General features: G+C 41.7%; 1 protein-coding gene across 1 annotated transcript; it reads left to right on the top strand.

The window, feature by feature from the left end:
* Positions 1 to 19174: 19174 nt before the first annotated feature.
* LOC125451411 (collagen alpha-1(XXI) chain-like) lies at positions 19175 to 180566 on the top strand. The gene is made up of 30 exons (XM_059646342.1): positions 19175 to 19568; positions 32624 to 32716; positions 35035 to 35595; positions 46563 to 46728; positions 51526 to 51751; positions 61652 to 61825; positions 67990 to 68067; positions 74492 to 74503; positions 74622 to 74705; positions 77695 to 77748; positions 94568 to 94621; positions 96145 to 96198; positions 98364 to 98417; positions 98505 to 98558; positions 104816 to 104869; positions 110476 to 110529; positions 120709 to 120762; positions 146954 to 146998; positions 148904 to 148957; positions 156222 to 156275; positions 162344 to 162397; positions 165081 to 165152; positions 165513 to 165548; positions 166721 to 166765; positions 166879 to 166911; positions 170608 to 170754; positions 170850 to 170904; positions 173007 to 173192; positions 178085 to 178162; positions 180133 to 180566. The coding sequence occupies exons 2-30, from the start codon at positions 32629 to 32631 to the stop codon at positions 180321 to 180323; spliced, it is 2871 nt and encodes a 956-aa protein (XP_059502325.1). The 5' UTR covers positions 19175 to 19568; positions 32624 to 32628; the 3' UTR covers positions 180324 to 180566.
* The last annotated feature ends 50585 nt before the right edge of the window (positions 180567 to 231151 follow it).

The following is a 231151-nucleotide window of genomic DNA, read 5'->3' as shown; positions in this document are numbered from 1 at the left end:
TTTTAATGTTGTTTAACCTCAAATGAGCAAAGTCAGAAACAAAAGACCAAAATAAATGTCAACCTATAATTACTTATACCTTTCATGGTAACACTTTTAGAGGGTTTTGTTATCACACTTGCACTTAAGCACCTAGACTGGTGGTTCTCCAAAATGTTTTGCTCATTCACCCCTGCTCAGACTGATCATTCATTTGGAAGCAGCTACAGTCACCTTCTCTTTCAACAAGCCCTCTAATGAAACACAACTTGTAAATCATTAAAATTACATGTTAAGGTACACATGTCTACAGTATTTTTTAAGATTAATTGTGAATGTGAAGGCTGAGATTTTTTTTAAGTATTTGACAGTGAGAGAGTCTGTCAATGACAAATACCACACCTGACCCATCAAAAATGTACTCCCAGCCCCTCTTTTCAACCCTGATCTGCCACTCATTCATCACAGTGAGCCTCTTTCCAATCTTTCCAATATCACTTCCCTCCTTCTAATCCCAACACCTGTAAATCATTTCAGTTACAGATTACAGGTAAGGATATATCTACCGTGATATTTCTGATAGAAATTTCACTGTGATGAGTGAGCTTGTTTGTTAGACCCTAAGCATTTGAAGTAGAATGGCCCTTCCCCCAGTCACTTACTCAGCAACCTTATTTCCCAAAATCTATCCAGCCCCATTCTCACCTCTATCAAGCCAAATCTTTTACTTGTATTTTTATTTCAAGAACGGGTGGCACTTGTCCTTTATTACTTGTTGCTGATGTTAGTATAGGAAAAGGAGACTATTTAAATTCTGCATACAAGGGAGTTATCCTGTTTGTGTTGGAACTCAGCAATGTATTTTCAAGCAAACTGATTCTGATATTATCAGATTAGTTTCCTGTCTTGCCTAAGGCAATGGACTTCACCTTACTGCCAATGTGCTTTGGAAAATCACAGTGTTCAAATAATTTTTCTATGCTGGTTGGCAATGAGCATGGTCTCAAAAAATACACTTTTATCTGATCCAATAAAGAGCACATTTAGCTCAAGCCAGCTAACAACAGTACCAAATCAAATCAACGTAATATTTAACATAGAATGGCACAAATGACAACATCAACAATGCCTTCTTATTGAACAAAGTTACACATTAGAGGAGGTTTTAGGTTTCTTTTCCCCACATATTCACTCAATATTAGCTCAGAGGCATATATTAAACAACTGGGGGCAGCTAACTGATTAACTAAAGAGAATTTAAAGTGTTTAGACCAAAACAATTAAAGAACAAAATGCAAAGAATATAATATTTCAAAGACAGTTGTAAAGATTTGTTGATTGTTTGCTGCATGGTGAGTTCTAGCAGAGAACTGGCATAGGTATGACAGGCTGAATGGCATGAGATTTCATTTAACAACTATTATAGCAATACTTAACTTTCCAGCATATGAAAATAAAGGGAATTATGAAAAATACAGAAGTCATAATGTCCATTGGACTACTGTCAATTTATCAGGCACCAAGTGCACCTGACTATCATTGTGTTGTTTTCAAAGTTATTTTCAAAGCTATAAGAAGTATTTATAGAACATAGAATAGTATAGCACAGGCAGGCCCTTTGGCCCATGATGTTGTGCTGAACTTTTACCCTAATCCTAAGGTCTATCTAACCTCCACCCCTACCTTGTACTATCATCCATATGCCTATCTAGTAGCTGCTTAAATGCTCCTAATAAGGCCGACTCCACTACCCATTTTGAAACTGGTAATAATCAATGAGTTATTACACATCATTAACCACCTCAAAAGCAGCAAGCTGCACATCTGGAACCTGGCGTGAAGGAAGAGCAAGCCTTCAGATGAAGGCAGGCAAGGGGATAATGGTTTTTGTCCCATAGTTATTGGGCGAAAGGGATCAAACAATTGATTGACACAACATAAGTTACCTGCCTTAAATATATGATATAACAATAAATGATCAGGAAAGAGGGCAGTTCTTATCAAGGAGACCTTGCAGGCAGCAGTTCCCATCAGGTGGTATCCTGAGAGTAGTCTTCAATGGACAGTCTTTACGAGGTAGATGGACAACACGCCATGAGGACAGGGGAAGACACAGGGCAGAGTTCTCTATCACCTTGGCTAAAGAGCAGGATGTGGCCCAGACAACTTTAACGAGACCAAACACTCCACATGCCAACAGCCTGCTCGTCCTCTAACATCAGTGAATCTGCCCCAATTGTTACAGTTGTGTATGTTCATTATCTAATTAACTAATGCATCATATCTAAACTGCTGCTTCCTTACAAACTCAATAAACTATCAGAAAATTGCCCATAAATCATTAGCTGCCCATATTAGGTAATTGTGATCACAAACCCTGGAAATCAACAGTGAGCCAGATCGTTCTCTACAACAATCACTGATAGTTTCACAGCAGTAATTACTTATACCACATTTTAAAAATGGAACTTAGTAATGAATTTAGTTCAAATTCCAGCAGCTTTTGAAGTGGGAATTGAATCCAGATCCTCGGAGTATGAGTTTGGGCTGCTGGTTTTCTGTAGTGATATTAACCTTAGGCCACCATCGCTTCAGCTAATTAATGCTCTGCAATGTGTCTGTCTTTCCCTTTGCCTGTCCCATTGCTCTTATGCAGCGCTACCCCAATACATGCTCTGAGGTATTCTTTAAATGCTCAGTTCATTTAGTCTGATACCATGCCCAATGCAGGCAAGATGTAACCATGAGTTTTAGGTCACAGGCCAAGTTTGTTTGCAAGTGGCTGCTAGGAATGGTGGGAGAGCCCACATGAGTCACACATGGCCAATGCTGGAATATTGTTCATATTTACACTTAAATCATATTTTCATGGCACGCACTTGTTCACTCCGTTACTGGCTGCAGAAACACAGACACAGCTAAGAATTTTACTGCATTGTTAAAGGGCATTCATTGTCAGAAATTTCAAACTTTCAAACAAAACCTTAAGCAAATTTGTAATTTTACAATGATATTGATCCCAACATTGTATTGACGGTGAAATGTTGCTATATCCCTATGCCTCAGTCAATATCATTTCACTACTGCACAAATTAAATCAAAGCTTTTTATATATTTTTGCCACTTTTGACAATTTCTGTGAACAAAAATAACTGTATTCAAATTTAGGTATGAAATTTGAATTTAACATAGGATCAAGAAAGTACTGTGTGACAGGATTCCTCATCAAATACTGGTATTGTAATAAGTTGAAACTATGCATTCTGTTTCTCTGGATTTTCTGTACTTTTTTGGGAGTGGAGCATTATGCTGGTTTCCTTGTGAATTTAATTCAAAATGAGTGATTTTGTTGGGTCAATTAAAGAAAATTTGCAGTGCTTCCCACTCCCAATTTGCTTTACTTCAACCCAACTGTTTTTTAAAGATAACAAAGTGTGGAGCTGGATGAACACAGCAGGCCAAGCAGCATGTGCTCCTGAGATGCTGCTTGACCTGCTGTGTTCATCCAGCTCCACACTTTGTTATCTTGGATTCTACACTATCTGCAGTTCCCATTATCTGTTTTTTAAAGATACTGTCTTCTTCTCCTTCATTTCAAATGATCTAGCGTTTATAATTAAAAAAGATTTTTTAAGTTAGGCATTACCTTTACTTTTTTGAGCATTCAGCACCTGGCCCAAAGGATGAAACAAATGCATTATTCTACAATAGAGATAACAAGGTGTAGAGCTGGATGAACACAGCAGGACAAGTGGCATCAGAGGAACAGGAAAGCTGACGTTTCAGGCCTAGACCCTTCTTCAGAAAAAGGCCCAAAACATCAGCTTTCCTGCTCCTCTGATGTTGCTTGGCCTGCTGTGTTCATTCAGCTCTACACCTTGTTATCTCAGACTCTCCAGCATCTATCTCTAAAACACTATTCTACAGCTTGACCACGAGGTGGCGGTAAATATTAAAACTGCTTCAGCACCAGAACATGTCTTCCATTCAGGGTTTCGAAGATCATTACCGTTACAGAATATTTAGGCTAATAGATGAAGTAGCAATCCCAGGACAAATATCTGTGTTTAAAAGAATAAAAACAGAAAACAAGGCAGAACAATATAATTTTCTGTATTTTCAGAATCTCTTACATACAATTGTATGAATTAGGTGCAGGAGTAACCCCCAGTTGAGCCTGCCATTCAATAAGATTATGGCGGATTCGATTACTCCACATTTCTGCCTGCCCAAATAACCTTTCACCCCTTATCAAGAATCTATATATATATCTGCCTTAAATATTCAAAGGCTCTGCTTCCACCACATTTCGGGAAAAGAGTTCTAAAGGCTCATGATCCAATGTGAGAAAAAACTTCCCCTCATCTCTGTGTTAAATGGGCTCCTCCTTATATTTAAACAGTTATCTCTAATTCTAGATTTCCCCAAACAGAGAAAGCATCTTACACACCTTGGCCTTAGTAAGACCCTTCAGGATCTTGTATATTTCAGTGAAGTCAGCTCGCATTCTTTGAAACTCCGGGAGATACAAGCCTAGCCTGTCCAAATTTTCCTCATAAGACAATCCACCCATTTCAGGGTTTTGGCCTAATATATTAGTCTAATCCAGTATTAAGTCTCGAGGAGGCAATGGCCTAGTGGTATCATTGCTGGACTGTTAACCCAGAGATTTAGGTAATGATCTGAGGACCTGGGTTTGAGTCCAGCCATGGTAGAATTTGAAGTCAACAGAAAAGAAAGCTGGAATTAAGAGTATAATGATAACCATGAATCCATTATCAATTGTTGAGGAAAAACTCATCTGGTTCACTGATGTCCTTTAAGGAAGGACACTGCCATCCTTACCTGGTCTGGCCTATTTGTTACTCCAGACCCACAGCAATATGGATGACTCTTTAAGTCAATCAGGGAGGTGCCATAAATGCTGGTCTGCCAGCATCCCATGAATGAATTAAAAATTAACATCTTCTCTAAAACTGAAGACATTTACACCCTTCTATTTTGAATAAAGTTAAAAAAAATTGATATTTATCAATATTTTCAAAAGATTTTGTGTTGGGTATAATGGTGAGGCAAATAATGCTAATCATTATTGTGGAAGGGAATTAGACTGAAATTTCTGAACTGTAAAAAGTGAAATCTAGAAGTTGAGGTCTATTAAGTTTCCTGTCAACCTAAGAGAACACTCCCAGCTTCTCCAACCTATTAGCTTTTCTGATGATTCTCATCCCCAGAACTATTCTTTTGAGTTTTTTATCCATACACTCCAATGATTTCATACAACATGGTGACCAGAACTCGATGCAATACTCCAATAGAGGTTGAACCGGTGTTTTACAAAGGTTTATCATAACTTTTCTGCTCAGTGCTCTTTTTATAAAGCCCCAGGGTTATGTATGTTTTATTACCCATTTTCTCAACCTGCACTGCCATATTCAATGACTTGTGCACATATATGTCCCTCTGCATCCTCATTAGGATGGTACCTTTACTTGGTCTCACCATCTTCTATCTGGCAAAATGAACCACTTTGCATTTCCCTGCATTAAATCTCATCTGCCACTTGTCTGCCCATTTCACCAATTTGTCTACGTTCTTTCGAAATTTCATACTTTCTTCCTCACGATTTACAATACTTAGAAATTTTATACAACCTCAAAAAATTAAAATTGGGCTCTGTGCACTAGCCTATGACAAGAAAAGGAACACAGCACTGAGGAATTCCAAGTCAAACCTTACCTCAATCTAAAAAAAAGCAAGTGTTCACCACGAATCTTTATTTACCGTCACTTAGCCATTTTTGTAGCCATGTCCCTGCTGTCACTTTTATTCTATGATCTGACTTACAAATCTGTTCTGTGGAACTTTCCTTCGCAAATTTCTATGGGTCTACTACACTTTTGGGGATTGATCAAATATTAGGCTTAATGCCTCTGGAAAATTTTGCTCCCGAATGTTTAAGTTCTCACAGTGCGTTTGTTTACTGAAAAATCTAATTTTCCTTTTGTCATAAGATTGGATTAGTTTCCCTCAGGGGGATTCAACTGTAGTTTGCTCTGCCTTCAATTCCAAAAGATCAGTAAGATGCTGAGATTATTTTTTCAAGAAAAATTAATCTGTTTCAAGTAAAACTCCAGTATACTCGCTTACTTAGTTGACTCTTTCAGGTATTTCATGTTATTTTCTAAACAGGGAGAGGGCTTTCAGGATCAGTATTATCTCACGGTCCTTTCTATGGAACTTGTGAATTGTGACTTTAAGAGGTCCTCCTTCCCTCATTCCCTCAGTGCAGTGACAGCAATCTTGCATTTGGTTCTGTATTCACGTTCTTAGTGATGCGCGTTGAGATTGAAACCGAAACGTTAATGATGCCAACTTTGGAGAAGTGCTAAGAGCCTGAGGAAGTTGGGATGAACATTGGACAATTTGTATTTAAAGAAAGGTCACTTTCTCTTCAGCTTATTCGTTAGGCTAAATGCTTCAAGATAATTTTGACACAGAGCAACTTAAAATCCTGATTTTCTAATTAGTCGGATTGACAGTGTAAATTTTAAAATGTTTATAGTTTTGGGTTCTTTACATATTTTGCAGGGAATAATTCGCCAGCTGTTGCTAAACAAACATGAAAATGCATTAAAGGTGCAGTGTTTTCATGAATCATATCAGATTAAATGTTTGAATTTGATGACTCAGTGGTTAACTATGCTGCTTCACAGCACCAGGGACCCGGGTTTGCATATTCTCTCCGTGTCTGCGTGGGTTTCCTCTGGACAGTCCAGTTCCCCCCAGTGTCCAAAAATTGCAAGCTACATAGATTAGCCTTGCTAAATGCAGGGATATGGGGATAGGATGGGGGACTGGATCTGGGTGACATGCTTTTCAGAGGGTCAGTGCAGACCCAATGGGCTGAATGGCCTCTTTCTGCCCTGTAAGGATTCTGTAATTCTAAATGTGTAATGAAATGTATTCAGATGTCTCAGAGTATAGGCCGTTCTGCCCCATTAGCTTAGTTTATTATTTATTCCATAATTGTCCTGCATCCCATGTTCCTGAAGTCCTTTTTATTGTATTAGTTTTATATTCTTTGAGGGACTAACCTAGCAAAAATTGAATAGATTAGGATAGTTATGTGGTTGCATTTGACGGCACAGACTCAATGGACTGAAAGGTCTTTTTCTGTGTTGCATACCTGTATAAAAAAGCATATCGATCTGAGTCCTGAAGCTCGTACCTGTTTCAACATACATAGCTTATATGTGTGAAAGAGTTCTTTTGAATGCTTTCAAATAGCTGAGTTCTCAGTTTAAGGTAGGGATACAGGCAGGGGAGTAGGCCATTCTGCTTCTCGAGCCTACTGTGTCATTCAATGAGATCATGGATGATCTGTAGGCTGATTCCACACACCCACCTCAGTTTTAAATCTAACAAATCACCTGGTATAAATTGTTATTGATAGAATAGTGTTTCAAGCCTCTGATGTGCTGCGCATATTGACAAATTTAATAATGTCACATCTAAGAGGCTTTTATTTTGACTAAGCTCCCTCGTCGTGGAATTCAAGGACAATAGAAAGTTCCTTGCTATTTTACTATATCTGTTCCCTTGAAAACCTGTAACCATAAATTCTAATGAATACAGATCATCTGTGTTTAATTTTTTTTTCATGGCTTTACCCCTGGAATGCAGGTATTATTTTAGTAAATCTATGTGGCATTCCCTCCAAGGCCAGTGTATCTTTCCAGATGTGGGTTAAGTAGGACTCTATACAGCTGAAGCCAGACTTCTAGCTCTTTTATTCTAGTCCTCTAGATTCAAAGGATAACATTGCATGAGTCTTTTTGATCATTTTCCATATTATTTTACAATACTTCAATGGCCTATGTGTCTGGACCTGCAGGTCTCTTTGGATCTCTTCTCTTTCTGGATTTCCTCAGTTAGAAAGCAACAGCTTTTATCGAATTTAGGTGCAAAGTAGATGACATTTGCCTGCGTTGAAATACATTTGTTGTAGTTTTGCCCATTCACTTAATCTGTTAATATCTCCTCACTTTTAAGCTTCTGTTGACTGAATACACAGTTATAACTAGCACATAGGTAGATGATTGAGGTTGTTGGAAGTCAGTCATTTCAACTCCAGGAGTTCCTCAGGTTAGTGCCCTAGGCACAACCATCTTCAGTTGCTTCGTCAATGACCTTCCCTCCTTCATTAGGTTAGAAATCAGGATGTTTGCTGATGATTGCAAAATGTCCAGTGCCATGTGTGACTCCTCAGGTACTGAAGCAAGCCATCTTCAAATGCAACTAATCCTGAACAACATCCAGTCTTGGGCTGACAAGTGGCAAGTACAATCTGTGCTACACAAGTGCCAGACAATGGTCATCACCAACAAGAGACAGTCTAATCTCTGCCCCTTGACATTGCTCCACTGCATTGTGGTCTACTTGCAACATATGGGCTGCAGCAGTTCAAGAAAACAGCTCACCATGACCTTCTCAAGGGCAATGAGGTAAGGGAAATAAATGCTGGCCAAGAGACATCCATGTCCCATAAGTGAATAAAAAAAACAACAAAACAGGTCACCCCCTATCTTCATATCATCATCAGATTTAGATGCATCATTTTCCACTCCATCCCTAAATCTTTATGGAATATAGTGAAACAGTTGAACTCCCAACAGACACTTGTGGGACACCAGGGGCCACATCTAGCCAATTTGAGAGCTTGCCAATTATCCTCCTCAGTGTCTCCAATTCTTAATAGTTTTCCTATAGTCCCTTGAGCTGTAACTTCAGCTAACAATCTCTTGCAAAACACTTCAGTGAATGCTTTCTGGAAGTCCATATAAGTAACTTTATGGACATTTCCAGCTCGGTAAATTACCCATCTCTTCATGCTCATCGGACAGAACCTATTATTTACAAATCCATGTTTGCTCTCAGTCATGGGCTGAAAATTTGAATACTTTTATGCAGCTTATCCTTAATTTTAGATTCAAACAGTATAATTTAATCATTTAAGCCCCAGTATCATTTTGGTGAATGGGTTAAGGTTTTTATACCGTTCCTGAGGTGTTATTTCCAAAACTGTAATAAAGCTCTGTACAAATTAAAAACAACTTTTTCCACTTTGTAATCTAGCCCTTTGAAATAAAAGCAAATATTCCAAAGGCTTTTTTGATAATTTTGAATGTAGCATGTGTTTGCGAGCTGTAAATTATTTGTTTACTTAGAGACAGTTCCTAGATTTTCATTCTTTGCATTAGGGTTAAAGTGGATGATCTCACTCTTGCCAACATATGAAAATATAACAGTATCACTTCCATATGGTAAAATCATAATGAAAATGATATGCTGTCATTCCCATTCTCTGTCTTGCGAAGGAAGATGATCAAAACTTTACTTTTCAAACAATGCGAAAGCCTTTAACTGTAGAGAGCTAACATAACACTGTAGTAAAGAAATCATTCCTCTCCCAAAAATAGTACCATGTACAAGAACTGTGCCAAGATTTTATTGAGGTGGAGAACCTGGAGTGATGAACTTAGATGCATACTTAGTTTACGTAGTACAATCGAGCTTTACTTCACAGATTTTAGTACTGAGCAAGACAAACATTTTAATTGTTGACATTTTTTTTACAGTGACATCACTTCCATTGACTTTGAACCACTTGCACTGATAAACAGTTTGTGCTCTTAAGATGCTGGTTGGCCTACTGTGTCCATCCAGCTTCACACTTTGTTGTCTTGGATTCTCCAGCATCTGCAGTTCCCATTATCTCTGTTCAACTATACCTGTTGGGAGAAGGGTCGGTGTAAACAGTTGCCTCATGTAAAGAGATCTAATGAGAGGGCAATCAGTAGTAATATTCTCTGTAGACTAATACTATTATCAGAGATGGGCAAACAAAATAGAGGAAGAATGTTTGGTTATGTTCCCTTGGTAGTGGCTCATTTCTAGAGCAATTGTTGTTTGGCAATTCATGTTAGCATTTATTTCACATTTGAAAGGTTTGAATAGTGTAGTTAGAGACATATGGCTTTTATTGAATAGTAACCAGAGCATTTAAGATTATTGTCAAAAGAAACAGAGATGACATGAGGACAAAAACTACATTTGCAACAAGTGGTGAAATGTTGCAGTCAAGAAAGCACACCAATGCCTCTACTTCCTCAGATGGCGAAGGAAATGTGACATGCCCACAATAATTTATCTTTTTTTAAAAATGCACTACAGAAAGCATCCTATCTGGATGAACCACAGCTTTGTATGGCAACTGCTCTGCACAAGACTGCAAGAAATTACAGAGTTGTGAATGCAGCCCAGTCCATCATGAAAACTAGCCTTCCTTCCATTGATTCTACATGTTCTTTCTGCTATCTTGGGAAAGCTACCAACATAACCAAAGATTCCTCCCACTGCAATTATATACTCTTCCAACCTGTCCATCAAGTAGAAGATATGAAAGTTTGAAACGATGTACTGACAGATTTAAGAACAGCTTCTTTCCTGCTGTTATCAGACTTCTGAATGGACCCCTCATATATTAGAACTAATCTTTCCCTGCACTTCCTCTGTACTTGTGACACTATACTTTGCATTCTGTTCTATTACCCTGATGTACTTATGTAAGGTATAATTTGCCTGGTTAGCGTGCAAGGCAATACTCTTCACCGTAATTCAGTACTGGTCACAATAATAAATCAACAGATTGATGCTTTGTCAATTGTTTTTCATCATTTATGTAAATGATTTGGTTGTGAATATAGGAGGTATGGTTACTGGGTTTGCAGATGATACCAAAATAGGTGTTGTAGTGAACAATGAAGAAGATTATCTGGGAATGCAGCAAGATCTTGAGTTGAGATGTCATGTTGTGGTTATCTTTGTCGATGAAAGTGGTTTTGTGTTTTGAAGGTGCTGTCTAAAGATGTTTTTCTGCAAATTTCTGCAGGGCATCTTGTAGATCATTCACAATGCTATTGCTAAGCGTCAGTGGTGGCATTAATGGATGCTAGTGAATATGATGCCAATCAAGCAGGCTGCTTTATGCTTGATAGTGTCAAGCTTCTTGAGTGTTGTTGGAGCTGCACTTATTCAGGCAAGTGGGGAGTACTCCATCACACTCCTAACTTGTACCTTATAGATGGCGGACAGGCTGTGGGGAGCCAGGAGTTGACTCACTCGCTGCAGTATTCCTAGCCTCTGAACTGTTCTTGTAGTCACTGCGTTTATAGGATGACACCAGTTGAGTCAATGGCAGCCCCCAGGGTGTTGATAGTGGGGGATTCATTGAAGTATGTGGCATGCATATTGCTTGCCACTTGTTGGGTTAGGTGGATATTATCCAGATTTTGAAAATGGACTGCTTCAGTTCCTGAACAGGCACGAATTATTCTGAACATTGTGCAATCATTGGGGGAACGTCCTCACTTATGACTTTATTGTGAAGGGAGGGTTATTGATTAAGCAGTTGAAGACGGTTGGGCAGAGGACAACACCCTGAGGAACTTCTGTAGAGATGCCCTGGAACTGTGATGTCTGACCTCCAACAACCACAACAAACACCTATGTATCAGGTATGACTCCAACAGTGGAGAATTTGGCCAGATTCCCATTAATTCTAGATTTTCTAGGGCTCCTTGAAGCCACTGTCAGATGAATGCAGACTTTATGTCAAGGGCTATCACTCTTACCTCACCTCTAAAATTCGACTCTTTTGTTCATGTTTGAACCAAAGCTATAAGTAGGTCAGAAGCTGATTGATCCTGGTGGAATGCAAACTGAGCCCTAGTGAGCGGGCTATTGCTGAGCAGAAGATGCTTAAAAGCGTATTGATGACACCTTCTATCATTTTATTGATGCTTGAGAGTAGACTGATGGAGCGGTAATTAGCTGAGTTGGATTTGTCCTGCTTTTTGTGTTCAGGACATTAACTGGGCAATTTTCTACATTGCCTGGTAGATGCCAGTATTGTAACTACATCGAAACAGTTTGGTTAGAGGTGCAGCAAGTTCTGGAGCACAAGTCTTCAGTATTACTGTTGTAATATTATCAAGGGCCATTAGCCTTTGCAGTATCCAGTGCATCACCATAACAGACTAAAGAGTATAAATTCCAAGCAGAGGAAAATGACGTCACTTCATCGCAGGGTCCACTGATGATGTTGCCTAGCATGTTGACGAAACATCTGGATGAGAACAAGCCAGCTCGGCGAGCAAGTTAACAACCTCACCCACAAACCGAGCTACAAATCTTTGCCAAAACGTTAAATTAATTTAGGATATCTGGTCTGCATGAATGAGTTGAACTGAAGGGTCTGTTTCAGTGCTGTACAACACTGTGACTCCAGACCTGTTTGGTAGCTTCATTAGTTCGACACCTCATTTTCAGGTATGTCTGGTTCTGCTCCTGGCATGTCCTCTTGCGCTCTCCACTGAGCCAGGGTTGATCCCCTAGCTTGACGGTAATAGTTGAGCAGGGGATTATGCAGGGCCATGAGGTTGCAGATTGTGTTAGAGTGCATTGCTGCGTTTGATGGCCCACAGTGCCTCATGAATGCTCAGTCTTGAGTTGCTAGATCTGTTCCATTTATCACAGTGATAGCACTATACAACGTGATGGAAGTTGTTGTCAATGTGAAGGCAGGACTTTGTCTCCATTAGGATTCTACGGTGGTCACTCTTACCGATACTGTCATGGACAGATGCAACTGCAGCTGGCGGATTGGTAAGGGCGAGGTCAAGTATGATTTTCCTCTCATTGGCTCCCTCTTCATCTGCTGCGGACCCAATTTAGCAGCTACGTCTTTTAGGACCTGATCAACTCAATCAGTTGTGTGGCTGCCGAGTCACCCATGGTGATGGACATTAAAGTCCTCCACCCAGAGCACATTGCAATGTATGTAGTGCAGAATGATGCAAAAGGGTTAGTGAGATCAGCAGATGTTAAAAAGTAAGTAGAATTGAACATGCCTAGTATAGCATTATAGTAAATCTAGCGAGGTTCATTGTACAAAGCACTTAATCTATTTACGGAATGTAATGTCCACTTCTGGTGATGAAACAGGGAGATTGATACTATATTCCTGCCTCGTTCTCCAACCAGAAAATTTGAGGCTTTGAAGTATCCTGAGTACAGTCAGCATGGTTTATCTGTAGTGAACAACACAGAATACTTGAGATAACTAGGTGTACAGCTGGATGAACACAGCAGGCCAAGCAGCATATTAGGAGCAGGAAAGCTAACGGGATATTTGAAATGGGTGTTAGGCTCCTCGTTATGATATGTAAGAGATCTGATGCCTGCCTTAGGTAGCCTTTGAGGATACAAGCGAAATAGACCAATCCAATATCAAGTCAAATACCTTTTGAGCTTCCTTTGGGTGTGGGATGTCGGTCCCTAAAATTGGTGTTTGTTGTGCTTTGAGTACAACATGGTTCAAAGTCTTGTCTATCAATTGTGTGAGCAACGTTGTAGCAGATGGTGTTGAATGTCATCAATTTTGGCTCCAAGGAATATGAATCAGAATATTTCATTTCTTAGTTAGAAATTAGGAGCCATCTTCTTAAACCACTCTCCCTTGTCTCTTCCATCCTCATCTCCACCAATTTGTGAGAAATTAGTAGGCCCGACCAATCCCCCTCCACCGACACCATCATCCGCCTAGCCAAACTTGTCCTCACCCTCAACAACTTCTCTTTCGATTCCTCCCACTTCCTGCAGACAAAAGGGGTGGCCATGGGCACCCGCATGGGCCCCAGCTATGCCTGCCTCTTTGTAGGTTACGTGGAACAGTCCCTCTTCCACACCTACACATGCCCCAAACCCCACCTCTTCCTCCGTTACATTGATGACTGTATCGGCGCCGCCTCTTGCTCCCCAGAGGAGTTCGAACAGTTCATCCACTTCACCAACACCTTCCACCCCAACCTCAAGTTCACCTGGACCATCTCCAGCACATCCCTCACCTTCCTGGATCTCTCAATCTCCATCTCAGGTAACCAGCTAGAAACTGATGTCCATTTCAAGCCCATTGACTCCCACAGCTACCTAGAATACACCTCCTCCCACCCACCCTCCTGCAAAAATTCCATCCCCTATTCCCAATTCCTCTGCTCTGCAGCATCTGCTCCCAGGATGAGACATTCCACTCCCGCACGTCCCAGATGTCCACGTTCTTCCAGGACCGCAACTTTCCCCCCACAGTGGTCGAGAACGCCCTTGACCGTGTCTCCCGCATTTCCCGCAACACATCCCTCACACCCTGCCCCCGCCACAACCGCCCCAAGAGGATCCCCCTCATTCTCACATACCACCCCACCAACCTCCGGATACAACGCATCATCCTCCGACACTTCCGCCATTTACAATCCGACCCCACCACCCAAGCCATTTTTCCATCCCCACCCTTGTCTGCCTTCCGGAGAGACCACTCTCTCTGCGACTCCCTTGTCCGCTCCACACTCCCCTCCAACCCCACCACACCCGGCACCTTTCCCTGCAACCGCAGGAAGTGCTACACTTGCCCCCACACCTCCTCCCTTACCCCTATCCCAGGCCCAAGATGACCTTCCATATCAAGCAGATGTTCACCTGCACATCTGCCAATGTGGTATACTGTATCCATTGTACCCGGTGTGGCTTCCTTTACATTGGGGAAACCAAGCGGAAGCTTGGGGATCGCTTTGCAGAACACCTCCCCTCCGCTCACAACAAACGACTGCACCTCCCAGTCACAAACCATTTTAACTCCCCCTCCCATTCTTCAGATGACATGTCCATCATGGGCCTCCTGCAGTGCCACAAGGATACCACCTGAAGGTTGCAGGAACAGCAACTCATATTCCGCTTGGGAACCCTGCAGCCCAATGGTATCAATGTGGACTTCACCAGCTTCAAAATCTCCCCTTCCCCCACTGCATCCCAAAACCAGCCCAGCTCGACCCTTCCCCCCACTGCATCCCAAAACCAGCCTAGCCTATCTCCACTTCCCTAACCCGTTCTTCCTCTCACCCATTCCTTCCTCCCACCTCAAGCCGCACCTCCATTTCCTACCTACCACCTCATCCCGCCTCCTTGACCTGTCTGTCTTCCCTGGACTGACCTATCCCCTCCCTACTTGCTCACCTATACTCTCCTCTCTACCTATCTTCTTTTCTCTCCATCTTAGGTCCGCCTCTCCCTCTCTCCCTATTTATTCCAGTTCCCTCCCACCGTCCCCCTCTCTGATGAAGGGTGTCAGCCGAAACGTCAGCTTTTGTGCTCCTGAGATGCTGCTTGGCCTGCTGTGTTCATCCACCTCCACACTTTGTTATCTTGGATTCTCCAACATCTGCAGTTCCCATTATCACTGTGAGAAATTAGTAAATGTCTTTGTCACTAAGATGGAGGATTTCCAATCAGCTATCCTTGCCATTTATCTCCCTTCCAATATCCCACAAATTTCTTCTCTGCCTTATACCTGAATTTGTGTCTTTCTTTAGTTCCTCTTCTACCTGCCCTCTTGCATTCTCCAAGCTTATCCTGTCCATGTGATTCACCTCCTCCTACTTCACTCCCATAAACTGCTGGCCACCCAACCTTCCCCGATGTTAGTAGATACTATTGACAGTTCTATCTCTTTAGGTGCTGATCCACTGTCCTGCTCTCATAACCCCTCCTTAACAAATGACTATTGGCCCCATGGTTCATGAAATCTTTTGCCCTATCTCCATCCTTCTGTTCCTCTCCAAAGACCTTTAATGTGTTGTCATCTGCTAAATCCGTGGCCGTCTTTCCCAAAACTCCCTGCTGGAATCCCTCTAATTTGGTTTCTGCCATCACAATGCTCATAAAAATCACAACTGTAATCATGTGTGACGTGACAAAGGTATTCCTTATCATTCTTCTCAATCTGTTTATATCTTTTGATATACTTAATGATGCTATCCTCCTCCAATGCCCCTCCACTGTCATCCAGCTGCGTGGGACTGCACTAACCTAATTTCATTCCTATCCAATTGAAACCACAGAATCAATTGTATTAGCTTCTCTTCCTGTTCTCGCACCATTAACTCTGGTGTTGCTGGTAAACTATTGTTGGTTCCCTGTGATTTTTTATCTACATACTGCTTCTCAATAGCTTCATCCTAAAGCACAGCAGGAGTTAATACACGTGTGCCAATGACACAGAGTGACCTCTCTCTGCACTTCCTGTGAAATTACTGGACAGTTGATCTCAAATCCAGTATTGCAAGGACCGAAATTGCAACTACATATTGGAAAGACTGATTGTCAGTGCACAGTCTGAACCCAATTTTCTATCTCTCCCTTGCCACAGTCTGAGGCTAAACCAGACTCCTTGCAAATCATATCTAATGTAAGATAAGCTTGCAACTATACGTTTGTGAGACAACTAAGACCGTCTACTGCCACCTCTGTAAAACCACTGGTCTTTGGCCCCTGACTCAACTTATCTGTTGCTGAAACTGTTATTTATGGTTTAATATTTCAACAATGACTGGTTATGCAAAAAGGATCTGCCTCAAACAGAAGGTTTGAATCTAAATACATAGAAATACTTTCAATATATAGGTTTGAAAGAACAGGCATATGCAAGACAAGAAAGTGCAGCTTTATAATGGCAACCAATAGCTATTTATTGGATATAGAAACTGCAGAGTAATGTGTAAAATTGTAAGTTTTAATTGAATCTGGAAAATTTGCATTATAATAATTATTATCATCTCTGAGTATAATTAATTTAGTGAGTTTTGACACTGTACATTCAGATGAAAGGCTGTCTTAATAGATTAGTGCTGAATCTGTACGTGTTAACTTTTAACAATTAACTCCTCTGTTGAATTAAGTTTACATATTTACAGTGCAAAACATGAAATGACTTTTTGTACAAGAGAACAGTGAATGGCACCAGCTAAACAAGTTTGGGTCAGGGAATTTGATAAAACGTGAACAGGGTGTACAACAGTTAAATACCTGCAGATAAGATTGTAAGACCTGTATTATCTTTGCCTTTCCAGGCATTGTGTGTGGCTGGATGTTGTGAATTAGCTTCATGCCATTAGCATATGCTTGCAGTTCATTTATGCACAAAAAATTATTTTACAGTGTCTAATCTTCCACTCATCTGCCTCTGGTATGTGTTGGTTGAAGACACCCACACAAAATGCTTCAAGATAAATGCAGGTCTCTTTCATTCAGCAGGATGTTAGATAACAATGGCTTTCCTCTCTGAAGTATTGCTCAAATCCAGAGAATGCCCGTCCTCTGATTTCACACTTGATAGCAGCCTAGGTGTATGTTCACTACATGTACTGCAACAGCTTTAAAAGATAGCTCACTGCCACTTTCTTCTCAAACGCAATTAGAGATGACGAATAAATGCTAACCTTGTAGAGCTGTTCAAATCGAAAAGCAAACTTTTTTTTAAAAATTGTGCCTTTGCACGAAGACTTTTGCCGTAACATATGTTGTTTTCTGACATCATGAAACTTTGTTACTTTCAATGGAGCAAAGGATAAAGGAATAATTTTATCACAACAGGGATCCAGAATCACAAATTGATTCAAACAAGCAATTTATTCCATCAAATTGTGATAATTAACATTTTGCTTTCCCTTCAGTGTTTCATTTCCTGTAAAGAAAGGCATAATATCTGTTTGCTTACTGAAATTCTAACAAAGCAGTGGAACCTGTACTGACAAAAATGCCTCTTCCAAACACAACTTCCAAAAACTATTTTAACCCTTGAGATGTGTATCACCACTGCTGATCCTCAAGAGAGTAGCAAATCTTTGTTCAAAAGGATTGCCATCCTTACATGATAAATTCTGTGTAGACTGTACCTAAGTAAACAAATCATGTATACCTACATACATACAAACTATATGCTATGATATACAAATTTACATTAAATGTGAAATCGTAAGCTGTTTCCCCAACAGAAAATTAAGTTGCTGGATGGCAGTTGCTCTATCTTTGTATTTTCGAGGCAGAGCAAGAATTGACTTTTGTTTGCAATTGAAAATTAAACACTTTTTAAGAATTAAAGAACCAGATGGCTAATTCTAAATAAATAATGATCAGCAATTACTTATGACATATGGTTCTTCTTTATCAAACAATACAATAAATGCACAAAAATAAATGTACAAATGTACAAAAAATTTGAGGAAGGGTCACTGGACCCAAAACGTTCACTCTGTTTTCTCCTTCACAGATGCTGCTAGACCTGCTGGGCTTTTCCAGCAACTTTGTTTATGTTCCCGATTTACAGCATCCGCAGTTCTTTTGTTTTTTTTACCAAATTTCAGCAGGTCTGTCAGCATCTGTGGAGAGTGAAAGAGGGTTAACTTTGCGAGTCCGGTATGACTCAGAGATGAAGAACAGCGTCTGGAGGAATGAGATACGACTCGAAACATTACTTCTCTCTCCTCACATGCAGCCAGACCTGCAAAGTTTCTCCAGCGCATTTTGTTTTTATTTCAGATGTACAGCATCTGCAGCTTCATTTTTGCTAATCAGCTTTAATGCTTCCAATTGCAATAGTCCTGCTAGTTATATTGCCCCCAGGTACTATTCTGCATCTCTCATTTCAATGATGAAGACACAACCATGAGGATACTGAGCAAGAAATGTTTCTAGTCACTGACTGATTTGGAAGTGATATTAGTCTGGATGTAAGTTTGCTCGCTGAGCTGGAAGGTTCTTTTTCAGACATTTCGTTATCATACTAGGTAACATCATCGGTGAGACTCTGATGAAGCTCTGGTGTTATTGTCACGCTTTCTATTTATCTGTTTAGGTTTCCTTGGTTGGTGATGTCATTTCCGGTAATGGTGATGTAATTTCACTGATGATGTTACCTAGAATGGTGACGAAACGAACCTTCCAGCTCAGTGAGCAAACTCACATCCGGAACCTCAACCTGAGCTACAAATCTTCTGATATTAGTCTAGCCCCACGCACGTTACTGGGGATCAAAAATGCAGCATGCTGTGCAGGATGAGGTAGCATCCGCGCAGCCAGAAAGCTGCCCTTCACACATCTATGGGTAATGTGATGGGTAACTGCAAGAACAGAAGGGAACGAGTACCTTCTGCAGTGCGGGTTAAACAGCTGCTATCGCAGCTTTGCAGGGCGCGCCTCCGAGCCTGAGAGCAGCTCGTCAGTGGTGCGCGCGTCAACCTAGGGTGCAGGGGAGCGCGCACTGGAGTTGTGAGGACGCATGCAGGGCTGAAAGTCAGGGACCCCGGTGTGTGGATGGATAGAATAGACACAGAAAGGGGCGGAACAGACAGACTGTGTAATGCACAGGAGAGGGGACTTTGCTGAGTGCTCACACATTAACCTGACCACTGAGAGAGCAGGCACAAGTGGGCAGAAACTCATCTGAAAATCAGATGCACAAAATTGACGAAGGGAGAAGGAAGAGTACAGCGGCAGCGATGCAGAGTGACCACAAATAAACTGACCAGACAGTTGCGATTGAAATAGGAACAGCGACGAAGTGACCAGTGATCAGCAAGCAACGTCCCAGTGATTAGTGAACCAGCACTCCCAGACTCAGGAGTGCTGAAATCTTTCAGGTGTGAGTATATAACGTTCTGAAAACATGCTGTCCTTGCTTTCGATTATTTTAGGACTATTTTAAATTACAGTAGTAACACAGTCTGGACGTCAAAGTACCCAGCAATACTGTGCTATATCATTGATTAGGACGAGTAAATATCGTTCAGTTTCTAATAAATATAGTTTTGCTAACAATATATTTCAGATTCTGCAATTTCTGACATCACTTTTGCTTCAAGAGCTCTATGCTTTACAAGAATATGCAAATATATTTCTCTGCCAAAGTTTTCACCTCTGTTCATTGGCGAACCGGAATCAATCGCATCCAACCTGTTACATAAACAAGAAGCCGAATTTGGATTGATACTTTATAAGTAGTGTTTTAAGTGCTGCAGCTCAGGTAGCTATTGCTAGGACAACACGATCCGACTAAATTGCTTTTGCAGACGTTTAGTTAACATTTGACAGATTTGCTCTTTCTGTGCCTGTATGCTGCCAAAAGATTTATTTCGTTATCGGTGAGATTTTCCGATCAGCGCAGCGCAAAATTGAAGCGTGTTGCTTTGAGGTTATTTTGTACGTACCGCTTTAGTTAAAGTTGCGTGAATGTGCATTAAGGGAACGTTATTGCTTAGCATGTACTTGTACAACACTGGCATGTCTGGTGAACTGAGTCAATTTTTTGAGGGACGCCCTGGCATGTACGTATCGGGTAGATGTGTGGATTGATTTTCAGAAGCTTTTCATAAGGAGCTGCAAGGACAGGACTTATACAGCTAATAATAGGGCCCCGGCTAGTGTTGTAGACCATGGACCTAGGATTGCAGGTGCATAATTCATTCAAATGTGTGTCATAGATAGAGAGAGTGGTTAAGAAGTATTTAGCATGCTTGCCTTCATTGCTCACTCTTTTGAGTATAGGATTTGGGACATCATGTTGAAGCCTTTCAGGACGTCGGTGAGGCTTCCTGTCCGGTATTGTGTACAGTTCTAGTCGCCCTGTTATAGGAAGGGTGTTATTGAATTGGAAAGCATTCATGCTGGGAGGGTTTGAGGTACAAATATAGTCTTGGAAGGCTGGGATTTTTTTCACTGGAGTGTAGAAGTTGAGGGTGACATTATTGAGGTTTATAAAATCATCGGATGCGTAGATAAGGTGAATGAGAAGTGTCTTTTCCTTCGGATGGGGGTGTTCAAACAAGGGGGAATTTTTAAGATGAGAGGAGAAAGATTTAAAAAGGGCATGATAGGCCTTTTTTTACACAGTTCATGTGTGGAAAGAGTTACCAGAGAAAGGGATGAATGCAGGTACAGTTACTAAATTTAAAAGACATTTGAATAAGTATGTGAATAGCAAAGGTTTGGAGTGATATGGGCCAACCACAGGTGGGTGGTACTATTTTAGTTTGGGAACATGGTCAGTGTGGACTGGTTGGACCAAAGGGTCTGTTTCCCCATGCTGTGTAACTCAATGACTCTATGAAAGACTTGTTGCAAAAATTATGCACAAGTTTCATTCTTCCCTACACATTCTTCTCTTCACATTTTCTGTAACAACCTGCTTATACCATGTGCTAATAATCCTCTGTACTCTTTCTTGTACCTCACAATGCTGCTTCATTTAATTGTTATTAAGCTTGGAAATAATTTGTTTTGTTTTGTGCTAGAATTATTTACACTAATGGAGTGGGAATCAGTGGGAATGATAATTGGTAGGGGTAAATTGATGTGCTTCAAATGGCAGGATACTGCATCCTGAGGACCTATGTTGAGAGCTCTTTGGTTTTCCATTAGTATAAATGATTCAAGCACAAAGCAAAAGGAATTTTTCCAAGCTTAATGACAATCAAATGAAGCAGCATTGTGAACTGCGAGAAAGAGCACAGAGGAATATTAGCACAATGTATTTGTAAGTTGTTACAGAAAATATGGAGGGAAGAATGAAACTACCAGCTACAAGACTATTAACCAAGAGATCTAACCGTACAGATACAGAAATCTGTAAATTGGATGTATATGCAAGGAAGGCAAGTAGATTCTGGATTTTGCATATTGCATGCTGAAGCTTCCAAATTGGAAAAGATATTGCAACAGTATGGTCACTGTACAAATAATCCAGAACCCAAGCTAATGCTGTGAGGAAATGGATTCAAATCTAACCATGGCAGATTGTGACATTTGAATTCATAAATAAGTCAGGTCAATTAAAATTTGGTTTAATGGGGATCATGAAACCATTGTCATAAATATCCATGGTTCAATAATTCCTTTTGGGAAAGAACATCTGTCATCCTGAATTGTTCTGACTAGACACGCAGCAATGTGGTTGACTCTCCTAGCAAGCCATTCAGCTATACTTAACTGCTACAAAGTCTGAGAAAATGAATGAAATTGAATAGATCAACTGATATTGACCAAGACATTGGAGATGACAGTGGAACTTGCAACCCTGTCCACCCTACAAAGTCCAACCAATGGATCCGATCTAAACTCTGCTGTCTTGCCACATTCATTCTCGAAAGGTGGTGTATCCAATTAAAGAACTCACCGGAGGGGGATTCTCCATTAATTTTCCTATCCTCACTGATGTGAAGCCCAGCACAGCGGTGCAAAAGATAAGGCCGAAGAATTTGCAATAATCTTCAGAGAACTAGAAAAAAATCTTTGATCAGAAAAGTATATGACTGAATTCTGTTTAACCAGTGTCTTAACTTCTGGTATTTAACATCCTAATGAGGTTGCCAGCATCACAGATGCACGTTAAACTATTTGATTTACCCCCAGTAATATCAAGAAATGCTGAAGGCTCTGGACAGTGCAAAGGTTATGGGCCTTAACAACATTCTGGCAATAGTAGTAAAGACATGTGCTCCAGAGTGAGCTGTATCCCCAAACAAGCTGCTCCAGTACAGCTACAATACTGGGATCTACCCAGCAATGTGGAAATTTACCTTGGTGCATCATTCACTAAAAAGTAGGGTGCATCCAAATTGGCCAATTACAGTTCCATCAGTCTACCCTCAATCATCAACAACGTGATAGAAGGGATCATTGACAAAGCTTCAAACAATACGTACTGATCAATAACCTGCTCGCTGATGCGTAGTTTGGATCCTGCCAGAGCCACCCAGCTCCTGACGTTAAGGGGATGCAGTGTTATAATCATAATGTCACTGCACCAGCAACACTGGGCACCGGGCTAATGTCCTGGGCATATGGGTTTGAATTCTACTAAGATTGGTGAAATTTGAATTTGATCAATAGCTGTAATTAAAAGCAAACCTAATGACAACCATCAAACCATTATCAATTGTTGTAAAACCTAATCCATTTCAGAAATATCCTCTAGGGAAGGAAATATGCCATCTTTGCCTGGTCTGGCCTACATGTGGCTCCAGACCTACAATGTGGTTAACTCTCAACTGCCCTCTAGGCAGTTAGGGATTGACAATGGATGCTGGCCTAACCAATGACACCCAAAACCCATGAATGAATGAAGATATAACTTTGGTGCAACCATGGAGGAACAGTGAGGATCACTGCCGTTAATATTTCATAGAACCCCAACAGTTTGGAAAACAGGCCCTTTGGCCCAACAAGTCTACACTGACTTCCAGAGCATTCCACATAGACCATTCCCCCATAACCCACCTAATTTACACATCCCTGAACACTACAGGCAATTTAGCATGGCCAATCCACCTAACCTGCACATCTTTGGATTGTGGGAGGAAACTGGAGCACCCAGAGGAAACCCATGCAGTCACTGGAAGAATGTGCAAACTCCACACAGACAGTCACCCGAGGGTGGAATCGAACCCGGGTTGCTGGCAGTGTGATGCAGCACTTCTAACCACTGAGCCACTGTGCCACCCAGATGTGACATTGTGAAGCCTTCTCAAATTAGAATCAGTGGATTTCAGGGGAAACTGTCCATTGGCAGGAGTCAGCAGGAGTCATTCATAGTTGGCTGCAGTTGTTGGAGGTCAATTATTTCAGCCACAGGATATCAATACTGGAGTTCCTTAGGGTAGTGTCTGAGTGCCAACTGTTTTCAGCTGTTTCAGCAATGACTGTCCCTCCATCATAAGGCCCGAATCAGTGAAGAATATTTAGCACTATTCATAACTCCACAGATTCCGAAATAGTCTGTGTTCACATGTAGCAAGACCAGGATAATCTTCAGGCCTGGATTGATGTGGCAGCTAACATTTGTGCCACATAGTTTCCAGGTAATGACCACCTCAAAAGTTCACTCTACTTTTTTATCCCACAGAAGCTATCAGACCTGATGAGCTTCACCAGCAATTTATGTTTTTATTTCATCACTCCATTTCATTTAGTACTGATTCTTCCACTATCAGCTCCCTGGGGTTTACTATTGACCAGAAACCTTGGCCACAGGAGCAGAACAAGGACCAAGAATTCTTTCCATGTCTTCCATCTGCAAAATTCATTGCATCAAGTCATCAAGGTTCCTCCAAAAGCACCCTCTAAACAATGACATAAATCATCTAAATGACAAGGGTGGCAGGTGTATGGAAGCAGCACCATCTGCATATTCTCTGCCAAGCCACTTCACACCTTAGCTGGTAATATATCACCATTGTTTCATTGTTACTGGGCCTTGTATTCATGAGTGAATCATCAAATTGAAGTTGATTCTGAGCAAGACATTAACTGGACCAAAACTGGAGTCTGGAATGTAGTTCAGTATTCCTTTCCAAGAATAATGTTAGAGTTATGGTGAGGGGATGAAGTCGGAAGAATGGATGAGAAAAAACTGGTCCACTTTTCCTCAGAGAAGAAAATGCTAAGCGGAAGTTGCATGCCTTCAAAATTGTGGAAGCTTCCATTGTGACGGCAAGCGATACTTTCCCCACTGTTTGGCAGGTGACAACAAAATTAGCATAGAGTGAAAATGATCTCAAAAAGATTAAAGAGAGAGATGAGGGGAAATTCACTTCAGGAGGGGTTGTTGAAGTTCAGAATACTTCATCATATGGAAGACGATGGCATCATTTAAATGAGAACTGGTTAAATTGAATGTGAAGAATATACAAAGATCTAAGAAAATAGGATTGGACTCAAATGGAGTAGCGATTAGTCCTGGGCCAAAGGGAGATGCCCAGGTTTATCCTAACATTGGACCTTAGGTCACCATCGACATTATCTTTGCCAGCACAGATAGCCTACATGTTTCAGACCCCTAACTTCATTCATCATGTACGTTCTTGGAGAGGGTTGGATTGGGTGATGTCGAACTTCTGAGTGCCAGGGCCATGGATTCCAAGAGAATATTCCCCTTTCATGTCCTGCTTTCATGGAAAGGTTCGTGCTCTCCCTGACCTCGCCTGTAGAACCCTGAGAAATTCTAGGAATGAGGGAATTTAGTAGCTAATTTACACCCAGAAAAATCCATAAGGAGAATGTTAAAATCATATCATCTGTTTTCACGATGCTGGGTGAGGGATAAATGCCACAGGATCATTAATATTCACCTGAGAAGGTAAATGGGGCTTCCTGACCCCAGCTCTGACTGTGCAAACTCCAGTACTGCACTGGAGTTTCAGCTGATATTTTACTACTCAGGTCTGTGAAGTGGGACTTAAACCTTAAACCTTATGACTCAGCTATGAAAGTGTTATTGTGATAGACAAGAACATAGTACAGGCACCTGCATGAAGTGCTATAATTTCTATGATTCCTTTGCCCAAATGTCATCTGCAAAACAGTTTTTGATTGTATTAATTTAACACAAACTATTATCGCAAACACTCATGTATTCAGGACTTATTTTAGCGTAAAGGCATATATGTTACTATATGTTTATGTTTAAATAAAGGATGAATGGAACTTCCCCAGTTCTGAGGAAGGGTCACTGGACCCGAAATGTTAACTGTGTTTTTTCTTCACAGATGCCGCCAGACCTGCCGAGATTCTCCAGCAACTTTGTTTTTGTTCCTGATTAACAGCATCCACGGTTCTTTCTGTTTTTTTCCAGCTAATTTAGCTTTGGTGAAACCACATTCCATAATTTTACATCAATATCTGTGTATAAATTGGTCAATCATCTCAGCTGGCTGTTGGATGTACGTCATGGACTCAAGTCTGTGAATTCTGAAATTGACTCCACTTTTAAGTTTATCTTCTCAAACCAGAAAATAATTGTTTGGATCTTTTCAGGCAGCATCAGAAATACCTATGGTTTTGAAACTTCTTGGCTTGTCAGTGCCCAAAGTGAGAATTGTTACTGCTTTCTGTTCTTTGTCAGTTATTTGCTGATTCATAATGCACAGGTTAATATTTTTAAAAGTATTGAAGTTCTGACAGAATTTCCCTTCCATCTGTCTTTGCAGGTCCTTGCTTTGCTTTTTGAAGTAGAGTGCAGTGCGCGGTTTGGTTTTTTTTAATTGATCTTTCTTCTTTTCGTTTCACTTTTCTGTATCCACTTCTTTTACCTTTCGTCTTTCTCAGTTGCTATACTTTAAAAGCAACAGTCAGTGCCTGTGCAGAGTATTGGCACCAAAGTGGAAATCCTGAGTAAGTCTTGTATGGCCCTTTTGCTGGAACCAACTAACATCTTACAGTGCAAGACTCAACCAGCCAGAGGAGCATTTTTTCTTCAAATCTGCTTGTATCCTGCCAATGCTGATGAAGAGAAGTCACCCTGTGCTCTCTTAGGAGTCTTGGTGGTGCGTAGGGAAGTCTAATTGGGAATTTACTGGTAAGAAGAAGCACTACAGGATTAGACTATTGGAGAGATTGGAGAAACCTGATCTTCAGTAAAGGCAAGATACTTACAATTGTAGGTGCTGAGAACGAGGTTGCTGAGCCTTAACTTGGGTGCATTTATTAACTTCATCTCTGAGCTCAGGCAGAGTGATGTGCCGTGGAATCATACAGTACAGAAGAGGCCTTTCAGCTTATTATGTCTGTATCACCAAAAATATACTATCACCTACACTGCCTCACTTTCCCACACTAGGCCTAAAGCCTAGAATGATTGTTACAAAAATTGACTTTACACACTGCCATGTTGCTATCACCTTCCCAGTCTTTAGTGTGAACATACTGCACTACCCACCTGTCACAAGTAGTTTCTAGTGCCTGTGATGCCTTGTGTGTTTTTTAAATATGTATATTTGCTCATGTAACATACAGCACAGTTAGCAAGTTCTGTTGAGTCTGATATCCTGAAATTTACTTGCAACACTAAATATCTACATTGTACAAGACACAGACATATAGGCTTAGTCGGGGCTCTGTACTTACTGATGTTATAGTGCATGACATATTTCTAGCTGACTGACTGAAGACCCTACACTTAATCCATCACCCACAGGGAAAGAGAAAGAGTCGCAAGGTAAGGTGGGTGTCTTTATTTTAGAACAACACAGTAATTGTCTTAAAGGTACAGAATCCATGCGATAATACAACAGTTACAGTAGCCTTTGCAATAGCAGTGCAAAGCAGTCCTTCAGACATTTCTTAATATTACATGGAGTGAATTAACTTGGTTGAAGACTGACAGCTCTGCTGCTGGGGATCTCAGCAGGAGACTGAAAGGCATTAATGACTCAGAAGTTTCAGTTGAAGATTGTTGTAAATGCTTCAGTCTTGTCTTTTCCACTAATTTGCAGGGCTCCCTACTAACTAAGAGTTAGTATCTCAGTGTATCAGGAAAGGGATTTACTTGAGTTTTTTGGATAAATTCCAGATGAGCAAAACTGGACAAGTCTGAAGGCAAGGCAATGTCTGCAGGGAGTGTGATTTTCTGCTTTTGATTGTGACTGTTTTTGGGAGGCATTTACATATTGCTTACAATGCCAAAGGAAACAAAGGATAAAGGGTTGCCTCAGCTGTAATGTGTCAGATCACTGGGTAATCCAACATAAAATGCTATTTGATTAATCTTCATACCACGAAGCCTACCTGGAGATTAAAGTACCAGCTATTAACTCTAATGGTTTTCATAGGATCATATCATTGTCCGTTGATGAATTACTTTTCCACAGCTACCAATTAATTAATACCACTGGAAATGAGATTCTGCCACTGTCTCACATTCAGTGGGACCAGACTGTTAGTTTAAATTATGATAAAGGAGTTTAGACAGAGTTAAGCAAATGTAAAGGGAGTATAGTGCAGGGAAATATTTGGCTGAGAAACTGTGCAGATGAAAGGATGTAGAGGCAATTTAGGGTGAATGACATTGAAGACAGTGATAAGAATGGGACAAAATCAGAACTGAACAAAACAGCTCAATTAAACAAGGGTCTTGGAACATTTTTTGGATCTTAACAGTGTTTATTAGAGATTAACCACTTCAGGGAATCAAATAATTCTTAATTCTTAGTGTATTTCTGTGGTGATTTCAGTCCCCTTTTCCATGATGGAAGAATGTTGTACTAAAAATATATAGTGTAATTAAGATCCTCGACAAACAGTTTAACTAGATTTGAGGTTGACTGTAGCTGAAAACCTTCACATTTGTCGAAGATAAATATTTTTTAGATTATGGACACTACTTTAAAAGGCTCTGAATGTCTTTGACTAAATAATTTTCTTCAAAACAGAATGTCAATGTATGAACTTTTTGCTTCAACTGAAAGATAATTGTTCTTGATCAATTTTATGCGAGTCTGAAGCTCACATATCTGGGTAATCTAAGGTACATTTTGGATCATACATCACCCACATATGCAAACATTTAGAAATTCAGATCAGTTGTGATACAGATGAGGATATGCAAAAATCACAGTGTGCAATAGATATATAAAGTAATTTCTTGTCGTAGCTTGTGGTCAATATCCACACTGACAAGGTTTTTCATTATGCACTTATGAGGCACTTTAAGCATTTTCCTTAGTTAAAGAGGCGTAACTAAAGGCAAGCTGTTGAAGCCAGTTTAATTAACGTCATAGTAATTACAAAGTATAACACAAGACTCAGTGTGATTAATAAAAACCAAGAGGATTGCAGATGCTATAAATCAGAAAAAAAATGCTGGAAAAGCTCAGCAGGCCTGGTAGTATCTTTGGAGAGAAATCGGAATTTACATTTCTCATGCAGTTCTGAGGAAGGATCACTGGATCTGAAACATTAACTCTGGTATTTCTCCACAAATGCTGCCACACCTGTTGAGCTTTTCTAGCAATTTCTGTTTTTATTTCAGCATGCTGAATAGCTGTCTTCAGCTTGTAGTGACTCTATCAGGTTTCTGAACTAGTTTAGAGGATGAGCCATGATATTATTTAATGGTGGAAGGCTCGAGGAGCCATATGGCCAATTCTTCTCCTATTTCTCATGACCTAACAACAATGTGTTTAAGATTTTATTTCATAATGAGGTCCACTCAGGATCAGATTTACATATTGTACTTTGCACTTTAACATATACCAGTAATATATTTGCTTTCAAGATAATAAAATGTGAGGCTGTATGAACACAGCAGGCCAAGCAGCATCTCAGGAGCACAAAAGCTGACGTTTCGGGCCTAGACCCTTCATTAGAGAGGGGGATGGGGTGAGGGAACTGGAATAAATAGGGAGAGAGGGGGAGGCGGACCGAAGATGGAGAGAAAAGAAGATCGGTGGAGAGAGTATAGGTGGGGAGGTAGGGAGGGGATAGGTCAGTCCAGGGAAGACGGACAGGTCAAGGAGGTGGGATGAGGTTAGTAGGTAGCTGGGGGTGCGGCTTGGGGTGGGAGGAAGGGATGGGTGAGAGGAAGAACCGGTTAGGGAGGCAGAGACAGGTTGGACTGGTTTTGGGATGCAGTGGGTGGAGTGGAGGAGCTGGGCTGGTTGTGTCGTGCAGTGGGGGGAGGGGACGAACTGGGCTGGTTTAGGGATGCAGTAGGGGAAGGGGAGATTTTGAAACTGGTGAAGTCCACATTGATACCATATGGCTGCAGGGTTCCCAGGCGGAATATGAGTTGCTGTTCCTGCAACCTTCGGGTGGCATCATTGTGGCAGTGCAGGAGGCCCATGATGGGCATGTCATCTAGAGAATGTGAGGGGGAGTGGAAATGGTTTGCGACTGGGAGGTGCAGTTGTTTGTTGCGAACTGAGCGGAGGTGTTCTGCAAAGCGGTCCCCAAGCCTCTGCTTGGTTTCCCCAATGTAGAGGAAGCCGCACCGGTTACAGTGGATGCAGTATACCACATTGGCAGATGTGCAGGTGAACCTCTGCTTAATGTGGAATGTCATCTTGGGGCCTGGGATAGGGGTGAGGGAGGAGGTGTGGGGACAAGTGTAGCATTTCCTGCGGTTGCAGGGGAAGGTGCCGGGTGTGGTGGGGTTGGAGGGCAGTGTGGAGCGAACAAGGGAGTCACGGAGAGAGTGGTCTCTCCGGAGAGCAGACAGGGGAGGAGATGGAAAAATGTCTTGGGTGGTGGGGTCGGATTGTAAATGGCGGAAGTGGCGGAGGATGATGCGTTGTATCCGGAGGTTGGTAGGGTGGTGTGTGAGAATGAGGGGGATCCTCTTAGGGCGGTTGTGGCGGGGGCGGGGTGTGAGGGATGTGTTGCGGGAAATATGGGAGACGCGGTCAAGGGTGTTCTCGATCACTGTGGGGGGAAAGTTGCGGTCCTTAAAGAACTTGGACATCTGGGATGTGCGGGAGTGGAATGTCTTATCGTGGGAGCAGATGCGGCGGAGGCGGAGGAATTGGGAATAGGGGATGGAATTTTTGCAGGAGGGTGGGTGGGAGGAGGTGTATTCTAGATAGCTGTGGGAGTCGGTGGGCTTGAAATGGACATCAGTTACAAGCTGGTTGCCTGAGATGGAGACTGAGAGGTCCAGGAAGGTGAGGGATGTGCTGGAGATGGCCCAGGTGAACTTAAGGTTGGGGTGGAAGGTGTTGGTGAAGTGGATGAACTGTTCGAGCTCCTCTGGGGAGCAAGAGGCGGCGCCGATACAGTCATCAATGTACCGGAGGAAGAGGTGGGGTTTGGGGCCTGTGTAGGTGCGGAAGAGGGACTGTTCCACGTAACCTAAAAAGAGGCAGGTATAGCTGGGGCCCATGCGGGTGCCCATGGCCACCCCCTTAGTCTGTAGGAAGTGGGAGGAGTCAAAAGAGAAGTTGTTGAGTGTGAGGACGAGTTCAGCTAGGCGGATGAGAGTGTCGGTGGAGGGGGACTGGTCGGGCCTGCGGGACAGGAAGAAGCGGAGGGCCTTGAGGCCATCTCCATGTGGAATGCAGGTGTACAGGGACTGAACGTCCATGGTGAATATGAGGTGTTGGGGGCCAGGGAATTGGAAGTCCTGGAGGAGGTGGAGGGCGTGGGTGGTGTCACGGACGTAGGTGGGGAGTTCCTGGACCAAAGGGGAGAAAATGGAGTCCAGATAGGTGGAAATGAGTTCGGTGGGGCAGGAGCAGGCTGAGACGATGGGTCGACCAGGGCAGGCAGGTTTGTGGATTTTGGGAAGGAGATAGAAACGGGCCGTGCGGGGTTGGGGAACAATGAGGTTGGAGGCTGTGGGTGGGAGGTCCCCTGAGGTGATAAGATTGTGAATGGTGTTGGAGATGATGGTTTGGTGCTCGGGTGTGGGGTCATGATCGAGGAGGCGGTAGGAGGTGGTGTCGGAGAGTTGGCGTCTGGCCTTGGCGATGTAGAGGTCAGTGCGCCATACTACCACTGCGCCACCCTTGTCTGCGGGTTTGATGGTGAGGTTGGGGTTGGAGCGGAGGGCTGCCCGTTCTGCGGGGGAGAGGTTGGAGTGGGTGAGAGGGGTGGAGAGGTTGAGGCGGTTAATGTCTCGACGGCAGTTGGAGATGAAGAGGTCGAGGGAGGGCAGGAGGCCTGGGGGTGGTGTCCAGGAGGAGGACTTGTGTTGGAAGCGGGTGAAGGGGTCAGTGGAAGGAGGGTTAGGTTCCCGGTTGAAGAAGTAGGCATGGAGGCGAAGACGGCGGAAAAACTGCTCTGTGTCCAACCGTGACTGGTATTCGTTGATGTGTGGTTGTAGGGGGACAAAGGTGAGCCCCTTGCTAAGGACTGACCGTTCGTCCTCAGTCAGTGGGAGGTCTGGGGGGATGGTGAAGATGCGGCACGGCTCAGTGTGGCTGTCTCCTCTGGGGTTGCTGGCTGTGGAGGTTGTGGGCGGAGCGATGAGGTCGTCGGCCGTGGGCGGGGTTCCGTCGGCGTCGGCCGTGGGCGGGGTTTCGCCGGCGTCGGCCGTGGGCGGGGCTCCGTCGGCGTCGACCATGGGCGGGGTTCCGTCGGCGGTTGGAGGATCGGGGTGGGCGGCAGCAGCTGCGGTGAGGGTGGTGTGTGGGGTGTTGTACCTGGACGTGGAGGTGGTGACTGCAGCAGCGGTTCCGGAAGTTCTGTGGCCGGTGGAGGCGGATGTGACGTCATCGGTGGGGTCTCCGGCCGTGTCCTCATGGTCAATGGCGGCGGGTGCATGGTGGGGGAGGGGCAGGGCCAGAGTCGGGATTTGGGAGGCGCAGGAATCCTCTTGTGGGTGGCAGGGGCCCGTGAGTTGGTTGTACTTACGATTTTTGGTGTCCAGTAAAGCTGAGTGGAACTGGGTGTTCAGTCTGTGGATCCTGCGGAGGATGAAACACAGCAGAGGTCCTTTGCAGGTCTGGGAGAGAGAGGCTCTGAGCTGGGGCAGGCTGGATTGCAGTGCCTGGAGGTGCCAGCGCATGGCTGCAAGTGTCTGTTTCAGGACTCGCAGGGAGAAACGCTTCTGAAGGGTCTGAATATTCTGGATGTAGAGGTGGTCACGGTTGGGGCCAAATTGGGAAGGCTGAAATGTGGACCGTAGTCCCTTGGGGATGATCTGGTTCCGTAGGCAGGTGCTGAGGAAGGTGATGTGGCTGTGGTACCTGGTTTGCTTCAGGACATGGTCGAGCAGTTTCAAGGCCGAAGAGATTACAAGAGAGTTGCAATGGGAGAGAGATTCCCTGAGGTTGGTCCGGAGGGAGGAGGGTAACTTCTTCAGGTTAGGCATCCCTGGAAGAGGCTTCGCAGTGAGGTTAAAATAGTATCAGAGATAATGGGAACTGCAGATGCTGGAGAATTCCAAGATAATAAAATGTAAAATGTGCTTTCCTTTGCTTTTTAGGTACAATGAAGTCATGCATATTGCAAGCTGTCGTGATCTGTTTGTCATCTCATTTATTTAGTGGGGCTGTGCAGGATGAAAATGTAAGAGCAGGTAAGAATTCTACATAACATATCATGTTATCAGTACCATACCTCACTCAGAGGCCCTTTACCATCGCTCAAATAATCATTGTTTGAGAATTCTGAAATTATGCCATGATTATTTTATCATGCATATCAAAATCACATTATAATGGAGAAATTAAAGAAAAAAGTGGCACTTTTTGGCTTTGTTTTATAGAAAACATAGGCGACTATATATTTCCATGTTTTTTATTGAAAAGTAATGTACCTCTGACCCATGACTTACATGAATGAACATAGAAATGGATCAAAATTTTCTGCAAACCTTTGAGCTCCCTGGTCTGAATATAAGAACAGAGTTAATCATGCTACAAGTACTTTTTTAAAAAACTAGCTCTTCAAATGAGAGTGATTCTGGCAGTGCTACAGGTATTATCCAGCCCAGTTGCCCCAGGAAGCTGGTGGTGGTCTTCATTCTTGAATTGCTGCAGTCCTTTTGGTGATGTTGCCTCCATTATGGCAGTGAAAGTGAAATTCCAGAATCTTGGTCCAGCAGCATGAAGGAACGGTGATAACTCAAAACATATTGCTGGTGTATGGCATGGAGAGGAACTTGGAAATGATGGTTTCTTATGACATTGCTTCTCTCATTCTTAACCATGATGTTTGTAATGCTGGAAGTTATGAATGAATGATTTTATTTTCACGTGTATTTTATGGTTAGAGTACAATAAAATACTGTGAAAATCTTTCCTTTGGTGTCATTTCAATAATATATGTATCAGGATTAAAAAAGTGTTGAAGAGATTCCATCAGTCCTGAGCCAGCTTAGCACCATCGATGACGCCTCCATCACCATCTTTTGTCCACTGCTTTGTCGTCGTCCAAACTGGACCCAAACAAGTTGCCGATACTCAGGCACCATCGTTCACCGATACTCCTCTACCTTGTTGCCGCCCACATCGGACCAACCAATATCAGAGTCGCATCTCTCGCTGCTGGGCCCACCTTGTTGACGTCACTGTGATGCCTTTCCACTACCGCTTCGCCACTGCCAGGCCCTGATCCAACCCAGCAACAAAGCCACCAGTCCTCAGGTGCCATATTTTGCTGCTGGGCCCACCTCGCTGATGTTGTCTCCACCGGAGCAGCTGCCGATTACGATGCAAGGTTCTATGCTTGCCCTGGGAAAGTAAGGAAGGGCTCAATCACTGTGCTCATTCATCTCTGCGCTGCGCCCACACAGGGCTCGCACACTGAGCCGGCTTGAAATCCGTGCTGGGTTCTCACTGCCGCCAATGCTGTCTGAGCTCAGGACATGAGGTAAGTAAAGATATAGAGGGACAAAGAAAAAGAGAAAAGAGAAAAAAAAACAGAAAGAATTGAAATTCAGTCAGAACAGATGAGCTCCAGCTCAGTATTCTGCTGCCTTCTTGTTCTTTGCATCTAGCATTCAAATAAAGTTAGCCTGTACGTGGTACATGTTGCTGCCACAGCAAGCTGATGATGAAAAGGATGGATATTCTGTTTAGCAGTGGGTGGAGGGTAGCAAACAAACAAAGTACAGTAAATCAGGTGGTGATGAGATTCATGAATGTTGCAACCAAACCCGTCTGCACAAGCAGTGAGTACTCTGTGGGATTGCTGAATTGAGCCTTGTAGATGGTGGAGTGATGTTAGGATCTGTGACATTCATTACAGAGTATCCTCACTTTGACAACATAGTGGATTTGATAAGACTAAGCTTCCAACTAGTCCAGGATGTTTGTGGCAGAGAAACAGATCATTGTGTGTGTTTCGTGATCAGGGATGGTATGTGAATAGACAATAGGATTTTGCCTTTTCTGAGGTCATCATTACTGATTTATATCTTATTTGCTACTTGTCAGTGCAAACTTGGATATTGTCCACGGCCTAATGCAGGTTGGCATTGGCAGATTCATTCCCATATGAATTGTTGACTTGTTGAAAAAAATCCTTAAATCATTTATGTTCTGTATTTCTTGATATTTAACAATAGCGTGGACCTTGCATTCCCATACTTTTTCACATTATTGGAGGTCATGATTACCATTTTGAACGGGATGTTTTGATCAAATGGAGACCAATGGAACGAGGGGAACTGTGCAAGTAACAAATAACGTTTTGGTTGCTTGTACCTTAATAAAGTCTTCATTGCAGGCCTTTGAGCAACAATCATGCTTTCAACTCCATATACATCGGGTGGCATTGTGCAACAGATTTAGAAGTAACCTTGGTGGGATGCTTTGCCAACAGCAGAAATATCATTTTTGTTTCCACATAAATATTTAGGATTTTCATTAATTATTTCTGATCTGTCAACAGGATGCAGAACAGCAGTGAATGACTTGGTTTTCATTATGGATGGATCTTGGAGTGTAGGATCTAACAACTTTGAAATAGCAAAAACGTGGCTTGTTAATGTCACAAGTGGCTTTGATATTGGACCTGAATACACTCAAGTAGCCGTTGTCCAGTACAGTGACACCCCACGTCTGGAGATTTCATTTGGCCAATTCCTGATCAATAAAGAACTAATTGCTGGAATAGAAAGTATTCAATACCTTGGTGGAAATACTCAAACGGGTCGTGCTATTAAGTTTGCAACAGAGATTGTTTTTCCGTCTTCACAAAGAAACAAGACAGCTAAAAACAAAATTGCTGTTGTCGTCACAGATGGAAAGTCTCAAGATGATGTTGTTGATGCTTCTGTTGAAGCACGTTCTAACAAAATTATCCTGTTTGCTGTTGGAGTTGGATCTGAAATAACCGAATCAGAGCTTAAAATGATTGGCAACAAACCCTCTACAACTTATGTCATATTTGCTGATGATTACAGAACTATAGACAGAATTAAGGAAGCAATGCAGCAGAAGATATGTGAAGGTGAGTGCTAACTTACCTTAATTATTTGGTGTCGTCGCAGCAATTTAGCCGCGTTCTGATAGGACATTTTGCATTTGAGTTTTCATGGTTGTAATTTACCAAAAATTCCAGAGCTTTTCCACTTCTGCAAAGCTCAAAAATGCAGCCCAGAAGCAAATTGCTTCATTAATGGCTAGGAAAGAGATGATCTGGTTTAGCTTGTCATTTATTTACATTTTATCATCCATGAGATAGTCATAAAATGACAGGGAAGGATAGAGACGTCTACGCTGAAGAAGACCCACCCTCATGTATGGAGGAAGATGTGTACTGTTAAATTGTTTACAGGATGTTGATTGGAAGAGCTAAACTCTGAAATATAAATAATTCATGCACTTATCAACAATCCATTGAAAACAGGAATAAAAATATCTGGCGATCTGTCCACTGATCCTCTCGAAGTTTCCAGCAAATCCTTTGGTCCTTTTAATTATTAACAGTGACCACAAACATACTTACATAGTTTGACATTATCACGAAGCACACCTTGAGACCTGTGGCAGTGAAATGACTGGATTTCTTCCTACTGTCCGTATACAGAAAAAGAAAATTGTTAATTATTGCTTAGTTTCTCCCTTTTCATCGCTGCATTCCCTCCCATTCTTCCTGGGTTTACATCAGTCAGGTAGGATTACATTATTGAGTCTTTCATGGTGCCCTTGATAGCTTTTGCAGAGAATCACCACCAATGCCGTAACTCTGCAGTATGACGGCTTTTTGGTTTTCATCCACACAGGATATCCCAGTTATGTGTGGTACACCAGCTATGAATCAATCGAGGGTTGTTCTTTCTAGATATACATCAGTTGTAAAGGTATTTATTAATCTGTAAATTCACCACAAATTATTTGTGGAGAATCGACCCAGTTACCCTATAACCTCTCCAGATGTACTGACTGATGACCCCTTGGTTTAACATCACATCCGAAAGAAACCAACTTTGAAAATGCAGTACTGCCCCAGTATTACTCTGATGTGTTGGTTTATATTGTGTTCAATGAGTGCGTTAAGACATGAATCCATAACTTCTGACAAGCATTGTGTCATAACTGTGCTAGATTCACATTTTGAAACAAACAGACGCTGTTGCACTTTTTATTGAATCTGATAATCTCCACCTACCCTCAATGCAGCAGCTGGGACTAATTTGTAACTCTTAAAAATGCATTGCCAAACTCTTGAAGATATTTTGAAACAATGTCTTTGCAAGTGCCACAATAATTCCTCCCTTTTGTGGGAAAATAATATTAACTGACATTTCTCAGTGTCTACCTCATAGGTCAGTTTATGCTTGTGCATATAGCCGTTCCTGTTCATTCTGAGCCCAAATGGCTATTTTATGAGAACACAGCTATCTTTCTCTTACAATTCCATTATCTGTTATCTTTCTTCATTTAAGACAGGAAGTTCCTTGAATACCTTAAAAGATATTGCAACCAGAGATTATAATGGTTGCAATCTTGTAACAGTATTTCTGTAATAGTGGATCAACCAACAAATATAAGTTGCAGATATGGGTTTAAGCATAAGTATTATAATCCTACTTCATTCTTCCAAATAAGATCTTTCGCTGTCCCTTGAACATTTTCACACAAGTGTTGCCAAACTTCTGGGAATTTTTAGGAGTCTCCCAGGATTTAAGAACGGTGTGCTGAGGCTAGTCTGTCCGATCCTAGAGAAAGTCTTGAGTTGGTCACAATAGGACTTCCTTATTAATCCAGTGCTCCAAAGAGAAGAGGCAGGGTTTGGGTAAACTGGCAGAAGAGGTTTGCAGGCCTGAATGGACTGTTGTTATTCCGATCATTATAAATTATTGCCTGTTTTTTCATATGCTTAGTGAAATCAAGTAATCTGGAGTATAATGTTGTCCTTAAGTCCAATTTGGCATGTAGAAACAGTGCTTAAAATAAACTTGGCTTGATTTGTAAGGGCTCTTTTGTTGAATATCCCAGCCTTTTGACTGATGCCAAGGTTGTTACATGGATAGGAAACATAGTATCTGTGTGATAGATTTCTTTAAATGTTCAATTGTGGAATATCCTGTACAAATGAGTGGTGCCAGACATTACAAAAGGAAATTGTGATAATATTCTGGATCTACACAGAAACCATGATGGCATAGAGCCATCCTTACTGTTATTGTAAAAAACATGAAAAAATAATTCGTCCATTAATACAACAAACGCCCAGGTAAAATAATAATATATTTATTTTCAATTTTGTTGAACTGTTTTGAATATAGTTAATTTTTCTGGGTTTCTGTGGCTTTGATTTGATTTATTGTAGTGATATGTACCCAAATACAGTGAAAAGCTTTGTTTTGCAAGCAGCATACAGGTAGATCATAGCAAACAAGGATATATTGATCATAGGCTGCATAGACAGAGCGAAGCATACAGGTCACACTGCACAGGAGGTGCAAGATCAACATTAGCAACATCAGCATTACCGCTGCAACTGGATCCTCAGCTTTATGCCCTTCAGGCTGCATGCAATAAGGATAGGTAACTGCACTTCCTCAAAAACACTCAGCACTGGAGCCCCCCCAAGAATGCATCCTCAGCCTCCTACTTTACTCCCTGTACATCTACAATAGTGTTGCCAAATTCCAAACGAACACCATCTACAAGTTCGCTACTGACACCACCGTAGTGGGATGGATATCTAACAATAACAAGTCAAAATACAAGAGGGAGATAGAGTGCTTGGTGATGTGGTGCAATGAAAACAATCTGTCTCTCAACATCAGCAAAACTAAAGAACTAATCATCGACTTCAGAAAGAAAGGAGGAGAACATGTCCCCATCTATATCAATGGAACTGAGGTTGAGAGGTTGAAGAGCATCAAGTTCCTAGGAGTAACGATAACTGACGACCTGTCCTGGACTTCCCACATAAATGCGATAAGAAGACACAACAGCACCTCTTTGTCCTCAGACAGCTCAGGAAATTTGGAATGCCAATAATGCCCCTCATCAACTTCTACAGATGTACCACTGAAAGCATACTGTCCTGGCGCATAACGGCCTGGTATGGCAAATTCTCTGCTCAGGACCGTAAGAAACTATGGAAGGTGGTGTGCACAGTCCAGATAATCATGGACGCCAACCTTCTATCCATGAGCTCTATTTACATGGCTCGCTGCCAACATCACCAAAGACCCATTGCACTCCAGTAATGACCTCCTACAACTCTTCCATCAGGCTGAAGATACAGAAACCCGAACACACACACGCAAGCAGGTTCAGGAACAGCTTCTTTCCGGCCATTATGGCCATTTTCCTGTTGAATGGACTCTAGCCTCAAATAATGAAACCGACAATATAACCTGTACGCCTCTAAGTCTTTTTGATCTCTACATCCTTTGCTTGCTGTGATCTACCTGTACCGCTCATAAACAAAGATTTTCATCATATTTCGGTGCATATGACAATATAATCAAATCAAACCAGTTAGAGAATCCATTCGGCAGTCTCATAATGGCAGGCATGAAGCTGTCCTTGAACCTGTATGTGCATGTGTTCATGTTTCTGTATCTTCTGCTTGACAAAAGAGGTTGCAAGACAGTATTACTGGGGTGGGAGGTGTCTTTGATGATATTGGCAGCTTTTCCATGGCAACGGCAAATGTAAATAGGGTCCAGAGATGAGAGGTTGGCTTCCGTGATGGCCTGGGCTGTGCACACAACGTTTTGTAGTTTCTTACGGTCCTGGGCAGAGCAGTTGCCATACCGGGCCATTAAACACTCAGGTAGAATGGTTTCTGTGGTGCATCTGTTGGTGAGGGACCTTATGGACATGCCAAATTTCCTGAGCCACGTGAGGAAGAAGAGGCGTTGTTGTGCCCTCTTGATCGTCGCATCTATGTGGGAAGCCCAGGACAGATTGTTGGTTACTGTCACTCCGAGGAACTTGACTCTGTCAACCCTCTCCACCTTCGCTCCATTAATGTAGATGGGTGTGTGTCCTCCTCCTTTCTTCCTGAAGTCAATGATCAATTCTTTTGCTTTGCTGACATGAAGAGAAAGGTAGTTGTCATTGCACCATGACACCAAGCCCTCAACCACCTTCCTGTATTCTAACATTGCTCTTTGATATCCATCCCACCATGGTGTTGTTATCAGCAAACTTGTAGATGGTGTTCATTCAGAATTGGGTTTTGCAGTACTGGGTGCACAGGGAATACAGTGCGGTGCTGAGAATGCATCCTTGGGATTATGGGTTGTCGGGGAGGTGGTGCCGTTGTCTATCTTCACTGATTACGGTCTGTGGGTCAGGAAGCTCAGGATCCAGTTCCAGAGTGCGGAGCCGAGACTGAGGTCTCAGAGTTTTGAGGTTAGGCTGGAGGGGATTTTGATGTTGAAAGCAGAGCTGTAGTTGATGAGTAGGAGCCTAACTTAGGTGCCCTTGTTATCCAGATGTTCCAGGGATGAGTGTAGGGCTAGGAAAATGGCATCTGCTGTGGACCTGTTTCATCAGTAGGCAAATTATGAGGGATCAAGGCAGGCTGGGAGACTAGAGTTGATGTCAGCCATGACCAGGCTCCCGAAGCATTGTTCTGTTCCTGGGATAATGCTGTTCTCAGCCAATATCAGATCCAGTTAAAAGCAATCCCCTTCATAAATTGGAAAGTAATGGAAGGAGTGCCACGGGATATGGATAGGTGTGTAAATATTTTTCGTCACAGACATAACAGGGATAAATGAAATCAATAAGATGAGTTTTCAAGAGCCAGGTGATTTACTTTAGCATGGTAGGCCACAATTTATGTCAGTCAGTTTTTCTAATCCCAACACAGTAAAAGACCTTTTGAAAAAACAACAGTTCTGATGTCTGTCATAATAAGTATGTAGTATAAGAGAAAAATATCATGACCCTATCTAACTTGGACATTTATTTAACCTTATTTCTTTATGTAGACTTACATTGCCAGTGCAATACTGAGGGAGTGCTACACTGCTGGAAGTGCTGTTATTTCGATGTTAAACCAAGGTTCTGTCTGCCTTCTCAGGTGGATGAAAATATTCCCATGGCACCATTTCTAAATAGAGGAGAATTATTCCTGGTGTCCTGGTCAATATTTAGCTAACAATATACAGCCAAAAGCAAATTATTTGGTTATAATCATGTTTCTGTTTTGGAATATTAGATTCCCTACAGTGAAGAAACAGGCCCTTTGGCCCATCAAGTCTGCACCAAGCCTCCAAAGAGCATCCCACCCAAACCACCAATACTACGGGGCAATTTAGCATGGCCAATTCACCTAACCTACACATCTTTGGTCTGCGGGAGGAAACTTGAGTACCCAGCAGAAACAGAGAGAACAAGCAAACTCCTCTTAGACAATTACCTAAGGCTGGAATCAAACCTAGGACCCTGGCACTGTGAAACCAGCAGAGCTAACTATTGTGCCTCCATGCCACCTATCTTGCTGTATGTAAATTGTCTCATGTGTTTCCTACATTGCAATGTACGCTGGACTTCAAAAGTACCTAAGTGGCTGTAAAATGCTTTGTGACATTATGATAGTGGGATATGTGCCTTGTAAGCAGAAGATCGTTCTTTATTTTGAACATTTATGTGTATGAGGAAAAACCAGAAAGGTACATTTTTAAGGAAATGGAAGGTTGTAAAAATAATTGCTTCCTATTATACTCTCACAGTTTAAGGTTGTCAACAATCTCAAAATATCTGGATGTCTCTTGAGACCAAAGCTATTGGTACTATACTAGAAACCTGAGAGAGAAGTAGATCTCCGTGCCTCTGTACTCCCTTCTCCCTTTCTCCAATATGTTTCCCACAACCCACTCATTTACCTTCTCAGATTAAATGGTGGTAATTGAGTTTGACATTTTGTTGTGCTGCCCTAATGCCTCTGCTGACTCCTCAAAGTCACTTACCCATTCATCCTTACAGTTAAGAACACCAAAGTCATGGAAGTCTATAGTGCAACAAAAGGCCCATTGGCTGATTGAGTTTGTACTGGTCAAGCCATGCACCTTACAATTTTAGTCCCATTTTCTAGCAATTTGGCCCATTGCCTTTATGCCTTGCCCTACCTCTGGTGTACATGTAAATACTTTCTAAACGTTATCAGGGTTTCTGCCTCTACTACCCTCACAAGCAGTGAGTTCCAGATTCCCAACAACCTCTCAGTGAAAAATAAATCCTCATGTCCCCTCTCAGCCTCCTGACCCTTTCCTTAAATTTAAGCTGCCTGGTCACTGAATCACTCCACCAAATGGGAAATGTTCCTTCCTGTCTACCCTATCTGTAGGCCCTCATAATTTTATACATCTCAATCATATTCCCCTCAGTCTCCTCTGCTCCAAGGAAAACAATCCCAGTATTTCGAATCTGTCTTAGTAAGTGAAATTCCCCATCCTGAGCAACATCTTGATAAATCTCCTCTGCACCCTCCCTTGTGCAGTGACAGCCCTCCTACACTGTGGATTCCAGAACTGCGCCCAGTGCTCTAGCTGTGGCCTAACCAATGTTTTATGTTTCAGCATAATATCCCTGCTCTTTAAATTTATGTCTCGGCCAATAAAAGCAGGAATCGCATATACTTTTTGAACCATTTCAACTAAAGGGGCTGGTGTATGGGCACACCAAGGTTCCTCTGATCCTCATTACATTCCAGAGTCTTACTGTTCATCATGTATTTGCTTGTCTTGTTTATCGTCCCCAAGTGCATCGTCTCATAATTATATGGATTGAGCTCCATTTGCCGCTGATCACACTTCTGACTAGCCAATCTACATTATTTTGAAGGTATCCTCCTCACTATTTTCCAACCCGACAATTTTTGTTCATTCCGCAAACTTTTCGACTGACTGTCTTATATTCAAGTCTAAATAGTTTATATACACCACAAACAGCGACAGCATCAACTCTGATTCCTGTGGAACCCCACTGGATGGATGTAGACATCCAGTCACAAAAACACCTTTGACCATCACCCTCTGTTTCCTGTGCTCAGCCAATTCTGGATCCAATTAGCCAAATTTCCCTGGGTCCCATGGTCTTTTATTTTCAATATGAAGTGGGAAATTTTAAAAGAAAGGAGCACAACAATATTTCTATTTAGAGCTTTCATAACTCTTGGACACCTAAAAGTACTTTGCAACCAATTAGGTACTTTTGAATTGTAGTCATGGTAGTATATTGAAAGATGCAGCAGCCATTTTTTTTTACAGCAATGATCCACAAATAGCAATGGAACAAATGACCAGATATTGACTTCTTTTTTATGATCTTAGGGGATAAATGTTAGTCAAAATGCTAGGAGCACTTGCCAGTACTTCGAAAAGTATCACAGAACTCATAAATTTCAACCAAATAAAAAATTGGCTAACTGCTAAAAGATCAAAGAATGTAAAGCAGAAAACATCAGAAATGAAAACATGAATGAGTTGTGACTATGATTTCCAAATTTCACAGAACTCCCAGTCTTCTCTGGGACTAAAAGATTAAATTCCGAGGCAATAGAATATTTTGTGCCTTGTTTACAGTATGCAGGCCAACTTCCTGTCCATTGAGAATGGAAAGCAACTGTTGGACTGTGGAAATGTGGGTGATAGTTGGCCTCCACTGTTGTGAGATCACTTTGAGGGAATATATGAATGATCAAGGCGCTAGGACGTAAAGCAATGTGTCATCAGTGATGCATATGAGTAATTGCAGCCATTGCAGTGAGTTGCTGAATCCCTCAAGTTTACCTGCTTTTTGCGCTATTGTGTAATGTGTGTCAGTTGCAGTCTTCAAACAAATTGAACCTATTTATAGTTTACAATCACGTATGGGTGATTGGTAAGTTTGCATTTAAGGAACCCAGAAACACAATTTGGCAGTGATGTTATAAGTATGAAGACCAAAGAACAGGGCTGCAGACATAATTGTTGCTGCAAAGAGGCTGTATGAGTATTAAAACCTTGGGAGGAAGAGTCCCTTAATAGGTAAGATTTCGCAGAACAGTGAGTACCTTATTTGGGGAGACAGCTTGATCAATTCAGAGTTGCACTGTGCAATCAGTTTTGAATTGGGTAGAAAAACTCCAGGTCCATTGAGCTGTTCTTGGGTCCCATGCCTGTACAAATGACAAAAAAGTATGAAATTGAAAAATAATGAGTGTGGCTATATCTTGAAATGCAGCCATAAAAGAGGGACCTTTTTTTTTAAAAAATGGCATCTTCTTTGCTGAATCTCTCCTGGTGTAGAGGGGTTACGAATACCCTATGCTTGGGAGTTTGAAAGTTTATCAGTATGAAAGGGTAGGTCCAATCAACATGTAAGCATTTTAAATTGAGGATTGAATAATGCTATTCAGATTTATCTGTCACAGAACAACAATCGCTGAAAATAAATTATAGCTAATTGGAAGCAAGCAGCTGCATGGAATCAACACTTCGGACCTGCCTGAGGAAGATGAGGTAGTCTCTGGTAAACTTTAGAACATGTTACAAAACAAGCTTTGTATTAGTAAAATTGAATTTCAGAATGCACCAATGGGAGCTGATGGTTGACAGGTAACTGCCGCCACAGGAATCAACTATTGAAAGAGCACAGACTACAGTTACTAAAGCCTAAATGCTTGAATGGGTAATGGGATAAAAATTGCCTCAAAGCTGATCAAAGTCTTCTGAAAATAACTTTCTGGAGAAGAAGAATGATCACGATATTGTCATACTACTAAAAGATTTCAGAAAATATGAGTCATCCTTGCTGAATGGGAACTGGGTAATGTGTCAGCCAAGGCCATTGCATAGTATGCTGAGTGGGAGATGAGAGTCGCCAATGCAGGAAACCTGACTCTGGAGTTGCAATCAGGAGGACCATCAGCACTTGTTTAAGTTGTGTGAACAGGTATTGTCGGAAGAAACATGTTCTGTCGTATTACAACCCAAGAAAGGAAGCAGTCTTGGAGGTCAATTCATCTCCAAAAGGGTTATGAGCATATCTTATGCAAGGTGAAAAGCCACCTGCATTTGCCTCCAAACATCTTTGGCAAAAGCAATCCAACTATTCAAAAATGAAAGGTGAGACACTTGTTCTGGTGTCTCAAGATTTCACACATACTTATTTGATAGATGAGTTGTTATGGAAACTGACTGCAAACAATTGGAAATAATTTGGCACAAGGTACTGACAGGTGCACACCCAGATTACAGTGACTTGAAGTAAAAATGAAGTGCCACCTTCTATGAAGTCACCGATGAAGTAGGTAGCAAGCTAATTACTTAGCTGTCCAGAGAGCTGTTCTGGCAACTCGTCTGAAGGTGTCAAGGGAGATTAAAGGGGAGAAATGCACTACAAATGGATTATCCAGAGATCATAGAATCTTTAGAATCTCTACAATATAGAGGCCCTTCGACCCCTCATGTCTGCACCAGCCCTCCAAAAAGCAGTACACCAGATCCCCATAACTGCACGCGTTTTATTGAAACCATGGCTAATCCACCTGGTCTGCACATCCCTGGACACTACAGGCAATTTTGAGTGGCCGGTCTCCCTAATCCACACAACGTTTGACTGTGGGAGGAAGTTAGAGCACCTGGTAGAAACCCACGTAGACACAAGGAGAACGTGCAAACTCCACACAGCCGTTTCCCTGAGGCTGGACTCACACTGGGTCCATGGCACTGTGAGGCAGTTGCGGTAACCTCTGAGCCAGCCTGTTGCCCAACCTATTTTCTATGTAAACAGTTTTGCAACTGCTGTACTATGTATTTTCACTCTTAAGTTATGTGATGTGAACTTTAGGGGAAAAAAAAGCTTGTTGGATTATCTATTTAAGAGAAGATGCAAATGATCAAGAAACCAGAATATAAAGTGAGAAGTAACCAGCAGCCACTTAATTATAACTCACTCAGAGTTAGTAAGAACTGCAGATGTTGGAGTCAGAGATAACACAGTATGGAGTGGAGGAACACATCAGGTCAGGCAGCTTTCTTGTTTCTTTGATGCTGCCTGGCCTGCTGTGTTCCTCCAGCTCCGCACTGTGGTATCTCTGCTACTTAATTATATATTGAAGTGGTTGCAGCTATTGCTAAGAGATGCTGTGGTTGCTGAGTTTCTACATTATACCAGTTTGTGAGCTATTCTGTAACGTGTATGTATTATACACATATATACATAACATATATATTAGTTGGAGTGTTGAAATAAATTGAATTTACTTATAAATTACTAATCTTGTGTGGTTAAATCAGTGAGTTTGGATGAGGAACCCAGCAACACAACAAACAACAGCACTTGGGTAAGTGTAGATAATGTAGTTTTCAGGGTGTTTTCCTGGTATAAAAGCAGGAAAGATTTTGAGAATAGGTCTAACTTTGACTATGTGGCCTAGTCGATTAGAAAGGAAAAATAAACGTACTGATTTTGATTGACCTACTTCTAGAGCTTAACTCACTTGACTTTGAAATGAAAGTTGCAGTCTTGGCTGTATGATATCATGAGAACTCAAACATATATTGTAAAATAACAGAACCCACTGGATTTTCTGATGACCAGGCTAAAGATGGAGAACATGGAATGCAAGTGTGGCATTGGTGGGTAAATGATCTGGTCTGTTTTAAATGCTAAGCTACCAGGTTTCAGCTGAGCAGATAGGTTGGAAATCAACTGCATGGTTGAAGAGTTAAAATCGTTCTTCACCTACTTTCAGTTGCCATGATCTCTGGACACACCTTTTGCAGCGAAGTGATCCTTCTTGTCAAAGACCAGCTGCTTTTTGCTGAGCTAAAATTTTCATGCAAGGCTGCGTAATTGTAACTGATGAAGAGATAACATAAATATGGCTTTTGGGAAGACAAGGCGTGCGTGAATCTAATCTAATTTAATCTAATCTTGTGTGCACTTAACAATATGAAGCAGGCTGTTATACAGAACAAATATTGACCTCATTCTGTTTCATTTGTTTATCAGAATCGGTATGTCCTACAAGAATTCCTGTAGCTGCACGTGATGAGAAAGGTTTTGAATTAATTGTGGGCTTTAAAATACCACAAAAAGCTCAGGAAATATCTGGATCATTGACGACAGAAGCAGGTTTCTTATTGACATCTCAAACAGACGTGACAGAGAATACTAGGTATGGCTTACTTTTGAAACACTAATAATATGTATAAGCCTTTCCTAATTCACAAAATAAATGACAGGAAAATAAATCAAGTCCATACTGTAACATGTCAAAAACACATCTAAGGCCAAGGTTTTCAGCTGCTGGAACTAATGTAGGAAGTACACTTTAGCCTGTACTTTTCTTTAATGGAATTAACCGCAATTTTATCAGTATATCTGAACTACTTGATCCTGAGGAAGTCCCCACTTTTCTTTTATCCTTAGACCATGCAAATCCAACTTGACCAAAATGTTTTCTTTGAAAACCAGTAAAATCATAATTCCATGATTTTGAAACTACAGCATTTATTTCAGATTAGACTAGTGATAATTTTGCGGGATTTTTAAAGTTAAAATGGAGACTTTCTCTTGGAAAGCGTAATATGTGCGAATAACTAAAAGGAAATTGTGTTATATGGAACATCAGCAGTAGATTGCATGGGAAGTCCTGAATAATATGATGAGAATTAACAAATGTTCAAGAAAAATCTCCTTTGAAAAGTCTCGGTATTTTGCCAAGGAATATTGTTCTTAGATGAAAATTTGTAGAGACCTCATACAGGAAATTTAATCACGTGCTTTTACAGACATTACTGTAATAATTTAAGCTGAACTGACATATTGAAACCAAGGTAAGCATCTAATGGCAAAGTAATCTGTACTCGTATCTCTACAACATTAGAAACAGTTAATGTTAAACAGTTACATCATTTAAGAAAAGATAAATGGAAACTCTGTTTTGGATCATGATGTTGTGCTTAAATATAACATTTAGCCCATGTTATGTTTCCTTCATGATTTGCTTGTTTGGTTGTGTATAAGAAAATCAGGCAGATTGTAAAAGAATTGACCAATTCCTTATTCCTTGTTGTACTGTACCAGCCAGGATGAGATATTATCCTCGGTAATATTTCATTAGGAGTCATATATAGTAGAAACCAATAATAAATGATTTATTTTAATGAAATTCAGTACACCAGTTAGAATAAGATAACAAGGTGTGGAGTTGGATGAACACAGCAGGCCAAGCAGCATCGGAGGAGCACGAAAGCTGACATTTTAGGTCTGACTCGAAACGTCAGCTTTTCTGCTCCTCTGATGCTGCCTGGCCTGCTATGCTCATCCAGCTCCACACCTTGTTATCTCAGACTCCAGCATCGGCAGTTCCTACTATCTCTGATGTGTTTCCACATCAGTCAGAATTCCTGATTACCAGATTATCTGGAGCCGTTGGTAACATTTGTGTTTGTAACCTTGCATGTTATCTATGTAGATTTCACTTCCTAGCAGATGCTGTTTACATCTTAGTGCTGAATAGACTTTGTGCCCATAATCTCAGCTTAATATGACATGGCTTTTGGTATGGCTTGGCAGAAAAGTCTTGTCTTTTACCAGCATGAACCTGAGCATCTGAGTTATGTTAGCAATTAGAGGGTCTCAGCACATAAAATACACTTTGCATTTTATCGATTAAACGTTTGGAAGAGTAGGATTAGTTTTGAGAGGATTTTCATTCCTCCAAACTTCCTTCTCCATTACACTTGTTTGCATTATTGTCTAAAATCTCCCCAGCCACCACAATGTTTAGAATAGATAGTTTAGAAGTAATCCCAAAAGCTAGATTTTGGGATTTCTTTAGAGTAAGTCCTTTGGAACACACGCTGCTGAGACAGTTGGTGATGCTATATGTTTTTAAAAGACATCTTGGAATTCCCTCTGCAAAGGCATTGGGGGTTAACTTACAGCATGTAGACTGCAGCAGTTAAAGCAGCAGCTCACTACCACCACCTTCTCACAGGCAACCAGTGATGGGCAACAAAATTCCGGCCAACCAGCGATGTCCACGTCCCACAAGTGAATTTTTAAAAACTTGATCAGTTATTGAGATGGGAACTCATCTCCCGTTACAGATGACAAGTTACTTGTTAATTGTAATTTGTGATGAGTCATTGTGGAACTGATGCTGTCTTCAGTAGTTGGAGAGGGATTTCTCAGGTTTTGTTTCTAAATTGACCAAAGATTATATTTTCTTTATTTACCCTAAGGGATAGCATGGATTACAGTTGGTTAAATGGTGCATGAGAATGCTCATTCAATTTAATAGGGTAGAGTTGATGGTCCTTTCCTGTCCTTTCCTTTTGTTGATATGCATTCTTCCACTAGATTAGGAGCCTTTTGAGCTTTAAACTTCTTTCCAAATTAGCATTTTGATTACAGCGCTATAAATTTTCCCTTCAAAATAACAGTGCACCAATGCTGTTCCTATTAATAGAATCCAGACAGTGTGGAAACAGGCCCTTCAGCCCAACAAGTCCACACCGATCCTTGCAGCATCCCAACCAGACCCATGCCCCTGTAACTCACCCAATCTACACATCCCTGATCACGACAGGCAACTTAGCATGGCCAATCCACCCAGCTTGCACATCTTCAGACTGTGGGAGGAAACCGAAGCACCCAGAGGAGACTGACATAGACACAGGGAGAATGTGCAAACGCCACACAGACAGTCGCCCAAGGGTGGAATCAACCCTGGGTCCCTGGTGCTGTGAGGCAGCAGTGCTAACCACTGAGCCACATGTGTACAAGGAGGAATGCCATCTGCAAGGAGGGAGTGATCTGTTTCTTCAAACAAACACATCATGTATTATAACACATGAGGAGTCCCACAGTCCTCTTACTCTCTACCATACTGTTGGAAGTCATCTGCCCACTGAGGACTCTGGTCGTACACCAACTTTGGTTGAGTGGCAAGTGCTTAGTTAAGAACAAGTATTCCTTTTTGCTTTACAAGTAGCTTGCCTCACGATGAGCTTTGTAGGGATGTTAACTCTCTGTCTCCCTCACTATTGAAATTCATTGAATAAATTGATATTGGTTCATTGGTAGACAATATGTGAATTAAACAAGCCCCAGAATGTTACGTCCTGTCCATCCTAACCTAAATACCCTTTGTTTCCTCTACTATGCATTAGGTTCTGTTGGTCAGTTTCACTGGCACTGAAAATCAACTATTACATGGGTTCAAAACATGCTTTCTCTTTATCTTTTCTCCCTCTTAATCCAATATTCTCTGATATTTATTGCTGTTTCGCCTTCTGGTTATCTGCATCCAAACATAAGATCAAAATTCAGAATGTTCCCTGATGATTGCACCAGTCCTCAGTTACTGCCCAGGTCCATATGTAGCAAGACCTGGACAACAACCAGGCTTGGGCTGATGAGTGGCAAGTAACACTCAGGCCATACAAATTTCATACTGTGACCATCTCAAAGCCTGTCCATCATCAACAAGAGATAAGTTGTTTCAGAGATAGTGGGAACTACAGATGCTGGAGAATCTGAGATAATAAGATGTAGACCTGGATGAACACAGCAGACCAAGCAGCATCGTAGGAGCAGGAAAGCTGTCGTTTCAGGCCTAGATCCTTGACAAAGCAGATTACTTGACTGGCACCATATCCACCACTTTCAACGTTCAGTCCGTTTACCACTGAGCTAGAAATTTGTCCCATTTACAGCATGCACTGCAGCAACTCACCCAGGATCTTCCAAACCTCTCAATCCAGAAGAAAAGGACAAAAGAGGCATGGCAATGCTATCACCTGCATGTTTCCCTCTAGCCTACACACAGTCTTGGCTTGGAACTACATCTGTGCTTCTTCACTTTGCTGGATCAAAATTCTGGAAGTCCTCTTCAGTAGCACTTTGAGCGTACCTACAACACATGAACTGTAGCAGTTCAAGAAGGCTGCTCACCTTTTCATGGGAAACTGTGATGGGCAATGAATGCTGGCCTAGCCAGCATACAGACCTCATGAGTGAATGAAAAAAATAGATATTGTGCTCACTTACTCCTTCTTAGATGTTATGCTGTAAATTTCACGATCCTTTATTCTAATTGGTGAAGGCCGTACATGATGTTTGCCATGTTTGCCAGGTGCAAGATGCCCTAATTCCCGCACTGCAATCCCATTAACATACATATTCACTAACTTGCCATGCATAAAATTATAAAAATCTAAATGCATAATGACAAGTCTTACTTACACGTGGCAGATTTACAGCCTCAATGTTTCAAAGTAAAGCTGAAGTAGGATTTAATGAATGTCAAAACATGGCCATAGGTCTCAAATGCATTGCTGCAACAGAAACATTTTTATAAAGTGGCAGATACCTATGAAAAATACAGATATGTAATTCTGAAATCAGAGCCCACATCTACCTGTGTTCAATGTGGACTTCACAAGCTTCAAAATCTCCCCTCCCCCTACCATATCCCAAAACCAGCCCAGCTCGTCCCCGCCTCCCTAACCAGTCCTTCCTCCCACCTATCCCCTCCTCCCACCTCAAGCCCCACCCCCATCTCCTACCTACTAACCTCATCCTGCCCTCTTGATCTGTTCATCCTCTCTGGACTGATCTATCTCCTCCCTAACTCCCCACCAACACTCACCTTTACTGGCTCCATCCCCGCCTCTTTGACCTGTCTGTCTCCTCTCCACCTATCTACTCCTCTACCCATTTTCTATCCGCCTCCCCCTCTCTCCCTGTTTATTTCAGAACATCCTTTCCCTCCCCCATTTCTGAAGAAGGGTCTAGGCCCGAAACGTCAAGCTTTCCTGCTCCTGTGATGCTGCTTGGCCTGCTGTGTTCATCCAGCTCTACACCTTGTTATCTCAGATTCTCCAGCATCTGCAGTTCCTACTATCTCTCTACCTCTGTTTGTTTGGATCTGAAAAAAATAATAATGTTTATATACTTCCAGAGACATATTTCCAGAGGGCCTGCCTCCATCTTATGTGTTTGTTGCTACACTACGTTTGCGAAGTCCAGCCAACAAACAGAAATTTGACTTATGGCGAATCTTATCTAAAGAAGGAATTATTCAAGCAGCTGTCACAATTGATGGTGAACAACAGGCTGTGTTCTTTACTACTACAAGTCTGGTCAATGAAATCCAGACAGTGACATTTGAAGGTGGCAAACTACAGGTCAGTGTGTTTGGTATTATATGCTTTGTGAGACTTCTCTTCAAATTTAAGGTCAATGGAATGGGCTGACTAAGTCGTATAAAGTTATCAAATGTACTTTTTTCTGTTTTGGAGTTTGAATGTTTATCTGGATAAATTTGGAGATTAACTTATGTTGTAGAGTACAAGCTGAAAGTTTATAAGAGCATTAGTGCCAAATGGGTAGCCTTGTTTTGGCTGCTGTTATATCCCCTGCACAATTTTCACCATCTGTTTAGGGACACACCCAAATAGGAACTTCTATCCTGTATCATTTGAAGAATTTAAGAATTATTACTGCCACTGCTTCAATTTACAAAGATTTTTTGGTCATGTTTACATATATAAATTAGCATAGGTTAAAGCAATGGCCACATACCTTATTTGCTTATTTTAATGTAATTGTAGGCCTTACCTATCTGGCAGAATACCCTTGATATCACCCCAGATGTAAGAACTGGAAGCGTTGATCTCGTGCTTGGTGGAAGCTAGCTGCTTTGCCATGCCTATTTTTTTCTTTATGCAAAGATGTTCAGATCAATTTGCTACATAAGAAAACAAGGGTTATAATTTTTGAAACCTCTTCCACATTTTGTCCACTTTCTGGTATATTGTACCGTCTGATCTTACAGATCTTACTGTTGTCTGAAGTGAAAGGCATAAGTAATGTTTAATCTACAGTCAATCCGATGCGTTGTGTTTTAGACAGTGGTTTTAAAGCTATTTTAGTATATGAATTTGTCAAGACTTTTGGTTATACTTTGGAGCTTGAATATTCCTCTTTTGGAATATGGGAATGAATGATTAACCATAAAAGAGCTGTAAAGCTATATGAGTAATTTGTGTAAGCATCATTGCAATGGACAATATTTATGTGGCTACTTTTAAATGCACTGTTTTTATATTTTTGCAATGGGCCTTAATTTCCCAGTTTGCACCACTGCTCAACAGGGTTTTAGAATGAGGTCCAGTATGGATCTGAAATTTCAGCTGGATAGTAGCTTATGTCAGCTGCAGGGACGTTGTTTCAACTGCAGGCCATAAGGGCATTAAATATACCACATCCATTGCTTTTCTAGCTCTATCAAGGTTGTTGCATTGAAGAGGATTCATACATGTATTGGGCTAATGCAGTTGTTTTAAATATCATTCAGCCTGATTGATCAAGCAGCTCTTTTCACTTCAAATAGGGTTCCTGTGTGACTATTTGATGTCAGCTCATAGAGATCAATAGAATGCTGTTGCCCTTCATTCGGTGTGCGTAGATGCACCAACTGTACGTTATTTGACATAGTTTTAAATTTAGTGCATCATATGTGGCAAATTTAACATTTTAATGCATTGTTTAATAATACAGTTGCATTAAGTATTTCTTTGCATCTTCCCTGGTAACCTTAAGTTGGAATATGTGCCATGGCTGGGTGCCCAAAGAGGGAAAATGTTCCATTCACCAGCTTAAAGTCCTTTTCTCTAACCCGTCCACCCTCAGATAACATCAATAATGGACCATTTCAGCTGTGAAAAGAAACAGCGGAATAGCTTCCAAGTTTTTGACTAAAACTAAACCGACTGTGTGGAAAATGTAAAAATACAGACTTGTGTTTTTTGGCAGCAGGAAAATAAGTCTAACAAAATACCGTGGCGAAAAATTCTTTTTGACAATATTCTTGTTTATTTCAAGATTAATTTGTCAATTCAGGCAAAGTGATAGCTGTTGGTATAAATGCATATAGGCTGAAGTGGATGTAGTGTCTGCTTCCACATGGATCTTTCATACTGTCTGGGCCCTCACAGCGTCAGGCGGACAGATGGCAGCTGCCAGGGTCATCCAAACCTAGGGACATCAGAGTCATGGCCTACCTTCATCATAGCTGACAGTAACAGGGTAACATTGTTGTGCAGCAAGTGGAACAAAATGAAAAAAATGCTTTAAAAATTGAAGAGCTTTTGTGAGCAATATGTAGATGTCAGTTTTGTGTGCTATGGGTCAAATGCATGAGTTGTTTCCCGTTAGATATTGTGCAAAGCTGAGAAGGGGCTGATGGCTGTAGGGCTACAAAACAATAGTTTATTCTTTCTGAGCCTTGGATACCATTTCGGCGATGGTGTCATATTATTGACTCCAGAAGTGTACTGAGGATTGAGCAAAGTCCCCTTGGCATGGCTCCTGAGTGATATCCCAGGAGTCCTGAGACACCCTATTGGAAGCACCTTGTGTTCAGTGCTTTCCCTTCCTTCTAGTTACTAAGAACCCCTGCTGCCTTCCCTTGTCATCCACTGTGGCTCTATAGAGCCCTCATCTGAATTGCTCATGGATTCACCCTCTGATACCTCATGGCACCCCTACCCACCCTCCTCAGCCTGAGGGTAAACAAGATTGTGCAGAGCACAGCAGAAGGAAGCAGTCAATGACATTCAACCCGGAGGATATCACAAAGCCACCAGAGCAGCCCAGATGGAAAACTTAACCTTCAGTAGAACAATCTTGAAAGTGACCGTTTTGGAGATGCGGTTTGTTCTATAACTCTCTTAGCAGAGATTCATGGATGTCTGATGGGTGACATCAGCCACCTGTACACCATCTCTTGATTCTCTCAGTTTTGGAAATCTACATAAACTTTGTCTTTGAGGCTGTTCCTTTATTCTGGGTTACATTTCTCTTGGCCTGTAGCACTTCAGTTTATCTCCTCAATACTGTAACACTTTATTTTGTAATGACCTGGTGGATCAGCTCCTGTTTATTGACTTACTAAGTCAGCCACTGAAAGATTCATCATGCAGCTTTCATCAGTTAAAGCATAATTCAGCAGATCAGAATTATGGAACCAATTGTAATATTTTCTGTGTGACAGAAAGTGGAGTTTCATTACTTAATAAGCTCAAGAAAAATAATGAAACATGATGGAACGTATAGGCCTAAGTGTCTGGTTTCAGTCATTTTCATTATGTCAGTTTCTGATCAGCCTCCAACTTCTTTATTGATGGTTTCATGACCTTGTCTCAACCTGGTCAGGTAATCAGTACGGCCATCCTAAATCAGTGTTTCTTTACTTTATAAATCCAATTTTGGTTCATTGAATGTCTCTGTATTAAAATCAGATGACAGAAGTTAAAAATTGATAGTGGTTAAAGTGGACTATCATAAAATTTCCACATATATATTAGTGAACATAGCTCTCATTCCATGACTGTGCTTTCCTCTAATCTGTTCTTCTGTTCTCCTCTGCTCTGATAATGTCAGAGTAAACCATTATATCACTATCATTAACACATTGTAATATCCATTTATATACTATGCTTCCATTACACTACAACATGTCGTAGATTTCTTTCTTGCTTGGATTACATGATTTTAGCAATTTGTTTTTAATTAATATGCACTGCCATTCTTATCATTAATATCATTATCTCCATTGACACCATTCCCCTCCCCAGGTCTCCATAAAGTCTATCTCACAGTCAATATGATTTGAAACTCTCAGTAGTCACCCCGCTCTAAATTGTTTAATTTTCACTGGAGGATGATGATTCTCCACTATTCCTGCAACTGCTGTACCATTCTGTAAGGTATTAGGTGGTGGTACAATCGTGTCTCTCTCACAACCTATGATAATCATACTCTGTCCCACTTCTAGGCTAGAGTAAGGTGCATTCCTGTTTCTGTTGAACATTTCTTCAGTTTCATTGAGTATATGTGATCAATTGATCTGCTCCCCTAAGAAATGTTGCCTCTACCTGTCTATCATTTATCCAGATTTTTTGACCTGCTGTCAAAATTAAATGTTTTTTATTACCCATTTTATACCAATTCTGCTGTTTCCTTCTGTTTTACTACCTCCTTGATCTTCTAATGATCATGAGATATTATGTTCAAACTGAGATTATGTCCTTCACAGTGGTTTTTCTGTTTGTAATCTTCCTTCCAGGAGTAGTTCTGGAGGTGAATATTGCTGAATAATGCCAATGTTCAGCCTGCGTTCTTGGACATGAATAACTTTCTGGTCTTGACCAGCGTGTCTGCTTCTCTGTCTGACTGAAGATGAAGTGGAGAATTTGAACCTGGTTGTAACCTGCCTTTGAAGTGAATTTTCTAAGTTAAATTCCTTGTTCACAAATGTTGGACTGTTATACAAAACTATTTACCAATGAGAAAATAGGTGCTGCAAAACGTCATTTAAATGCTATAATCACTGACTGAGCTGTATTTATATGAAGCCGATAAATTTCGGAGACATCAGAGGGTAGGTTCTTTACTCAGAATAGTCGGGGCATGGAATGCATTGCCAGAGAAGGTACTGGAGTTCCCCACGATAGGGGCATTTAAGTGGCTACTAGGCACATGGATGATAGTGTAAGATTGGGGTGGAGGTTAGATAGACCTTAGGATTAGGGTAAAAGTTCAGCACAACATTGTGGGCCAAAGGGCCTGTACTGTGCTGTACTGTTCTGTGTTCTGTGTTCTATCTTGAATAATAGTCTACCAGGCTTGGAGGTGTCTTCCCTTGGAAGTCAAATAAATCTATTATTAGATCAACTGCAGTGTCTTTCTGGATCACGATTGTTTACTGAACCGCTCTGACCTGGGTAAGTAATTGATTTTTTTCCCCTTTCTTCACTCAAAGTCTTCCAAATAACTGTTGTCCAGCGTCTTCCCATTTTGTTGCGATATCTTTTTTTCTTCTGCCTCATGGACTATGACCTGCCTAAAATGTAACAATTTTGACGTCTGTCTTGCTGATATTGAAGTTTAACATGTTTATACCACCACAATGAACCTTTGGGTGATTACTATCTTAAGAGCACACTTGGACTATATTGTGTTTCTCTGGGCATTGGGTTCTACCCATATACTCTATTTCCTTTTTATTAGGTTGTCATTATTGCCATTGCCTCTAGAAGCCCTAGTTCATCCTCATGTGCAAGTAAGGTTCTCTCACTGTCTCATATACTGTAACAGGGCTCAGTTATGAGTATATTACTGAATACAACTCTCCAGGATAGTGAATAACCCAGCTCCTTTCATGCCTCTCTCTGGTCATTTCTTTTCATCTACTCTGCTAATATCAGAGTCACATCATTAGTTTTTATAAATGACTTGGATGAGGAGGTTGAGGGGTGGGTTAATATGTTTGCTGATGACACAAAGGTTGGAGGTGCCGTTGATAGTATCGAGGGCTATTGCAGGCTTCAGCGAGACATTGACAATATGCAGAGCTGGGCTGAGAAATGGCAGATGAAGTTCAACCTGGATAAATACGAAGTGATGCATTTTGGAAGGCCAAACTTAAATGCTGAATATAGGATTAAAGGCAGGATTCTCGGCAGTGTGGAGGAACAGCGGGATCTTGGTGTTCAAGTGCATAGCTCCCTCAAAGTTGCCACCCAAGTGGATAAGGTTGTTAAGAAAGCATATGGTGTTTCGGCTTTCATTAACAGGGGGATCAAGTTTAAGAGCTGCGAGGTTATGCTGCAGCTCTACAAAACCCTGGTGAAACCACACTTGGAATATTGTGTCCAGTTCTGGTCGCCCTATCATAGGAAAGATGTGGAGGCTTTGGAGAGGGTGCAAAGGAGGTTTACCAGGATGCTGCCTGGACTGGAGGGCTTGTCTTACAAGGAGAAGTTGACTGAGCTCGGACTTTTCTCTTTAGAGAGAAGGAGGAAGAGAGGTGACCTGGTTGAGGTGTACACGGTAATGAGAGGCATGGATAGACTCGATAGCCAAAGAGTTTTCCCCAGGGCGGGATTGATTGCCATGAGGGGTCATAGTTTTAAGGTGTTAGGAGGAAGGTATAGAGGAGATGTCAGAGGGAGGTTCTTCACCCAGAGAGTTGTGAGCGCATGGAATACTTTGCCAGTGGTAGTCGTGGAAGCGGAGTCATTAGTGGCATTTAAGCGACTGCTGGACATGCACATGGACAGCAGTGAATTGAGGGGAATTTAGGTTATTTTATTTTTGGATTAGGATTATTCCACAACATCGTGGGCCGAAGGGCCTGTACTGTGCTGTACTTTTCTATGTTCTATGTTCTATCACAAAACATGCTGGATGGAAGATTCTGAAGAGGATTTATACTGGGCTTGAAAGGCTAACTCTGTTTCTTGTCCACCGATGCTGGCAGATCTACTGAGTTTCACAAGCGTTTTTCTGTGCTTGTTTCAACTTTCCACCATCCACAGCATTTTGTTTTTGCCTTGTCAGAGTCATGTCATCAGTTATGGCATCATCGTTAACAGATTCATGTTACAACTACTGTCCTTGAAATGAGAAAGCCTTCTCCTACATTGTGTCTCTGTCATGTGTCAATGTTTTGAACATTTTTGATAAACTGCCTGCAGGTTAATGACTTCCCTGCTGGCTTTGTCTCCCTCCTTACTGGCCTCCAGTGTCTTTAGGCTACACTTAATGGCAGACATGTTGCTGCTCACTGAGACATCTCCCTCCTCTGCCTCCTTGTCCTATCCTGCCTCCACCAGGAAATGCAACCCTCACTTGGCTCAAAGAGGATTGGGAGCTGTAACCAAATTTTGTTGCAGACCACTCTGACAGTGATTTTCTCAAAGACTAATGAATGGGACAAATGACAACGCAGATTTAATTTGATTTGTTGTTGTCACGAGTGCTGAGATACGGTGAAAAGTATTGTTTTGCGTGCTAATCAGACATATTATACCTTATGTAAGTACATCAGGGCAATAGACCAGAATGCAGAATATAGTGTTGGAGATAGCAAGAACTGCAGATGCTTGAGTCAGAGACAACACACTGTGGAGCTGGAGGGACACAGCAGATCAGGCAGCATCAGAGGAGCAAGAAAGTTGACATTTTAGGTTGGGACCCTTCTTCAGAAATGGGGACGGAGTAGGGAGCTGGGAAAGGAGGGGTGGGACTGTGGAAAGGTAGGTGGGATGGTGATAGGTGAATGCAGGTGGGAGTGGTAGGAATTGGTTAGTGCGATGGGTGGGGCAGATAGGTGGGAGAGAAGATAGATAAGTTGTGTCGGGTCAATGAGGTGGGGGGGGTGTTGTGCTAGGGAAAGGTAGGTGGGGAGGTGATAAGTTGGCTGCAGGCAGAGCATAATGGGGATTGATCAGCAGGAAGCGTGGGGCGGGGAGGCAGGGAAAAAGATGCACAGTTTGTGTCGGGTCAAGGAAGTGGGGATGAGACAGATGTTTGGACGTGGGATGAGGCTGGGGCTGGGAAGATTTTAAAACTGGTGAATTCCATGTTAAGGCCATCAGGCTGTGGGCTCCCGAGGTGAAATATGAGGTGTTGCTCCTCCAATGTTGTCGTTTGTCGCGTACAGAGCACAGATTTTACACGAAACGGTCCCTGAGTCCACGCTTGGTCTCACCAATATAGAGGAAGCCTTGGGAACCTACAGGCCAATGGCCTTAACGTAGAATTTATGCCCTCAAACCTCCTCTCCCTCCAACAAAAGCGAAGACAGAATCCCCCTTGTCCTCACATACCACTCCACCAACCTCTGCTTCTAGCAGATCATTCTCTGCCACTTCCACCACCTACAATCTAACCCCACAACTAAAGAGAAATTTCTCTCCCTATCCCCATCTGCTCTCTCTGCAACTCCCTCATCCCCTGCAAATTCCCCATACACCCCACCACTCCTGGCACCTTTCCCTGTAAACGCAGGAAGTGCTACACTTGCCTCTACACACACCCCCTCACCTCCATTCAAGACCCAAAGCAAACCTTTAATATCCGACATCTGTACATCGTCCAACTTGGTCTACTGTAACCTCTGCTCTCGATGAGGCCTCCTCTACATCAGTGAGACCAAGTGCACACTCATGGACGGTTTTGTGGAGAATTTGTGCTCTATACGTGACAAACGACAACACCTTCCAGTCACCAACCATTTTAACTCCCCCTTCCACTCTGTGGGTGACATGTCCATTCTGGGCCTTCTCCAGTGTCACAGTGACACTACCTGCAAACTGGAGGAGCAACACCTCATATTCTGCCTCGGGAGCTTCCAGTCTGATGATGTTTAACATAGAATTCACCTGTTTTAGAATCTTCCCATGCCCAGCCTCATCCCACGTCCAAACATCCCTCTCATCCCTGCCTCCTTGACCTGACACAACCTGTCCATCTTCTCTCCCACCTATCTGCTGCACCCATCCCACTGACCAATCCCCACTACTCCCTACTGCATTCACCTACCACCATCCCTCCTACCTTCCCTAGCCCCACTCCACCTCTCTCTATTTATCTCCCAGCTCCCTTCGTCCTCCCCATTTTTGAAGAAGGGTCCCGATCCAAAATGGCAACTTCCATGCTCCTCTGATGCTGCCTGGCCTGCTGTGTTTCTCCAGCTCCAGACTGTGTTGTGCAGAATATAATGATACAGTTACAGGAAAGGTGCAGAGAAATATCAGTTCTAATATATGAGAGTGATGTTCATAAGTCTGATATCAGCAGGGAAGAAGCTGTTCTTAACTCTGGTCATATGTGTTTTCAAACTTCCGTATCTTCAGACTGGTGGAAGAGAGTATAATCAGTGTGGGAGAGATCTTTGGTTATGCCAATTGCTTTCGTGAGGCAGTGGGAAGTATGGAACAAGTTAATAGAAAGAGAGTTGGTTTTTATGCTGGACTGGGCAGCATTCACAACTCTCTGTAATTTCTTGAGGACTTGGGCAGAGCAGATGACATCATTTCACTGACCTTACGTTCAAAGTTAGCATTGAGCTCACTGGGGAAGGTTGCATTGCATGAACAATTCTACTTGACTTTGCTTTGTAGCCCATAATATTGTGTAAGCCTTGCCAGAGACAGTGTGTGCTCATGTAGTTAGTCTGGAGCTCTAGTTTAGAAGGTCTCTTGGCGTCCCTGATGGCTTTGTGAAAGTAGTAATCTTTGCACCATCTTCTGCAGATGTTGAAAACGAAAAGAAAAGCCTTTTCAGACGATGGAGCTAACCTTAGCAGCTGACTCCCAAGCCATGTGTTACAGGTGTTTTTTCTCTGCTCCTGTTCACCCATGAAGTAGTTGTTATTCCTGCTCTCAAGTTCAGCCCATGCCCCGATCCATGTAAATGATCTGTATCAATTTATGCTAATTTCTAATTAAGTTTTTTTTAATTGATTGTGGGTTGGGTTCTAAACTTTTGAACTTGCCCACCTTCTGCATTATCAAAACCAGGTGGGATGACTTTCTCCCAGTGCCATCCTGATGTGAATTACAGAGTATCAGCACGGCTTTTTGCATGTTGCCCTGTTAAACCAAGCCCCTAATAAACTTTCAAGATAATAAAATGTGAGGCTGGATGAACACAGCAGGCCAAGCAGCATCTCAGGAGCACAAAAGCTTGTGCTCCTGAGATGCTGCTTGGCCTGCTGTGTTCATCCAGCCTCACATTTTATTATCTTGGAATCTCCAGCATCTGCAGTTCCCATTATCCCTAATAAACTTTCTTCAGGAAGGAATTAATAAAACAACAAATACACGTTCATATGTGAAGAGAAGCTTTCTTTAAAGTTTTAGCTAATAAAACTTTTCACATTTTCCATACATTAGAAAGAAATTTAACTTGTGCATTGAATTAAATGTAACCCTTTGTAAAAATCTGAATGATCAGAATATTTTCTTTCAAGGCTCTACTCAACACAAATTGGAACAAAACAAATCATTGGAGGATTGCTGGAGGGGAATGGCAGGGGAAGGAGATCCTTGCTTAGGGCTTATTGGAGATCAGTTGAGAGTAATTGATGTAGCATTGCAAAATGTGCGAAATAAATGCGGAGTCCTGACCTTCAAATCACACGTCACAATAGACATACAACGGAGTGATAGGACTTCTGAAAGAGTATCAGCAATTTCAAAATAACTTAAAAATGCTTTTATTCCATTCAATAGGAATTGTTTAATGAAGACTGGCATCAGTTGAAGATACTGGTATTGGAAGTGGAGGTCACCTGTTTCTTGGACGACATAAAGATTCAGAGCAAACGTCTTGAGCAAGTCATTCCTATATTTATAAATGGGAAAACCCAGGTGGCCAAACATGTGAAAAGAGAGATATCTGTACCTGTAAGTAAAAGATCTAAGTGCTCCTTACATCACTACATGAACTTGGTAGAATGTTTTCAAACACAAGTGTCTTCATTTGTTTGAGAAACAGTTCTTTTCATTATTTAGGAGGATTATGTTACATAGTTACTCAGTGTACGTTAACTGTCTTAATAAAAGTCAAGGAAAATTAGGATACTTTGAGTTCTTATTTGGGTTACTTGGATTGCGAATAGTTGCTTAGTAGTACAGAGTACTACTGTTTGAAAGGGTATACTGGTGAACATTTTCATAAAGTCATAGGGCTTGCAACCATCAGGAAAGAATCTCAAGAATTCCAATTCTCAAAGCAAACAGCAGTTTATACTGCAACAGAAAGAAGGTTGGCAAGTGAATTCTATTAATAGAGGTATTGCAGTGGCAAACAATGACCATTTAATTGCCAAGCTTGTGTTTAAATTCAAACCAGACAAGTTGGCTGATTCAGGGATAGTAGGAACTGCAGATGCTGGAGAATCTGAGATAACAGGTGTAGAGCTGGATGAACACAGCAAGCCAAGCAGCATCAGAGGAGCAGGAAAGCTGACGTTTTAGGCCTAGACCTCTCCTGCTCCTCTGATGCTGCTTGGGCTACTGTGTTCATCAAGTTCTGTCTTAATAAAAGTCAAGGAAAACTTATTATCTCAAGTTAACTGATTGATCTTTAAATTGTCAGGGGGAATGCACCAAGGAATGATGGTCCTTCGAGCTTTTGTTGAAAAGGGTTTAGTGCATAGATGTGTTCTTTGCAGGGTTCTGTATGTGAATATATGTGGCTTCTACTATGTGGAAGGGAACCACACTGTAATCTTGACTGATAATCTTAAATTGGTTGTTCGTGTAATTCTGAGCGCAATCAGTATTATTTAGCAAGTATTGTCAAATTGCGGAATCACATTTAATATTAGGCAATATGTTCTGAGCTTTGCTGGTACAGGTTAATTGAGTATGGTCAATATTTTGCCTGTTGTGAACAGCTGAATCAACATGCTGTTTAATATGACCTTTCAGTCATTGAGACAGATGGTCGACGTTACACTGGGACTGATATACATATCGTACGTTAATCATTTGGACCATAGGGAGAGCATACTTTTGGTTTGATGGTAGTATCATGTTTGTGGCGAGCACCACATGTACTGCTACTGCATGGTAGCAACATGAAATAGTTTCACCTGTTGCTCAAATTGTTGAGATACCTTGCCCTTCTGGGGGAATATACATGATGTGGAGGTGCCAGTGTTGGACTGGGGTGAACAAGGTCAGACGTCACGCGACCCCAGGTTATAGTCCAACAGTTTTATTTGAAAACACAAGCTTTCAGAGCATGACCCCTTGGTCAGGTGAGGTGAGAGAGAAGCACACAGACACATAATTTATTAGCAGAAAGATGAAGGGCAGAAAGATCAAAACATAGTGTGAGTGGAATGTCAAATCATAAGCCTCTGCAGTTGATCAAACGTGTCGGATGATGTGAGTAAAGTGTCAACAGCTGAATAACAAGCGAATGGATGACCTATAATCTGATTAAATCGGACCGAGAGATAATTACAAAATATTAAAAATAAGGTGGCACTGGGGACGCACCAAATGGCTGGAATAACATGATAGGTATAAGAGTCACATGCTGAGGGTCTAACCAAAATAATACGTAATCCCAAACTGTGCAAACTAACTAAGGTAGAGAGAACATAACAATTTATCAAGGTGATGGCATCAAACCAGGCCAGTAAGGAAGGTTTTATAGATACAGAATGGTGTGGTGGGGCCACATGTAGTGTGACATGAACCCAAGATCACGGTAAAGGCCATCTTCATGGGTATGGAACTTGACTATCAGTTTCAGTGCAGCAAATCTGCATTATTGTGTATCTCAAAGGCCGCCTTGGAGGTCACATACCCAAAGATTGAAGGCTGAATGTCCTCGACTGCAGAAATGTTCCTGGTAGAATGTGCTTTCCTCAACCAGAAGTAGTGCACGTAGGCGTAATTATGAATTTGTGTGATACACAATAACCAATCCTCTGATCGAAACAACAATTTAGCGTAATGTGCCCTATTTCAGTGTCAGGATTGAATGGTGAGCAAATGACTTGGACCCTTTTCACGAGATTGTTGCTGAGACCAATCTTATAGAGCATGAAAATGGAATAATCCGTTGTCTATTTTGACTTGTGAAAATCGTCTTGCAGTAGACAGTAGTCAAGAACGCATGAGCAAATTCCTTCAGGTGAATTTTACAGAAAGATAGCTTTTTAGATTGCTTCATATTAAAGGTGAGGTTGAACATAGAACGGAGTTCATTACGGTGTGGTAGGAAAGCCTTAAATGCAGCTGCCTATTCAAACATGGCAAATGTACGATCTACCTGTTGAAAATATGTAGGAGATTAGGGGGCCATTTACCTGCTGGAGTCACTAAAATAGAGGCTGGGTGGGAAGTGGCACTTCATTGTCCAGTAAGGTGCTAGTTAAGATTGTTCAACTGGGGCAGCTACCACAGGCCTTTCAAACCTCCAGAAGGTTGTTGCTGGGGCAAGTGGGAAAATCAATGGGAATTTTGCAGGCACTTTGTTATCTTTTACACTGTTGTCAACATCCAAGCTGGTACAGACACATTTGTTACCTCTAATGGGAACAGAGAGAGTCTACTTTCTCACATGCCAGAACAGAACCACTCTGAAGTGTCATATCAGATTCAAAATGTTAACTCTGTTTCTCTCTGTACTGCTGTTGCCAGACCTGTTATGTTTCTCCAACACTTTCGATTTTTACTTCATTTCCACCATCCTCAGTATTTTGACTCTATTTGAGCTCACATGCACAATTTAATTCATTTTGTAGATCTTGCTAGTTCTGGCAAAGCTACGTCTTGACTAAATTGACAATCCTGGCTTGCATCGATAACCCTTAATACAGTTGTTTTGTGTGTTTTCAGCTGAAATTCTTCTTTATTACTACAGTGAAATAAAGTCTGTGCACAGGGCCACACCACAATTAGTGAATGCTCATTGACATGAAAGTAAATAAAGAAACAGTTGGCAAATCAAAAAATGATTGGTACTAGCAAAGTCAAACAATATGCTGGCATATAACCGCAATACTAAAATCCAGAAGATGCAAAACTGGAAAGATGATCTGCTATTCCTTGAGCTTGCATAGAGCTTCATTGGAAGACAGCAGCACACTGAGGACAGAAAAGTCAGAATGGGAACAAATTGGAAAATTAAAATGACAGCTATCTGGGGAAACTTGAAGTCAGACTTGCTGAATGACTAATATAAAGATTAATGGTCACATTTTAACTTAACTTTTCTAACCACTGGGTAGTCTGATGGAGACATGTCTGCCTTTCTGATGGATTAAAGCTGGTCTCTTAATATTTATTAGCTGTGTTTTTTTAAAGTTTATGAACATGCTGCGAGTGGAACATATTTTTCTTCTCCTGCATAGCTATTATCACCATTCATTTGATCCTGATAGTGTAACACAAGAGACTGACTTGAAATAGAAGTTAGACTAGGCAGTATATATACTTCAATCAAATTGTCTCTTTGCACAGAATTCATTTACAAGCCTGGTAAATAATGGTACGTAGTTACACCAATGGAAAGGTGGGGAAAAGAAACAGAATAACTGTCAAGAGAAAGTAGGAACTGCTGATGGTGGAGAATCTATGATAACAAGGTGTAGAGCTAGATGCACACAGCAGGCCAAGCAGCATCAGAGGGGAAGGAAAGCTGACATTTCGAGTCGAGACCCTTCTTCAGAAATGGGGGAGGGGAAGGGAATTCTCAGAATCCCTAGAATCCCATTGCCCTCCCCTATTTCTGAAGAAGGATCTCGATTCGGAACGTCAGCTTTCCTGCTCCTTTTATGCTGCTTGGCCTGCTGTGTTCATCCAGCTCTATGCTTTGTTATCTCAGAATAACTGTCAATGTGCCATCATACACCATTCACAATCCCTGCTCACTAATACTGCCATGAATGGGAGGTTGTGGTAACTTAACTGAGCTGTTTACTTTCCATTAGAACTGCAGAAATTCATTAAACAATACAGCAGCTAACTAATGTGATTTGCATGAATAGAAAAGATAAGATTAGATTCCCTACAGTGTGAAAACAGGCCCTCCGGCCCAACAAGTCCACACCGCCCCTTGAAGCATTCCACCCAGACCCATCCCCCTATAACCCACACAACCTTGAACACTGTGGACAATTTAGCATGGCCAATCCACCTAGGCTGGACTGTGGGAGGAAACCGGAGCACCCGGAGGAAACCCACGCAGACTTGGGGAGAATGTGCAAATTCCACACAGACAGTCGCCCGAGGCGGGATTCGAACCCAGGTCCCTGGTGCTGTGAGGCTGCAGTGCTAACCAAAGGAGCTCTGAATTAACAAATGTTTGTCTGTGATTATTGAGTGTAAAATGCGAGTACATTGGCAGGTGTTAGCTGATCTGAGAGTTTTACTAGCCCTGGACCTCCCTGAACCCTGCATAGTGCATTGCTAGTACCTGCGCGTGAATCAGTGAGATCCTGCCTGGCATTACCAGCTTTAGGCCTGCACACCTACTATCTACACCCCACCCATAATCTCCACCAGTTCTAGCCATTTTATTGATGGCCAACAGCAATGTTTTCCCCTCATATTTCACAAGAGCCTACTGCTGTTTCAGTCAACTGGCTTTTCTCATGTGTAAGGGTCCAAATCAATAGCAGTTTGATGAGTAATCAGCAGGCTTTTCCTTATTTGTATGATTTATATTGTTTACTATTTAATTGTGACTGATCTAATGTTGCTGTAGTCACCTTGCTGGATCTACTGTGAGTGCCACAGCTTTCTGTTCTCCTAGCCTAGAGGCTGATCCTGTAGGAGTACATTCTTTTGATAACTTATAACTAATAATTTATCCGCGAATTGTTCATTAATGGTCATTTTCTCAATATGCTGTCAGTATGGCTCAGGGTTTTTATTTAAAGTTGTCAACATTTTTAAAGAAAATGAAAAGTTCACAAGTAAATAATGGTACGTAAATAAATAATGGCACTTTACTCCACCATAATATCCCATAATCAAGTAATATCTGTTGGATCTTGAATTGTCTGTCTGATAGATTCTTGACCCAATAATGGTACAGTATTCTGTTCATTGGAAAGAGTGATTTAAAACACAATTGTGACCTACACAACCATATCAGAAGTTAATTATGCCAGAACCATGTTGTGAAATAGACTGGAATGGTGTCCTGTTTCCTTGTGGACCGGAGGCTAGATCCAGACAAGGGTAATATGACAATGATTCTCCGCACTGTACTTTTGTAAAGCAGCTAAGTGAGTTTTGATGGTTCTTGTTAAATGCATGTCCATAATGTAAAGTATTCAAAATCAGTCGTCACTGGTTGCGTTATAAAAATAGTTTGAGTGAGAAGTGGATGTGCCATATTGGTGAGGCATGGACTACAATCATGAAGTTGATGTTTAATAAATAAAAATAGTGATACATGAAATTCTAACAAATTAATTTAGATTTGAGACTGGGTCAGAGTGCGAGATCTTTAAACGTGTTCCATACTCAAAAACACTCATGACTCAGGTAGGTGAATATTATCTCCCCTCCCAATGCAAGCAGTTTGCATAGCTAATGATATATGTGTAACCCTAATATATGATAGTATATGATATCTCAGGAAAACTCCACAATTTTTTTTGTTTATTCTTATCATTGCTGGCTGGGCCATCATTTGTCACCAATCCCTAAATGCCCTCAAGAATGTGATAATGGCCAGCTGATACCTTGAAATGCCGCAGTCTATGTGATGCAGTTACACACATAGAGCTGGTGGAGATGGGTTTCTAGCATTTGGACTTTATGTTTCTTCTTTACTTATGTGTTCAAGAGACAGGTTTGCACCACCTTCTCAAGGGCACTTTTGGATGGGCAATAATTGTTAGCCTTTCTAGTGATACCACATTCAGTGAAGGAATTTTGAAAAAAAAAATGCCTAGGTTGAAAGTAAAAGTCTTTTAAATGTTAACTGCAATCAATTGGATGTTGCATTAAATTGGATAACCCAAAACAATTTTCACAGTGCCTGTTTACTTGTTTTCTTTATGATTGATACACTCTTTATTTTCATTAAATAGATAGAAATACAGAAACTTCGACTCTACTGCGATCCACAGCAAAGTGATCGGGAAACTGCCTGTGAAATCCCTTCAGTGGTGAGTAATTTAGATAATCAGACATAGTCCACAAAGGACCACAAGGAGACACAATGGGTTTAGAGATAGTCGGAACTGCAGATGCTGGAGAATCTGAGATAATAAGGTATAGAGCTGGATGAACACAGCAAGCCAAGCAGAATCAGAGGAGCAGGAAAGCTTATTTTTCCCGTCTTGACCCTTCTTCAGAAACAATGACACAATAGCTTTATATTGCTTGAAGGACACAAGTCTGCAGGCAGGGGCCAAGATGAGGAGGTGGATCAGGTCAGGGACTGAACTGGCACTTTTGCTTTCATTCTGCATCACACTGTAGCGATCTAGGCAACTGAGCTTATCAAGCCCCTCCATTTAACTTTTAAGTCTGGGAAACTCTTTTAATTTGTACCTAACATTTGAGTGTTGAGTACATTCCTTGAATATCTAACTGTACAATTTATAAATCATTTTCCAACAAAAAGCTGCATAAAATACATGATGGAGCAAACCAACCTTTAATGTGCTTCTTAGAAAATGCTAGAAATCATGTGATAAGATGCGAATCTATAGCCCATTTTCTACAATGAGCATTCATATGTTAGGTTAGTAATCTTCTGATTTTTTTCATGACCTCATTCTTTCGATCACAACTGTTAAAATAATAGAAATTCAATTAGAAAATATGTAGGACAAATTGTTCAGCTAGGGTAATATAAATTCCTGATGTTAAGTGATTTACATTGTTGAGGTTTGTCACCATTTAAAATAGTACGCTGCTTGCTCTATTCTTTGTTCACTATTCTCATTCCCACATTTGAACTTTGCTTATCAAAGAGCACTGATTTTACACCCCTCCATCAAACTGTATTTGCATTATTTCATAGCCTTATCTCCAAGGTGTGTATTTTTTAATTACTTAGGTGTATAATGAGGGAAGGTCACCATTCATCCAGAATAATTGACAAGTGACCGATATACAATACAAGCAGATACTGCTTTAGATTGAAGAGTAAAATAGAAAAGGATATTTTAAAGGGGAGATATGAATAATGCAATGAAAGGAATGATTTTATCAACTTGCCTAAACTTTGTGCAGATTTTATAGATCCAGAATAAACAATGAGATGAAAGGTTATTGGTGCTGGGCAGAAATGTGGGGTAATCAGATCAGTTGTGGCTTTATTGAATACTGGAGCAAGCTTGATGGGCTGAGTGGCTTGCTACTAATTTGTATGTTCATATTGGCAAAAACAATGCACATGCCCCTCAGCTGAGATCTGCTTTTGCGGCGTCTGCGATTGAATAGCAGAGTCCTCTTTCAGTCCATACTCCTATGACTCCCTCATACACAATGAATTTCCTTTTGCTACCTTTTCATTCTCATTGCACTCCATCCCCTGGGTAAAAGTCTCTGAGCTGTTGAGTGAGAAAGAAAAGACTAGAGATGCAGAGATGAAAAAAAGAATCTGTGATTATCATTGTCATTTTCATCAACACCATCTTTCTCTTTATGTTTGACTTCGTCAGCTGTGAATGAACTAGAATAGAGAAGAGGAATGGGATGAAGGTGAGTATGCACTGTCCAGAAAGGAGAGTGAAATAGAGATAGTAACATTTCAGACTTTTTGACTGATAGCACCAGTTGCAGTAGTAATTGGATCTGTCAAGGCATTACATATATTGTGCTGCAATTGACAGAATCTCACCAACATTTTTCTTGCTCACAGATATCTTCCCAGTAACTCCATTTTGTGTTTATTTTATAAACTATGAATTCCCTGATATCAAGGATAATGCCTGCCTGCATTTTCTGGACATTGTCCCCGTTTCCTGGCCTAGCAACAACATTATTATATTGGTCCCCCTGTGCCCAGGCATTGAGCTTTGCCAATTCTGCTCAATGGCTCTGGAATGAGCGTGAATGTGACTGCCAACTTCCTCCACAAGGTTCTGACGACTCCTTTGGCTTGTACTCTTATGCAATATTTCTCCGCATGTTCTGACTTTTTCCAACAATATATCTTGGTCAGCAACAGAGAAATTGAGAGCGCTGTGTGTTGGTGCTTTTGCCTCTGGCATTTTGATTGGATCAGTCGAATGTTGTTTTGAGACAGCCGTGAAGGCATCAGGCTCCCTTTTCTGGAGATCTTTGCAAAGCAACTTCACGTTTTTACCTGGAGTTAAAGCAAAAACATCTGCTGAAAGTACTTACCTGCTGGCTTTTCAGGAGTCAGAAGTTTAAAGTTTCTACAAGCTTTTGAATCTCTTTAATAGTTTTGCTCTCCACCAGCCTACCTGGCACACTAGTCTTCAATATATTGTCAAGAGTGCCAAAGTACTTTTGGGGCAGTTAGTGGCCCCAACTGTCAATGCTTGCAACAAAGAATAGAGATATATTAAGTATAAAGGAAGCTCAAACAGACTTCTATCAGTAGTTTAAAAGGAGAGATTACTAAATAAAAGTTTCCAGAGCCCTTAAGCATATTTTGGAAAGAGAGATCCATTGGCAAACATTGAAGCTTTCTTCTCAATAAAAGTTTAGTTGCAATTCAGCCTCTGGGAGAAAGAAAAGTGAATGATAATTGTCATGTTCTCTGTACACACCCAGGTTCTGCTAATTAAACTCTATACCTTGGAGAATGCTGCTGGTAGTTATTCAGCAACTCATCAGAAACGTATTGAGTACTCTGTGCAAATCTTATGCACCATTGAATGTATAAGCGAGGAGTGTTCAAAGTTCAGTCTAAGATTCTTCTTTGTAAATTAAGAAAGAACTTTGGGATAAATATGAGCATTGAAGTGTGGAACATTACTGTGCGAATAGAAGGTTAAAGATCTTAAGTATGTCTACACATGTCAGAACATATCTAGTTGTTATTTTATGACATTTTGCAGACCACATCCATCAGATACTTCAGATGAAAACGAGGAAATCTTTAAATATTTCCAGAGTTGTAAAGATCATAGATTGTTTTCAGAATAAAGGTTACAATTTGGTTGGTAATTTCTCATTCAGCAAATTTGTGAAAGAATTGTAAAAAGTAAATATTTACAATCATCTACGGTTTGAACAAAGTTCCTGTGAGTTCTACTATGAGGTTGGATGCATGGAATCTATATGTTATTTTTCAAAGCTTTCCACTAATTTTTTTAAGAAGCTGTCCAGGCACAGCTGAAAGTATTTTGTCACCAGATCAGAACCTTAAATATTTATATTAAATCTTCATACAACACTAGCTGAAAACAGCAATAAATTATTTCAGAATAATGCACATGAATTTAGTGGCCCAAGTTTTGTGATTCGAATGATGGTTAAATTACCAATGTTTGCTGTTATCCCAATTGTCAAGCTGACAATAACTTTCCATATCTATGGTTAAAAACAGAAATACAGAAATTATAGCTTGTGATTTCCTATTTCTGCCCATGGTGTGTTGTGAAAGCTCCCACAGAAGGCAATGCATGTCAGTATGTAGATAGTCCTACTAGAAAAGGGACAGTGCTAGACCCAATCCTAGGGAATGAAGCCAGTCAACTGCTTGAAGTTTCAATGAGAGCGCAGTTTGGGAATAGTGACCATAACTCTGTAAGTGACAAAGTCATTATGGAAAGGGATAGGGATTGTGCAAAGGTTAAAGGTGTAAACTGGGCGAAGGCCAATTTCAATACCGGGAGAAAGATCTAGCAAACATAGACTGGAAGCAGCTACTTGTAAGTAAGTCTGCATTTATAGAGTAGGAGTCTTTTAAAGTACTATAGTGACAATTCAGAGCCAACACGTTCCACTAAGAGTGAAGGGCAAGGACTGTAAGTCCAGGGAAGCCTCCATGTCAAGGGATATTGAGAGCTTGGTTAAAAAAAAGAAGGAAGCACCTATCAGTTACAGTGCATTGAAAATATGGGAGGCTCTTCAAAAGTGTGAAGAGTGTAGGAGGTTCCTGAAAAAAGAACTTAGAAGGGCAAAGATGGTTCGTGAAATATCTATGGGCAGATAGGATTATGGAAAACCCCAAGGCATTTTATAAGTATATTAAGAGTAAGAGGATTACCCGGGAAGGAGTAAGGTCTATTTGACACTGAAGTGGCAATCTGTGCGTGGAACCAGAGGACATGGATGAGGTCTTAAATGAATACTTCTCATCTATATTCACAGAGGGGAAGAACATTGTAGCTGGGATTTCATTAAGATAATGAGGTTCTAGAATATGTCAAGATTAATACGGAGGAGGTATTTGATGTTTTATCAGACATAAAGGTGCATAAACCACAAGGCCTGATGAGATGTAACCCAGGCTGCTATGGGAAGTAAGGGAGGAGATTGCTGGCGCTTTGGCAGGGATATTTAATACTTCGCTTACCACAGGTGAAGTGCCAGATGACTGGAAGATAGCTAATGTGGTTCCTTTGTCCTGGAAGGGCAGCAGGAATAGGCCAGGTAATTGCAAACTAGCTAGCCAGGAGCAAAGGAGTCTGAGGGGGTGATTCGATTGAGGACTACAAAATTATGAGAGGCATAGACAGGGTAGTCAAGAGAATATTTTCACATGGCAGACATGTCTAAGACCAGATGGCACAAGCTCGAGGCGGGGAGTAAATTGTTCAGAGGAGATCTGAGGAAATCTTTTTTCACCCAGAGGGTTGTAGAACAATGGAACGTGCTGCTGCCTGAGAGGATGGTGGAGGCAGGTACTGTAAAAATATTTAAGAAAAGTTTGGATGAGCACTTAAAATGTCAGGGTAATGTAGGCTATGGACCAACTGCGGGTAAATGGGATTATTGTAGTTTTGTGATCAGAGATAATGGGAACTGCAGATGCTGTAGCTTTGTGTTTATTGGTCAGCCAAAGGGCCTGTTTGACTTCATGACTCTATACCTATCACTTAGATTGATATAAATATCCATGTTTTAAATCAAATATGTTCTTTCAATAATGGTATTCGTTGTTCTATGAGAAATAATTGGTTTATTAACAATGTGCTTTTCTTTGTTATATTCAATCATGGGACGTGTGCATTGCTGGCTGACCAGCATTTATTGCCTGTTCCTAGTTGCCCTTGAGAAGGTAGTGGTATTATGTCATACATACTGCTGAAAAACAATCCTAGCCTTAATACTATAGTTGTAGAATGTCAAATTTCTCTAAAATTGTTTCCTAAAATAACAAAGAACTTCATATTTCAGCTTCTACCTTTAATTCCATGTATATATATTCCAATCTTTATTTTGCTCTCTGTGAAATTATTAGCAATTGAAGGATTATCTGTGCTCCCTACAATAATTCTTCAGGTGTGATTAGCTATTTGGCCTACTTTTTGTCACTTTTCCTGGGTGCCAGAGATCCTCTATAGTTGGTGCCATGATCAAATTAACATCAAGAAAGGTGACAGAGATCAGAAGATCTTTGTGAACAACTTCCACTGAGATCAGTGGCAACCAATGTTACTTCGAAAAATCTAAACTGTTGGAATTAATTGGCTCAAATAACAAACTGAAACCAAATTATTTCTAGAATTTGGCGTCAATCTCACAGTTGGAACTCAGACATACAGCTCAGGTGTTCTCTTGGTGGGCATATTTTTGCGACAGACTAGATTCATCTTGATCAAGTTTTAGAAAAATACAGAAGCGAAGCAGAGTTGTTTATTCTGTTTATTTATTTCATTTTAGTTGGTCTGTGATTGCAGATGCAATTTCACTGTAAATTTGACTAAAATGCTTTTGCATCTTCCTCTGTAAAGCTGGCTGATAAAGTGGAAGCCATATCTTCCAGTGAGTGGGTTACTAACTGGAATTTAACATTAAAGACTTGTTATCTTAATGTTATTGTGGACACATTGCAATTATATTGCCATTTCTTCATCACTGTTGGAATAAAATCGTTACAGGTGCATCTACACCATACTGACTGCAGCAGCTCAAAATAGGTGACTCTTATCAAAACCTTTCCAGGGGCAATTAAGAATGGATAGCATTTCTTGCATTGTTAATGATGTTCACATCTCATGAAAAAACTAAAATAAAGTTTTGAAGATTTAGGGGAAACATCTATTTCCTTTACCTTTTCAATAATTCTCCACTTTGAACTAGAGGAATGTAGATTAATTGATTTAAGCACATGAACGATAAGCAAGCTCAAAGCTGTACAAGGCTGTGTACGACATTTTGAAACAACAGTCAGACTCATCTTGATCTTTTGATTGTCATATTCAGTTAAAGATTGTTGCAGTTTGCCAATCTCAAATTTCAAATTGCTAATTCTCACAGACAGTCAATTAGAGTTTAATATTTTAAGATGTAAACAAAAGTGCCTCTTTCTCTGTGATACCATGATTTCCCACAATGCTTTTCAGCAAATGCAGACCTCCCAAAGTGTAATGACTGTTTTATATATATATAATGCTTTATCGCATTTAACTAATTTCTTTCATATTTTCTCCTCCTTAGGATGACAAGAGGGTGAGTAATATATTTGTGTGTGATAGGAGAACAAAGTCCAAGCAATTCTTCAACACAGATTTTTCAGCTTGACCAAAATGTGAATTGTACTAAGATCTTTTTACTTAATTTTGATAAGTGCCCACCGGACAGAATGGAGCCCAAGACAGTCTGTGCGTGTCCACCAGGCCCACCAGGATTACATGGTATTCCTGGACAAAAAGTAAGTTCACAATTGAGTACTTATATCAGACAATGGTAACTATTCAAAACATTACACAAATTACTCATTTCAAATCTGGTGGAAGTTGTGGCTTTGGCAATGTGTTTTACAACGATCAGCTTGAAATTATTATAACCTGCTCAATAGTTAACACAAGTACTGTGCCACAGTAGCTGTATTAGCTCTGGATTTTATATAAAATGTAGTTTTTCTGATGCATGTGAAAAATTGCAATTTCTTGACTCTTTCTGAACTATGGAAAGATCATGATAGGAATCTGTGACTCAGTAGCTCAAATCTTCCAAAGCACTTATTCTGGGTTTCATTGTATTGTCATAGAACCCCCACAGTGTGGAAGCAGGCCCTTCAGCCCAACAAGTCCACACTGACCCTTGGAGCATCCCACCCAGACCCAGCTTCCTACAACCCACCTAATCTACGCGCCCCTGAACACTACGGACAATTCAGCATGGCTAATCCACCTGGCCTGCATGTCATTGGACTGTGGGAGGAAACCACAGGTAGAGCACCTGGAGGAAACCCATGCATACACAGGGAGAGAGTGTGTAAACTCCACACAAACAGTTACCTGAGGGTGGAATTGAGCCTGGGTCCCTGGCATTGTGAGGCAGCAGTGCTAACCACTGAGCCACAGTGCTGCCCCCATCTCTATAAAACAACTTTTATGAGTTTGAGTCCTCAGCGAAGAAGATGTTGTATGGTAATATAGCCTTGCCTTTAGTATGACATCCTGACTGTTATTTTTTGGGCTAAAAGTTCCATTCAACCTGCCCCAGTACTGATCCATTTCCCTGGGTTATTTTCTTGGTGTAGCATTCCTGGCAGAATTCATGCTGCTAAAAATAAGCAGAACCATGTGAAGAGAAATATTCCAACAGCACTGCAATAGGCATATTGCTGGACTATGAACTGAGGCAGCAAGGGCCCTTAGCAGGGCAGAGGTAGTACAAAAACTATATTGAGTAATTCCTGACAATGTGAGGCTGGATGAACACAGCAGGCCCAGCAGCATCTCAGGAGCAGAAAAGCTGACGTTTCGGGCCTAGACCCTTCATCAGAGGGATTCCTTTTACCCATAAGAAGGCCATACCTAAGCCATTGGGCTTCAGTAGTGTTGTGGGAAAATCACCACAAGATACCTTCAATTTGCTACTTCTTTAGAAATCTCATAGATAATCAAGGACTGAAACAATGAGCTAAACTTTATTGCATTTAGTAACCAAAATAAGACCCCACAAGTAAGCAAGTTAAGCCTCACAACCCAGCTAAGCGATTGTCTAATTAATGGTGGAATCTGGCTAGGATTTCAACCAGTGGTGGTCTGTCTCTGGAAGTGCCCAGGGTTCGATCCTTGTCAGTGTTGTTCATTGAAATTCTGCTAAAGGGGAGTTCTGGTGTTTACTTCTTTAAAAATGTTTTCGTCTTTCAGGTCTATGAGATGATGTATTGATGGTTTCTTGAAGTCTCTTCATCCAAAGTAGTGCAAGTCTGTAGCTTGCCTTCTTGTCAAAAATAGGTTCTTTTTTTCCCTGCTTACTATGGTCTTAACTGTCTGTTCAAAAACACAGCTTTCCTGTAGTTAACTCCTTAAATTCTTCTGCAGGGCAATCAGTTGTCCTTGTGGAAATAAAGTATTGAGTTTTTCAAGCCAGTGTTAAGACAGTTTTGTCTATGTAATCTTGGCTCTCTCCTTTACAAGACATGGCTAATCGCTTTCAATTCCTATATAAGTTTGTTCTTGCCTTTAATAGTTTATTCCGGACAGAGCCATTGCTGCTTCTTTCAAGTGTAACAGTTGTCGATTCATTCAATCCAGGAACAGTTACAAAAGCTCTAAAGTCTATAATATCTCAGTAATTAAGCCTGGAGCCTGAATTGGAAGGTGTACTCTTCATTCACTGTGGGAACTGGATAATTTACTGCTACTGCCTTGAACATGGTGCTACCTTTCACTTGCAGGGCAGTTGGAAGGAAGTTGCCATTAAGCAGCATTTAGAGAGAGAGTTTTTGGTTGTCTGTCCCAGAAGCTTGAGGTTAACAAGGAGATAAATATGTTATGCTGCTTAGCTGATGGTGGTAGATGACAAATCAACTCACTGAGTGAAACTTTATTTGATAGATAATGTTTAAGTTTGCAGTTGATTAATCACTGAACGTAATTACACAATACTGCCGATGTTCCTTAACACCCAAACAAATGTTTGTCACATGAAAGTCAAGAAAAATAAAGCTATATACAAATGACAGCTTAGAAGGTTGTTCACGTAAATGCAAAACAAACTTTCTACTTGTTTCCCAGAAAAGTCCATCACAAATGCTCAAATCCCAGAGGAATACCACTCTTTTCTCAACTCTTTAATTTCTTACTAGACTGACTCCAGTTCTCCTTCTGGGACTGAAAGAGCTTTACCACTTCTTCCCAGTTTTTCTGCCCTAAATCTGTCTTCAGTTCTGACAACTTGAACATTTCTGTACAACCCGTCACAGCTCAGCAACTTCACAAACTAAAACCCATCTGTTAAAATGAAAATTCTCTTCTGAACTGAAGCCAAAAACTACATTAATGGCCCCGCTCTGTTTCCTTAGTTTGTAATAAACATTCTATCAGTTAGCACCGCACGTGTCCTACCAGACACATATCTAAATGCCATGCTTTGTTGTGAATTATTCATTTACGTCCTTATCCCAAATGACTTTCTGAACTTTTTGAAGAGGCTTCACAAAACTGAAACCAAATCCATTTGCCTCTATTTAAAACAAAATTTAAATACCAAAAATGATGTCGGACACTTTTCATCTTTCAAACAAATGTGTTCAATTCCACATCAATGATTTTGATGGAAATCTAATGGAAATGGAATGGATTCAACTTTAATCTTTTGTGTCACAATCCTGTCTATGTTAAGTAGCAAGATGTGCAGCAAAATGTATTGGAGGTCACTAATTATTGTGTTTTATATTTAACCAGGGGTCTAAGGGAAATTCTGGTAAACCAGGAAAATCAGGAATGAATGGTCTACCTGTGAGTACTATTCCATTTTCTACATATCTCTACATTGCTATATTCATGCAGTGAATTTTTAGCTAAGATTATAGGTTTGTAGGCATTGGGCAAGGAGCCATGTAAAACCCAGCAGATGGCCATCAAGCCACCTACACGATCCCTTCCAACCTGACTAACATTTTACAGGGCATTGTGAACACTGGACCTGGGCCTGAGTGTTATCCTTAAGTGGCTAGTTAATGTCCACATAAGGCCCTCATCTCACCCCCATTGCCATTCTATCCGGGATGAGAGGGGGAGGCCCACATCGTGCAGGAAGCCTGGTAGCTTTGGTTCTGGAAAAATGACAAACACCTCCTTTTTCATTCTCCTCGGCCCATCGGACACTCCACACCCAAAGTCATTCACCCGCCTCTTTAACCGTCTCCATGGTCTCTTAAAACCAACCCCAATTTCAGTACTCAATGTAGAGTAAAGTGTTTCATGAAATACATTAGTTTTGTTGAAAAAGGAGATCTGCTGTCAAAGCTTTTCATCTGGCACTTATCAGGGCTGAAAGTGTGTCACAAGTTTAGAGGGAGTGAAGATCCATACTGCATGAGTAAAGGCAGCATACTGCTTATCAAGCTGACTGATTGGTTAAACAATTGCCATAGGAAATACACCAGGGAACTATCTTACTCCATGACCTTGTCTAAGCCTGTATTGTACCTTTTCTTCTGCAGAGGAAAAGTTCCTGACAATAAACATATATGTAGCTTCTAGCAGGCATAAACAAACCACATTGCGAACCAAATGATAGTCTTGAATTGGTTATTGGTGGCATTTGTGGCACACTTGGGATTGATCGTAGAGTCACAGAAAAAGGCCCATCAGGTCTGCACAGGTAGAAACAACCGCTTGACTATTGTCATCCCATTTTCCAGCCTGTGGCCCATAGCCTTGTATGCCTTGGCTTCACAAGTGTACATTTAAATATTTCTCAAATGTTATGATGGCTTCTGTCTCTACCACCCTGACAGGCAGTGAGTTTCAGATTCCCACCATCCTCTGGGTGACAGAATACTTCCTGACATCCCTCTAGGTTTCCAGTCTTTGCCATAATTCTATGAACCCTGGTCATTGATCCATCCATCAACTGGAAAAGTTTCTTTGCATCTCATAATTTTATACATCTCAGTCATGTCCCCCCCGCCTCAGCCTCTTCTGGTCCAAGGAAAACAACATCAGACTATCCAATCTCTCTCAAAAACAAAAACACTCCAGCCCAGTCAACCTCCAGGTATGCCTCCACTGCACCCTCTTCAGTCCTACCAATTTCAGCTATAATGTGGATTCCAGAGCTGCATACATTACTTTGTCCGTGACTTAATCATTTTTTTATACAGTTCCAGCATAACCTTCCTGCTCTAAACTCCATGCCTCAGCCAATGAAGGGAAATATTCCATAAGCCTTATTAACCAGTTTATCTGCATGCCTTGCAGCCTAACATACAGGTGGACATGCACATCAAGGTCCCCCGATCCTTGATGCTTCCCAGGTTCCTATCATTCAGCATGTATTCCCTTGCCTGTTTGTGCTACCTAAGTACATCATCTCATACTTAGCTGGATTGAATTCTATATCTTTCTGTAATTAAAGCTATACTCCTTTCTATTTACCACCCTACCAATTTTTGTATCACCTGTGAACTGATTAATCAACCCTCCTACATTCAAGTCTAAATCACTTACATATACCACAAACAGCAAAGGCACCAAGAACGATCCCTGCAGGACCCTGCTTGACAGAGGCTTCCAGTCATAAAAACATCCCTCAACCATCACCCTTTGATTCATGTCACTCAGCCATTTCTGGATCCAATTAGCCAAATTTCCTTGGATTCCCATGGTCTCTTAACTTTGCTATCAGCCTCCAAGACAGCACCTTATCTAAAGCCTTGCTGAACTTCAAATAAACTATACCAAATCTCCCATCTCCCATACCTGGTCACCTCTTTGAAAGCCACAATTATGTTTGTCAGACATGATCTGCAATTAACAAAACCGTGCTGGCTGTTTTTGATTAATCCCTGCCTCACCAAATGAAGATTAATTCCATCCTTCCGAATTACTGCCATTAGTTTCCCCACCACTGAGGTTAAACTGAAACAAAAACAGAAATTGCTAGAGAAACTCATTAGTCTGGCAGCATCGGTGGAGAGAAAGCAGAATTAACATTTCAAATCCTACTTCAGAACTTCTATTCGGAAAAAGGGTTGAACTTGAAATGTTAACTCTATTTTCTCTCCAGAAATGTTACCAGACCTGTTGGGTTTCACCAGCAATTTCTGGTTTTGTTTCAGATTTCCAAAATCTACTGTTCTTTGTTCGCCTTAGGTAATACTGACTGGTTTGTAGTTTCCTGGTTTATCCCTTTTTAGCTTCTTGAATAACAGTACCACATTGGCTGTCCTCCAGATCCCTGGCACCTCTGTTGTAGCCAAAGAGAACTTGAAAATATTTGCCAGGGTCCAAAAATGAAATTGTATGTTCAACGTTATCTTCAGAATTTTGCAAGTGCAGGTTGGCTGAGAATGGGGTACCTGCTATGAACAGCCAAAGAGACATACTGTTTATCTGGTTAGGTTTCCTTGGGTTGGTGATGTCATTTCCTGCATTGGTGATGTCATTTGCTGTTCTTTTTCTCAGGGGATGGTAGATTGGCTCCAAATCAATGTGTTTGTTGATGGAGTTCCGGTTGGAATGCCATGCTTCTAGGAATTCTCGTGCGTGTCTCTGTTTGGCTTGTCCTAGGATGGATGCGCCCATCAACATCAACCTGGCCAAAGAAACACTGACTACACTATTAGAAGAACCGAAGACACATACACCAGACACCACCAACCTCATCAGCAAGGACATCATCAAGCTAGTGGACCTATGCCTCAACACCCACTTCACTTTCAATAACAAAACCTACAGACAAACCAACGGTACACCCATGGGATCTCCGATATCAGGGTTCTTAGCAGAGGCAGTAATGCAGAGACTCGAACAAACAGCTCTGCCAATCATCCAACCCAAACTTTGGGTCCACTACGTGGATGACACCTTCGTCATCACTAAACAAAACAAATTAGAGGAAACCTTCAAGACCATCAATAATACCCTTTACTGGCATAACATTCACAAAAGAGGAGGAAAACAATAACAAACTGCCATTCCTAGATGTCACAGTAGAGCGAACAGCCAATGGGGAACTTCAAACCAGCGTCTACAGGAAAACAACACGTACGGACCAAATACTGAACTACAGGAGCAACCATCCCAACACCCACAAACAAAGCTGCATTAGAACATTATTCCAATGAGCCACCACACACTGCAGCACAGAGGAGCTACACAGAGCAGAAGAAAATCACCTATACAGCATATTCAAAAAGAATGGGTACCCTATGAACACAGTCTGCCGATTCCTCAGCAATAAACCCAAACAAACAGACAAAACGGGCTCAGAAACCATAACCACTCTCCCCTACATCAAAGACATTTCCGAAATGACTGCCAGACTACTCGGACCTCTTGGCATCAGGGTAGCCCACAAACCCACCAACACACTAAAACAGCAGCTAATGAACTTAAAAGACCCTGTACAGACAACAAATAAAACGAACGTCATCTACAAAATACCTTGCAAGAACTGTGACAAACACTACATTGGACAAACAGGCAGAAAGCTAGCCACCAGGATACATGAACATCAACTAGCCACAAAACGACATGACCCACTATCACTCGTATCCTTACATACAGATGAGGAAGGACACCACTTTGATTGGGACAACACATCCATCCTAGGACAAGCCTAACAAAGACACGCACGAGAATTCCTAGAAGCATGGCATTCCAACCGGAACTCCATCAACAAACACATTGATTTGGAGCCAACCTACCATCCCCTGAGAAAAAGAACAGGAAATGACATCACCAACGCAGGAAATGACATCACCAACCCAAGGAAACCTAACCAGTTAAATAGAAAGCAGGACATAACACCAGTGCTTCGTCGGAGGCTCACTGATGATGTTACCTAGAATGGTGATGAAACGTCTGAAAACTAACCTTCCAGCTCAGCTAGCAAACTCACATCCAAGACATACTGTTTGATATGATCTATCAGTGGCTGGAGTGTATAGCCTAAGCAGCTGAGGTTGAGCTATATCTGAAATCCAGTCACCCTATAACTGATTTATATGATTGGCAGAATGGCTTTGTAGATTAACAGCAGCATCCTATCAATGGAAAATTTCACATGTTCCTGCTGTATAAATAATTATTAAAGTCTGTTGTTTTTGAACATGTGTAATGATGGCAGAAGTCTGTGGTGCCACATGTTGATAAGTAGGTTCAATGTGGAAATTGTATTAATTAAGTGCTGAGAGAATGGTTAGGAAGGATTGTCTTTCACTAGCATACAATGTCAACTGTTCATTTGAGCATAAGCATTTTAGTCAATTTGGTTCTAATCTGAATGCAAGTCAGAATTCATTTAAATGCATATTGGGTGGGAGGGGAGTAAAAATAGTGCACTCAAACTGAAATTACCGATCTTTAATAGACCATGTCATCTTAGGATTCCCAAATGGATATGGATATGATGGGATAGAACATAGAACATAGAACATTACAGCACACTACAGGCCCTTCGGCCCTCAATGTCGTGCCGACCTGTCATACCGATCTGAAGCCCATCTAACCTACACTATTCCATGTACGTCCGTATGCTTATCCAATGATGACTTAAATGTACCTAAAGTTGGCGAATCTACTACCGTTGCAGGCAAAGCGTTCCATTCCCTTACTACACTCTGAGTAAAGAAACCACCTCTAACATCTGTCCTATATCTTTCACCCCTCAATTTAAAGCTATGCCCCCTCATGCTCGCCGTCACCATCCTAGGAAAAAGGCTCTCCCAATCCACCCTATCTAACCCTCTGATTATTTTATATGTTTCAATTAAGTCACCTCTCAACCTTCTTCTCTTTAATGAAAACAGCCTCAAGTCCCTCAGCCTTTCCTCGTAAGACCCTCCCTCCATACCAGGCAACATCCTAGTAAATCTCCTCTGCACCCTTTCCAAAGCTTCCACATCCTTCTTATAATGCGGTGACCAGAACTGTACACAATACTCCAAGTGTGGCCACACCAGAGTTTTGTACAGCTTCACCATAACCTCTTGGTTCCGGAACGCGATCCCTCTATTAATAAAAGCTAAAACACTGTATGCCTTCTTAACAGCCCTGTCAACCTGGGTGGCAACTTTCAAGGATCTGTGTACATGGACACCGAGATATCTCTGCTCATCTACACTACCAAGAATCTTACTATTAGCCCAGTACTTTGCCTTCCAGTTACTCCTACCAAAGTGCATCACCTCACCCTTGTCTGCATTAAACTCCATTTGCCACCTCTCAGCCCAGCTCTGCAGCTTATCTATGTCTCTCTGCAACCTACAGCATCCTTCGTCACTATCCACAACTCCACTGACCTTAGTGTCGTCTGCAAATTTACTAACCCATCCTTCTACGCCCTCATCCAGGTCAATTATAAAAATGACAAACAGCAGTGGACCCAACACCGACCCTTGCAGTACACCACTAGTAACTGGTCTCCAGGATGAACATTTCCCATCAACTACCACCCTCTGTCTTCTTTCAGCAAGCCAATTTCCGATCCAAACTGCTATATCTCCCACAATTCCATTCCTCCGCATTTTGTACAATAGCCTATTGTGGGGAACCTTATCGAACGCCTTGCTGAAATCCATATACACCACATCAACCGGTTTACTCTCATCTACCTGTCTGGTCACCTTCTCAAAGAACTCAATAAGGTTTGTGAGGCACGACCTTCCCTTCACAAAACCGTGCTGACTATCCCTAATCAATTTATTCTTTTCTAGATGATTGTAAATCCTATCCCTTATAACCTTTTCCAACACTTTACCAACAACTGAGGTAGGGCTCATTGGTCTCTAATTACCAGGGTTATCTCTACTCCCCTTCTTGAACAGGGGAACCACATTTGCTATCCTCCAGTCATCTGGCAGTATTCCTGTAGACAATGACGAGTTAAAGATCAATGCCAAAGGCTTGGCAATCTCCTGCCTGGCTTCCCAGAGGATCCTAGGATAAATCCCGTCCGGCACAGGGGACTTATTTATCTTCACCCTTTGTAGGATTTCTAATACCTCTTCCTAGTGAACCTCAATCCCACCTAGTCTAGTGGCCTGTATCTCAGTATTCTCCTCGACAACATTGTCGTTTTCTAGAGTGAATACTGTTGAAAAGTATTCATTTAGTGCTTCCCCACCTCCTCTGACTCCACACACAACTTACCACCACTATCCTTGATTGGCCCTAATCTTACTTTCGTCATTCTTTTATTCCTTAAATACCTATAGAAAGCCTTAGGGTTTACCCTGATCCTATCCACTAACAACTTCTCATGTCTCCTCCTGTCTCTTCTGAGCTCTCTGTTTTGGTCTTTCTTGGCTACCTCGTAGCCCTCAAGTGCCCTAACTGAGCCTAACATCTCATCTTAACATAAGCCTTCTTCTTCCTCTTGACCAGAGATTCCACCTCCTTCGTAAACCACGGCTCCCGCACTCTACAGCTTCCTCCCTGCCTGACAGGTACATACTTATCTAGGACACACAGGAGCTTTTCCTTGAATAAGCGCCAGATTTCTAATGTGCCCATCCCCTGCAGTTTCCTTCCCCATCCTATGCTCCCTAAATCTTGCCTAATCTCATTGTAATTGCCTTTTCCCCAGCAATAACTCTTTGCCCAGTGGTATACACCTATCCCTTTCCATCACTAAAGTACACATAACAGAATTGTGATCACTATTACCAAAGTGCTCACCTACTTCCAAATCTAACACCGGGCCAGGCTCATTACCCACGACCAAATCTAATGTGGCTTCGCTCCTTGTTGGCCTATCTACATACTGTGTCAGGAAGCCCTCCTGCACACACTGGACAAAAACTGACCCATCTATAGTACTCGAAATATAGTGTAGGGGGAGGGGCTTAGATTAGTTCACAGGTCGGCGCAATATCGAGGGCCGAAGGGCCTGTTCTGCGCTGTATTGTTCTATGTTCTATGTAAATGATGGAGCTGATGTTGGTATATACCAGCACCAGGCAATTCCATAGTTGCCCTGGTTCACTCTGTCTTTGGTTATGAGTAGGAATGTGAGGGAAGTAGTATGCATTTTTGGCTGCATATCACCACAATGAAAATAAAAATGTGAGACAATATAAGGGATGATAAGAAAAGAAAGTTAACCTGTTATTAATCATGCAACATGGTATAGGTGATGGCCCATTGGTGTTACTGTTAGACTATAAATCTAGAAACCCAGCTGATGTTCTGGGGACCTGGATTCGAATCTCACCACGGCAGATGGTAGAATTTGAATTCAAAAAAGTATGGAATTAAGAATCTGTTGATCACTGTGAAATCATTGCTGATTGAGGGGAAAAACCCATCTGATCCACTGATGCCCTTCAGGGAACGAAATCTGCCACTCTCACCTGGTCTGGCCTACATGTGAATCCAGACCCACAGCAATGTGATTGACTCTCAACTGCCCTCTGAAATGCCCGAGCAAGCCACACAGTTGTACCAATCACTACAAAGTCTCAAAGAAATGAAACTCGACAGATCACCTGGCATCGACCTAGGCACCGGAAAAGTCAATGGCAGAAACAGCCCTGTCGACCCTGCAAAATCCTCCTCACTAACATCTAGCGGTTAGTGCCAGCGTTGGGAGAGCTGTCTCACAGACGAGTTAAGCAACAGCCTGACATAGTCATACTCTCAGAATCATACCTTGCAGACAATGCCCCAGACACCACTGTCACCATCCCTGGAAATGTCCTGTCTCACTGGCAGGACAGACCCAGCAGCGGGGGCAGCACAGCAGTATGCAGTCGGGAGGATATTGCTCTAGGAGTCCTTGATATTGACGCCGGACCCCATGAAGTTTCATGGTTTCAGGTTAGACAGGGGCAAAGAAATCTGCTGATTACCACACACTGTCCTCCCTCAGCTAATGAATCAGTACTCCTCAATGTTGAACAACACTTACAGGAAGCACTGAAGACGGCAAGAGCACCAAATGTACTCTGGGTGGGAGATTTCAGTGTTCACCACCAAAAGTGCCTCGGCAGCAGTACTACTGATGGAGCCGGTCGGCTCTTAAAGGAGATAGCTGCTAGACTGGGCCTGCAGCGGTTGGTGAGGGAACCAACAAGAGGGAAAAACATGCCTGACCTCATCCTTACCAATCTGCCTGTTGCAGATGCATCTGTCCATGACAGTGTCGGTAAGAGTGACCGCACAGTGCATTGTGGAGACAAAGCCTCGCCTTCACATTGAGAACAACCTCCATCGTGTTGTGTGGCACTATCACCGTGCTAAATGGGACAGACTTCGCACTGATCTAGCAACTCAAGACCAGGCATCCATGAGGTGCTGTGGGCCATCAACAGCAACAGAATTGTACTCCAGCACAATCTGTAACCTCATGGCCCGACATAACCCCACTCAACCATTACCATCAAGCCAGGTGATCAACACTGGTTCAATGAAGAGTGCAAGAGGGCATGCCAGGAGCAGCACCAGGCATACCTGAAGATGAGGTATCAACCTGGTGAAGCCACCAAACAGGACAACTTGCACGCCAAACAGTGAAAGCAGCAAGTGATAGAGCTAAGCGATCCCACAACCAATGGATCAGATTTAAGCTCTGCAGTCCTGCCACATCTCGTTGTGAGTGGTGGTGGACAATTAAACAACTCACTGGAGGAGGAGACTCCACAAATATCTCCATCCTCAATGATGGAAGAGGCTAGCACATCAGTGCAAAAGATAAGGCTGAAGCATTCGCAGCAAACTTCAGCCAGAAGTGCCGAGAGGATGATTCATCTCAGCCTCCTTCAGTGGTCCCAACATTACACATACCAGTCTTCAGCCAATTTGTTTCACTCCACGTGATATCGTGAAACGGTTGGAGATTCTGGATACTGCATAGGTTGCAGGCCCTGACAACATTCCGGCAATAATACTGAAGACTTGTGCTCCAGAACTTGCTGCCGTCCTAGCCAAGCTGTTCCAGTACAGTTACAAAACTGGTATCTACCTGACAATGTGGAAAATTGCCTGAGTATGTCCTGTACATAAAAAGCAGGACAAACCCAACCCAGCCAATTACTGCCCCATCAGTCTCCTCGCAATCATGAGTAAAGTGAGGAAGGTGGCCCCAACAGTGCTATTGAGCAGCACCTGGTCATGGATAGAGATAGACGAAGCTGATGTGCTGAAAATTTTGTCAAACATTAAGATTGACAAGTCGCCAGGCCCGGATCAGATTTGTCCTCGGCTGCTTTGGGAAGCGAGAAATGCAATTGCTTCGCCACTTGCGAAGATCTTTGCATCCTCGCTCTCCACTGGAGTCGTACCTGAGGACTGGAGAGAGGCAAATGTAATTCCTCTCTTCAAGAAAGGAAATAGGGAAATCCCCGGCAATTATAGACCGGTAAGTCTCACGTCTGTCGTCTGCAAGGTGTTAGAAAGGATTCTGAGGGATAAGATTTATGACCATCTGGAAGAGCATGGCTTGATCAAATACAGTCAACACGGCTTTGTGAGCGGTAGGTCATGCCTTACAAACCTTATCGAGTTTTTTGAGGATGTGACTAGAAAGGTTGATGAGGGTCGAGCTGTGGATGTGGTGTATATGGACTTCAGTAAGGCATTTGATAAGGTTCCCCATGGTAGGCTCATTCAGAAGGTCAGGAGGAATGGGATACAGGGGAACTTAGCTGCTTGGATACAGAATTGGCTGGCCAACAGAAGACAGCGAGTGGTAGTAGAAGGAAAATATTCTGCCTGGAAGTCAGTGGTGAGTGGAGTTCCACAGGGCTCTGTCCTTGGGCCTCTACTGTTTGTAATTTTTATTAATGACTTGGACGAGGGAATTGAAGGATGGGTCAGCAAGTTTGCAGACGACACAAAGGTCGGAGGTGTCGTTGACAGTGTAGAGGGCTGTTGTAGGCTGCAGCGGGACATTGACAGGATGCAGAGATGGGCCGAGAGGTGGCAGATGGAGTTCAACCTGGATAAATGCGAGGTGATGCATTTTGGAAGGTCGAATTTGAAAGCTGAGTACAGGATTAAGGATAGGATTCTTGGCAGCATGGAGGAACAGAGGGATCTTGGTGTGCAGATACATAGATCCCTTAAAATGGCCACCCAAGTGGACAGGGTTGTTAAGAAAGCATATGGTGTTTTGGCTTTCATTAACAGGGGGATTGAGTTTAAGAGTCGTGAGATCTTGTTGCAGCTCTATAAAACTTTGGTTAGACCGCACTTGGAATACTGCGTCCAGTTCTGGGCGCCCTATTATAGGAAAGATGTGGATGCTTTGGAGAGGGTTCAGAGGAGGTTTACGAGGATGCTGCCTGGACTGGAGGGCTTATCTTATGAAGAGAGGTTGACTGAGCTTGGTCTCTTTTCATTGGAGAAAAGGAGGAGGAGACGGGACCTAACTGAGGTATACAAGATAATGAGAGGCATAGATAGAGTTGATAGCCAGAGACTATTTCCCAGGGCAGAAATGGCTAGCACGAGGGGTCATAGTTTTAAGCTGGTTGGTGGAAAGTATCGAGGGGATGTCAGAGGCAGGTTTTTTACGCAGAGAGTTGTGAGAGCATGGAATGCGTTGCCAGCAGCAGTTGTGGAAGCAAGGTCATTGGGGTCATTTAAGAGACTGCTGGACATGTATATGGTCACAGAAATTTGAGGGTGCATACATGAGGATCAATGGTCGGCACAACATTGTGGGCTGAAGGGCCTGTTCTGTGCTGTACTGTTCTATGTTCTATGTTCTAAGTAACCTGTTCAGTGATGCCCAGTTTGGGTTCCGCCAGGACCACTCAGCTCCTGATCTCATTACAGCCTTGGTTCTAGAGGTGAGGTGAGAGTAACAGCCCTTGATATCAAGGCTGCATTCAACTGAGTATGGCATCAAGGAGCCCTGGCAAAGCTGGAATCAATGGGAATCGGGGGCAAAAGCTCCAGTGGTTGGAGTCATACCTGACACATTGGAAGATGGTCGTGGATGTGGGAGGCCAATCATCTCATCTCTAGGTCATCTCTGCAAGAGTTACTCAGGGTAGTGTCCTAGGCCCAACCAAGTTCAGCTGCTTCATCAATGACTTTCCCTCCATAATAAGGTCAGAGGTGGGGATGTTTGCTGATGTTTGCACAATGTTCAGCACCATTCGTGACTTCTCAGATACTGAAGCAGCCCATGTTCACAAGCAGCAAAATCTGAATAATATCCAGGCTTGGGCTGACAAGTGGCAGTTGACATTCGTGCCACACAAATGCCAACTATGACCATCACCAATAAGAGACAATCTAACTACTGTCCCTTGACATTCAATGGTGTTAACATCACTGAATCCCCCCACTGTCAACATCCTGGAGGTTACCATTGACTAGAAAGTCAACTGGACTCACCACATTAACACAGTGGCTACAAGAGCAGGCCAGAAACTAGGAATACTGCAGCAAGTAACTCACCTCCTGACTCCTCAAAGCCTGATCTCTATCTACAAGGCACAAGTCAGGAGTGTGATGGAATACTCCCCACTTGCCTGGATGAATGCAGCCCCAACAACACTTGACACCATCCAGGACAAAGCAGCCCACTTGACTGGCACTACATCCACAAGCATTCACTTCCTCCACCTCTGATGCTTAGGAGCAGCAAGATGTACTGCAGAAATTCACCAAAGATCCTTAGACAGCACCTTCCATACCCACGACCACTTCCATCTCAAAGGACAAGGGCAGTACACATTTGGGAACACCCCTTCACTGCCTCAAACCCAATGCTAAGTAAGCAATAAATCCAGTTCAATGTATCCATAAGACCTACATTTCTGAAGGCTTTATTCACTATCTTTCCACATTCAAAGATTAGTGCACAAATGCCTGTGTAATTTTCTGTTCTGGCACTCATGATAAAATTGTACTATTTATCATCTACTATTTCACCTCGTTCTTCCTCCAAGAATTTATCTGTTACAATTTTATACATTGAAATTCATCTGTGTGCCCTCCCATTTCACCAGCTCTAAATTCAAGAGAGAATAGCATTTATACAAACTCAAGTTTTCAACGAAATAATAGGGGGGGTTGAATTGATGAAAATTTAAGTAGGCTTACAGCTGCACTATTCACACAATTGAAATACCCATGAAAGTAAGGTGCTGTGAATTTCAAACTCAGCCTTCAGTAGGCACTGAGATAACAAGGTGTAGAGCTGGATGAACACAGCAGGCCAAGCAGCATCATAGGAGCAGGAAAAGCTGGCGTTTTGGGCTTTGACCCTTGGTTTTAATACAGTACTTTTGACTTCTAAAGTGCTGTGTCATTTAAAATGTTGTTTTAATAAGGTAGTGACATAAGGTTTAATAAATTATTTTTGAAATGTCATGCCTGTTGCCTTTTCCCTGTATACATTATTTATTTTAAAAAACTTGCCTTTTATTTCTGTGAGCAAGACAAAGTGACAATTTTCTCCCAATTGCTTACATTGAAATACATCCCACTCTAATGGTTTTGTGGTCACAATGATTCATCTCCTTGCATTGTAAAACACTATCTGCCTGTGTGCCCACCAAATGCAATTTGCTGTTGATGAATGGCATTGCTGATTACTTGCTCTTTACTTGGAGTGTGTCTACAACAGATTTAGCTAGAAAGTGGATTACGCCCTTGCATCTAAATTAAGCAGTACTGAAAGAAAAGACTTGTATTTCACAATGAATGGTTTACATTGTAATTTTTTTCCCTTCTTTATGCACCAGGGGCTGGTCATGCAGGAGTGCTGAAAGATCACCGTCCTCTGAAAATAATTAAGTTTATAACACAAGAATGCAAACAAATTATTGCATTATGAAGCAGCATTAATTATGATTTAGCTGCTATTTTGCTGAAAAGAGCCCAAATTTACCTTTCCAGAAACATGCCATCCAAAAAGAAGGTTGAATAAGCACCAGAAAATGGAATGATACATGATTGGGACTATTTGCCTTCAATTCTTTGCCCTCCCTTCTGAATCTTGGTGACATACACAGTGGTGTAATTCTGTAGCTAACAAGTATTTTCCAATGTCTCATGTGAGTGCCCATTGTTCATTCCAGTTCAAACACATTGATTATTTTGACATGAGCGCAGCTATAGCTTCAACCCTGCATGTCCCAGAAAGGTTAATTCATTTGAAGTGCGAACTCACTTTTCATTATATAAAGAGTAATGCAATCACAATTTGATGTCTGATTCTCTAGATGGACTTTTTTTTAAAACAAGTGCAGCAACTTTCAAAGGCAATAAGAAGACTTGTGTTATGTTTTTGAATACATCAGGATTTCTCTAAATGCTTCATAGCCAAACAATCACATTGGATATAGAGCCACTACTATAATACAGCAGACACAGGAGCCAATTTGTCCACAGGAACCTCTCAAAAACACAGAGGTGATATTGACCACAGTCAAGTTTTGTGATGTTGGTTGTAAGGTAAATGTCAGCCAGCTAAACCCCTTGGCATTTCTTCCAAAAAACGTCATTGAATCTTTTACATCTGCAAGACAGAGCAGAGGTTTCACGTCTCATTCATAAGAAACACCTCAACATTGTAGGCTGAAGGCCCAAAAACTGAGGCCCAGCACTCTAGGCAGCCCACTGTGCTGAGGTCATTGAGGGATAGGGCTGATCTGGTCAGGTCGGGGGGCCTACGCCAGGAGCAACATTGGAGCCTTTCATTTCTGTTCCTGCCTCTAACAGCACTTCTTATTGAACTGCAGTGCCAGACCAGAATTTTGTACTCAAGCCCTAAGTAGCTTTGAATGCACACAATTCAGACTCAGAAATGAGTGCCACTGACTGAATCATGGCTGACATACTCAACTCTTCAATGCTTATTTCAATCAATGAAATATACAATATAAAATATTAACATGGTCACATTATAAATGTGTCGGGCTCAAATGACTTCAGAAAGATTGTGCTACAAATAATATTCCATATGGAGTGATTTCAGCCTAGTTCATTTCAAAGTATTCAGCTTTGACATTATGCAGTTCATTGCTTAGGTCATAAAAGTGCCTAGTCTTCTTAGATTACAAGAGATTCAATGCATTTCTGTTGGATAAGAGCATTAAGGGCTCTGTATTAAAAGATCACTACCACTTTCTTAAGGGCAGTTACAGATAGGCAACAAGTACTGGTCCAGACAGCCTTCATTCTCTGAATAGATAATGTAAAGTAATGCACAAGCTACTGATAGAAAGCTAAAATACACAACTGGTCAGTCATGAAGAAGGAACACAAGTATAAGGTGTAAGATGTTGGAGCTAAAGTAGGCCATTCAGCCCATTGAGTCTGCTGTGCCTTTCACTGAGATTATAGTGATCATCTGATAATCCTTAACTCCACTTTCCTGCTTTATCCCCCATTCACCTTGATTCCCGTACTGATTAAAAATCTATCTCAGCCTTGAATATACTTAACGACTCAGCCTCTATAGTCTCTGTGGTAAATAATTCAATGGAATGTATACAGCCTGAGAGAAGAAATTCATCTTCAACTCTGTCTTAAATCAATAACCCCTTACGTTGTGGTTATGCCCTGTAGTTGTAGATTCTCCCACAAAGAGAAACTACTTCTTCACATCTATATAACAGCAGCTGGTAGCTGCATTGCAATGAAAGGTGTTGGTGCACTCCAAAATGCACTGTTGAAATGGAGACAAGATTCGAAATGAATTGGAGATGAGCCATGATGATAATATGAGTTTGGCAGGTGTCTGACTCTAACCTGCATAGATAAAAAATGAAGGCAGTTGTCACCCTTGGCATAGGGGTGCAAGAAGCAAGCTGGAGTGACCATGTACCCACTCTGATTTTCTTCTAGGAATTGTTGCTATTCCTGTTTCTCTCTGCCTGTGAGAGAATAGCAAACTATGTATAAATGAGGTGCGACTAAGTAATGATGGGATGTTATTGCATGCAAATAGACCTCTCAGCACTCAATAGTGAAATTGTTCAAAGCCTGGGTACAAAACAGAACCTTCTTTCTTGACATCAAGAATCTCATTTTTCTGATCATGCCATCATTTTCCTATTGACTGTACATTGTCCATATCATTCAGGGACTGGGAAAATTCAGCCCTGTGTTCGGTGTTCTTGTTCTTGGCTGCTGATACAGAACATGAAACATGGTCAGAAAATTACTATCAGAGATAATGGGAACTGCAGATGCTGGAGAATTCCAAGATCCTGAGATGCTGCTTGGCCTGCTGTGTTCATCCAGCCTCACATTTTATTATCTCAGAAAATTACTGCTGTCAGGACCAGCATGGAGGAGGTGGGCCATAGGCCAGTAGTACCATGCAAGCTTCCCTGAAGTTCAAAATAACGCTTTAATAACGCTATTAACCCCCTTTATGAAGAGAGCTGATGGAAGCATTTGCTGAATGCTTCTGAAATAGATCCTTGCATCTCTTACTAAACCTACTACTAATACTGCAATATGCAACCTTTTGGACAGGTTGAGCATCCTAGATACACCCTGCTAGTAACAAGGATCTCCCAATTCCAATACTAATTAAAGAACTTCCCTTCCTGACCTCCTAAACCTTTGAGATATAGATGCAAGAAATTTAAAGTCGGCATGGGGCAACAGTTTTCCTGAAATATGGTCCTGCTGAATTTCAATTCTTTTTTATAATGTCAAAAACAGAAAAACCTGCCGATGCTGTAAATCAGGAACAAAAACAAAGTTGCTGGAAAAGCTTGGCTGGTCTGGCAGCATCTGTGAAGAAAAAAATCGGAGTTAACGTTTTGGGTCCAGTGACCCTTCTTGACATGCTGAGCTTTTCCAGGAACTTTGTTTTTGTTCAATTTTTTGGTATTGAGAGAAGAGATGAGAATCTTGCATTGGTGTAGTGAGTTTCATGCCTATTGATTGCCTGAAAGCACTTTGCAGCCAATGAAGAATTTTTTGTAGTGTTGCCGCTGCTTATTGTAGAACATGCGGCAGTTGATTTGCTCTCAAGTGTCCACAAGCAACCATGTGAAAATGACCAGATAAACTGTTTCTTTTTCCTGTGATGCTTATTGATGGATAAATTGCACCCAGGGCACTGGAAAAGTTTCCCCTGCTCTGCTTCAAAATAAGCCCATGGGATCTTTTTCATCCACCCAGAGGTAGCCTCTGTTTAACATCTCAAAAAGACAGAAGGCTTTGACAGTGTTAAGCTTCTGAAATACTGTACTAGAGTAACAGCCTCGTATTTTATGCTTAAGCTGTGAGGTGGAATTTAAATGGATTCGGGAAATGGATTGATCTTCAGCTCTGTCTTAAATCAAAAAACCCTTACGTTGTGGTTATCCCCTGTAGTTGTAGATTCTCCCACAAGGAGAAAGTACTTTTTCACATCTATCTAACAGCAGTTGTCACCCTTGGCATTGGGGGTCAAGCAGCGAGCTGGAGTAACCAGGTACCACTCTGATTTTCATGCTAGGAATTGTTGCCATCCTATTTCTCTCTGTCACGTGAATAGCAAACTATGTAGAAATGAGGTGCGAATAAGTAATGACACAAGTCTTCTGTTTCAGAGAGTTCTCTGCGTAAGAGCCACCAATGTATTAACATAGTGCTAATAATTTGTAAGATGTACTGTATCGTTAATTTGTACTTCACTTTTAAGGGACGACCTGGTGACCAAGGTATTCCAGGTATACTTGGCTCTCAAGGCGTACAGGTAGGGCATTACAAGTATTTTCTATGTCTTTCTGATGTAATCCTACTGTAATACAGTCTTGCCTTTTGCTGACCTACGCTTGCACACCATCCATCGTTTCCATGCTACAATTCCAGAACCAAAGACCCTGCCTCTATTTTCTAAATTTGAGTTCTACCAGTCTGTCAAACTCTAAAATAGTTGAAGCCAAATCTGTCTATTTTTGATTGAAAACGTTTCCACTAACGTTTGTAAATTTGTTTTTACGTACTCAACTCCAGTCCACAGAAGATTGCATTGTAGAAAGGAATTATTTAGCCCTATTATTTCAGTGCAGGATTTATCATAGTGCCATTCTAAATTTCCAATCCAATAATCAATTATCTCGAAGTGTATTTTTGTGAGAACATGTAGAATGCTTCAGAAACCCATATAACACTACATTTCCCTTAACCGTCTAACTGTGCACTTGAGCAAGAGAACTTGATTAAACATGAGTTAGTAGGAACTGCAGATGCTGGAGAATAAGAGATAACAAAGTGTGGAGCTGGGAATGGACATAACAGGCCAAACAGCATCAGAGGAGCAGGAACACTGATGTTTCGGGAAATTTCTGAAGAAGGGTCCAGACCTGAAACGTCAGCTTTCCTGCTTCTCCGATGTTGCTTGGCCTGCTGTGTTCATTCAGCTCTACAATTTGTTGTACTTGATTAAACATGACTTGGTTCTGGCAGAGAGTAAAGTTCTCGTGTAATTAATCGATTCAGTCCTCAATGTTGAGGCAGCAACCTAATACTTTAAATTACAGTCCCTGATTGTAATTGTCTGTAACACCAGTCTAACACATGACCACTTTGTGTGGGCAGTTATCCTTGTCCCTGTTGATACTTTGTAGCCCATTTTGTTTTCCTTTCACCAGCCAGTGAGCACTGTCTGACTATAAGCGGGGCTGGAAGCACTTCTTCACATGAAGGTCTATCATACTGTTCTGTATAAGTATCATTATTTATTATAGACTATTCTACCCTTTCTTCACACTGCCTCTCTCACATCTCAGCTACATTCATCATAATTTTATAAGGCCCGGTATAATTGTATGAAAACTTAGAAAACTGCGGATGCTGTAAATCAGGAACAAAAACAAAGTTGCTGGAAAAGCTCTGCAAGTCTGGCAACATCTGTGGAGAGAAATCAGAGTTAATGTTTCGGGTCAAGTGACCCTTCTTAACGATGGATGGTAGTTATGAAAATGTCAGTTTATATGCAGCAGTTAGGTTGGGGTGAGAGGCTAAGGAGTAAACGATAGATGGGGATAGAGCCCTGAAAGAAAGAGATGAACAGTTGTTCAGACAAAGAAGTGGATAATGATCTGGTTAGGAGGGTGAATAGCTATTAATGGGGACTGTTAGTAACTAACAATGAGTACCTCCTTAATTTGTAAAATTAACGTTTGATACGTGTAATTGAAATACATTGCACTTTTTGACCTGCTTGACCTATACTTACAATTCTTTCTAATATCTATAAAATTCCTCCCAATTCAGGGTCGGCCTGGTATGCCTGGATCTGCAGGGGAGCCTGGACCAAAAGGAGACACAGTAAGCTATCTATTTTCAATCCTTCACCATCACAATCAGTTTGCTACCATACAATGTGACTCATCTTTAATAAAATCAAAACACTGATCCTAAAAGAAGAGTTTCACCATTGGGCTTTCTTGTAGAAATTAAAATTACTGGAAAGATATATTATTAAGTTGAATATATATTTGATTCATCTCCAATTGTTGTTGACCTTTGAAGAAAAATCAAAACATCAAGAAAGATCCTTGCATCTTTTTTGCAGGGTACATTCTCACAGGCACTTCATACAAAACACAGATTGGTTCAGATTGCATAAATTTGACATGATTCATCAGCGTGTTTTCAGGTTCTTGTTACTGTCAACTCTCATACATTGAAAGGCGTTGTTACAAATTTCAAGGCTATTCTGTTAGGTACGACAGTTTTAGTCATTCCTATTAGTCCTATCTTCATCCCAACTATGCCTGCATTGCTCACTATCTAAGTATTGAGTTACACCATTCATGAAAATGAATGGGAGATCTTGCCTTTTACCCATTCCCGTGCAATTCTCTAATCATTTAGTGGCATCTGAGAATAAAGGCATTGGTACTTTAAATTCAGACACTATAAGCTGAACTGGCTTATTTTACACCTGACAAAAGACCAATAGTTGTAAATGCCTCTAATGTTTCATCACTTCACACTTCTTTTAGAAAATGAGAAGAAAAAACTAAGTATATTCCCATATCCTGTGATCGACTGACATATATGCTGTAAGCAAAAATTTACTTTCAGGGTAACCTGTAAATGCAGAAGATGAACTTGTGCATCTTGGTTGTAGCTTTCAGTTAGTCTTTTGCAATCTATATTTTAAAACCAGATCCATATCCCATTTTTCAATTCAGCTGTCTACATTCAGGGGAGAGGGAAGGTTGGGGCAACCTAGAGTAGGGAATCAGAAGCCCATGTTATTTTTGGATCCAGATCCTACGTTGCTGATCTGACACCATTGCGACCTGCAAAGTCCTTAATTTGGTGTCCACTAAATGCTGCCTAGGCATGAGAACTGCTGCTGGAAGTCAAATCTCAAAGGCAGGTGATGGCTATGTCTGGGCTTGTAGAATTAAGGGCTCTTGTAGCATAGCGATAGCACCCCTATCTCTGAGCCAAGAGGCTCCCAGGTTCAAGTCCCAGCTATCTCAGAAGTGTGCAACGCTATCACTGAACAGGTTGATTAGAAAATATCTTGGTGTTGTAAAATGGAGCAGACTGGAAAGCAAAGGGCTGACAGTGTTGTAGACCAATGAGGTGTCAAGCCGTCAGTCACATTCTTGATTAACTCCGCTCAAACAATGTTAATTCTGAGCCATCACCTCAGTTAGAACTTCCTTCTCATATCAAAACTTTAAATTAGCAACAACACATACCACTGACATACAGTTCTCAAATAATTCATTCTTCCCATTCTCGGCTTTAAAAATGACCTTCTGTCTGTCTTAAGCACATTAACAAACTCTCTAATGAGTTTAAAGGCCAATTTATTGCAAGTTTATTGCCAGCTGCTCTCTCCTACCCCTGCTGTCACTTTGAAAAGTGCAGTGCCTCCCAGAGGCACAGAAGCTTAACTTGCCATCCTGGAGCAAAAGTTTTACTGCGAGTTCTCACCTGACTTTAGCCCCGTGGACATTGAAATGCTTGCCCCAAGTTTCTGCGGTATCCCTCTACCATTCAGAGATTTGTCATTCCATCTATGATCCACATCTCTGGAATGTATATTCTACATTGAGATTCATACTGAGCTCAATTGTATAGGTTTATTCAAAAGTTAAAAGATGTGCGTATTTACAAGAATCTCAAAGCTGAGTTTTCACTGTCCTGAGAACCCATGTTTCCTGACTCTCCGTGAGTCTACAGCTTTTGAACCTGTACAATTGACTTTTTAGAAACCAATTTTCAAATGAAAACAGTCTTCAAAACTATTCTGGCAACAAAAAAGTCTCATGCTATGAGTCAGTCATAGTCTGAAGTACGTTTAGCACTCTGATTTAACAGATAAAAATTGGACACAAATAACAGGTTACATCAGTGAGATGATCCTGATTTGAGATGGGTGCCCATGGTGAACCTCTAGTAGAATTAATCATTTATAAAGAAAAGCATGTTTGAAAATTCACACTTTGTCAAATTATACCTTTCAGGGTGAAAAAGGACAACGTGGTTTTCCTGGTATTGAAGGGCTTTTGGGTCCACAGGTATTATTTTAACAGATTTAGTCACACCTTCATTTGTGTTAAAATGTAAAATGTTCATTTTTGCTTCCCTGGAATTTTTTTAAAAAGGGACCTGAAGGACCAACTGGGCGGCAAGGAATACCAGGAATGCGTGGAATAAAGGTGTGTAGTATCATTTACATTCCCAATTAATGTTAATAATAATTGGCTGGCATTAATATTGTAGGTTCTTATTATTGGAATACTGTCAAAATATAACTTTTATTTTCACAATACAGAAAAATTGCTTCCACTACTAAAATCATGGGATGAATTTTACACTCTACATTTTTAACCACCCATCCCCTTCTCCTCCCAACCTCCACCAGCCGTTCTGAGGAAGGGTCACCGGACCCAAAACGTTAACTTTGTTTTCCCCTCCACAGATGCTGCCAGACCTGCTGAGCATTTCCAGCAACTTTGTTTTTGTTCCACCAGCCGATATGTTTGAAGGTAAAGTAAGGGGGACATAGGCAGCTCATGACCTTCCTACCCAATGCTATAATACAGTGGGCAGATAAGGCATTAGGCATACCGACCCCTCTGACATGTATGAAACTATGGAAGCAAATGTCGCTAGAGGAGGTATCTTTTAATAGTCATTTGCTAGTCATTTCCCTGTGCCCTTTAGTTTAAATGTTTTGCTGAAAACAAACACATTAATCCGGGGCTTCAGAGAATGCTGGGCCCTTCAGTCTATCTGTTCAACCATTGAGATCTAAGAATTGAGAAAGAATCAATGGGAACACTGGAGAATAGAGTCCATTAAGATATGGAAGAAGTAATAAAGAGGGCAGAGAAAAGGGATCTCAAAGGAAGTGAAAAAAGCAAGAAAGAAATAAATATTGTAGGTAAAATTATTTGAGGCAAATTTATTATGGTGAGTAATGAGGCTGAAGAATTCCCTTTCTGGGCTGGCAAGGTTAATTGACATTGCATTAGCCACTATCACCTCATTAAGAAACAATGCTCACACTGTTAAACACAACCCATAAAATGTATGTGGTATTAATGTTTAAAATTATGGGCGGTTAATGGTGAACTGTTATTTGTGCAAAGTGAATGGTGGATCAGAATAAATCAACAGCAACTCTTGGCATAACTCTTCTCTGCCTGGACTTAACTGCTGGCTAATTTGTGTATTAAAGTCAGTGTGTGTTATGAACCTGCCGTTACCTTCCCAGCAAGATTTGGCTCATTATAATGTAAAAGTTGACATTATAGGCCACAGAGCGAGTGTAAAATTGTACAATAGTACTTGGACCTCTCATCCAGTTCCACTCTACTTACAAACAAATCCTCAGATTTACTTACAGTTGCGATCCTAATGGGAACCTATTGGCTGTTATGTTGTTTGTTGGCTGCACAAATTGGCTTCATTTGATGTTTTTCATGTGGGTCACAGTGCTGTTCATTTCCTAATGTTCACCAATAACTACACATAATTCATCTCAGTCTATTCTCACAAGCAAATGCTTGACTCACGTTGCACCTAAAATACCACCAAACCAAGCACTGACAGATGGATTTCATGGTATATCAGTAATTACTGTAGAGCAGCACGCAAAACGCATGAGTGAATCTGTCGCAAAAATTACCAGAATAAAATTCACAGTTGGGAATGGCCAATCAGGGAAAAGTTAACTCCGTAGTAGAATAGAATGAAGTAGTGAAGAGTTGCTTTTCCAATGACAGGCTGCCTGTAGTCTGTGCTTGCTTCCCTCTAATTGGTACTGGTAACTCCCATCAGCACAACTGCAGGGAAAGAAGCAATCTGTGTTTGAGGAAGGTAACTGCTGGCAATGGTGGGTGTCACCGGGGAAGCGTATACCAGGGGCTGAGGTCTGGTGGTGCATGGGGCTGCTGGCAAAGTTTTGAGGAGGGTGTTGGTATTTAAGGGTAGGGAGGTGTTGAGGGCTCTTTGTGTACAGAACTGTGTTGGTTATTTTGAAAACAAGTTCTGTTCCTAACTTGTGATTGTTACCTTCTGCCAATCTAAATACCATTGTGTCTAGGAAGTTAATGCTTTCCATGTTTGTGATGGATTTAAATGTAGTGGATGGTTGATACCTGTTGAATTCTCCTGCGCCTATCAGTGAGAATCCAAATATCTGCACATCTTTGGACTGTGGGAGGAAATCACATACAGACATGGGGAGAGTGTACACACTCCACATAGACAGTTGCCCCAGGCTGGAATTGAACCTGGTCCCTGCTGCTGAAAGGCTGCAGTGCTAACCACTTAGCCATGGTGCCACCCCATATATTGCTTAATAAGGTAGTTAATGAAAATAGAAAAATTAGGCTCTGAAAACCAAAACATTGGCCCTGAAAATCAAAAAGTAATCCTCAAGAGGAGTCCTCAAAGACAAAAGAATTATTCAATAAAGACTGCGTAATTTTGTGGAACTTCTGAGACACCAACCATTTAAAAAATTCTTTGTGCATTCATCGGTCAAAAAGCTTGCACTATTCTCTGCCAAAATAACATTACTGCATACAAAGTGAGTACTCTCGATTTTATCAGCCACCTGGAGATGGGATGGAAGGTGTGAAGCCTTGCAAATTGGTAGCAGAAGACATTAGGAGGGGGTCAGGTGTTCTGGATGGCCACAGGATATTTTCAGGAAGCCCAGAAAAACCTCGAGATGAGCATCTAGATAAATCCATTATGGAGCCAATTACAGACAGTTCCTTCACCCACCAGCATCTTAATATTGTTGGTAAGGACCGCTGCTACTTTGGGAGGCAGATACATTGTGGCAGCCTTCCCCCCCTCCTCCCCCCACCGCTACCACATTCCAGACTGGGGTGGGGCAATGTTCCTCCTTTCTGGTTGTTTCATAGCCAACAAAGCCAGCAATAGTAATTCCCAGAAGAACATAAGAAATAGGAGCAGGAGTAGGCCATCTGACCTGTTGAGCCTGCTCTGCCATTCAATAAGATCATGGCTGATGTTTTCATGGACTCAGCTCCACTTGCCCACCTGCTCACTATAGTCCTTAATTCCTTTCCTGTTCCAAAATCTATCTATCTTTGCCTTAAAAACATTCAACGAGGTGGCCTCAACTCTTTCATTGGGCAAGGAATTCCACAGATTCGCAACCCTTTGGTTGAAAACGTTCCTCCTCAACTAAACTCCTAAATCTGCTTCCTCTTATTTTAGGACTATACTCCTGAGTTCTAGTTACACCCACCAATGGAAAGAGCCTCCCTACTTCTATCTTATCTATCCCCTTTATAATTTTATACATTTCTATAAGATCCCCCCTCCCCGTTCTTCTAAATTCCAATGGATATGGTCCCAGTCTACTCAATCTCAACTCAAAAGTCAACTCTGGAATCAATCTAGTGAGCCTTCTCGGCAACCCCCCACCCCAGTAGCAGTACATCTTTTCTCAAGTAAGGATACCATGATTCCCCACAGGTATGATGCCAGTGCTGGAATGTTCACCTGCCCCCAGTTATTAGAGCCTAGCCCTAATGCAAGAAGTTAAAAAAACTTGCACTTCCTTTGACAAGATGGTACATTTGAGAGAACAACTGAATAGCTGTTCAGAGCAGATGAGGAAATCAGATCGGAATGCTTTAGAATTCAAACCCATGTTTACTTGAAGGTGCCAGCTTGCTACCATCTAATTCAAACTACAAGTCAGGAAAATAAACTGGGTCAAAATTGGAATCAAAAAACTGAAAGAACTGCGGAGGCTGGAAATCAAAAACAAAAACCAACATTGCTGGAAAGACTCAGTAGGTTTGGCAGCATCTGTGAAAAGAAACTAGATTTAACATTCAGGTCCAGTGACCCTTCTTCAGAACTCTAAGGCCTTCAGTTAGCAAAGGGAACTTCCTATCTTTCCTGTATCTGAAGAAAGATCACTGGACCCAAAATGTGAACTTTGATTTCTCGCCTCAGATGCTGTCAGATCTGCTGTGTTTTTCCAGCAATTTCTTTTTTTATTTTCATCAAAATTGGATAGCCCATGAAAATAGGCCCTTGAATTACAATACTGAATTGTTCGTTGATTTTCCTCAAGGCAGCATGTTATGCATATTCATGTGAATGGTTGTAGCTTGAAGACCAATTCTAAATGCAGTGTTGATTGGCTGCAAACATCAGCAGGGTATCAGCACACTTTGCAAAGCTTGCATTTCTTAAAGCTAAACTGCACTTCTTAAAGTTGGCATGTATTTGTCAAAGGGGAGCTGCAGTCTAGCAGAACTCATTGCTGGAAGTGGCTGGGGAATTCTGTCTGACCCGCAGTTAAAAGGACAATGGTGCAGAATGTTCGAAAGAACATGACACTGCTTGCTGCTCTTGAAGTAGGTGCAGGGGAAGGTAGGGAAGAGACTGTCACACATCTGCTTCTGGAATGTGCCTTGCAAACCTAGTCTGGAGAGAGATACAATGGTTTATCCCAAATAGCTCCGTGGTGCAGGATTCTGTGCTCTACTGTCTGTTCTCCAGGATGCATATTGAGTCAATCATCAACTGCGCCTGGAAGATCATCAACTCGATGAAAGACACTGTTTGGTCTGTCCAAAACTTGTTGGTCTTCCAGTGCAGAATGTTGATCTTGACCAAGTGTTGCAGACTGGCACTTTGCAAAGTCCAGGATTAGGTGCTGAAGGATGCACGAAAGCTTGGGGCAGCTGCTGCCAAGGCTCAGTGGGGAAAGACTACCACTTAAGGTCTTTTTGCTAAAGTACAATGGGAGTGCTTTCAGTTATCGGACCCTCTGGTTGTCTCAAATGTAAGTAAGTGTTGTCCTGCACAAGTAAAAAGTGCGAGGCTGGATGAACACAGCAGGCCCAGCAGCATCTCAGGAGCACAAAAGCTGACGTTTCGGGCCTAGACTCTTCATCAGAGAGGGTCTCTGATGAAGGGTCTAGGCCCGAAACGTCAGCTTTTGTGCTCCTGAGATGCTGCTGGGCCTGCTGTGTTCAACCAGCCTCACATTTTATTATTTTGGATTCTCCAGCATCTGCAGTTCCCATTATCACAAGTAAAAAGTGCCTTGGTTTTTGTTTGGAACTGCAATGAATGCCACATTCCAATGTTTGTTTGTTCTTTACATGCAAGGACTGTACAGAACTGCTTCAGCAACTGTTTATGTATACAAATATTTTTTATGAGGAAAGTACATTTTTGGAATTAAAAAAGTATGTGGGAAAGGATATTCTGATTTTCTTGAGTCGTTGCACTGATTGCAGGTTACGGAGAGGAGGAAGAAAGGTCAGTATTAATAGAAAGCTTTTCAATGAGACAATATGAAGACTGGGAACAGATAGCTGTCATAATCAATGTCATAATCAATCCTAACCCTAACCCTAACCCTATCGCAGTGTTGTCCTTAGGCTCTGACTGTAGTTCTGCAGGAAGTTCATTCACTAGATGTGAGTTGTCCAGGTCATGAATGAATCCGCAAATATCATTTCTAACTACCGGAGCACTAGATTTGCATAATTTCTACAATAACAGTCTTCATTAAACTGGACTCACATCTACCATTCATAGTAATTACCTCATCTTAAATAACTTGCAGGTTGTTTATCCTGAGCATAAATTCACATTGTAGGGTATGAAAGCAAGTGTGGTTTGGTTGGGAATAATCACTTTACCAACTGAGCTTTGTAACAAACAAAGGTCTACACTGCTTACTTATGATTAGTTTAAGCTATTTAGTTTGAACCAAGTAGACATGACCGCCAGAGAATTTACATGAATCACACAGTGAAGTTAAATTGCTGCTGAAATGATATAAAATAATTTGAATATATATGCCCACCTGAAATCCATCAAGCCTCCCACAGACATGGCTATTGATACACAGAAGCATCACTTTTTAGCCCCTCCTATCTGTTGGAGAGCATCAATAATCTGTGAATGTCCTTAATGGAAACTTGCAACTCCAAGACTTCAAATAATTGCATGCTAAAATCTCAGGCTTGCTTATATCCATTTCATTCTACAAGATTTTAGCCAGACTGGACTGGACACCAAAAGGAATGCAGTATTTTCTTTTTCTGTTGTAACTGCTAAGTTACAGTTGTAACCAAATTCCTTATTAATACTGAAACTGATATTTGTATGAATAGGTGAAGTCTAATAAACAATAACAAGTTGCATTTATATTGTACTTTTGACACATTAAAACATCCCAAGATCCATTGTAAGAGTTGTCTCAAACAAAATTTGGCACCCAGATATATAAACTTTATATTGCAGAAGGCTGGATCAAAGAGATAAGCAACATAATATTATCTGTTGTGTAGATTTCCATTGTACGTTTTCAGTGTGTATCTAATCATATAATTCAATAATTCTTACTTGGCTCACAAGTATAAGTTGTTCTTAATTATAAATCAATCCATCGCAGGGTAATAAAGGTGAAAAAGGAATACCTGGCTCTCCTGGGCAGCATGGCCCTTCGGTAAGCAATCTTACATAAATGAGCATTTTTCAAGAAATTAAGTGAAATTTACTAATAGAGTAAAATTGTTCTATACTCAAGTTTGATATTAATGACATTTAAAACAAGTAATTATTGTTTAAATAATGGGATGTAGGGGTTCTGTCATATAGGGAGTGGTTAAGGATTCTGGCTCTGTACTTGGTGATGCTTAGAATGGTGAGGGGGGTATCTCATTGAAACTTACTTGGATATAATGGATGTAGGAAGATGTTTCCACTAGTTGGACAAACTAGGACCCGAGGGTCTCTACCCTTAAGAGATTGGCCCTGCAAGATAACTCCTCTTCCACCTCTGAGGAAGAAGTCACAGATCCCATGGAGGATCCCACTGGCATAGTGTCTTCTGCACCCTCCTCCCAACTATCGAGAGATGACACTTTATTGGTGCTAACATTAGTTGGATTAAAGTTGTGGTGAGCACCTCGCTGCCATCTCTCCATAGCTATCAGGCACCTGCTCAGCTGTGGACAGGAGAGGTCCCCATCGTGTTGACCATTTATGACTTCATACAGACAGACTCAGGAGCAGCAGATAGGTTTTACAGAGCTGCCAGGTAAACTAACTTAAATGTTGTAGGTCTCTGCCAACACTGTTTTATGCCTTTGGCATAAGAATGCCTAGTTGCCCTCATAGACAGCTTGGAAGCTGTCATGGAAAGCGGCCTCAGACACTGTTGTGTATGCACACAGACATGCAACCCATCACTGTAGCCATTGGTATTCAACACCAGTGGCATGGTGACAGAGGGATGACAGACTTTACCCTCACTCTAGATGCCCCTTCTGCTCCTGGCGATTGGGTGATTCCAAAAGGCATTCACCAGAGGAGGAACTGCATACAGAACCCCCTCCTCCCCACTAGAAGTTTGCTGTTAGAACACCCCTGAGCTGGCCAGGCCCTGCACCTCCTCCAGGCCTGCCACGCTTAACTCTGTGGAAAATTCAAGCTGAGCGAGATGAAGTCATGCCTGTGCCGTCTCACACAGCATACCTTAGCCTTCTAGTCCCAACTTTCCCCTGGGTTGGTCACCCACTCAAAACTCCAAGGCTAACATGACCCATTCCACTCCAGCTGTAGACCCTAGGATGGTACCTGGACTCAGTGGGAGCTCCTAGATGGCATGGTGACACTTTAATCTAAATGCATTCTCACATTTGTTAATATATGTTCACTTTTCATCGTCAGCTGTGTAAGGAAATATTATGTCAACGGCAGCTACAAGAATGAAGGTAGAGCCATTTTTAGCACAAGGTGATGTTCTAACCCTGTCTGAACAGCTGATATCCTTGCCATAGCCCACATAGTGGCATGAAACTTTGTCAGGATTGAATTATGGAGGATTGGATGTTGTGAATGCCCACATGCATTTGTAACCTTAACATTTATTAAATAGCATGAATTGCGTGGAAAGTTCGAACTGTTAAAATGCACTTGTGGTTGCGATTACACAGGAGAAGCTTCAAAACATTCACATGAATGTTTTGAATCAATGAAAGGTGGTTTCATGCAACTCATCTCCTTCGAAAGAACTTTGTAAAGAAGTCTGGACTGCGTTGCTTTGGTGGACACTACTATAAAGTTGGATGCTGAAGGCGCTGTTCTGTCTGCAGAATGGCCTCTTCATTGCAATGCTTAGTCTCTCATTTGTCTGTGCCTTCACTTCAGTGTGTGATCCAGTTGTCCAGAGCAGAGATTCCCAGGATCAAATAGCATCTTCTGCCTGGACAACTCTGATACAATGCCCCACACATAACCTACTTAGAAATCTGAGGTGGCGGGGTGTCCGATGGCCCTCAGTGGCCCCAGTGCAAAGTGTTGCTGATACACTGGACAACCCATCATGGTGTTCTGACCTCTACCTCTGTCCCTTCCCCTCTCCCATCTGCACTGTATTGCATGGAAGCTGGGAGATTCCGGCTTTCCAGCAGCTTCACCGCACCATGACTGTACATATGGTTGGATGTTCCTCAGCAGGGCTGATTTCATATCAGTTGGATGTTGGGTGCTGGTCCTGAGTTGCAGACGGATGTATTTCTCATCCATGCATATAGCCCCGCTTTGCGCAGCAGCCACAGGGGAGATCACAGCTCTGTGCCTGAATCCAGTGAGGACTGTTTCAATGAGCCTCTGTGGGCAATATCAGAAACAGAGCAGCTCCTCAGTAATGTGAACAATCATCAGGACAGCATACACAAAAATAACAGCATCTACCAAATACTGGGACATGGTGAAGGAAGCCAGCGGGATGGTCTGTATGGACATGCACATTGTTGACACATTGCTCAAACCTTTTAATGCACCGACAGTAGCAAGTTGAACAATAATGAGGACATCTGTCCCCATCCACACCCTCAAGAAAGGTAGCATTGAACATAGCACAATCGTGTGAACAGTTTAATAGTCCAAGTTGTGAAGTGAGTAGCTCCAGGATCTTGGAAGACCATTGCTGCTTTGACAACAATGGTTAACCTTTCAACGTCACAAGACATTTCATGTGCCCCACAGCCCCACAGGAATGGTTTGTAATGTTAAATGATATGGTCAGCAGTGCTTGCGACGAGGATTTTTAATTGTCACAGTGGGTCACATGAGGTCCTCCTGCAGCATTATGTGATGACACCTATTCTTTCCCTTGTACTGTGTGAACGTTCGGGTTAGGATGGTTTAATGCTATTACCCTTTGATGGGCCTCACAGTTCACACTCAGGGAATGAAGTACATCGTTCATCCACTTTGGTGATTTTTGTTTTCATTGCACAGGAAACAGCAGTTACATTTCACAGAGTCATAGGCTTGGTCCCTCAGTCGAGATGATCCCCAAAACCTTCATGTCGGGAATTGTTGCCATCTAGTTCCTCTCAGACACATGGGAGAACAGGAAGATACCTATGAATGAGGCAAGATTTAGTATCAAAAGTATGATAATGCTTATGAATAGACCTCTTGTCACTTACTAGTGAGATTCGTAACCTGCTTATCAAAACATGATTGTGGATTCTGACTTTCTGTTCCTCCACACCGAGAGCCATTTCACTTCACATTGTCCACGCCGGTGAGGATCTGGAAAACTTCCATGCCGTGATTGCAATTAATCACAGATGTTGCTAACTTTCTTAGAACAATATATGATACAAAGGAATGTGAAATTTGGCTTAAATAATGCTAAGAATGAAATTTCTAATATATTTTGAACAGAGAAATTCTCAAATCATCATAGGTTGTAATTCCTGCTTACATTCCTGCTTGTATGCATAAATTCTAAAACATGATACATGCTGGAAAATTCTGCAATGTGCACTTGATCAACGTCAGTAGAGATGGATGGCTGTTGATTTTTAGTTAATTTTCTGGTAGAAGATGACCAAAGTCTAGGAGCTACCTTTAATTGAAGACTTCAACTAAATTATTTGAAAAGCATGAGCAAAAAGTAATTGGTAAGTATTGTGAAAAATGTGAATTTTGATTTTGGACTTGTATTTCTTAAGTAACAAAAATGTTTTCAAAGTATTAGAAGTGGCTTGATCAGTAATTTTATTCCGTTTACTCTTAGAGTTTTTAAAAAAATTTCTACGGCTGGCCATTCAGAATTTGCTTTCAGAAATCCAGTGTTTACTATTCAGTAGTAATTAAATAATGTTGCTGGCCTTGGACTTGTACTTTCACTGCTTCTTTCATTCAGATTTACTGTTTTTAAACTTTAAGCTAGCCAATAAAATAAGACAATTAAAGTATGACAATCAGTACTGTGTGCAAGGAAAAAAATGTTTAATGTGGAAGGGCTTAGAGGGATTCGGGCAAATGGGACTAGGAATGCGTTGGACTGAAGGGTCGGTTTCTGTGCTGCACATCTCTATGAGTCTGTGTGCTTGAAATAGATGTCAGTTTTGAGGCGATTACCGAAGATGGAGACAGAGAAGTCACGGAAGGAGTGGAAGGTATCAGAGATTGACCACAGCTCCCTGGCCTACACCTCCTTTCACCCACACTCCTGTAACAATGTGATCCCCTATTCCCAATTCCTCCACCTCTGCCATGTCTGCTCTTAAGATGGAATGTTCCAGTCTCATCCCAGATGTCCTCCTGATTCAAGGACCATAACTTACCCCTCCTGTGATCGAAAATGCCCTCAATTGCATCTCCTGCATTTCTCGCACCTCTGCCCTCACAGCCCCTCACCCTAACAAAAATAAAGACAGAATCCCCCTTGTCCTCACATATCACTCTACCAATCTCCACACCGAATGTATAATTTTCCACCACTTCTTCCACCTACAATCTGACGCCACGACCAAAGAGACATTTCCCTCCCCACCCCATCTGCCTTTTGTAGGGACCACTGTCTCCATGAATCCCTCATCCGCTCCACACTCCCCACTAACCCCACCGCCCCCGGCAGCTTTCTCTGCAACTGCAGGAAATGCTACACCTGCCCCTACACCTCCCTCATCACCTCCATTCAAGGCACAAACCTTCCATATCAGACAGGGGTTCACCTGCACATCCGTCAACTTGGTCTAGTGTATCCACTGCTCCCAATGTGGCCCCCTCTACATTGGTGAGACCAGACGTAGACTCGGAGACCGTTTCGTATAGCATCTGCGCTCCATATGCAACAAACGACAACATCTTCTGGTCGCCAACCATTTTAACTCCCCCTCCCACTCCATGGGTAGCATGTCCATCCTAGGCCTCCTCCAGTTTCACAATGATACCACACTCAAACTGGAGGAGCAACATCTCATATTCCACCTCAGGAGCCTACACCCTGCTGGCCTTAATGTGGAATTCACCAGTTTTAAATTCTCCCCACCCCTGGCCTCATCCCTTGTCCAACCCTTCCTCTCATCCCCACCCCATTGACCTGACACAAGCTGTCCATCTTCTCTCTCACCTCACTGATCAATCCCCACCACTCTCTACCTATACTCACTTATCAACCTCCCACCTATCTACCCCAGCTCCACCTCTCTTCTCTCTATCTCTTTCCCAACTCCCTTCCCCCTCCCCATTTCTGAAGAAGGGTCCCGAACCGAAACATCAACTTTCCTGTTCCTCTGAAGACGCTGGCCTGCTGTGTTCCTCCAGCTCCACACTGTGTTGTCTCTACATTAAGCCACATAGTGGGCAGCACAATGGCTCACAGTGCCAGAGACTCGAGTTCAATTCCACTCTCAGGCAACAGTCTGTGTGAAGCTTGGAGCGTCTCCCTGTGTGTGAGTGGGTTTCCTCTGCGTGGTCTGGTTTCCTCCCACAGTCCAAAGAGGTACGAGCTTAGGTGGATTGGCAGTGCTGATTTGCCCATAGTGTCCAGGGATGTGTAGGTTGGGTGAGTTAGCCTTGGTAAATGCAGGGCTACAGGGATAGGGCAGGCAGGTAAGTCTGTTTAGGATACTCTTTGGAAGTTCAGTGTTATTTTGATGAGCTGAATAGCCTGCTTCCACACTGTAGGGATCATATAACAAGATATTAGCAGAAATGCGCAAAAGCGTGATCAAAGAAGTAAGTTAATACTTCATTATGCTTGAGCACCTTGACCATGTTTTTTTTTGTGTTATCTGCTTTCAGGGAGAACCTGGAATTCCAGGAACTAATGGCCTTATAGGATTACCTGGGTTAAAGGTAAGATGTATTTGAAATGTGATGTTAATAGAGTTGTTGCTGAATAATTAGACTCGGTTTAGAATTCCAATCTGCAGCTTCTACTTGTTCCAATGATGTACAACTCCTGCTCCAAACCAAACATTTCTTGGCAGGTTGTTTATGAGAACTGAACTGGAACCTTCCTTGCGGCAGGACAGGTGTCCCAGTTCATGTGCGTGGGTCTTTCACAGGAGCCTTTAAAGGCTATTTAAAATAAATGGACTGTAGAATTAGTGAACTATGCCAAACAGTACTTTGCATAGTTGAATGGTGAGCATTTTTGGTATTTTGTATATGCTGTAGGGGTGGGGTGTAGCTGAGTGGGACCAAAATAACAAGCACTGAACTGAAGGAGAATGCTGCAGAATATTATTCCTCTTGTACTACCTTTAATCATTTTATAATTGAGAATTGCTGTGTTGTGTTGAGTGGTTTGTCTCTGAGTTGTTTGTATCCAGCTGGTACCTCCAACGACCGTTTGATATTTATTTTCAAGAGGAATTTGTGCTATTTATGTTTTGTAAGTGAGCCAAAGCAAAATATGATTGTTGGCTGTTAGTAGGATACACTTTATGGCTTCTTGTTTGCATGGAGGAGCTTCATCACATGTGTTTTGGCAGCAAGATCATTCTTTTTCCAAAGACTGAATGTGTTGACTGTCAGCTTACTTGGAACAACTATGTGAACCCATTAAATGTCAGTAGTGGGACTGCGGAATCTGCAATAGGTGAGGTAGATGGCATCAATGCATGTTGGCCCAGCTGGATCAGTTCAAGAAGGAAAAATGAATAGAATAAGATCAAGAAGAGGCTTGAATGACGGATATACATTAATGTTGTCCTTTTGAAGTGCACGGCTATTTCTGTGCTTGTATTTTATATAATTCCATGCGATGAGCTAATTTTTCTTCTATGGTTAATGAAGTCTGGTTGTAGATGGCTTTATTTTCCATTGGTTTTGATAATTATCCTGGGTTTTCATTATTAAAAGCTGGAATAATGATAAGGTAATTATATTTATGAGCTTTATTTTACAACAAAATGCAGCACAATGGTGGCTCAGTGATTAGCACTGTTGTCTTACAGTGCCAGGGACCCAGGTTCAATTCTCAGCCTCAGGCAAGTGTCTGTGTGGAGTTTACACATTCTACCTATGTTTGTGTGGGTTTGCTCCAGGTGCTTCAGTTTCGTCCCACGGTCCAAAGGTGTGCACGGTAGGGGGTTTGGTCATGCTATAGTGCCCAGGGATGTTTGGGTTAGACATAGGAAATGCAGGGATATGGGAAAGGGTCTGGGTGGGATGCTCTTTGGAGGGGCAGTATGGATACGTTGGGCCAAATGGCCTATTTCCGCACTATACACATTCTGTGAATTTGATGGGAAATGACATCACCATTTTGGATCAGAAACATATTTGTTTTAATTCAATCAGGACACTTATTGGGATTCTTCTGATGAACCTTGAAACTGAGTCAGGGACAGGTTTGTGGTGAATATAACTTCAGCGTGAGGTAAACATTTCTTTGCATCAACTATGACCTTTTATATTGACATTATGTAATGGAACTTCCAGCAGGAAGTGGTGAGGACAGGAAAGACTGCTAAGCAGCAGAATGTGAATAGTTGTGCCAGGATCTCTGGTGACAGTGAGGAAGGGCAACTGGAGCAGTTGAGTAGACCCTCTTTTGCGGAAGAAAGTAATATGGGAATCAAAGGCAGACCGACAAAGAATTTCTCAACTCCGTGTAAATCACAGGTTTCAATTCATGTAAGTATTGTAAAATCCTCCTTGTTTAACCTTGATTTACCATCATGTTTGCAAATGCCTGATGCCGATGGAATAAAGAATCCCCACTTCTTGATCTTTGGGCTGTCCATGTGTTCAAATTTCAGGTTAAGTTTGCATTTCTGGTAACTTGCTAGAAATCTTGCTAGAACATATTAGATATGTTCACACTGATTTTCCAAACTTCCTAGATGCTGGAAGATCCCATTTCATATTAGAAAATCATAGAATCCCAACAGTGTGAAAGCAGGTCTTTTGGCCCATCAAATCTACACTAACCCTTCAAAGACCATACCACCCAGCCCCATACCAGTAACCTTGCATTTCCCATTGCTAATCCACCTAGCTTGCACATCCCTAAACATGATAGACAGTTTAGCATGGCCAATCCACCTAATCTTCACATCTTCGGACTATTTGATGAAATCGGAGCACCTGGAAAAAGCCTATGTAGACACAGGGAGAATGTGCAAACTTCACAAAGTTGCCCAAGAGTTGAATCAAACCCTGGTACCTGGTGTCGTGAGGCAGCAATGCTAACCACTGAGCCACTGTGCCGCCGCTGTGTAACTCAGCTATTGAGTAAAGAAGGGAGATGGGAAGTTAACCTATCACTTGTAATAGGGAAAATGTTAGCATCTATTATTTAGGCGGTTCTTGTACACTTAGAAACACTTAATACAATTGTTAAGTGTCAACACGATTTTGGGATAGAAGATTTAAAAAAGAGATGAGAAATTATTTCTGTCACAGGGTCAGGAGTTTGTGGAATTCACTATCCCAGAGTATGATGGATGCCAAGACATTTGTAAATTTAAGGGAAAGAAAGACAGATTTTTAAAGAGTAATGGGTTGAACCTTATTGGGAGCAGAGAGGTAATTGGATTTGAGGCCAAAATGAAATCAGCCATATCGTATTAAATGGTGGAGCATGCAAGAGGGGCTAAACTGACTTCTCCTGGTTCATTGTTCTTATGCTGTAAAAAAAATTGACTAAATTATTGGTGTTATTTTAGGAAGTAATAAATAATGTGAATATAGGGAACCTGTAGGTGTGCTGTGCTTGGATTTCGAAGACATGTTTGAAATGGTGCCACATCAAAGATTACTCACAAAAGAAAAACTTGTGGTGTAGCAGATAGTATATCAACTGGAATAGAGGATTAGATAGAAAACATGAAACAGTGAATCAGAATGAATGTTTCTTTTTGTGGATTAACCAAATGCAACAGGGATTAATGCTGGAGGCTCAACCATTTACAAACTATTTAACAATGACATTATGAAGGAGAAAAACATGTGGTTATGAAATTTGCTGACGAAGATAGATAGGAAAGTTTTGAAGAGGACATAAACAGCCTGCAAAAGGATATAGATAGGTTACATATGTGGGCAAAGATCTGGCAGGTGAGATATAATGTGGGAATTTGTCCACTTTGGCAGGAAGAATAGGAATGCTGCATTTTATTTGAATAGAGAAAGATTACAGAACTCTGTTATACAGAGGGATCTGGGTATTTGGCATATGAATCACAAAAAGCTAATATCATTATATTAAGATATATCAACTGATTAAAAGTCAAATGGAATACTGATAGTTTGCATATAATAATTGGGAAGTTCAGTTGTAGATGTATATCAGGTACACGGGAGCACATCTGGTGTACTATGTATTGTTTCTCCCTACTTAAGGAAGGACATAATCTTGAAACATCCCCCTTACCAGAACAGTGAGTATACCTATACTACATGGACTGCAGGTCATCATCTTCTCAAGCGCAGTTAAGAATGGTCAACAACAATTCTGGTCTGGCCAGTCAAGCCCACATCTGTGTATGAATTTTAAAAATAAAGTGGTTTTTGGATGGGATGAGAAATGTATGCGTTGTGATGAAAAGGCATGTCGATTTGTCATCCTAATCTTGGCTAGTCTCTTAAATAGAACATGATTATGTTTTAGAGTTTTAGTGTTTTTCAGTTATCCCTTAAGGAGCAGATATTAAAGAACTGATCAAATGAATTGCTTTACTAAAATGGGGTATCTTGATGATGATGCTTTCAAAGTAGTAATATACCCTTGTCCCTCCAGGATCCTAAAATTGCAGTATACCCTTCATTAACATAACACGGAGAACTTATGCATGAATGATGAAGGTCCCACATACTGTGCATAAGTATCCCATCACAAAATCCCTGCTGGAAACGGCATGTGCCTCATTGAGTGGGGATTTGGCAACGTCAGTCATCATACTTTTCCACATGTGCAACTACTGTGGGTAGAGATGTTTCCACAGAGTGGAATTGTATTCATCGATAGACAAGGAAAATCAGAGCCTTAAAACAGATGTTCCTTTCCTGAATGTAGGGGCAACTACAGCAAAATTGAACACTTCAGTAAAGCAAAACGGAGCACAATCTGTAATCCCACAAGAACCTCTGTTTTCACGTGACTCCCCTGCCTAGTAGCATTCAGTATCAACGTACTTGTGGATTTTCAGGTTTTTACTGGAAGTTTAATAAATATTATAAGCCACAGGTGCTCAGCAAATATTGCTGCAACATGAAAACAGTGTTCAAAGAGTAAAATAGATAGACCACTCAACGTTGTGAAAATGTAACTCTTCAAATGTGTCACCTGAAGGACAACAAGAGCAGGCAATGTTAGATAATGAGGCCATGTGGGTGGAAACTGTGGAGGAGTCTGTAATTCTCCAAAAAGTTGAAGAAAGAATGTGCATCTGTTAGAAGAACAGCCAAGCTGTGCTAGTTATAGAATATGGTCTGTAACCAAGGTGCCCTCACATAATTAGCCCATTTAATCATCCTTATATGAAACTGTTTTTAAGCCAAGCATTTGAAAATGTAGCACTTAAAGCTCTTTCTGGTAATGGGGTGCCAGAATTTATATGACAGCCTTACCTTAAAGATATTAAAAGTCAACTGTTTTCAGTTGGAACTTGGATATTCTTGATTGTTTACTGAAAGGTCAATTTATTATATAACAAAATTTAAAGATTTTAATGCATAAGAACAAACATTATTACCTGCATTACATGTTTTGGTTTAACAGCATAATATTGAAGCAAAAATTAAATTTAACTGAAACTGGATAATATTGTTGATGTAGTTTGCAATTTTAATACAAACGAGGATATGATTCAGCAACTGTATCTGCGAAGGTGACCTTAAAGTAGAGTTAGAGTTTGATAATATCAACATTAGGCAATATGTTCTAAAATGCACACTACTATATTTGTCCAGTGGTGGGAAGAGACGGTCATTTTCAAATAATGATTTTGAGAATTTGTTAGTATTTTTAACAGAATTGAAGATATTACTCAAACAAGCCAAACATAAAAATGTTCCAGTAATTCTGTACACATTATAAACTCTAGTTTATTGCATACTGTAAAATAAGTAAAATGTTTTGGATTTGAGTTGGATTGTAGATAGCAGTTTATTAAGATTATAGTTAAATCCATCCCAACCATAACTATAGCCTTGCCTTGTGTTTCCCTATTCAATATCTTATTAGAAAGGTCTTGATTACAAGGTAGTTATAAAATCTGTGATATAGGTGGAAGAAAAATATTTTGTGTACTAATCACATTTACCTTTGTTCTGTTACTTGTGAATTTTCAGTAAACTTTACACTGAATAAGAATCTGCCCTAAGTTTGGGTGCAGGAGTGGCAATCACCATCATTTCCACTTGATGACAGGGTGGCTTCTCACCTCATTACATATGTATGAATGAAGAGCACACAAGTCTTGTCCTGGGGGTGAGCAGTAAGTGGATATGCCCACCATTACCTTCTGTGGTCAAAAGACCTTACACCAGATGGGCTTTCATTCCCTGCAAGCCAGGAACCTCACTCAGCCTCTGAATGCTTGACTGGAGCTTGACATTCTCGCCTTTCCACACCTGGCAGCCTACTACCCCTTACCCAGACAGACTTCCACCTTTCCCTGATCAGCCTTGACTAGCTTCATTGACCCGTGTACATGCACTCCAGTCTTTCTTCCTTGGTTATTCTTTGTACCCTGTGCAGTTTGGTCTGCTGTCAATGTCAAATCATGACATGGCATGGATAACAGTTCTCTAAAAGAAAACATGCAATGGCTTTTCAGTCCTGAGTCAAAACTTATGTGCCTTGCCTACTTAGATGGCTCTCATATCAGAACTTACTGCTTACTTGTGGAGTTCTTAATTGGGAGTGGGAACTTGATGTTGACAGGCTAGCCTTTCAATGAGCATGTGCAATTTACAATTGCGTATAAAAGGACTCCCTGTAAGTACGATCCATCTGTAAAGTCTCGAGAACTTAATTTTAAACTTGCATCCCACTGTTGGGAGTGTAATTTTTTTACCTTCTCAAGTGATTAGGCTCTCAGACTGCATTGATTCCTACTCCTGGGAGCTGCTCAAGGTTTGACATTACTCACAACAAATCAGATGGTGCTCAATTTTATAAAAACATAGGTAGAGCAGCCACAGTGGTGAGATATTGATGGTCTGGAGCAAGTCAGATTGCTAGCAGGCCCATTGCATTGAGATAGCAGAGGAAGATGGAGCCAGAAGATGGAGTGACAAGATGCCAAGGAGACCAGAAAGAATTAAGTGATATGCACTCAATGATTCATGCCATGCAAGACTAAGACAAAGAAAATTAGGATGCAAATTATGCCAGTATGTAGTATTTTAATAAAGGATGCTAACTCACAATCATCAGTCTGTCTTCCTACAAGCCCACCCACCCCCCAGAAAGCTGGGAGTACCTATTTATCCATGCATCTCAATGTTTTCTCCAAAATGTAAACCTGATGTGTATTGAGGTATGTTTAAGGACACTCAAACAAGATGTGAAGAGGGCAGCACCGTTCAGAATAAGGGATCTTCCTTTCAACATGGCAATAAGGATTTTTTTTTTCCTCTGAGGGTCCTTGGTCTGTGGAATTCTGTTGTCCAAAAAGTAATGGAAGCCAGGACATTGAATGTATTCAAGGTTGAATTAGAAATTTTTTTGGTATACAAAAGAATCCAGGGGTTTGGAGGCCAGAGAGATAGAGGAATTTAGGCCACAATCAGATCGGGCATGATGTATAAAATGGAGGAGCAGGATCAAGGAGCAGAATGGTTTTAATTCTGCATTCAAACCTGAAAAAACTACCAAGAACAAACAACCATGAAGTTCAGGTATATTCAGAACTCTCATGCTCCCAGCGTATTGCTGTACCTGTGTGAAGCACAGATTAGAAGATCCACACAAAGTGGTTTTGGATTTGTTTCCACCTCTGATTCCAGGGAGTCTGGTCCACACTGTGGGCTCAGGATTGCTGATTTTGCCCTTTAGAGTAAAGTGAAGCAATGCTGATATCTGGAAAACCAAGTGTACTCAGAGTATGATAATAAAATGTGAGGCTGGATGAACACAACAGGCCAAGCAGCATCTCAGGAGCACAAAAGCTGACGTTTCGGGCCTAGACCCTTTATCAGAGGGTATGTGTGTTAGAAGGTTAAGCTTTGTTGAGTGAATTGCCTTCTCACCATCCTGGTACTCTTACCTAAACTGTTACTACAGAATTTAGCTTAATATTTTTCATCATTTTCATTACTATCAAAGAGTCATAGAGATTTACAGCACTGAAACAGACCTTACAGTCTGACTCCTCCATGCCGAACAGATATTCTACATTACTGTACTCATATTTTCCAGCATTTTGCCCATCTCCCTCTAAACTCTATCTATTCGCTTACCCATCCAGATGCCTTTTAAATGTTGTAATTGTACCAACCTTCACCAACTCCTCTGGCGGCTCTTTCAATACAGGCTCAATCCTCTTCATGAAAAAGTTGCCCCTTAGGTCCCTTTTAAATCTTGCCCCTGTCACTTTAAACCTATGCCCTCTAATTTTGGACTCCCCTACCCTGGGGAAAAGATCTTGACTTTTCGTCCTATCCATGCTCCTCATGATGTTGGTATCAATTATTATCTCTTAACTGATGACACAAAGAAATATCACCTTTTGCCCTGTTATTTGATGTGATTTTGAGTGGAGAGCTGTACCAAACTATAGATTGACAAATAAAACCTTGATACAGAAATTAGTAGCCAGGAAATATTAGAATAATACATCTGAAGCGTGTTTGATTTAGCCTAAGCTATTCTAAAATGAATTTGAAGCAGATGTTTGTCATGGTCAGATGTTAAACAGGAAATAGACAAAGAATTCTTTGTTGTGTATACACAGTAAATCACTATTAGACTCACAGAAATAGAATTAATGCAAAATATTGTTGATTTGCCAAGATCAACATTTTTAATTCTATTGAGAAAAGTTAAGCTACATTCAGATGTGACCTAGGAAAAAGAGTCTGTTCAATAATTGGACACTTTCTATCTGCATTAAAAATATTCTTAATTTCTGCCACAAATAAGACTTCTGTACTTCAGAACTATGTTTATTATAATTGACAGTTCCAATCACTCCATAAATCTAATTATTTGCTACCTGGTCAAACCGTGAAATGTATTTGTGTAACATTTCATGAAGTTATTGTAAAATTGCTGAGAATTGTAGGTAACTGCTGGTCACAGTTCACCTCATTCAGACTGCTCTAGTTTTAAAGATAAGACTCTTGTAAAAACAGCAAGGAAAGAATTAGTTTCATATGCCAAAGTTCAAAGTCAAATAATTATTTTTTCATTCAGTGACTTGTAGTCATTGCATATGATTTTGTTTACATGTGTAAACTTATGTTTATTTATGCGCACATGCCCAAGCCCCATTCCATAATCTTGAACCCAGATTTTTGTGAAGGCTTTATGGAATTTCCAAATGGTGGTCAGGACACAGAAGTAGAGGTCCTGTCCCATTTTAAACAAATCTAATTTTTGGTGAGAGGGGAAATGGAGCAGGGAATGATGCTCACATGATCAAAACCTGAATTTGGCAGAGCTAAGTTCAGTCGGTGCTGAGTTCAAACAGACTCCATGTTGGCCCCTGCAGCGTACTTGACATGCAGTATAGGAGTCACAGATTTGTAGACGAGATGAAATGGCCATTGAAGGGTGAAATGTTCTGGGTAGCCATCATGATCAGAAGTTATGAAAATCTCCAGTCCTTTGAGAATACAAATGAACAGCATAAAACTCAGTGTGAGTTTTAAACAGCATTGTTCAGGCAATTTCAATAGCTGCGTATTGACATTTCCCCTATGGCTTTTATGAATTCTTGGTTGATTTGAGGACTAGAGGATATCGCCTCAAAATAAAGGGAAGCAGATGTAGGACTGAGGTCAGGAGGAACTTCTTCACCCAAAGGGTTGTGAATCTGTGGAATTCCCTGCCCCGTGAAGCGGTTGAAGCTACCTCGCTGAATGTTTTTAAGGTAAGGCTAGATAAATTTTTGAACAGTAACGGAATTAAGGGTTATAGTGAATGGGCGGGTAAGTGGACCAAAATCTCGAAAAGATCAGCCATGATCTTATTAAATGGTGGGGCAGGCTCGAGGGTCCGGATGGCCTACTCCTGCTCCTAGTTCTTATGTTCTTATGATTTCTAAAAGCTATAATTATCTTAGTAGTAGAGTTCTGAGTTCAGTTTGACAGTTTAAAGGGGTTACTAAAAGATTAGCTATGTCTCTGACATGGGGTCTAAATCAATGTTTCTGTTTTATTTTTATGAACAGCTAAGTGTTTGAGATTTAAGAAAAAGGCTTTGAATGCCTTTCAGTGTGATATTTTTAATTTCATGTCTGTATAGTGAAATCTACATTAGCTTTTTTAGAATGTTGTAATATTTCTGTTACACCTAAATCTTGGGAATTGCCCAGTGTAATTACTGGGAGAGTTTTGATGAGTTAGCATGGAGTGTAAGCAATTATTAAGGGCTGGTTGGGAGGCATGGGTTATCTTAAATTGGGGTGGGTTTGAACGACATGGGGAGATGGATGAGGGACTGTGAAGGGTGTGATCTAGGGGACAGTGAGATGAACTAAAATCTTTTGACACAATTGGGATAAAGTCACAGAAAACTCAGACAGGCCATCTAAGCAGCCTGCTTAGGCACTTGACTCAGAACATCAACTCTTGTTTTCTCTCTTCAGAGACTGTCAGACCTACTGTGTTTCTCCAGTACTCTGTTTTTGCTTCAGATTTCCAGCATCCACAGTTTATTGTGTTTGTTTACTTCCAATTCAGTTTTAGAATGATTTTGTACAATTTAAAAGAAAGGAATTATTTCCAAAATTCTTAATCATCTGAGTCCATTACATTTGTTCCCACATAATCGTTAAGAGAAAAAAATTGCTTCTTTTGGTGCATTTTTTTTAACCATTAGCAGAATGTTATAAACACTTCTTCACTTTCCAGGGAGAAAATGGTAATCCCGGTTTGCCAGGGAGAAATGGACAACGTGGGCCACTGGTAAGGCTGGAGCAAATCTCAGACTATTTTACTTAATCCCTTATTTGTACTTGTTTGTCCTCCTTTACATTTCCTTTTGAATCCATTAGTTACCATTACGCACCTGTTTTACTGCGCAGCCAGTACCTTAGCTCAATGGTCATTCTTCATATCTGAGCCTCAGTGTAGAGTGTCATTGGGCAATTTGATGCAGAGGGGAGTGGAGCACGTATTTCCCCCCAGCATAATCATATACTAAAGCAAAGTAGGCACACACACTCTTCTCAAGAACTCAGTGGATAGTGATGAAAAATGAAAACTTCAGAAACTTATCCGAAGTCTAAGCTAATTATGCTACTGAATTCCTGCTCAATCTGAGAAAAGCCATCTCGGTACAGATCACCAGTATAAATGGGATGTTCTGTTTATTTCTGTAGTTTATACTATGGACCGTTATAGTGAAAGAACATTGGTTTCTGATTAATATCTTGCTAATGTATTTACAACTAACTATTATTCTTGAATGGAGTTTAGTTTGAAAAAGTTAGCTATGCAGCTAATATTAAGATGAAAATACTGACAATTAAAAGTATCACCATATAAACAACCTCTCTGAAAATTGTTTAGTTGGTGCATTCATGGTTTTAGTCCCGAGATGGAAATTTGTTTCTCTGTAAATTTTAACATTTCCCTTTTTCAGTAATCACCTCAGCATCTCTAAAGATTGTTTGAAAGATGTATTAATTGCAAATAAGAGATTTAAGCCCGGAAAAAGACCTGAAGACACTGGCCCATGATATTTCAGTAATTTAACCACAGTCTTTAGCTTCACCTGAGCTTTTCGCTCCTTAACTCATGCAAGATTAAAAACCATGCACTGAGTGCCTGTGCCTATATCTAAACCCACAGAGCAAAACAAAAATAGATCAGTAACATTATTACTTGATCATCAGTTTATATTTTATATGGTTTAATTACAATAACCCTGATAGGGGACCAATATTGTAAAATGAGCATGTGCTGTATTATTTATTCTTGCCGCTACATCATTGTTCAGGGTACCATGTCAAAATACTGATCATTCCATTATCTAAACACATTTGTCAGACTCGAATGTTGCATATTGCAAAGCTAACTGAACATATATCTTGTCTTGTCAACTACACTAAATGTGCAATGTTAAATTAATGATACAATCCATCAAGTTTAAGTGGTGTTTAGTATATTCTGCAAACTGAGTTGAATATCATTTGAACTGGACTCTTTCAAACATTTCTGTCAAGCCTGGTGGTTTGGCAAATGATGATTTGAATGAGATGTTGGTAACTGTCATGCATGAATTCCAACTTCTGCATAATTATTTTCTTTGTGAGCTGTTTGTCAATGCACTGGCGTTTATGGAGTGATAAATAAGTAATGATGTTAATGTAAGCAATATGTCCCAATTTAGGAAGCTGAAGGTGGGATTTGTATGAAATTTTCATTTAATAATTATTCTAATGTTGTCATAGTAACACTGTCTCCCAGGATGGACAGCATGTTTCTCAAGTTGGTGAGAAATATGATGATATGCGACCACTGTACAAGAGCCTAGGCTTCATTCATTAGGCATGGTTGGCATGAAGCATGGGATTCCAGTACAATGGGCTCATTAAAATTAATGACAGTGCACTAGTAATGGGATGACCAGTTGACTTTTCTTTCCCAGCTTTGGTTTAGTAATCCCTCCTCTACTTAGCCTCTGATGCTATCAACCATTCAACAGTGTCGTATTTTCCCTTCCTTCTGTCTGATAAGCTGCACTAATATTTTGTTTAGTGAGAATACTTTACCTGTTGATTTGGAAGTGCCTTGCCACTTTCTGTTAAGAATTTGTGTGCTTTATCTGTGGATGGCTAGAAATGGAGCCCATTTAGGAAAAAAGGGTGCCTTCAACAGATAATAAAATGTGAGGCTGGATGAACACAGCAGGCCCAGCAGCATCTCAGGAGCATAAAAGCTGACGTTTTGGGCCTAGACCCTTCATCAGAGAGGGGATTGGGGTGAGGGTTCTGGAATAAATAGGGAGAGAGGGGGAGGCGGACTGAAGATGGAGAGAAAAGAAGATAGGTGGAGAGGAGAGTATAGGTGGGGAGGTAGGGAGGGGATAGGTCAGCCCAGGGAAGACGGACAAGTCAAGGAGGTGGGATGAGGTTAGTAGGTAGGAGATGGAGGTGCGGCTTGGGGTGGGAGGAAGGGATGGGTGAGAGGAAGAACAGGTTAGGGAGGCAGAGACAGGCTGGACTGGTTTTGGGATGCAGTGGGTGGAGGGGAAGAGCTGGGCTGGTTGTGTGGTGCAGTGGGGGGAGGGGACAAACTGGGCTGGTTTTGGGATGCGGTGGGGGAACGGGAGATTTTGAAGCTGGTGAAGTGCACATTGATACCATTGGGCTGCAGGGTTCCCAAGCGGAATATGAGTTGCTGTTCCTGCAACCTTCAGGTGGCATCATTGTGGCACTGCAGGAGGCCCATGATGGACATGTCATCTAAAGAACGGGAGGGGGAGTGGAAATGGTTCGTGACTGGGAGGTGTAGTTGTTTATTGCGAACTGAGCGTAGGTGTTCTGCAAAGTGGTCCCCAAGCCTCCACTTGGTTTCCCCAGTGTAGAGGAAGCCACACCGGGTACAATGGATACAGTATACCACATTGACAGATGTGCAGGTGAACCTCTGCTTAATATGGAAAGTCATCTTGGGGCCTGGGATAGGGGTGAGGGAGGAGGTGTGGGGGCAAGTGTAGCATTTCCTGCGGTTGCAGGGGAAGGTGCCGGGTGTGGTGGGGTTGGAGGGCAGTGTGGAACGAACAAGGGAATCACAGAGAGAGTGGTCTCTCCGGAAAGCAGACAAGGGTGGGGATAGAAAAATGTCTTGGGTGGTGGGGTCGGATTGTAGATGGCGGAAGTGTCGGAGGATGATGCGTTGTATCCGGAGGTTGGTGGGGTGGTGTGTGAGAACGAGGGGGATCCTCTTTGGACGGTTGTGGCGGGGGCGGGGTGTGAGGGATGTGTTGCGCGAAATGCGGGAGACGCGGTCAAGGGCGTTCTCGACCACTGTGGGGATAAAGTTGCGGTCCTTGAAGAACTTGGACATCTGGGATGTGTGGGAGTGGAATGCCTCATCGTGGGAGCAGATGCTGCGGAGGCGGAGGAATTGGGAATAGGGGATGGAATTTTTGCAGGAGGGTGGGTGGGTGGGAGGAGGTGTATTCTAGGCAGCTGTAGGAGTCGGTGGGCTTGAAATGGACATCAGTTACAAGCTGGTTGCCTGAGATGGAGACTGAGAGGTCCAGGAAGGTGAGGGATGTGTTGGAGATGGCCCAGGTGAACTGAAGGTTGGGGTGGAAGGTGTTGGTGAAGTGGATGAACTGTTCGAGCTCCTCTGGGGAGTAAGAGGCAGCGCCGATACAGTCATCAATGTAACGGAGGTAGAGGTGGGGTTTGGGGCCTGTGTAGGTGTGGAAGAGGGACTGTTCCACGTAACCTACAAAGAGGCAGGCATAGCTGGGGCCCATGCGGGCACCCATGGCCACCCCCTTTGTCTGTAGGAAGTGGGAGGAATCGAAAGAGAAGTTGCTGAGGGTGAGATCCGCTTGGGCACCCTGCAGCCCTACCTCCCCACCTATACTCTCCTCTCCACCTATCTTCTTTTCTCTCCATCTTTGGTCCGCCTCCCCCTCTCCCCCTATTTATTCCAGAGCCCTCACCCCATCCCCCTCTCTGATGAAGGGTCTAGGCCCGAAACGTCAGCTTTGTGCTCCTGAGATGCTGCTGGGCCTGCTGTGTTTATCCAGCCTCACATTTTATTATCTTGGATTCTCCAGCATCTGCAGTTCCCATTATCACTGTCTTCAACAGATGAACACTTTGGTGCTTGTACAAAGAGACTGGTTGGCAAATGGAAGAAGAAAATCATAACCTACAAAAGGTTCATGACAGACTTAACATTTAATTTCCTGTCAATGAAAACCAGATATTTGAAATTTTTTTACTATAATAAGCGATTGTCCAAAGGCTTAATACTTAACATATTTGAATAGGAAACTGAGAGAATTAATGTGAACCAATGTTTCAGTTGTACTAAACATTGAAATTAATTGAATAAGAATAATAACTAATACACAAACTTTAATCTCTGTTTTGTATTCGCAAGAGTGCATATGTTTACCAGTGCTGTTTAAGCTAAATTGAGAATTTAGAGTCGAGGTGAGTACTTTCACTCATGACAGAGAGTGATGCACACCTGGAGTATAAAATCAAGAATTTAGAAGCACTATCCTCACCATCTTCCATTTATGGACAGAAAATAGCTTGGACGAATATCTGAATACCTGCATAAGTGTAGTTCCTTGCTAGGGTTGTGGTTTTGAAGAACTGCTTCTCATATATAGTTAAGATAACAAGAGGCAGAGCTGGATGGACACAGCAGGCCAAGCAGCATCAGAGGAGGAGGAAAGCTGACGTTTCGGGCCTAAACACTTCTTCAGAAAAGAAGGGACTAGGCCCGGAGCATCAGCTTCCCTGCTCCTCTGATGCAGCTTGGCCTGCTGTGTTCATCCAGCTCTGTACCGTGTTATCTCAGATTCTCTAGCATCTGCAGTTCCTACTATCTCTTATATATAGTTGTTTATTTATAGAGAGTCATAGAGTTGTACAGCACAGAAACAAGACCCTTTAGTCCAACTCGTTCATGCCAATCAGATATCCTGAATTAACCTAGTCTCATTTTCCAGCATTTGGCCCATATCTCTCTAAACCTTTCCTATTCAAGTATATAACCAGATGCCTTTTAAATGTTGTAATTATACCAGTCTCCCTCAAAATGATAAAAAATGCTTTATGTAATATTTTTATAGATGTACAAGTAATTATTTATATAAATTTTCTAAACAATGCTAAACAATGATGACTGTGATTTGGGATCATGGGATGTGGGAGTTGTGGGCTGCAGTTAGACCCACTTGTTGCTAGTGGCAGCTCTAAGAAGTGCCTTTCTCCCATGAATGAGTAATCGTGAGTAGGCATTGACCTAAAACTTTTCATGGCTCCAGAGAACTACAGGTTGCTCTCTCATTCAACAGGGACAATTGGTGGTGAGTTTATCTAGAGGGTCACCACACTTCAGGCCAAGTTGAAGAGTTGAGGCCTTCGAAGTGACCTCAGCTGGCATGGGAATTGAATCCCTGGTGTTGACGTCGCTGCCAACTGAACTACGGGCAGAGAACTATTAACAATTTCAAATTCTGGCCTCCTGCAATAGTTTGACTGGAATCCATTCATGTTTCATTTTAATTTGGCAACTTTATTCATTTCTGTTTCTTCCTCTCTGGTGATCCATGCTGAGTACAGAGCAGGGAAAGACAGAAGAAGGAACCAAACAGTATGTTGATCATGAGCATGTATTATTCTTTACCAGCCTACAGCTGCATTAGGAATTTTCTTCCCATATGTCTCAGAATGCCAGCCCAGAGTCATTGGACAGTGTGTCTAGAATCAGTGATTGTTAATTTATTATTCAAACATATCACCACCATCTTGTCAAAAAGGCTTTTTCCGATGGAGAACAAAATATGAAAAGTCTTCTTGCAGCTTAGAGATCAGAGTAGAGGGCTAGTTTATCACCGGTTCATTACTATATTTGCTAATTCAAGACCTTAATGGCCTGCAAATCATGATGAAATTATACCCCAGCATGAATCACTGTGGAGGGAGAAATGGAAATTATAAAAGTAGCTTAATTAAAAAGAAAAATGAATATATATTCTAGTCCAACTGTTGCAGGAGCCCAGTATTTAAAATAGCTTACAATCTAACTAAACATTCAGACCTTCTTTGTGGACAGTCTACTGACAATCAGGAATGAGTACTCAAGAAAGGTTCACACGTTTATTGAATCTCAGTCTTGATACCTGAACCTGAAAATTTGAGCTCAATTTTTGTACTTTTATTGTAAGTTGGGTAAATAATCTTGATTGCCAGCTCTTCCTGGCCAGTTTGGCTTGAGTGGCCTCTCTGAAACCTGATCTTCTAACGGGCCTTCAGCCGGTGGGCTGAGTGAAGACTGCATTTGGAGCCGGATGCTTGTATGTGAGCCAACCTTTATATATAAGGATCCCACTGGCTGTGGGTGGTCAGCTTCACCACAGCAGGATATGGGTGGGACGTTGCTGAGTAAGACACTCAAAGCATTTTAACAATTTTTCTGCCCAGTTCTGACAGGTAGCAAGGGTTAGAAGGCCTTTCCATGCCACCTCCCCATGTACAATAGATGTTTTGAACAGTATTCTTCCAGCACACTCTTGGAGAACATTCAACATTTAATGATGCAGTGATTTCCTATCGCCATAAGGTATAGTCATTATTTGGGTAGAATATTCCAGATATAATGTTCCATAATTGCTCCTGCTTCTGGCTGGCTTGCTAATGAATTTTCAAAAGTAGATTGAGTTCAATAGAAGGCATAAGTAGCCAATGAAAGCAATGAACAACAAAATACAAGTTCTTGAAAGTCAGCATTTTTGCACAACTTATGAAGTTTGTTTTGTCAACTTTTGATATGCTGACTTAATTATTATAACATAACTTGATAGTATTTTGATATAACATTCTTTGTTGAATGTATAGCTTTTGTCCTCAAAGTTCCTGCAATCTGTTTGTATTGTAAGGTTAGGAGCATTAGTGAACCCTGATAAAATAATTTCTAGTGAAAAGTCCACACTTCCTCAGTTTATAATGAGTGGCATTGACTTTCTAATTGCAAGTTCTATGGAATAACAATAAAGCTATTCTTTGATTGCCTCCCTGGTAACATTCATTTTTTGTTGGTTCAAAGATTGTGGATGTAAAGCTATTCTAGGGTTTGAGCACAAACAAAGATAACAGTTCAGTGAAGGAAGAGACGTATTTCCAAAGGTATCCTCTGATGAACTCTGACTGCTCAGGTGAATGTAAAAGAACCCTTCACTACTTGGAGAAGTGTCAGTAGTTCTTTCGATGCCATGGTCAATATTCCTCCTTTCACATTGTAAGCATGAACAGTTTCACCAATCATTCGTCTCATTTATTGTCTGTGCAACCTTTATGTAGAGATTTAGCTACCTCAAAATGTGCTTATGTATTAACAATATCTGTACATCAGAAATAATTGATTAGTTGGGAAGCTCTTAGGAACGTCTTACAGATGTATTAGTGATTGGAATCAGGTGGATCTTATTGATTGAGATCCTTGATTAGAGCTATTAACCTGGACCAATCAGGGAGCCCTGGGTTGACAAATATAACTGGGAGATTTAGACTCTCCTCACTTTCGGGATTGACTCCAAATTGACTGGCCAGAGCATGGTGCATGCCGAAATAAAGGGTTACTGGATGATGGGATACTGGCCTCTATGTCGTTGTTTCAATGGCAAAGGGAGAAAACAGAATGTGCCTGAGGAGTATGTGCTTGAAATAGTCATCGTTTGAATTAGGGAATGCATTTATGGCATCATGCCTTTATGGCATCATGCCTTTATTTGGGAAGCTCAATTCATTCAATCTTGCTGTTGAGGATTGGGACTCACATGTGGAAAGAATGCAATTTTTTTTTTCCTGGGCAAATGACATTGGGGGCAGATGAAAAGCAATGAGTCATTCTTCTGACTGCTTTCAGATCCACAGCATTCTTAGTTATTAGGGGCTTAACATTCACAAAGGCACCAGATGTTAAAACCTTTGAAGAGTTGACAGATTTGGTGAAGGGATATTATGACCCCAAATCTCCTCTAATTCTGAGACCTATCAGTTTTAATCAGCTGTTAGAGAACAGGGGAAATACATAACCAGAATATTTGACAAGGTTAAGATGACTGGCAGAGGCATGTGATTTTCAGTTAACCCTGAATGAGATGCTGAGAGACCATTTGGAATGTGGGACTAATGATGTAAACATGCAGAAATGCCTATTAGCTGAAGCCCAATTAGACTTTAAACAGGCACTGCAACTGGCTTGGTTAATGGAAAATGTGGCAAGTGAAACATAGGAGTTACAGGGCATCCCAATGGAAGTGGACACCCTCACCTGTCCAAATGAACTTGAGGAACACCACTTGAGAGTAGGCAATTGCAGAGCACCACACAGGAAATACCCTGAGCAGAGGGACACTAGACCATCTCGCAGCAGAATTGCATAACAAAGCTGAGGCTCAGCCAAGTGGCTAACAACATCTTCAGGATCTGGGCTGGCAAGTCACTATAGTGGTTGCTAATGTGCAGACTTGAGACAGCAATGAATCCTACAATGCCTGACTTGAGTAAGAAAACTCATAGGCTGGGAACCTGGTGAGTCTCTGTACATATAGATTGGAAGAATTAAATTACTTAATCGGAACTGATAAAAATTGATGTTTAGTTAAATGATTACACAGCTCCCGTGGAGGTCAATACTGGTACAACTGTATCTGTGGTTGCAGAATCTATCTTTAACAAGATTCACTCAGGACTCCAAACCTTAGGTTTCCACAAGACCTCCACCATAATGAGAACATACACTGGGCAACTGTTTCAGATTATGGGTACGACTTTGGTTCCCGTCCCGTAAGAGGAGCAGTTGGTGCACTGACCACTGATGGTAGTAAGAGGCTCGGGCTCAAGCCAATTGGGGCAGAATTGGTTCAGAAAGATTCACTTGACTGGCTCAACATTTTTTGATTAGAAAATGGCGGCCTCAGTGAAGTCCTAGTGAAATACCTAGGAGTTGTCAGGAAGGACTTGGGACTATCAAAGGGCTCAAAGCCACTTTACATGTTGACCAAGAGGGAATTCCACAATTGGTGCCAGCTGCCTGGTTGGCAAAAGTAGAGGTGGAAATCAGAAGGCTGGAGGGCAAAGGAATTATCAAACCAGTGTAGTTTGTGGAATGGGTAGAACTGGTCACACCGATTATGAAGCCTGATGGCTCAGTTTGCCTTTGTGGGGATTTTAAGCAAATGGTAAATTGCTTCTCACAGCTGGATAAATACCCAATCACTTGCATAGAGGATTTGTACGCAAAGTTGACAGTGGACCTGTCCTTCACAAAGCTGGGCATGAGCCCCAAGCACCTGCAATTGCAAATAGATAAGGAGTCTCAGAAGTTAATACCCATAAGCGTTTGTACCAGTGTACAAGATTACCATTTGGGGTATCATCAGCCTTAGCCATTTTCCAGCAGATAATGGAGAACATTTTACAAGGGCTACCCCAGGTTGCCATTTATCTGGATGGTATACTAATAACCGGGATGACCAGTAAGAAGTACTTGGAGAACTTGGACATAGTGCTTAAATATTTCTCCCAGGTAGGCGTACGCCTTAGCAGGAAAACTTCCAGGCACCACAAGTAGCCTACTTGGGTTACAGAGTGAACAAAACCGGGTTGCACCTATTGAAGGTAAGGGCGATCAGAAGTGCTCCAGCTTCCATGTTGGTACTGGAGCCTCGATCATTCCTTGGGTTAATGATTCGCTTTGGGAAATTTATATATAACCTATATTCCATCTTGGCACCCTTATACCTTCTATTGAAAAAGGATCAGCCTTGGAAATGGCCACATAGCCAAGAAGTAGCCTTTAGGGAAGTGAAAAAGTAGATATTGTCGTCCAAGTTGTTGGCCTACTACGGTCAGAAGCAAAAGGTGGCACTGATACTGAATGACTCCCCTTATGGTATTGGGGTAGGGTTGGTTCGCGAGTGGCCCAACAGACAGAAATGTCCAGTAGTGTATGCAAATATGCCCAGATAGAGAAGGATGGTTTGGCAATCTTCTTTAGTATGAGAAGGTTCCACCAATACCTTCACAGTTATGAATTTGTCATAGTAACGTACTACAAAACCCTGAAAGGGCTACTTAAGCAATACAAGGTGGTGCCACCCATAACCTCTGTTCGAATTCAGTGTTGGGCCTTTAGCCTCAACACATACAAGTTGGAACACTGCTCCGAAGGCCAAGTGGCTAATGCAGATGCCTTGAGCCTGCACCTACTGGTAGATATTCCACCAGTGGTGCCATGTTAGAAGAATCCATTCTAATTTTAAACTTTGTGGATACCTTTCCAGTCACTGCTGGCACTGTCTGTGGACATAAAAAGATTCCATCCTGACAAAACTTAAACAGCTGGTGATAATGGGGGAAACAGAGGGCTGTAACAACCTCGACTGAAACCTTTTTGGACTCTGCAAGACCAGATCACCATAGAGGATGGCATATTATTGTGGGGAGCAAGAGTGATTGTCCTCAGTAAAAGTGGCTGCCAGATACTGGCTGAACTCCACCAGGATCATCCAGGGGTTTCCAAAATGAAGATGTTGGCAAGAAGTTATATCTGTTGGCCACGATTAGATGCCCGCAGAGCTGCATTGGTGGGACAGTGCCCAGGGTACCATAAGGACAAAAAATGCCACCTGTGGTGCCCCCACATTCACGGGAACGGCTGGGTAAACTCTGGATTCAATCACAAGTTGACTATTTTGGTCCTTTCATGGACTCAATGTTCCTGATCATTGTGGATGCCCTTTCAAAGTCGTTGGACATGCATAGCATTCATTCATCAAACTCAGGGATACCAGTTGAAAAACTATGAGTATCTTTTGTAATACACAGAATCCCTGAAGTATTGGTCACAGACAATGGGATGTCATTCACCTGGAGGGAATTCAAATATCTCCTAAAGCTGAATGGCATTCATAATGTTCAGACAGCTCCATGCAATCCATTGTCCAATGGTTTGGCAGAAAATGCAGTCTAAACATTGAAGGCAGATTTAAAAGAACAACCTACAGCGTCACTTGATACCAAACTGTCCCAGTTCCTGTTCGATTACACAGACCAAGAGGGATAGCTCCAGCAGAAATGCTGATGGGGAGAAGATGCTGTGCCAGATTAAACCTGATATTGCCAGACTGTAGGGAGCAGGGTGAAACAGCCGCAAGAACACCAATGCTGGCCACGTGCCTCCTCTAAATGAAAAAGACAATTTAATTCAGGTAATCAAGTTTGACAAAGAAATGGACCCGCATGAGTATGAGGCGAGGTTAACATGAGGTCAGGACTAGTGACATACAATGTTCAGGTAGGTAAGGCAATTGTGAACAAACATGTAGATCACCTTAAAGCTGTTACCTCACAAAAGGGGCAGGAGCAAAACATATCTGGCCCCTCAGAACAGCCAGAAAGCCTGTCAGAAACAATAGGTTCTCCCTCTCTGAGAGTCAAGGAAAATTCAGAGTCCATGATGGATGCTGTCTCAATACCATTACCATTGAAATAAGAGAAGACTCTCCTGAAACACTCTGGAAATAAGACACGGGCTACTGTCTGGTAAATGTTGCCTGTGTCCAGGTCCAAGTCAGAGGATTTGGACCTGGGACAAAAACGTCCCAGGAGAAGCTGCAAGGGAAAGACCAGGCCGACATCCCCAGACTTGGGTGGGGAGATGAATGTAGTGATTGGAACCAGGTCGATCTTATTGACTACAAGATCCTTGATTAGAGTTGTTAACATGGGCCAATCAGGGAGCCCTGGCTAATCAATATAAACAGAGGATTGAGAATCTCCTTATTTCTGGGATTGATTCTGAGTGGTTGGCCACACTGGTGTACTGTGCACATGTAAATAACAGGTGACCTGCTGATGGGATACCAGCCTCTGCGCAGTTATTTCAATGTAGAAAGCAGATGTTTGAATGTAATGATGTACAAATTCAACATAGGCTTGCAATGTTGATGGAAATGTGGAAATTAAGTTGAGTTTGGTAAAGTGTGTGGGGTGGTTCATTTTAATATTGGGACTAAAGAGAGCAATTATTCCTTGGAAGGTAAGAAACCAAAGTGGGTAGAGCAGCAAAGAGATCCACAAATACAGATAAGCAAGTTGCTAGAAGTATCAAAATGCACTGGTACGTCCATCAAGATTTGCAAATGATGCTTTAGAATTTATTTCTGGAGGAATGTTTTACAAAAACTAGAAGATAATGAGTGAAATTTAATGCGTGCATACCACCACCCCACTCCTCCGTTCCATAAGAGGTTTTATGGTGGCTGGTGACCATTTTAATTAAGAAGGAAAACCTGTTCTATTTGTTCCAAAATAATTTTATTATTGTTGACCTTTTACAAATAGTAGACATTTCTGAGCAAAAATGAACACTTTAGTTATTATTGCCCTCCATAGAACTTGCTCACCATTTTTCCTTCATTTTCATTTTGTAACGCTGGCACAGTGTAAAATATGACCTCAAGAATTAAATATCAACATGGCTTTTATTTAAGGAATTTAGTATTAATTTTGAGCTGTGTCTCTTGAACTGTTGGAAAGCTACTCAAAGTACCTTTTCTGGATATTTTTTAATAATACATTGTGAATTTGTATATTTTTACTGATAAAATGAAAATGCTCCAGAAGAAAACATGTTACTTTTTCCTTGAGGGCTCAATCCTGTTTGTGATATCATTTCTTTTCCAAACTATTTTGTGCCAATAATTTCAATGAATATATCACTTGAAATATGAAGTTCATTGGTACCATATGGGAAATACTTTGTGATTTAGAACAACGATTAATCCTATTAGTTTTCAAATAATCCTAAAAATGCTGAATCAAAATGAGTACAGGGTCTTTTTTGTTTTTAGTGTTTCCTTTTATTCATTAAGTCAATCAATAAATTCTCTGGGAATTGCACATTGTTTTTAAAATGTCACCTGACTAACTGGTAGCACCTTAAGGGAAATGATGTTATAATTCTTTCGGTTATCTTCTACACTTTATCGTTAAGGAATTGTTCAAAATTGACAAGAGATTGCAACCACAACAGAGCAGAACTTAACTTACTGCTTGTTATCTCTTGTGAATACACTTTGCGTTCCTTACTATTGCTGTAAAATGCTGTTATTTGTTACATTTTGATTTCAAACAGGGGAAATCAGTATTTGGTAACAGAGGCATGGCTTTGGGAGGAAGAGAGCTGGAAGCTGAGAGTTGTATGTGCAGAAGGAAACTATCTTTGACAATGTAGCTGCTGCGTCAGCCTAGATTATGCACTGAAGTTCCGTATTAGGGCTTGAGCTGAAGATCTTCTGATGGTGTATTACCACATGAGCTATGTCAGCGCAAAGCTATTTTGCCTTTATGGGTGAGGACGTGTAGTCTTTTCATCACTACTTCTTTTAAGGTTTTGACAATTGTCTGGTTAGAATTTTGGGATAACAATTACTTTGTAGAACAAGCACGTTGTTGCCATCGGTCTTGCACTTCTTTTAAAAAAGCCTGTATCTCCCATGTACTCCATCTGCAGCTTAACCTAGTGTTTAATGACAGTGGTAATGCTCAGGCAATATGTGCACTGTTGTGGAACTGAACTGGATCATGCAAACGAGAAAATCCTAGGTTCAATTATGCAATGCAACAAGTGATGATAGCAAAGCAATAGTTAGAATGTGACAGTTGGTCTTTCTGGTCCTGTTTTAGGGAACTGCAAAAATTCTGTTTGTTTTCACCTTGAGCACTAATGCAAAGCAATTACTCAAGTCAACCTGAAACTGCAATCGGAATTGGCGCTTAACCACTGTACCCCATTGCCTTAACTCTAAACGCAGTTTACAAAAGAAACCAAAGAACTGCAGATGCTGGAAATCTGAAAAATAAACAGAAATTGCTGGAGAAACTCAGCAGGTCTGGCAGCATCTAAGGAAAGAAAACCAGAGTTAATATTTTGGGTCTGGTGACCCCGAAACATTAAATCTTCTTTGCCTGTGCAGATGCTGCCAGACCTGCTGAGTTTCTCCAGCAATTTCTGTTTTGATTTGGGCTGAGTCTTATGTTTTTCTGGCTGTGTCAGTTTTGTTGACTTTCATGGAGGATAGCTCGCTGAAGTCGAGCAAGCATTTCATCGTATCTCACCAAACTCACCCCATCAGCTACCTATCCGCACTATAATGCCCTTATCTGATACTAGCCTCAACTTGATGTTCACTGTTGGCAAAACAACTTGCCACTCAGCAGATATTTACCAAAAGTCAAGCATCCCTGTCATCTATGCCATCTTTAAAAGGCTGCAGTGAATGCTGGACAAGTGTTGGCAATCCAGTGTGAGCCATCACTGGCAACGTAATGGCACAACAGACACAAAGCTAAGTTGCTCATGGCACACAACTGTCTTGGCTGAGACTCCCTCAAAAGTATAACCCCATTCTCTCATCCTTGTCACTGTTTAATCACCAGACCGCACACTTTACCTGTCCTTATCTACATTCCGTCTGAACACCCGATCTAATACACTGCTCCTCTGTTCCTAATGCCCACTACAGATCCGCAACTGGTCATGGTCCAGTAGGAGAACATTATATCAGGCAAACAATCTGACAGATAGCCAATGAATCCCCTAAAGGGCAGAAAGAGGCTATTTAGCCCATGGTGTCTGCCATGAGCAACCACCTGGATCCATCCCATCCCCCATCCCTATAAACCCTACACTTACTGTGGTTAATCCATCTAGTCTACACATTCCTGGACACTACAGGACAAATTAGCATAGCCAATCCACCTGAACTGCACATCTTTTGACTATGGGAGGAAACTGGAGCACCAGGTGGATACTCTCTCAGACACAAGGTGAACATGCAAATTTCTCACAGACAGTCTCCCAAGGCTGGGATCAAAGTGGAGTTCTTACAAGCACACCCCGACTCTCCCACACTGTCTTCTCAGCAATCAGCCTGCAGACTATCTGTACAGTGTATTCCCCTGACTGATAACATACAATTCTCTGACTGTTAATGATGGCCCTGCAGGACTGACTATTGCCCACTCTCTGGACAGACATTGGATATATCCTGTGGATTGTGAGCAACCCAAAGAGATGACTAAATGTAGCCAAGCCCTGGACTGAGTGTGGACTGCTTCTCAAGAGCTGAGGAAGGGACCTGAAACATTGAGTCACTTTCTTTCCAAAGATGCTGCCAGACCTGCTGAGGTACTCCAGCAATTTCTTTTATGAACCCTGAGATGTAGCATGTTCTAATCTGTGCCTGTTATGAGCACAAATTATTCTTGAGGCAGCCTTTTACTGCCAGTTGCGGGTGTGCCCAGTGTTGTTTGTGTTTCCTGAGCATCCGGTAAGTGGATTTGACATGAAGCTTCTGTGGGGTTGGCAATTATCAGTTGCCAGTGTCTGTAGATGAGGGGTGTTTATCTGATGCTCGTAGATCATACCCTGATCCGTTGTTGTATGGTGAACAACATGGAGGCTCCTTGCGGCGAGAGTTCAGATTGTCACCAGATGCCTGCTCTGACCTTGTTGAGAATTCGGCATCAAGCTTGCCCATGGCGGGTGGTAGATCGGATAGTTGCAAGTTACTGAGGTGAGGTGTATGGTTAGTAATGTTGTCAACAAGCAATAATTGCCCTTGATAGGTGAAAGTCAGAAGTCACACGACACCAGGTTGTGGCCCAACAGGTTTATTTGAAATCACAAGCTTTCGGAGTGTGCTCCTTTATCAGATGAAGGGAAGGGAAGCACACAGGGACAGAATTTATAGGCAGTGGGATCAAAAGATGGTACAAATGGTCTGAGTGGAGTGTTGACAGGCTGAATAACGTGATCAGACAGTGTGAGTAAAGTGTCAACAGCTTAATAACAAGTGAAGGACTATGACCTGATTGAGACAGAGAGATAATTAGGAAAAAAGTAAAAGTAAGATGTTTGGATTATAAATCATCCTTTCACTTGTTATTCAGCTGTTGACACTTTATTTGCACCATCTGACATCTTTGATCAAAAGCAGAGATTTGTTATTCAGCCCCCATTGACACTTCACTCACACCATTTGTACAATCTTTTGATCTCTGCCTATAAATTCTGTGCCTGTGTGCTTCCCTTCACCTGAAAAAGGAGCAAATGATTTCAGATGAACCTGTTGGACTATAACCTGGTGTCACGTGACTTCTGACCTTGTCTAGCCCAGTCCAACACTGGGACTTCCACATCTTGATAGGTGATTCACAGCTGCTCAGCAAGAAACTCACCCCAATACCTGAACTTAGTCAGAAGATGCAGCAAGTTGTTCCTGACATTGAGATAGGTCTTGCTGGACTTCTCACGTGATTCTGCCACATTCCTTCCTCTAGCCCATGTTGTTTAGTCCCCATGAGATTCCACCTAAAAATAAGGTACAGCCATAAAGAACAAGAAATTATTCAAATTGCAAAAAAAAATAGTATCCATAGAACTATACTCTGAAAAACGCAGTGCCTTTAGGAAAGATAGGGTCAGTGCAATCTATCTTTCACTCTCTCATTCCTCATTCACATGCTGACCATCAGAAATATCAACTGAACAGTCAACAACAGTTCCATATGTAAACTGATAGCACCAAGGCATCAGTCCCAGTCTGAATTCCTCACTAACTCTAATTCATCACACATTCAGAAGAAATTCATTCCAATTAAGTGTCAGGAAGATAGGAACAATTGTCTTCAGTTCCTGCCTCAAACGAAGATTCCCTAGCCACCAACTAAGGTGACTAGCTGAAGCTAAACCAGACTGTTCATTATCTTAAATTAGAAGGTGTAGAGCTGGATGATTACAGCACGTCCAGCAGCATCAGAGGAGCAGGAAGGCTGATGTTTTGGGTCTGGACCCTTCTTCAGAAATTGCTGTCTTTGTGCAGTTCTACACCTTGTTATCTCAGATTCTCCACCATCAGCAGTTCCCACTATCTCATCATAATCTTGATGTTTTATGCTTGGCTTCAGATGATCTTTAATCATATATCTGCTCTATGACTGCTTGTCCCCAACGCTGTAACACAGCCCATAACTTTCCCCTATCCCAGCTCTTTTGTCATTGAAAACATCATCCATGCCTTTGCTTCCTCCAAACTTGACCATTCAAATATGGAAAAATTCAAAAATGGAAAGGTTCTGCTTCCATTTATCTTGACTCACATTAAATTTACCTCCCAAATCTGTGCTTACCTTGGCTCCCAGTTAAGCACCAGCTTGATTTTGAAATCTTCATTTTTTTTCAATTTCCTTCGTGGCCTGGCCTCTCTCAATTCTGTAGTTTCCCACCCTACAACCCTCTGAAGTATCTGTGCTCTTCCTATTCTGGCCTCTTAAGCATCTGTAATTTTCTTTGCTCCATTATTGCTGGTTGTGCCTTCAATTACTTAGCCCTTACCTCTGGATCTCCCATCCTAAATCTCTTCTTCTCTACCTCTTTCCTCCTTTAAACGTCTCCTTAAAACCTAGCTTTTTGACGATAGTGTTATCACCTGATCTAATGAGTGCTTACGATCAGTGTCACCACATGAAGATTTTACCTAACATTTCATCAAGTGGCTGTGTGTATATTTCTTTTATAACGCATTTGTAAAGCATTTTGCAATGTTTTATGCTGAAGGTACTATTTAATACAATTGTGACTGCAGATAAATAAAACCAGCAGCAACGAGAATTAGCAGAAGAATTTCACTTGTGACAGAGCCAAAATAAAATCAGGGTGAGGGAATATCTTTGTCACCATGACCAAATGAATAGTTTGACAAATGCCCAATGGAGTTGAGCCTTCTCAATGATTTTTCATTTGCACAAGCAGAATGAAAAAGTACTTTATGTTTAGGCCTCTGATTCAATCCTCAAAGTAGTCTAACAATTGAACTTTAGGCTTTAATTTATATGGAACAACTGTACTACAGTATGTTGTTTGTTTTAATGAAAATGTAAAAGGTGGGAGAGAAAGGGAGGGCGGTCATAACATTTTGTACAAATGCCTTTTTTGTCTCATAAAAGTCAGAGGTTTTACATTGCTGTTTAATGCCAAAGTGGCAAATAGACTTGCTGTGTTATACAATGCAAGCCACTAATCAGAGGTCACCAATCAGCTCTTCAATGCTTTACTGTGAAATTCATATAATTTTAGTAACATTCAGAACATTTCTAATATGCAAAGCGTGTTGAATTAACCTTCCAAAGGACATCATGAAAGAAACAAAACTGTGTATGATGGTTGGAGTCATTTGTTGTGTAGGTTACAGCCCCATTACATGAATGGGGGTAGTTTTATTAAGAAGTTTAAAGTTTAGGGTTCAGACATGTCAGAGCTGTATGCTTGGGGCAATATTCTAGAAATCTTTATTTCAAATTATTCTCAGCATTTTTCAAATCGTTGATTATTTTGCCTTTGTTCACAATACGTTTAAAATATTTTAGCCTCTTAAACATATTTACAACAATTATTAAAGATATTTTTTGGAAGACCGCAATTTTCATTTCCATAAGTCATGATCATATGTAATTGAGAGAAACTTAGTTTAATTTGAGAAGAATTTTAAGATGAGTTTGTACTGTACCGTCACATCCATAATTGTTTCCGGAACAAGGAACGGTAATGAAGAAGCACCATGGGAAGCCAGCTTTAAAATTTTAGACACCATTTTCACAAGCTGGTTTAGGCATAGAATACATAATAATTAGATGAATTTATAGTTGTAACAGTAGGTAGTCTGGGTAGATTTTGATCATACATGAGAGAGGAGAATGTGTCAATGAATATTTGATGCCTGACCTGTTCTAACCTCCAGACCTTATGAGCATTGTACTTTTTCACATCCTGTTTATAACATGCAGAAAGCAACTATTAGCCTTTGTAACATTGTAGGCTTGCTGCCAGCATAGGAATGGCCTACTGGACTCTGGAAAAATCGCAGGCAGGGCAATTGCTTTGCTTTTCAGGAGTATTTCTGGATCTGCAATGAAAAGCAAGTTTTTTTTTGAATGAAGAGATATCTTGGCCTTCCCAGCATGACCCAACTCTCTTTGGTCTCCCCTGTCATGTCAAGTTGTAGCCATATATTGATGTGAAAATACTATGACTTGTGTACTAAAAAAAAGACTTGATGGAATAAATGTGATAATGGGAACTGCAGATGCTGGAGAATCCAAGATAATAAAATGTGAGGCTGGATGAACACAGCAGGCCCAGCAGCATCTTAGGAGCACAAAAGCTGACGTTTCGGGCCTAGACCCTTCCAGGCCCGAAACGTCAGCTTTTGTGCTCCTGAGATGCTGCTGGGCCTGCTGTGTTCATCCAGCCTCACATTTTATTAACTTGATGGAATAAATGCTGCTTCTGTGCCAATTCAAGTCCATGTGCTGGAATTTACGGTTCTGACTGGGCTGGGAAGGGTACAGAATTGGAAATGCACGGTCAGTTTGCTCATATTTCTTATAACTGAGTCCACCAGAAAACTAATGGCCAGGTGGCAAGTATTGGGAAGGGGTGGGGGGGAAAATGTGCCAAACCTTAGGTAAGGCACTAAGCAGGAGAGGGCTTAGACTATGAGTTGCAGGGCTTCCAATTTAAGCTTTTATCCCCGCCCCTTGCCCTGACCTTTCTTTAGGTCAGCTTTAAAAAGTGATAGAATAAAGAACGCTAGCACCCACATTCTGTCAGCTTCATTAGCAGACTCTGCTGCTACATAGTCACAGTCCCGTTTGCAAGCCTTTTCATCCACCTGGGTACCATCTCTTCAAACTTGGCTTATACTCTGAGATTTTTATTTCCATGTAATGATTGAAAAATGACTATTTACTTGGCCTTTAACAAACTAGTTTGTCAATTTTTTTTCAAAAGCCACAGACAGACTTCTAATGTAGGTATGTGCTCACCTTCTGTGATATTGGGGACTGGCAGGATAGCATTGGATTGCTGACTCAATGTTGTCGCAATGCATTTTAGCAGAGTAGGGAGGTAATCAGTCCAGATGTTTTGTGAGAGCAAGGCCCAGCCCTATATCTTTCATTATACATTCATAGGATGAGGGTGTCATTGACTAGGCCAGCATTTATTGACTACCCCTAATTGCCCAGAGGGCAAGTCCTATGCATATTCCATCCTCACCAGTGGATGTAGTTTGAATCTCATGAATGGTCACGATGCTATGATCAGTGCATAATGGTAGTCCTGCCATTGCTGGACTACTAACAACCGCCAGGTAGAGAAATTCAGGAATCCAGGCTGAGCTTGCATATTAGCACCTCAGTGTAATTTTTGCCACTACACAGAATTGATGATCCATTAATTGCTGAGACAGTCTTTTATAGATGGTACCATGGAGCACCACCTGTTGTGGCACATGTCTTTTAGGATGAGAAATATTCCTGTTAGTACTAGCTCCTGCATAGCTCCTTTCATGTTTTGTCAAGCTGCCCTTTGGGGACATGCAATGTTGATGGTCTGTTTGTCTTGTAACTGTGACATGGTGTGTGAAATTGACAATATGAAAGGTTTGATCAACTTTGAATGGTTGCTTTTCAGTTGATTGGTTGATCACTTCATTGATACTTCGGTGTACACGTGGATGAATTTCCATGCTGTCAGCATTGTGGTGTTGTGCCATTTTGTTGGTTCCCTGGGTTTAGTTCAGCTTTTGAAAGCAGATTTTGTGTACATGTGTGCCCAATGATCTTTGGTACCACATGCTTGACAAGATATTAGAAAATTCTGAACAATTTCTGGATGGATGTGACAAACGGTATCTATTACAGATCTTGCTAGTTTGATGCTGACCATAGCAATAGTGCTGTCTGCACCCAAAGCAAGTTGTTGATTTTGGTCTGCAACTCTGACTTCATTCTGGTGTCGATCTTCCTACAAGGGGTCAATGGTATGGCCCTTTTTCTTGCCTGGGAGATGTTCCCAGCATGCTTTGTTTAGAGTAGAGAAGATTACTCACTTGATTAAATCCCATCATTCCTTTTGCTGTGGCATGCAGTAACAAATCCATCAATTGTAGTGAGTGGGAGCTCGTTAACCCAGAAGTTGATTTGTGCCTTGTGCTGGCCCTCAAGTACTCTTTAGATCTTCATTTGGATCTGTTTTATCATCCTTAAGCAATGGATGTGTTTGTTTATTTAAGTCCTTCCTTACCAATAGTAAGTGCTAATTTAAGAGGCCTCCTCTTGGGGTCATTTACAGTTTGAACTAAGAGCTAAAGGCACATATGGGGGGAAGCATTGGCCTAGTGGTATTATCGTTGGGCTGTTAATCCAAAGACTCAGAACATGTTCTGGACACCTGGGTTCAAATCCTGCCATGACAGATGGTGGAATTTGAATTCAGTAAGTATCTTGAATTAAGAATCTAATGATGGCTGTGAATCCATTGTCAATTGTCAGGAAAAACCCATCTAGTTTACTAATATCCTTCAGGGAAGGAAACTGCCATTCTTAACTGATCTGGACTACATGTGACTTCAGATCAACAACACTATGGTTGACCCTTAGCTACCATCTGGGCAATTAGGAATGGGCACTAAATGCTGCTTAGCCAGTGACACCTTCATCCCGTTAATGAATAAAGAAAATGTTTGTTGAAATTGCTGTAGTTTGGTGAAGGTGTCATTCACTGCCCAACCCATAGTCAAACACTTGCTTTCCATTTTTTTTGTTGAAATGGAGGAACATGGAAAATAGGAGTAGAAGTAGGCCATTCGGTCCTGCTCCACCATTCAATATGACCTCACCTGCTTATCCAACTCAGCATCCTGTTCCCAGTAGGTAAACTGCTCTTAGACACGCAATTTTTTTTAAGAGCTAAGATACCATGTTACTGAACAGCCATGCTTATGGAGTTAAACTGACAATATCCTTTGACTACTTATGCTAGTTTTGAGCCTGTAAGAAGCTTTTTAGATGCTGATTTTACATCTAAACCTGTGGGAAGCCTTTTGACTGCTGTATATGTTGGGATCTGGACTAAAACTTTTGTTTTATTTTTGTAAGAGATAGTGGACTTTTAGCTCAATTGGACTTGAACTTTAAGTAGATTAAAGGTCACCTAGCTATGTAAGTTGGAAATCTGTACTCACATCAAGTTATTGAGGTTGGTCATTTCATTATAATCTGTCCATCCTTCATTAAGGATTCTTTTATAAGCATTTATTTATGTGTACTGCAGCGCTGCCACTACAGGTGAGATGATGCCATGGTGTGATGTAGTGAGAAATACTGATGTAATCCCGTAATTCTTATGTTAGTAATAAGCATGAGACATTGTTGTCCTGAAGAATGCAACAAATATTTATTAAGCACTTGGTATCTGCATATGGATAGTACAATCACAGGCATTCAAGTGTCTGTACTCAAGTTAAGCAAATCAGATGTACTGCAGCAAGTTTCCACCACTACATTGTGGTGCAAGAGGATAGACCTTAAGGTGGATACTGAGAATTTTACACCATCTGATCATGTGCCATGATACAATGAAGACATCAGCATATCTGTCAATCTCTTATGGCCTATCTGCTGTGAGGCATAACACAACAGTGATGGGAAGAACTATGACCATGTTAAATAGATGGAAAACGGGAAACATTGTTCTTGCCTTTCCATTGAAACATCTGTGGCATTGAACATTGTGTCTTGAAAGATGGAGATCGATTTCAGGAACCTCGATGATGAGCCAACCCAAGTTCTCAATGCACTCATCAATGACACCTTTCCCAGTGGTGTTCTTTTAATTGGCTATCTCTGGGCTCCCTATCCCATCAAGGACAGTAGCCTTACTCCCAATCCTGCAGGCTTCAACAAAGAGAGCACAGTGATGTCTAGCCCCATCGGGAAGGGTAGACGCTGCTGGGACAGATAGGAAAGTGTAAAGGCACCTGAACATGGAAGCACAGCTCTGCTGCTTGCACAGATAATTATTAAATTCAAGAAGCTTAAAGCTGATTCGAGCAGGGGAAACCCCCTGCAGATCTATTCACTGACAGCCTTCTACCCGAAGTGTTACAGTTAGGACCAGGAGCCTTGAGATTCCCTGGCTTGCTGCCAGGAGGCTGCCTCAAATGAGCTGGAAGTCTCTGGATACAGTGGCATTCCAATGTTGAATACTAGCCTCCAATGCATTAGATCCTAAACTGTACTGTTGTCTGCCCCTATAAATGTGAGCAAATCTGACCACATTGCTCTCTCTTGTTTAGCATCAGGTTGAATTCCGTTGTCCAAAGGGATAAGAAGGATGTGCCCTCACCTTTTGGTGTGCTCTCACCTTCTGCACAGGTACCTGCAGCTGTGAATCCACAAACCAATCCTCCAAAAATTCTAAGCAGCACCCATTTATACATGGTTTCCATTGCACCTACAGTTTGAGATGCATTTACTCTTTGAAATAACACTTGAAAATCCCACCTTGCAATGGGCAGCCCACCAATGAAATGTAAATAAGGGTCCACCTTTCAGATGGAACACATCAGATTCATGCCATTTGTCCACTGCTCACTTAGAATCCATCTGCAATCAAAAATTAACCCTGGAGTGTTTTGCTCAAATGTAAGTATCATTTTGGCAATTATGACTGTTTATCAAAATGATACAATGATGGGACCGCTCTTGTTTGTGACTAGCACAGGATCAGTATTACTGGCATCTGTCTGTAAAACTGGAGTAGTGACACTGGAAATACTCCAAAAGGTTACAATGATAATTCTTCTTGTCCTAGAATACCCACATTAGACTCATGAACTATTATTTGGCATTTAAACAGTTGTTATGACTGAATCTTGTTTTGACTTCAAAGATGGACTGAGTTTAAGCCACAGCTGGGCTTCAACTTTTAAACTTAAAATGGACATCTGCAAGCAATAGGAAATGGGCCTGTGAGAAGGTTCTCAAAATATATTTTTTAAAAATAAGGAATAGATGCCAGTAGATTTAAATTTAGATTGAGATTTATCTTGTCACATGTACTTGAGCGCAGGAATACAGGACTACAACGAAAAGTGTACAAAGTTGCCATTCTCCAGCAAGTACATAAAAGACAGGATTAAAAACAGAAGCCCAGGTAAACTAAGGTGATGATAATATGATTTTCTCAGGTTCAAACTTTACCTGACCAACTTTGAGTCACTATGTGATATGAATGATTGGTGTCTACATACTGCAGATATATGACATAACTTAGCATAATTGTGCAATGGAATTAACTGAATGTTTTCTGGGAAAATGCAATAATTTCTATAATCCCAGGAACATCAGCAATGCTATCAGTGCTCATCATTATTAAATTGCAAATTACACAGTAACTTCAATGGCCTGTTGTGCAATGAAATGCAGAAATATGAAACTTGCTGCCTATCTTGTCATAGCATAGCTGAGAAACATTGTAATGAGAAATATGGAAAGATATTGATAACTACTTACTAACTCACTGGATAAATTGGTGTCTTGCCTATTTTAATGCAATTAATGTTTAATAGTGTGCCAAGTCTTAATGATTACTAAACAGCCATTTTTGCACTGAAAATTACCTTGATGAGGATGGAATGTCACTCTTTTAATTCTTGTTGGAGATTTATTTTACAATTTTGTTTTCTTTGTCTCTTATTTCATTCTCTTGAAGCCATCTCTCTTTTGCTGTCTTTAGTTAGGTTTTTGTATTTGGGATTAACATTAAATTAAATATTCTGACATTTCCTGCTTCATACTCTATTCAATAACGATTCTTCAGTCTAAATGGTTTAGGATACAGGCAGCTGCTTGTATTGTTCACATGGCTCGCTGATCCCTGGTAGAGTGTGGAACACTATTTCAGCTCTCTGGCTTACAGAAAATTTAGATGATAGGTGAGTGCAAGTAGAATGAACAAATACTATCATCTGTTTGTTCCTGGCAGTGAAGACTGATCCAGGATGTTTTAAAAAGGTTGCCTTAGATACAGGCTAAAGAAATAGAGTTGAGAATACTGGATTTACGTTTTCCAGTAGTTTTGCTGGAATGTTGCTCAGCAGTGTCTTCTGTTGGTGATCCATTTGACACTTGCAGGGATTGTTCAGGGATGGGGAGCTTCATGACTGTGAGAAGACAAATACACGCATTACTTTGATGGTTTTTCTGCTGCTTACCTACACATGCTAGCCAACAAACAGCATCCCCCCCACCTCCCCACTGCTTACCCATGCTGGACAGGGATACTGCCCACAATCCACTTCCACCCCCCCCCCCCCCCCCCCCAAGCAATCTCTTCTGGGCATGGCTCCCTCAGATGAAAAAGTAGGTAATCAGATTATAGAACAGATGGCCATTCAGAATTTTACATCCATGCTGCTTTTCTGCAAAAGCATCTCAGGTCGTACCACATGGAGACAGTAAGGGCTGCAAATGCTGGGAGCTAGAGTCAATAAATGTGGAGCTGGAAAAGCACAGCTGGTCAGACAACATCTGAGGTGCAGGAAAATCAACTTTTTGGCCCGGAATGCTGACTTTCCTGCTCCTCGGAAGCTGTCTGACTGGCTGTGCTTTTTCAGCTAGGACCAAGTTGCTATCTTTCTCCAGAACCCTGCAAAATGCTTCCATTTAAATGTTTATCCAATTTATTTTCAAAATTTTTGTTAAGTCTGTATCTAATCGATCAGCATATTCCAGATCCTAAAGTCTTCCTGCATATAAAAAAATCTTCATACTGACCTTAGTTCTCTGTCAAGCATTTTGTATTATTTCCCTCTGGTCCCCCTCCTCCAACTTGGACAGTTTCTTTCTGTCTACTGTATCCAGACCCCTCATGAATTTGAACTCTTGCATCAAATCTCCTCTCAACCTCTTCTCCTCCAAGTAGAACAACAACAGCTTCTCCACCTTATCTAAGTAGTCCCTCAAATTCTGAAAATATTCTTGTTAATCTTTTCCTCACTACTGCTAAAATCCTGCCCATGTGACTGAGGCATAAAGGCGAGTATGCTTTTTTTGTGCTCTTTTGGAACTCTGATGGGGGGGAGAAAAAACCACTTGAGAAAAAAGTAGAGCGCAACTAGGAAATTCCAAAATCTATTACTCTGCGTGTCTTGAATTGTCCCATTTGGATTAATGTCAAACCAGGATTCAGCTCTAAGCTGTTTGAAAAATGGACAAATCTTTCTTGTCGTTTGCATTATGTGCTGCATGTCTTTTGATGTGTTAAAGCAGATGAAAGTTAGTACAAATCTCATCCAACAAGACAAGGAAGATTCTTTTCCTACTTTAAAGGCTGGTTGTAAAAATGTTTCCAGTGACACTGGTAAAACTACGTCATTATGTTGCCATTTTTGAATTTCTCAGCAGCTATACAAACCAGTTCTCTGAAGTGGCAAAGCATCTTTACAACTCATTATTGAATTTGTTCATTGCTGTAGGGCTTTCGAGGTCTTCCTGGACCCCAAGGTCTACCAGGACTCAAGGTAGGTACATTCTCCTGATCCTATCTAATACACGTGTGAATTTCATTGTCCACATGATATTTACACATATAATGAGGAATAAATCTAGCTTCACTTAGACCAGTGCTGTTTGCGTAGTGAATGAGCTTGTATTGAACTGAGCATAATAGGTACTCAATGTCTAATATTGCTGTTCCAGGACTTGTTATATATTGCACATGATACCCTATGCACAGATTGGAATCAGAATGGTTTATCAATGATAACAGCTCCCAAAGTGCTGCAGACCACCCCCCAACTGCCACAGTGTCCTGATGCAGTAGTTAGAGCTAGGCAACCACACAACTGCTTCATTCAAAGGCCGTTAGAAAAGTCCACAACATTAAGCATTACTAGAGCATCTTGGACGGAAGCAGGGAAAATTAAGCAATGCGCTCACTGAGTTCTGAAACTAAATGTAGTCGAGGAAGAAATATGCTCATCAGGGGAAGTATTGTAGACATTTGGTTTGACTTTATAACATTGGCTGAAAGTACGTCTTAAGAGCACCTGGCATGTCATCACTGAAAGAGAACACATTGCACTGGCAAGTCTTAATATGATTTTCACATGCTCAGACATGTCCCTTTTTAACGACAACAACCACAGCAAATGAGGTTTGTTACCACCCAGGATGCAAGCATGTGGGTTCCCAGATTAAATCAACGTTGGCTTAATTACTAGATCACAAGATGCAGGAAGATGTTACGAAGATAGGTATTGTTACTTTCTGGAAACAAACTTTGACATGATGGGCTAAATATTTTAGTGAGTATTCCTCAAATATTAGCACAATAGTAGTCTGAAATGTTCCATTGTGAATTAGACACTTGTTCAGGGTTGGGGAGGGGTGCACCTTCAATGACTGCCAAATATGGTCTGTATTGTTTTTCAGGATATAGGGATACTTTATTACCTCAGATGATGGGAACTGCAGATGCTGGAGAATCCGAGATAACAAAGTGTGGGGCTGGATGAACACAGCAGGCCAAGCAGCACCTCAGGAGCACAAAAGCTGACGTTTTGGGCCTAGACCCTTCATCAGAGAGGGGGATGGGGGTGTCTAGGCCCGAAACGTCAGCTTTTGTGATCCTAATATGCTGCTTGGCCTGCTGTGTTCATCCAGCCTCACGCTTTGTTATACTTTATTACCTGATGGTTTTCTCTATTCATTTTGCCTAACATGGCACACAGTTTTAAGAAACTCTCTGGCCTCATGTCAAAGACAAGACTGCTCCCAGGGGTAGTGATATTTGATGGACCTTAGGAGTTTAGATCATGAGCAAAAGTTAAAACAAACACTGGTTATATTCCTAGGGTGATTTGAATAAAGTGGTTACAAAGAGAATCTTTTTCTATTATTTGTGGAATCCTGGACTCAGACATGGTCTAAAGGTCAGAGTTAAGTCTTTCAAGTGCAAAGTAAAGGTTCTGTTTCTGCAAAATGGTCAGAATTTGGAATGTTAAGTGGCAGTTGATGCTGGATCACGTCTAAATCTGAGGGGTTTTTTAAATCAATGGGAGATATTAGAGGATTTAAGGGGCAACGATGGTTGTACTACATAGGCCATTAATCATCCACAATCACATTGAATGGCAAAAAATGCTTGAGAGGCTGAATGGCCTTTTCCTTTGTCAAAATGTCCAATAAAATATGTGAGTGGAAGGTATCTGCTTGCCTGGCTGGGATTCCATCATTGACATCTCAATCCGTAGTGATTTCATGAAACCCATTCAGCTCATCGTCACCAGTTGACCGGTGGCACTGAAGTAAGTGTCTAGCATAAAACTCCAAAAGTATTGACTGCATTGTATCGCATCTTTACAGCTTTGTCATTCAATAGGGAAAACATATAGTTTTGTCAAATTGTAACCACTTCTTTCAAGGGGCAAAAAGGAATGACTGGTCAAAGGGGAGCCGAAGGGCAGCCTGGGATACCGGTGAGTGATCGTCTTTTGCTTTGTTTTTAAAAAAAAACTGACCCTCTTTTCCAGCAACCGCATGCTGGAAGGAGAAAAGAAAGTAAAACTTTATCCCTGCAGAAGTCCTACTATATAACAAAATAAACAATGCATTTATTCCTCCTTAGCCTCTGAAATAGAGAAATGGTAAAATGGTGAGGAGTTACAAATCAGATCTGTTTTGGGAAATAAAGCTTGTGTTCAGACGTCCACAGAGCGTACCCCTCATACAGGCCAGCTGAGCACGTTTTTATAATTTAAGTGGTGATCAGGCCAGGGAAGCAGCCTGTCCTGATGATGAGACCATACACAAAGCTAAGGCATTGCTGGGACCAAGCTGGGAGGCCCCAGCGGTGAGGGTGGAAGGGAGTGAGGGCTGGGGGCTGGGAAATGGGGAAGGGCAGGTTTGAGAGGTCGGGCAGGAGGGGATAAAGTAGGAAGTATCACCTTGAAATGCAGAGAGAAATGGTAGAGTTCCTCCGATAGGCTCAGGGAGCACTATAAAGTGTTCTCCGTGACCCCAAGCACATACTCAACACCAACCCGCATGGCATGGCCATTCCCCCCCCCAGCCACCCACCACAAATAAATTTGTGACAGGAGTAGATAAAGCTCTTTAAATGCCTAATTTTTTCGGCCCAACGCTTGCCCAACCCCCTCCCTGCCTTCTGTAAAACTTCCAGCAGGGCAGGAAGCTTCCCACCCCCAACCATTCCTTTTTTATTTCTTCACAGGATGAGGATGTTGCTCATTAGGTCAGCATTTATTGACCATCCCAGTTTAAAAATTAACCATATTGCTGTGGATCTGGAGACCAGGTAAAGATGGCAGTTTCCTTCCCTAAAGGACTTTGGTGAACAAGATGAGGTTCCTTGATAATTTAAAGTTTTCGCAAAGATCTGTAGCTCGGGTTGAGCGTGAGGATGTTGACTTGCTTGCTGAGCTGGCTTGATTTTGTTCAGATGTTTTGTCACTATGCTAGGTAACATCAGTGAGGCTTCCAATGAAGCAACGTTGTTCTACTCCACTTGGAATTTATACTGTCTGGTCTGTTGTGATGAGTACTGGCATTTTCAGTTTTGATCTGTATGGGTTTGTATATGAGGTCCAATTCTGTTTGGTGATTGCATTACGGGTGGAAAACCATGCCTCTGGGAATTCTCGTGTTTGTCTATGTTTGGCTGGGGCTACTGTGATTACTTTGTCCCAGTTAAACTGATGGCCTTCGTTGTCTGAGTGTACTGATATTAAGGAGAGCCAGTCATGCCATTTTGCTGCAAGTTGATGTTCATGTATCTGAATATCAACTAGCAGCAAAATGGCATGACTGCACGAGAATTCCTAGAGACATAGTTTTCTACCTGTAATGCAATCGCCAAGCACAGAGATAACAAGGTGCAGAGCTGGATGAACACAGCAGGCCAGACAGAATCAGAGAACAGGAAAGCTAATGTCTCGGGTCTGACCCTTCTTCAGAAATGGGGGAGGGGAAGGGGATTCTGAAATAAGTAGCGAGGGGGGAGGCAACGATGGATGGTGGATAAAGGATAGATAGGTGGTGAGAAGACGGGCAGGTCAAGGAAGTGGGGATGGAGCCAGTAAAGATGAGTGTAGGTAGGGAGTTAGGATGGGGTTTGGTCAGTTGGGAGGGAGGAGCGGGTAGATGGGAGGGAAGACGGACAGGTCAAAGAGGTGGGGATGAATCTAGTAGGTAGGAAGTAGGGGTGGAGGTTGGTCAGTGACGTGGGAAGAGCAGACAGGTGGGGGGAAAAAAATGGACAGGTCAAGGAGGCAGGGACGAGCTGGGCTGATCTTGGGTTGAGGTCAGGTGTGGGGAGACTTTGAAGCTTGTGAAGTCCACATTGAGACCATAGGGCTGCAGGGTTCCCAAGCATAATCTGAGGTGCTGTTCCTCCAGCCTTCGGGTGGCATCGTTGTGGCAGTGGAGGAGGCCCAGGATGGACATGTTGCCCAAGGAGTGGGAGGGGGAGTTGAAGTGGTTTGCAACTGGAGGTATAGTCATTTTTTACATTATCTCAGACTCCAGCATCAGTAGTTTTCTCTATCTCTCACCAAACATAGAGAATTGGACCCCATATACAAACCCATACAGATCAAAACTGGAAGTGACAGTACTCACCATAATGGACTAGATTTTGATTCAATTCAAATTCTACTATCTGCCATGACAGGTGTTGAACTTGGCCCTGAGAACATTACCTGTGTCACTGGATTAATGATCCGGTGATACCACTAGGCTATCACCTCCCACAATAACATTGAGGCCAATGATTCATACAGCTCACCAGTTTAATTTAGCCTTTATATCCAGGGGTGTGGTTCAGAGTAGTGGAAACCTGCTGGAAAGAACCACACATTTTTCACCTTTTTGATTCTGTGTTGTACAACCAATTAAGAGATATGATTTTGTGCCCTCTCAGGGAACCTGGATACATAACAGTTGAGGGTTGTAGTGGTTTCCTCTAGAGAAGAGGAATTCCAGATCCAGAATAAGCAACTGAAAGCTACATAGGTTCTGCACTCAATGTTTGTGGTGGTCTGTTTACCAGATATTTCTCAACACTTCTGGCATCCTTGTGGACTCACTCTCGCCCTCTTCGTCACTTTCAATGAAGCAAGTGGAATCAACATTCCTCTTTCCTGTGCTGAATTTCTTTGAGGAAGAGGAATTAAGACACCAGACAGAGAGAAATACTGAGATAAATTTAAATTTAAGGTTGCAAGGCAATGTTTCAACTAATAACATTAGGTCAAGAAGGAGGCCCGTTAGAGTTTAACACCACCTTACAATTAATGCCACCTCTTTGAATGTGTTCATTTAGTGAGGCAAGCCACAACTGATCAGGAACAGACATGGATAAATTAATATTTAAACTTAATTTAAATCTAACTAGGGTGAGGTGGATGGGACTTCAGCACTTCTGCAGGAAATTTCCATCAGATTTCTTAGGTCTTTGTGCTAAAACTCCCAACCCTATACTTCTCTTAACAAACCCTGGATCGGCCACAAAGGAGTAAAATTAGTCAAGGGGTACTCTGCAGGGCTCCAGAAAATTAAACCTTCACATTTGCAAAATTTTTACTTGTCATTGAATTTTGTTTCTTGATTTCATTTGATTTATTACTGTCACGTGTACCAAGATACAGTGAGAGGCATTGTCTTACATATTTTACAGGCAGATTTTACTTACAGGTGCATCAGGGTAACAGGCAGAGTGCAGTTTTCTGTGTCGTAGCTGCCATGAAGGTACAGAGAGAGATCAATATTAACATTAAAAAGATCCTTTCAGAAGTCTGATAATGGTGGGGTAGAAGCTGTTCTTGTATGTGTTTACAAAACATTTATACCTTCTGCTTGATGGAAGAGAGTATAACTGGGGTGGGAGAGATCTTTGATTATGTTGGTTGTTTTCCTGAAGAATTGCGAAGTATATTTTTTCGGATTAGGTATAGACCTTAGAAGAAAACCTGAATCTCAGGGAATATAAATGGAGCTTTGTTTTTATCGCAGCATGTGTTCAGTAAAATGTGCCCAACCCCATACTTTCCCCACTAGCTGTGAGCTGGCTGATGTCATCAGAAGTAATGTTACATTCTTTGTTGATGACATAGTTGCTGCAGTAACTAACATCCAATAGGCAGTGATTGAGTCATTCAGGGTGGAATTGGTCATTACGAGGACAAATGGTATGTAATCCTCAGACATGAGGAAAGCAACTTCTAAACTCTATTGGCAGTATTGATTGTAGTGATGATACTACTTCAAATTTTTGGACGTGCAGCTTCTCAGCTTAATAACCATTCAAATTACATACCAGAGCAAAGTTGGATGTAGCAAAATGGCTTGGCCTAATTGTGAAAGTGTTAAATTGCATATTTTTCAGGGTCCAGTGAATATTTACCTCCCTTACATGGGACTAGTTACAATCCAAAATTATGCAAACTAATGAGCGGAACCTATTTTTGAATTAGATTAGATTCCCTACAGAGTGGAAACAGGCCCATCAGCCCAACAAGTCCACACTGCTCCTTGGACCATCCCACCCAGACCCATCCCCCTATAACCCGAACACTATGGGCAATTTATCATGGCCGATCCACCTAGCCTACACATCTTTGGACTGTGGGAGGAGACCAGAGCACCCAGAGAAAACTCATGCAGACACGGGGAGAATGTGCAAACTCTGCACAGACAGTTGCCCGAGGCTGGAATCAAACTTGGTTCCCTGGTGCTGTGAGGCTGCAGTGCTAACCAGTGAGCTGCCCCTGGTGGCAAGCTCCCTGCATGTAAGGGAAAGGCGACTGAACCAACTTCTAAAGTTTTTGTTTCAGTTACCTAGTATTCACATCGCAACTCCAATCCCTATCGCTTGTAACAGGCGGGTCATTGGTAAAAACGCACTGATATAACCAAAACAGAGTGCTCAACTCTTTCCAGAAATAAAACCCTGGCAAAGGCCAGAACATATTCACCTAGGAAAGACCTTCAAATGCTTAGATAGCAGTGCCTATTTCCTGCTCAGGGCAAGAAACAAAACTCAGTGGCAGAGTGTCAGTTAACTCATTCTCAAGTGCTCAATGGCCAGGATTCCTGCACTGATGGGTGCGAATGAGATGTTATGCACTAATTTGTCACTTGCACTTCCTTATCCATAATGACCAGCAGCTCAGACCCCGGGGGTGAAGGGAGGTGGAGTTGGCCACTCCCAGTTCAGTGTCCTCGTTAACATCCAGATTCAGCCCAAGAAGTACTGCTCTCAAGCTGTCATGGATGGCAGAGCAGCTAACAAAAAAGGCTTACACGAGGTAGAGAGATCTCTGGATGGACTGTTAGTGATGGATGGCAGAGAGCTGCTTGACTAATCTTGCAGAATTCGCCAAAGGGAAAAAACAAAACTTAGTTAACATTTACCTACTGGCTTCTCACTAGTGTAATTGCATTTTAATTAGATGGGAAGAGCTGACTGAGGCTGCTTGAACTTCTCAATGTCAGACCACTTAATATGTTATAGATGGCACCTTCATAATTGACTCCTTTAATGGTAAATGCTACTCACCATTTGTGCAATGTGTGGGCAGTTGGCCACAATAAGCATGGATGGCGAATGTGCTGGGCTTGTAGCTCACCTGATTTAAGCAGTGAAACATGATGGGGACCTAAACAGACATCTAAAGAACCAGCCAGTCAATACACCAAAGTCTTTGACATTTTTCATTATGTCCTTTGTGGCCAAATAAACTACAGTCATTCAGTCATATCTCGCTTAAGGGTTTCACAAAATAGTCTTTTCCTTCGTGTAAAAAAAACTAGTGTTTTCCACAGAAGGATAAATATTTGAACAGCTTGTTTTTCATCATCTGGGCCTCCAGTCAACAAGAGAGTCGTCCAAGTTACATGAAATGAATGTTAAAGACTTTAGTGTCTTCAGAGAAAGGATTGAAATTGAGGAGGTGGGTGTTGTCAGGGGAAGTAGTACTGGCCAACAAATTTATTTGAACATTCATTGGCATCAGTTCTTATGCTGTGAGCTTTAGAGCCCTCTGTTTTACCACTTCTGCATCACGGAAGATTTATAGGAATCACAGAACGTGAATCAAATTCCTACGAGAGTTATTTGATTTCTGTTTGTTCACATGTAGGAGAGGATTTGAACTACCTGTGATATAACTCACCCAAATACAGAAAATGCTGAAGAAACTCAGCAGATCTGGCAGCATCTGTCGGGAGAGAAACAGTTGATGTTTTGAGTCCGATATGACTCTCCATCAGAACTGATAGGGGCTGGAGAAAGGTACAGTTCATGCTCTTGACAGAGGGAGAATAGAGTGAGTGGACCAGATAATGACTGAGGGAGCCCATAGCAAAAGATAAAGGAAATGCAAATGATGATAAAAGAGCAAGAGAGATGTAAATGAATGAAAATGTTCAAAAAGTAGGAATTGGTTCCAGTCTGCAGAGAACAAAGCCAAAAAGACAAGGGGTGGGGGCAGGCAATTGTATTGAAAATGGAGGATAGAGCTCATGCTGTGAAGTTGTTAAACTCAATGTTGAGTCCTGAAGGACATAACGTACGTGGAAAGTAAGGAGCTGTTTATATTGCGCTTCACTGTAACATTGAAGCAGGCCCAGGGCTGAAATGTTAAAGTGGGAGCAAGATGGTTTGTTGGAACGGCAACCTTCCAGTTGCCAAAAGGTACCAAGAGATTTCTCCAGCATTTTTTGTTTTTGTTTCAAATTTCCATCATCCACTTTTGTTCTGGTATTAGGGCTGACCTTGTAAGGAATCCACCGAATTTAAACAAAAAAAAATCTCGAATTTTCAAGGGTAGGAATCCATCCTGTTGGTTTGGGCAGAAATCTAACAGTGCCCTGTTAAACTGCCTCAGACAGAAGATTTGTATAATCCATGGAAAGCCACCACCTTTGAATGAATCAGACAGTTGCAACTGTGGTTTAGAGTTCACATTTGATGCCCATTCTCACCAATCATTTGGAAATTGGCATGGCTGCTTACTTGAGGAAGATCATTGTTTACAGCACGTCACCGACCCCACCAACCACTTCCTCACTGTCTTCCCATGCTCCCAGTCATAGAGCCATACAGCATGGAAGCAGACCCTTAGGTCCAACTCATCCATGTCAACCAGATGCCCCAAACCAATCTAGTCCCATTTGCCAGCATTTGGCCCATACCCGTTTAAACTCTTCCTATTCATATACCCATCTGGATACCTTTTAAATATTGTAATTGTACCAGCCTCTACCACTTCGTCTGGCAGCCCATCCCATGCTTGCACCATCCTCTGTGTGAAAAAGTTGCCCTTTAGGTCCCTTTTAAATCTTTTCCCTCTCACCTTAAACCTATGTCTCTAGTTTTGGACTCCCCTGCCCTGGAAAAAGACCTTGGCTATTCACCCTGCCCATGCCCATCATGATTTTATTAACTTCTATAAGGTTGCCCCATAGCCTCTGACGCTCCAGGAAAAATAGCCCCAGCTTGTTCAGCCTCTCCCTGTGGCTTAAGTCCTCCAACCCCAGCAACATCCTTGTAAAATCTTTGCATCCTTTCAAGTTGAACAACAGTCCTGCATTGTTCCATCACGCCTGGGGAAACCAAAAAGGGCAAAAAAACCCAGGCAAGTGATCGTGGCGGGTATGAATTTGCAACTGAATACTGAAAGTCTTTGGACGACTAATCATATTCCTTTTAATTCTCTACAGGGTAAGCAAGGACATCAGGGATCACCTGGGCATGATGGACCACCAGGGCCAACGGTACATATTTTTTTAACCATTCTGTGTGATGGACGATTTCCTATTGCAACGGAGATGTAACTTGAGATTTGAGCACACGGATGGCCCAAAGATCACGAAGCAGAGATTTTGTTTCTTCCGCTGGCTTCAAGTCATTACAAATAGATAGGGAAATTAAAGCTAAACAAGGATGAAGCAATGTCTTGTAGTTCACACCTGTTTGAGGAAATCCATTGTCAGCCTGAAACTTCTCCCTCTGAGTCCTTCTCCCTAAGAGACCTTTCGCTCCAGAGACAGTCTGTTCAGATGCTGCAGCTAGCATGCATGGCTCCCTTGCTCAATGGCACCACCTACTGTTGCAGTTTACGTTACAAAATGAATGCAATTGTTAGCAGCAGCGAGCAGAATAATTTGAGGGCATGGGCAATCAACAAAATATAGAACTTTCCGTATTTTTAGATCTAATTATTCTGAAACTCTGGTGGAAAACATAGACTGAGGAGTGACTTTATAGCGGTCTGTGGCATAATGAAACATTTTCTCTGAATGGATAGAGAGAGAGAATGTGCCCACTTTTGGGGTGCAACCTAGCTGGATGCCATTAGCGCATGATAATTAACATGGGTAGAATCTTAAAGGAGCTTGAACAATGTGGACAATGGTCTGATTTGTGGCAAAATTACGTGAAGTGTCCGGCAAGGCCTACCTTGACATTGAGAGGGGTAAGCAACTTGCTCTATATTTTATGCATCCGTCATGTTGCATAGATTCTCACTAGGCTGCAGTGAGCTGCAATCAAGGGGGATTATAGCTCGTTAAATGACTTAGTAACAGCACAACCCAACTCATTAGTATTCAGTTTGATACTGACTAAATGCACTGAAAAGTTAGATATTGAGAATTCTCGACATGGAAGCCAGAGCAGGTACTCGGTGATGTTGGCTCACTGGCTATAGGGAGCCTCCATGCTGCTGCTCAACAACAAACAACGTCTGACAGCACGATCCACGGGCTCAAGTTGCCTTGCCCACACACATTAACATCTGCCATTTGCCAATCCCTCAGGATCTTCATGACAGCCCTCTGAACCACTAGCAGGGTGCTTTGAATGAACAGTCGTGTATTGCAGGAAGCACTAGCGACTAATTTTTCAGAGGCTGCAGTAGGTACAGACACCCAGGTCCCAGTTTGGACTAAGCTGCCACTCAGGGATGCACCTTAACCTTGCACTGACCTGTATGCTTCCAGCTTTGCCTTGCCATGTCTGTAATGACGTTGACACTTCAATCAGAACCAAAGACCATCAGTTCTGTCCTACAGGCTGGCTGTTTTGCATAGTTACACAGACGGATTGCTTGATATGTTTGTCAGTGGACAAGTGGACGATGTACTTCTGTACAGCAGGCTGAGGTATTAATTTAACGCTTAGTGTGTGCTAGCTGCCCGCGCAGCAAACACGCTGCACATTTATTCAATCAATAGCCATGTTGCAATATCAATGGGGGCTGGTCCTCTGTGCAGTGAAGGAGCTGGGGTGTGGGAGGCAGGGCCGGTCTGCAGGCTCCCAGGAGTGTCAGTCATAGGCACAGTCCAAGGATTTAGCCACAGTCAGCAATTCACTTGGGCCAGTCACGGTCAGGGGATCTATCTGACGAAAGGCTGGGGAATGAGAAGTTGTCAGTCCTGTTGAGCCATCAAAAGCAGTCAGGGGAATTGTATTTCATTAGACAGGAAGCTGTAAAGATAGTGGTCAGGGGGCCACTCAGTCTTGTCTAGGAGCTGCTTGTTCAACTTAGTCTTAGGTCTGGGATGAATAGAATTCCTTGGGAAAATTGCATGAGGAAACTGCAAGAGTGACCTGTAAGAGCAGAAGGGAAATCACTGAATAACTGGGGAATGGGAGTAGTTTTCTGAAGAGAAAGATGCTGACTCTGGGGAGGGGATGGTGTTACTAGAGGGACTACAAATAGGACCTGATTGATAGCCAATTCCAGTAGATGAGAACTGGGTGCAGCAGACCATCGCGGACTGTAAAATAGTCGCGATGCTAACATTTCATTTGCATCGTAGGGGGTGAACAGCAGACTCTATTCATTTTGTTTGTGTTCCCTTTTGCTGCCTGTAAATAAAGGTTCATGTTAGGGATTGTCAAGTTGCTTGCCTGAATGTCATGATCCCCTACCATTCAGTGACAAACTGCGGGACTACAGTGGGCATTGGGTACAGGATAGTGGTGACTCAGAGGGTGTTCACATGCACTGTAGCTAAGAACAAGTAAACGCTATAGCCTTGTGGTTAAACAGAAACTAGGGTGAGAGAATGGCATTGTACTTTCAAGCGAGTCTTATTCATGTGCTATGTGCCATCAGCAGCATGGTTTTGTGCCTGCAGTGCCATTAGGTTGCCAGTGAAGGGCAATACCAGTGTGCCATCACTTGTCTCTGTGCACAGCAGCTTTTTTGATGATGGCACAGATGCCAGGAATGGGCTGTCTTCTGGTAGCTATCTGCTCAGTGGCAAGTTGTTCGAGGAATGGTGCTTAGTAAGATGGGGATAGAATTGGTCAATAAGGATGCTGTAGAGGTTATTAAGATGTGTTTGGTAAGATAACGGGAGACATCTCATTGCAGTGAAAAATTCTCCAAAAATCTTGACACCACTGGTGCTTAGCTAAAATAAAAGTAAATTCAGCCCCAAGAAATCCAGTAGGGATTGCAGAAGAAACACTTCACCCAACAGTTTTTCTCTTCACCCAAACACTTGGAGGAGGTAGGAGAAGGGAGGGGAAGCAAAAGAGGTAGATGAGCGAGAATCAAATACAAGGTTACAATGGTAAATTTAAATGATGAAAGAAGAGGAGGCCTAAATGGAAACATTCACATGGATTGGGTAGCATATGAATGATGTTGGGATAGTGTAGGGGGAGGGGCTTAGATTAGTTCACAGGTCGGCGCAACATCGAGGGCCGAAGGACCTGTTTTGCGCTGTATTGTTCTATGTTCTGTTTGCCAGTTGCTGTGCCCTCTCTCCTTTTATAACACTATTCCATCCAGTCATGAAGGGGAGTGAAAACTGAGAAAACATGCACTGTGGGACCTTGACCCTACTCATTCAGGCTGCTTCTGTTGTTCCAACTTTTTTCTAAAATAAAACCCTAAGGCCCCTCAAGCTGTTTAGTTTATTGTATTGCAGCAGACCACTTGTCAACTCATTCTCAACCTCTGTTCATTAAAAAAGGATAAAATGCATCTCTTAAAGCCACAGTATTGTCACACTGTTGATGACCACCTCCTTCATTTTACTGATGACCGACTGTGGATCGGAGGGACAGTAATTGACTGGGTTGACGTTGCCCTGTGAGTCATGTACAGGATGTTTGGGCAATTTTTCACATTGTTGGGCAGATGCCAGTGTTGTCACTGTACTAGAACAGTGGGAAGGGGCATGGCACATTCTAGAGCACAGGTCTTCAAAACTATTGTCAAAATGTTGTCAGGGCCCATAGCCTTTGCGGTATTCAGTTCTTCGAGCTGTTTCTTAATATCACATGGAGTGCATCGAATTGGATGAAGACTGGCATCAGTGATGGGGTCCACTGGAGGAGGCTGAGATGGATCATCCACTGGGCACTTTTAGCTGAAGTTATCTTTTGCTGGACTCCCTCATCCTTGAGAATAGGGACATTTGTGGAGCTTCCTCCTCTACTGAGTTGTTTAATTGTTCACCACCACTCATGACTAAATGTGGCAGGATTGCAAACCTTAGATCTGATTTGATGGTTGCAGAGCCACTTGTCTGTTGTTTGCTGCTTATGCTGTTTGCCACATGTAATACTGTCCAGTAGTTTCCCCAGATTGATACCTGGTGCTGCTTTCGACTTGCCCTCCTGTACTCTTCTTTGAACTGTCGTTAATCCCCAGTTTGATTTTCCAGACCATAATGTTGCAGATTGTGTTGGTATGCTATTTTTCTGCTGCTGATGGCCCACAGTATCTCATGCATGCCCAGTCTTAGACCTCAAACAGTTTTAATAGATCAATCCAATTTAACATGATGACAGTGCTACACAAATCAATAGAGGGTATCCAGAGGATATGTGGTGGTCACTCTTACTGATATTGTCAGAGATAGATATATTGTGGGAAGTGGATTAGTGAGGATGAGTTCAAGTACACTTTTCCCTCTTGTTGGTTCCATCAGCATCTTCCACAGATTAAGTCTATCAGCAATGTCTTTTAGTACGTGGCCAACCTGGTCAGTTGTGATGCTGCCAGGTCACTGTTGGTAATGGACATTGAAGTCCCAGACCCAGAATATATCATGTACCCTGCCACCCTCAATACTTTGTCAAGTAGTGTTCAACGTGGAGGAGTACTGATCATCATCCATTGTGGAGGTGTGGGTACTAATCTGCAGAAGGTTTCCTTTTCCAAGTTTGACCTGATGTTCTAAGATTGTGTCAGAGATGATAGGAACTATAGATGCTGGAGAATCCGAGATAACAAAGTGCAGAGCTGGATGAGCGCAGCAGGCCAAGCGGCATCTTAGGAACACAAAAGCTGATGTTTCGGGCACACACCCTTCATCTTCTGATGGACGGTCTTGGCCTGAAATGTCAGCTTTTGTGCTCCTAAGATGCTGCTTGGCCTGCTATGTTCATCCAGCTCTGCACTTTGTTACCCCGCTATAAGATTGTTATCGGGCTCAGGGTTAATGCTGAGGTCTCCCAAGGCAATTCACTCTCTCCACTGTGTATCACTGTGCCATCATATCTGCTGATTCTGTCCTGTTGGTAGGGTAGGACACACACGGATGGTGATGGTGTTGTCTGGTACATGGTCTGTGAAGTACAGTTCCCTAAGTATGACGTTTTTAGGCTGTGAATTGACTCGTCTAAGAGACCCCTCTCTCAATTTTACCTTTAGCCCTCGGGTATTAGTGAGGTGGACTTTGCAAGGTTGATAAGGCTGAGTTTGCTATTTTCATTTCCAGTCAGTGAATGCCATATGCTCTATTTGGCTTCATTCCCATTTTTAGAGATTTTTAGCAGGTTGACGTAAATGAGTGGCTTATGAAGTCACTTCAAAGGGCAGTTAAGAATCGACAACATTGCTGTTGGTTGAGTCACATGTAGACCAGATCAGGTAAGAATGGCAGATTTCTATTCCTAAAGGACATTAGTGAACCAGATGAATTTTACAACAATCGACTGTGATTTCACAACTTTTAATTCCATACTACTTTTTCATTCAAATGTTACAATCTGATATGGTTGAATTCAAAGCTAAGTCCCCAGAACGTTACCTGGATCTCTGGATTACTAATCTAGCAACAATATCACTGTCATCTTCTCTCCTGAATTATTAATAATATTTTCCAGAAATTAAAACTTCAAGACTAGTTCAGACATTTGGTTCTACTGCCAACTGCAAATTAAAACTACAATAATGAAGAATCTCCATTGTTATCCAGGATGAGCAAAAATTGAAATTAAAGCAGAAATGTGCAAGTTTGACCAAGGAGGGTCATTAAATATGGTCAAGGCAGATATGGACAGACAGATTTTTAATCAGTAAAGGAATAGGCAGAAAAGTGGAGTTGAGGATTGTCAGATCATCCATGATCTCATTGAGTGCCGATATAGCCTCAATGGGCTGAATAGCCTACTGCTGCTGCTGTATTTTTTGATCTTATCTGAATTAAGGAAATTCACTTCAGTTGTAACCCTTTGTCAGAACAGATCTTGTGTTTTTGCCTAAATGGAAGCTCAGAGTTTGTTTCCCATATCTAATTGCTGTCTAAAGGAGACATGTCCCTGTCCACTACTTTAGTTACCTTTTCAAAATATTCGGCCAGGTTTGTCAAACATGATTTGCCCTTTACACATCCACACTTTTTTTGATCATCTGTAGATGCCACTGGACATTGATAAATATGTGGTTGAAGTTCTTTTTGGTCTCTCATAGGACATAAGCATCACTGGCATAGCCAGCATTTGTTAATTATTGACATTGATTAATGGAATTCCATTGATGAACTTTGTTTCTTTTTGCCTCACCTTTTTGTGCCATTGTTTGATGTTTGTTTAGGGGGACGTTGGTGCACCAGGACTACCAGGTCTTCCAGGGCGTCCAGGCTCAGCTGTGAGTAGTATTCAAATTTCATGTGCAAATTAACGCCTTTGGTATATTTTTAATTCTTTAAATCATATGTTTCTTTTAACATTCATGACGATGTAACAAACCTAGGTCTGGATCTATGTTTTTGAAAGAATTAGAGTTAGGGTTTTGTTGAGTGAGGTGCATGGCACCCAGTCCACTGTTGCTCCAAGTGCCTTTTCTCATGTAATCTTTCACTCTTTGCCTCGTTCATTATACGTGCAGCCTCTGCACTGTCCTTCTCTTGGAAACACGCTGCAGGAAAGGTATAACTCACCAGTGCTGGGACCTTCAAGCATTCAGGCCAGCAGCACTATACTTAAAGCCCAGCAGCACACCACTTCAGATGCTGCAAGCCAGGAATTGGTCCTTCCTATGCATTGCTTGAGAACATATCCCAGAAAGGGAAGCTGGCGCTTTGCTTTGTTAACAGGGACCTGGTGGAGGGTGTATGGTGAAGAGTTGGGCAGTGCTTTATCCTGCTGACCAGAAAAAGACGTCACACAATCAGACATGGGCAGCCTACATCAAGATGGCTGCCCAGGTCAGTGCCGTGTGACGGGTTAAAAGGAATGCATTGCAGTGTAGGAAGAGGGCCAATTAACTCCTCCATTTGCCAGAGTAAGTGCCATCATCTGCTCCCTGGTATCTCTCACTTGAGGGATACCATTAACTTTACCACACACATCTCACTAAAGCTCATGGATTTCAACTCTCGCCATTGCGTGTATCATGGTGACTCAATGGTTCCAACCTACTTCATTCATTGCAAATCATGGAAATCTGTGTCCAGTGCACTCAGTGTCTGCCAACTAGGTGCATGGACCTGCACTCCATCACTTTAACCGTTGGTGTTCAGTGTCAGTGGCAAAGCAAGAAGGGGACAGGGGACCTTCACCTCACTCTCGGAATCTCATCCTCCAAGGGCGAAAAAGTGGCTACATCGGGCACCCATAGGGAACAGGAGTCTCACACGTTCAAGGCTGGGAGGTGTGCCATCAGTAGTCCACATGTTCAGTCTCCCTTATAACACATTGAGCTGTTGAGAGAAGCTGCAAAAAGCACTCCTTCTTGTTTGTTCAACACCATCCTAGAGAATGCTCAGGCATTTGAGGGCAGCATATCTGTTAACACTCACTTGGAAATATTAAGGCTAACCAATGATGGATAGATCAAAAGGAGATGCCTCAAGATTCCTCTCAACCTGCTGCCTGCTATGAGGGGCTTCACTGCACAATAGTCAGGCATGATGTGCTGGTTGAAGAACCACCGAACCTTAGCAGGCTGCAATGTTCGTACACTGCCTCCCTGAATACTTGTCCTGCTGGATTTTATGGGAAAAGCAGAAATGTGTGGATACTTGAAAATGTGATCACCCACAGATATGAAACATACAATCAGATGAATAATGCAACAATTTTTCTGCAACAGAAAAGGTGAAGGCCTTTCAGCAACAATAAAGGGCCCACTTACTCTTTGCACTAAGCAGGGATTGCTTGCCATTTAACTGACAATGTTAAGAAATGGGAGGGATTTCAAACATAGCTTAGTCATCCTGGGAATGGATTTGAGTTAGGTTCTCTGGCTTCTCACATTGGACAACACATTGCTGTATGATCTCCATGGACATTACTCCAGGTCAATGTACTGCTTCTTGCTTCACAGCTTCATCCGCAGAAGATTACTGTCAATCCCCCATATTTTCTACATCCAAGAAATTCCACCCTGCTTGTCAGAAGTGTACAGTGCAACATTGGTGCAATACTGAACTGCAAATGCATGAAAATGAGATAGTTGCTCCTCAATGGCCAGATTCTGAAGCCACTGTTTATACTTTAAGGGCTAAAGCAGGAAATTTATCCTTAATGAACAAAATTTCCAATATTTTCTTTCTTGCCTTATTCTCCCAACTTTCTCATCATTGCCTGTGGCAATCCAGGCAGGGGAGAATTCCGCATTATGTCCCAACATGCTTTCAGAATCAAAAACAACTTCCCAGGATGGTTGCTTGTAACAGATTCTGGGATAGTAATGACTTTGAATGTCAAAGGGAAATAGTTAGATTCTCCCTTGTTGAAGATGATATTTGCTTGGCACTTGTATGACATGAATGTTACTTGCCAGTTATTGGTTCATGCCTGTGTTTTGCCCAGGATTTGTTGGAAATTAGCATGTTACACCTGTTATATTAAGCTCTGAATCTCATTTCACTGGAAATGAGAATCATGCAGTTTGGAATACACAAATCCAGTTTTACACCCATCTGCTACATTGAACATCAAATCCTTTGTGGGCAGCCTATATATTAACTGTGCACATTTTGGCATCCCAGTGCGCATATTTTTAATTTGTTCTTGGTGTATGGGTAATGTGTATATCATCCATCTCTAGTTGCTGCAAAATGATAGTGGGCCTTTATGTAGAACCGCTGTAGTATGAATGGAGCACCATCACACAAATCAAATAAATCAGTATGCTGAACCCACTGAATTTGTGCTTGCCAGCGTAAGTATTTGTCAATTTTGAAGTTACAAAGGGTTGAATTTATCGACATGAAACACATCAATTATTCGCTATTTCTGTTCAGTATTTAACTTGTACAACAATGCAATAGCTAACAAATAGCCCCAGTTCAAAAGGAGCTCAAGTTTGTTTTTACCACTTGCAGGGTTTGAGAGGAGAGCCAGGACTTCCAGGACAGACTGGCCTAGTTGGGATTCCTGGAGCAAAGGGAAATAAGGTAGGGATTTAATTCCATGAATGGGCCAAATATGAAATTCACATCCTGTTCCAAATTTCATTCTACGTTCTGAATAATGCATTTGTTTGAACTTGAACAAACCCCAACATTTTACCAAACGAAGGCCATATTGATTTTGGCTTAAAGAATCAGTGCTTACGAAAACTGTTCTTCAACTGAAATAATAATGTTAAAAAATAATTTAATCGAGAGTATGTATTAATGTTGTTAAAATGACAAAAATCATTGTAGCAAAAAAACCCATTTATTTAATGACAGCTTGTAATAAATGAATGTCTTAGCTTTACCACTGAACTTCTCATTCTTAACACTTGCATGTTATATAATAATATTTTACAGGGTGAGCCAGGAAATCCTGGGAGGAAAGGGAGCCAGGTATTAATTACTTCCTTTCTAATTGTTGTTGTTTTAATAATACTAATGACACCTGGCTCTGAGAACTGGGACAGTTCTTGAGCATAATAGAACCACAGTGATACAGCACAGACGGCCTTTCAACCCATTGAGTCCATGCTGATTCCCTGCAAGATCAGTTAGCCCCCATCCTCATAGACCTGAAATTTTTTAATCCCTTGAAGTATCTGTCTATTTCCCACTTGAATGTTACAATTGAATATGGTTTCATGATTTTTTTTTCAGGCACTGTGTCCAGATTGTAGCCCTGGGTTTAAAAAAAAGTTATTCTTATCTTGGAGATAGTAGGAACTGCCGATGCTGGAGTCTGAGATAACAATGTGTGGAGCTGGATGAGCACAACAGACCAAACAGGAAAGCTCCTGCTCCTCTGATGCTACCTGGCCTGGTGCATTCATCCACCTCTACACCTTGTTATCCTATTCTTAGCTTGTTCTTCTTTCCTCTTGCCAATTATGTTCCGTCCATATCTTGTGATGTTGACTCTCATGCCACTGCAAATGGGTTGAAGTTCTTTAATACACTGTGCAAACCAGTCATTGATTTTTATTTGCATTTTCATTTTCAATAGATTCTTCCCACTCTCATCTTAAGCTTTGCCATTCCCATTGGAACAGCCCACTAGCAATATCAGATTTTGCTGCAGTGTAACTGATAAGAGAGGAAGCAGAATTATTCATTTTTGCCAGTCTTTCTAGGACAATAGAAGTGGGATGAGTAACCATGGTATGTTCAGTTCAATTCCAAAATTATTGCAAATAGCACATTCATTTGTTCCTCCCATCATGTTACCTTGATGATCAACAAATATGAATGAAGTCGTTGATGCCAAAACATTGAATGTATTCAAGAGGTGGCTAGATATAGCAATCAGGGCAAATGAGATCAAATGTTATGGGGAGGAAGCAGGATTAGGCTATTGAGTTGGACAGTCTTTGGAACATTCAAGACAGGGTAAATTTGAATGCAGCATCAGTTTTTTTTTCTTCTTTTGTGATTAAAATCATGAATTAATACTTTGATAACTTTGGTTATCAATAAGGAGCAACTCTGTAATCTGATATTGCTGGCAGAGAGCTGCACTCAGGGGAAGTATACTTGAATGAAAGAGTGTTATGTATTTTCTCATCCAGGCTGAGAAAGGTGAAGAAGGACCCCCTGGGTCACCAGGGCTACAGGTAATAAAAATAAATATTTGTGAGCACAGAAGAAAAACGTCATTGTTTGCAGATGTAATTTATTTTCATCTCAAGTGTTTCATCAGTAACCTGTTGTGTTCACATTTCCTCAGGGAGCAGTTGGTGCTAAAGGAGCAAAAGGCGAGGTAATTGTCTGTAAATTAACCAAAATAAAATGTAATTATCCTTTACTCTGCTGCCTTATACCTTCCTATCAAAATAACTATCCTTTGTCAACTTGTGTATAAAGAGAGCTGTTTCCTTCCAGGCAACATAAGGCAGATGTCTAGCAACATATGTAGCCCTGGGGCTTACTTTTGTTTTGATGGGTGAGTGGGGAAGGCTTCATTATCATTAGCTGGTGGGCTGCAGCTGGAAAGAAGATGGCTCAGCACAGCCCATCAGCTCCAGGTCACCTCAATAATTGATGACCAGCCAAACATGGAAACTAGCAGAAGTTAGATATATGGGAGTGGTAGATCTTGGAAGCAAGGCAGCACCCTGGAGTGGGCAGTGACATCAGCTGGTGTTGTGAAAGCCAAAGGTGCACTCTTGCTCCTTCCAGCCCCACAAATATATCTGTAGATCTCTCCATGGCTGCATCTCCAGTAGATCCTGGATGAAGCATGTCATCTTTGTGAAGGGATGAGGCAGGATAAGTAGAAGCAGATTATTTCCAATGTTCCAGGGTACTGTGGATGAGAACTTCAGTTGTAACTCAACAGATATCAAGTAAAGTCAGAAGGTTGAAGATCCAAATCTGTTCCAGTACATATTCTACACTGATCGTCTACTGCAGCACTGAGGGAATACTGTATTGTTGGAAGTTGTACCTTTTGAATGAGATATTAAGTGGAGGTCTTTTCTGCTCTCCCAAATGCTGAAAGATCCTATGCCACTAATTTAAGCAAAAGAGAGGCAGCGTTATCTCTGGTCCATATTTATCTCTTAATCAGCATCAAGTAACACATTGTATCAGTGATAATGGGAACTGCAGATGCTGGAGAATCCAAGATAATAAAATGTGAGGCTGGATGAACACAGCAGGCCCAGCAGCATGCTCCTGAGATGCTGCTGGGTCTGCTGTGTTCATCCAGCCTCACATTTTATTATCAAGTAACACATTGTCTTGTCAAGCTTACACTACAGTTTGTGGGAGCTTGCTGTGTACAAATTGGCTGCCACATTTCCTGCATTGAAATAACGACTACATGGCAACACTACTTCATTTGCTTGAATTTCTGTGGACTGCCAAGAACCATACAACAAAAATGCAAGATTCTTTTCCAGATTATATGTAAGATGTTTGGAACAGAGTTGGAGAAAACATTTTGCAGAGAATGAAGTGAGGCTGTGGAATGCTAATTTTGAAACAAAGGCCATCTGAACATTTAAAAATAACTTTGATATCTGATTGAAGAAAAATGGTCTTTCAATTGTGCCATTTTTGCCAAAAAAGAATTTTTTAATTAAGTGCCTTTTGTGTTGCCATCTTAGCAACTAGTGAAAATGACCAATAGATATTTTTCTCTGTGGTATGATTCTTTGTCACAAACCTTTGTTGAAGGAGCATCCATGAGGAATTCTAAAACAAAAGTAATTACTTAAAAAGCAAGAATATGGAGAGAAGTTTGGACAGAGGAGTGCAGAGGTCAGTATGGCTCATATATAATAGACATTGAGCTGGATCTGCTGTGGAGTCAGAAAATCTCAACCTATGAACTGTTGCACCTTTCAAAATGCCATGCAATTATGACTTTGCCTGGAATGCCTGTCTTTTTACATGACCGTTAGGTTTGCAATGCATTTTAGGAGCCACGATGGGGTGTGGGTGTGAAAAATATAGCAAGTCTGCCTCAGTTTGCTACACTAACAGCCCAGCTCCTTTTATATCATGTAAAGGCCCCATTAGGATCAGCAACTCCATGCCACGCCATTACCCCCTCCTAGTTCCCCCCCCTTGCCAATTTCCCTTCTCCCATATACCCTCATGGGTACTTGCCCAACATACATTGGTAGTCACTTCACCTGACAAAGGAGCAGTGCTGCAGAAGCTTCTGATTTCAAATAACCTTTTGGACTATAACCTGGTGTTGTGTGACTTCTGACAATATATATCATGTATTGTCCTCAGGAACTATGCGATAGAAATGGGAATTATTTTAAAGTCATTGCGAAAAATAACCTGTAAGAAATCTAATAACACTCTGAATTCAAGCCTACTGTTATAGATAGTGAAAAGAAATCAAAACTATGCTAGTGTGTAAACAAAAATGTAAATTTCACTGCCATACATTCAGCTGGCATAACAAAAGCTTTCAGCTACGTAGCCTGAAACTAACAGAAAAGAATGGTTTCATTTCCATTTCAGGCAGGTTGCCTCTCAATCAATGGAAAGCAATGGATGCAAATATATTTTTTTAGCTTCCAAAGACACAAATCTGTAATGGCCAGAGCTGTTAGTTGATTTAAATCACAGCACAAAAAAAACAAGCTGATTTTTGATTGTCATTTTTAGTGTATTATGGCACTTCAGCAGAAAAAGTACTATAAATTGTTGGTCAATGCAAGTTGACCAACTTACCACTGCAAGTCAGAGCTGGGACGAATCACTGCAATTAAATAAAAATTTGTATTACATTACGTTATCTAACAGTGACATTTGAGGAGTCCAAACATTTACAGTTTAACTTTGACATGTTTTTGACTCCTCAGCGGGCTTCCCAAAGGTCATGAACTTAAAGCAGAGGTTTTGTTTAATATATCAAGGCTTTACAAATCCACAACAGTAAATGAAAATTGTGTGCGAGAGGAAATGCAATTTTCTTGTGGCTATTAGAATAGGATCTCAACCCCTGAAGACTTACATGTGTGTTTTGCAACCGTGACATTCCTGAGCTGTGAAAAGACCACATGAAAAGAATGATGTGTGTTCAGGAAGTTGTCTTTCCAGTAAAATAATTATATCAGCATTTTATGACGCAGTTCACACTTTCATTGGGAGATGAACTTGCAACCCCTGATGTCAAAATGGCTAATTTCTGTGGTAAACATACCTCATTTCTGGATTCTGACATTAGAGTTGTCGTACATGAAAGGATTGAGTAGCATATTGTAATTACGCTGGTGATTTGAAGAATTAGGAGTTCCTATTGATATGTACAATATTCTTAGTGGTTTTGACGGAGTAGGTATTGATTTTAATTTTAATTAGATGTTCCCACTAACCTTCAGTCCTCAGTAGGCAGGTATCTGATGTGCCTCTGGAAAGTACCTGAGCACCTTTTTAACATTAGAAGATGCCATACAAATGTAAGACCTATTGCTGTTCCCATTCTGCACAAACTTGGCCTGCTCCCTAGTTGTGTCCCAATACCAGCATTTACTAGGTGTGATAGGATGTGGTTCAGAGGGGCTCCTGTTTTCCTCAGGTTGGTCTGCACAAACTAGTTGTGCAAATGCTCTCTCCACTTGGTCTCCCAAGGCAACTTTACAGACAAATTTGTCACTCAAATACACGTTTGCTGTTGTCTTTCTCAAACGCTAAGCTATGTTGCCTGGACAGAAAATGAAGTCTCAAAATCTCAAGATCAGGGATTGTCTATTTGGGACAGATGAGGAAAAATTCCTTCATTCATAATGAAGCATCGGAATTTTCAACCCCAGAGGCCTGTGACTGTGCAGTTGTTGAGTATATTCAACAGTGAGTTTGAAAGAATCGAGGGACATAAGGATAGACTAGAAAACTATGTTGAAGTAGAATTTCAGCCATATGGCCTTCTCTTCTATTTCTTGTCACATATCTTCATGTTACAAGTGCATTTTTCTTGTATGTAACTTAGAAAGGTAATGCGGGACCATCTGGTGAGAGAGGAATTGATGGCAAGAATGGAGAGCCTGGTCTAATGGGCCCAGTAGGACCTCGTGGACCTTCTGGTCAGGAAGGCCCTTATGGACTGCCTGGTGTTCCTGGACTTCCTGGGAAACCTGTAGGTATATTTAGAATACCAGTCTAGTGAGTTGATTTTTGTTGCATATGAGGTTTGCACATAATGTTGTATAATGACTCATCTTTGTTGTTAAGGCAAAGCCTATCACGGATGAACGCGTAATGAAACTTTGCAGTGACATGCTTCGCAGTGAGTACACAGCTACAGTCTCACCTCTTGAAACAGCACTATCATACCTTGACTGATAGGAATGAAAAATGTATTGCACTATTTCCAAATATTGGCTATTGAGGGCAATAAACCGATAGGGCATAGAAGAGGTGATTGGGACTGATTTGAATAATTCTGGCATGGTGGCTCAGTAGTTAGCTCTGCAGCCTCACAGTGCCAGGGACCTGGGTTCGGTTCCAGCCTCGGGTGATCGTCTGTGTAGAGTTTGCATGTTCTCCCTGTGTCTGTGTGTTTCCTCTGGTTTCCTCCCACAGTCCAAAGATCTGCAGACTTGGTGGATTGTCCATGCTAAATTGCCTGTAGTGTTCAGGGGTGTGTGGGTTATAGGGGGATGGGTCTGGGTGGGATGCTACCGGGGTCAGTGTGGACTTGTTGGGCTAAAGGCCCTGTTTCCCCACTGTAGGGATTCTATGCCTCTATGAACTCAGTGAGCCAAATAGCTGTAATGATGCTCTAGTTCTAATAAAGCTGTTGAGCATGGGTTGCTAGAACATTGCCATTATTATGTACTCTATAGATCAAAGCAAAAAGCAGTGCATTAAACACAGAAGGTTTAAACATAAGCACCTTTTCGTTCTGGGTAGGAAATAATTTGCATGCAGAGTTGGCATGGAGTATTGGATCTCTAGTCTGTGGCTCCAAATGTCAATAAGATGCTGAATTCATTCATTTCAGCAGAAGCAAGATGTTTACCAGGAGATGGATTGTACTCTTCCCATCCAACCACATTTCTCCCTTAGTTACACATTAAGTGGAAGATTATTAGAAGCATGAAATCTCCTTGTCTATTTGTCCCCTTCATTGGTTAATGAAAAGTGACAATAATCTATTTTTATATATATATAGATATTTCTGGTGTAGATTTCTCGTGAATTTTGTACAACCATTATGAATAAAAAATGCTTTCCACCTCTCCTTGAGCTGCCCCTTTGAGTTGGGCTGCTGTTTCACATGAATGCATAGCTTCTAGTGTTCGAACCAAATAGCTGCTCTTCATGTCAGACTCTAAACAGTTTATAACCATGGGACATGCACCACAGGAAACAAATCCTCTCACCACTCGTTGCCAGTACATTCCCTGTGGGAGTAACAGGGTAACAAGCAGGAGCTGGAATCCTGAACATTTGTGCTTTACCAGTGCCACCTTATTGTAGGACCTTCCTTGAAATCTGTGGGGTATGGAGAGTGTTGAATACATTGCCATTCAGCAAAAATGCGATATTAATGTACGGTGAAAACGTTTAGACATCATCTTACCAACACAACCGCAGGTGACAAAGTATCGCTCTCATCTGAGTCACAAAGTTCTGGGTTCACTCTGGGACTTAAGTACAAAAATTAAGGCTGACACTCCAGCACAGTACTGAGTAAGTGCGGATGTGTCGGAGGTGCTGTTTCTCAGATAAGAAGTTAAACTCAATTTTCCTGTTTGGGTGGATGTAAATGATCCCATGGCAGTATTTTGAAGAGCAGAGGAGTTATCTCTGTTCAATATCCCAATCAATACCATACCAATCAATATCATTAAACCAAATTATCTGGCCGTTCTCACAATGCTGACTGTGGGTGTTTGCTGTGCATGAATAGATTTAATTATCCCCCCCCAACCTTTGTCATTTGAAAAAGAATGGGGTGGCACAGTGACTCTGGTTAGTACTGCTGCCTCACAGTGCCAGGGACCTGGATTCAATACCACCCTCGGGTGACTGTCTGAGTGGAGCTTGCACATTCTCCCTGTGTCTGTGTGTGGGTTTCCTCCGGGTGCTCCCGTTTTCTCCCACAGTCCAAGATGTGCAAGCTAGGTGGATTGGCCAAAATAAGTTGCCCATAGCGTTCAAGGGCATGCAGATTGGGTGAGTTATGGGGGGTGGGATGCTCTGAGGGTTAGTGCGGACTTGTTGGGCCAAACAGCGTGTTTCCACACTAGAGATTCTGTGATATTTCTATGTTTCCCGCATTACAACATGGACTATACTTCCAAACTATTGCATCACTGTAAAGTGCTTTGAAACGTCCAGTGATCATGCACCATAAATGTGTCTTTGCACTCAATTGTACAGCTCAGTTGCCATCGCTACTTCAAAGCATGAGACCCAGCTGTCAATGTGAAGGAATTAAGGGAACACCTGGACAACCAGGCATGCCAGGACAGAAAGGACAACAGGGATTACCCGGCTACCCAGGCAGAGCAGCCAGACGCGGGTATCGAGGTCTGCCTGGTGCGCCTGGACTCCCAGGGATGAAAGGTACAATAAAGTTCAAGAAGCATTTCCCATGGGGTTTGGCTCACACGACAAGTAGTTCCACTAACTAATTAGTGGCAAGGGGCAGCAGATTCAATGTTTACTTTCAAAATGGAATGAGATGTATACCTGACAGGGAGAAAAGCTGCAGGGGTATGTGAAAGCAGCGGGGGAATGGGCTAAATGTGTTTAGCAAATGAAAAAACTGAATCTACCTGGTAGCCCCTCCCTTCCTGAGTTTAAGGTGATTAGCCATCACTTAGCTTGTAGAGAGGTTACTCCTTGCTAATAAGCAGCATTGTCTGTCTCTCTACAACTGCAGAAATGATTTATAATGAGACCTCAGCAGTCAAACTTACCCTCATAGAAACCCAAGCTTCAAAATCTCCCCTCCCTCTACTGCATCCCAAAACCAGCCCAGCTCTTCCTCACCTCCCTAACCTGTTCTTCCTCTCACCTATCCCCTCCTCCCACCCCAAGCCACACCCCCATCACCTAACCACTAACCTCATCCTGCCCCCTTGACCTGTCCGTCCTCACCGGACTGATCAATCCCCTCCCTACCTCCCCACCTACACTCACCTCTACTGGCTCCCTCCCCACTCCTTTTAATTTCTGTCTCCTCTCCACCTATCTTCTCCTCTATCCATCTTTGATCCGCCTCCCCCTCTCTCCCTATTTATTTCAGAACCCTCTTCCTCTCCCCACTTTTCTGATGAAGGGTTTAGGCCCAAAATGTCAGCTTTTATGCTCCTAAGATGCTGCTTGGCCTGCTGTGTTCATCCAGCTCCACACTTTGTTATCCCGGTTACCCACAGGAGCTCTGGCTTGTTCTGAATCTGATTAGCAAGGACGTTATTGCTGTGATCATTCAAAGCCTGCCACTTGACATACGCAGTTTGTCAGACAAAACTTGTTAATGACTTCCCGTGTTTCCGTTCCTTTGATGCAAAGGATATCTGCTGATAGACCTTGGTAAGGGAGATTGTCTGATATGGGTGCTCTGATGGAAAGCAGGCAGTAGGTGGGTTCAACCAGTTTATGGGTTTTCATCAGTTGGCAGATGTGTGGGGGAGTGATGTTTGCTGTGACACCGTGTTAGAGAACAGTGTTGAGCTGAGAGAATTCCAATGATGATTCACGTTGCTACATTTAAGTCAGTGTCAACAAGTTTACATGTGATGTCCTATGCCAGACAAGTACATATGACCTTGCTGCAGATAGTATTGTTACTTTGTTTTACGAGAACCCTAGTTTCAAAATCTGATGCAGTGCTTTTTTTTCTCAGGCTCAAGGCAATTTTCCAGTGTGGTAATTGGGCAAGCGTTCCTTACCAACTGGTGAGGGAAAAATCGATCTGTCCAGGGTCTGTGCGTGGAACAGGTGTTAGGCCCTTTGTGTAGCCAAATAAAGGGCCTACACTCAATTAAAGTCCCCATCTCTGAGCTCCTGTGACTTTGCTAGAATTGTCAAGTCTACTTGCAGTCTAAATGGCTATCCGCAAAGGAGAGGGACAGTCAAAATGGCATGCTTTCTAAAATGTGCTTGCCCGAATAAGATTTACCAGTCCCAGCTCTCACACCTCTACTTCACTCCTCACTCCCAATCATATTCACTGCTTTCCCAGAATACAGAAACCTGAAATTGAACTGTCATCTTTACTGTCAAACTGTCTGTGATCACTTTACGCATGCCTGTAACTTGCCAATCTCATGAAAATAATGTATGCAATCCGATGTTCCTCGGATCGACCCTGCTCTGCACAACAATCATTCTAATTTCTAAACTATTGTTCTCTTTAAACTGTACTGGGATGTGAGAGAACTATACAGTTGGGATGGGATCCATCCAAATCAGACTGGGACCAGAGTCCCAATGGAGAGGATGAATAGGGCAGACAAAAGCTTTAAACTAGTGAATGAGGGATGTTTGCGGAAGAGGTGGGTGTTGAGTGAAGAGGTGAGTGAAAATCAGATAGACAAGGTACTCTGAGAGGCAAATGCCCCAGTTACCAAAAAAGAAACGATCATAGACTTAAAGTAAGGGACAGAATGGAAATAGAAAAGGAAACGATAATGCACATAAAAAGTAAAGAGTCTGGCAAATGAAACAATACAAAGGACAGTGAAGGTTAATGAAACAGGTCTAGAGGTCTATAAAGCATGCAGTAAAAGAAATTTGCAACAGTGTTCAAAATCAACACAAAACTGTTTTCAACTACCTGTACGTTAGAATAAAGAGGATGGTTCAGAATTATGTGGACCCTTATAGATGACAGTATTCTAACTTAAAGTAAGGAAATTCCAGACGTAATAGAAACTTTTCACCAGTTTGCATTGTAGGGGAAGAGTAGGACAAGCTGGACCTCTCAAGAAATTTGGGAAGGGTACTCATCAAATTTAACATCAAATTAATAGTAATGGAGATAATGATGGTTTGAAAAGTTCCCAGGAGTACATGATTTCATCCCAGGATTTTAAACAAAATAGTTGTTCAAAAGTTTTCTCAATTCAAAAATTAGATACCAATGGTGCTTCACTACTTAAGAAACATAACAAAGACAAACCAGGAAATCAATAGACTTATGATATTATGTGTTGGAAAAATGACTAGAGTGTCCATTATTAAAGATGGAGTAACACCCTGACAATTTTCACAGATCAGAGGGAGCCAGTATAGAATTTGTTGGTTAGGGGCACAGTCCACTCAACCTGGGGGTTTGGCCATGATCACTCAAGAACTTGGAGCATTCACCATCCAGGGATCTGTCCGAGTGTAATCCAGGCACTGGGAAATATTCTGTTCTGCAGGGCTATTTCAGCAGTCGGGGCAATTGTGTATCATCAGTTGAGCAGCAGCAAGTGAAGCATTCAGATATCTGGTCAGTCAGTTCTAGGGGCTGCTCATGGAAGTCAGTAGTCCTGAGGTCAGTCCATCAATTGTCAGGGAGGGTGCACAGACCTATTCAGCGGTAGCAGGGAGGTCACTGTAATAAGGGTGGGCAGGATATAGGGGTATGGTGGGGAAGCAGAGACATTCATGGAGGTGGGAACAAGGATGAGATTGGGAGTTAACTCAAGTTTGGGGGTTATGTGGAACAGCATCAAAGGGCATAGAGTATAGGAAAGGGGATTATTGGTGGTGACCATCACTATGGCCTCAACAATGGGAATGTAGAAGAGCAAGTTGAGTCATCATTAAGGTGTAGTGTCAAGGTTCATGGCCAGGGAGGACAGTTGGAGCTGAAGCTCCGTGTGATAGGTCTCCACATTTGGGAGGGCATTATAGGTGTAAATCAGCTGTCAGGGCACAGACGGTTAAAGGGGATCATGGAGGCTCAGGGTGAGATATCTGGTGACCAGGCAGAGCCTATTGCTGATGGTGTCAATCGTGAGCTGTGTTCATTACCATCACTTGCCATTCTCTAGGTGTGAAATGTTTGGGACAGTACCCAATGTGGATGGAGTTGATGTCAGTTTGTTTAACAGAACTTTATTTATCACCAATTTCAAACTAACAACTGATCCAACATCAACCACTACTTGTGGGAAGAGTTCCAAACATCTACCACCCTTGGTGTGTTGAAATGCTTCCTAACATCTCTCCTTAATGGACCGGCCCTAATTTTTAAAATATGATCACTAGCGGTGAAAGTAGTTTATCTTTATCTACTCTGCTTTTCCCTCTTCAGATGGGATGGGTTTCAGGACAGATGAACTGTACAGCCTGATAACTACAGAGCCACAGTGACTGCTACGAGAACGGTGTGTGTGCACATGCTATGCCCCATTAGCAGTGTGACTTTATGGTTATTGCATCATGCCATTGCCAGTGAGTGGCAATGCCCGATTGCCATGCTTGTCCAGGTGGATAGCAGCTTTTCAAAGATAGCAGAGGCATAAGGAATTTGGCCATTCAGTACATATCCAGGGCGTGGTGAGTTATTGAATTATGCATGAAATCCAATGTGAGAGGCACCACAGGGCTCGGTCAGCTTACTAATGATGCGCATATGCTAAGATATGGCAAGAAGTAGGCTGTATGTAGACTTTTATTCAAATAAAGAACCTATAATTATTGTTTCATCAAACCCCTTGTGTGATTGTTTTATGTATTCATTTTTGGGATGTCGGCGTTGCTGGCTCGCCAGCACTTATTGCCCATCCCTAGTTGCCCTTGAGAAAGTGATGCTGTTTATGTCCAAGAGCCACACATAACAACTTTGGCCTGGGAGGGAGTACAGCATAGCTTACCGCATTGATACCTGGACTGCAGGCTTAAATTATACAAAGAGATTTAGAAATCTGGAGTAATAATCCACAGAAATTAGAACCTTAGACTGTAATTTGAAGTGTAATTTTGAAATATTAAAGGAAAAACAAAGGATAAATCGAACAAAACTAGTTCCACTTATTGGGAAATAGGACATACCGTCTAGATCCACTTCATTCAGAAATGAAATTAGGAAAATATTCTATGTATGCCTGTAGCTGTCTTCTGCCAACGGCAGTTGATACTGGAAAAATGCCTTAAAGTTATAGATATAGAAGGCAAAAGCAGTTATTTGAAGCTAGGTTGCAGATCAACGATGATCTTATTGAATTGACTTGAGAGGAACGATGGCTTACTCCTGTACTCAGGTTTCTTTGCTTCTACATTATTTTTATTACTCATTCCAAATTGCTCTATCATTGTGTGACATATGAAGCACATTTCAGACAAGTAGATTGGGTGCAGATTAAGTTCAGGTTGTGCAGTACTGCTAAAACCAGTCTTCCAAGGTTCTCACAAGATGTGCTTTATTGCGAGTGTCGTTCTATATATTGCATATTGCAAAGTGTCATTTTATACCAATTTCTACAATAATTTGTCTTAATGTTTATCAATATTTTTAGGTGAGCAGGGACCAAAAGGAGCCAAAGGTATGAAAGGTGAAGAGCACCCAGGGTTACCTGGCCCACCTGGTCAAGCAGGTGAGATATAGAAAAACTGCAAACAAATAAAAAACAAACCACAGATAATGTGATGGAGTGTGCTTGGTGTTCTGACATATTATGTTAAATGTTACAATGTCAGATCGTATCTGACTTTTCACAAGGTGAATTCTACACTTGGAAGTGCTATCATAGCAAGCTAGCCAGTGATGTCTAGGCAATTCTAGTACAGAGGCAAAATCAGAAAGTCGGACATGCTTAGTTGGTGTTAATGTGATAGCTTCAGTCTTGGAAACAGGTCCATCTTCCCATGTCTTCTCCAGGTGCATTCACATTTCAACCGCAGTTCTCTCCAGCAATGCTGTTTTGCAACAGTGCTGCAATTATAATTTTAGGAGCAATGTGAACCTGAAGTCAGGGCCAATCTAACAATCAGTTGAAAGGGAGTGAGGCTTTATATAAAGGGTAACTGTATTTTATTTCAGAGCTGCTTCTTGCCCTAATATACTCAGTTTACAGTCTATCAAAGAGGATTTCCATAGAATTCTGCTGAGCGTTCACTATAGCTTTGGCAGAAGAGCCGCAGAAGCCCTGGTTTTAATTCTGCTTTACAGGAAAATGCTTACTACTCTGACATAATGGTTCAATAGCAAAACTTGAAACTTAGATGCAAGAATATCCATACAAAACAGAATTGTTGATTATAATTTAGAGAATTCATACATTCTTAATTTACGGTTGATTTTCATATTTATTTTCTTCTGTGCTTTAAACTCCTTTGCAATTCACTCCATGAGTATAATAATTTGAACAAAATAAATGAGCTTTTAATCTGTCACCATATAGAATCCAAAAGTTAAAATACAATGATAACAATCAGCAAACATCTTTTAAGCAGACTTGTTTGTGCGTTTATTGTTTTTGGCAAATTCCTGTCCAACAACATTTTTGCATATTATAAATCAACAATCAAAGGAAACTTCTGAGGAATATTGACCTAAAATGACATTGGTGTTGTTCAGGTTATTGTTTTCCAACCGCATTAGCATATTTTTAGCTTTTCCTTCCAGTATTAATTTTATTTCTACATATTAACTAATGCTTTGTGTATTTGTCCTATGTTTTATGCTTCAGAGAGTGTGGAGAACTGATAATGTAATGAGGGATGCAGTTGTATCCTTTAAAAACATGTCAGGGAAACTACAGAAATGTCAGAAGAGGAGAATTCTTCAAGAAGACAGCATCTTGAAGATGTCTCCCATAAATATCAAGATTATCCTGCAAAGGACCTGCTATGTATCCAATTGAGAGCTAAACCAAGCGTTGCCTACTTTTTGAGACACTAGTCTTTGGGGTGTGCTTACCCCATCACAGCCTTTCATTCGTGTTTTGAGTGGAAGGACATAAATGCTGGCCAGTTATATCTGTCAGTATTTTCAGCAGAGACATGAACGTTTGAACTGCTGCCATCTGCTTTTTGATTTCTACCGGTCCAGAGACAGCAGCTTAGTATAATTGTGGAAAATAGCTTTGTAGGTTTAGATTCACTAGGGAGCCAGTTGGTGAATTGTGCTATCAGCTACAAAGATATCTGCATCAAATTAAACCAAAAGGTTGGCGATATTGGTGACTTTGCCAGTCACTGTCCTAAACTGTCTACCTATGTATTCTTCCAGCCTAACATTGGCATCGTATTACCCATACATATATGAATATAAAGAATAATGGGCTGAAGTACCTGTCGTAAGCATAGGCAGCTTCATCCGAGTGGCAGCATGATGTAGTTACTCAACATTACTGTACTGCACATTAGTGGCACATAATGAAATATGAGAAAGAAAGACAGCAAGTCCTTTATGCGCCCCAACCTGATCATCCGTCCACTAATTAGTCAAAGGTTGTGAGCACTGTGAAGCAGACCAGAAGCACAAAAAGCAAATCACTAGCCATTTCGTATCTAATGTACACTGCACACCCAATATGAAAATCTTAATTATCCATAATTCTAGGTCTACCAGGATTACCAGGTCCAACTGGTCATGGACTGCCAGGAGTAGATGGCGAACCTGGAAGGAATGGAGCGCCCGGGAGTCCAGGAAAGCGTGGAGCACCAGGTCCACCCGGAGTATGTGATATATCAAGCTGTTATAATTCCTATAATAATGGCCGAAGCCCGTTTAACAAAGGACCACATTTTTGAAGGTCTAGGAGCTGCATCCAGTCACATCATCTCATGTGTCTTTTACTTGTTGCCAAATAGGAGGAAACAGTTTCTCAGGAAGAACACAATTGGCATGTGAACCAATAGCTATTTACAGGTTGCAGTCTGTTATCATGGTATGCTACTGATTTCAATACAAACATTTTAAACACACCGCGTGCTGTGCATGTATGTTTATCCCCTACAGATTTTTTTAAATAATAAATTTTGATAGCAGCTTTACTGTTGACTCTGTAAATAGTTCTTGTAGAGTAAAAAGGGACAAATGTGATGGTTGGCAGTGTCTGTTCTTACTTGATCACATGTTATTATAGAACCTTAAGTTCATCCCATTAAATGCAACGGGAAGAAAATTCAGCAGAGTCCATCAGATTACTGATGAGAGACTGAGAAGCTGCATTTGACACCTGTGGGCTTAACCATTTGTTTAGAATGTTTTGCCATCTTTGATTTTTTTTAGGCCATAAGAGGTAGGAGAAGAAGTAGGCCATTTGGCTAATTGAGTCTGCTCTGCCATTTAATGAGGTCATTGGTTGATTTGATTTTCCCACCTTTGCACTTTACCCTTGATTCTGCTAATGTTTCAAAATCTGTCTGTCTCAGCCTGGAATATATTTGATGACCCAGCCTCAACTGCCCTTTGCGGTAAATAATTCCACTGATTTCATCATCCTCTATTTCTCCTCATCTCTGTCTTAAATGAGCAACCCCTTATTCTGAGATGATGGTCCTAGACTCTCCTACAAGGGAAAACATCCACTCCCTAAGATTCTTATTTGCTTAAATATGGTTGCTTCTCATTCTTCTCGACTCCAATGAGTATAGCCCAATCTACTCAAGCTTTCCACATCACAGTTTCTCCATACTTAAATGGGATCCATTTACTGAACCTTTTCTGGACTGTCTCCCATGCCAATATATCTTTCCCTAAGTAAGGAGCACGCACCTGTTTACAGTATTCCAGCAATTGTCTGACTAGTGCTTTGTGTAGTCTTAGTAAACCTTCCCTGCTTTTATATTCCATTCTCTGTGAAATAAAGGCCAACATTCTACTTGTTTTCATGGAATTGAATGCTAGTTTTTTTTGTGATTCATGCAACAGGGCACTACCAAATCACTCTATATGGTAGCTTTCTGCAGCCTTTTCACATTCAAATAGATTCAGCTTCTCCTGTCAAAATGCATGACTCCTCATTTTCCCATATTGTATTCCATCTGTCAAGTTTTAGCACACTCTCTTAATCTCTGTAGACTCCATATTGTCATCTTCACGACTTTACTTCCCATCTATGTTTATACAAACCATTAACTTGGTGATAGTACATTTACTTTTGTCATCAGTATATATTGAGAATAATTGTATCCCCAGCGTTGCTTCCAGTGGCACTTGCTAGTAACACATTGCCCATCCTGAAAATGCTTACTTTATCCCAACTCACTGATTTCTAATAGTTAGCCAATTCTGTATCCAGCTAACATACTACCCCCAAAACCATTTTAGTAAGTAACACTTTATATATAGTACCATATCGAATGCCTTTTGGAAATCCAAAGACATTACATCTATTCGTACCCCTTTACCTTGACTGCTTGTTCCTTCCTCAAAGAGCTCTAATAGATTTGTCAGGTATGATTTTCCCTTCATGAAGGTATGCTAACTCTGCTTGATTATATTGTGTGGCTCTAAATGCTGTGCTATTACATCTTTAATAATAGACTAGTTATATTTTCCTGAAAGCTGCTTGCTTTCAGCGGTGGGTGTGTGGAGAGAACACGAGCAGGAAGGAACTAATATATCCAGGCATTGCCTAAACCTGAAGCACTACACGTGTAGTGTCCTCCACCCGCCATCCTCCTCCAACCAAAAAAAAAAATGGCTGTGTGGACGGTTGGTAAGGTCAGGCATTTTTTTTTCTGGAAATCTAGAGTAGAGGAAGTGAGGGCAGTTGCCTGCTCCTCTTGCAGGATGTGGGAGGTAGAGGTCACTGCTGGTGTCCCCTCTGACTTCACCTGCGAGAAGTGCACCCAACCCCAGCTTCTCACAGACTGCGTTAGGGAGCTGGAGCTGGAAGAACTCCAGATCATTCAGGAGGCTGAGGGGGTGATAGAGAAGAGTTATAAGGAGGTGTTCACACCCAAGGTACAGGAAGAAGGTAGTTGGGTGACTGTCAGGCAGGGGAATGGGAATAGGCAGACGGTGCAGGGATCCCCTGTGGCCATTCCCCTCAATAATAAGTACACCGTTTTGGATACTGTTGGGGGGGTCGACCTACCAAGGGAAGGCCATAACGGACAGGTCTCTGGCACTGAGCCTGGCACTATGGCACAGAAGGGAAGTGGGGAGAGTAGGAGAGCAATTGTAGTGAGGGATTTAATAGTAAGAGGCACAGACAGGCGGTTCTGTGGACACAAACAAGATGAATGGATGGTATGTCACCTCCTGGATGCCAGGATCCATGATGCCTCGGATCGTGCCTTCAAGATCCTTAAGGGGGAGGGTGAGCAACCAGCAGTCATCATACACATCGGTACCAACGACAGAGGTGGAAAAAGGAAGGAGAATGTGAAAAATGAGTACAGGGATTTAGGTTGGAAGCTGAAGTAGAGGACAAACAGGGTAATTATCTCTGGATTACTACTAGTGCCACGTGATAATGAGGAAAGAAATAGGGAGAGAGTGCAGCCAAACATGTGGCTGCAGGGCTGTTGTAGGAGGGAGAGCTTCCATTATGTGGCTAATTGGAGGACATTCTAGGGAAGATGGGACCTGTACAGTAAGGACGGGTTGCACCTGAACTGGAAGGGCACAAATATCCTGGGAGGGAGGTTTGCTCGAGCTATACGGGATGGTTTAGACTAGATTGGCAAGGGGTGGGGAACCGGATTTGTAATTTAGAGGATGAGGTATTCAGCTTTCCAACAGACACAACAGGGAGTGAGGTTGTTAATAAAGAAATGTGATCGATGGAGCGTAATTGTGGACACAGGGATGGTTTGAGATGTGTATGCTTCAGTGGTAGAAGTATCAAATAAGGCTGATGAGCTTAGAGCATGGGTCAGTACTTGGAACTACGATGTTGTTGGGTCAGGGACAGCAATGGATGTTGGAAGTTCCAGGATCTAGATGCTTTAAAAGAAATAGCGAGGGTGAAAGAGGTGGCGGAGTGGCATTGCTAGTCAGGGCTAGTATGGCAGCTACTGAAAGGCAATTTGAGAATGCTGTGCCGATAGAGTCAGTTTTGGTTGAGGTCAGAAATAAGAAAGGAGTAATCACTTTGTTGGGGGTTTTTTACAGACTCCCTAATAGTTGTAGAGAAGTGGAGGAGCAGATTGGGAGGCAGATACTGGAAAGGTGCAGAAGTCACAAGGATGTAGCCATGGGTGACTACAACTTTCCAAATATTCATTGGAAACTTTTTAGTTCTAATAGTTTAGATGGAGCAGATTTTGTCTAGTGTGCTCAGGAAGGATTCCTGACACAGTACGTTGATAGACCAACATGAAGAGAGGCCGCTTTGGATTTGGTGCTTGGCAATGAACCAGGCCAAGTGTTAGACCTGTTGGTAGGAGTGCATTTTGGTGGTAGTGATCATAACTCTGTGTTACTTTTACAATAGTCATGGAAAAGGATAAGTACATAGAGCAGGGTAAGGTTTATTATTGGGGGAAGGGTAATTACAACTCTGTTAGACAAGGACTGGGTAACTTAAAATGGGAACAGATGCTGTCAGGGAAGAGCACTATTGAAATTTGGAAATTGTTTAAGGATTGCAAACTGTGTGCACTCTATGGTTGTCCCTAGCAGGCAGGCAAGGTGTGGTCCAGTGAGGCAGCCTTGGTTCTCAAGAGAGGTCGAATGACTGGTTAAGAGGAAGAAGGATACTTATATAACATTTAGGAAACAAGGAACGGAAAAGGCTCTAGAGGGATGTAAGTTAGCCAGGAAGGAGCAGAAGAAAGGGTTTAGAAGAGCTATAAGAGACATGAGAAAACCTTGGCAGGTAGGATCAAGGAAAACTCCAAGGCTTTTTACATGTACGTGAGGAATAAGAATGACCAGAGAAAGGGTAGGGCTGATCAAGGATTGTAAAGGGAATTTGTGCATTGAGGCTAAAGAGATAGGAGAGGTCCTTAATGAATACTTTTCTTCGGTATTCACAACTGAGAAGAACCTAGTTGTAAAGGAGGACAGTGTGAAAGGGGCTGGTAGGCTAAAGGAGGATGATGTTAGTAAGGAAGATGTACTAGGAATTTTGAGGAACTTGAAGATAGATAAGTCCTCCAGGCCTGATGGGATTTATCTAAGGATTCTGTGGGAAGCGAGGTAAGAGATCGCAGGGCCTTTGGTGATGATCTTTTCATCTTCACTGTCCATGGCTATAGTGCCTGAAGATTGGAGAGAGGCAAACGTCATTCCCTTGTTCAAAAGAGGGAATAGGGATAACCCCACAAATTACAGGCCAGTTAGTCTTACGTCTGTGGTGGACAAATTATTAGAAAGGGCTCAGAGACAGGATTTATGATCACTTGGAAAGGCACAGTTTGATTCGTGATAGTCAGCAGGGATGTGTGAAGGGTAGATCATGTCTCTCAAACCTTACTGAATTCTTTGAAGAGGTGACCAAACACGTGGATGAAGGTAGAGCAGTGGATGAGGTGTACATGGGTTAGAGTAAAGAGTTTGATAAGGTTCCCCATGGTAGGGTCATGCAGGAAGTAAGGAGGAGTGGGATGGGGGAAATGTGGCAGATTGGATTCAGAATTGGCTGACCCTTAAAAGATAAAGGGTGCTAGTGGGCAGAAGATATTTGACATGGTGCTCAGTTACGAGTGGTGTATCACAAGCATCTGTTCTGGGTCCTCTTCTATTTGTGATTTTTGTAAATGTTTTGGATGAAGGAGTGGAACGGTGGATTAGAAAGTTCATGGACCATACGAAGATCGGTCAAGTTGTGAATAGTGCAGAGGGCTGTTATAAGTTACAAAGGAACATTGATAAGATGCAGAGCTGGGCTGAGAAGTGGCAGCTGGAGTTTAACCCTAAAATATGTGAGGTGATTAATTTGGGACAAATTTGAAAGCAAAATAGAGTTAATGGAAAGATTCTTGGCAATGTTGAGGAGGAGGGGGATCTTGGGGTTCATGCCCACAGTTCCCTGAAAGCAGCCACTCGGGTGGTTAGACTTGTTAACACGGCATATGGTGTGTTAGCTTTCATTAGTAGAGGGATTGAGTTCAAGAGCCGTGAAGTTATGCTCCAGCTATACAAAAGCCTGGTTCGGCCACGTCTGGAGTATTGTATCAGTGATAATGGGAACTGCAGATGCTGGGGAATCCAAGATAACAATGTGTGGAGCTGGATGAACACAGCAGGCCAAGCAGCATCTCAGGAGCACAAAAGCTGACGCTTCGGGCCTAGACACTTCATCAGAGAGGGGGATGGGGAGAGGGAACTGGAATAAATAGGGAGAGGGGGGAGGCGGACTGAAGACGGAGAGAAAGAACATAGGTAGAGAGGAGAGTATAGGTTAGCAGGTAGAGAGGGGATAGGTCAGTCCAGGGAAGATGGACAGGTCAAGGAGGTGGGATGAGGTGGTGGGTAGGAAATGAAGGTGCGGCTTGGGGTGGGAAGAAGGGATGGGTGAGAGGAAGAACAGTTAGGGAAGCAGAGACAGGCTGGGCTGGTTTTGGGATGCAGTGGGTCCCCTCCCCCCACCCACTGAGGCTGGAGGTAGCTATTACAAGGGGGCATAGTTTTAAAGTGAGTGGAGGTAGATATCAGGGAGATGTCAGAGGTAGGTTCTTTACTCAGAGTGGTAGTGATGTGGAATGCATTCCCAGAAAGGGTAGTGACGTCGGCCTCATTAGGGGCATTTAAGCAGTATTAGACAGCCATATGGGTGATAGTATAAAGTAGGGGTGGAGGTTAGATAGAGCTAAGGTTTCAGGTGAAAGTTCAGCACAACATTGTGGGCTGAAGGGCCTGTACTGTGCTATACTGTTCTGTGTTCTAATAACGAATGTTAGGTTAGCTGGCCTGTAGTTACTTATTTTATGCCTAGCTCCCTTTTTGATTAAGGGAGTTATTGGCAGCTTTCTTAGCCCCAGGACATCTCCAGAAACTAAGGATTCTTAGATTACTGCCAATGCATCCACTATCCTCCGCAGCTACATCCTTTTAAGTCCATGGATGCAACCTTGAGGTTTAGGGGACTTCTTGGCGTTTATCCCCATTAGTTTCTTCAGTATGATTGCTGTGTTTTTCCTCCCCTAGAATGCTATTTGTGTCCTCTACCATGAAGAATGTTGCAAAACATTTGTTCAAATGCCATTTCCTGGGCCCCTGTTATTAATTCCCCAGCCTCATTCATGAAGGGGCCCACATTCATTGTTGCCTGTCTCTTCCCTTTTATATATTTAGAAAAATGGCTATAAAGAGTTTCTCTGTTATTTGCTAATTTGCGGTAAGTTTATTTTCTCCTCCCTTTTTTGCCTTTTGGTCAATTTGTTGGCTTTTAAAATGTTCTTAATCCAAGGATTTTCATTTTTGGACAGTTGAGATCTTTTCTGGGACAGAAGTGACCTGTGTAAGGACATGTTGCACCTGCATTGGAAGGGGACCAGTGCCCTGGCTGGGAGATACGCTTGTGCTACTTGGTAGGCTTTAAACTAGTAAGGGGCTGGGATACAAAGTGTGAAAAGAGATACACCTGAGGCTGGTACAGTAGAGAAGAGGAGAAAGTTAAATCGTCAAGATGTAGGCAAGACTACGGCAGAGAACAACGTAAGACTAATAAAGATCATACAATCTCTATAGTGTGGAAACAGGCCCTTTTGGCCCAACAAGCCTACACTGACCCTCAGAACATCCCACCCAGACCCATCCCTCTAACCTACACATTCTGAACATTACGGGCAATTTAGCATGGCCAATCCACCTCACCTGCGCATCTTTGGACTGTGGGTGGAAACCGGAGGAAGCCCATGCAGACACAGGTAGAATGTGCAAACTCCACAGACAGTCGCCTGAGGGTGGAATTGAACCTGGGTCCCTGGAAGTGCTAACCACTGAGCCAGCCAAAATACACCGACTTGGGCACTATAGGGATTAAACCCATGACCTTGGTGTTATTAGCACTACGCTTTAACCAGCTGAACTAACCAACCACTGCCTAGCTAAACTCTAGTTATTTCAATGCAAGGCGTCTGACAGGTATGGCAGATGGACTTCAGGCATGTGTGGGAACATGGGACTGGGAATGTAATAGCAATCACGGCTCAGTGAGGGTCAGCGCTGGCAGTTTAATGTTCCGTGATAGAGGTACTGTAGGAAGGATAGAGATGGGGAGTGGCATTTTTGTTTAAGGATCAAATTGCAATTTTAGGGAGGATAATCCTGGGAAAAGGTCCAGTGAATTATATTGGGATTGTACCGTAGGCCACCCAATGGTCAGCGGGAAATTGAGAAACAAATATGTAATGAGATCTCAAATATTTGTAACAATAATACAGTTGTAATAGTTGAGGAGTTTACCTTTCCAAAGATAGACTGGGACTGCCATAGTGTTAAGGGCTTGGATGGAGAGAGATTTGTTGTGTATAAGAAAATTTCCATATTTGGTATGTCGATGTACCTACTAGAGGAGAAGCAAATCTGGATCTTCTCTTGGGAAATAAAGCAGGATATGTGACTGAGGTATCAGTGGGGAGCACTCTGGAGCAAGTCATTATAATTCTATTATTTTTAAAATAGTTACGGAAAAGAATAGACCGGATCTAAAAGTTAAAGTTTTAATTGGAGTTAAGCCAATTTTGATAGTATTAGGCAGGAATTTTCAAAAGTTGATTTTTCACAAGTAAAGATGTGGTTGGAAAGTGGGAGGCCTTCAAAAATTAGATGAGAATTCCGGGATGGTATCTTTCCATTAGTGTGAAGTGTAGATGTCGGGAATGTTGGATGATGAGAAAAACTGAGGCTCTGGTTAAGAAAAAGGAGGAGGCATATGTTCAGGTGTAGACAGCAGGGATCGAGTGATTCCCTAGAGGTTTGTAAGGGCAGTAGGCGTTTACTTAAGATGGAAATCAAGAGGGCACAAAGGGGACATGAGATAGCTTTGGCAAGTAGAGTTAAGAAGAACGCAAAGAGATTCTACAAATACGTTAAGGGTAAAAGTGTAACTAGGGAGAGAATGTGGCTCTTTAAAGATCAGTGAGGCCATCTGTGCAGAAACATAGGTGATGTGTGAGATACTAAATAAATAGTTTGCATCAGTGTTTACTGTGGAGAAGGGTATGGAAGCTAGAGAACTTCAGGAAATGAATAGTGATGTCTTAAAGTGTCCATATTATAGAAGAGGAGGTGCTGAATGTCTTAATGTATAATGGTAGATAAATCCCTGGAACCTGATCAGGTGTGTCCTAGAACTCTGTGGGAAGCTAGGAAAGAGATTGATGGGAGATAATGGGAATTGCAGATGCTGGATAATCCAAGATAACAAAGTGTGAAGCTGGATGAACGCAGCAGGCCAAGCAGCATCTCAGGAGCACAAAAGCTGACATTTTGGGCCTAGACCCTTCATTGGAGTGGGTTCTGAAATAAATAGGGAGTGAGGGGGAGGCGGACCGACGATGGATAGAGAAGATGATAGCTGGAGAGGAGAGTATAGGTGGGGAGGGGAAAGGTCAGTCCAGGGAGGACCGACAGGTCAAGGAGGCAGGATGAGGTTAGTAGGTGGGAAATGGAGGTGCGGCTTGAGGTGGGAGGAGGGGATAGGTGAGAGGAAGAACAGATTAGGGAGGCGGGGACGAGCTGGGCTGGTTTTGGGATGCAGTGGGGGAAGGGGAAATTTTGAAGCTTGTGAAGTCCACATTGACACCATTGGGCTGCAGGGTTCTCAAACGGAATATGAGTTGCTGTTCCTGCAACCTTCAGGTGGCATCATTATGGCACTGCAGGAGGTCCAGGATGGACATGTCGTCTGAGGAATGGGAGGGGGAGTTAAAATGATTCCCGACTGGGAGGTGCAGTTGTTTATTGTGAACCAAGCAGAGGTGTTCTGCAAAGTGGTCCCCAAGCCTCTCCTTGGTTTCCCTAATTTAGAGGAAGCCACAACGGGTACAGTGGATACAGTATACCACATTGGCAGATGTGCAGGTGAACATCTGCTTAATATGGAAAGTCATCTTGGGGCCTGGGATGGGGGTGAGGGAGGAGGTGTGGGGGCAAGTGTAGCACTTCCTGCAGTTGCAGGGGAAGCTGCTGGTTGTGGTGGGGTTGGAGGGCAGTGTGGAGCGGACAAGGGAGTCTTGATGGGCCTTTTTCTGAGACGTTAGTATCATTGACAGCCACAGGTGGGGTGCCAGAAGACTGGAGGTTGACTAACGTGGGGCCATTATTTAAGGAAGATGAGAAGGAAAGGCCAGGGAACTATAGACTGATGAGCCTGACTTCAGTGATAGAAAAGTTGTTGGAGGTGATTCTGAGAGACAAGATTTACATGTATTTGGAAAGGCAAGGGTTGAAAATGGATAGTCAACGTGGCGTTGTACGTGGGAAATTGTGGCTCGCTAACTTGTTTGAGTTCTTTGAAGAGGTCACACAGAAGACTGATGAAGGCCGATTGGTAGACTTCATCTTCACTGAATTCAGCAAAGTGTTAGACGAGGTTCCGCATGGTAGACTGGTTACTAAGTTTAGATCCCATGAAATCCAGGGGCGGCTAGCTAATTGGATACAAAAATTGGCGTGAAGCTAGGATACAGAGAGAGGTAGTAGAGTGCTGTTTTTCAGACTGGAGGCCTGTGACCAGCAGTCTGCCACAAGGATCGGTGCTGGGTTCACTGCTTTTTGTCATTTCCACAAATGATATTGATGGGAATATGAGGTATAGTCCGTAAGTTTACAGATGACACCAAAATTAGTGGTGTAGTGGACGGTGAAGAAGATTATCTCAGGAAAATGGGATCTGGATCAGATGGGCCAAAGGGATGAAGAGTGGCAGATGGAGATTAATTTAGATAAATGTGAGGTGTTGCAGTTTGGAAAGGCAAACCTGGGCAGGACTTGCATGGTTAGTAGTAAGATCAAACAAAGTGACCTAGGCGTGCAAGTGCATAATGGCTTGAATATAAACTCGCAGGTAAACAAGGTGGTGAAAGTAGTGTTTGGCACACTTGCCTTCATTTGTCAGTGCATTGAGTCTAGGAGTTAAAATGTCATGTTGTGGCTGTACATGATGTTGTGCTTGCATTTAGCTCTTTGAGTGCTCACCCAACTAGCCACGCTTTTTCTCCCATAACAACGACATGCCATGACATGGATGCATAGATTGAATGGAGCTCCCTCCATCACCTATTTCTGGCCCACACAAACATTCAGTGTTGACTTTTAGATGATCAGCACCATTTGTGCAAATGCAGAAGAGAATTCAATAATGTTTGTGGAGCCATCAATTGACATGTTGCTCAGGAGTCCTTCAACCTGCAATACGCTGCCTGTCTGCTTTGTTGTTTCTCTCATGCATCATAGAATCCCTACAGTGGGGAAACATTCCCTTTGGCCCAACAAGTCCACACTAACCCTTACAGTATCCCACCAAGACCCATCCCTATAACCCACCTAATCTGCACACCCCTGAACACTATGGGAAATTTAGCATGACCAATCCACATAGCCTGCCCACCTTTGGACTGTGGGAGGCAACCGGAGCACCCAGAGGGGACCCACACTGACACGGAGAGAACATGCAAACTCCACACAGACAAGGTAGAATTGAACCCAGGTCCCTGGTGCTGTGAGGCAGCTGTGGTAACCACTGAGCCACCGTGCCACCCAGGTTTTGTTCAAATTGCTCTAGCTTTGCACATTAGACACAACCCTGTGAAGAAGAACCTGCACTCAGCATGAGGAGTAATTATTTAAATGACCTGATCATGGAAAACAGTGTATTCTTATCCAATTGGATTTGCATCTGAATTCTTGATTGAATTATGCCAAATAGTTAAATGTTGCTGAAGTAGACCTCAAGTTAAACTTCAGGCTGCTCCTAAGTTCTTGCTGCTGGTGCTGGTGAGTAGAGTTGACTTTGAGTTTTCTCTGGTTTCAGGAACTCGCCTCTCATCTTTTTGCCACAAATTGGCCCATTTGGGGAAGATCATTGCAGGATGACTGTTCCTCAGACAGTGTGGGAACTTTTGTGTCAGTGTCCTGACCCACTATTCAAAATACTGTTGTGTCTCCATGTTTGGTTTCTATTCACTTCACTGTCATCTATATTTTGTTTCCCTCTTTATCTGGAGCCTTCCCAGAGGCTGCCAAAATGTTGAAGTGCCTTTCCAAACAGTTCCAAAGGCTGTAAGAAATTTACCTACTGCAATGACTATACTGCCATTTAAGTCCTCTAATATCTTTGGATTTTGTTCAAATTGCTTTAGCTTTTCACATGAGACACAACCCTGTGAAGAAGAACCTGCACTTTGTGCGAGGAGTAATTATTTAAATGACCTGATCATGGAGAACAGTGTGTGTTTATTCAATTGGATTTGCATCTGAAATCTTGATTGAGTTATGCCGAGACTTGAACATTTCCCCTCAGGTCTCCCTTTCCTGAATTAGTGTTCTTGTCATGCAAGGCTGCTACACATTCCAACGTGCAACACCACACAGCTTACACTGTCAGATTGTTTTAGGTGATTGATTTGTGCAATTATGAGCAACTTTTATAAAGTTGTACTCATGATGTGTTGCTTTGCTGACAAGATATGTATTCTGATTATAGATTATGCATTCTAATATTTTTCCATTCAGTGGGGATGGGGATTGAAAAGATTGTAATCTGTATAACTATAATACCCAGAATATACTGACAAATAGGCAGATAACATTTAAAAGTATTAATGTATATACAAAGTAAATAACAATATTAGAAAATCTTCCAAGTGAATACAAGTCATCAAAAAGTGTGAGCCAGCCCAGTATATAAAACAGATCATATGGACCCTGTGACGCAATTATAGAGCTCCTATCTTGGAACAAAGAGGCCTGATTTCAGGTCTCACTTGATCATAACATCTCCGAATGGGTTGATCATAAAATATCTGTGAAAAGGAGGAGAGGAAAGTAAATGTTGGTCCTTTAGAGGCAAAGACAGGTGAAATTACCATGGAGAATGAGGAAATAACACAGACATTAAAAAACATTGTGTGTGCCTTCACATTAAAGTACCCAAATTACAAACTCGGAATAAAGGGTGGAAACTAAGGACCTAATAAGAATGAGGAACATAGGTAGTAAATAAGAACTGAAGGGAGCCATTTGGAGAAACATAAGAGACCAAAAGTGACAAATCACCAAGGCATCCTTTGGTCCTAAAAGACATACCTGTAGAGGTTGTAAATGTACTTGTTATGGGTTTCCATAATTCTGTATTTTCTAGAACAGTGCAGTTGGACTGAGTGAGGAAATACAACACCTTTTTCAAGGAAGTGGGGGGAGAAAAGATTGGGAACTACAGTCTGGCATGAGTTTTTGGGGAAATGCTGTCTTCTACTACTGAGGAAGTCAATGAAGGAAAGGATAATAATGTTTAACAAATATAATACTTACTTGAAGGGTGTAACTAATTGGGTGCCTGAAGTAGATGTATTGTTTTTGGTTTCCAAAAGGCATTCAATAAGGTGTGACACAAAAACCTAATGAACAGGATTTGGGCTCATGAGGTTAGGGGTGATATATTAGTGCCAAAGTAGGATTGTGGGAAGCAAATGAAGAGTAAATGAGGAATTTTCAAGTTGGTAGGCTGTATTAGTGAGTGCTGCAAGGATCAATCATTGAAACTTAACTATTTAGAGATCTACATTGCTAACTTAAAATTTGGGATCAGTTAGCTCAGTTTGTGACGCAGAGTGACCCCAGCAGTATGCTGAGGTCATCATGAAGTTCCTCCCTTCTCAGCCTTAGCCCTCATGGAAAGCATGGTGACCCTCAGGTTAAAATTACCATGAGTTGGCTCTCTCTAATGAGAGAGCAGTCCTAGGATTCTCTGCGACTTTGGTGACTTTACGATTACTTAGATGAAGGGAAAGAATTTTTAAACTATTTCACAAGACGTGTCACTGAAATTTGTTGCCTATCTCAACTTGTCCTTGATCTGAGTGGCTTGCTACCCCATTTCAGAGGGCAGTTAAGAGGCAGCCACATTACTGTGAATCTGGAGTCACTTGTAGATAACGGCAACAGGTTTTATTTCAAGTGAACCAAATGGCTATTTTCAATAATCACTAATGGTTGCCATTAGACTAGCTTTCTTTAAAAATAATCTGGATTTTATTGAATTCATATGGCACTATCTGGTGGGATTTGAACTCATGATTCCAGACCATTAACCTGACGCTTTCCATTAAGAGTCCAGGGCCACTACAATACCATCTTCCCTTAGTAATGTATTGAAATTCGTCAATGACGCAAAGCTGTGTGGAAATATCATTTGCATGGGGAAGCTACAGCTCACCTGGAGGAGGAGACTCCACAAATATCCCCATCCTGAATAATAGAATAGCCAGACACATCTGTGCGAAAGATAAGACCGAAGCATTTGCATCCATCATCAGCCAGAAATGCTAAGTGGACGATCCATCTCAGCCTCCTCCAGTGGTCCCCACCATTACAGACACCAGTCTTCAGACAATTCAATTCATGCCATGTGATATCAAAAAAATGGTTGGAGGCACTGAATACTCTAAAAGCTACAGACCCTGACAACGTTCCAGCAATAATACTGAACACTTCTGCTCCAGAACTTGCCAATCCCCTCGCCAAGCCCTTCCAGTGCATTTAAAAAGCTGGCAACCGACAGTATAGAAAAATTACCCAGGTATGTTCTGTTCACAAAGAACAGGACAAATCCAACTTGGCCAGTTACTGGCCCATTAGTATATGTTCAATCATCAATAACGTGATGGAAGATGTCATCAACAGCACTATCAAGCAGTTCCTGCTCAGCAATAACCTGCTCAGTGACACCCACTTTAGGTTCCTTCAAGTCAACTCGTTATAGCCTTCGTTCAAATAAGCTGAGAGTGACAGCCCTTGACATCAAGGCCACCTTCAACTGTGCATGGCATCAAGGAACCCCAACAAAACTGGAATCAATGGAATTGAGGGCAAACTCTTCACTGATTGGAGTCATACCTGGCACATAGGGAAATGGTTGTTGGAAGTCAGTTATCTCAACTCCACTGTATCGTTGTAGGAGTTCTTCAGGGTAATGTCCAAGGCTTAACCATTTTCAGGTGCTTCATCAATGACCTTGCTTCCATTATAAAGTCAGAAGTGGGGATGGTCACCAAAGATTGCACAACGTTTAGCACCGTTTGCAAATCCTCAGATACTGAAGCAGTTCATTTTCAAATGCAATGAGATGTGGACAATATCCAGCTTAGGCTGACAAGTGAAAAGTAGCATTTGTGCCACATAGACGCCAGGCTATGACCATTTGCAATAAGAGACAACTAACCACTGCCTCTTGATATTCAATTGTCTTAACATCACTGAATCTCACTAACTAGGAACTCTGCAGCAGGTAATTCACCTCCTGACTCCCCAAAGCCTGTGTGTCGTCTACAAGACACAAATCAGGAGTGCCATGGAATACTTTCCACTTTACTGGATGGGTGCAGCATCAGCAACACTCAAGAAGCTTGACAACAGCCAGGATAAAGCAGCCCACTTGATTGACATCACATCCAGAGGCATCCACTCCCTTCACCACCAACAATCAATAGGGACAGTGTGTACTACTACAAGGTGCACAAAAGAAATTCCCCAGAGATCCTTAGACAGCACCTTCCAGACTCTCAACCACATCCGTCTGGAAGGACAAGGGCAGTAGATACACGAGAAGACTACCACTTACAAGTTTACTTCCAGGCCACTCACCACCCTGACTTGGAAATGTACCTTCTCCATTACCTGGTCAAAATACTGGAATTCCTTCCCTAAGGGCATTTTGGGTCAGCCTGCAGCATGTGCATCAGCCCAAGAAGGCAGCTCACCACTACTTTCTCAAGGGCAACTAGGGACAGGCAATAAATGTTGGCCAGCCAGAGATGCCCACATTCCATGAGTGAACAAAAAAGACATTCCAAGCTACGTACCGTCCTGATGTGGAACTGTAGCATCATTCTTTCCCTGTTGCTGAGTCAAAACCCTGGAACTCTCTTCTTAACAGTGCTATGGGTGTACTTACACCTGTAGTGCAATTCATGGCCTGCTCACCACTATCTTCTCCAGGGTAATTAGGACTAGTCAATAAATGTCCCCATCACTTGAATGAATACAAAGAAAAAAACATCATTTGTTGAGAAGCGTATTGTCAAGCAAGAAAAGTGAGTCAGGTTCACACATTGGTGGCTGGGCAGTGGCGGAAGGACGATATCAGCATCAATGGTGACATCGGTGAGGTGGGCCAAGTGGTAAGATATGGTGTCTGAGGTGTGGCAGCTCTGACATTAGTGGGCTTGCTGGCTTGGCAGCTGGGTGAGGCTTTGAACTGGAGCAGCCAATAAAGAATAAAGATGGACTCTCTTTCAGTTTTGTTTTTGTTTTTATGTTATTCAAAATGGCACTGGAACATGATGGCAGTTGAAGCTTTCCGTTGTACTTACTGTTAAATAGAGTGACAATAAATCATTCAATACAATTCAGTTCATTTCAACAAGAAGTGTCAAATGTTTTGACAATACTGTTTGTAAAATGACTACAATAACCTCAATAGAACATTTTTATCATTTTGGTTTTATTTCAAAATGCATTTTTTAAAAGAATAGTATCATATTTACCCATTCACTTAATATCTAAGTTAGGTAATATGTATTTATGAGCATTGATAAATGGAATTTGGGTGTACTTTATATTTATTTTGTTACAATAGCTGTAGAAGAAAGATATTACAAATTTTCACTCCAGTCGTATGCTCTGAAAGTGTGTAGCTACCAGAAGTGTAAATTCAAATAAAATGTAAACTCAGAAGACTTGACTTGGATGTGTTTTGAGTTAAGATCGCAGTTGGTGACACTGGGTAAATTTAGATAATAGTTCTGCGATGCCACCAGGTGGTGGATCTTAATATCTCATCAGTTGGAGATCTGCAAATTTAAAAGACAGTAATGATTCCAAATGACTGTCAGGTTTTCCATGGTGTGTTTCCTTGTGGTGCAAAATGTGGACATCTGCTAGGATTTGTGGTGGTAATGTTCTGCATAAATTGTTAAATCTGCAGGAGATGGTATTGTTGAGGTAATTGGTGGGGTACAACTTGGGCCTTATGGGAATACTAAAGCTCATTTCACCAATCCATGCTCAACTGGCTATGAAGTTACACAAGGGCAACATTTATTGTCTATTCCTAATTGTCCTCATGAAGTTGGTGGTCAACTGCCTCCTTGTTCTGCTGTAGTCCATATGCATATTATTCATTTCTATATGTCATTAATGTGATCTGTCACTTCACCATAGAACAATTGTTTTTCAGGTCCTGAAGTAGGCTTTTGTGGGGTGGCATGCTGGCTCACAGTGCCAGGGATTTGGGTTCAATTTTAGTCTCGGGCAACTGTGTGGAGTTTCCACATTGTCCCCATATCTGCGTGGGTTTGCTCCAGTTTTCCTCCAGAGTCTAAAGATGTGCAGGCTAGGTGGTTTGGCCACACTAAATTGCCCTATAGTGCCCAGGCTTGAGTAGGTTACCTATGGGAAATGTAGGGATAGGGTAGGTTGATGAGTCTGCACGGGATACTCTTTAGAGAGTTGGTGTGGACTTGTTGGGCCGAATGGCCTGTTTCCACACTGTAGGGATTGTATTCTATAACTGATTGATTTTCTTGCAGAGCTGCCTCACTGCTGTCCTCTCTGTTTGGGAAGAGTTAAACAGTTTGTTCAATTATTGTTTTCAAAGTGAATCTACATGATCTTTCTTTGCTCTGTGTCATACACAGCAGAAAGGTCGCGATGAGAATAGGATGGAATTCTCCTTTTAATGTGTCATTTGTGAAATTAAAGACTGAAGAACATTGTGGCATGCAATTTAAAATTCTAAAAATTAATTTTGAGGATGATTAGGCAGTTTGAAGTTTTATTTCTTGTGCATGTCACATATGCAAGGTACACCAAGAGTTAAACCAGACATAATTAAGTAAAAATGTGTCACCGAAGGTATACATTTGGTGCCAATGAGGAAATACAACTTCACAAAAAAAACTGCTGTAATTATGAATGAAGGTTATACATTTGGCCGGATGTGAATAAAAGACGAGGTGAGAATAAGGTGAAAGATTTTCTCACTATTATGGGGCTGGATGGTTTTGATAAAGCGTTTCACCAATAATGGGTGACAGTCACTAGTACTATGGAAAATTCTGAAGCTAATAACATAATGGACTCTTATTGCACTGAGAGTTGCAATTTGGCATGAATTTAGAAATCAGCATGGAAGACATCTTATTAGGAAGCCCAAAGAACAATAAATTCCAGGTCAATCTTTTGATGGCCAAAGAGTGCCATGGCAGAGCCTGTGATAAAGGCAGAAACAAATACTTGCAAATTGCAAGGAAATTCTTTTCCTGAACTGGTAGGGGAGGTTCACTGGATTTCAGTGAGATCCAGGTCACAACAACTAAATTCACAGTCCCAGAGTTAGAAATTTGGTTGGTACCATTGCCACAGTAGCCCGCAATCAAACAAATGCCTCAACTTCCTGTTGTAGTGCTGTACTTGTGGGGAAGCTAATCATATCCAGATAGCATGTAGGATTAGAGGAAACAGTACATAATAACGCACAAGGTGATAGCCATGCACTAGGTCAAAGTCATGGTCAATCCAGAGCTAGATTAGGAGTTTGGAAGACATATATATGTTAGCTATGGAAATGGTAGTAGTTGATGCTACTGACTAGGAGGATCAAAGTTATACTCAGTCATAGCAACAGAAACTGTATGGAGCAAACTTTGTTGAGCCAAATGACTTGCTCCAACATCTTACGGTGATGTGGAAGACAAAAGTAAGAGGGCCGAAAATGTAATTTGCATGCCTGCAATAGAAATGAGTGTTGGAGACTTGTAACCATCATCATTTACAGCTGCAGCAGTATCTGTTATCTCAGAAAGAAAGCGCAAAAATGCTCTAAGTTCAAGGTTCTTGCGAAGATGTGTAGCTCAAGTTGTGGATGAGGATATTGGCTTGAATGCTGAGCTGGCTGGTTATCGTACAGATGTTCAGTCACCATGCTAGGTAACGTCATCAGTGCGGCTTCCGATGAAGCAATGTTGTACTATCTTGCTTAGTGTTTATATAATCCTGTCTGTTAAGTTGGGTTGTGTCATTTCCAATTCTGTTCTGCATGGGTTTTTATAAGGGGTCTGATTCCACACATTTGTTGGTTGCATTATGGGTTGAAATCAGGCCTCTAGGAATTCCCACACTTGCCAGGAATGCCAACTCTAAACAGGTCTATCAGCAAGGACAACATACTCAGACTGCTGGGCCCAAGCCTTACCACACACTTCATCTTTAACAGCCAAATAGACAAACAAATCAATGGTACACCTATGGGGCTCAGCCATCTCAGGACTTGTTGCAGAGGTAGTAATCCAAAGACTGGAACGCACTACCCTTGCCGTCAAACAGCCAAAACTGTGGATCCAATACATGGATGACATGTTTATCTTCATTAAATGCACCAAGTTAGAAGAGACGCATCATCTCATCAACACTATTTTCACTAGGATCAAGTTTACGAGTGAAGAGGAAGACAACAATCAACTTCCATTCCTAGATGCCCATTGTTCTGTCTTGCAACTGCACTGCTGATCTAAAGATGACAACGGGAAATTCATTTTCCAAATATTTTGGCCATTTCTCTGTATTCTCCTTTGGCACCAAATCTATCTTGTTCAATACAAGGACTAGTTGCCTCTTCCCCTCTGGTTGTAAGACTGCCTGCTTCACTTGAGAACATCTGTAACCAAGAGGATCTCTAACATCCATTACTTCTAGAATTACATCTGAGGCATCAAGCACCTTATTCAACTTGCTGCATGGAAATTTTCTTGAGCTTTTACCCTCCAATTTGACCACCTTTTTCTTAAGTTGCTTCTCATCTACTTCTGGTTCTTCTTTAGCTTCAAGTTTCCTTTTCTTTGCAACTTTCTTTTGTCTGGTAAGCTTCTGCTTTTGCTTCAGTTCTTCAAGGCTTTGTTTCCTTTGTTCAGCCTCTCGAAGAACTGCGTCGACCCAGTGAAGCAGTTGAAGCTACCTCGCTGAATGTTTTTAAGGCAAGGCTAGATAAATTTTTGAACAGTAAAGAAATTAAGGGTTATGGTGAGTGGGTGGGTAAGTGAAGCTGAGTCTCAAAAAGAACAGCCATGATCTTATTAAATGGTAGGGCAGGCTCGAGGGGCCGGATGGCCAACTCCTGCTCCTAGTTTTTATGTTCTTATGTTAGGGTAGAATGAATGATCAACGGGAAGTTCCAAACCACAATATATAGGAAGGCAACCTACACTGACCAAATCCTCAATTTCCACAGCCTAATGTCCACAAACGAAGCTGTGTTAGGACACTATTCAAATGAACCAACTGTGCAGGGAGGAGGAAGAACACCTATGCAAGGTATCTGCTAACAATGGATATCCCAACAACTTCATTCACAGGTGCCTACTAGATAGACAATGCCATGAGGATGCAGTCTGCCCCAAGACACTGGCCACACTACCCTATATCAAGAACATATCAGAAGTGACAACGAGAATCCTACAACCACTAGGAATCATGGTAGCACACAAACGCACAGCCACACTACAACAAACACTCACAATGACCAAAGACCCCCTACCCATGACATGCAGGACCAACGTAGCTTACCAAATATCTTGCAATGACTCTACGTCAGCCAAACCAGCAGGAGACTAGCCATCAGGATACACGAACACCAGCTAGCAGCAAAAACAACACGATGAACCTTTCCTTCTCTGTGTACTCAGGCAATGAAGGCCACCAATTTAACTGGGACAACATGACCATCCTAACTCAAGCCAACCACAGACATGCATGGGAATGTCTTGAGACCTGATTTTCAACCCATAGTGCAATCAACAAACATGTGGAATTAGGCTGCTTATACAAACCCATGCAGAACAGAACTGGAAATGACACAACCCAAATAAACAGACCAGATCATATAAATTCCAAATGGAGTAGAGCAACATCGATTCATTGGAGGCCGCACTGACGGTGTTACCTAGCATGGTGATGGGATAGTGTGGGGGAGGGGCTTAGATTAATTCACAGGTCTGCGCAACATCAAGGGCCGAAGGGCCTGTTCTGTGCTGTATTGTTCTATGTTCTATGGTGACGAAATGTCTGTACAACAAAAAGCCAGCTTGGCAAGCAACCCTAAGTCTCTGATACAAAACTGATGGATAATAAACTAGTCATTCTAATAACAGTATTCTGCTCTTAAGTGAAGTTAGGGACGTAGTGAAATATGATGATGTATCCTGTTTCTTGCCATTGGTGACAATAGAAGGCATCAAAAGTCTCAGTATCTTGTACATTTCAATAAGATTACATGTCATTCTTGTAAACTCTAATGAATGAAGTCCTAACCTGTTCCCCCATTATTAATAAGGCAACCCCTTCATCCCAGGAATCAATCCAATGAATCTCTTTTGAACTGCGTCCAGTGTCAGCATATATTATTTTAAAATACAGAGACCAAACCTGTACACATTATTCCAGGTGCTGTCTCACCAACACCTTCGACATTTGTTAGAAGACTCCACTATTTTTAACCGAACAAAAACGGGAACAGCTCTGAGGAATAGTCACTCTCTTCACAGTGACTGCCAGACCTGCTGAGCTTTTCCAGCAATTTCTGTTTTTATCACTATTTTTAAACCCCAATACCTTAGCAATAAAGACCACAAGAGATAATGGGAACTGCAGATGCTGGAGAATCCAAGATAACAAAGTGTGAAGCTGGATGAACACAGCAGGCCAAGCAGCTCCTGAGATGCTGCTTGGCCTGCTGTGTTCATCCAGCTTCACACTTTGTTATCAATAAAGATCACAATTCCATTTACCTTTTTGATCACTTAATGTACCTACACATTAATGTTTTGTGTTTCATGCACAAGCACACCTAGATTCCTTTGTCGACACTGTTTTTTGGAGGTTCTCCCTATTTAAATAATAATCTGCCTTTGATTCTTCATGCTAAAGTCCGTGACCTCATACTTTCATACATTAAACACCATTTGACAGGTTTTTGCCCTTTCACTCAAACAATCTATAGTTTAGTCAACAAAGTGAACTCCCTATCTTCTTGCAGATTTGTTAAGTCCTCCTCACAACAAGCCTTCCCATCCATTTTTGTATCCTTATTAAATTTGAATGCATTGGGCTCTGAACCCTCCACTAATCCTTGTGGCACTCCACAAGTAATGACTTTTCCAGTCTGAAAAATATCCTTTAATTCGCAGCTCTTTGCTTTCTGAGTGTTAACTAAACCTCAATTCATATGCTTCTATCTTGTGTAATAACCAGGGCACTTACAATTGACTTGCATCTATGACTTCATTTCACCACACACCACTGCACTGATACCTTCCTTTGTGAATGAAACTACCTGACTTCCAATTCCTTTTTTTGGCAAATTCTTCTGAAACATCAAGTACCCTCGAATGCCGAATTCCCAGTTTTGGTCACATTGCAACCATGTCTCCATAAGTATCAGGTCTTTTAACTTTATTTGTGCTGTTAACTCTTCTATCTTGTTACAAATTCAAGTGAAGAGCCTTAAACTTTTTTTTTCACCATTAGTACCTTACTCTGGTTCTAATTTCCACTGAACTCTTCTGTGTATAAAATTTTCGAGAAGGGTTGTGAAGAAGGCTGTAGACATGCTCACTGAGCCAGTGGGTTTGGTTGCAAATGTCTTGTCACCCTGCTGGGTAACATGGTTAGTGCACCTCCTGTGAAGTGTCAGTGTTCTGCCGCTTGTTATTTATATGCCTTGGTTTGCTGGGCTGGTTGGTATTATTTCTGGTTTTGTTTCTCAGTGGTTTGTACACAGGGTCTAATTCAGTGTGTTTGTTGATGGAGTTTCAGTTGGAAGACCAGGCCTCCAGGTATTCCCTGGCATGTCTCTGTTTGGCCTGTGCGATTATGGCGGTGTTGCCCCAGTCAATATTGTGTCCCTTGTTGTCCGTGTGTAGTAAGACAAGTGAGAATTGTTCGTGTCTCTTGGTGGGTAGTTGGTGTTCATGTATCTGTATTGTCAGTTTTCTTCCTATGTAGTTTTTCTCACAATCCTTGCATAGTATTTTGCATATTGCCTCAGGTTTGCTGGTTTTGGATATGGGATCCTTTACGTTCATCAGTAGCTCTCGCAGGGTGGTTGTTGGTTTGTGGGCTACTCTGATACCTAGGGGTCTGAGTAGTCTTGTGGTCATCTGTGAAATGTCATTGATGTATGCTAGGGTGATTAATGAGTTTGGTCGTGTTGTATCTTCCTGTTGTGGTCTGTCTCAGAGGTAACAGTGGATTGTGCTTTTCGGGTAGCCATTTCTTTTGAAGCTCGGTATAGGTGCTCCTGTTCTGCTTTGTGTAGTTCTGGGCTTCTGCAATCTACTGTGACTCTTTTAAATAGTGTCCCGATGCAGCTCTGTTTGTGAACGTTGAGGTGGTTGCAAGTGTAATTGAGTATCCGGTCCATATGTGTGATCTTTCTATATACACTAGTCTGGAGTTCCCCAGTGATTTTGCATTCTACCATTATGTCCAGGAAGGATAATCAGTTGTTGTTCTCTCCTTCTTTTGTGAATTTTATCCCGCTGAGGATGTTGTTTATGTGTTGGTGGGTTTTTTCCAGTTTAGCGCATTTAATAATCACAAAGGTGACATCTACATATCAGACCCAAAGTTTGGGTTGTATCGTGGGAAGTGCTGTCTGTTCTAACCTTTGCATTACTGTTTCTGCAATCTGTCCTGATATCGAGGATCCCATTGGTGTTCCATTGATTTGTTTGTATATGTTGTTGTTGAAGGTGAAGTAGATTATGAGGCATAAATCTAGTAGTTTCATGGTGGTGTCCTTGTTGATGTTGTTGGTATCCTGGGTTGTTTGCTCACTTGATTTATCTAGCAGTGTGACAATTGTTTCTTTTACTAGGTTCATGTTTACGGGTGTAAACAGTGCTGTTAAGTCGAAGGATATCATCATCTAGTCCTCATCTATCTTGGCGTCCTTGATGATGTTGAGGAATTCTTGGCATGGGTGTGTGGAGTGGGTAGTGTCATCCACTAAATATTTTAATTTCTGTTGTAACCTCACCCACAACCCGAGCTACAAATCCTCTTGAAAACGTTATACACAGAAGAGTTCAGTGGAAATTAGAACCTGATTAAGCTAATTATGGTTAAAAAAATGTCAAAGTTTAAGACTCTTTGAATTTATCACAGAATCTGTCCCCCTCAGACCCATTGTTTCACAGCCAGGTACACCAAACCATAGACCTGCCAAGGAACTACAACAGAAATCTATCTCTGATTCCACCCTCTGTTTCTCACCTTCTGAGACTGAGAAAGAGAGGGGCAGAAAGGTAGAGTGAAAAACAGAGGGGGAGAAAGATGGGAATGGAACCAGAGACTGAGGAAAAACATGGGGTTGAGAACTGGGGTGCAGGGAACAAATGGGTGGGGGGAGAAATGGGTGGACAGAATTGGGGGTGAGAAATGGAGGGGAAACAGCAGGGGGTAGAAACATGGGTGTAGAAACTGGTGGTATGCTGGTGGGGGAGAAACAGGGATATTGGGTGTCAGGGCCAATCTGCTGTTCCTGGAAGCCCAGCCTGCTAGGGCTAAACCAGCAATACAGATTAAATGTGAGGCTACTTTCCCAACAATAATGTTCAAATAGACAACCCACAACTTCTGTATTGGTTCATCTAAAAAATTAATGCTCGAGGAACGACATAAACACAAAGTTGTTATTGTTGACTGTCCATCCTTTTTATCTCCTTGGGTTAAACACAGAAGAGAATGGATTGGGTTTAGGTTTAAGATTTTTTAAATGATTATACCTGAGCTAATCCTAACTCACCCAAAATTTAGAGATTAACATTAGCCCTGTTTGTTCTTGCTTGGATTGCCTAATTATTTTAAACTCATGGCCAAAAAACTCATTGAATCTGTGCCCATTTTACAGCAGAATAACAGTCATAAAAGTGTCCAGTCAGGTTCAAGTGATTTTCTGGTATATATTCCATGATTTACGTTGCAATTAGATGTGTAATTCTGTAGGTCTGGCCAAGGTTAAACAGAAGTTTGATTGCCATTTTTGGCACTCAATTTCTGTAGACCATCATTTCAAATCTGATGCTGTTGAGAACTGCAGTAAATATTTAAGCTCACTTTCTGCAACAACTTCAGTATTTGGAACATTAATAATCCCTTTAAATGTTTTGAGAAATCCCATCATTATTTATTTATGTTAATGCTTTTGATTATCCTCAACATTTTTTTCCCATCTTAGCTGACTCCTTACGGTTCTATGGGCTTCAGTATCTTAGTTAAATGGCACTTACACAAGGTTGAACCTTAAAAATATAACTGAGTGTCAATGTGTCCATAATGGGTACATCACTGTGAAATTTCATTGCTTGACAATCGTATGATTCTATGATAGGAAGATGAATACAGATTCAGCAGTTGCCTTCACAAAGCATTTGGATAAATACTTGGGCACCTCCTATTTTCAATATAATTGGCAAGGTGCCTGTAGAGGTAACAGCCTGAAACTTAAAATGACAACTGTTAGGCTTTATTTGAGTTATTATTTATTCTTTACAAAAGGGAGAAACATTTTAGCCATCACCTGACTATTTTTGATGAATTTCCAATTTTGTTCTTGACGTCGAGTCGTAGAAAAGTTGTACATTCACTTTTGGTTAATATTTTATAAAAATGATTTATTTTCTTTCAATCATACTGTCAACTTTATAATGTGTACAAACATATCTGTAAGTTGCCTAAGATGTATCTTTGATATTCTTAGTGGCAATGCCTGGAAACTATCTAGGTTAAGGAATAGAGGGATATGGACCATGTGCAGGCAGAAGGGATTTGTTCAGAATAGAATCATGGTGTGTGCAGATATGGTGGGCCAAAGGACCTGTTCCTGGGTCCTGCACTATATGTTCTAATTACATCTAAGGAGAGTTCAGCTTCTGGTTTTAAAGGCTTTTAGTTAACACAAACACACAGCCAGGTTAAACCAGCAAAGTCCCAGGCAATTAAGCCTTAAAGCCTCTAAGTGAATTTCAGTAGGCAATCTGTGTACAAGGCATTCCTTTATGGTGTTGCAAAATCACTTGGAAAGAACTCACACTATTCAAGAATAACACTGAGATAAGACATTACACCTGCCCATCTGTGTGGAACATTTGAGGAATGAAAGATGGACGGAGACCATCCAGCACATATGTCATTCTGCTTCATCAAATGTAGGAGAATATAACAGAGAATAGAATCAGTTAGCAAGAGCAGAGGCCTTTTGTCTTTACTGAAAGAAGCCATTGGCTGATGAAGATTTTAGTTTGGGGGCAGTTTTTTTGTATTTGCTTGGTTTAACCCTACAGATTTAAGAAAGGGCACTTAGACATGTTTTTCTCTTCAGGGGTTGGTGGGAAATCAATAGACTGCTAGTTATTAAAGATACATTTTTTAACTGGCATGTATCTGTCTTGACAATGCGACCAAACATTCTATTAAGTGAACCACGGCTTTCTAATCAGTTGACAGCACATGACTAAGACAACAGTTCTAATAATCTAGAGGTCATGACTTTCAAGAATGAGAAAGTGATGAAGTTGTAACTTGTTGGCTGCCATACCTTTCATTGTCATTCACATCTGGTGTCCATACTCCAAAATGGGTGCTAAGTAGTGAACAAAAACTGATTTTACTCCTTTATAACTGGCAACACTTAAGACTAAGTAAAGTGACCCAACTAAATCAACATGAACCACAATCAAATCTGTGCTATCTGGTCAGTAAGTTATAGCATTTACACATTAAGCTACATACTGGAACCTCTTGAAAGGCAAAATCTTCAGTGTAAAATGCAAAATCTTGAGATCTTGGGTAATTCGATTTCTTAGTTCTGGAAAATATATAATCTTTTGATTTTGAAATGTAATTTCTACAACGGAGGGTACTTTGATGGTTCATACAATCAGGTTAGCCCCAAACAAAAGAGACTTGACTTGAGTGAAGTGTCATCCAGTTCATCTTTACACTTTAGATTCTTCACCTTCATTGGACCTTCTCTCCAGCTCCAAATATGTCTTTGAATCATACATTGGGATGCATGAATGGCCAAATATGGATGTGTACATGTACAGTAGTTTCTGTTCCTTTTCTGACTTTCCCAGAAGGTAATGATTTCAAGAACTTGGCCAATGTTGCAATATCGATGAATCTTGACCAGGTTGTCACCAAGGACGCAAGTCCTCTGTTATGTTAGGTAAATGCAATTGCACTTTAACATTATTACCAAAATGACCTTCAGTTACAGTCATGATCCTAGATAACTCACAAGAATAAACATTATATGCCGGAAACAAAAATCAAATGTCAACAACGGCTCACATTTATATGGCACTTTTAATGTAGTAAAGTGTAAATTATGGGAATATTGTCTGTCAAAATTTGACACAAATGCGCATATAAATATATGACGACAGGCAGTTGGCCATAGAGATAGGAAATAAGAATTGATCTAAAGGAGGAGATAGGGGTGGGCTTAGAAATAGTTAAGGAGAGAATTTCAGAACTTATGGTCTTGGCAGTTGAACATTTAGCCAACAGCGTTGGAGGAATTAACTCGGTGGAGCACAAGAGGCTAGAATTAGAAAAGTACAGATATTTCGGAGTGTTCTGAGGCTTGAGGTGATTACAAAGGTAGGGAGGAGTGAAGCCATGAAAGGATTATCACCCGTGGCTAGTGTAGCAAACAAGACGGAAAGCCAAATTATGAACAAGGCTAGTCCGGTTCTGCAAAAACCCTTGTGGTACACTTTAAAGTCTGACTGTTGTTTAGACTTTTGAATTTGCTTTGAATTTCCACTTTATTTACTTTCAAATAGAATGCTTGAGGCTGAAAAGGAGAGTGAGCTTTAGCTGGCCGTCAGCACCAGGAAACCAATCTATTCACTGCAATAATAAAATCGAAAATGTGCATATTTTAAATAGAATTTACAGCACTGAAACAGGTCACTCTAACTGGCTCGTACCAATATTCATTCTCTCACCACTTCATGCACCTCGCTGTTCCATTTTGTCACATGGTTCCCACCCTCCTTGTCAAACTCCATTTAAGAAGCCAAGTACTGCAACCCATAAAGGAGGTGAAAGAGAAAATACAGGTAATGCTCAGTTGGTTAGTTATATATCAGGTGGGAAGACAGCCACTGCAGACGACCACTTCAAACATTAATTCTTCTGTTCTCTTCTCCATTGATGACCAGCTTTGAGTTTTTGTAGATTTCTGCTTTTCTTTTACTTTACGTTTCTGTTCTTTGCTGCTCTTTTTGAAAAAAAACATTTTTAATATTGAAAAAGACACATAGGTTGAGTAACAGGGAGATGGCACGGAATGAAAAGCTCATTTGGAGAGCAGGTGCAGACATGCTGAGCCGCATGCTTTCTCTTTCTCTGTGTGTGTGTGATATCATAGTTTCTGTGATTAAAAGGGTACTGAGGCATGTGGAATTGTTGGATCATTGAAATTAAGATGCAATTCAGCTGTAACCTTATTGAAAGGTTGAATTGTTGAGTTGTTCTTCCAGTTGCAATGTTTCTAAAGCCAGCAACTGGATTGCTTTTCTGAATCATCAAGTCTTCTCAACATACTGGAACATGTTGAGTGGTGATATGATAAATGTGGTGAGTTGTAGTCATTGAGCTCGGAATGAAGACATCGAGGCAGAATTATTGACAAAAGCTGATGAGTATTTTGCTAAAGCCTTGATGCCAGCTCTGATTAAGAGTTTGCATTAATGCAGCTTCTTTTTTTCAGAAGTCATTGCGTTCCTGTTCAACACCAACATTTCTGTTTATGTTTTATTAATTTCCAAGCATTTACCATTTTCTATTTTTCTCCAGTTATCAGTTTGAACTGCACATTGTGCCAAAACCAGTGGTCACTAGTAACAGCCAACTTTAAGAAGAGACATCTTGACAAGTTAAAGTGACAAAAAGGAGTAAAATCTGAGACAAGACTTGAAAGCCTGCAATGTTTGGAGTTTAAAATCACTGCAGTTCCAGAGTAGAGTGTGCACATCAAATACTTTGACAGAATGTGACCTTCTCTCTAGTTGCCCTGAGGGCGGTTACGAGTCAACCACATTGCTGTGGGTTTGGATCCAATGTAGGCCTGGGCAAGTAGGATGGCAGATTTCCTTCACTAAAGGACATTCGATGTGACAGTCAACGGTGAGTACGTGGTCACGTTGGGCTAGTATTCATTTTAAATTCCAGAATTTTATTGAATCCAAATTTTACAACTGCCATGTTGTGATTCAAACTAAAGTCCTCAGAACGTTAGCCTGTGATTCTGGATTATGAGTGCAGTGACACCACCACTAAACCAACCCTACCTCCAAAGGTAGTGATACATGTTTCTGAATGCACTCATCCCCTAAAAATATCTGAATGAAAGTAACAGAGTAACAGAGACAAAAGTTGCTGTCCCAGATATTACAACAATTACGCTCTAAATCACACCTGATAAAACGTAATTCTGTTTTTAAAAAGGATAACACAATTTGCTGAGTGCACATTGGCTGCATGGTTCCCTGCATTACAATAGGAATGACTCTTCAAAGGTGCCTTTAACAGTGAAGGGCTTTGTACATCCTGAGGCTCTGAAAGGGTCAATGTAAATGCAAAATGATGAACCTGTTCATCAGTATCAATGTGACAACTAGTTGAGTGGCTGACTATTCATTATCTTCATTTCAATTACCAGCTTCGGCAAGAATGATTAAAAAATTCTTTTTGCAGTTTTGCTGCAAGGAAAATTTTCTGTATCATGTCTTTTTGCAGTTCAGACTTCTATCACAGATCCTCTTGCATGTGGTTCACTTTAGCCATTTCCATTTGTCTTTATAATAGACTCAGAAACAGGAACGGGTGAAGAAGATGAAGGAGTCACACACAATGGCGTGCGGTTGGACTAGGTTTGGTTATGTTGTGACAGGGCTGGTGAGAAAGTGTTGGGGCATCATGGGACTTCCCCTAGTGGCTCTAAAACTAATTTCTTTCAGCATCAGAAATTAATCCTAGAGGTTAAGAAGTTGATAGGTACTGTTATAGCCCATGTCTCCATAAAGTGCCAATTCCTTATTCATTTTCGTAACGTGGCATGGTACTGGCAAGGGCAATATTTATTGCCCTTCTTAATTGCCTCTGAGAAGGCAATTGTGTGCCACTTTCTTGAAGTGCTGCGTTTCACCAGGCACACCACCACTGTGCCATCGGGGAAAGACTTCCAGAAATTTGACCCAGCAACAATGAAGGAACACCAAGAGAGTGGTGTGTGCTTTGCAGGAGAGCCTACAGGTCACTGCCCTGTCCATTCTAACAACTCTACAACACTAGGAGTACAAAACATTCCAGTTCCATGAAGTTTGCTGCTTATTTCTTTAGAGATAAGGGGAACTGCAGATGCTGGAGAATCCAAGATAATAAAATGTGAGGCTGGATGAACACAGCAGGCCGAGCAGCATCTCAGGAACACAAAAGCTGACGTTTCAGGCCTAGATCCTTCATCAGAGAGGGTGATGGGGAGAGGGTTCTGGAATAAATAGGGAGAGAGGGGGAGGCGGACCGAAGATGGAGAGAAAAGAAGATAGGTGGAGAGGAGAGTATAGGTGAGGAGGTAGGGAGGGGATAGGTCAGTCCAGGGAAGACGGACAGGTCAAGGAGGTGGGATGAGGTTAGTAGGTAGGAAATGGAGGTGCGGCTTGAGATGGGAGGAAGGGATGGGTGAGAGGAAGAACAGGTTAGGGAGGCAGAGACAGGCTGGGCTGGTTTTGGGATGCAGTGGGAGGAGGGGATGAGCTGGGCTGGTTGTGTGATGCCGTGGGGGGAGGGGACGAACTGGGCTGGTTGTGGGATGCGGTGGGGGAGGGGGAGATTTTGAAGCTGGTGAAGTCCACATTGATACCATTGGGCTGCAGGGTTCCCAAGCGGAATATGAGTTGCTGTTCCTGCAACCTTCGGGTGGCATCCTTGTGGCACTGCAGGAGGCCCATGATGGACATGTCATCTAAAGAATGGGAGGGGGAGTTAAAATGGTTCGCGACTGGGAGGTGCAGTTGGTTATTGCGAACCGAGCAGAGGTGTTCTGCAAAGCAGTCCCCAAGCCTCCACTTAGTTTCCCCAATGTAGAGGAAGCCACACCAGGTACAATGGATACAGTATACCACATTGGCGGATGTGCAGGTGAACCTTTGCTTAATATGGAAAGTCATCTTGGGGCCTGGGATGGGGGTGAGAGAGGAGGTGTGGGGGCAAGTGTAGCATTTCCTGCAGTTGCAGGGGAAGGTGCCAGGTGTGGTTGGGTTGGAGGGCAGTGTGGAGCGAACAAGGGAGTCACGGAGAGAGTGGTCTCTCCGGAAGGCAGACAAGAGTGGGGATGGAAAAATGTCTTGGGTGGTGGGGTTGGATTGTAGATGGCGGAAGTGTCAGAGGATGATGCGTTGTATCCGGAGGTTGGTGGGGTGGTGTGTGAGAATGAGGGGGATCCTCTTAGGGCGGTTGTTGCGGGGGCGGGGTGTGAGGGATGTGTTGCGGGAAATGCGGGAGACGTGGTCAAGGGCGTTCTCGACCACTGCGGGGGGAAAGTTGCGGTCCTTGAAGAACTTGGACATCTGGGATGTGCGGGAGTGGAATGCTTCATCGTGGGAGCAGATGCGGCGGAGGCGGAGGAATTGAGAATAGGGGATGGAATTTTTGCAGGAGGATGGGTGGGAGGAGGTGTATTCTAGGTAGCTGTGGGAGTTGGTAGGCTCTGAAATGGACATCAGTAACTAGCTGGTTGCCTGAGAAGGAGACTGAGAGGTCCAGGAAGGTGAGGGATGTGTTGGAGATGGCCCAAGTGAACTGAAGGTTGGGGTGGAAGGTGTTGGTGAAGTGGATGAACTGTTCGAGCTCCTCTGGGAAGCAAGAGGCAGCGCCGATACAGTCATCAATGTAACGGAGGTAGAGGTGGGGTTTGGGGCCTGTGTAGGTGTGGAAGAGGGACTGTTCCACGTAACCTACAAAGAGGCAGGCATAGCTGGAGCTCATGCGGGCGCCCATGGCCACCCCCTTTGTCTGTAGGAAGTGGGAGGAATCGAAAGAGAAGTTATTGAGGGTGAGGACGAGTTCAGCTAGGTGGATGAGGATGTCGGTGGAGGGGCACTGGTCAGGCCTGCAGGACAAGAAGAAGCGGAGGGCCTTGAGGCCATCTGCATGAGGAATACAGGTGTATAGGGACTGGACGTCCATGGTGAATATGAGGTGTTGGGGGCCAGCGAGTTGGAAGTTCTGGAGGAGGTGGAGGGCATGGGTGGTGTCACGGACGTAGGTAGGGAGTTCCTGGACCAAAGGGGAGAAAATGGAGTCCAGATAGGTGGAGATGAGTTCGGTGGGACAGGAACAGGCTGAGACAATGGGTCGACCAGGGCAGGTAGGTTTGTGGATTTTGGGAAGGAGATAGAAACGGGCCGTGCGGGGTTGGGGAATAATAAGGTTGGAGGCTGTGGGTGGGAGGTCCCCTGAGGTGATGAGGTCATGAATGGTGTTGGAGATGACGGTTTGGTGCTCGGTGGTGGGGTCATGATCAAGGGGGCGGTAGGAGGAGGTGTCGGAGAGTTGGCGTTTGGCCTCGGCGATGTAGAGGTCAGTGCGCCATACTACCACTGCGCCTCCCTTGTCTGCGGGTTTGATGGTGAGGTTGGGGTTGGAGCGGAGGGCTGCCCGTTCTGCGGGGGAGAGGTTGGAGTGGGTGAGAGGGGTGGAGAGGTTGAGGCGGTTAATGTTTCGACGGCAGTTGGAGATGAAGAGGTCGTGGGAGGGTAGGAGGCCTGGCGGTGGTGTCCAGGAGGAGGACTTGTGTTGGAGGTGGGTGAAGGGGTAAGTGGAGGGAGGGTTAAGCTCCCGGTTGAAGAAGTAAGCGTGGAGGCGAAGGCGTTGGAAAAACTGCTGTATGTCCAAACATAACTGGTATTCGTTGATGTGTGGTTGTAGGGGGACAAAGGTGAGCCCTTGCTTAGGACTGACCGTTCGTCCTCAGTCAGTGGGAAGTCTGCGGGGATGGTGAAGATGCGGCAGGACTCAGTGTGGCTGTCTACTCTGGGGTTGCTGGCTGTGGAGGTTGTGGGCAGATTTATTCCAGAACCCTTTCCCCATCCCCCTCTCTGATGAAGGGTCTAGGTCCGATACGTCAGCTTTTGTGCTCCTGAGATGCTGCTTGGCCTGCTGTGTTCATCCAGCTCCACACTTGCTTATTTCTTTAGCCTGGTAGCCATTCTTATTTCTTATTTCAATCTCAATACTGTCTTCAAGCAGGACCAACTGTCTGTCTCTCCCACTAATATTTTTCACTAGCCCTCAGTGCTATTGCAGCAGGATTCCAACCAACTCAATTTTATCTGATTCTTTGTGTTCATGGCTGAACTCACTTGACCTGCAATGTACAGCAGAATCAATGCCATCACTTTATGGTAGGCGCTAGTCCTGCCCTGCCTCAACTCCAGTGTCACCTTTAGTACTTCAGGCTGAATATTTTATTTAATTTTAATAGAAAATATGCTTTGTTTCTGATATAGTTTTCTTTATATGGTCTCACAGTGTGTGACAAGGAAGCTGTAGTAACAAGCCATAAACAATCATTTTAAAGCATATTCTAGGTATAGCACAGTCACAAACAAACAAAAAACAAGTTGCAAGTCTTGAAAATATGAATTATGTACAAAATGTTCCAAAAACAGAGATCAACAAATGTCTGAAAAGTGAAGGAAATTAATTACTATTTTTGGTGCAGGTCCATCATTGGAATTTACAAGAATACTGTCACATGGCAAAAGCATGTTGACCTAATTTCAATCATTTCTCCACTGTACTCAAACTAAGTACTTTGACCAAATAATTGCATTGCCTTGAAAGGATATTGGATTAGAAATTCCTCTCAAGTGGTGATGCAAAATGTTTGATACTTGATCAGCTGCCTACCAAACAAAGCATTGGATAATTCATTCTCTTGACTACAATAGGATTAAATTCCAGGCCATGCCCCTAATAAACAGCTTATTTTCTGTTTTCGCCACTGCTCACAATGTATTTCTACCACTTTATCTTCAACACACTCCTTTCTTTTTCAGAGTCGAAGAATGATACAGCATGTAAACAGGCCATGCAGCCTACTTTGCCTGAGCCTGTTCTCTGAAAACATTACCCATGGTCTCATTTCCTTGTGCTTCCCCATAGCTCTGCAATCCTTTTCTTTTGGAGATTTTGTTTCATTCATTCATAGGATGCAGGTGTCACTGGCTAGACCACTAGCATTTATTGCCCACCTCTGCTAATCTTTAAGAAGACATTGTTCACAGAATTACTACAACATGAAAGCAGGCCATTTGGCCCATTGAGTCCACACCAACCCTCCGAAGAGCATCCCACCCAGACCCAGCCCCATACCCTATCAACGTAACCATGCATCTCCCATGGCTAAACCACCTAGCGTGCTCATCTTTGGAAACTGGAGCACCCAGAGAAAACCTCCCATAGACAAAGGGAGAACATGCAAATTTCACACAGACAGTCACACAAGAGTGGATTTGAACCCAGGCCTATGGTGCTGTGAGGCAGCAGTGCTAACACTGAGCCACCGTGCCACCCCTTGATGAGCGTCTTCTTGAACCATCACAATTTGGCTGGTATTAGCACTCCCACCGTGCTATTAGGAAGGGAGTTCCAGAATTTTGAACCAGCAAGTGTGAAGGAATGATGATATAAATGCACATCAGGAAGATGCAGAACTTGGAGGGATACACGCAGGTGGTGGTCTTTTCATTTATTTGTTCCCCTTAATCTTCTTAGTGGCAGAGGTTACAGATTTGGCACATACTGCTGAAAAAGCCATGGTGAGTTACTGCAGTGCAACCATGGATGGGACATATTGCTGCCAATGTGTGCCAGTGGTAAACAGAATGGCAATCAAGTGGGCTGCTTTGTTCTGGATGGTGTCAAGCGTCTTGATGTTGTTGGAGCTGCACTCATCCAGACAATTGGGGAATAATCCATCACACTCTCGACTTATATCGTGTAAATGGGGGACAGACTTTGAGAAGTCAAGAGGTGAATTGTTCACTCTAGGATTCTCAACAACCAACCTGAAAATTATTGTTAAATCTGCTGCCGCTACACTTTTATGCACTGTTTTCCAACTTAGTGAATAAAAATAATCTCGTCATCTTGGCTCTCTGCCAATTATTTTAATGTTGTGTCCTCTAATTTTTGACCTTCCTGTGAGTGGAAAGAATTTCTTTCTGTCTGTTCCATCAAAACCCCTCATAATTTTGAACACCTCTGTTAAATCTCCCTCTCCTCTATAAGGAGAATAAAATTTCTCTATTTTTCTCTACATAACTAAAATTCTTCAGCACTGATATTATTCTAATAAACCTTTCTCTCATTTTCTCCTCAGACTTATGTCCTTTCCAATTGTAATTGAAAACAAGGTAATTTTTTTTTCTGTGATACAACCTTCAGCAATCACACTATATAACCTGGAATTCTCCTGTCAAACTTCTTTGCCTTATTAGCATTCTCCATGTGTGCATGAACGTCTGCAAAATGTAGCCTCATTGACTATGCCTTCAATAATTATCCCTATCACCTCATTCCTGCTTCATGTAAGCTGTTTCCGACTGTAAAGTAAGTTCAGTCGTTTATGTGTAGCATCACCTGTTTCTGCCTCAGCCTCAGCTTATTTGTTCCTTCTGCATTCAACTATGCGTTTTTTACCATTGACTTGACTATTCGAATGTACTCCCATTCATCTTCCTATCTTCCACCATTGACCATGGTTGAGCAAGGCTTCAATTTTAAATTCAAGACTTATTTTCATATTTCTTCATAGCTTCACCGCTTCCTCTCTCTGCAGCCTCGTCCTGGCTGCACTCCTCCAATTCTGGCCTTCCACGCATTCCCAACTTTTTTACTACACCTGTAGTCACTTTGCTCTCAACTACTCCTGTGCTGAGCTCTGTACCTCTTTCTCCTCCTCTAAAGAGAGCCTAAGCTGTTAATTACCTATCCCAGTACTTCCTTAAGTAATTTTGTGTCAATTTTTAAAAAATTAACATTCTTGTGAAGCACCTTGGAACATTTTACCAGATTAAATATGTTTTATAAGCATATAAGCAAGGTGTTTTTGTTGTTTCTATAAAAATACAAATTGTGTATGCAGAATAATTCAGGTGTTTACTGAGATGCTGTATATTTCTGGAATTTTATTTTACCCTAGTTATAAGTTTCCATCTCTTGACAGGACCTGTCCCGAGTGCAGTTTTCAAAACCAGTGATTTATGCTATGAGTAGATATGCAGTAGCTGGAGGATTGGAGCTGTACGATGACTGATTTAAATGTCACGGAACAAAGTGATATCATGGGAGTATACTGCAGATGTTTTGGTGAATTGGGAAGCTAAATAGAAGACTTTTTGCATTCACAGTAATTGCATAATATACTATCCTTACTTCCCTCTCCCAAGTGTTCTACAAATAGATCATAGGAAGTTAATGAGGCATATGTGAAGTGGCAAAAAACTCACGAGGCCTCATAGCAGAAATCCCTCCAAAAACTCAACGCACTGTAGAAATAGCCAAAAAAAACATTTAGCCCTAGACGCCACAATTATCATCATAACTCATTTAGAAATTAAAAATAGTCATGTCCAGATTAAATTGTACTGGGGAGAAGAACAGGACTTGATTAATATTTGACTGAATGCCATTTGATTGTAATGTTAAAACACTACCAAATTTATCATTCAGTAAAATATAATTTAGCGTTTAGTTAAATTAGGGTAAAAGGTGTGACATCCTCATACTTAAACTAAAAGCACCTGGAACTACAATTAGGGATAATGGGAACTGAAGGGTCTAGGCCCGAAACGTCAGCTTTTGTGCTCCTGAGATGCTGCTTGGCCTGTTGTGTTCATCCAGCTTCACATTTTATTATCTTGGAACTACAATTAGTTTGTCCTTCCAATTTTCAGCTTCAAATCGTTTGTGAAATCTGAAATTTGATTTAACATTATATTTTGTGAGACTGGGGTTTCAGAGCGCACAAAAATTTCTGTATTTTTTTAGACCATAAAAACAAAAATTGCAAAGCCAGAAAATTTGTCCCATGTATATTGGGCTCTAACTTTTGCATTCATCAGCATTTGCATTATTTTAACCCAGATGCTTTGTCACTCTCCAGCTCTGGAGGGAGTTACCAGCTGAAACTACATAATTTCGACTTTGCTAGTTGCTTCTGTTACACAGTTAACATGTTCTCTGCGCACACCACAATATAAACCAAAGAGATTTAACGTGCTGGCACATAGAATGTGCTGACTTTATAATGAACTATTTACCTTAACAGCAGTATTTATTATTATCAGGAGAGTCAAGGCACCAGTACTAAACATACACTCCTTAAGTGAAGTGGGGCCATGAAACTGAGAGGAATACATTAGGAGCACTGAGACTTAAGTGGGCAGAAGTACAGACAGATAATTAATGTGTGTGATCAGTTACACAATGTACCTTGTACCAATTTGGGAGATTTGAGCTCATGAGTCGAGAATATTCACATGCATTCATTCTACTTCAGCACAAGCCTAAAACATTTTGGTTTAAATTTTTTCCAATGGTGCAATACATCAAATTCTCAGAGTAATGCATATTATAATTCAGTTCCTAAGTCTGACGAAGATGTGATGCAAAGGGTTACTCACAGATCATTATCACACTGATGGAAAAATCCTTTAAGATGAGTTCAGATGCCAGAATTCAAATTGTAAATTCCAATTTCAAGAAACTCAGAAAGTAGCGTCATTGCTAAAACATGCCCATGCAAATCCTGTTTCTCTTTCCCCAGTATTTTTCACATGCCATTCTTTCTCATTCACACTGTAGTCATTGGAGTCAAAGTTGTATAGGACTCGACATGCTGACCTCTTGCTACACCACTTTGCCTGTTTTGGTGAGAACAAAGTCAGAAATCGCATGACACCAGATTATAGTCCAACAAGTTTATTTGAAAACATATGCTTTCAAAGCCTGGCTCTTTCTTCAGGTGTTAGTGAGAGAGGAAGTATCAGGCAGAGAATTTATAAGTAAAAGATCAAAGGGTCACACCACTGAGTTAAATCTTTGATCAGTCAGAAGGTTTTTCAGTGATTAATCTGTATATCCAAACCCCTGAATTCCTTTCAAGTCACTGTCCTGAGAGAACTAAAGGTTTAATCAGTGTAAGTAAGAAATGAAATTTTAGGTCAGACAATGCATGTTAGGCGTGAGGCGTTGTTTAGAATCTGTTTGTGTTTTGGTTTGGAGTCAGGCTGATTTTGTTTCTAAAGTAGAGTTTTTAAAATGTCACATTGACTGACTCTCTGTGAATTGTGTGCTTTTTGAACAAAGTAGAATGTATCTGCAAATACAGATTCTTTCACGTGTGTGTGTGTATGTGTGTGTGTGTCTGTCTGTGTGTGTGTGTGTGTGTGTGTGTGTGTGAGTGTGTGTGTATGTGTGTGTGTCTGTCTGTGTCTGTGTGTGTGTGCGTGTGTAAGTGTGTGTGTATGTGTGTGTGTGTGTGTGTGTACTTACAGAGAATATTTTCAAGGCCACTGTGCAATTTCGATCTACATTGTCACATTGTTTGCCTTGCTGTTTAAAGTGTCTGGAAGATACTGCAGTGTCACCAAGTATGGTGTTTTATAAATTCCTACTTTAGAAACAAAACTAGTCTGACTCCAGACCAAAACACAAACAGATTCTAAACAAGACCTCACACCTAACATGCATTGTCTGACCTAAAATGTCACCTCTTTACACTGAGAAAACCTTTAGTTCTCACAGGACAGTGACTTGAAAGGAATTTGGGGATTTACATATGCATATTAATCAATTATAACCTTCTAACTGATTAAAGATTTAACAGCGTCTTAGGTTTGTTTAATATGTCCTCATTAGTGGTGTGACCCTTCGACTTTTACTTATAAATTCTGTGTCTGATACTGCCTCTCTCACTAACACCTGAGGAAGGACTGAGACTCCAAAAGATTGTGTTTTCAAATAAACCCATTGGACTATAACCTGATGTCATGTGATTTGTGACCTTGTTGACCCCGGTCCAACACCGGCACCTCCATATCATGGTGAGGACAGAGGTGCAATTTGCTGAGACTTTCAAATAGATTGTTGCACTGCCCCTATTCTACTCAACTGTGGAAGAGATTCTTCACAGTAGCTTGCAATTATAGAAGAGCTTGAGACCCTGCACTAAAATCATTCACCTTGAAAATATACTAATCGAATAATGTGATCAATGGGCAGAATCTGCAGGACTTCCATTGATATGATTTGGTATTCAAAGGGAAGCAGTAATGAGTATAATTAATGCAACTTATAGAGTAACAGGGTGAGGAGTTGACAGTGAGTGTGTTAAGTGTTTATTTTTGTGTGTGTTTACAGAGAATAATTTTAAGGCCACTGTGTAATTCCAATCTACATCGTCACATGTTGACTGTGCTGTTTAAAGTGTCTGGAAGGTGCAGTGTCACCAAGTATGGATCAGCTGAACTTTAGCTTGTTTGTGCAACCGAGTGTTTGCTCAAAGCACGGAGACGAAAACATTCATCAGGAACCGCAAGTGCCAGCAAATCAAAGTAACCCTATGATGGGTCTTCTCTTTCCCTTCCAAAGCGTTTTCTATTAAAAACTAATTTGTTGATTGGGGTTTGCTAGTGTAAACTGTGTGGCCTGGCTCAATGTTGGCAATATTATGAATGCCAGTCTCCACAAATTCAAACTAAAGAATACATCTTAATTTAGTTACTTTTCTCCACAACCTGTTCTATCATTGGCTGCTGGTCAGTGAAGATGATCAAACCCAAGCCTTTGCCAATCCTATGCTAAAACCAGGGGTGCACATGAGGCCCAGATTACCACTGTTATTTTTCCAAACATTTCAGGATTCATGGAATTATAGGGCTGACCCCTTGGCATCCTCAGTGGTGGAGAATTAGACATGAGTGGGAGCTAAATCTACCCCTGCCCACCAGCGTGCCAGTCCCATGATGAATCCTGTTTCCAGGCTATTTCTGTGGAAACAGGATTAGGGTGTCAGCAGTGATTTTCGCCCACACGACAGATAGCCAAGAGGTTCATTGAGAACCTATCTGAGGCCAGTTCAAGGAGGCTGATTTAGAATTTTCCAGTCAACCTCCAGATTCCTGAAGGCCAAGGAGGCCAGTTTAGGTGTGTGGTGGTGACCACTTTGGAAAAAAGAATACAGGCATGGACTATTTTCCAAATGGTGAGAAAATTCTTAAAGCAGAAGTACAAAGGGATCTGGGAGTGTTGATCCAGGATTCTCTAGAAGTTAACTTGCAGGTAGAGTCCGTGATGAAGAAAGCGAATGTAATGTTGTCGTTTATCTCAAGAGGGTTGGAATATAAAAGCAGCGATGTGCTTCTGAGGCTTTATAGGGCTCTAGTTAGGCCCCATTTAGAATATTGTGTCCAATTTTGGGCCCCACACCTTAGGAAGGACATACTAGCCCTGGAGCGTGTCCAGAGGAGATTCACAAGGATGATCCCTGGAATGGTAGGTGTAACGTATGATGAACGGCTAAGGATCCTGAGATTGTACTCATTAGAGTTTAGAAGCTTGAGGGGAGATCTAATAGAAACTTACAAGATAATGTATGGCTTAGAAAGGATGGAAGCTGGGAAGTTGTTTCCGTTAGGCGGGGAGACTAGGACCCATGGGCACAGCCTTAAAATTAGCAGGGGTAAATTTAAAACTGAAATGAGATGACATTTCTTCAGCCAGAGAGTGATGGGCTTGTGGAATTCGTTGCCAAGGAGTGCAGTGGAGGCCAGGACATTAGATGCCTTCAAGGCAGAGATCAACAAATTCTTGATCTCAAAAGGAATCAAGGGCTACGGGGAGAGTGCAGGGAAGTGGAGTTAAATCAACCATGATTTAAATGGCAGAGTGGACTTGATGGGCCGAATGGCCTTATTTCCACTCCTATGTCTTATTGTCTTATGGTCTTATGGTCTATGGATCTTCAGCAGTAGGTCAGGTCCCAGCAATGTAGGAAGGGTCTCTCAGCCTGCCCTGAATTCGGGAGCAGACTAGGCTTCCCAATAGATCGGATCCCACCCCCTCCAAACACCGCCTTCTGATTCAACCCCACCCCATTCCCTTCACAGCCAGAAAGGTAACCTGTCTACAAAAAAAACTGATAGTTCTTGAATTGCCCTCTTACTCACTTTCCATTATAGGATGTTGCTCCTTTTAGGATGCATCTGATTGGTCTTATAGCTTCTACTGCCCTTCCACAAGCCTTAATTAGATGGGAAGCATGTCTGTGTTCCAATGAAGAGGGTGTCCTTTTAAAATGACACCCCTGTACCTCCACTGCCAGAATTGTATTCAAATCTAGAAACAGTCCTAATCTTTGTTCCCGGCCCCTGTATTAAAATTCCAGACCACAGATTCTTAACAACATAAAAGAAAACAGTTCAATTCATTGCGCTCGTCCTTCATTCCATTCTCATGAACTTTCCCCATCACTCTACAATCTTTTCTATTTCAAGTACATGTCTACTTCCATTTTAAGGGCCATTATTGAATCTTCTTGCACCAGCCTCCCAGGCGGTAGATTTCTAGGGTCCAACAAATTACTGTATGGTAAAAAAAAGTCTCCTTACTTATGGAATTGTAGGACTGAACTTTTTGCGTCCTTGATTTTCTTAGCAATTGTCAAATCTGTGGCCACTGACCCTCCCAGCAGAAAAAGCAGTTTGTCCTCAGTTACTCTACCAATTGACTCAAATTTTTGAATACTTCTATTAACTTGCTCCTTAATATTCTCTGTTCGAGAATAATATTAAATTCTCAAGGCCTTCCCACCAAATTATCCAACATACTAGGGGTTTCAATTTCTTATATTGCTTCTCAAAGGATGTGACATCCTTTTCAAAGTGTGGTGCTTGCAGTTAGATAGAATACTGATGCAGGGGTTTAAGATGTAATTTCTAAAGGTCTAGTATAACTTCTGCGCGTTTGACTTCTCTGTCAATTGAATTTTAGACTTTAGGTTTAAATCTTAGAAACAGAACTGGTGCTGCAACACTGTCTATAGTAGCCTGAAACAGCCCAGCTAGAATCATAGAATCCCTACAGTGTGGAAACAGGCCATTTGGCCCAACAAATCCACACTGACCCTCCAAAGAGCATCTCACCCAGACCCATCCACCTACCCTTTCCCTGTAACCCTGTACTTCCCATGGCTAACACACCTCATCTATACATCCCTGAACACTATGGACAGTTTTAGCATGGCTAACCCACTTAGCCTGCACATCTTTGGAGTACGGGAGGAAACCAGAGCACCCCACAGAAACCCACACAGACAGATGGTCACCTGAGGATGGAATCAAACCTGGGTCCCTGGCACTGTGAGGCAGCAATGTGAACCACTGAGCCACCATGCCGCCCTACTTTAGATTCATTCTAAGGAGTTTTCAAGAAGAAGTTTACAGAAGGATTTTATGAAGTTTTCAGTTAGAAATTGATATGGAAAGGAAATATTTGTAGTCCCACTTTCACTTTTGAATTAAATATTGAATCCCATCATCTGTTTCTATATTTGCCAGTCTCCTGAGAAGACCAAAAGATGTAGGAGCAGTGTAAGCCATTCAGCCCATCAAGTCTGCTTCATCATTCAATGAGATTGTGGTTGATCTAATAATCCTCAACTCCACTTTTATGGCTTTGCCCCATGAACCTTGATTCCCTTTCTGATTAAAAATCTGTCCATCACAGTCTTGGTTAACTTGATATCCCAGCCTTGACAGCCCTCTGTGGTAAAAGATTCCACAGACTGCCATCCTATAAGAAAAGAACTTCTTCATTTCTGTTTTAAATGTGTAATTCCTTGATCTTAGATTACGCTCTCTGGCCCTGTACTCTCCCACAAAGTGAAACAATCTCTTCACATCTACTTTGTCAAATCCCCCCAACTGGTGTTGCAGCACCAGTTCTGCTTCTAAGGTTTAAACCTAAAGTCTAAAATTCAATTGACAGAGAAGTCAAACGCGCAGAAGTTATACTAGACCATTAGAAATTACATCTTAAACCCCTGCATCAGTATTCTATCTAATTGTAAGCACCACACTTTGAAAAGGATGTCACATCCTTTGAGAAGCAATATAAGAAATTGAAACCCCTAGTATGTTGGATAATTTGGTGGGAAAGCCATGGTGGCTCAGTGGTTCGCATTGCTGCCTCACAGTGCCAGGGACCCAGGTTTGATTCCATCCTCAGGTGACCATCTGTCTGTGTGGGTTTCTGTGGGGTGCTCTGTTTCAATAAATTTGCTTCTCATTTTCTGAACCCCAATGTGTAAAGATTGAATCTACTCAAACTCTACTCATAAGGCAGTTCTTCCATTGGTATCAGGATAGTGAACTTTCACTGGACTACCTCCAATGCTAAAATATATTTCCTTAATATGGGGTCCAAAACTCTTCATGTACCTCTTCATAATTTTAGCAAGACTTCCCTAATATTATGCTCCATTTTCTTTCAAATAAAGACCAACATTCCATTCCAATTTTTTTTTAAATACTGAATTTGTATGCATGATTTATGCACAAGGACTCCCTATGCTGTAGCTTTCTGCAGTCTTTCTCCTTTTGAATAATATTCAGCTCCTCTATTACACCTACCAACATGTATAACCACACATTTTCCCATAATATATTCCATCTGCCAAGTTTTCACTAGCCTGTCTGTATCTCCCTGCAAACTCAATGTGTCACCACTTTCCTTCCCACTTGCTTTTGAGTCATCCACAAACCTGGCTATAGTGCTTCCACGTTCCTCTCCTTTGTCCTTTTCTTTGCAGTTGTTAACTCTTTTATTAAGCTGATTTGTCCTTTATCTGGAGGCTGTGTCCAAAATGTAACAACTGAATGAGCAGCCCAAATGAAGATGCACAACGTTTGCTATGATGGTCACCACTTGGCCTGTATCTTAGGTGCTATTTCCAGGATATTGGAAGTAATAGTGGCCACTTTCTGTGCTGTTCTCCGTGATTCACAATTCATAGGGTTCTTCAAAACTTTGAGACACTTGATGAAGTGAGATGGTCAGTAACCACAGGTTTGGCAATTGCCAAGAAAATTAAGGGACAATAAGGAGACTTTTTTGTCATGGTCCGGAATACAATACTGTTAAGAAATGGGTGACATGTCAAATCTCAGTGGATCAGGAAGACGTTTCAAACACCATGTTCAGATATGAAAGAGCATCTGAATTCAGGATCAAGTCTCAAATAATTCTGCTCATCCATTCTGTGGAATTGGGATCAAGATCTTTTAGTGTGTGACGCACTATGAGTTTAGGTTCAAAACAAACTGATTTAGGAGAAGACAAATTCAAGTATTGTTTTCTGTCTTAGGCTTCAAAGTAAAGCTACTAATTGAACAATCATGAAGGGTGTCCCCAATTTACAAATGTCTTACTTGTAAACTAATGTATTTACAAAAACTTGTACTCACGAGGGTGATCCCACACACGGGTATAACTTTAAAGATCCAACATGTGAAATTTTTCTGTGCTTACAAAGGACTATTTATATTGTCCTGTGGTGTGTTCCAACTTGGGTACAAATTGACTTACAAACAGACTCATAATTAGAATCCATTCACAACCTTACGACTGTCTGTATTAACACTGAAATGCAAATTAATCATTGAAACACCAGGTGTTGCTCTTATGTTAACATTAGTTAAGGACTAATTTATCTTATTCATATGTTCATGTCCATTTACTGACGTGAGTCTTCCAGACAGGTCAGTGTAGTTTAGTGTAATGTCGGAGTGCAGAGTAGGCTGATCCAACACCACGTGCTCAGTTTTATTTATGCTCAGCTATGTGCAGCTCTCTAACATTAACACATGGTTGTTACAGGGTCTTGAAGTCCTTACACAACAAGGAACATTAGGTTCTCCTTTAAAAAGTTATTCACTTAAAGAAAACCTTTTCTGTGGTCATAGGCGTTTATTTTTGTCAAACTTTAACTACTAAGCAGCCATTCTTAAGATTTGTCTTGCCAGTTGCTATTGATTCCAGTTTTGTGGAAAGGATCAAAATTTCACTGGTGGTTTGAAGCCAGACTGCCTGTTCTCTATCCTGAAAAATGATGCAGAAAATATAAGAAGCTGCTCAATTGATTATAAATTAAGATTCAGAATAAGTTCCAATTTGTAAAGTTGTGATTTAGGGCCTAGCAAATAGCATAGTCCTTGCATGAAAAGTTAAAACTTTTAGCAGGGTCAAGCATTTTCAGTTTAATTGAAAAGATTACTTTTCAGTTATTTAGTGAATTATTGCACAGTGATGGATTAAAAGTTGTACAAATGTATCGTACAGAGCAATTCTAAGCATATAATATTGGTTCTGTCAAGTAAGTGAAAGCTGCATTGCCATATCACCTTTTGCATTTGGATCACCAAGATCTGTAAAAGCTGAGCTTTTGATGAAAGAGCTATTAAAACCTCAGAATATGGCTGATTGCCATCCCACTTTGGAATAGTAAACAAATACAAATTAGGCTCCACAGATTATTTACTACTCAAAAGCAGACACATTAGATGTTATGAGAATTTTTTAAGGAAGTAGTCATCCCCACGTTCAGGCCAACCAATACTATTACAATTTGTGCTCATGCACTGACACTATCTAGTCTAAAGGAAATCACGTCAAAGTCCAAAGTGTTGAAATCCAAAATATTTTGTGGACCCTGTTCTTCTGAAGTTAGCCCTGTATATACCTATGTGTTTGCAAACCAATGTACAGCAACAGCACTTTCGCAATTTGTCTAGACACAACTCAGCAACAGTTTAAAAATTGTAGTCATCATTCTCAGGCTATATATCTTTGAAATTACTTCTGCTACTGAGTGGTTTGAATGGGAAGTTTTGTTTTCCAATATTTCTGGTTTTATTTTACCCCCATATCTTCAAAGCATGCTCCAAAAAATGGAATTCTAGCTTACAAGCAACTATGCTGTTCAAATCCACAAGAAAACCACATAAATCTGTAAGAGTGGCACCAGTAGGTCCTTTAAACGTTGCTATCCTGGATGAAAACGTTTGAAAACATGAGAATCACTGAGCACCCTGAAAAAATACAAAGGCACCTCTAAACCTGCTTCAACCTTTCTCCAGGATATCTCAGCAGGATCCAGTAAGCTTGTGTTGATGGATTAGCTTTTGATAAGAACGATAGAGAATAGAGATTAAAACATTCAAACCTGATCAGAGGGGGAAAAAATCATAAAATTTCAAGGGAAATAGTCAGGAATTCCTGATGAGCAAACCAAATATTCTAACGCATAAGTAAATGGAGTTCAGTGATCATATTTTAGAAAATGTAGCACTCATGAAAGTTTGCTTTAGAGGTTTTAGAAAATGAACAGTTTAATTTCCAAAACACCACATTTGTTCCTGTCAACAAGCAGGAAGTCTGACCTAAGACTACTCCATAAAGTGAATTTGTAAACATCCCAATTGTTGAGGGTCAACTTCATGTCATGTCCCCAATCTGCCACTCCAAATTTGACAGGAGGGTGGCAGAAATCATTTTTTACCTGTTTAAGTGTGGTTTGTCCATTAACCCTACCTAAGTTACAGTGATGAAGTGGTACATTGCTTTGAACCGTTTTCTTCAGTGACCAATGGAAACGTTTTTGATTGGGAGGCACACATGTTGACACTTTATTGTTTTGTCTCTGTGGATAAACACATGCTTCCATTGAGGAGATGTGTTGGCATTGACGAAAATTTTTATTCAATCATTTGATGAGACCATTGCAGGCTGGGCCAACATTTATTGCCCATCTTTAGTTGTCCTTGACAATGTGGTAGTGAGCTGTCTACTTGAACCACTGCAGTTGATTTGGTGTAGGTACACCCTCAACGCAGCTGTGGAAGCAGTTCCAGGATCTTGACCCCTGACAGTAAAAGAGATAGCGAAACGGTGAGTGGTTTGAAGGGGATGCTATGGATTATGGTGCTCCCGTTTATTGGCTGCCCTTGGCCTTCTAGATGGAAGTGGCCATGGGCTTTGGAAGGTACTCTGTAAGGAATCTTGGTGAACTTCTGCTGTGCATCTTATTGATGGTACACAATGCTGCTACTGAGCTTTGGTGGTGGAGAGTGTGAGTGTTTGTGGATGTGACACTAATCAAGCAGGTTGCTTTATCCTGGATGGTGCCAAGCTTCTTGAGTGTCGTTGGAGCAACATATCCAAAAAAGTAGAGAATTTTCCATGACACTCCCAACTGTACCTAGTGGATGGGATTTGGAAGTCAGGAGGTGAGTTATCATAGAATCCCAGCAGTGTAGAAACAGGCCATTCAGCCCAACAAGTCCAAACCATCCCTCCCAACAGCCTCCCATCCAAACCCATTCCCCATGTCTAACTGACCTAACTAACCTAAACATCCCTGGGCACTATGGGCATGATAGCATGGCCAATCCACCTACCCTGCACATCTTTGAACTGTGGGAGGAAACTGGAGCACCCTGAGCAAATCCGCGCAGACACAGGGAGAGTGTGCAAACTCCACACAGACAGTTGCCCAAGGCGGGAATTGAACCTGGGTCTCTAGTGCTGTGAGGCAGCAAGGCTAACCACTGAGCCACCATGCCGTCCCAAATGTTAAAATTAAAGAGTTACTCACTGTAGGATTCCTAGCTTTTGGCCTCAAGCAGCCACAGTATGACCAGTCCATTTCAGTTTCTGATCAATGATGACCCTCTGGATTATGATAGCCAGTGTTTCAAAGATGTTAATGCCATTGCATGTCAAGGGGCAATGACTCGATTCTTTTTTGATGGAAGAAGATCATCGCCTGGTACTTGTGAGATGCAAATGTCACTTGATACTTGTCAGCCTAAACCTGGATATCATGCAGGGCTTGCTGCATTTGGACATGGTCTGCTTCAGTATCTGAGTAGTAGCAAATGGTGCTGAACATTGTGCAAATATCAGTGAATTTCCCTTTGACTGTCCTTCCAAAGGAAAATCAAAATTATTAATGTGAGGACACAACAGGCTATTCAAAATCATATTGGCTCAAATGTTTCTTCCAGCGCAGAAATGGATCATTCACTACTTTCTCCTCATGTTGCTTCTCACCTGAAACCCGGGTGTCTTTTTCTTCAGTTTCTCAAATCTCTCTTGAGTCAGGAGAAATACTGAAACACTAAACATGCATCACCCTACCAGAACTCTTGAGGTTTTAGCTGGAGCATATTTCACAGGGCATCCCAACCTAATCTAGGCACCTCTGATGTGTGCTCAGAATGTGTAGTCTGGACTTAGTAAATTCTGGACATTGATTCAGGTTTATTTTAACAGCGCTGAGCTGATGTCATTGATCAGTAGTAGATCTGCTATTCTAAGCTAGCTTTGAGCTTCAAGGATTCTCCTAGGCACTTACTTTTCTGAGCAACCATGTGCTATGGAATAAGATGGATTGACTGAAAATAAAAACATTGTAGGAAAACAAGTATCAACATGCATGGCACATTAACCCTTGAGCAAACTGAGCTGACCACCAGCTAAGTGGCATCTTTTCCCGTGGCAGAAGTGGATGAGTTTGTTGAAGGAATTACCAATGAGTGCTTATACTTTGCTATTATCCATTTTCTAATGTCCTGTCAAGTTGAATGGTAAACATCTGGTGGTAAACTAACGTACACAATTTAATTTCCTGGTAAATGCATATTTTATCATGCATTTGCTGAATTTAAGGTGATTTGTGACTATTTAGTCTGTGGAGGGAGCATTCCTTGGCAATGTACTTTTGTCTCTCCACAAGTGCATATTGGGTTTGCAGTGAGATGTGGATGGTAGAGGTTGGCCTGAACATGGTTAGCAATGACACCAAGGTGGATCAAAACTTGCCAGTCAAAAGATGGCATTTGTCACAAGAAATTTGTTAGTGAATTCCTGTGCTTCCCATTCCAAATAGTGTCTGTTTGAGAAACCTTGCTCAGGGAGGTTGCTTCATATGGAGTGCTCTGTTGGAAGTCAGGCAGTCGGTGGATTGAACAGGTCATCATGGAATGCATTATTAATTGCAGCACAGATGATTTCAACCAGCTTGTGAGTTTTTGACAGTCAGCAGATGTGTGAGGGGGTGTTGTTTGTGAGGACAGGAAGCTTTTGGAAAGAAGTTGAGAGATGGGTTCCAGTTATGTTGCGCCTTGATGCTTTAAATGAAGTGTTGACACAATGTGTGTGTGTGTGTGTGTGTGTGTGTGTGTGTGTGTGTGTGTGTGTGTGTGTGTGTGTGTCTGAGAGTGTGTGCATGTGTGTGTGGTGAACCTACATCAGACAAGTGCGATAGGGCAGCTGTGCCCCACAGAAATGTAAGTTCTTGTTTTTGACCTTTGCTGTTTTCTTCAGATGCTCCCAGCGGGACAAAAGTCCTATCTCGAGTCACTTCCAAAAATGTAGAGTTGGGATCATTCTTTGGTCTATGACCATGTTGGTTTGTAATTTACTTTTGGCACTGGTGTTGGGGGAATGGAATACTCTGGACATAGTTTTCAAAGGATTCAATGTGAGACATCATGTGCTATATGAGACTGTCAATGTTGTAATTTCTTCATTGAGGATCTGGATTTTCTGGCCCACTGTGCAGAAGAAGGGAACTTGGATTTCGTAATAGGTAGCGTCAGTGCAGATGAACTTGCAAGACATGGTTGTTGGCAGGTCATTTGAAAATATGTGGAACAGAATTTGTGCTAGCACAAAGCCCTGTGGTTATTTGTTGGCCTGTCTTCTCTGTGCATGTCTGTCTTGTCCAGGATAGATTCTGAATCATTTATTGTGAAGACATGTTTCAATAACTGTCCCATCTCAGGTTGGACTCACTCTGGACACTTTTAGGAGCAGTATAATATCACAGTTTATCACAGGTATAGTACTACTGGACGTCGCAGCTGCCTGTTTCTGGAATCCACTTTCAATGAAGGTGGCGAATGTCAGAACTTGATCACATGTGCTGCACCCCAAGGGAAATCAAATTGGTCAACATTAAGGATGGTTGCTACTTTTTCAGATTTGAGTTGCAAGATAAGATGCAGAAAGATCTTAAAGCATGCTGGAAATAGTGAAATTGGTCCATAACTAGCTGCCTGTGTGGGATTTCTTCCAGGTATTAGAACTCTAATGATTATTCCCATACACCATACCTTCAGGAATGAGTCTTGTCTAGAATGAGACAGTCAGGCATGATCATGGGGACCAAATTGTTTCAGGAATTCTAGTACAATGTTGTTGTATCTTACTGATTTACCACATCTCAATCCCGATGATATTTCCTCCAGTTCTGTGACTTTGAAGGGATCTGTACTGCCATGACTGACGTGTTGCTGGCATTGTTTTACAGTTCATTTTAGATAATCATTTGCATTTTCTTGTCCAATGGTATCCTCAGAACGTGGAACAGATGACTAGCAACTTGATTCAGGGTGACTGATGGGAAATTTTCTAGAAGTGAATATTGGACTGTTCTAAGGCAGTGCAAAAGGCTCCTAGGCTTATGACGAACATGAGTGCATTGTGCCCTGTTGTAATTTCCTCTCGTCCAGTGCATTGGGAAGCACTAAGATTTCTGGATGAGGTGTCTACTACGTTAAGGTTTTCTGCTGAGTAATTTTCATTTAGGAATGCTGTGCTGTCTGTATAAAGGCATGGTTGTTTCTGAAGGCCCCTTCTAGGAGTTTTTCATGATCAGTGCCTGTACAATGTAATTGCAGTCAGTGATGGTGCCTGTTGAAATCTCCCCCATAGGTGGCTAGCTGTATCAGTATTGATAGAACTTGCTGTTTCTAGCTCACACTTGCAGGTTCATGCACATTTGCAATATGGAAACGGAGGCCAGTATCCTTTCACCAAGTCACCCTTTATTTACACGTGCATAGTACTTGACACTTGCTCATAGTCAACTCTCAGAGTGAACAGAATGCCTGACATTCCCATTTACATCTGTCAGCCAGGGCTCCCTGATTGGACCAGATTAACAGAATATACTTTAGGGGTCTGGAAACTGCCAACCCGACTTGTGGAACTAACCATGTTTTGCTAAAATTCTATAGCTCACAGTTCATTTGATCAGCAACTAGATGGCACTGTGGCCTGACTATACGTACCTGTTTTCTTGCAACTCTTCCGAGTGCCATAGAATGGCAGAACAGACATATGTCTTTCTCCAGTGCTGCATTCACACCAACAGAAACTCTGCTTGTTCTGGTGTGTTTGCTGCCTCTTCTTTTATGGAAACCATGAAGGACGAATGTGACAATGCTAACAATTTACAAAGGAATCGACATCA

This window comes from Stegostoma tigrinum, chromosome 5 (assembly GCF_030684315.1).
Source record: "Stegostoma tigrinum isolate sSteTig4 chromosome 5, sSteTig4.hap1, whole genome shotgun sequence".
NCBI classification, from domain to species: Eukaryota; Metazoa; Chordata; class Chondrichthyes; order Orectolobiformes; family Stegostomatidae; genus Stegostoma; species Stegostoma tigrinum.
Note: the sequence above shows the minus strand (reverse complement) of the source record. Positions and strands in the feature narration are given on the sequence as shown.

Excerpts from the sequence above, each read along its gene's own strand:
- LOC125451411 (XM_059646342.1), top strand. The coding sequence starts at position 32,629 with ATGAAGTCATGCATATTGCAAGCTGTCGTGATCTGTTTGTCATCTCAT. Across the intron at positions 120,763-146,953 it reads ATGGACAACGTGGGCCACTG|GGCTTTCGAGGTCTTCCTGG; the intron begins GTAAGGCTGGAG and ends TCATTGCTGTAG. Across the intron at positions 170,905-173,006 it reads TTGCAGTGACATGCTTCGCA|CTCAGTTGCCATCGCTACTT; the intron begins GTGAGTACACAG and ends TCAATTGTACAG.